General features: G+C 42.4%; 1 protein-coding gene across 4 annotated transcripts; it reads left to right on the top strand.

The window, feature by feature from the left end:
- Nucleotides 1-44,583: 44,583 nt before the first annotated feature.
- Nucleotides 44,584-243,212, top strand: KIF13B (kinesin family member 13B). Of its 4 annotated transcripts, XM_010370896.2 has the most exons (40): nt 44,584-44,702; nt 62,234-62,327; nt 111,006-111,018; nt 116,791-116,851; nt 119,184-119,276; nt 121,314-121,494; nt 126,037-126,124; nt 127,924-128,058; nt 130,589-130,701; nt 131,982-132,093; nt 140,212-140,424; nt 141,946-142,056; nt 147,183-147,317; nt 152,074-152,204; nt 158,138-158,224; nt 159,759-159,949; nt 160,951-161,161; nt 162,010-162,172; nt 166,282-166,428; nt 168,077-168,226; nt 168,506-168,634; nt 174,736-174,906; nt 176,462-176,619; nt 178,626-178,758; nt 182,240-182,386; nt 182,989-183,018; nt 185,447-185,546; nt 186,080-186,206; nt 186,929-186,984; nt 188,925-189,049; nt 190,950-191,126; nt 194,445-194,537; nt 197,942-198,094; nt 198,501-198,578; nt 199,827-199,880; nt 211,243-211,351; nt 217,536-217,669; nt 235,206-235,268; nt 238,183-238,879; nt 239,726-243,206. In XM_010370896.2, the coding sequence occupies exons 1-40, from the start codon at nt 44,648-44,650 to the stop codon at nt 239,986-239,988; spliced, it is 5,481 nt and encodes a 1,826-aa protein (XP_010369198.2). In that variant the 5' UTR covers nt 44,584-44,647; the 3' UTR covers nt 239,989-243,206. The 4 variants fall into 4 exon arrangements, with proteins under 4 accessions (XP_010369198.2, XP_010369199.2, XP_030793536.1 ...); XM_010370897.2 differs by lacking the exon at nt 235,206-235,268 and having other exon boundaries at nt 239,726-243,212; XM_030937676.1 differs by lacking the exons at nt 238,183-238,879; nt 239,726-243,206 and having other exon boundaries at nt 235,113-235,232.
- Nucleotides 243,213-243,793: the final 581 nt, after the last annotated feature.

Raw genomic sequence — 243,793 nt, forward strand, 5'->3', positions numbered from 1 at the left:
GGGTATTGCGATCAATATTACAGTGGGGTGTACACCCCCTGTGATATTAGGAGTAATACCATCCTCTCGCCTCCTGGATATTGTGAACAATAACACAGGGGAGTGTGCACTCTCTGCGATATAGGAAGTAATATCATCCTCTTGCAATCTGGATATTACAAACGATATTAAAGAAAAGTGTGTACACCCTGCAATATTGTGAATAATATTACATGGTGTACACACATTGGGTGCACCTACTGTGCTATTAGGAGTAATATCTATCTTCCTAGGATATTATGAATAATATCCCTCGGTATACACCCACTGTGCTATTAGGAGTAACATCACCCTAGGATATTACTAATAATATCACAGGGTGTGCAAATACAGTGTACACCCATGGTGGTATTAGGATTAGTATCTCCCTAGCATATTTGGAATAATATCACAGGGTTTACACCCACTATGATATTAGGAGTAATATCTCAGAAGGATATGAAAAATAATATCACAGGGTGTACACACATTGTGATATTAGGAATAATATCTTTCTAGGGTATTATGAATAATAGCACGGGGGTACACCCACTGTGATATTAGCACTAATATAGCCCTAGGATATTACAAATAATATCACCGTGTGTAAACCACTGCAATATTAGGAGTAATATCTTCCTAGAATATTACAAATAACATAATAGGGTGTACACCCCTGTGATATTAAAAGTAATATCTCCCTAAAATATTAAGAATAATATCGGAAGGTGTACACCCTCTGTGATATTAATAGTAATATCTCTCTTGACATTATGAATAATATCACAGGGTGTGCACCCACAGTGATACTAGCATTAATATCTCTCTAGGATATTACAAATAACATTACAGGATGTGCACCCACTGTAATATTAGATGTAATATCTCCCTAGGATATTACGAATAATATTACAGTGGGTGTACACACCCACTGTAATATTAGGAGTAATATCTCCCTAGGATATTACAAATAATTAGGGGCAATGTCTCTCTAAACTATGACAAATAATATCACAGGGTGTACACACACAGTATGCACTCACTGTGATATTAGGAATAATATCTCCCTATGATATTATGAATAATATCACAGGGTGTACACACGTTGTGTGAACTCACTCTGATATTAAAAGAAATATCTCCCTAGGACATTACCAATAATATCACAGGTTGTACTCACATGGTGTGCACCCACTGTTATATTAGGAGTAATATCTCCCTAAGATATTACAAATAGTGTCACAGGGTGTGCACCCTCTGTGATATTAGAAGTAATATCTTTCTAGGATATTAAGAATAATATCAAGGTGTGCATGCACTCTGATATTAGAAGTAATATCTTTTTAAGATATTACAAGTAGTATCACATAGTGTGCACCCACTGAGATGTTAGGAGTAATATCTCCCTAGGGTATAACAAATAATATCACAGGGTATGCACCCACTGTGATATTAGGAGCAATATCTCTCTAGGACGTTACGAACGACATCACAGGTTGTTCACCCACTGGGATATTAGGGGTAATCTCTTTCTATCATATTATGAATAATATGTACCAACTGTGATAATAAGAATAATATCTTCCCATGATATTATTCCTATTATCACAGAGTGTGCACCCACTGTGATATCTGGAGTAATATCACCCCAGGATATTATGAATAACATCACAGTGGGTGCATACTCAGTGATATTACTCTTAATATCTTATGAAGATATTTCTTTTACTATCACAGTGGGCACACGCCCTGTGATATTAGGAGTAATATTTTTCTAGGATATTACAAATATCACAGGGTGTGGGCCCACTGGGATATTAAGAGTAATATCTCCCTAGGATATTATCAATAATATTACAGGCTGTGCACCTACTGTGATGTTAGGAGTAATATTGCCCTAGGATATTTAGAATAATATCACAGGGTGTACACTCACCGTGACATTATGAGCGGTATCTCCCTAGAATATTACAAATAATATCACAGAGTGTACACCCACTGTGTTATTAGGAGTATTATTTCCCTAGAATATTGCCAATAATATCACAGGGTATACACACATGGTGTACACCCATTGTGTTCTTTGGAGTAATATCTCCCTAGCATATTAGGAATAATAACACAGGATGTACATCCACTATGGTATTAAGAGTAAAATCTCCAAATATTGTGAATAATATCAAAGGGTGTACACAAAGGGTGTACACCCACTGTGATATTAGGGGTAATATCTATATTCCTAAGATATTATGAATAATATCAAAAGATCTCCACCCAATGAGATATTAGGAATAATATCTATCTCCCTAGGATATTACAAATAATGTCACATGGTGTACAGCCACTGTGATATTGGTCATAATATCTCCCTAGGATATTATTCATAATATCACAGTGGGTGTACACCAACTGTGATATTAAGAGCACTGACTTCCTCAGATATCATGAATAATTTATCAGGATGTACATCCACTGTGATATTAGGAGTTATATCTCCCTAGGATATTACAAATAATATCACAAGGTGTATACACACTATGATATTAGGAGTAATATCTTCCTAAGATATGAATAATATCACAAGGTGTACACCCACTGTGATATTATGAATAATATCTCCCTAGTATATTATGAATAATATCACAGGGTGTACATCTTTCTAGGATATTACGAATAATATCACAGAGTGTGCACCCACTGGGTGTGTTCTTCATCCACAGATTCAACCAACTGTGAATTGAAAATATTCAGAAAAAAAATGACAAAAGTAACAATACAACACTTTAAAATAATACAGGCTGGGCATAGCGGCTCACACTTGTAATCCCAGCACTTTGGGTGGCTGAGGCAGGAGGATTACTCCAGACCAGGAGTTTGAGGCCAGCCTCAAAAGGCTGCAATGAGCTATGCTCATCCCACTACACTCCAGCCTTGGCAACAGAGTAAAACACTGTCTCTTAAAAAGTAAACAAAACAATACAAATAAACAATACAGCATAACAACTATTTATATAGTCATTACATTGCATTAGGTCTGATAAATAATCTAGCAGTTGGGCGCAGTGGCTTACACTTATAATCCCAGCATTTGGGAGGTCAAGGCAGGCAGATTGCCTGAGGTAAGGAGTTCGAGACCAGCCTGGCCAACATGGCGAAACCTCGTCTCTACTAAAAATACAAAAAAAAGTTAGCCGAGAGTGGTGGTGCTCACCTGTAATCCCAGCTACTCAGGAGGCCGAGGCGCAAGAATCACTTGAACTTGGGAGGTGGAGGTTTCAGTGGGCCAAGAATGCATCAGTGCACTCCAGCCTGGGTGACAGAGCAAGACTCCATCTCAAAAAAAAAAAAAAAAAAAGGTTTACAGGAGGATGTGTGTAAGTTATATGCAAATACTACACCATTTTACATCTATTAATTTACTTATTTGAGATGAGACTTCACTCTGTCACCCAGGCTGCAATGCAGTGGTGCGGTTGGCTCGCTGCAACCTCCGCCTCCTAGGCTCAAGCAATCCTCCCACCTCAGCCTCCCAAGTAGCTGAGACTACAGGCTTGCACCACTATGCCCAGCTAATTTTTTTTTAATTTTGTGTAGAGATGAGGGTCTCCCTATGTTGCCCAGGTTGGTCTTAACTCCTGGGCTCAAGCAATCCTCCCGCTTCAGCCTCCCAAAATTCTGGGATTACAGGCATGAGCCACTGCTCCTAGCCACTACACCATTTTATATCAGAAACTTGAGCATCCATGGAGTTCTCGGGGGTCCTGGAAACAATCTCCCACGGGCACCAAGCGAGGACTGTATATGAGATCTTGGTACTAAATGAACAGCCCACATCACCCTCACGGAAGCCAAATAAGACAGCTGGGGGTTGAATGTGGCCCGGGCTGACACCCTGTGAGGCACACCCTGCGCAAGGTTTCCCAGGACTTTCCCTCAAAGAGAAAGAGCAACCTTTGAAGGAGGCCCACACACTCTTCCCGTATTCTCAAAGGCATCTCACTTTTTCTCCAAAACTGTATTTGGGTCAGGTATGGTGGCTCATGCCTGTAATCCCAGCACTTTGAGAGGCTGAGACAGACAGATCACTTGAGGCCAGGAGTTCAAGACCTGCCTGCCCAACATAGCGAAACTGCCTCTCTACTAAAAATACAAAAACTAGCCAGGCATGGTGGTGGGTGCCTGTAATCCCAGTTACTTGGGAGGCTGAGGCAGGAGAATCACGAACCTGGGGGGCAGAGGTTGCGGTGAGCCGAGATCATGCCACTGCACTCCAGCCTAGGTGACAGTGAGACCCTGTCTCAAAAAATATATAAATAAATAAAATAAAAGTTTGAGATTAGCCTAGGCAACATAGCAAGGCTCCATCTGTACTAAACTAAAAATTAAAAATAAACTGTATTCATATTTGCATAGCATCCATTACTACCACATGCACTAAGATTATGGATTGGGGGTTTCCCGTCATCTCCACCCCTATGAAACTAGATTTTCTTCCTATGAGAGAGAAGAGGTTATGGAGAGAAAATAGTTTGATCCCTTTGGGGAGCGTTGAAGATGCTTCCAATAATTGTTTTGGAATTGAAAGGGGGCCGTGGGTGAGTGACTTTTAAGAGTAATGCTAAGTTGATTCATCTAGAACTGCCAGGCAAATGGCAGCTAACAGAGGGGCTCCAGAGGGAACTGTTTCTGGAGCCAGGGGAGGTGCAGACCGAAGGTCAAGGAAGAGGCCAGCACCAAGCTTTTGATCAGAGGGAAGGAAGTCTGCATTGGAGGCCCCGAGGAAACAGACAGCCTGAGAACTGTACCTGTGTTCTGGGATTATTTCAGCTGAGCTCTGCAGAGGCTCTGAAAACTGTTCCAGGCAACAGAGCTCATCACAAGGGGCAGCGCTCACTCTCTTAAAAAGAAAGACTGGGCCAGGCAAGGTGACTCACGCCTATAATCCCAGCACTTTGAGAGGCTGAGACGGGAAGATCACTTGAGTTCATGACCAGCCTGGGCAACACAGTAAGACCCCATCTCTGCAAAAATTTAAAAATTATCTGAGCATAGTAGTATACACCTGTGATCCTACTTACTTGGGAGGCTGAGGAGGGAGGATCCTTGGAGCCCCGGAGTTTGAGGCTGCAGTGAGCTATGCTCATGCCACTGCACTCCAGCCTGGGCAACAGAGTGAGACCCAGCCATAAAAAAAAAAAAAAGAAAAGAAAAGAAAAGAAAAAAATTAAGAGAGACTGAAGGAGAATAGCAATCCTCAATAGATGACCTAGGAGACCATTTCCAGGAGACGGAATAAGATCCAAGGCACAGCTAAGGGGCTGAAAGGAAGGAGGCAGGACGTGTTAAGGTTTTGAAGCCCCATTATGGGTGGGACACTGTGCAACGTGCTTCCACAGGTTATTTTATTGAAAACCCTGACACTAGCCCGCTGGGTTGGTATTGTCATTTCCATTTGGCAGGTGGAGAAACTAATGTTTGGCTTCAGTCACTTGCCTGCATTGCACAGCTGGTAGCGGTGAGAGGACTGCGACCCAGGTTTGTCTGATGTTTGAGGAGCAGCCCAACATTTGCTAAATGGAACAGGGCTTGTGGAACACCTTGGGGTTATGGATCTTGATCTTATTTTGAGTCACAGACCTCTTTGAGGGCAGGAGTCTTAAACCTAGGGAACCTATGTGGGGGCTTTTGGGGACTCGTGAACCTCCTGAAACCATCCACAAAATTCACCTTTTGTGTGCATTTTTCTGAAGAGAAAATCCAGAATTTTCTATCAATCCTCTAAGGGTCTCTGTCAAAAGGTTTTAGCCATTATTTTAAGAAGTCCACAACCTTTACAGTAGCAGGAAGAGGAAAGGACCCAAAAAACTTTAGACTGGCTGGGCTTGGTGGCTCTTGCCTATAATCCCAGCACTTTGGGAAGCCGAGGTGGGTGGATCATAAGGTCAGGAGTTTGAGACCAGCCTGGCCAATGTGGCGAAACCGTGTCTGTACTAAAAATACAGAGCTGGGCATGGTGGCATGAGACTATAATCCCAGCTACTCTGGAGGCTGAGGCAGGAGAATCACTCGAACTCAGGAGGTGGAGGTTGCAATGACCCGAGATTGCACCACTGCACTCCAGCAAGACTCCGTCTCAAAAAAAAAAGATGATTCAAAAGAGAAATGAGAAACAGGTGCCAGGTAAGGCGACAGGGTCTCTGAGGACATCATATATCCACATGGGATCAGCGTCCCCACCAACATCTGTGGCCACCCAGCATCATTTTTATTTTTTGAGACAGGGTCACCCTGTCACCTAGGCTGGAGTGCAGTGGTGCCATATTGGCTCATTGCAACCTCTACTTCCTGGCCTCAAGCAATCCTCCTGCCTCAGCCTCCCAAGTAGCTGGGACTAAAGGCACAGAACACCATGGCTAGCTATTTTTTTTTTTTTAATTTTGTGTAGAGATGGGGTCTTGCTATGTTGCCCAGGCTGGCCTCAAACTCCTGGACTCAAGCAATCTTCCTGCCTCAGCCTCCCCAAGTGTTGGAGTTACAAGCATGAACCACTGTTCCCGGTCACACGGCATCTTTTGAAGGTGCTGTGTCCTGGGAATTTCTCATTCATGTTGTGAGTCCACTTCCCTTTCCCAGGGTCACATAACAAAGATCTGTGACATGAGCTCTGCCAATCGGATGCTCTTTTATTGGACTGGGGCTCAGGCAGTTCTGACCCAGGAAGGGAAACTTGCTTTGTCTGGGGTAGAGGCAGCAAAGATGTTGATGAGGCTCCAGCAGTGGCTACCTTGTGAGTCTGGGGCCCAGAAGAGGCAGTAGTGCTAACTGTGGAGTCCGGTGCCCAGTGGCCCTGGCAGGTGTGTCCTCACAGGCCAGGCTTGCAGTGTGGTTTGGACATTGTTTCTGGAAGCTGAGCCTCAAGCTGAGTCCTTCTGCCTTCCCAGCAAGGCTTCCCATTAGCCTCGTCATAAATTCCTTTCCTGCTTTATCCGCCCAACTCAGTGTCTGTTGCTTGTAATTAAGATGCTAAATGAGGCCCGGTGTGGTGGCTCACACCCATAATCCTAGCACTTTGGGAGGCCGAGGCAGGTGGACCACCTGAGTTCAGGAGTTCGAGACCAGACTGGCCAACATGGCGAAACCCTGTCTCTACTAAAAATACAGAAATTAACCAAGTATGGTGGCACGTGCCTGTAATCCCAGATACTACTCAGGAGGCTGAAGCAGGAGAGTTGCTTGAACCTGGGAGGCAGAAGTTGCAGTGAACCGAGATTGCGCCACTTCACTCCAGCCTGGGTGAAAGAGTGAAACTCTGTCTCAAACAACAACAACAACAAAAGACTGCTAAATGGCATATCCACATTTGAATGTGGGGAAGAAATGAAAATTACAGAGTATGAGGCAGAGCTTCACAAGCATGAACATTAACACCCCTATATAAGAGATTGAGGCCAGGCATGGTGGCTCACACCTCTAATCCTAGCACATGGGAGATGGAGGCAGGTGGATCACTTGAGCCCAAGAGTCCGAGACCAGCCTGGGCAACATAGTGAGATCCTATCTCTACAAACATTTGAAAAATTAGCTGGGCCTGGTGGCACATGCCAGTAGTCCCAGTGACTCAGGAGGCTAAGATGGGAGGACTGCTTGCACCTGGGAGGTGGAGGTTGCAGTGAACAGAGATTGCACCACTGCACTCCAGCCTGGGCAACAGAGGCAGACTCTGTCCAAAAAAAAAAAAAAAAAGATTGAGACCAGCTGTAGAGGCAGGAGGATTGCTTGAGGCCAGGATTTTGAGACCAGCCTGGGGTCTTTTGTAGAGACCCCAATCTCTACAAAAAACATTAAAAATTAGCTAGGTGTGGTGGCTTATGCCTGTATGTCCCAGCTGCTTAGGAGGCTGAAGTGGGAGGCTTATTCGAGCCCAAGAGGTTGAGGCTGCAGTGAGCTAATTGTGCCACTACACTCCAGCCTGGGTGACAGAACGAGAAAGAAAGAAAAGAAAAGCGTAGAAGGAGTAAATGGAGTAGATTAGAATATTACAAAGCAGACACAAAGAAAAAAGTAAAAGTGTAAGACAGTCCAAGGATTAGTTTTTAATTAATGGTTTAAAGGGAATGGAATGTTTTTTAAAAAATGAAGTAGAAAAATTATTTGGTGAGTAGTTTGGAAATTATCACTAGAAAAACAGTAAAATTATAGGTGCAGTGGCTCACACCTATAATTCTAGCACTTTGGGAGGACAAGGTGGGTGGATCACTAGAGCCCAGGAGTTTAAGACCAGCCCAGGCACCATGGTGCAACCCCTACTCTACAAAACATACAAAAATTAGCCGGGCGTGGTGGCATGTGCCTGTAGCCCCGGCTACCTAGAAGGCTGAGGTGGGAGGATCACCTGAGCCCGGGACGTCAAGGCTGCAGTGAGCTGTGATCGTGCCACTGCACTCCAGCCTGGATGACAGAGTGAGACTGTCTCAAAAAAAAAAAAGAAAAAAGAAAAACAGTAAAAGTCATTGTTGCATCCTCTAGCTGTTTTTCATTAGATGATGTATAATTTCAGGCAATAATGTATATGGTCCTGCAAAAAACAAATGCATAGTGGACATAGTTTTAAAGTGCTTCCACCTTTATCACTCTCTGAATTTAACAACAGTCTCGATGCTGACATAGTCTGAAACAGCCTCACAACTGCCACTGAGAGCAGAGTGGCTAGAAATGATGAAAGAGGAACTATTTTATGACTTTGCATTCTGCTTTAGTCACATGAAAAAGAAAAGCAGGCATAGGGATTTCTGTTAAAATTCCTACCCAGGTGGAAGTGAAATTTTCAGAAACCAGAAGAGGCAACTTACAAAAAAAGCATCTTGAAGAATGTTTAGAAAATGTCAGAATGGATCACTTCATTACAGGAAGGAAAGTCAATGATAGGTGTGTTATATTTTTTTAAAAATCACAAGAAATATAATCATTGGTAATTAAGGACACGAGGAGAACTGCATAATTTAAATGGTTGTATGAGGCTGGGAGCAGTGGTTCACACCTGTAATCCCAGCAGTTTGGGAGGCGAAGGAGGGAGGATCACATGAGGTCAGGAGTTCGAGGCCAGCCTGGCTAACATGGTGAAACCCCATCTCTACTAAAAATACAAAAATTAGCCGGGTGTGATGGCATACACCTGTGGTCTCAACTGCTGAGGAGGCTGAGGCAGAAGAATCGCTTGAACCTGGGAGGCAGAGGTTGCAGTGAGCCGAGATTATGCCAGTGCACTCCAGCCTGGGCCACAGAGCGAGACTCCATATAAATAAATAAATAAATAAATAAATAAATAAATAAATAAATAAAATGGTTGTAGGAGATGTGAGAATGAGGACCAAGTCAAAATAGAATGTCACAGACACACACACACGATCCCTGCCTAGCTATCCAGAGGTAGGTAGAGTTGAGTGCGGGTAGGTGCTCCCCTGCACTGGCCCAGAGAGTGATGGATTCACAGACTCAAAAGCCATGATGATGAGCTGGGGTCTCCCTGCCCCCACCCAGTCCACCAGTGTCATGGACTAGTCCCCCACCCCCCAAATGTACCTGGAGAATGGCAGCTCTCTCCTTAGTCAAATACAAGGAGTTGGTTAGGGAACGGAGGTCAGGTCTACCCTGGTGAGAGGTGAAGCCAGCTGGGCTTCTGGGTCGGGTGGGGACTTGGAGAAGTTTTCTGTCTAGCTAAAGGATTGTAAACACACCAATCAGTGCTCTGTGTCTAGCTAAAGGTTTGTAAACACACCAATGAGCACTCTGTAAAAATGCACCAATCAGTGCTCTGTGTCTAGCTAAAGGTTTGTAAACACACCAATCAGCACTATGTAAAAATGCACCAGTCAGCACTCTGTAAAATGGACCAATCAGCGCTCTGCAAAATGGACCAATCAGCAGGACGTGGGCAGGGCCAAATAAGGGAATAAAAGCTGGCCACCTGGACCAGCAGCAGCAACCCACCCCGGTCCCCTTCCATGCTGTGGAAGCTTTGTTCTTTTGCTCGTCACAGTAAATCTTGCGGCTGCTCACTCTTTGGGTCCATGCTACCATTATGAGCTGTAACACTCACCGTGAAGGTCTGTGGCTTCATTCCTAAAGTCAGCAAAGACCACAAACCCATCGGGAGGAACAAACAACTCCGGACGCACCACCTTTATGAGCTGTAACACTCACCGCGAGGGTCTGCGGCTTCATTCCTGAAGTCAGTGAGACCACGAACCCACTGGGAGGAACAAATAACTCCAGACACACCATCTTGAAGAACTGTAACACTCACTGAGACGGTCCATGGCTTCATTCTTGAAGTCAGCGAGACCAAGAACTCACCAGAAGTAATAAATTCCAGACACAATTTGCCCACCACGAAGGGACACTCACCAAGCAGTGAGTACCATCGGACCCCTTTCGCTTGCTATTCTGTCCTATTTTTCCTTAGAATTTGGGGGCTAAATACCGGGCACCTGTTGGCCAGTTAAAAGGGACTAGCACAGCCTCCGGACTAAAGATATGGGTGTCAGGCTTTCTGGGAAAGAGCTCTCTAACAACCCCTGACTCTTCGAAGTTGAGAGTGTTGGTTTGCCTGGAACCAGCTTCTGCTTTTCCTGTACTTCTAGGCTGAGCCAAGGGTCGACAGAGAGGAAAGCCATTCAGCTCTGGGTCCTGACAACAAGTTGGTTGACCCTGCAGCCATGAGCAGAACTCTCAAAGTCATGTTGCACAAGCGAGACTCGCCCATCTAGCCTATCTATCCTGACCCTTGCCTCCTGGGTCCTAATGCCTGTCAGACAAACTTCCTCTCACCTCTCTTCTCCAAAGCTAGTCTCGCTTCTAAAATTCACTCCCTGTCTCTGGTGCTTTTCTAGTTTCTCCTATAAGAATGGTTTCTAGTATAAACTTCAGGACTCTGTAACCTTCTTTAAGCACCCAGGCTCACCAATCAGAAAGACATAATTTTTGCCCAAAGCCCCATCAGGGCGGGGGACTATCTGGAATTTTAGGATCCCTCCTCAGACTAGCAGGCCTAACAAAAGCTATTCCTGAAGCTAGGATATGGGGAGCCTCAGAAATGGTATCCTTCCTATTCAAATGAGGACAAAAGGCATCACTCTTCCAACCCTGGAGATCCCTTCCCTCCCTCAGGATATGGCCCTCCACTTCATTTTGGGGGCATAACATCTTTGTAGGACAGTGGTAGGGTCCCAATACTAACAGGAGAACACTTAGGACTCTAAAAGGTTTTCGAGAATGTGTTGGTAAGGGCCACTAAACCCGACGTTCCTCGGTCCTCCTTAACCTATATACTGATGGACGTTCATTTGTGGAGAATGGGATACGAAGGGCAGGTTATGCCATAGTTAGTGATGTAACCATACTTGAAAGTAAGCCTCTTCCCTCAGGGACCAGTACCCAGTTAGCAGAACTAGTGGCACTTACCCGAGCCTTAGAACTGGGCTCCCCTTTCTAGGTCCCGTGGCAGCCATCTTGCTATTACTCACCTTTGGGCCCCGTATTTTTAACCTCCTTGTCAAATTTGCTTCCTCTAGAATTGAGGCCATCAAGCTACCGATAGTCTTACAAATGGAACCCAAAATGAGCTCAACTAACAACTTCTACTGAGGACCCCTGAACCAACCCACTGGCCCTTTCACTGGCCTAAAGAGTTCCCCTCTGGAAGACACTTCAGCTGCAGGGCCCCTTCTTCACCCCATCCAGCAGGAAGTAGCTAGAGTGGTCATCGCCCAATTCCCAGCAGCAGTTGTGGTATCCTATTTAGAGGAGAGAATGAGAGGTGAAGCTGGCTGGGCTTCTGGGTTGGGTGAGGACTTGGAGAACTTCTCTGTCTAGCTAAAGGATTGTAAACATACCAATCAGCACTCCATATCTAGCTAAAGGTTTGTAAACGCACCAATCAGCACTCTGTAAAAATGGACCAATCAGCGCTCTGTAAAATGGACCAATCAGCAGGATATGGGCAGGGCCAAATAAGGGAATAAAAGCTGGCCACCCCAACCAGCAGCAGCAACCCACTCAGGTCCCCTTCCACGCTGTGGAAGCTTTGTTCTTTCGCTCATCACAATAAATCTTGCTGCTCCTCACTCTTTGGGTCCACACTACCATTATGAGCTGTAACACTCACCGCAAGGGTCTGCGGCTTTATTCCTGAAGTCAGCAAGACCATGAACCCACTGGGAGGAACAAACAATTCTGGACACACCACCTTTATGAGCTGTAACACTCATCACGAGGGTCTGAGGCTTCATTCCTGAAGTCAGTGAGACCATCAACCCACCAGGAGGAACAAACAACTCCAGACACACCATCTTTAAGAACTGTAACACTCACCTTGAGGGTCTGCAGCTTCATTCTTAAAGTCAGTGAGACCAGGAGCCCACTGGAAGGAATAAATTCTGGACACACTGGGAAAGCTAGACTTTCTCTAATCCTGGCTTTTTTGGGCCCAGAAGGTTCTGCCCTTTGGGGTGGTGCCAAATACGCCTCCAGCATAAATGACTGCAGTTACAGCTGACGTGCACAGAAGCAGGGAGGGGGATTTCTATCCTGCTCATTCTGTCTTTCCTTCCTGGTGAGAAAGTGGTCTTTTATTATAAAATATGTTATTCCAATTATGGCATGAAATGGGGTTAAATATCAGCAAGGTGATGGTTTGCTTCTCTGGTGGATGTTTAATTTTTTTTTTTTTTTTTTTTTTTTTTTTTTTTTTTTTTTTTTTTTTTTTGAGAGGGAGTCTTGCTCTGTTGCTGAGGCTGAAGCTGGAGCACAGTGGTGCAATCTTGGCTCACTGCTACCTTCACCTCCCAGGTTCAAGTGATTCTCCTGCCTTAGCCTCCCGAGTAGCTGGGGCTACATGCCTGGCTAATTTCTATATTTTTAGTAGAGACAGGGTTTGCCATGTTGTCCAGGCTGGTCTCGAACTCCTGACCTCAAGTGATCCAACTGCCTCAGCCTCCCAAAGTGCTGGGATTACAGGCTAGATGTTCTACTTTGATCCCAGACCAGCAGCTCTGCTCAATGCCAAGAGGGTGCTGGACCCCGTGGGGATGGACAGGAGGAAGAAGGTTTGCAGGGACAGGAGGACCCAGGCAGAAACTGAAGAGGGGAAAACCCAAACAGAAGAATTTCAGGACACTTGCTGTAGCTGCATGTGTAAACCTGAAAGTTGAAGTGATGGGGAAGATATAGAATTGCTTTGGCTTTTTATCTGGGTCCTGCTGGTCTGTGGTCTGCCGATGGTAACCTCTCCTCACCTTCTAGCACAACTGGGATGTATCTTTCAGACGCTGCAGGGCTTGACGGAAGAGCTAAACCATTTGCCTGGACGTTCTCCCTGCTATTGTGATCGGCCTCATCTGTCTGAAACCTTGCTGACCCCAGCTTATCTGGTGTTGGACCAAATGGCCCCAGAGTCTCTGCATCCTCTTCAGGGTGACCTGCGCATATCCTCTATCCCTGCTCCTGCAAGCCACAGGCTGACCTACCTGGCCCTCAACTGCACGGGCCCTAATGAGGTACATTCCTTTTGAATCCAGGCCCTCCCTTTAGTTTGGAAGATTGCTGGAAATAACTTGCTTTCCAAAAGGAGATAGTGAGAAATGGATTCAGGAGTTTCTTAAATCCAGTTGCAAAGATTTGGGGGAATTAGGAAATTAAGAGCTTTGTAAAGAAGACATTAGGGGAGTGCATAGAGAGGAAACCACTATTCCCCCCACCTTTCAAAGACAGGAGGAGTCGTAAATACCATTGCAGTCATGTCCGTGGGGTAGAGAGCACAGTGACAGATCCCACAGTGTGATTTGCTGAGACTTCAGATCCAAAGATGAGACAGATAATGAGCTACAGAAGAAGAAAACAGGACAGAAAAAGAGTATCAGTTTAGAGAGGGAAAGTTCACACCCCAAGCAGGTTTTTGTTAAGAAATATGGTAATTTTTTTTTTTTTTTTTTTTTTTGAGACGGAGTCTTGCTCTCTTGCCCAGGCTGGAGAACAGTGGCACTATCTCAGCTCACTGCCGCCTCCACCTCCCGGGACCACGCCATTCTCCTGTCTCAGCCTCCCGAGTAGCTAGGCCCATAGGAGCCCACCACCACACTTCGCTAAATTTTTTTTGTATTCTTAGTAGAGATGGGGGGGGGTTTCACCATGTTGGCCAGGCTGGTCTCGAACTCCTGACCTCAAGTGATCCCCCTGCCTTGGCCTCCCAAAGTGCTAGGATTACAGGCATGAGCCACGGCACCCAGGCAGAAATATAGTAGTATTAATGTTTTCTCCCTTTAAGTAAGATAGGAAGGCTGAAGGAAAATGTTCTAGATAGGACTCAGCTATAAACTATTAAGGATGGCAGCTGTCTCTTTAAAAAAAAAAGGGGCGGGGGGGCGCCGGACATGGCCGCTCACCCCTGTAATCCCAGCACTTTGGGAGGCCAAGGAGGGTGGATCACCTGAGGTCAGGAGCTCAAGACTAGCCTGGCCAACATAGTGAAACCCCATCTCTACTAAAAGTACAAAATTATCCAGGCGTGGTGGTGTGCACCTGTAATCCCAGCTACCTGGGAGGCTGAGGCAGGAGAGTTGCTTGAACCGGGAAGGTGGATGTTGCAGTAAGCTGAGATCATTCCACTGCACTCTAGCCTGGGCAATAAGAGCGAAACTCTGTCTCAATCAATCAATCAAGAAAAGAAAAAAATCAGGCTAGCACGGTAGTATGTACCTGTAGTCCCAGCTACTCCAGGAAGCTAACGTGGGAGGATCACTTGGTCCTGGGAGGCTGAGGCTGCAGTGAGCTGTGATTGAACCACTACACTCCAGCCTGGGTGACAGCAAGACTTTGTCTCTTAAAAAAAAAAAAAAAAAGACTGGGTGCAGTGGCTCACACCTGTATTCCCAGCACTTTGGGAGGCCGAGGCAGGCAGATCACGAGGTCAGGAGTTTGAGACCAGCCTGGCCAACATGGTGAAACCCTGTCTCTACTAAAAATACAAATATTAGCCAGGCATGGTGGTACGGGTCTGTAATCCCAGCTACTTGGGAGGCTGAGGCAGGAGAATTGCTTGACCCAGAGGCAGAAGTTGCAGTGAGCTGAGACTGCACCACTGCACTCCAGCCTGGGTGACAGCACAAGACTCCGTCTCAAAAAAAAAAAGGCTGGGAGTGGGGGCAAGAAAAGAAAAAAAAGGATGGCAGGATGTTTCAAAGAGAATCAGGAAAGACTTCTTTGGGAAATTCATTAACCTCGGTGTTTTTTTTGTTTTTTGTTTTTCCTAATTAATAGACTTTATTACATGGAGCTATCTTAGGTTTATAGAAAAATTGAGCAGAAAATGCACAGAGCTCCCACATTAACCCCCTCTCCCAACACAAAGTTTCCTGTTACTAACATCTTGCCTTGGTGTGGTACATTTGTTACAATTGATGAAGCAATATTAACACATCATTATTAACTCAAGCCCATAGTTTACATTGGAATTCATTCTTTGCATTGTAATTTATGGACATTTTTAATCTAAAAATAAATCTGTTTTCATAGGAGACATTGTAAGTAGATGAAGAGACTCAAAAATGTATATAATTCCAAAAAAAAAAAGCAGGAATCTTTCTTTCCAGGATAAGATACATACAAAAAAAAAAAAAAAAAAACCCTTTAAAAGTCTCTTCTGATGGCAGGACACTTGGGTTCTAGAATGACTTGGAGCTCTCAAGAACAACAGTTTAGAAACTAGGCACGACAAAGGGTAGTCAAATCTTTCAGTGCAGGGTATAAAGCACCTTAAAAAATATTTTGTACTTACTATCACTGAACTATACACTTAAAAATGGTAAAATGGGCTGGATGTAGTGGCTCATGCCTGTAATCCCAGCACTTTGGGGGTCTGAGGAGAGAGGATAACTTGAGCCAGGAGTTCAAGACCAGCCTCGGCAACATAGCAAGACCTTGTCTCCACAAAAAATTTAAAAAAAAAAATTAGCCAGGTATGGTGGTGCATGACCGTGGTCCAGATATTCAGGAGGCTGGGGTGGGAGGATTACTTGAGCCTGGGAGGTCGAGGCTGCAGTGAGGTGAGCCGTAACCACATAACTGCACTCCAGCCTGGGCAATAGAGCGAGACCTGGTCTCAAAAATAAAAGGTTAAAAAGGTCAATTTTTATGTACAATTGTGTACATTTTACCATAAGAAAAAAAGTTTTAAAGAATTACCTAAGAGAGCTTATCCACAAGTGGTATGACTTAATCAGTTGGGTGGAAACCAATTTCCAGGGCAGAAAGCTGTGAAATATTCATCCCTGAATAAGCAAGATGAATACCTGTGAGAGGGCTCATTAGCAAGTCATGTTTCAGAGCCATACAGCAACATTAGCTTTTAAAACAGTGATACTTTAAGCATGGCTTCTATTCAGACACAGGCTCCCTTCACAGAAGGAAGGTGGAAAAGGCTCATGTGAAGGTTGCTTTCCTGTCCTTGGACTTCTGACATCCCTCAGGCCAGCCCTCAGCAGTGAGCCAACCCACAAGGCCATCCACCTGCTCAGGATCCAGTGGGAAGGCAGCTGCCCTCTTGGATGATCCTGGCACCATATTGGAAAGAGGCCATCTGTGGAGGCCATTAGAGATTTGATCACAGCCGTTGTTCAGCTGAGCCTCCGGGAGCTTGGGGGATTTTCGTGCTGTTGGTGTTGACAATGCCATAATCCTGGCTGTAAGTCGTCTAAGTGTGCTTCTCCATAGACACACACCAAGTACTAGACGGTGCCATTCTGTCCCACACGACTGTATGAAAAGTCTTCTTAAAGACTGAGAAGACTCACCATACAGAGCTTCGTTCCTTGAAACCCTAAGCTGGAACCCTGAAACCTTGGTTTCTTTTTCAGCTACCGTTAGGCTGAAATTAACAATAGCCTTCCCAAGGATTGGTTTCTTCTCAAAGAGTTTTAACTTATAAATAGGCCCAAAGATTTAAAAAATACAACTGTTTATCATTAAATGAAATCATGCAAAGTGAAAGTGCCTGGAATAGTGCTTGGCTAATAGCTGGTACATGGGAAATTCTTGTTTTCCACCTCCATGTACTCCAGACGCAGCTTAGAAAATCAGGTAACTTGGCCGGGCTCAGTGGCTCATGCCTGTAATCCCAGCACTTTGGGAGGCCAAGGTGGGCAGATCACGAGGTCAGGAGTTTGAGACCAGCCTGGCCAACATAGTGAAACCCCATCTCTATTAAAAATACAAAAAATTAGCTGGGCGTGGTGGCAGGCACCTGTAATGCCAGCTACTTGGGAAGCTGAAGCAGGAGAATGGCTTGGAGAGGTTTCAGTGAGATGAGATTGTGCCTCTGCACTCCAGCCTGGGTGACAGTGCAAGACTGTCAAAAAGGAGAGAGAGAGAGAGAGAAAGAAAGAGAAAGAGAGAGAGAGAAAGGGAAAGAGAGAAAGAGAGAAAGAAAATAAATCAGATAACCTGCAGTTGTTAAGCCACTTCCATATCCTGGGCTTGGTTTGATGAGGGGGAGCAACTAAAAGATTGATTACAATTATAAACCGTGGGTGGAGACAGTGGCTTACACCTGTAATCCCAGCACTTTGGGAGGCCAAGACAGGAGGATAATTGGAGACCAAGAGTTCAAGACGAATATGGATAGTGAGACCTTGTTTCTGAAAAAGAAAAAAAAAATGTAAATTGTGATTATGATAAATGCTCAGGTATCAGCATAAAAGGGTGTTGCACAGTTTGTGTTCCCTTTTTTAGCACTCACTTTTTTTTTTTTTTTGTCACGGTCTCACTCCATTGCCCAGGCTGGACTGCAGTGGCACAATCATAGCTCAGAATAGCCTTGACCTCCTGGCCTCAAGCAATCCTCCCACCTTGGCCTCCCAAAGCACTGGGATTACAGACATGACACACTGCACCTGGCCACTTTCAAGAGCACTGTGTATGAAACTGTTCTTCTTTGGGCAAGCCTCGACCTCCATTTGAAGACCCTCAGTCTTCTGCTCTTGCCTCTGCGTATTCTATTGCTTGAAAGCATTCATTCTCACGGTACCCAAGTCAACATCCTAGTCCCAATTAGAGTCCTGAGGCCCACTTGTGTTTTAAATGCAGGTGGCATGTTTCCACTTCCATGTCCCGTCAATTATCTCCAACCTAAATGGCCTAAATGGCCTAAAAACAAATGTCCACCTCAGGATAGCCTATCCCTACCTTGCCTTCTTCTGTAGGCCAGGGTTATTCTCCAGGTCACTAAGCTGTAGTCTCCAAGGATCTTTGGAAGGAAGGAAAGGTGGCTAAAGCTTTGAGTGTCTTCCCTAGCATTGCTCTGTCCACGTAGACCCTTGGGGACAGGACTAGGTGAGACTAGTGAGGGGCCCAGGGGCAGGTGTGTCCCCTGAGAGTGGATGCCTCCTGACACTTTGCTTCCCACCTTACTTCTCCTGTTGACTCTTCCTTTCCATTCCCAGAGCCACAAGCCAGGTTCCTGAGCTGATTCTTACCATGACTTTCCGGATGGGTTTCCCACTTCCATCCTTCTTCTCCTTTTAGTCCAAGGACATTTCTACTGTTGCCTCCTTCCAGCATCATTCTGCTAGGCAGAATCACATCTCCCTATGTTCCTAGAACACCATGAAGCCACTTCTCACCCAGGATTGTGGGTTTGAGGATTTGGTTGGTTTCCTTGGGGGTGCAGGGGAGACAGGGTCTCATTCTGTTGCCCAGGCTGCAGTGCAGTGGCACAATCATGGCCCACCACAGCCTTGACCTCTGGGGCTCAAGCAATCCTCCCACCTCAACCTCCTAAGTAGCTGGGACTACAGGTGCATGCCATCATGCCCGGCTAATTTTTTTTATTTTTTGTAGAGACCAATTCTCTCTATTTTGCCCTGGCTGGTCTTGAACTCTTGGGCTCGAGCAATCCTCCCACCTCGGCCTCCCAAAGTGCTGGGATTACAGGCATGAGACCCCGTGCCCAACCCAGGGTTGTGTTTTTTTTTTCTTGAGATATCTGTCCCTGTCTTGAAGGCAGGTGCTGTGACCATCCATCTTTGTGCCCCCACATGTAACAAAGTGACATAATCACATAATGAGTAAGAGGAAGTCAGCGGGGTGGTTATGAATGTGGGTTCTGCGGTCAGGACAGCTGCATTCAAATCCTGCCTTGCCCTTTATCCACCTGTGGCAAGTCACTTAGCCTCCCTCACTCTTAGATTCTCCATCTCTAAAGCAAGATCATCAAACTATCTGCCTCATAGAACTGTTGGCAGCCGGGTGGTGGCTCACGTTTGTAATCCCAGCACTTTGGGAGGCCAAAGTGGGCAGATTACTTGAGCTTAGGAATTTGAGACCAGCCTGGGCAACATGGTGAAACTTCATCTCTACAAAAAAATTTGTTTCGAAAATGAGCCAGGCCTAGTGGCCCGTGCCTGTAGTCCCAGCTACTTGGGAGGCTGAGGTGGGAAGATCGCTTGATCCTGGGAGGTGAAGGTTGCAGTAACCTATGACTACACCACTGCACTCCAGCCTAGGTGACAGAGCGAGACATTGTCTCAAAAACAAAAAGACTTGGCAGAGTTGAATAAGACTGTCACTGTCACAGGGCTTTCTTCAATAAATGCTAGTCACTATTTTTCTTTTTTCTTTTTTTGAGATGGAGTCTGGCTCTGTCACCCAGGCTGGAGTGTAGTGGCAAGATCTCAGCTCACTGCAACCTCCACCTCCCAGGTTCAAGCGATTCTCCTGCTTCAGCCTCCTGAGTAGCTGGGATCACAGGTGCCCACCACCACACCTGGCTAATTTCTGTATTTTTAGTAGAGATGAGGTTTTGCTATGTTGGTCAGGCTGGTCTTGAAATCCTGACCTCAAGTGATCCGCCTGCCTCTGCCTCCCAAAGTGTTGGGATTACAGGTGTGGGCCACCATGTCCGGTCCTCTTTTTTTTTGTTTGTTTGTTTGAGACAGGGTCTTGCTCTGCCACCCAGGCTGGAGGGCAGTGACTGAACATGGCTCACTACAGCCTCTACCTCCTGGGCTTAAGCAATCCTCCTGCCTCAGCCTCCCAAGTAGCTGAGACCACAGGCATGCACCACCACACCAAGTTAAGCCACTATTATTAATAAATGTTTGCTGAACCAAACTGAGTGACTTATACCTCAATGTCTGATCACTCTTCCTACATTTTCACTTTCTTTCCATCACTCTTCTGATCAAAATCTCTTAGAAGCTGGGCATGGTGGTACACACTTGTGACCCCAGCTACTTGGAGGCTGAGGCTGGAGGATTCCTTGAGCTCAGGAATTCAAGACCAGCCTGGGCAACATAGCGATTCCCTGTCTCATAATGAATGAATGAATTAATTAAAAAATCTTCCAGGGTCCTGCTCCATGTGGATAAAACCCCAACTCCTTAGCTTAAGTAGAATTTTTTTCCTTTTTTTTTTTTTTTGAGACAGAGTCTCACTCTGTCGCCCTGGCTGGAGTGCAGTGGCCAGATCTCAGCTCACTGCAAGCTCTGCCTCCCGGGTTCCCACCATTCTCCTGCCTCAGCCTCCCGAGTAGCTGGGACTACAGGCACCCACCACCTCGCCCGGCTAGATTTTTGTATTTTTTAGTAGAGACGGGGTTTCACCGTATTAGCCAGGATGGTCTCGATCTCCTGACCTCGTGATCCGCCCGTCTCGGCCTCCCAAAGTGCTGGGATTACAGGCTTGAGCCACCGCGCCGGGCCTTTTTTTCCTTTTAAAGCTAGAAGGAACTTTATTGATAATTTATTTTCTTATTTCTTTTTTTAGATTTGCTTTGGCATATAGACCTTTGAAAAAATACATATATAGTTTTAATTATTAATAGTTTTTGGGGTAAAAGTGGTTTTCAGTTACATGGATGAATTGTATAGTGGTGAAATCTAAGAGGATTTATTTTATCTCTGTTTAAAAAGCACATTTAGGATTGTTTAAATGTTTCTTTCAACACTAGTTTTGTAAAGCTTATTTTGTAATTACTAGCCAGTCACAAGAAAATGAATCCATCAGAATGAACTTCTTAGTGAGCAGCTCTAAAAACCTGCCCATAATGCAGTGGCTCCCAGTCCTAGCTGCACATTAAAATCACCTGGGGCCTTTAAAAACATACCAGTGCCTGGGCCCAACCCCCAGAAATTCCAGTCTAATTGGTCTGGGGTGTGGCTGAGCACTGGGGTTTTTTTTTTTTTTTTTAAAAGCTCCCAGGTGAGTCAAATGTGCAGCCAGTGTTGAGTGGCACTGTTGTCACCTCTGCTTCTTCACACTCGAACCTTCGTTTGTCGACTCATCTGCAACCACACAGTTCTCAGGTTCTTTCTCCTGGGCCCCATTTGCCTGGGATAGGGCGAACTCACCCCAGTTCCTGCCCTGGAGCAATTATACAGACGTACCTTCTAAGGCAAACAAGCCTTGTCTTCAAATCAGGCCACAAACACACCTTGACCCACCCTCATAACTTCCTGGATTCTTGATCTGGTTTATGGTTTACCGATAACATCCTGGATGGAGAACCAGTTTCGGACTTTCGGTGACCTAGTCACTCCTTGGCTGGGGCTGGAATTTCATGTTGTCTTGGCTCCTTGACGGTCCCAGAATGGGCGGTGATTATTTTTCTTTGGTCCTTGGTGCTGCACCCACTGAGTGCCACCTTGATAGGTTCTAGTTTCTCAGCTTTTGCAAACTGGACCCTCTTGCCCCCACCAGCCCCCAACCTCAGCCACGGGGGCCGTACAGGTCACCAGCTTCTACTTACTCTTCTGATAAACCACTAGGTGATGAACTGAACATTGAAAAACAAGGAAGAGAGAAATTTGGAATAAGTTAATCTAGGGAAAGCAGGGGCAGTCTTTTGGGTTGATCCAACACAATTTACCTTTTCTTTTTTCTTTTTTTTTCAAATAGAGATGGGTCTCGCTATGTTGCCCAGGCTGGTCTCGAACTCCTGGACTCAAGTGATCCTCCCACCCTGGCCTCCCAAAATGCTGAGATTACAAACATGAGCCACTGCAACTGGCCACAATTTACCTTTTCTTTGATGTCTTAGGAACCTGAGGATAATGCATGGGGTATTCCAGTAGACTGTGCAAAACCCACCATCTTCCCATTTCAATATCATGGTTTCTGCTACTTATCTATTCCTGCTTCCTTTTTTGCTATTTTATAAACATGTGGCACAAGGAGCCCAAATAGAAAAGCACAGTTACTTCTACCATCAGAGCAAGAATGAAATTTCAGAATCAAAGGAACCGTGTGGGACTATGGAGTAGGCAAGAGTTACAAGTGACAAGGATTCAACATGTATATAGTTCCCTAATACAAGGCTTGCACCACTTGTCTGGGAGGGCCATGCTCTTAATGAATGTCCCTGCAGTAGACTTGAGACTCATGATCTTGTCCCTCCTTGCCTTGAGTCATGCAAGTGTAACAGACTCGCAGGACACCGCCACAAGTACCATTGTAGAAGCAGGTGCTGCCTCTCACATCAGCTCACTGCATCCCTTCTGCAGTTGAGCTGAGAGCCACCGAGTTCACAGTCTGTTCAGGGGAACTCAAGACATTAAAATCAACTAAAAGATGCATCAAGAATGAGGGAATCAGGTCGGGTGCAGTAGCTGCCAGCTGTAATCTTAGCACTTTGGGAGGCCAAGGTGGGCAGATCATATGAGGTCAGAAGTTTGAGACCAGCCTGGCCAATATGGTGAAACCCCATCTCTATTAAAAGTACAAAAAATTAGCTGAGCATGGTGGCATGTACCTGTAATTGCAGCTACGTGGGAGGCTGAGGCACAAGAATCACTTGAACCCAGGAAGCAGAGGTTGCAGTGAGCTGAGATTCCACCATTGCACTCTAGCCTGGGTGACAGAGTGAGACTCAGTCTCAAAAACAACAACAACAACAACAAAAAGAATGAGGAAATCTACACTAAGGAATGAGAACTGTGGGCAATTTACTCTGTAATTAACTTAAAGTTACTTATGTCAGAACAATAAATAATATAGGGCAATTCTCTACATCTTGGTGAAACCTTTGATAAATTTCTTTGTGGAGTTTCCTTATGTCCATTTTGTTGTTGTTTGTTTGTTTGTTTTGAGGCAGGGTCTCACTCTATCACCCAGGCTGGAACAGTGGTGCGATCGTGGCTCACTGCAACCTCAACTTCCCAGGCTCAAGGCTTCCTCCTCAGCCTCCTGAGTAATTGGGACCACAAGCACATGCCATCATGCCCAGCTAATTTATTATTATTATTATCTGTAGAGATGCGGTTGCACTATGGCTGCCTAGGCTGAACTCCTGGGCTCAAACAATCCTCTCCTTGGCCTCCCAAAGTGTTGGATTACAGGTGTGAGCCACCGCACCCAGCCTGGAGTTTTCTATTTGTCATGGTTTACCTCAGCATCAGCATCCCGTTCTAGTCTGCAATGGAAAAGTCATTTCCTTATAGCATGAGCCTTACTGCTAATTCCAGAAATTTCATATTCAGTTAGCAATCACTCAACCTTCAGACAGTACTAAAACATTTTATTTGATTATTTTTAAAAAGCACCAGAAAAAAAAGTGTTGATTACAGAAAATTGGGAAAATATGAAAAGTATAATAAAAAAGTGAAATAAGTCATAATCTTCCCACTCACATATAATAGTGTGAATTGTTTCTTTCTAGTTTTTCTTTTTATTATATATATATTCATATACATTCATTGTTTGACTAAAAATTTGATCACACTGTAAACTGCTTCTTAAAGTTACTGTTGAAATGAGTTTTGGCTGGGCATGGGAGCTCACACCTGTAATCCCAGCATTTTGGGAGGCCAAGGCAGGAGAACTGCTTGAGCCCGGGAGTTTGAGACCACTCTAGACAACATAGCGAGACCACCATCTCTATAAAAAATAAAATAGTCAGCTAGGCACGGTGGCTCACACCTGTAATCCCAGCACTTTGGGAGGCTGAGGCAGGTGGATCACCTGAGGTTGACACTGGCCTGGCCAACATGGTGAAACCCTGTCTCTACTAAAAACACAAAAATTAGCTGGGCATGGTGGCTTATGCCTATAGTCTCAGTTACTTGGGAGGCTGAGGCACGAGAATTGCTGGAACCCAGGAGGCAGAGGTTGCAGTGAGTTGAGATCATGCCACTGCACTCCAGCCTGGGCAACAGAGTGAGACTCAGTTTCAAAAAAAAAATTAGTCAAGTGTGGTGGGTACACATCTTCAGTCCCAGCTACTTGGCAGGCTGAGGCAGGAAGATCCTCTGAGCCCAGGAGTTTGAGGCTGCAACGAGTTGTGATCGCACCACTGCACTCCAGACCGGGTGACAGAACAAGACCCTATATCTTGAAAAAAAAAAAAAAAAAAAAGAATAAGCCGGGCACGGTGGCTCATACCTGTAATCTGTAATCCCAGCACTTTGGGAGGCAGAGGTAATCACGAGGCCAGGAGTTCGAGATCAGCCTGGCCAACATAGTGAAACCCTGTCTACTAAAAATACAAAAATTAGCTGGGCATAGTGGCAGACGCCTGTAATCCCAGCTACTCAGGAGGCTGAGGCAGGAGAATTGCTTAAACCAGGAGGCAGAGGTTTCAGTGAGCTGAGATTGCACCACTGCACTCCAGCCTGGGCAACAGAGCAAGACTCCGTCTCAGAAAATAAATAAATAAATAAGTTTTAAGGTCTAAAAACATGAGTTTTAAGGACTGCATTTATTCATTAGAAGGGCGTGCAACATAAAACAAAAGGACTGTACTTAATGACTGCATCCCATTGTTAAAAAAATTAATATATTACATACATGTCACAGTTTATTTCCCTATTGTTGAAAATTTAAACTATTTTCAATTTTCAAATGTTATAAATAAAGCCCAGTCAACTATCGATAACTATAAATGTTTAGGAACTTCTTTAATTATTTCCTTAGGATAAATTTCCCGGAAGTGGAATTACTGACTCAAAGGTATAAATATGTTTAAGACTCTTGAAATGCACGTTCAAGTTGCTCTCCAGAAAAGTTACACCAGGCTGGGAATGGTACCTCACGCCTGTTATCCCAGCACTTTGGGAGCCCAAGGCAGGAGGATCACCAGTGGTCAGGAGTTCAAGACCAGCCTGGCCAACAGTGGTGAAGCCCCATCTCTACTAAAAATACAAAAATTAGCCAGGTGTGGTGGTGGGCACCTGTAATCCCAGCTACTCGGGAGGCTGAGACAGGAGGATCACTTGAACCCAGGAGATGGAGGTTGCAGTGAATCGAGATTGCACCACCGCACTCTTGCCTGGGCGGCAGAGTGAGACTCCATCTCAAAAAAAAAAAAAAAGAAAGAAAAATGAAAAGTTGCACCAATATAATAAACTTCTACAACAAAGATCTGAAAGTGTGTTGTTCACAGGGGCTGTGCATGTGTGATTTTAGCAGTTAAAGCACCACATTTCATAAGACTCCTCCACAGGACATGAGAAGTCCCAGTTTTCAGCAATGAATGGGGAAGACTGAGGACAAGTAGAAAACTTGTATGGCAGTCGAAAAATCGCGGTTGAAAGTAACACTGGTTTCGGTGTCAAGCAATTAGTGCACAGACTGTCCACCTTCCATGGTCATTGGCCACTGATACTGATTTGCAGTTCCCAATAATAGACACTATTATTAGGGACAAGGGCTGCTATAGTTCTTGCTGGGCACGATAGGACTTCAGTGCAGAACTCATGTGCTTTGTCACCATAAGCGTGGACAGTCTGGCTCTGCCTTTGCCTGCGGAGTAACTGTTGTGCTTTGTTTGTATTGAGATAGTGTAGTTTAATCTTTAACACCGTGAATATTACGATCAGGTTTTCTAAGAGTTCAGATTACAATACCAATGCCAGCATGACCCAGTGGTCACTGAAAAGGAAGGTTAAGCAACTGTGCTATTTTAATGACAGATGGAAGGACAGGGGTGCCTGATTAAGGAGGCAAATATCAGAAACAGTACATACTCGATGGGTGGGGTGTGGTGGACAGGAGATAAGGCACATATAGAGTAGATTCTCACAAGTTGGGTGAGACAGGCAAGACTTTCTCAATCAAAAGGTTTTTTGGGTTTTTGTTTGTTTTTCAGACAGGGTCTCACTCTGTCACCCAGGTTGGAGTGCAGTGGCATGATCACAGCTCACTGCAGCCTCAAACTCCTGGGTTCAAGCAATCCTCTTTCCTCAGCCTCCTGGTAGCTTGCACTACAGGTGCGTGCTACTGCACCCCACTAATACTTTTATTTTTGTAGAAACAGTCTTGCTATGTTGCCCAGCTGGTCTTGCACTACTGGGCTCAAGGGATCCTCCCACCTTGGCCTCCTGCCTCGGCTTCACCTGGCCAAAAGTTTTTCTGTTTCTTCAAAAGACACCAAAAAGGCCGGGTGTGGTGACTCCCACCTGTAATCCCAACACTTTGAGAGGCAAAAGTGGGATCACTTGAGGCTAAGAGTTTGAGACCAGCCTGGGCAACAACAGAGCAAGACCCTATTGCTACAAAAAATAAAACTATTAGCCAGGCAGGGTGGTGTGCACCTGTCTCAGCTGCACGGAGGCTAAGGAAGTAGGATTACTTGAGGAAGTAGGATCACTTGAGCTCAGGAGTTCAAGGCTGCAATGAGCCCTAATGGCACCCCTGCACTCCAGCCTGGGTGACAGAGTAAGACTCCGTCTCAAAATAATAATAATAATAAAAATAATTAGCTTGAGCTTATCATGCTAAGGAACACACATTATCATATCATTCCCTTGATTGCTCTATGAAACACCAGTATATCAAAGAATGGGTTAGATCACACCAACAACAGTCACCATGAAGGGAACCAGAACATGCCACTTTAGCATATTGATTCTTTTGAGCTGAAGGCAATTGAGAAACAGCAGATGTGGGAAGAGCTCTGTGTTCTCCTCCTATCTGTCTAAAAATAAGGCATATATTCCCCCTTAAAACAGGTCACTCTCCCCTTGCCCCAGAAGAGAAGAGCATTTTGATCACTGGATACAGGTAGAAGACATTGAGACCAGTTTGCATAAACAGACCTTACTAATGAAACCCTTATCTTCCATTAGTTCCCCCATATATTTCTGTTGTTGTTGTTGTTGTTGTTTGAAACAGAGTCTTACTGCCTCCCAGGCTGGAGTGCAGTGGTGCGATCTTGGCTCACTGCAATCTTTGCCTCCCAGGTTCAAGCGATTCTCCTGCCTCAGACTCCTGAGTAGCTAGGATTACAGGAGCCTGCCCCTACACCCTGCTAATTTTTATATTTTTAGTAGAGACAATGTTTCACAATGTTGGCCAGGCTGGTCTCGAACTCCTGGCCTCAAGTGATCCGCCTGCCTCAACCTCCCAAAGTGCTGAGATGACAGGCATGAGCCACCGCACCTGGCCAGTTCCCCTATATATTTCTAGTTACTTCCCATGATTGTCCCTTGAAGCCCAAACCGCTTTGTTTTTATTTTATTTTTATCTTGCAGCTGCAGCTCAAAGGACTCTTCTCCTTGTGAAAATGGTATATAAGCACCTGCTTCTTTGAGTCTCACTTCTTTTCTGTAAATGCCTGTGTATGTAACTGTTAAAAATTTTATCTTTTCCCCTGTTAATCTGTCTTTTGTTCATTTAATTATCAGGCCTCAATTACCGAATACAAGACAGCAGAGGGAAAGTTTTTCCTCCCCAATAACAACAAAATGTTCTCTCTACTTCTTAGGTACTTTCACCAAAAAAAAAAAAAAAAAAAAAAAAATCATATTTCAAATCATCCTCTTGATTTCTATGAGGATTTCAATGAAACTATAGAAAACATATTCAACAAAATTATTGATACATAGTTAATATTGATATCCAAATATAAACTAGGCCTTGCTGGTCTATCTGCATATATGGCAAATAGTACAAATATAAATTTTGGGAAATTTCATTCCATCTTTATATTTCTTACCAAAGACAATAAAAAAGATCTTTCCTGTTCAATGTCCTACACACCTTGTACACCACATTGCTAAAAAGGAGTGTGACTTGGTTACCTGTAACATTGAGGCTTTCATTATGAAAGTTTTGGTCACTTGTTAGTTTCCTCCAAGCTGCAGGATTACTTAATGAGATAATAGATGTTATAAAAATGGAAGGAGATAGTTTCCTTAGACATGTGCCCATAAGACAGCTGTCTGGCTGCCAGCTATAAAAAATTATTATTGTTATTATTATTGAGACAGGGTCTTGCTCTGTTGCTCAGACTGGGGTGCAGTGGCATGATCATAATTCATGACAGCCTCGGACTCCTGGGTTCGAGTAATCCTCCCTCCTCAGCCTCCCTAGTAGGTGGGACCACAGACATGCATCATCATGCCCGGTGAATTTTTTTATTACTTGTAGAGACAGGGTCTCGTTTTGTTGCCCAGGCTAGTCTTGAACTCCTGGACTGGACTCAAGAGATCCTCCTGCCTTGGCCTCCTAAAGTGCTGGGATTACAGGCAGGTAATTAAATATTGTCTATAAAGTTTTATTCTCAAAATGTGAGACAAGGGCCAGGTGCAGTGGCTCATGCCTGTAATCTCAGCACTTTGGGAGGCTGAAGCAAGTGGATCACCTGAGGTCAGGAGTTCAAGCCCAGACTGGCCAACACGGTGAAACTCTGTCTCTACTAAAAATACAAAAATTAGCCAGGCGTGGTGGTGCACGCCTATAATCCCAGCTACTCAGAAGGCTGAGGCAGGAGAATCGCTGGAAATTGGGAGGCAGAGGCTGCAGTAAGCCGAGATTGCACCATTGTACTCTAGCCTGGGCGACAGAGCGAGACTCCATCTAAAAAAAAAAAAAGTTACCAAAAAAGGGCAGCCAAGTTAAACAGGACTTTCTCATTTCTTTACTAAAACTACAACTTATTTGGAAACCAGTTTTTATTTCATAAAATCAGATTACGTCTGTGCTTTAAACCCATTTTTCCCAAGAGGGATTTAACTTATGATGGCATCCAATGTCCTTTGGAATGTTTACAAATGATGGATATCTTAGATGTGGATTGTCTATATGATGGATGTATAGATGCAGAGGGCCTCATTGAAAACAGCTGGTTTACAAAACAAGACTGTTGATACAAAGCAGATGGACATTTTTGGAGTGTTGGAAATGAATTCTCCTTGGTCTAAAAACCTGACATTACTAGTAAGTAAAATCCTAAGGATTCCACGCTTACATGCTTTTGTTGAGATGATATTAAGCTTGATGTCATCCCAAGAAATTGACACCACAAATTAGTACACCATGGGACCAATAACGGCAGAGCTGCAGGTCAGACTGAATTTTCCATTTGATCATATTCAGTTCACCACTGCAGGAAAAAAAAGAAGGATATCCTAAAGGCTGCAGGCATTTCGGAGGAATATTATTGGAAAAGGAAACAAAGAGTAAAAATATCCTATATTATGGAACAGAAAGAAATATGTCGTTGTTTTTTGTTGTTGGTATTTTGAGACAGAGTCTGTCGCCCAGGCTGAAGTGCAGTGGCATAATCTGGGCTCACTGCAACCACCGTCTCCGGGATTCAAGTGATTCTCCTGCCTCAGCCTCCTGAGTAGCTGGGATTATAGGTGTGCACCACCATGCCCAGCTAATTTTTGTATTTTTAGTAGAGACAGGGTTTCACTATGTTGGCCAGGCTGGTCTTGAACTCCTGACCTTGAGTGATCCACCCGCCTCAGCCTCCCAAAGTGCCGGAATTATAGGCATGAGCCGCCGCGCCCAGCTGTCATTATTTTTTATTAGATATAGGTTAATATTTGTTTAACTAGTCCTACTGTATTCATGCTCTCCTTTTGAACAGTATTACATTTGTGTATTTTAAGAATATATGAGGCCCAGGTGGAGTGACTCATGTCTGTAATCCCAGCACTTTGGGAGGCTGAGGTGGGAGATTGCTTGAGCCCAGGAGTTCAAGACTAGCTTGGGCAACATAGCAAAACCCTATCTGTATAAAAAATACAAAAATTAGCTGGGCAAGGTGGCACATGCCTGTAGTCCCAGCTACTTGGGAGGCTGAGCTGGGAGGATCACTTGAGTCCAGGAGGTTGAGGCTGCAGTGAACCATGTCTGTGCCACTGAGCTTCAGCCTGGCTGCAGAGTGAGATCTTGTCTCAAAGAAAAAAAGGAAAAAACAAAAAGAATACACAATAATATGATCTATACAATTTAAATATCTAATAAAGAGTTTAAAAATTGTGATATCAGGCCAGGAGCGGTGGCTCACACCTGTAATCCCAGCACTTTGGGAGGCTGAGGCAGGTGGATCACTAGAGGTCAGGAGTTCGAGACCAGCCTGGCCAATATGATGAAACTCCATCTCTACTAAAGATACAAAAAATTAGCTAAGTGTAGTGGTGCACACCTGTAATTCCAGCTATACAAGAGGCTGAGGCAGGAGAATAGCTTGAACCCAGGAAGTGGAGGTTGCAGTGAGCAGAGATCACACCACTGCCCTTCCCCCTCCAGCCTGGGTAACAGAGTGAGACTCTGTCTCAAAAAAAAAAAAAAAAATTGTTGTATCAGAGAATCCAAAGAAACATTATAAAATATCATTACACTTTCTTGCACATTATTTTTAATTACTTCTGTTATTACTACTAATTGCCCCTGTTAACTAGTCTTATGTGGTTTTGTTTAATAGCATTTATGGAAGAAAAGTAACACAATATATAATTTTAAATAAATACCTATTTTTCATGTTTTATGTTAAAGTAGTAACATATATGTGTAAATATTATATATATATACGTGTGTGTGTGTATATTTATATATATATAGGTCTGGTATGACTGTTTCTCAGTTGACTCTCTAAAAAGCTGGTCACCATACACCAAAAACTAGGCATTAGCTTTTTGCTAAAAGTTTGCTAGCCAGGTGGTGGCTCATGCCTGTAATCCCAGCACTTTGAGAGGCTGAGATGGGTGGATCCCTTGAGCCCAGGAGTTCAAGACCAGACTGAATAACATAGCAAGACCACTCACCCCCCATACCATCTCTTAAAAAAACAGTTTGCCAAATTGTTAGACAAGAAAATGTATGTTAAATAATGATTTGATTAATAACTTTTAAGAAAATGTACATTTCTTTGATTCCTAGGGAGACTGAACATTTTTCACATGTTCATTGTTCACCAAATGACTTCCTTTGGAGCAGCCTGGTTTTAACGTTTGCCAACATTTCCACTGACCTCTTTTCGTCTTTTTCTTATTGATTTGTTAAGACTTGTTTAGGACTATACCCCTATGCCTATCATATATTGCAAAAACATCTCAAATTGTTGCTTGCTCTTTATGGTGGGTTATTTGGACATACTATAGAAGTTTTTGTCTTCTGAGTTACCTCTTCTTAGTTTTTCCTTAAGGAGACAGTTTCATGCAAGGTTAAGAGTGGGGCTCTGGGCTGGGCATGGTGGCTCACGTCCATAATCCCAACACTTTGGGAGGCCGAGTGGGGAGGATCACTTGAGCTCTGGGCAACATAGACCTCGTCTCTAAAAAATAAAATATATATTTTTAAATAAAGAATGGGGCTCTGGGCCAGGCGCAGTGGCTCATGCCTGTAATTCCAACACTTTGGGAGGCTGAGGCAGGTGGATCACCTGAAGTCAGGAGTTTGAGACAAGCCTGGCCAACGTGGCGAAACCCCATCTCTACAAAAAAAATATAAAAATTAGCCAGGCATGGTGGTGGGCACCTGTAATCTCAGCTACATGGGAGGCTGAGGCAGGAGAATCGCTTGAACCTAGGAGGCAGAGGTTGCAGTGAGCCAAGATCGCGCCAGTGCACTCCAGCCTGGCAGACGGAGCAAAATTCCATCTCAAAAAGAAAAAAAAAAGAATGAGGCTCTGGAGTTCTGAGTCCCAGCTCCACCTAGATAGACTTCGAGCAAGTATCTCAGCACTGTTACTATTATCGATGCCTTCTCCCTTTGCTCGAGATCAGCTAAATATTCACTTTTCTTTTCTTTAGTTTTTCAAGTTTTTATACCAAGCATTTCATTTGTCTGGAATTTATATTGGGAAACGATGGCGAAGTCATCCTCTGTTTCCAGGGAGGCTTTGCTTTCCTCCCATAGAAGATGGAAAAGGGTGAGCCCGCAGCAGCTGTCCCTCTGTTCTGGGTCCTGCTCAGCTGCCTCTGAATCACGCATGCTGTGGCACTGAGAGGGTTTTATAGCTCCTGGCTTCCTGGTGGGCAGAACAGCATCCAGATTGGGTCCCAGCTGAAACAAGTCTCTCTTCGTGGCATAGAAAAATGACCTCTGCGTGCTTCCTCTGTGTGGCTATTACGGAGCCCCTGGCTGCAGTTATCTTGGGTTTCTCTTTAACTGCTTCATGCCCGGTGGCCAGAAGATTAAAACCACAGGCGACATCTCTCGGACCCTGTGCCATTTTCTCTGACCTTCTCTTCCCTCCAGAAGCAGGATTTCCCACCCATCCTCATGCTTCCTGCCTAAGTGACACCTTCTATATCTGAATCAGGGGTGACTGGTTCTTCTTCCTCTCCTCCTAGGCTCAGGCCTCACTTCCACCCACCTGCAGGTGCAACATGTGACATGCTTGGGAAAACAAGCTCTTGTTTACCTGCCTGGTAACAAAGTAGGAATTCTATGGACATTTGATTCCATTTTAACAGCATAATTACCTTCAAACAAATTCTAGCTTTCTGGAAATGTCAAGTGTGTCATACTCACTTTAATTCCCGGTTTGGCAAGTACTTTGCATTGATTACATATGCAATCAAATATTGGTTAAATTGAATTACATTTGATTTTTAAAATATTGATAATGAATACAGGGAGGAGAGTGTCTTCGCATATGGACGTAGGCCTGGATTCCTCCCTAGGCCTACCTCTGCCAGGTTTCTTTTTTTCCAACTCTAATTTATCCAATATTTCTCAGAGGAGAGCTTTGCTCCTTCTCCAAATTATTCTTTGGGGGAAAAAAGTCAGTTGCTTCTCCTTAGGCTAGGGGCCCTGGGCAAAATAGTTTCTTTACCTCTAGCTTATCTCACTCTTTCTCCTGTGGTTTCAAAAAATCCCTGTAAATTCTAGATCAGATTTGCTGATGAGCTATGGGAACCTCTGAGCTTAAGGGAGCATGTAGGCTGCAACCGCAGGTTCTTCTGACTAATCTGATCCCTCTGGAGGCGGGTCCCCCAGGCAGTCAATGTGTTTGTACCACAGCCTATGAATATTTTATGCGTGTCCTTTTGTGCTCACTAATGGGGCCTGAACTGTACAATCTGCCTTAAATAATACCAAAAGAATGCTCTCTCCTGACCTCTGTCCCTGAATGATTTATGGAGATGAACTAGGCCTATGAGAGATTCATTATTGATGTTGTTATTTAGAGACATTTTTCAGCAAAGTGGGAACGGGGGTTGTAAATTGATGTTCATCCAGACAGTGAACACTTTGGGGAAGTTTAGTGTGAAATCTGTGCATTTGGAGATGGTTTTTAAGTTGTTGATGGAAATAGAGTTCTAGTTCTCTGGAGGTTACAAGATTAGAAGGGGCTTAAATTTCTTAAATAAAGAGGACCAAAGAATATTCTAAAGATCTTTACTCCCACTACCCAAGATTATGTAATTCCTCTAATTTCTTGTCAATCTAGAGCATTAGTCAAAATAATTAAAGTCCTTCCTTGGCTCCGGGCTCTCCCACCTCTATGCCTTCTTTTATCTGGAAGTCACTATTTAGCCACCGAGTATTCATTAAGTCAGCTGTGTACTCTTCACTTTGAGTGATACCAAAAAAGGGAAGACATTATTTCTGCTACTAAGAAGTCCTTAGTCTAACTGGAGAAGACAAGACTGACGTACATTATTTAAGTCAGCTTGTAACTGAATGTGAATATGGTACAGTGCTAGAAAAGTTTCCAGAAGGAAAACATTAATGTCTGCAGGACAAGTGAAGCATGACTTTACGGAGAGAATGGGGCTTAAATGGTTAGATTTTGACTGGCAAAGAGCATCCTACAAAAGGTAGCAACATGAGTATAAGTCACTAAAGCAACAGTGTGGGTTACAGGGACTGCATCAGTCGGGAAGAGAAGAGAAAATAGAGGCTGGGAATAGAAGGAAGTGTCATCTTCCAGAATGAAGTGGTGCCTAGAGCTGTATGATCAGTATGAAAAGAAGACTCTCGGCCAGGCACGGTGGCTCAAGCCTGTAATCCCAGCACTTTGGGAGGCCAAGGTGAGCGGATCACGAGGTCGGGAGATCGAGACCATCCTGGCTAACATGGTGAAACCCTATCTCTACTAAAAATACAAAAAAAAATTAGCCAGGCGTGGTGGTGGGGGCCTATAGTCCCAGCTACTCGGAGGCTGAATCAGGAGAATGGCGTGAACCCGGGAGGCGGAGCTTGCAGTGAGCCGAGATTGCACCACTGCACTCCAGTCTGGGCAACAGAGCAAGACTCCATCTCAAAAAGAAAAAAAAAGAAAGAAAAGAAGACTCTCCTGGGGCAAAACCCAGTGATCTCTAATCTATCTATCTATCTATCTATCTATCTATCTATCTATCTATCTATCTATCTATCCATCCATCCATCCATCCATCCATCCATCCATCCATCCATCTATCTATCTATCTATCTATCTATCTATCTATCTATCTATTTTTTTTGAGACAGAATCTTGCACCATCTGAGCTCACTGCAACCTCTACCTCCCAGGTTCAGGTGATTCTCCTGCCTCACCCTCCTGAGTAGCTGGGATTACAGGCACCCACCACCATGTCTGGCTAATTTTTGTATTTTTAGTAGAGACAGGATTTCACCATATTGGCCAGGATGGTCTTGAACTCCTGACCTCATGTGATCTGCCCGCCTCAGCTTCCCACAGTTTTGGGATTACAGGCGTGAGCCACCATGCCTGGCCCAAATCTCTACTTCTGACTTGTCTCTTGCTGTGGTGTCTCCCCAGTTCCCACTGCCCCCGCTACATTGGCCTCAGAGGTTAGACTTCCTCCTTTTCAAACCTCTGCCCCACATGTGGAGCGATGTCCTTTCCTTTGCTTCCCCTTGCACAGGTGAAATAAACCTAAATTTAAGAAACATTTACTAAACACAAAGGGTAAACCCAAAGAGAACCAATACATAAATAATTTAGTTTATAAAGTACACCTTGTCTTCTGGGCTTGTAAATGCTAGCTCATTCCAAACTCCAGGAAAAGTGGGCATTGCCTTGGTCCATTGTACCTAGCTTATTTCATATGATATTATATTTTATTTTATTATTTTATTTCATTTCATTTTATAGACAGAATCTCACTCTGTCGGCCAGGCTGGAGTGCAGTGACACAATCTTGGCTCACTGCAACCTCCGCCTCCAGGGTTCAAGCAATTCTCATGCCTCAGTCTCCTGAATAGTTGGGACTACAGGCGGCCACCACTGCACCTGGCTAATTTTTTGTATTTTTAGTAGAGACAGAGTTTTGCCATGTTTCCCAGGCTGGTCTCGAACTCCTGAGCTCAGGCAATCCGCCCACCTCGGCCTCCCAAAGTGCTGGGATTGCAGGCAGAAGCTACCTCGCCCTCTCCTTAGCTTATTTTAGGGACATCTTTAATCTTCAACACCCAAGAAGATCCTTCTAAACATGTCAGTCCCTTAAAATCCAAGTCAATTCAATTCAGCCTCCTAAACCCACAGGGTTTACCTTATCAGGAGAAATGCAATCCAGCTATCACAAAGTAAGTGATGCCTGTGCACAGTTAGGAGGGATACTTTCTGCCTGGGAGATATCTTTGGGGAGGGGCCATGCAAGGCTTTGAAAGCAAGAGCTGTTGAAAGCTGATGGCAATGGGTTCAGGATAAGTGGGTAGGAGAGATGTGAGTTTTGAGGTACAAAAACTTACTTGAACTTTTTGCATGGTATGCCCCTGAGGCTACTCTCTGATACAGACTAGCATTTCTTTCTTTTGCCTTTTGTCCCCTTTATTTTTTTGAGCTGACGTCTCATTCTGTGGCCCAGGCTGGTGTGTAGTGGCACAATTATGACTCACTGCAGCCTCAAACTCGTGGGCTGAAGCAATCCTCCTGTCTCAGCCTCTCAAGTAGCTGGGATCACAGGCATGCACCACCATACCCAGCTAATTTTTTTCTTTTATTTTTTGTTTATTTATTTATTTTGAGATGGAGTTTTGCTTTTTCTCCCAGGCTGGAGTGAAGTGGTATGATCTCGGCTCACTGCAATCTCCACCCACTGGGTTCAAGAGATTCTCCTGTCTCAGCCTCTCAAGTAGCTGGGAGTACAGGTGCCTGCCACCATGCCCGGCTAATATTTTTGTATTTTTTAGTAGAGATGGAGTTTCTCCATGTTGGCCAGGCTGGTCTCGAACCCCTGATCTCAGGTGACCCACCCTCCTCGGCCTCCCAAAGTGCTAGGATTACAGGAGTCACCGTGCCTAGCCCAGGCTAACTTTTTTTTTTTTTTTTTTTTTTTTTAAGACAGGATCTTTCTATATTGCTCAGGCTAGTCTCAAACTCAAACCCTCAAGCCATCCTCCCCTCTCAGCTTCCCAAAGTGCTGGGATTACAGGCATGAGCCACCACGCCCAACCCTTTTGTCTTCTTTCCTTCCTTAGCTGCCCACTTTTTTTTTTTCCTTTTCTTTTCTTTCTTTCTTTTTTCTTTTTTTTTTTGAGATGGAGTCTTGCTCTGTCACCCAGATTGGAGTTCAGTGGCACAATCTCAGCTCACTGCAACCTCTGCCTCCCGAGTTCAAGCAATTCTCCTGGCTCAGCCTCCCCAGTAGCTGGGATTACAGGCACCATCAACCACCACGCTTGGCTAATTTTTGTATTTTTTTAATAGAGACGGGGTTTCACCATGTTGGCCAGGCTGGTCTCAAACTCCTGACCTCAAGTGATCTGCCCGCCTTGGCCTCCCAAAGTGCTGGGATTAGAGGTGTGAGCCCCCGCGCCCAGCTTGCCCACTTTGTCTCTAGCTCCTCTTTCCCCAGGAACTCCTGAAGGTCCTTAGCTTTGCCTTCCACGTTCTCCCCCAGGTCGAGCTACTGAGCCTCCTCCTTTTCAAGGGTATTTGTCCTTAAAGGGGGTTCCCACTCCGTACCGAGCAGCAAAGAGCAGCAATACAACCTGAAGAGGTTACCAAATTTCCAGAAATCTGACCAAGCCTCTTAGTCCTTAAAGACCAGGCGTCTTTTAAAAATCTTTGTATCCCGGCCAGGCGAGGTGGCTCATGCCTGTAATCCAAGCACTTTGGGAGGCTGAGGCAGGTAGATGGCCTGAGGTCAGGAGTTCAAGACCAGCCTGGGTAACATGGCAAAGCCCTGTCTCAACTAAAAATACAAAAATTAGCGGGCGTGGTGGCACATGCCTGTAATCCCAGGTACTCAGGAGGCTGAGGCAGGAGAATCGTTTGAACCCGGGAGCAGGAGGCTGCAGTGAGCTGAGATTGCACCACATCACTCCAGCCTGGGCATAGGAGCGAAACTCCGTCTTTGGGGAAAAAAAAAAAAAATCTTTGTATCTCAGGCTCTTAACATAGTTCCAAGCCTGTAATAGGGAAGTGTTTTAACTAACCTAATATATTAATTAAAATAAGGGGGAAACGAGCCATGTCATAGAAGCCAAGGGAATCAAAAGCTTCCACAAGGGGATGCTCAATAACACCAACTATTACAGAGACACCAAAGGAGGACCAAAAACCACGCTCCTGGATTTGCGAAGGGAAAGTCAATGGTGTGCTTTGTCAGGACAGTTTTAGTGCAGGGGTGAGGGCAGGTGAAAGCGTGCTTGAATTAATTGTTGGTTGACTAATGACAGGTGGAGAAGGGAAGCTGGTGAGTGTAGACTATTACATTGGGGGGAGGGCTGGCGCCAGAGGAGGTAGGAAGACTTCGGGAAATTGTCCTTGTTTTTTCTTCAAGTGTTACTGTTTGTTCTTGTTTTTCCATGGGAGGTTCTCAGCTGAGGATAAGGGGTTAATGGAGAAGGAAAGGTTGACTGTATCAGAGAATGACTAATAGAACAACACTGCCATGGAGGTGGTGTGAAGAGTGTGGTTGCTCACTGCAACCTCCGCCTCCCAGGTTCAAGCAATTCTCCTCTCTCAGCCTCCCGAGTAGCTGGGATTACAGGCACACGCCAACGCGCCTGGCTAATTTTTGTATTTTTAGTAGAAATGGGGTTTCGCTATATTGGCCAGGTTGATCTCGAACTCCTGACCTCAGGTGATCCACCCACCTCAGCCTCCCAAAGTGCTGGGATTACAGGCATGAGTCACCGCGCCGGCCTGTTTCCCCTCTGTTAAAGGCCATAATGATAGTGCCAATTTCATGGGATTGTTGTGAAAATTAAACGAGATCATATGTGTGGAGTGCTAAGTGCAATGCCTGGCACATCACAAACACTCAATAAATAACAGCTAGAAGAGGTCATTGTTATTAGTGAGATCTAGGCTTTCACTAGGAGTTCACAATGCTGGAAAGATAATGCACACCTGAAAAATATGTAAGGGGACACATAGGGCTTCTTGGTGGAAAGGGCAAAGATTTGTGGAATCAAACAAATTTGTGTTTGCATTCCAACTCTGCCACCTACCAGCTGTGTGGCTTGAGGCACGCCATTTAATCTGAGAGTAATGGTGATGCCATGTGGTTAATATCTTCATTCTCCAATGTGTTAAGTGCCTACTAAGTACCAGTCACTGTACGAGGTGTTAGAGATAAAGAGAATTTAAAAAGACACTTTCAGCCAGGTGCAGTGGCTCACGCCTGTAATCCCAGCACTTTGGGAAGCTGAGATGGGTGGATCACCTGAGGTCAGGAGTTCAAGACCAGCCTGGCCAACATGGTGAAAGCCCATCTCTACTAAAAATACAAAAATTAGCTGGGTGTGGTGGTGCACAGTAATCTCAGCTACTCAGGAGGTTGAGGCAGAAGAATCCCTGGAAACTGGGAGGCAGAGTTTGCATGGTGAGCCGAGATTGTGCCACTGCACTCCAGCCTGGGCAACAGAGCGAGATTCCATCTCAAAAAATAAACAAAAACAAAAAAAACAAAAGACACTTTCAAGCTGGGTGTGGCGGCTCACGTGTGTAATCCCAGTACTATGGGTGGCTTGAGGCAGGTGATTGCTTGAGCCTAGGAGTTGGAGACCAGCCTGGGCAACATAGTAAGACAAAAAATACAAAAATTAGCTAGGAGTGGTGACGTATGCCTGTAGTTCCAGCTACTTAGGAGGCTGAGGTGGGAGGCTCATTTGAGCACAGGAGTTTGCGGCTGCAATGAGCCATGATTGTGCCACTGCACTCCAGCCTGGGTAACAGAGCGAGACCCTGTCTCAAAAACAAAAGACACTTTATCCAGGCTCAAAGAGCACACAGTAGCACAGTACAGCTGTGGAGGCAGATGAAGATATAGTTACAATTGGGAAAACTAAGTGCTCTCACAAAGGTAGGTCTCAGGAAAGCAGGGAAATCCTGACACAGCGAGACTCCATCTTAAAAAAAAAAGATAGGACAAAGTGACTTCCATAGCCTATGCAGGGACCATCAGAAACTATTGAATGGGTAAAGCCACAAAAAGTAAACTAGAAATCAGTTTTAGAATGAGCAGATTTGCAAAATGTGAGGGCAAAAAATGAGAAACTCCTTATCCACACAGCTAAAATTCAACAGCTCTATCAAAATGGCTCTAGTATCTATACCATAAATACTTATTGATTTCCTAAGTACTTGCTTTAAGAAACAGGTACAAGGGAATGCCTTATTTACTAGTTGTTTCTTTTTCCTCTAATAGTTGAAAAGAGAGAAACTGGCCAGGTGCACTGGCTCACATCTGTCATCCCAGTACCTTGGGAAACCGAGTTGGGCGGATCACCTGAGGTTGCGAGTTTCAGACCAGCCTGACCAACATGGCAAAACCTCGTCTCCACTAGAACTACAAAAATTAGCTGGGCTTGGTGGTGGGCGCCTATAATCCCAGCTACTTGGGAGGTTGAGGCAGAAGAATCGCTTGAGCCCAGGAGGTGGAGGTTACAGTGAGCCGAGGTTGTGCCACTGCATTCCAGCCTGGGTGACAGAGCGAGGCCCTGTCTCAAAAAAGAAAAAAAAAAAAAAGAGGGGAGAGAAAAGAGAAAAGAGAGAGAGACCAGGACTTTTCTCTCTGTCTTGCTGGAGCCTGTGCTGAACCCTGAAGCCTGTTGATAGTTCTCCAATTTCATTTGGCGTTGAAGCCCCTGAAACTCCCGGGCTGCAGGTTGTAACTTGCATCTTGGTCCTCTGTCTCCCACCTATCAGAGGAATACTTTCCATGGGAAGATACGGCCATTTCTAGTCTTGGGCTCTCTTTTAAGAATCATCTTCACTGCAGAAGTCAAAGGAGACAGAGTAGTGTGAACAGAAGTCAACAGGGGAAACAGTTCACAGGGGCTCTTCCCTGCAGTCCCTAGGGGAAGGATACTGTCATTTTCCTCCAAATATTTTCAGAACATTTTAAACGGTTTTGAGGACTTTAGAGAAAGTCCACACTTCTTCTCTATTCTATTCCTCCCTTGCTTGAGCTCCTTAGGGGCTTTCCTCTCTTTTCAGTTTCAGCTTAAGTTTAAATACAATATTTCCATAGAAATGTTCTCTGGTTATCTTTTTCTGCCTGCTTTGACTCAGTTTAAAAAGGCCAGATTCAAGTTAGCACCAGGACACACCACTTAAAAATTAAGTTTGCCTGGTTATAAAAGAGATATAAAGTGATGTATGGAACCTTGGGACATTCCAAACCCTTATTTTTTATAACCTTAATGTAGGGAGGTGGTAATTAGGATGTGTGTTTAAGACAAGAGTACCAACCTCTGGTAACCAGTCTGGGGCCATGGCAAACACTAAATAAGAGCAAAAGGACAGTAGGGCAAAACAATTTCAATATAAAATTATACCCTTTAAGACCTTTTTTTTTTTTGAAAAAAAAATGATAGTGATGGTAGGTAGTGATTGTTGTGTCCATTCCTTTTCTTTTTTTTTTTTTTTTTTTTTTTTGAGACGGAGTCTCGCTCTGTCACCCAGGCTGGAGTGCAGTGGCCAGATCTCAGCTCACTGCAAACTCCGCCTCCCGGGTTTACGCCATTCTCCTGCCTCAGCCTCCCGAGTAGCTGGGACTACAGGCGCCCGCCACCTCGCCCGGCTAGTTTTTTATATTTTTTTAGTAGAGACGGGGTTTCACCGTGTTCGCCAGGATGGTCTTGATCTCCTGACCTCATGATCCGCCCGCCTCGGCCTCCCAAAGTGCTGGGATTACAGGCTTGAGCCACCGAGCCCGGCCCATTCCTTTTCTAATAATTTACTTGGTGACCTAGCACAATGGCTCAAACCTGTAATTCCAACATTTTGGGAGGCTGAGGCAGGAGGATCACTTGAGGCCATGGGTTCAAGACCAGCGTGGGTAACATAGTGAGACACTACTTCTATAAAAAATTTAAAAACCAGCTGGGCATGGTGGTGCATGCTTGTAGGCCCAGCTAGTTGGGAGGCTAAGGTGGGAGGATCACTTGAGCCTGGGAGGTTGAGGCTGCAGTGAGCTAAGATGGCGCCACTGCACTCCAGCCTGGGCACAGAATGAGACCCTGTCTCAAAAAACAACCATACTTGCTAAAATTAAGAAGCTGTCATAGTGTCAAACACTAAGACTGGCAATCCTAATTTGGTTTTCCTGATGTTATTGTTTACTTTATTGGGCTGTGAAAATCAAAGGACCTGCCACACTAAACCCACTGCTGGTCTAGCTGAGACCTCCTGAAGTACAGAGGCAGTACCCCTAAGAAAGAAATTTCTTTTTTTAAAAAAGGGAGCCTTCTGGGGTAGCATTTTCTATTTTTAACCTTTTTTGAAATTTTGATAAAAAACACATAACATAAAACTTACTATTGGCCAGGCCCAGTGGCTCATGCCTATACATTTTGGGAGGCTGAGGCGGGTGGATGACTTGAGGTCAAGAGTTTGAGACCAGCCTGGCCAACATGGTGAAACCCTGTCTCTATTAAAAATATAAAAATTAGCTGGGCATCATGATGCACACCTGTAATCCCAGCTACTCTGGAGGCTGAGGCAGGAGAATCACTTGAACCCAGGGGGCAGAGACTGCAGTGAGCAGAGATCATGCTGGCACTCCAGCCTGGGCGACAGAGCAAGACTCTGTCTCAAACAAACAAACAACAACAAAAAACTTACCATCTTGGCTGGGTGCAATGGCTCATACCTGTAATCCTGGTGCTTTGGGAGACTGAAGTGAGGAGGATTACTTGAGGCCAAGAGTTCAAGACCAACCTGGACAACACAGCATTTTTCATCTCTACTAAAAAATGAAAAATAAAAATTAGCTGGGTGTCATGGTATGTACCTGTAATTCCAGCTAGTTGGGAGGCTGAAGCAGTACAATTGCTTGAGCCCAGGAGGTTGAGGCTGTACCACTGCACCCCAGCCTGGGCAAACAGAGTGAGACCCTGTCTCTAAAAAAACCTAAAACACTTTACTGTCTTAACCACTCTTAAGTGGTTAGGTGGCGGAAGTACATTTACATTGTTGTGCAACTATCACCACCATTCATTTCTGCAGCTGAAATCTTCCCAAGCTGAATCTCTGCACCCATTGAATATTAACTCCTCATTCTCCCTTCTCCCAGCCCTTAGTAACCTCCAGTCTTTCTATCTCCATGAATTTAACTACTGTGTTTATCTCATATACATAGAACCATGCAGTGGTTGTTCTTTTCTGTCTGACTTATTTCACCTAGCATAATGTTTTCAAGGCCCATCATCCATGTTGCAGCATGTGTCAGAATTTCCTTCCTTTTAAAGGTATTTTTTGACCAGACACGGTGGCTCACGCCTGTAATCCACTTTGGGAGACCGAGGTGGGAGGATCACCTGAGGTCAGGAGTTCAAGACCAGCCTGGTCAACATGGCAAAACTCTATCTCTACTAAAAATATGAAAATTGGCCAGGAAGTGTGGCACATGCCTGTAATCGCAGCTACTTAGGAGGTTGAGGCATGAGAATCGCTTGAACCCAGGAGGTGGAGGTTGCAGTGAGCCGAGATTGTGCCACTGCACTCCAGCCTGGGGGACAGAGCTAGATCCATCTTAAAAAAAGGTATTTTTAACTTTTTTGACAACACTGCTTGTACTGAAGATGTTCAGTAACAGGATGGTTGATAAAAGGGCAAGTCTTGCCAGCTTTCTGTATTTACTCATCTGTAAAATGGTTCTGAGTTCTATTACTATCATTTAAACACATCTAAGCAGGGGTCACCAACCCACAAGGTCCAGGCACATGTGTGGTAAAGCCACCTGGAGTGAGGCTGTGGTGAAGTGGAGAGACTGGCCTTTGATAAAGGCGGCTGCTGCTAGTTAGTTCCAATCCACTCTGTCCAATATGGAATGTAGGCCCAGTACTGCAAGCACAAATCTGATTTCACACTCTGTCACCCAAGCTGGTCTCAAACTCCTGGCCTCAAGCAATCCTCCTGCATCAGTATCCTAAAATGCTGGGATTGCAGGTGTGAGCCCCTGCTCCTGGCCACAAATCTGATTTTTATGTGTTGGCTAACACTGTTGGGCTAAACAGAACATGTTTGCGGGCTGGCTCTGGCCCACAGGTCACCTGTTAGAATGCCTGCCAGGGCTAATAAAAAGCTAATTTTAGTGTGGCCTCATTGATTCATTGCTGCAATTAACGTTAATGGGTCTCTACTAAAGGCTAGGTTACACATATAAGTTAATCTTATTTAAAAATGTACCTATTTTATTAGGTACTAGCGTCGTCTCCACTTTCCATATTAAAGACAAACCCAGAGCGGTGAAATAACTTGCCCCCGGTCACACAGTGGGAAGCGCTGAGGTGGGATTTGAACTCAGATGGTTTTCAGAGCCCAAAGTCCTGTCTCAAAGGAGGGCGATTCACAGGACAGTGTTAACCTGTGCACCTATGGACATTCCCAGAAAAGGTGATTTGCAACTTGTCTTGAAGGACGTCCTCAGCAGACAAGGCTGGACTGCAATCCAGGCAGAGGAAATAACTCTATCTCTACTAAAAATATGAAAATTGGCCAGGAGGTGTGGCACATGCCTGTAATCGCAGCTACTTAGGAGGTTGAGGCATGAGAATCGCTTGAGAATCGCCAGGGATCAAACACTAAGATTGGCAGGAAATGAGCAGGAAGAGGTAGCGGGGTCCCTGACGCCATCTATTCAATTGTTTTTCAGAAAAGGTATCAGCTCTCGAAGGCTTACTTCTCAATACCGGCTGCGAGAGCAAGAATGGTGTGTAAAGACGGGAATTTACAAAAGCCCTCATTGCTGACCCTAAGTTCCAGCGAACGACTCGCGTCCTAGCTTTCCTGCCCCCGCCTCCGCTGCGGCCCCGCCCACGACGACCCTGGGGAACTACAAGTCCCGTCATGCACCGGGGCGCGCCGGGAGCTCGCTCCTGCTCCGCCCCCAGCCCGGTCCCCGCCCCCGGCCCCGCCCTCGGCCCCCTCCCGCCGGGTCAGCCCCGAAGAGTCGCCGGTGGCCGCGGCAGACGGAAGCAGAACGACTGCCTCGGCGGCCGCAGGATGGGGGACTCCAAAGTGAAAGTGGCGGTGCGGATCCGACCCATGAACCGGCGAGGTGAGAGCCGAGCACCCCAGGGCCGCCGGGGCTGAGGCGGCAGGTGCCTGGCGCGCCAGTCCCTCGGCCGCCGTGGGGGGTCTGGCGGCCCCGCCCCTATAGTCTGCGGCGGGGCGCGAGGAGGGGGCCGCGGACCCTGAAACCCGCGCCCGCGCTCTCGCTGAGTAGCCCGGCTCCCCTCTTCTCCCCTCCCTTCCCCCTTGGCCAGTCCCGTACCGGGAGCCGCCAGGCCCCTCGTGCCGGCCCCGCTGCCCCTTCCGCCTGCGCCCGCCCCGCCCCGCCCCGGCGCCCTTTCGCCCTCTCGTCTCTCCCGGAGGTTCACGAGGGCGCCCTCGACCCTCTCGCCCCGCCTCGCCCTGGCCCCTCAGCCCCGCGCCTTCCCCGCCAGCTGTCACTGTCGCCCCCGCGCGCGGGTCGCCAGCCCCTGCAACCCGCCTCGGGACCGCCCCGGACCCCGCGTCTCGCCTGGGTCGCCCAAGCCTGCACCGCCGCGGCCCGCGGCCCGCGGCGGGAAGGAGGGCAGGGGGCCAGGTGGGTGCCCCACGGCGAGTTCGTTCCACCTGGGCGTCCTAAGATTGAGGTCAGGTGGAGGAGATGCCTTTTTCGTTGTTTTTGGTCAGTGGAGAAAGTTTTGGTTTTGCCTGAAGTCTCATTGGTCATCTTTCAATAAATAGCTTAAGTGCCAAGATTCTTGTGGAATTGTATCTTTCTGACATTCTCTTAAGTCTGCAGGGAGGGTAGAGAAAGCAGATAAACTGAGTACATTTAAGTCATCTGTAGACCCAGGGAGTGGAGAGAACCCCAAACGTCAGGGGAGAAGGTGGGCTGGGTCTTGGCTTTGATAGTAAAAAGCAGCGTGACTGGGCGAGTTGCTTTAAATAAGATACTGTATTTGAAAACGCTTTATATACAAGGTTCTATCATTGGGGTCACTATTACTGTCCCAGGGGATGACTTTGCCATTGATAAGACTTTGAACTAATTAGAATCATTTAAGTACCAGAGACAACTAAGAAGTTGTAGCTTCTTAGCAAAATCAATGTTAATTTTTATGTAGAAATTATAGGTTGTTTTCCTCTTCTTTGCTCTCTTTTGTGTGTATTGAGACGTACAGATCAACCAGTTGACATAAGCTTTGTTGGTTTGTCCTTCTCGGGGAAATTAATTTCTCATTTGGAGTTACCGCGTCTATGGGAATTGGTTTGTCCTGTTTCTGCTAGGTCCGATTAAGGCTGTCAGGTGAGTTTTTTTCCTTAAGAACTTAATTACTTTAAGTTCTCAACTAGTACAAGATTGAGTCCTGCTTTGCTTCACTAATCTCGTACTCTGACAACACAAAGTAAACGTCGATGCAATTCTGAAAATTTTCAGAAGCGTCAGTTTTTAAATATTCAGGTATTTGTATTTCAGTTTACTTCCAGTTTACCATCACAATAATTTAAAGAAAGAAGCCAAATGAAACATATCTGGGAATTGATTCTGAAAGGATGGTTTCAGCACATTCTTAAAATTTCCTTTTCACAAAAAACTTGGAAATGTCAGTGCTAAAAAGAGGCCGCGAACCAACCACCACAAAAGACATCTCAGATATTTAGAGCCCTTCTTTCCCTCTCCCTTTCTCCATTGGTTTCACTTTTTGAGGGGAATTCGTATGCTTTTCACTCATAAATTGACATTGATATGGTTGTAATAAACATCAGAGTTTAGAGGAAGGCAAAGAAATAATAGTTTTAGCTGTGGAATGGATGTGAGCTGATCCTTGGGTTCAACTCATTTTTAAATTGAGGTTTACCCATAGATTCCATTAGTCTATATAGAGAAGTGCATTATTTGGTGTAAAGTACCTCCTGAGTTCACTTAGTGCCCATTCTTAGCCTTATATTTCCTGACATGCATGTGGACTTCTTTTTTCAGTGATTACCACACATAAATTTGTTCTTTTCCGTTTTTGCTATGAAGTGATTGTTAACATAAATAAAAAGGTTATTATGGAATACAGTGTGGTGGGATTCTAAATCCAGTGATTTTTAAAAATTGGTATCTAAAGTTTTTATAGAAAGACTAAAACAGGCCAGGCACGGTGGCTCACGCCTGTAATCCCAGCACTTTGGGAGGTCAAGGCAGGTGGATCACCTGAGGTCAGGAGTTCGAGACCAGCCTGCCCAACATGGCGAAACCCTGTCTCTACTAAAAATACAAAAAATTAGCCAGACGTGGTGGCGGGCGCCTGTAATCCCAGCTACTTGGGAAGCTGAGGCAGGAGAATCGCCTGAACCTGGGAGGCGGAGGTTGCAGTGAGCCAATATTGCGCCACTGTGCTCCAGCCTGGGCGACAAGAGCAAAACTCCGTCTCAAAAGAAAAAAAAGATTAAAAACCATTTTTCTTTCCAGTAATTTCTTTTTTTCTTCCTCATATGATCTGTAGGAAACTTTCCCTTAATTTTGAAAAGAATATTACTTTGAATAGTTATTAGTATTATAGTGTATAATTATGACAAATAGTAAAACTTGAGTCCTGATAGTTTCTATCATAATGTATAAGTGCAGGAAGCAACCTTATAAATCACTGTCCACAAATGAGGGGATGAGAATGGGTTACTGTGATGATGTAGTTTTACTGTATAGACTCTGATATTTGGAATCACATTAGCTATCTTTTGAGGAAAATCTGAAAATTTCCAGAAAACTCTGGTGTATTAAGTCCTTGTGTGATTCAGTGTCTGGTTGTGCTTAGGTATTTGGAGTTTTAAGGTAGTTAGCTGATTTATTATTTAACAGTTATCCTCGAAGTGAGAGTGTTTTAGTCTTTTTGCTAAACTGTATGTGGGATTGAGAACCTTAGTTATTTGAAGGTTAAGCATTAGGCCCTAATTCAGTAACAGGAAGAGTTGTAATGGCTAATTTGTCAGGAATATTTTTCTAGTCATACATTTATTTTAACATTACACTAAGAAAAGGAAAAATAAAAAGGAAAGAAGTTCACACACTTTCTTCATCCTAACAGCTTTTCTTTTCCATGCCAGTTTGTGCTCACATGTGTATGTAATTTTACATAATTTTAATATTACAACCTTTGTTTTGCCTTTCTTCATCTGAGATACAAAGCTAAACAACTAGAGAAAAAGGGGTAAGTTTTTGTCACAAGATCTTCGAGTTCTATTTGCAGATATTGTTTGTTTTCCAATGTTGTTGTTCAGACTGTACAACTCAACAGATAACTTGTGTGCGGTCAATGCACTGCACAGAACAGCCATTCATACATTATTAACCTGTCTAATCATTACAGGAGCTGAAAGTTTTGTAGCCATAATTGGTGGGATTAGTTAGATCAGCATCATTCTCCTTTCCAGGAATTTGATGTTTTCTAACTTTAGGTGGCTTAAAAAACATTTAATAGTTAAGCAAACTTTTATCGAGTGCCTGCCAGGTATCTAGCTTATGTTAGATAGGATAAGAGCTTAATGCCTTTCCTCAAGGGATTTCCTGTGTTTAAATCTGTGTAAGATCAACTACCAAAATAAGTAAATATCTGTAAAAGGTGTTTGGAATACCTTTGTTACCTATCTAGACTAAGGGGGTAGAACCAGGAAATGAAATAAATGAAGATAGAAACAGTGAAATAGATTATTTCAGGTGTTAGGGAGAATGGACAAGAAATTTATTTCAGGACATATTTCAAATGAGTTTACTTTGCATTTTCCAATACTTGATGTGGTGAAAGACACAGAAGTATGTAATAATGTCTAATAGAGTCAGTGCCTTGGTACTGATCTAGTATCTCAATGGAGGGACTGTTACACAGCGATTAAAATGATGACAGTCAAAACCATTTAACAAGGAAGATCATTTTCTCGGTTAGTGGAAAAAGAATGTAAAGCTGTATGTGTAACTGATCAAATGTATTATGATTGTTACTATGTAAAGGTGTATACAGGAATGGGCAAGAGCTAGAAAGAAACATGAAAAAGTGAAATTGATTGTTCTTATTAGGGGGATTTTACTTCTTAAAAGTTTTCTTAGGGTTGCCTGGTACCATCATATTAAGTTTCTTAAAGCATGCTTTATGGTTCATGCCTGTGAGGAAATGACTGTCATGGGCTTGAAAAGAAAATGCCTGTGAAAAGATTAGATTAAAAGATAAACAGCTGTAGCAGGCTGCTAGTTATTAAGTGCTAGGCGAATGACAGGGAAATAAGGGAATCAAGAGTTTAGACTTCACTGAGGAGGGTGAACTTTAGTTGGACTTCCAGGGAGGAAGCTTATGATGTGAGCACGGGGGAGGGGAGGGGAGGGCATGGATTCTTCGAGGAGGAAGTATGGCCTGAGAGTGAGGACACAAGAGACAAGAATGAGCAAAGCAGGTTTAGGCAGCAGAGACGAGATCTGCCTGCCAGAATGGAGATTCTGTGAGGATAGCTAGAGAATGATGGGACGGGAAAGGTCAGGTGGATTGCAGGAAGCCCTGAATGCGGCCAGGCCAGAAGTCTGGACCTAGGGTGGCTGGTCCATGCACTCTGTTTTGCTTCTTGTGACCTTGTGTGGGTCTTAGACACAAACACAACGGAGAAAAATTGGTAGATCTCAAAGCAAGATTGGAAACCTCAGTAGATGACCGATTTCTGGCGTAGCTGAGCAGGATTTAAAAGTGCTTGCTGAAAATGAAGGCTTGTGGATGGGCAGCGTAAGGAAGCCGGTCAAAATTAAGCAGCTGTGACTCAGAAGGCAAAGGAAAAACCCAGCAAGTGCGAGGAAGCTTAGAAGATGCTGGTAGTCAGTGAAGATGAAGACATAGGTGACCCTTAGGAAATGAAGGGACAGGGGAAGGTGGCTTTGACCCCTGGGGTCACTGGTGATTCTTCAGTCTTCTCAGAGAGATCACTGACAGATGTGGAGCCAAAGAGGACCATGGATGGAAATTTGCTAAAACAGAAGATACTTGTTTTGTCAGCATCTGCTTGATATGTTAATGGTGAATGAGATACACATCTATTACAACATTGTTTTGTTTCTGCTGTCAACTCAGTGACTGAAATTTGGATATATGCACATAGGGCCAGAGGCATTTTAAGAAGAAGGTACACTCTTAAATTCTTTTCCCCAAATCTCCTGTTTTTTTTTTTTTTTCTTTTGAGACAGGGTCTCCCTCTGTTGCCCAGGCTGGAGTGCAGTGGCATGATCATCACTCACTGCATCCTCAACCTCCTGGGCTCTAGCAGTGCTCCTGCTGCAGCCTGCTGTGGCGTTTGGTACACAGGTGTGCACCACCATGTCTGTCTAATTTCAATATTTTTTTGTAGAGATAGGATCTCACTTTGTTGCCCTGGCTGGCCAGACCTCCTTTTAAGAAATATACATTTATAATATAAAATACGATGTTGTTTAATTGGCATTAGCTTTTACCCTCTCACCTCCATAAAACAATGACTGACTTTTCCACTTAAGTGCTGAAAATGGAAGAAACCACTGACAAAACTATTAGTTAAGGAGATGGATTGAAGTGCTGATTGAGTGGAAATGGATGTATTGATCTCTATGCTTGCTCATCACGTTCCCTTGTGTTTGACAGAGCATGTTCTTAAAAAAAAAAAAAAAAAAAAAAATTCGGCCAAGATGAGCAGTGTGCCCTGTGACCTCAGAAGTGCATGAAACTAACTGGTCCACTCCACACAAGTCCGTGACTTAACTGTATGGGGCTTTTGCTCTCAGGAGATAAAGATATCTTTAGAAAATGGTATCCATTAGTCATTCATTTCAACAGTGTCGATTGAAGAAAAAGAAAATAGCTGCTTTTTGACAGCTTTCTATTTGCAAGCAGTGGAGTTCAGTGCATTTTAATGCTTTATTTTATTCTTCAAACCAGACTTTGAAAAGGAATGTAGGCCAGGTGTAGTGGCTCACCCCTGTAATCCCAGCACTTTGGGAGGCCGAGGTGGGTGGATCACTTGAGGCCAGGAGTGTGAGACTAGACTGGCCAACATGGTGAAATCCTGTCTCTGCTAAAAATACAAAAACTAGCTGGGTGTAGTGGCGAGTGCCTGCAATCCCAGCTACTTGGGAGGCTGAAGTGGGAGAATCACCTCAATCTGGAAGGCAGAGGTTGCAGTGAGCTGAAATCGCACCACTGCACTCCAGCCTGGGTGACAGAGCAAGACTGTCTCCAAAATAAAAGGTAGTAATTGTAGCATTTCTATGTGACAGAACCTCAGAGAGGTTAATTAACATTCCCAGAACTATAAAACCCACCTGTGCATTTACTGCAATGTTGGACATCATTATCTTTAAGGGGATCTTGCAATCCTGAGATCACTTCATTTTCAGAGATGTGCAGGATACACTGGAAGCGTAAGTCTTGATCTTCCACCAAAAGAGCTCTCAGTCTTGTTGATAATAAGAGATGCCTATGTGAGTTCATTGGAAGAACATATGTACCTAGTGCACTGATGGCAGCAAATCATGAATTAAAGAAATGGGGGCGGGATTTGAGAACAGCACAGAAGACAGCTTGAGCGGGCCCCTTGGCTCCAAGTCCCACTGGGGTGACGTGGAGGAGTCCAGATGGGTGCTGCACATGCCGTGGATTTGTGTCGGCATCTGAGGATCACTGAACTTGGGAAATCCCCTGCGAAGCCTCTGATTTAGATGACTGGGTGAATGCTGGTGTCATTAACTGAATCAGAAGCACAGGAGAAGCAGGTTTTAGGGTGGAGGTGTGGGAAATGATGAGTTCTAGTCTCAGACAGTCCAACAGTATGTCATCAGTGCTTATGTGCCATGTACCTTGCCCGCAACTATGAATAAGATGCAGTGTGCCTGGAAGCAACTCAGCACAATTGGGTTTTAGGTGTCTGAAGTGCAGCCAGGTGGATGGATCCAGAAGACTATTGTGAATATGAGTCTGAAACGAAGGGACTGGACATAGGTGTAGATTTGGGAGTCATTACTGTAGGTGGAAGATAGAGCACCTCAGGTGTGTCTGTGATAGAGGCGGTCACAGAGGCCAAGAAGAGCAACCTCAGGAGAATCAGGTGAAAGCAATGTTGTGGATGCCTAAGAAGGAAAAATGTGTCAGAAGAGTGAAAGGTCAGCAATCACATGTCACAGGAATGGCTGTGTGATTAACACAGAATTGTGTTCAGTGGATTTGGTGTTCTGATGGTCAGTGTTAATGTTCAGGATAATTTCACTGAAATGAATTAGTGTTGGGCATTGGAAGTGGGCTGAGGCGTGAGTGGGCATGCCAGTATGGAGGCAGCGAGTCTCAAGAACATTCTTTCAAGAAGCTCCAGGTAGAAGGGGGAGGGTTCAGAGTGGTACCTGGAGGGGTAGGTACTTTTTTTTTTTTTTTAATTTTTGGAGATATTTGAACCTTGTATAGATAGAGCCAATAGAGAGAAGTTTTTGAAATATGGGAGGAAGAGAATAACTATATAATGGGAAAGCCCTGGAATTTCAAGCTTCATTTTCTTGATGGGGTAAAATGTGAGATTATTGAAAGTAGGAGGAATTTGGTGAGCTGGGGTATTCTGAGTAGTGAATGTGTAGGAATGTGGTTGAAGGACCCTAACTGTATTTTCTATCTTTTGAGGGTCGTGGGGTCATCCATTCCAAGTTTTTTCTTCTTGGTTTTTAGATATAAGTCACATCCCCAAAGTGTACCATTACTGGGTTTTAGTTTACTCACAGACTTGTGCAGCCATCGTTACTATCCAATTCCAGAACATTTTCATCACCCCACAGAGAAACCTTGTACCTGTTAGCAGTCACTCTCCATTTCACACTCCCCAGCCCCTGGCAACCACTAATCTACTTCCTGACTCTATGGATTTGCTTATTCTGGACATTTAATACATGGAATCCTATATTATGTGGACTTTTGTATCTGGCTTCTTTCACTCGGTATAACGCATTCAGGGCTCATCCATGTTTTGTCATGAATCAGTGCTTCATTCTTTTTTTTTATTATTATTATACTTTAAGTTCTAGGGTACATGTGCATAACGTGCAGGGCTTCATTCTTTTTATAGCTGAACAACATTCTGTTACACAGATATGCTGTGTGTTGTATTCATTCATCGATTGATGGGCATTTGGCTTGTTTCCAATTTTTGGCTATTATGAATGATGCTTCTTTGAATATTTATGTACAAGCTTTTGTGTAGACATGTGTTTTCATTTTTCTCATATATGCATATATATAGGAGTGGAATTTCTGGGTCATATAGTAACTAACTTTTGAGGAACTGTTTTCCAAAGCATCTGAACCATTTTACATTCCCATAGAAATGTGTGAAGGTTCCGCTTTCTCCACATCCTCACCAACACTTGTTCTTGTCTCTCTCCATGAGTATTGCTATCCTAATGGGTATGGAGTGGTATCTGTGGTTTAGATTTGCCTTTCTCTGGTGGATAATGTTGAGCATCTTTTCATGTGCATATTGGCCATTTGTATAGCTTTGGAGAGATCTCTATTCACATCTTCCCCTTATTTCAAATACTGTTTTTTTGTCTTTTTATTACTGAGTTGTAAGACGTCTTCATACATTCTGGATACCATTCTGTTATCAAATAGATGATTTGCAAATATTTTGATTTTATGGGTTGCCTTTTCACTCCCTTGTGTCCTTTGATTCATTAAAGTTTTACATTTTGATGAAGTTCAGTTTATTTTCAGTTGCTTCTGATTTTACTATGATTTCTGAGAAACCATTATCTAACATCATGTGGATTTCATTTGTTTTCTTCTCAGAGTTTGATAGGTTTAGCTCTTACATTTAGGTCTTTGATCCAGTTGGAGTTTTGAATGTGGTGTGAGGTAGGGATCCAACTTCATTCTTTTACATGTGGATATCCAGTTGTTCTAGAACCATTTGATGAAAAGACCATTGTTTCTCCATTAGATTGTCTTGGTATCCTTGTCAAAATCAATTGACCATAACTGTGACAGTATGTTTCTAGACTCCCAATTCCATTCCATCAATTTATATATGTCTTTCCTTATGTAAGTACCACGCTGTCTTGATTACTCTACCTTTGTAGTAAGTTTTGAAACTGGGAGTCAAGTCCTCTGACTTTGTTTTTCTTTTTCAAGATTGTTTTGGCTATTCTAGTTCTGCCTTATGAGTTTTTTTTTTTTTTTTTTTTTTTGGAGACAGTGTTGCTCTTCTCACCCAGGCTGGAGTGCAGTGTCATAATCTTGGCTCACTGCAGCCTCTGCCTCCCGAATTCAAGCGATTCTCGCACCTCAGCCTCCTGAGTAGCTGGGATTACAGGTGCCTGCCACCACGCCTGGCTAATTTTTGTATTTTTGGTAGAGACAGAGTTTCACCATGTTGGCCAGGTGCCTTATGAGTTTTTTAAAATACCTGTTTGTTAGTCTTCTGAGGTTGATTGGTTTCTTTTTTAAACTATTTATTTAGAGATGGAGTCTCATTCTGTTGCCCAGGCTGAAGTGCAGTGCTGTGATCATAGCTCACTATGGCCTTGACCTCTTGGGCTCAAGAGGTCTTCCCACCTCAGCCTCCCAAAGTGCTAGGATTATAGGCATGAGCCACTGTGCCCAGCTGATTCATTTCTTGAGTATGAACATTTTATGTTTTTGGTCACATTGGATTATTTTATTTGTTTTTAGATATGGGGTCTTGCTCTGTTGCCCAGGCTGGAGTGCAGTAGCACAATCATAGCTCATCACAGCCTTTAACTCCTGGGCTCAAATGATCCTTCCATCTCAGCCTCCTGAGAAGATGGGCTACAGGTGCATGCCACTACACCTGGCTAATTATTTTTTAAAAAATTTGTTTTAGGGACAGATTCTTGCTGTGTTGCTCAGGCTAGTCTTGAACTCCTGGCCTCAGGTGATCCCCCTGCTTCAGACTCCCGAGTAGCTGGGGGATTATTTTAATTATTTTCACACTACCATGTCTCCTGTCCTAACCTGGCATCTCATTCCTACGTTAGCCATGTTGGAGCTCAGTTATATTTTAACCTTTTATTTATTTAATACATTTTCATGTTTACTAGTAACAATATAAAAGTAGTGATTAGGATATTTTACATACTTCTTTTTAGAAAACAAAGACCAATTTGCTTTTTACTTATATGGTATCACGTAATTTTTTTCTCCCAGGGTCAGCAGATCTCAATAAAAAAGGGGGTCCCAAGTGACTTATAAACAGAACAAAGTAGTATAAGTCGTGTTTCCTGCTACGCCATTAAATATTAGATTCCAATTGGGGAAACAAGTCTTTCCTACATAAATATCATTGATGAGTGTTTTATTTATGAAGGTGTGTAGACATGGAAAAGTATTGGGTATGTGACACTAATTGGTTGAAAATAGGATCACATGTGGCATGCAAAGTTTGTGGTTGAATAAGTAAATCTTACAAATAGTTTATTATCTACCTTTAAAAAATGAACCCAAGTGAATTTAACAGTAAACTATAGATATTTAGGAACTTGACTGGTAGGTAAAGGGAGGTACACCTATGTTTCTGGATAGTAGATTTGGTTTGGAAATTATTACTAATTTTCTGGAGAATTAGAAAAGCAGATTACTAAGTAGGCAACTCAGAATTATTTTGTTCAAACTGAGAATGATGCATTTCTCCAGATGGAACATGAGTTTTGTAAAGGGAGTCTCCCAGGCCCTGCCCGTATTTTACTATGATGTCATTGGGGTGGGAGCCATAGCTGATGTGTACATCGAAGAAAGACTTGTTTTAAATTATTGTTCACTTTTACAAGGTGACTAATATGCTGGCTGAATAAACTGTTGATATTTTAATATTCATTGTGGGGAATTTGCCCTGGAGAGGAATCTTGTTTGGAAAATAATACGGGATCTTTAATGTTGTTGGTGGAATGTATTAATTTCTTCCTTTCTTTCCTCTTCCCCTTCCTCCCTTCCCACTTCCCCCTTCTCCCATCCCCTTTCCTTTTTTCCTTTTTCCTTTCCTTTTTCCTTTCCTTTCCTGGCTCATGAATACGTCAAAGCATTCGTGGTTCTGAGTATTGTAAAGCTTGATTAGTCATGAAATAAACTTAACAGTGCTACCTTAATATCACTCTTGCTTTTAATTGCTTTTTATACATAGTACTAATTAAATTATAATCTTGCTATTTTAGGCTTCACTATGAATAAACTTGTCCATGTGTTACTTATAATGAGTATTGAGTGCTATATTTTATATTGTGAAATACAATATAATATTTACCATTTTAGCCTATGAAGTGCACAGTTCAGTAGCATTGTGTACATTTCACATTGTTGTATCACCATCACCACCATCTATTTACAGAACATTTTTCATCTTGCAAAACTGAAACTCTATCTCCATTAAGTAACAACTCCTCTTTCTCATTTTCCCCCAACCCTGTAACCCCCATTTTACATTGTGTTTCTATGAATTTGACTACCCTAGCTACCTCATGTAAGTGGAATCATAGTCCTTTTGTGACTTGCTTATTTCGCTTAGCATGATGTCTTCAAGGTTCATGTTATGGTGCGTCAGAATTTCCTTCCTTTTTAAGGGTGAATATTGCAGTGTATGTATATACATTTTGTTTATCCATTCATTTAACAGTGGGTGCTTGTGTTGCTTCCGCGTTTTAGCTGCTGCCGTGAACACGGGCACAATTTAGTGCTGTTTTTACAAAGGCAGTGCATAGCAGCTAGGCTCTTTTTAATTTAGTATTTTAAACCAAGAGAAAGGTGTTGATCTTTTGGATTTTTGGTAGGTGTGTTTTGTTTTTCCAGGCTAAGTTTAAGGCTTAAATTTGTAACTGCTATTTAATCATTGTTTTTGCTTTTTTTTTTTTCTTTTTCCAGACAGGTTCTCCCTCTGTTGCCCAGGCTGGAATGCAGAGGCATGATCTTGGCTCACTGCAACCTCTGCCTCCCGAGTTCAAGTGATTCTCTGGCCTTGGCCTCCTGAATAGCTGGGGATTACACTCGGCTAATTTTTGTATTTTTTGTAGAGACAGGGTTTCACCATGTTGTCTACGCCACTGCTTTGCTCTCTAAGTATTATATACAGCAAGAAGTTTTCAGTGGCGAGTGTGTCACATTTAAAATCTTGTAGCAATATAATTTAATTCAACCAACTAGTAACATTTGATGGTACACTAGCTATAGCATTTTATATTGAAATGCATTTCATATTAAAATGCTTTTCATATATCTGACCCTTAAGCTTGCTTCAAATCTCATTGCCTTTATTTGCTTGGGTGTGTGTCCTAGATGTTCTGCTCGTGTATATATTCTCAATAGTCCTTTGAAAAGCCTTCTCTTAATATCCTTCAATCCACAGGGTTGGGGTGGGAATTTTATTTGACAAAAAAGATTGTCTGAAATAGTGAAGATAGTTGTTTACATATTAAAGGCCATCTTTGATGGGTGTTGGATGTAAGGGACATTTGTAAGTTGCCATCTTAGGACAGAATGAGTTTAGGTTAGATGTATTATTAGTTATTAGGTGATTTTTTTTGTATTATTTTGGATTTTCCAGGATTGGTCCCTTAATCACACCATTTAATTCTTCCAAGTTACTGGTTTTATCTGATGACATACATGGTGTAGGGGGTGGCAGAGGGAGAAGTTGTTAAGAGCATAGGAGAGAAACGTGAATGCTGAAGGACGGTGTTTGGCTCCCTTCTTAAGATAATTTGAAATGAAGGAACTGCACTATTGTAGGGAAAATATTTGATGAACCACCCATTTTTTTGAGGCCTGCATTCTAGATGTATTCTGTGTGAGAACTGCACTTGCAGTTCTTCTGTGCAGACCAAATGTTCTTGCAAGAAACTAATGACCAACTTTGTGGTGGGTGGTGAGTCACAGTAGATTTCCGGAGAGTTGATAATGTGCTTGTGTATGATATAGATTTGACTGTGAGGAGCCAGCTGATACAATATGGTCAGATTGCATTAAGCAGTGGTTTTAAGAAACTCATGGACCTCTGGGCCTGAGGAAGTGAAGGGGTAAAATTGTGTGTTTGAAAAATTGTTGCAGTGTGGCTGAGACTTGCTTGCAGCATTTCTGTGATTGATAGTCTAGAGTAGATTTAAACACAAAACATTAGAAATAGATTTTAATGCTAGTTGACCACATTAGAACAGATTTGTCTTTTTTGGGTTAGTATTCCACATTTAGGTAAAACATAACTAAAGTTTTCCTTTTGATTCTCTTTGCTCTTTGCTTGAAAAATGTGTGGCTAAAAGAGAGACCACTAACTACTTAGTACTTTTTGAATATGTATTTAAGAATAAATGTAAAATAACTGATGTGAGAAAAGTTAAGTTTTGGCTAGTACAGGGAAGGAAGTTTTTGTTTTGCTTTTTTGCATTTGGCTTAATTATGTGAGTTAAAGTGGAAAAAAAAACAATTACCTTTCTTGAGAGTGGAAACACTCTTAAGTTATAATGAATATGACATTGACCTTGGGCAAGGTTCTTTAGGAAGTACAGAATAACTCTGACATGGTATTGTTCCTTTCCTTATCTTCTTCTTTTCTTTTTATTTTTAAGACGGAGTCTTGCTCTGTCGCCCAGGCTGGAGTGCAGTGGTGTGATCTTGGTTCACTGCAACCTCCACCTCCTGGGTTCAAGCGATTCTTGTGCCTCAGCCTCTTGGAGTAGCTGAGACTACAGGCACACGCCACCACACCTAGCTAAATTTTTGTATATTTAGTAGAGACGAGGTTTCACCATGCTGGCCAGGCTGGTCTCAAACTCCTGATCTCCAGTGATCCACCGCTCTCGGCCTCCCGATGTGCTGGGATTACAGGCATGAGCCACTGTGCCTGGCAGAGCTTATCTTTTAGTAGTGGAGATAAGGGAAACAGAAATAGTTTCATACCTTGGGTCAGAAAAATATAAGAATATAAAAATATGAGATCATAAACAAGCCATGGTCTTTACTTTTTTAGAACAGCTGTATTGAGACATCATTCATGCCCCATACAATTCAACCAGTTCAGTTATTTTTAGTTTGCTCCCAGTTGTACAGCCATCAGCACAATCAATTTTAGAACATTTTCATCAGTCCTGAAAGAAAACTGTACCTGTTAGCAGTCACTCCTTGGCCCTAGACAACACTAATTTATTTTGTCTCTATAGATTTCCCTATTCTGGATATTTCAAGTAAGTAGAATCATACGACGTATGGTGTTTGATGACTGGCTTTTTTCACTTAGTGTTAGCTTCGTACACAGTGTAGCTTTTATCAGTTCTTGATATAGTTTGGCTGTGTCCCCACCCAAATCCCATCTCGAATTATAGCTCCCATAATTCCCTTGTGTTGTGGGAGGGACCCAGTGGGAGATAATTGAATCATGGGGTCAGTTTCTCCCATACTGTTCTTGTGGTAGTGAATAAGTCTCACGAGATCTGCCTGGTTTTATAAGGGGAAACCGTTTTCGCTTGGCTCTCCTTCTCTTCTCTGCCGCCATGTGAGATGTGCCTTTCGCCTTCTGCCGTGATTGTGAGGCCTCCCCAGCCACATGAAACTGTGAGTCCATTAAACATCTTTCTTTTGTAAATTGCCCAGTCTCGGATATGTCTTTATCGCAGTGTGAAAATGGACTAATACAGTTCTTCATTCCTTTTTATTGCTCAGTAGTGTTCTATGCTAGGGATATACCACATTTACCCATTTGTCAGTTGATGGACATTGGGTTGTGTCCACGTTTTGGCTGTTATGAGTATCCAAATAATGGTACTGTGAACATTTGTGTACAAGTTTTGTGTTCTCATGGGTATGTATCTAGGAGTGGAATTGCTGGGTCAGGTGGTAACGCTGTTTAACTTTTTGAGGAGCTGCTGGACTATTATCCAAAGTGACTGTACCATTTTACATTCTCACCGGTAATGTATGAGGGTTCTAATTACTCTACACCCTTGCCAACCCTTGTGATGATCTGTCTTTTTGATTATAGTTATCCCAGTGGGTGCGAGGTGGTATTTCATTATGGTTTTGATTTGCATTCCAGTGTTGAATGATATGGAACATCTTTTCTTGTGCTTATTGGCCATTTTTGTCTCTGTTTTGGAGATGTATATTCAGATCCTTTGCCTATTTAAAAATTTGATTATTTTTCTTTTTTTTTGTGAGACAGGGTCTTACTCTGTCACTTAGGCTGGAGTGCAGTGTTGCCATCACAGCTCACTGCAGCCTTGATTTCCCTGCCCCAAGCCATCCTCCTGCCTCATCCTTCTAAGTAGCTGGGACTGCAGGCTCCCACCACCATGCCTGGCTATTTTTAAACACTATTTTTTTTTTTTTTGTAGAGACAGTCTCTGTTGCCCAGGCTGGTCTCAAACTCCTGCGCCCAAACAGTCCTCCCAACTTGGCCTCTCAAAGTGTTGGGATTACGGGCGTGAGCCATTGTACCTGGCCTATTTGTCTTTTTATTATTGAGTTGTAAGGGTTCTTTATATATTGTGATGCAAGTTCCTTATTAGATATATGATTTACAAATACTTTTTTGGTTCCCTTTTTCACTGTCGATGGTGTTCTTTGAAGCATACAAATTTTTAATTAAAACTTTTGTTATTGTTTTTAGTGACAGGATCTCTTTTGCCTGGGCTGTAGTACAGTGGCACAGTCATAGCTCACTGTAACCCTGAACTCCTGGGCTCAAAGGATCCTCCCACTTCAGCCTCCCCAGTAGTTGGAATTATAGGCATGTACCATCATGCCTGGCTAATTTTTGGTTGTTTTTTTTTTTTAGAGCTGGGCGGGGGGGGTCTCACTATATTGCCCAGCCTGGTCTTGAACTCCTGGCCTTAAGTGATCCTCCCATCTCAGCCTCCTAAAGTTCTGGGATTACAGGCATGAGCCACCATGCCCAGCCCCAGAGTTTTTAATTTTGATGAAGTCCAGTTTATCTTGTTGTCTGTGTTTTGGGTGTTCATTTCCTAACCCAAAGCCATGTGGATATACACTTATGTATTCTTCTAAGAACTTTATAGTTTTAGTTCTTACATTTAGCCCTTTGATCTGTTTGGAGTTTTGATTGTGATGTGAGGTAGGGATCCAACTTCATTCTTTCACGTGTGGATATCCAGTGTCTCATCATTTGTTGAAAAGACTGTTCTTTCTCCATTGGATTTTCTTGGCACCGTTGTCAAAATCAATTGACCATAAATGTGACAGTATATATTTCTGGACTTTCAATTCTATTCCATTGATTTATATATGCCTTTCCTTCTGTAAGTACTGCACTGTCTTGATTACTGTGGCTTTGTAGTAAGTTTTGAAATTGGAAGGTGAGTGCTCTCTTTTTCCTTTTCAAGATTGTTTTGTCTATTTTGAATTTTTTTGCATTTCCATATGGATTGTAAGACCTTGTTGATTTTTGTAAAAAAGCTAGTTGAGATTTTGATAGGATTGCCTTGAATCTTATAGATCAGTTGGGGAGTATTGTCATCTTAACAGTATTGTCTTTCAATTCATGAACATGCAGTGTCTTCCCATTTGAGTCTTTAATTTCTTTAAAAAGTTTTTTTTTTTTTAAACTGATATATCACTGTTGTACATATTTTTGGGGTGTATGTGATGTTTTTCTTTTCTTTCTTTCTTTTTTCTTTTTTTCTGAGACAGAGTTTTGCTCTTGTCTCCCAGGCTGGAGTGCAGTGGCACGATCTCAGCTCACTGCATGCAACCTCTGCCTCCTGGGTTCAAGCGATTCTCCTGCCTTAGCCTCCCGAGTAGCTGGCATTACAGGTGCCCACCACCATGCCCGGCTGATTTTTGTATTTTTAGTAAAGACGGGGTTTCATCATGTTGGCCAGGCTGGTCTCAAAGTCCTGACCTCAAGTGATTCACCTGTCTCAGCCTCCCAGAGTGCTGGGATTACAGGCGTGAGCCGCCGCGCCCGGCCACACGTGATGTTTTGATACATGTATACAATGTGTGATGTTCAAATCAGAGTAATTGGGATATCCCTCACAAGTCTTAAATTTTTTTCAACAATGTTTTGGAATTTTCAGTGTACAAGTCTTGCATTTCTTTTACATTTATTCCTAAGTATTTTAATATTTTTGATGCTATTATAAAGGAAATTGTTTTCTTAATTTCAGTTTCACATTTTTCATTGCTGGTATATAGAAACACAACTGATTTTTATATATTCTTGTATTCTGCATAACTTGTTCTCAGATTTTTAGTGGATTCTTTAGGATTTTCTATGTCTTAGGATTTACTTCTTCCTTTCCAATCTGGATGCCCATTGTTTATTTTTCTTGCCTAACTGCCCTGACTAGAATTTCTAGTACAGTGGTGAGTAGAAATTGGGTAGCAGACACCCTTGTCTCATTCCTGATGTAGGGTGGGAAGCCATCCAGTCCTTCACCATTAAGTGTGATGGTAGCTGTGGGTTTTTGTTGGTGCTCCTTATCAGGTGGAGGAAGTTTTTTTAATTCCTACTTCATTGAGTGTTTGCATTATGAAAGCGTATTGAATTTTTGTCAAATGCCTTTTCTGAAATAAATTACTTTTTAAAATGACTGTTTTTCTTGTTTTCTATCTGCAGAGATTGACTTGCATACCAAATGTGTGGTGGATGTGGATGCGAACAAGGTTATTCTTAATCCTGTAAATACGAATCTTTCCAAAGGAGATGCCCGGTGAGTTAAGAAACAGTGCTGTGCTCAGTGGATGTTTAAGTAACTGGAAGCATCTGTGGCTGCTGAATTAAGTTGCATTGAATAGATATTGAATGCCTACCCTGTGGAGACATATTGCCGTCTTCTGCGAGCCTGTACTCAAGTTGAAGAGATGAAGTCTATACTATGGGATGACAATGTGCCTGAATGAGTATTAGAGGTAGTAATTGTATTAGAAGCACAGAGAAGACAGTGAGTGTTACATTGAGAAGTAATTGAAGGCTTCTTGAAGGAGGTGCAGCTGGCTGGAGGATTAGCTAGGATGTAAATCGGTTCCTTAGCAATAGTGGCTTTTACTTCTGCCAAGTTCAAATGCTGTCAGAGCCCATTTCAAGTGCTGTCTTCATGAAGGTATGCCTGCAGCCCTCAGTGATTTCTTTCCTCTAAATACCTGTCAGTTATAATCTGTCCTACTTAATTTAATCATAGATTGTTTTGGATTGTTACTTCCAGCTGTACAGTGGATTTTAATGTCTTTGAGGGAAACAGACTCAGGCTGAAGATGAATATTTGAGTATCATTTCTAGATGTGGATGGTAGTATGAACAAAAGGGAAGGGAAGAACATGAATTTGGGGCAAGAAAAGATTATTTTGGGTTTTCTTAGTAAATGGAGGACAGTAAATAAGCTGGGATCAGATTACAGAAGACCTGGAAAGCAGATGAGGAAGTTTGGCCTGTATTTTTGTCAGTAAGATTTTGTTTTTGACAGTTTTTGAGTATTATGATTGAGGATCAAGGAGAATTAGGAAAAGTTGTTGATTGGCAATGTAGAGAGTGGGTCAGAGTGGGGATAGGCTGACCTTTTATGGAGATCAGCTGTATCAGAGATGTTTTCGTACTGTCCCTGAAAGTGGAGAGGACAGGTGAAAGACATTTGGCCTGAGGCTTTGTGCAAAGTAGGATTCATAAATCCTTCTAGAAACAGTGCTGTATTTGGCACTCTGCAGATGTTCTTTTGAGTTGTGTTTAATTGAGTTGAAAAGAGCACTGGACTTGGAGTGAGAAAATCTGAAATCGAATCCTTCATTAGCTTATTGTAGTAAGTTATTTTTAATTTTTTGAAACTGTCTTATGTATCTCACAAGGGTTTTTTTCCACAAAGATCAAATAAGTGATTTTTAAAAGATCTTGCAAAGTGTTCTGTGCAGGGGCAGGTTTATTGTTATTGATGTAGAGACACATCAAAATGTACAGCTTGATGAATTTTCTTAGTGAACATACACCTTATAAGTGGCACCCAGATAAGAAACAGAACGTTACTAGCATGGCAAGAGACTACATCAGGAGAAGTTTTTCTTTCTTTTCTTTTTGTTCTTTATTTTTTTTTTTTTTTTAAGCAGAGTCTCACTGTTACCCGGGCTGAAGTGCAGGGGCGTGATCTCAGCTCACTGCAGCCTCTGCCTCCTGGGCTCAAGCAATTCTCATGCCTCAGCCTCCCGAGTAGCTGGGATTACAGGAGTGCACCACCATGCCCAGCTAATTTTTGTATTTTAGTAGAGACAGAGTTTTGCCATGTTGGCCAGCCTGGTCTCAACTCCTGACCTCAAGTGATCCGTCTGCCTCAGCCTCCCAAAGTGCTGGGATTACAGGTGTGAGCCACCACACTGGGCCAGTTGTTACTTTTTTTTTTGAGACTGAGTCTTGCTGTGTTGCCCAGGCTGAAGTGAAATGGCACGATCTTGGCTCACTGCAGCCTCCGCCCCCCACAGGTTCAACCGATTCTCCTGACTCAGCCTCCCTAGTAGCTGGGATTACAGGTGTCCACCACCATGCCCAGCTAATTTTTGTATTTTTAGTAGAGAAGGGGGTTCGCCATGTTGGCCAGGCTGGTCTCGAACTCCTCACCTCAAGTGATTCGCCTGCCTCAGCCTCCCAAAGTGCTGAGATTATAGGCGTGAGCCACCACACCTGACTGGTTACTACATTTTTAAGCCAAAATGTATTCAATACTTGAGTATACATGTCTACCAAGAAATCACCTAGTTCTAGAGAAATTTCAGCTTTGCAAGGTCAGAAACTTATTTTACTCAGTTTGCTTAATGTTGAGTGGAGTCTTGGGGACTAACATGCCATCTCTTAAGGAGACAGGCAGGACCTCTGATTTTATGTTTACAGTGAGTAAAATATTAATCTCAGCAATCCACTCTTCTCCTTCTTGGTATCAACGAATTGGAAAACCAGGTCAAAACATTGCTGTGAACATAGGATAAGAATGAAGGGACGTTTTTGTCAAATATGGAAAAGATAAATGACAAACTCTTCCTATTCCACACCACTGCTGGGAGCACTCTCGTGACTGAAATACTTGAATCCGCCAGATCAGTGTAGTTCTTCTGTGTATAATCCTGGATACACATGGAAACATTTTATCACTTATTTGCTCATGCAGAGCTATACTGCTTATACTGCTAGAACAATTAATATCTTTTTGGAATGTTCTTTTTCCCCTCAATTAATTTTCTGGATCGGTTTTTGGGATTTTCTAAATCTTTGTCAGCAATATATTTCTAAATTGCTTCCCTTTAAATGACTAAATCTTTAGGCCTTGTTTTATTTGAATTATATCTTAAAACTTTTATCCTACAATTTTTGTTGTTGTTTGTAAGCCATGATGAGATTGTAATAAAACTTTAATGCTTGTCACCATGGTAGGGAAAGTAGTTTCTTTTTGTTGTTGTTGTTTGTTTTTGAGACAGGGTCTCCCTCTGTCGCCCAGGCTGGAGTGCAGTGGCACGATACAAATAGTTTCTTAAGCTAAGTTTTATCTTATGTTTTTGCTTCTTTCTCTCCTCTACCCACCAAACAGGCCTTTCTTGCTAACTCTGGCTAAAAAGTTAATTGGTATACTTAAAACATTGCCTTAAAAGGGATTAAGGTGCATTTTCTCGTAGAGAGTGGGAGCCTCCACTGTATGAATCATTTGTGTTATAAAAGTTGAGGCATAGGTGAGTTTGGAAAATGGAGTGCATTTTCCCATAGGAACTGTTAGTTTCAAGTGAAAAGTTTAACCTAGTGACGAGTTTAACCCACAACTTGAACATACTTTTTTTTTGGTCTCATATCTTTTTTTAAAAATATATTTTGTCTCATATCTTCACATTTCACTGCAATAATCTTAAGTAGTTGTGTACTCAAGGGCCGAGACTGAATAAAATGAATAATCATTCTTTCTGCTTTGTGGAGGACATTCTTATGTGGAAAAGGCTTTTTTTTTTTTCCCCCCTGCTGTGGGTGCGTGGTGATGAAGCATACAATGACTGCTACTTTGCTGTGGTGTCTTCATGCCCAGGGCACCAGCAGTTTCCCCTCCATCATGTTCGTGCCACCAGCACAAATGTCAACACAGAAAGGAAGGCAGATGCCTTAGTACTGTTATGAAAATAATCCCAACCTCCAGACTCGCTGAAAAGCTCTGGGGAACCCGCAATAGTCCTCAGACTACAATTTGAGAGGTTTAACCCAGTTTATAAGCTTCTAAGAAGCAAATAGATGTGCCTGGTTTATTTTTTAAAAAATTTATTGAGATATAATAGTAATACAATACAATCCACCCGTTTAAAGTGAACCATTCAGTGGTTTTTATTACACTTACTGAGTTGTGCAGCCTGCACCACTATCTGCTTGTGTACGTCATTTTTATCACCGTGTTAATTATTCCACTTTCTGTCTCTGTAGATGTGAGATTTGCCTGTTCTGGACATTTCCTATAAATGAAATCATACATGAGGTGGTCTTCTGTGATTGGCTTCTTAGCATCATGTTCTTGAGGTTTATCCACTTCGAGCATTTATCAGTACTTCATTCCTTTTAATGATGAAATAATAGTCTGTTCCATCACATTTTGTTTATCCATTCATCTGTTGATGGGCATTTGGATTGTTTCTACTCTTTTGGCTTCATGGATAATGCAGCTTGTGTACAAGTCTTCGTGTGGACATGCGTTTTCATTTCTCTTAGATTCATTTCTAGTTATGGAACGCTTCTGGGTCATATGATAACTATATTCTGAACATTTTGAGGAATTGCCAAACTGGTTTCCAAAGCTGCTGCACCGTTTTACATTCCCACCAGCAATGCGTGAGAGTTCCAGTTTTTAAAAACTCTCATTTACTGTAAAGAAAATGGAGGTAACTCTGGCTAATTAAAGAGTGCATATCCTGCCTCAAGGCATTCGGATTACAATGAAAAAGCAAAACCAAACATAGTGCTGTCCAAGCCAAACACTCCTGGCCAGATTCAGCCCTTGGCTACTGATTTAGAACCCCGGGTTCTGGTAAACTGGATTCTGGTATACTTCTCTATTGAGCAGTACCTACTTATTTTAAAACAATGTTTTGAAAAATTTGAGCAAAATTAAAAAATATGGTGTACAAAAAGTTCTACAGAATGAAACACTTTTATGTACCTATCAGTTTAACAAATCCTTGCCAATGCAATTTAAACCTATGTGAACTGCCTTCTGTTCACATAGGAACCCTTTCCCTCTCCACTACAGTTCACCACTTTCTTAAATTTGATCTTCTTTCCCTTGTATTTCTTTACATTTTCACTTTATGGAGGACCTTCTTACTGTGGAAAAGACTTGTTTTTTTTTTTTTTTTTCCCCTGCTATGGGTGCGTGGTGATGAAGCACACAATGACAGCTGCTTTTCTTAAGCATACTTGTAGTTGTTTGCCCAGTATTATGTGTACATGAATGCCTTTTTCTAGTGAAAGGCCAGATGGGTGACTTGAAAAAGTTTCACTATTCTTATAAAATACAATGCATGATTTTTTTTTTTTTTTTTTTTTTTTTGAGACAGAGTCTTGCTCTGTCGCCCAGGCTGGAGTGCAGCGGCGCGATCTCAGCTCACTGCAAGCTCCGCCTCCCGGGTTTATGCCATTCTCCTGCCTCAGCCTCCCGAGTAGTTGGGACTACAGGCGCCCACCACCTCGCCCGGCTAGTTTTTTGTATTTTTTAGTAGAGACGGGGTTTCACCGTGTAGACCAGGATGGTCTCGATCTCCTGACCTCGTGATCCACCCATCTCGGCCTCCCAAAGTGCTGGGATTACAGGCTTGAGCCACCGCGCCCGGCCTAATGCATGATTTTTAAAGACCAAAAAAAAAAATGTTAAAAGGAGCTAAAAATAGTATCACCCACTTAGCTTGGGGAAGAAAGCTCAAACTTGGTATTTTATCAAATTTCCTGTTCCTTCTTTTTTTCCTCTTTTGTGTTTCTTTTTCCTTTTAGGTTCCAGGGGTACATGTACAGGTTTGTTACAAGGGTATATTGTGGCCGGGTGCAGTGGCTCATGCCTGTAATCCCAGCACTTTGGGAGGCCTAGGCGGGCAGATCACTTGAGGTCAAGAGTTCAAGACCAGTCTGGCCAACATGGTGAAACCCCATCTCTACTAAACATACAAAAATTAGCCAGGCATGGTGGTGGGCACCTGTAATGGCAGCTACTCAAGAGGCTGAGGCATGAGAATTGCTCGAACCCGGGAGGCGGAGGTTGCAGTGAGCCAAGATTGTGCCACTGCACTCCAGCTCGGGCGATAGAGTGAGACTTAGTCTCAAAACAAAACAAGCAAACAAACAAAAAAACAAAGGTATATTATGTAATGTTGAGGTTTGGGCTTTTATGAATCTTGCCATCCAGACAGTGAACATAGTACTCACTGGGAGTTCTTCAGCTCTTGCCTCCTCCTCCTCCTCCTCCCCTTCCCCCTTTTGGAGTCCCCAGTGTCTGTTGTTCCCATCTTTGTGTCCACGTGTACCCAGTGTTTAATTCCTACTTACAAGTGAGAACATGCAATATTAGGTTTTCTGTTTCTCTTTTGTCCTTTTAAACAAAATCAGAACATAGGCTCTCCCGTCTTATTTGCCATGAATTTCAAGGAAGTGTGCCATGAAAATTGTTTTAGTACACTTCTAGTTCTTTTGGAGACTGAAACAGGGAGCTATACCTCCTCAGAGGTGCTGCGTTAAACATCAGAACCAAAACCTGAAAGGAAAGAACACCTCTATGTAAGTTGCACTTTTCAGTTCCTTGGTCAAGTGTGAGTCCATTTTCTTTCTTAGCCTTTTGTCTTCTAGTACGTGTGTGGCTGGGGGTGGGGGTGGGGGTGGGGGGTTGGGGTATGCCCATTAACACAGTGCTAAATACATCATCCTAGAGTTTCTCCTGTCTTTCTTTTCTGTTTTTTGTTGTTGTTGTTGTTTGTTTGTTTGTTTTGAGACAGGGTCTCACTCTGTTGCCCAGGCTGGAGTGTAGTAATGCAGTCCCTGCTCACTGCCGCCTCTTTCCCCCATGCTCAAGTGATCCTCCTATCCCAGCCTCCTGAGTAGCTGGGACTACAGGCATGTACCACCATGCCTGGCCAATTTTCATTCTTTCTTTGTCCTCTCCACCCCCAAGTGTAAGGTTTTGAGACCAGAACTTTTGGAGGTTGAAAGAATTTGGAGGTTTAGGTGTCAAGATCTTCATTAACCTGAACACTGATTTTTTTGGTGTTCTGTGAGTTGACTTATTCTTTAGAACAGGTGGGGAAGATGCTCTAACATGGATGAAAGTAGCCACAGATGGCACAAATAGGCAGAGACTGTTAATGTTTTACAGTAAAAGATGGTGCTGCCCTCTCCATCCCCCATGTGTCATGTTTAACCTAATGAGCAATAGACAGTGTAAAGGTTAACAGCTGCCTGTCTGATAGTTTTACTAGACATCAATTTAGTCAGTATCATTAGGTAATCAATGAGTACCTAATATGAACAAAGCACACCCAGCCCTTCTTTGGAGCTTCAGTATATTCTGACCCTGGTAGATGTACAGATTGGAGCCCTTAAAGTATGTGCAGAATTAAGTGAGTTTGACCCATGTCCTTACAGTTCTCTTGCAAATTATGTTGCATAATTCTACTGAGGGGAGGGCCTTATGGCATACATGAAGTCATTTTCAGACTAATTCCTTGTTAGTGGAAGGCATCATTAGGTCATATTAGATAATGACTTTTTAGATTTCTCTGGTGCTATGTGGATGCTAATTTAAATAGCGATTTTAATTGAAGGAAGTCATGCAAAATGTAATTATGGTACCCACAATAGACCTGTTTGTTCTCTCTGCTGTGAAATGACTTGAGTGGGGCTAATATTTCTCCTCAAATAGAGTCTGCTCCTCTGGAGAATAGTACGTGGTATGTTTTAATTTCATAATGGGGCTCTTCCTCAGGGAGCCTGTCCCGCTAATTATGTTAGAGTACAGTGGGGAGAGCGTGGTTTTATGTACTCAGAAGTTGTATATGATTCCTCAGCCTTTCCCTTTAAAAAGAATGCTGTGATCATTTACTGCTTTTGAATATACTTGTGAAAATGAATCAGGGAGACTCTTAAAAGCTAAACAGATAAGAAAATATGTGTGGTTGAATGTGTATCATTGCATAATTAATGGAAGCAGATAGTCAAATTCAGCAAATACAAATTTTGCGAAGTTTTACAAGCAGAGTCTAGCTGGTTGCCAAAGTAAACTGTTTGATAGTCTTATTAGTGAACCTCTCTAAACACAAATTACAGTAGACTGCTACTGTAGAATTTGGTATTTTAGCATTATCATTAGACATAAATATTGTTCATGCTTTTACTACTTTTATTGGTGCAGCAATAAGAAGGAATAAACTTTTAAAAAAATGCAAGAAAAAAGAGTCTTTACCTCTGTGCTTGAAATACTACTTGGATACTAGCATTTGATATGAGGACTCAGGGTTTGTGAATATGGTTAGTTGCCAGATCTTGATTAAGTAAGTTATGGATAATAGGAATTACATGTTTTGAATTTTCCTAGAATTCTGGATTCAGCATTAAGTGGTCAGATTGCATATAATATACTAAATAAAATATCGAATTATGAACACAGTTTAGGCAACTACCAGATCCTACTGTTGCATTTTTTTTTTTTTTTTTTTGGTTTATTTTGCTTAGGTTTTTTGGCAGTACTTTTTTAGGGCTCTTTGTCTCAATCTCTAGGGTAGGAGTTGTTACTAATATAAATCAGATACTGTATAAGAATCTAGATTTCTGGGCCTGGTGCGATGGCTCATGCCTGTAATCCCAGCACTTTGGAAGGCCAAGGCGGGCAGATCACGAGGTCAGGAGATCAAGACCATCCTGGCTAACACGGTGAAACCCCGTCTCTACTAAAATACAAAAAATTAACTGGACATGGTGGCAGGTGCCCGTAGTCCCAGCTACCCGGGAGGCTGAGGCAGGAGAATGGCGTGAACCTGGGAGGCGGAGCTTGCATTGAGCCGAGATGGCGCCACCGCACTCCAGCCTGGGCGACAGCGAGACTATCTCAAAAAACAAAACAAAACAAACAAAACAACAACAAAAATAATCTAGATTTCTGTTTTAAAGATGGAGGGAGCAGTATTCCTTGAGGAAATGTGACATGAGAAACCCATTCAACCACAAAAGTTGTTATATCATAACATGTTTATAATTTTTTCTGATGTATTCAATATTTGAACATCAACAGTGTGCCAAGTATCAAGCTAAGAGTTAGGTTAATCTTTACCAATCCTTAGTTCCATTAAATTTATGGTGTTATTCATTTTTTTGCGTGATGTATCTTTAAGCATACTAGTAAAAAAGCAAAACAAAAAACTGGAAAGCAGAAAAAGAAGTTAAATTATTCTGTTGTGCATCTTGTTAGATTTTGCACACTCAAGTTTGAAATTATTAAATTTTGAGAATTGTACATTTTCTCGTGAGAAAGTTTTCTTTTACAAAGAAAGGAGTTTAGAACTCTGCAGTTCTCAAACTTCTTCCACAGAGTTCTTTTAAAAAGCATAGGTATTTTATAGATGGTAAATTTCACCTTTGCTTTACTTTTATCAAACCTAATTTATATATAGTTTTAATTAAGCAAAAACTTATATAGGATGGGTCATAATTATTAAGAGTAGTGACTGTCTTTATGTTTTGACCTGTATATACAAGTCAGTGATCCTTTTGTTCCACTTTTAGGAAAATTGAAATAGAATTTATATAAAGATCATTGAATATGTAAAAGTTTTATTTGCAATTTAATTTTTAAAAACTTTTGTTAATGGATAATTTAAAAGATATGCCAATTTAGGCAGAATAGTACAATAGTATAATGAACCTCCATGCTCCTGTCACTCACCCCAGAAAACCATTAATTTGTGGCTGATACTGTCCTAGCTACATCTTTGTCCCTGTCTTCTTCCCCATATTATTTTGAAGGAGATCCGATTTTACCCACAGATGTTTTAATGTGTCTTTTATTATTTGTAAACATAACCGCAATACCATTATCATATCTAAACAATTAACAATAGGTGCAAGGAGGAGGAAAAAAATATAGTGAGGCGGTGGCATCAAATTTTCAGTGTTTAAATGCCCAGTTGTCTCATAAGGTCTTTTTTTCCCTGAGGTTTGTTTTGAATAGGATTGAGATGTGGTCTGCACTTTGAGGTTGGGTGATAGGGTTTTTAATTTATTGATTCCTCAGTCGTTGAAGAAGCCGGATCGTTTGTTCTGTCCTGTGGATGGATTAATATGTGAAATTATTATAGGAACTAGGTTATCCTCATTGAGTCAAACGCTAAACCGTGTTTGTTTTCCTTGTAAATATTTTCATTCCAGTATTCCTTTTCATTCTTCTGACATTGCCCTAGTGAAGGACCTCATTGCCTTGTGTTTAGATGACAACATAGCCTTCTAACCAGTTTCTGGAACCCACCATTGCCAGACCGATCTTCAAGCCTGCTCTTGCTTCCTATAATCTGTCTTTCGAATCTAGAGCATTTATGATTTCTCTTCATTGAGAAATGCCACTATGTAAGTGGCATCTTTTATATGTTTGTCCCACATTGTTTTCTAATATTTGTACTGCTTTGCTTTTATCTGTGTATTTTGAAAACTCCCTTCCCTTCAGGCTGTGGCTGCTAGAAAGCGGGGGCCGCTGTAGCTTCTTCCCGGGTCTTTGGTGGTCTGTACTGGATGCCTCTTGATTGATTGCAGTGGTCCTGTTAGTGCTCATGCTCAAAGGCTCCCTGTTCTGATATTACCCTCAATTAGTAGTTTGAAGGGTGATTTGCAGGTCTCAGAGTTGGAATCTCTGAAGGGTACGTCTCAAGACAACAGAGCCTGATGAGCTATCTTCCTCTACTCCACTCTATGGAGTTCAGTATTCTAGCAGTGGCTGTCCTTGTCCACGAGATAGATTATCTTGTTTGGACAGTGCAGAAGGGTGACATTGCATTACTGTAACTTTTCTAGACTCCCAAAGCACCACAGCCTTTGTTTTGCTTTTGTCACTTTGACCACAATCTTTCGTGTCAATGCTGTTTCATTGGTTATATTTTATTTTTATTTTTTAAGCCATTATAGAGCTAGGTTATATTTTAAGTTTGATGTTTCTTTGTGATCTAATATTAGGATTATGCTGTAGAATAAATTTCCATTGGGAAGAATTTCCTGAAGATTAAGCAATTCTGTTTATAATGTATAGATTAGAGATTGCATACTCAGGCACCATAGTCCATATTTTACCCAGGGATATGTTTTGTTTGGCCTGAAGTTTGAACATTTAAAAATCAGGTTTTGTATAAAGATTCAGATTCATCGTGTTTCTTAAATAATCTGAAAATTCGGCAATCCTGGGTTTTCTGCCCTCTTCCGGCCCCCAGCTCTTCCGTTCCATCATTTATATGATTTGCCAGTCCCCTGTAGGCCTTTTCCCTTTCAACCTTGGTGTAGATTCTTACTGGCTTCAGTTGCAAAAGATGTCCTTTCCTGACCTTGGCCCTGGGTTTCGAAGCTCACATTACTTTCTCTTTCCTCAAGTTTTTTTTTTTTTGGTAAAATACTTGCAAGAAAATAAATTGTTTAACCATTTTTATGCATATACAGTTCAGTGGTGTTAAATACATTCATAATGTTCTGTAACCATAGCAGTATTCATTTTCAGAACTCTTCTTAAAAACTGGAACTCTGTGCTCATTCCATGCGAGTTCCCCATTCCTCCCACCCCTAGGCCCGGGCAACCACCATTTTACTGTCTATATGATTTTGACTACTCTAGGGACCTCATGTAAATGGAATCATGCAGTATTTATTTTTTGTGTCTGGCTTATTTCGCTTAGCGTGTCCTCAAGGTTCATCCATGTTATAGCACATGTTGGAATTTCCTTCCTTTTTAAGGTTGAGTAATATTTCATTGTATGGATAAACCACATTTTGCCCATCAATTCATCGGCCGATGGATACTTGGGTTGCTTCCACCTTTTTCCTTTTGTAAGTAATGCTGTTGTGGACATGAGTGTGCAAGTATCTCTTCAAGACTCTGCTTTCAGTTCTTTTGGGTATAGACCCAGGAGTGGAATTGCTGAATCGCACATTAGTTTTTGAGACCATCAGTCTCTGCACTCTGAATCTGTCATGTTCTCAGTTTTTTCTTTAGCTTATTGAGAAGTGTAGCCATGTGAATTCCCACATTGTTGACATGACTTTGTTTATAAATTATCAAATATTCTTAATGTAGTGTTCAAGTTAATACATTATATTGCAAAAATGTCCAGTGCTACTCTTATTAAATGTCTATTTTTCTTTTAAAATGTTATTTATATTAGCATGTAATGATTCATTGTTAAGTGAACTAAAACACACACACACACACACACACACACACACACACACACACGTTAGAGTCAAGGTCTCACTCTGTCACCTAAACTGGAGTGCAGTGGTGTGATCATAGGTCATTATAGTCTTGAACTCCTGGGCTCAAGCAGTCCTCCTGCCTTGGCCTCCCAGAGTTCTGGGACTATAGGTGTGAGCCACTGTGCCTGGCTCTAAAATATTTTTAAAATTTCTCAGTTTCTAATTCAAAAAATATCTATAGGCTATAACCCCTATAAACAAAAGCTATTATTGCCCTCACTGCTATTTAAGAGTGTAAAGGAGTTTTGATACCAAAAAATTTGAGAATCTCTGATCTAGATAATGTGCTTGCACAGGTTAATTAAAATTGTCTGAGGTACTCGCCACAATTTTAGAACATTTATAACATTTTTCCACATATAAGCAATGTCACATAAATGTGTAAATCATCCCTGGGTTGCTACACATGCTTATTTACCTGTGGTATTTCTGAAGTGCATAGCATTATTAACTAAAACATTTTGAGCAAGTAATTCTATAAGTTCCGCGTTCCAACTTAGAATGCCAAGAAATGTAGCTACTCCCTCTCCTTTTGGGGTTGGGGTGGCAAGGATTCCCTGGTTCTAAACTTCTCTGATTGTTCTCTTGCTGTTGATAGAGAAGGTTTGTGGGTAAACAGTGGGAACAGGATTTGAAGAACCAAGATGGAATTTTGGTGTCATATGGGATTTTTTAGAAAGCTTTTTTGAGATGGAGTCTCGCTCTGTCACCCAGGCTAGAGTGCAGTGGCATGATCTCTGCTCACTGCAACCTCCACCTCCCGGGTTCGAGTGATTTTCCTGCCTTAGCCTCCCGAGTAGCAGGGATCAAAGGCCTGTGCCACCATGCCCAGCTAATTTTTGTATTTTTAGTAGAGACGAGGTTTTGCCAGGTTGGCCAGGCTGGTCTCGAACTCCTGACCTCAAGTGATCCACCCCCTTGGCCTCCCAAAGTGCTGGGATTACAGGTGTGAGCCACCACCCCAGGCTGAAAGCTTTCAAATGAGTTTCAGGTGCTGGAGGGGTGAGAGTGGGCAGTTGTATGGGTGCTATGGAGTCCCTTTGTCTACCAGGATATTAAGAGGACAAAGAGGCAGAAATAAGTATCTACGATGGGTCCTGGAAAAAGCAAGAAACCTTTGACAGATCTCTGTTGTGCTTACTGTGAACAAGTTGGAATTATTTAATTGTGAATTTGTCAGAAAGTTTATAGTAATATAATAAATTTTAAAATATTCCTAAGTAAAAGAAAACTGTAAAATTTCTAATGTCAGCAGAATGTGGTCACTGTGAGGGAGAAAAGGATGGCAAGACTAATTTTATTTTTGTTTTTACTTGGAAGTATAAATTCAAATTTCGGGATCTCTTTGAGTTTTTATGTAGCTGGAATCTTTATGTGTGTGTGTGTGTGTTGTTCTATTTTTATTGTTTTAGAGACAGGGTCTTGCTGTGGTTGCCCAGGCTGGTCTTGAACTCCTGGCCTCAAGTGATCCTCCCATCTTGGTTTCCCAAATGCCAAGCCTATATATATTTTGTTTTTAAAATTTTATTTATTTCTTAATTTATTTATTTTTAGTCAGGGTCTCATTTTGTTGCCCAGGCTGGTGTGGAATGCAGTAGTGCAGTCACGGCTTACTGCAGCCTCCACCTTTCTGGGTTCAAGGGATCCTCCCACCTCAGCCACCCGAGTAACTGGGACTACAGGTGTGCACCACCATACCCTGCTAATTTTTGTATTTTTTTGTAGAGATGGGGCTTCGCCATGTTGCCCAGGCTAGTCTCAAACTCCTGGGCTCAAGTGATTGGCCTTCCTCAGCCTCCCAAAGTGCTGAGATTATAGGCATGACCAGCTGCACCCAGATATTTCTAATTTCTTTTAAATTATTTTTTCAAGATCCACGGATAGACTGGAATATGTGGCTGGAATCTTACAGATTCTTTGTAATTCTTAAAAAAAAATTGGAAGTGCAATTTATAATGCATAAGAAGTTTTGATTGGAGTTTTGTTTACATACACACATATATGTACATTTCCATTAAAGCAAACCTTTTTCCTTTTTTTTTTAGAGGATATAAACAGCTACAAAATTATTGTGTTTTAAAAAATAAGTTTTACATATGAAATTCAAACCGTCATTAAGAATCATGCATGGTAACTGCTGTTCTTACCATTGCTCTTTATTATTTTGTTAGATTACTTATTCCTTTCCAGAGAAGATTGGCTGACTTGGTGTTTTAGTCACATGTAAGGAGCACAGAAGCTTCCTTGCTCAATTTCATTCTCATCCAGTGTTACCACAACAGAAACCTGTGTGTAAGCGAAATCCTTGGCCTGTTCAGTGATTACCCCTCCTTAGTTACTAGGCCAGTCATGGCCACACTTGCCACCTGCCCTCTTCTTTGGGGGATTGGGTATAATATGACACAATGGGAGGAGCCAGACATTTCATACACGTTTGGTATGATTTTGTGTTAGTCATTTAATATAGTTATATAAGTAGTATAGGAAAACCCTACTGTGGGAAAATGCCTTCTCTGAATGTAGGATTTATCAGGCCGAACCCGTATGGTAGCTTTCATCTATTTACATCAGGAAGGATGCTTAAAAGTAGGATGGGGGACAGAGACTGGTTAAGATTAAGTCATACGTCTGGGTGTGGTGGTTCATGCCTGCAGTCCCCGCACTTTGGGAGGCCGAGGCAGGCAAATCACTTGAGCCCGGGAGTTCAGGAACAGCCTTGGCAACATGGTGAAACCCTGTCTCTACAAAAATAAAAAAATCACCTGGGCATGGTGGTACATGCCTGTGGTCAGCTACTTGGGAGACTAAGACAAGAGGATCACCTGAGTCTGGGGAGGTCGAGGCTGCAGTGAGCTGTGATGGTGTGATTGCACCACTGCAGCCTGAGTGACAGTGTGAGACCCTGTCTCAAAAACAAAACAAAACAAAAGATTAGGTCACACTCTGGCTTTGGACCAGGAATTTATGCCTTGCCATTTCCAGAAGCTTCACTTAGGGTTTCAGACTCTGCTTTCATCGTTCTGCCCCATATCAGACCCCTTGCAGGTGCCGCTTCAGGTCGTCTTGGCCTCACCTCTCCTCGGGGCCTTTGATCACTTTTCAACCCTGGCTTTTGCCAGCTCAGCCTGGGCTCACGCCAGCTTCACATGCTCATAATCTGACGCTTCCTCATGCTCACTCCCTTCCCTCCTTGCCTGGGACGCACTCCTACACAAGCCTTGGTTTTTGCTTTCTGAGGAATCCACACTAAGACGTCCTCTCGCAAGCCCTTGTCTGTGTCCTCAGGGATTCTCTTGGTGTGTGTTGAGCTGGCTCTCCACTGACCTGGCCTTTTTGGGCCTATCTGGTCCCTTTGCCCCCCACAACTTGGTGTGGATAGTAAGGACCTGAATTTAAAGATTAGGGAGAGGATAGGCCAGTTTATAGATTGGGTTAATTTTTAAATTGATTAACCCCACAAGCAGTAGCCAAGCTGCAGAACAGAGGTGCTGCGAGGGAGTTTAATGCTTACCACTGTGTCTGGGGATGGGAAAGGCAAGAGTTGGTTGAAGGGAAGCATGACTCAGACTTGGGTGTGAATGCTGGGTCTACTGTTTACCAGCTGTGTAAAATTCGGAAGTTTACATCGCCTCCCTGAGCCTCCATTTCCTTTTCTGTGAAGTGGAGGTAATAACACTGTAATATGGATCATGCAAGATTGCTGTGGGCATGAGTGAGTTATTTATGTAAAATGCCTGGCACGTGGTACCTACTTAGTAGGCGGTAGCTGCTATTTTGCTTGATTTATTTATTCTTGTCAACTCTCTTAAACAAATTTTATTTATCAAAACATGTCATATTTTAAGTAATATTCTTTTCAAATAACACTGGCATATATGCTAGGTACTCAATAAATGTTAACTGGGTTAGACATGTAGTCAATTATAATACCAGGTTTCTAATAACAAATGATGCCCTTTTGCTTTTAATTGACAATAATCATAGCTGTTTAAGCTGTAGATCTACGTGTAGTTTCTTAATGCTCCAGATAGCAACTATAAGATATTTATTTCAGGGATTGTGGGTTTCCTCTGAAGAGCATCAATTTGCATAATATTGCTCAGAGTTGGTTTCCTGAACTATCATTATCATAGGAAAAGGAACTCCGTGGTCAAGGTCTTTGAATGCTTAGAAGGTGTCGGTAATGCAGAGACAGCCAGCACAGCATTCTTGGAAATACAGGAACTGAACAGAGACTTAGTTTGTGGATCTTCTCATTGATGACAACCAGCATTTATTTATAGGCATTATTATTATTTATATTGTGTTAGATCCTTTGCAAGAGTATAAGTTCTCATGACATCTTTACAACAAACGATATAGGCACCATTGTTATCTCAACATTTTCAGAAGGGAAATGAGACTCAAAGGTGTTACAAGGCTTCCCAAGGTCGCATGATCAGAAAGTGGCAGAGTGGGGATCTGAACTCAGATCTGCCTAAGCTCATCTCTCCAAAACTAGATGAGATCACAGCTTCTCATTGCCTTCTAAGATTTTACAGAAGAGTTTCTTCTCTAAACATTTGGAAAAATGTAACTGGTTAATTCAGAGTAGATCAGAACTAAAGACATTCAGCAGTTATTCATTGACATCTGATACGCATCACTCCAGCAGAGTGTCTTGATAAGGGAAAGATAAATATGATGTGCTTTTTTTTTTTTTTTATTTAAAGGAACTGACATTCTGGAGTTAGGAAAAACCCACATACAGCTAAATATGTATCATATTCATTAATTCAACAACTGTAGAGTGTCCTCTGTGTGTGTATCAGGATGTTGACCCTAAGAAAACACTGGTAAACAAAAGAGAATTTGGTTCCAGCCTTCATGGTCCTTATTAGTCTCGTGGGAGTGTTATGAACTGATCTAAGCCGTTTTGGTCATTTGTAACAAGATATTAACAGGGTTCTGCTGCATCTTTATTAGCAAGCAGCCGCAGCATTAGTCATGCCACCTGTTCCTGTAAGCTTAGTGAAGCCACAGCTCTCAGACAAACACCTTCCCCAGAAGTTTCCCTTGAGACAGATGTAGCAGGATTCAGGTACTATTCTGATCAAAATTATACAATAGAATCTGAGTCCAAGTCTGGATAGAGCCTTGACTAAATGACAGGGAACAGGATGCTAGGTTTGTTAGTCTTATACTTTGCTGTCCTAAGAATGGAGGAACCTGTATCATATTTTTAGTCATTATTTTAGTCACACTTTCAACACCATGCACTTTACCAGTGAAAAATTGTTTCTTACATTTCTTTTGCTAATTAACAAGCCCTCTAGTTCATGCCCAATGATAAACTTTGAAAGGAAAAAAAAAAACACAAATTGTTAAAAAAATTCTAGTGTTAATCAGGAAAGAAAGGTAGCTGAAGGCACTAAAAACTACTTTGAGAGCAGACATAAAAAAAATTTTTTTTTGAAAGTCTTGCTTTATTGCCCAGGCTAGAATGCAGTGGTACAATCATGGCTCACCATGACCTCGAACTCTTGGGTTCAGGTGATCCTCCCGCCTCAGCCTCCTGAGTAGCTGAGGCTACAGGCATGCACCACCATGCCCAGCTAATTTTTCAAGTTTTTTTTTGTAGATTTTTGGTTCCTTCTGTGTTGTCCAGGCTGGTCTTGAATTCCTGGCCTCAAGTGATCCTGCCACCTTTGCCTTCCAAAGCCCTGGGATTACAGGCGTGAGCCACTGCACCCAGCCTGGAGCAGAAATTCGCAACCTTTTGTTGGTCGTGAACCCTTTGGCAGTCTGATAAATCATATGGACTCCTTCTCAGAATAATCTTCCAAAAGCATAAAATACATAGGATTAAAAAGGAAACCAGATATGTATTGAAATATACCTAGGTAAGGAGTTCAAGACCAGCCTGTCCAGCATGGTGAAACCCTGTCTCTACTAAAAATACAAAAATTAGTTGACTGTGGTGGTGGGCACCTGTAATCCCAGGTACTTGGAAGGCTGAGGCAGGAGAATCACTTGAACCCAGGAGGCAGAGATTGCAGTGAGCTGAGATCACGCATTGCGCTCCAGCCTGGGCAACAAGAGCGAAACTCCATCTCAAAAAAAAGAAAATAAAAATAAAGTGTAAACCACTATAGCAGTTTGTATAAAATGCTTTTTATTAATACGCGGCAGAAAATATTAAATATTTCATAACTTAAGATGAGGATTGACTGTAATTGAAATAAATATTTTATGTTGTGATTTAATAAAAATAGGTTAACTACCTTCTTGAATCCTTATTGAATAAGGTACATCGAAAGCCTGAAAGAAATGGTATAAAAATGTATCTGTGCATAAAGCTGATGCATCCTAAAAGAGTAATTGGTCATCCTACTTTGGCTGTTTCAAAGTACTTTGCCTTCCAACTAATGGCCTGTCCTAGGGATGAGTATTAACCCATTTATGCCTGAGGTTGCAATTTTTTGAATTTTTGCAATCAGACCTTGGTGATGACCTTGAGCAGAATATAAATAACACCCATAAATTAAGAACAGATGAAAGTAATTGCTTCGATTTTCCAACCTGGAAATCTACACTTTAGTAACTACAATTAACAACTAAACTTAAAAAGAAGCTATTTGCTAAGAAATCCTTAACTTAAGTCAGACCGTTAGTCTGTCGATATGAAAGTGAAAATTTTAAATATGGAAGTGAAACATGGGATGCAGAGAAGAACACATGTCAGAGACCACGAGGATGAAAATTTTAACATTTAGTCTTGAGTGTTCTTAAGATCTTCACTGCTTTCTGGTAAGTTAAAAACAAATCATTCTGACCAGCAATCTCGGAGAGCTTAGATAAGGAGACACCTTTCTGTGGCCTGGGAAAGTGATGGAATAGCTCCAAGGGTCGGGTGGGTGAGCGTCTGGGGAGCGGACACCCATGAGCTTTCTGTACTACCCACCCACAGGCTCCTAAACAAGGACCTTCAAGTGAAGGGCTCCCGTGCTACAAATACAAGGCCAGGAGCTGAATCTGAACCCACCCAATAAAAAACTTTTGAACCAGGAACCAGCTGACTGTCAATGCAGGTGGTGAGTTAGGTATGTTTTTTATAAAACTCCCATTTAGCTCCACTCATCTAAAATTCCATCTATAATGTGAAGAGCTACAGACCCTAGTTACTTACATGCCAGGCAGTCATGTAAGTTCAAATTACTTTTATGGTCTCTTGAATCTGTTTATTAGAGAATTCACTGTGCTGCCAGGACCTTCTCTCTTTTCCTGCAACTAGGAAGTTGGGACTTTGTTGTATTTTACATCAAAGATGAATCCGTCAGTCTCTAGATCCTGCATGCATTCAATGCAGAAGGTAGGTTAGGTATGTTTTTATAAAACCTTCATTTAACTCCAGTCATCTGAAATTCCATCTACAATGTGAAGAGCTACAGACCCTAGTTACTTATATGCCAGGCAATCGTGCTCTTGACCTTAAACGTTCCCTCCCACTTCACTCTTGAGTTCTTGCAAACTGCTAGCAAATAGGCTAGATGGTCAGTGTTCCCTTTGCTGCTATCTGGTGCAAGCATCTGACAACTGTGAGCTTAGTCACCATATAATGAACATTTGGAAACTGTGTTCCTGTTGTTCATATCTGGTCAGGGAACTAAGGTGGTGCTTAGTGTAAACATTAGCTGGTGATTACAATAAAATCCTGCCCAGACGAACATTCTTTAGTTGGAGGGAGACGCTGGTAACGCAGGAATCGATCCAGCCAGGCACAGGAAGATTTAAAATTGCTGGTAAAAATCTCTACTCAGAAACACTGAACTTTTATTCCCTATTTTGTGGGTACTGCCTAGCCTAAAAACAAATGTTTAGATTTCCAGGCTGGAATTTTTTTTTTTTCACCTATTCTTGATGCTTGACTGGCAGGTACACCTCCACCGTATCTTCGCCAGCATCATTTCAACAGCCTTTGACCTGATCTCCTATCTCCAGTCATGCTCCCACCTAAGCAACAGTGCAATCTTGCATTGAGTAGTTTTGAGTCTGGAGGAGCCAGACAGACCTAGTTTTGACTCAGGATGTTACTTAATCTCTCTATGCCTGTTTCTCCATCTGTAAAATGCAAATAATAGGGTTGTTGTGAGGACTAAAACCATTAATATGCATAAAACGCTTATAACTGTGGCTGAGACTAGTCTGTCCTTCACATGCGAAAAAAGCTTCTGTGCCTTCCCGTCCTCCACGTGTGGCCCTGCCTTTCTACCTTCCCACATTGTCATGCTATTCTCTGTCTGAAACAGCTTCAGCTCCAGACCACAGACAACAAAGACCTTGTGACATGTTTTTCCGCGATGTCTTTTTCAATCTTAAATAAGGAATAACAGTAATAACGACTTTCATTCTTTCTCTCCACTTTTTTCCTAGCAGCTGTAACACATATTACTGTATTCTATTTGCCAGATCCTCTTACAGTGTCTTTAATTTAAAATACTTCAGCATAACTGCATTGCACTTCATGGCTCACCCCTTTGGATCTCCTCGTAAGTCCTCACTGTCTGTATTCATTTGTACAGAAGTCTCATCATCCCTATTAAATTATACCCAAAAAAGTGATATAGATGCAGGCATTAATTTTAATCCACACAGAGGAATAACTAGTAACATTTGATATCCTAATTACGAGTACACACTCCAGGGTGGATGAGGTAGCATATGAACACCTCTAATCGAGGATACATGCTCTAGAATAGGGATTCTTAACGTGGATAGAATGAATGGGGGGTCTATAAATATGGATGGGGAGAAGGTTACACTTTTGTTTTTCAGCAACTTACAAATGAAATGTAGCAATTCCTTCAATTATTAACATAGGTAATGAATTATAGTATTAGCAGTACCTGTGACTTTGTCACCAATAAAAATCACAGCTGTTTTCATATCACGTTCTCATTGTTACAAATATCTTTAGATGTTTACATTCAACACAACTTTGAAGTTGAAGCAATTATTCCCAATGCTAGACCTTGTTAGTTAATAATAAATAAGCCACTATGCCCGGCCAGTGGTTTACACTTCTGTATACTCACTTCTTTTATAAAATACTTAGGAAAAAAGCCCACTATTGATGTTTAAGAAAACTGAGGCCTGGTGCAGTGGCTCACGCCAGTAATTCCAGCACTTTGGGAGGCCAAGGCAGGCGGATCACAAGTGCAGGAGATCGAGACCATCCTGGCTAACACGATGAAACCCTGTCTCTACTAAAAAAATACAAAAAAAAAAAAAAAAAAAAATTAGCCGGGCGTGGTGGTGGGCACCTGTGGTCCCAGCTACTTGGGAGGCTGAGGCAGGAGAATGGCCTGAACCCAGGAGACGGAGCTTGCAGTGAGCCAAGATCGCACCACTGCGCTCCAGCCTGGGTGAAAGAGTGAGACTCCGTCTCAAAAAGGAAAAAAAAAAAAAAAAAATTGATAGGCTGGGCGTGGTGGCTCACACCTGTAATCCCAGCACTTTGGGAGGCAGAGGTGGGTGGATCACGAGGTCAGGAGATCAAGACCATCCTGGCTAACACGGTGAAACCCCATCTCTACTAAAAATACAAAAAATTAGCTGGGTGTGGTGGCAGGCGCCTGTAGTCCCAGCTACTCGGGAGGCTGAGGCAGGAGAATCACTTGAATCCAGGAGGTGGAGGTTGCAGTGAGCCAAGATCACGCCACTGGACTCCAGCCTGTCTCAAAGAAAATTGATAGAATTCCTTCTCATTCTTATTTATTTTCAAAAATATAATATACCAGAATTGGATTACTTAATAACATACATTAATCAGAGGAATGCCCTATCTTTATCATCTGGCTTGTTTTATTAATAGCTGCTAATTTTAGTTACATGTTAAATTTTATTGCAGATTAATTACTAAGAAATAGCATACTGATCTGTCTTTTATTCATTTAAATTGTTAGGTATACATAATTCAAATTCATCCTTGGTTACTTTTAGTAATCCTATAGAACATAGTTAATAATCTAGTTCTCTGTGAAGTGGCTGTTAAAACTTTTGTTTGAATTTTAAAACGAGGCCCACCTGTACAGAAAATGTTTGATTTAGCTGATTTTTGTTTTTTGGAGGCAGGGTCTCTCTCACTCAGGCTGGAGTGCAGTGGTGTGATCAGGGCTCACTGTAGCCTTGACCTCCTGAGCTCAAGCAGTCCTCCCGCCTCAGCCCCCAAAATAGCTGGGACTTGAGCACCACCATGCCTGGCCAAGTTTTCTTTTTTTTTTATAGAGAGGAGGTTTTGCCATGTTGTTCAGGCTGGTCTTAAACTCCTGAGCTCAAGCGATCCTTGTGCCTCAGCCTCCCAAGTGCTGGGATTATAGGCATGAGCCATAGCTCCCAGCCATATAGATTTGATAATATATATAAAATATCAATTTTTGATCATAAAGCTACTTTCTAGATTATATGTCAAATTGTTAGATCACATAACAAATTGTCCCATAAATTGAATTAGCTAAATCTGCAGCTCTAACATTTTGAGGAAAACATATCATGTCACATAATATTACTTTGTCAAAGGTATGATGAAGTTAACAGTGTTTTGTCTTCTCAAGCCCTTCTGTGTATAACAGGTTAAACAAAGTGCCACTAAGTGAAGCAGTAGCAGGTGTAATTAACTTGAAAAGTTATGGTGAAGTCTTTGGCATATATCCAATAAATTGAGAAAAAGAGTGACTTTTATGATCTGAATCACAACTCTTTTTGCAAGCTGTATAGTTTTCCATTATTTGCTTTCAGGAAATCTAATTCATTCTTTAGCTGAAAGATCATTAAAAATAATATTTGACCAGCCTGGGCAATGTAGTGACAACCTGTCTCTACAAAAAAAAAAAAAAAAAAAGCCAGGTGTGGGACTTGAACTCAGAAACTCAGGAGTTTAGTGTTGAAATGAGCTATGATTGCACATTACACTTTAGCCTGGGCGACAGATTGAGACCCATTTCCGAAATAAAGAAAACAAAATAATAATGTTAGATGTTAGAGTACTGTTTGTTTTGTTCTTTTGAGACGGGGTCTTGCTGTCACCCAGGCTGGAGTACAGTGCTGTACCATGCCATGAATACAGCTCACTGCAGCCTTGACTGCCTGGGCTCAAGCAATCTCTTGCTTTGGCCTCTTGAGTAGCTGGAACTACAGGCACACACTACCATGCCCAGCTAATTTTTTTTCCTTTTTTTTGTAGAGATGGGGGTCTCACTTTGTTGCCCAGGCTGGTCATGAACTCCTGGGCTCAAGCAATCCTCCTACCTCAGCCTCCTGAAGTGCTGGGATTGTAATTGGGAACTACTGTGCCTGGCATATATACGTATTTTTATAGAAAACAGTGATAGAGTGGTTAACTAATAAGACTCTACATTAGGACAAAATTCTTTGGGGAAAGTGGAATGGAAATATGAATTCATGGAAAAAAGTAAAGATACAAAACTACTGACTATTCAAGAAGTGGTTTTTCATTTTACAAAGTATCGATAGTGAATATAAAAACTAAAAATATTATGAAATACCCAAATACCAAATTTTGTGCTATTTTGATACCAATGCATATATTGAAAGGAATTTTATTTAAAAAACAATATTTTGTACATTATCCTTTGCAGCTACTCAAACTTAACTTTGAAAAATCTGGTACATTGATTTTAAAATGTATGAGCAGTTACAAGTCTTCACAAAATTCTTTTGGGGCACATAAGCAATAATACTTGAATTACTCTAGGTGATACATGTGTACCTTGGATAATTAAGATTCATATTAAAATCATATTGGATACATATTCATTGACTCCCTGAAGAAGATTAAGTTCATATGTGCAATCCTTTTTACCTCTTCTCCTGTTTCATTTTTATATTAGTTTTAGTGCTTTTCTATGCTTCTTTTCAATACAGGGTCTCACTCTGTTGCCCAAGCTGGAGTGCAGTGGCACAATCCCAGCTCACTGCAGTTTGGGCGCGGTGGCTCACGCCTGTAATCCCAGCATTTTGGGAGGCCGAGGCAGGCAGATCCCTTGAGGTCGGGAGTTCGAGACCAGCCTGCCCAACATGATGAAACCCCGCCTCCACTAAAAACACAAAAATTAGCTAGGTGTGGTGGCATGTGCCTGTAATCCCAGCTACTTGGGGGGCTGAGGCAGGAGAATTGCTTGAACCTGAGGGGCGGAGGTTGCAGTAAGCTGAGATCGTACCACTGCACTCCAGCCTGGGTGATAGAGTGAGACTCTACCTCAATAAATAAAACCAAACAAAAAAAAAAACACAGCTCACTGTAGCCTCGGCTTCCCTGGCCTTAGTTGATCCTCCCACAGCAGCCTCTCGAGTAGTTGACACTACAGGTGCATGTCACCGCACCCAGTTAAGGTATATACATATTTAAATTTTAACATATAAAAATATATTTATTTATAGAGATAGGATTCTGCTGTGTTGCCCAGGCTGGTCTTGAACTCCTGGGTTCAAGTGATCCACTTGACTTGGCCTCCCAAAGTACTGAGATTTTCTGGGATGTTTTTACATAACGTATTGATACCCATATTTCTTGTTAAATCAACCTTAAACTTTATCTCGCTATTCTTTTCTTACCGATATTATGAGACCCCATGTTTCTCCTTCCTGCACTCTTTTACAAGCCGCCTTTCTTTATTCATAAGTTGACATTGGTTTATATGTTATATGTATCTTTTTCTGTCATTGCTAGACCAAACAGTGTCTTAGGCTTCCTGGTCCTTCTCTGTGTGCTTATTATCAAAACCTATGGGCTGTTTCATGGAGACTGTTCTAATACAGATTTTTTTTTTTTAAATAAAGAAATTTTATTTACTTAGAAACATTCAGAATGTCAACAAACCAGCTGCCGCCTTCCCCTCCTTGCGAATTACTGAGTAGTGTTCAGTTAATAGAACAACAGTTATTTTATATAAGCTGCAGCAGAGACAACTGAAGATGAAAAAGCAACAACCATCTGCATATATAACTAGCCGTCCTGAGCACTGGCAAGAACCTGCTTTAAGTTTCCATGCTGGTTTACAGCCCCGTAGAGGACCAGGCAAGGTTAATGACCACTGGGAATACCATCAGGACAGGGCTCTCTGAAGACACATTGGGTGGTGCATTAACTATACAAAAGAAGATACTGCATAGTTTAAAAACAAGTCTTACATAGCCTTACATTTCAGTTTTTTCTTTAAAGGAGTGAGTTGTGTACGGGGGGTAAATGTTTTATAGACAAAAATATGTTAGAACCAACTTATTCATCATCATCATTTCATTTTATTTTTTATTTTTTGAGAGAGAGTCTCACTGTGTTGCCGAGGCTGGAGTGCAGTGGTGTGATCTCGGCTCACTGCAACCTCTGCCTCCTGTGCTCATGTGACCCTTCCACCTCAGCCTCCCAGGTAGCTGGGATCATAGGCATGCACCACCACACCCGGCTAATGTTTTGTATTTTTAGTAGAGATGGGGTTTCACAACGTTCCCCAGGCTGGTCTTGAATTCCTGGGTTCAAGCGATCTGCCTGCCTCTGCCTCCCACAGTGCTGGGATTACAGGCGTGAGCCACCAAGCCTTGCCTTATTTATTTATTTATTTATTTATTTATTTATTTATTTATTTATTTATTTTGGAAACAGGGTGTTGCTCAGTCTGGAGTGCAGTGACACAATCTTGGCTCACTGAAGCCTCTGCCTCCCTGGTTCAAGCGATTTTCTCACCGCAGCCTCCCGAGTTGCTGGGACTACAGGCACCATGCTTGGCTAACTTTTTTTGTATTTTTTGTAGAGACGGGGTTTCATCATGTTGCCAAGGCTGGTCTTGAACTCCTGGGTTCAAGCAATGCAACTGTCTCAGCCTCCCAAAGTACTGGGATTACAGGCATGAGGCACTGTGCCTGACCCATCATCTTCATTTTCTTTTCTACTCCTCCTCTTCATCTTTCTCATCTTCCTCCTCTTCCTTCTTTTTCTTGCTTTTTTACAGCCTTGATGACTGCCTTTTTCACCCCATCAGGCTTTCTTGAGTTCATATGCAGTGATAGATTTTTGTGTTTTCCTTCGGCTTGGCAGCCCTCTGGTCTTGGGTCTGCCTGTCATCAGCAGCAGTGTTATTATTCCACATCTTGCCCAGTTTCTTTGCAACATCGCCAGTGGATTGGCTGGGATGTTCTCCTTTGATTTTTGGTCAGTGCTCAGGACAGAGCAAGAAAAAGGCCAAAGGAGGCTCCTTCTCTTTGATGCGTTGGGATCCTGGAACTTCTCTTTTGTGTTCCATGTAGTAGGGATGGAGCTTGTCATTTCTTTTTCTGCCTTTGCCATGTCTGCAGATTTTCTTTTTGCAGACATGACCTTCCAACTCCTGAGCACTTCTTAGGAAACTCTGAGGAATTGACTGAAGCCTCTGGCTGCCACCACTTGTGTTTGCACAGAGGTTGCATATGAGGATGTTTTACCGTTCCTTTGCCCACGCTTTGTTATTTTTTCTCAGCAAGGAGCAATTTGCCCAGTGCCCGTCAGGCTCTCCCTTGCTGTGGTGCTGTCTCTGTAGTGCAGGGCACTGTAATGGCTCATAGCATAAAGTTTAAATAAATTCTTTCCATAAATCCCATCAGTTGCATCAGAGTGTACCACATTTTTGTTTGCTTTATATAATCCATGACTCTCTTACAGCTTTTTGTTTTCTCTGCAGTTTTATTTGTGTTTTTTGGTTCTGTCTTTAGTGTATTCTTGAAATTTTTGTTTTCACATTCTTAGCCATGCCATTCTATTAATTTCCTCCAACGAATCTTCTGTCTTCTGGTTGTTCTCTAGACCTGCTGTTATAGAGCTGTTGTCTGGAATTTGGTGAGGAATACTTTTAAACTAATATCTTCTGTCTCTTTTTAATCTTTAGCTCATGGTTTCTTAAGGAAATGCATAGTTTAAGGTCTTATGTCTAACAGTGCAGCAAGGACAAGATGTTGACAGAGAACAGACGTAGGAAAAGTGGCGTCTGGACATTTGAGGAGCGGTTTATGAGGAAAACTACTTTTTAGACAGGTTGTAGTCATGGTTAACCTAATTCCTAGGCTCTGATTTCAATAAACATTTGCTGAATGCCTACAACAAATTTGGCAGGCACTGGGCTAAATTTAGTTGCTGAGGATTTCCAGTGCAGGAGCTGGTGTGGAGGCAGCAGGATCACCTGTAAGTGGCTGATGACATGTAATAGATGTTACAGGTGTTTAGGAACCTTATATTTTCATCCTTAATTGCTGTAATTCTCTTATCCCATCCAATAAGCACAGTGTAACTGTGCTTATATGTTCCTAGACACATAGAGTATTTCACATAGGAAACAGGTTTAAGAAGTTCGAAGGGGAATCAGTTGATACCTTTACTAAGTAGAGAGCAGAGGTGGTTTTAGGAAAAGCACCAAACTCTCATATTGAATATTAGTGAGTGATAGAGCTGATTAATATGGAAAATTATAATGAACCGTCTTGGGGGAGTATGTCCTGATAGCCCCCCCACTGGAAAAAACCATGACACTGCAAATTAGTTTCTCGTTGGTAGAGTATGGTGGGGGAGGTTTTGAACTAGGCACCCTAGTGCTTTGTCTTTGGGACCAGCTGTTATTCTGAAGTTTTCTCCAAACTAGTTCACCAGAAAGTAACATAAGATATTTGCATCATCTCGCTACTGTAGCCAAAAGACGTTCTTCCTCTCTTACTTTTGAAAGAAATTCTTTCTCTCTGTTGGGATTTTAGGAAGCCCATGCACAGCTCGCCTTTGTTCCCTCTCCTAGTTTTGAACTGAGATTGTCGCAAGGATCGGTGAGATAGAAGAAATAAATAGTAGACACTGACACTGAATGCTTATTCTGTGCCAGGCACTCTTCTAATCTTCGTCGCAATCCTATGAAATAGGCTGTCTTGTTGGCTACGTTTTATAGATCAGGAAACTGAAGGCTGGAGAAGTTAGGTTAGTTGCCCAAGGTCACATAGTAAGTGGTGGGGCTGGGATTCACAACCAGGCAATTCAGTTCCTGAGCCCAGTCTTCGCCACTGTTTTTTCCTTTGTCTCATTTCACCTTAGTTATTGATAAAACTGTAAGAGAAAATGGCTTTCGGTCTGTTGGCCAAGTAGGCTTGCTGACCCCTCACCCTTGAGTGACACCCTTAGCAGGCACAGGCAGGCTGGACAGTTGCAGGCCTCCTCTGCAGGGTAGAGGAGCAGAGCCTGTGTGTACTCATTTCCTTCTCTTGAGTACCACTGATTTGATAGTTCATGCATCCTCTACTAAGAGGTAGAGTGAGACAGTTCAGGGACATCAGAAGCACTACTTTCAGTTCTTTCACATGAAAATATGAGGAATGAGGAATAAGTATTCTTTCCCTAACACTTAACAGTGCACTTAAGAAAAAGTTTTTTTTTTTTTTTTTGCACTGAATATACATCAATGGACACAGGGCCAGATATTGAGAAAGAGCAGGTTTCCTCTAGGCAAGATTTGCATGGGGAACCTGAAGCTCACATAGCTTCAGCCCTGCGCCACAGCTTACACTTAGTCACATAGGTGACTACTCATAGCCCAGTCTCAGGCTGCCCACTTTATTTGAAGGCAAGGGAAAAACAACAATCCAAGTAAGATAATTTGAAACAAGCATCTTTTCATTCAGTTTTCTGCTACAAAGTTGTCTTTAATTTCTTCTCCTGTATCATTTGCCATGAGTGGGAGGGCAAAATGTTTAAGCAGAAAGAACATAGTTGTATTTTTTTTTTTAATTAAAAATAATTTTTTTCGAGACAGATTCTCACTTTGTCACCCAGGTTATACTGCAGTGGCAGGATCTCCGTTCACTGCAACCTTTTCCTTCCAGGTTCAAGTGATTCTCCTGCCTCAGCCTCCCAAGTAGCTGGGACTATAGGTGCCCACCACCATGCTCAGCTAAGTTTTTTGTATTTTTAGTAGAGGTGGGGTTTCACCATGTTGGCCAGGCTAGTTTTGAACTCCTGACCTCAAGTAATCTGCCTGCCTTGCCCTCCCAAAGTGTTAGGATTACAGGCGTCAGCCACTGCGCCTAGCCTAGTACATGGTTTTAGAATGAGAGACCTAGGTTTGAATCTAGCTTTATTACTGAACAAATTATTTAACCTGTTTGCGATATGCTTTCTTTGTTACTCTATAAAGTGGAGAGAATAACACCTACCTGATAGGGTTGGTGTATTAAAGTGTACCAGGTATTTGACATTTAGCAGTTTAAAAAAGGTAGCCTCTATTATTATTATTAAAGCAATTAAAAATAGAGACTTAAAAATAATTTAACAACTTTAAACAAGCAGGTGAACAGTTCTTTCAGGCAAGTCTCCCTTTATCTCCTCTGGGAAAGAGGTGATCAATATTGGGTGTTTTGTCTGTTTATTTGCACACACACCCATGTGTGAAGATCAAAACAAATTTTCAGATATACCTCCTGTAGGCAATACTAGTTACCTGTATGTGTATACAATTTAGTTTTAAAACTACTATTCATATCCTCATTTACTTTTTTCCACCAAGATTATAAATTTGCTTTCAAAGCTTTTAATACTTTAAAACACCTTTTTCTTTGTCCTTCAAGCATTCAAAGATTCCCATTTTCTACAAAACATTTTTAGCTTAGTTGACAAATACCATCAACTTGGAAGGCATACTCTTATTTAAAAGGGTCTCACCTTGTCCTTGGAAGGCATACTCTTATTTAAAAGGGTCTCACCTTGTCCAGGCTGGAGTGCAGTGGTGCCATCATGGCTCACTGCAGCCTTGAGCTGCTAGGTTCATGCAATCCTCCTGCCTCAAGCCTCTTGAGTAGCTGGGACAACAGGCGCATGCCATCATGCCTGCTAATTTTAAAAAATTTTTGGTAAAGACAGGGTCTCCCTATGTTGCTCAGACTGGTCCTTGAACTCCTGAGCTCAAGCTATCCTCCCTCCTCAGCCTCCTAAAGTGCTGGCATTATAGGTGTGAACCACCACACCTGGTCCGCATACTGTTCTATAGAGTTGGTTCAGTCGATCCTGAGATATGAAATAAAGAATTTAGTTTTTTTTCTCTTCTCTAAGACATTTCCTATGCCTCCCTCCCTACTCCAGGTGTTGCCCAAAATAGGTAGGTTGGAAAAGTCTTTTCTGCCCTCTATCTTCCCTCCCTTGCCTCACATAACACTCCCTCTACTTGGAGGCTGGAACACATTTCCTCCAGGATGTTCACCTACTTAGAACACAGGGCTTCATGAGGATGGGAAAAAGGAGGGAAACAAACATATGCAACTCATGCAGGGAGTGTGGAGCCAGCAACAGGTCCTGGAGAGAAAATGCAGTCCTTATGATGTCACAAGACCTGCACAGTTTTGATTTTGTCTCTCCAGCAGAGTATTATTTAGAGGTAAATATTCCTTCTGCCTTGGTTTGGATCACCACTGTATCATAGTCATGCGCCCCATAATGACATTTTAGTCAACAGTGGACTGCTCATGTGAAGGTGGTCCCGTCAAATTATGAAAGAGCTGAAAAATTACTGTCACTTAGTGACATCACAGCCATTGGTAAAGTTATAGTGCAATGCATTACTGACGTGTTTATGGTGAGGTTGGTGAAAGCAAACCTACTGCACTGCCAGTTATATAAAAGTCTAGCACATACAATTATGCATGGCATATAATACTTGATAACGATCATAAATGACTGTTACTGGTTTCTGTATTTACTGCACTAGACTTTTTATTGTTATTTTAGTGTATATGCCTACTACCTATTTTTAAAAAGGTTAATTGTAAAACAGCCTCAGGTCTTTCAGGAGGTACTACAAAAGAAGGCATTATTATCATAGGAGATGACAGCTCCATGCCTGTTACTGCCCCCTGAAGACCTTCTGGTGGGGACAAGATGTGGAGGTGGGAGACAGTGATACTGATGATTCTGACCCTGTGTGGGCCTAGGCTAATGTATGTGTCTTAGGTTTTTTTTATTTTTTTATTTTTAATCTAAAAAGTTTTTTTAAAAAGTTCTAAAAATATAGAACTTCTAGAATAAGGATATAAAGAAAGAAAATATTTTTGTGTAGCTCTATAGTGTTTGTGTTTTAACCTGTTATTACAAGAATCAAAAAGTTAAAAAAGTTAAAGTTTATAAAGTAAAAACTTTACAGTAAGCTAAGATTGGTTAGTTTATCAAAGAAGGAAACATTTTTGAAAATAAATTTAGTGTAGCCTAAGTGCACAGTGTTCATGAAGTCTACAGTAGTGTATGGTCATGACCTAGGCCTTCACATTCACTCACCACTCACCCACTAACTCACCCAATGCAATGGCCAGTCCTGCAAACTGCATTCATGGTAAATGCCCTAGACAGCTGTACCATTTTTAAAATCTTTCGTATCGTATTTTTACTGTACCTTTATTTTATTTTATTTTTATTCAATTTTTTTTGAGACGGAATCTTGCTCTGTCTTCCAGGTTGGAGTGCAGTGGTGCAATCTCAGCTCACTGCAACCTCTGCCTGCTGCGTTCAAGCTATTCTGCTGCCTCCAGTCTCCTGAGTACTTGGGATTACAGGAGCCTGCCACCACACCTGGCGATTTTTTTTTTTTTTTTGTATTTTTAGTAGAAACAGGGTTTCACCATGTTGGCCAGGCTCGTTTCGAACTCCTGACCTCAGGTGATCCACCCGCCTCAGCCTCCCAAAGTACTAGGATTACAGGCATAAGCCACTGTGCCTGGCCCCTTTTCTATGTTTAGATACATAGATGCTTGCTATTGTGTTACATTTGCCTTCAGTAAAATACTATACGGGTTTGTAGCCTAGGAGCAATAGCCTATACCATACAGCCTGTGTGCATAGTAGGCTGCACCATCTGTGTTTGTGTAAATACACTGTATGGTGCTTGCACAGGTTAAAATTGCCTCGTCATGCATTTCCCAGAACATCTTCCTTAAGCAATGCATGACTGTATTTAATTGTGGACCTTGAGTAAAGTTATTTAATCTTTAAGCCTCACTTCCCTCATTTATAAAATGTGGGTGATAATAGGATAGATGCTGTAGGGTTAGTGTGAGACTTAGAGAAAATAATATGTGAAATGCACTTAGAATAGCTTTTGGTTCCAGTAAGAGCACAAGCATTTATTGAATCTAGATTTGAATTCAAGTCTGCCTAGCTCCCAAGCCATGTTCTTTCCATCACACCCCACGATGCACAGCAGTGTGAAGTACGTTATGTAGGTAGTGACCCCACTTTACTACCGAAGTAGCGGAGAGGTTTAATGAGGTTAAGTGACTACCTAGGATCCTAAAGCCCATGTTCAAGGCAGACCATAAACTGAACGAGGGCTGCTTACTCTTAGTGTAGAGTACTATTTCCCATAGTGTCATGTCATGAAGACAGTTTAATATCTTGAATTATCTAATTACCTCTTGTCTCATCAACTAGACTGTTAGCTACTTGGGAGTGTTACATTCATGTGCCATCTGATTATACATGCTTAAATATTTAGAGACTTGAGACCTAAAGGAATAACGATTACTTTAGCATAGTGCCTCAGGTACGTGTGTTATCTAGTATGAACATTAGAAATCAAATATAATTTCCCAAAATAAATTAACATGTATTATTAATTTGGGCATCTGGACCACAAAACAAGTAGTAATTGTGAAGTTTTCAAATATATGCTTACCACATGACCCAGCTGTTCTACTTTTAGTTACCCAAGGGAAATAATAACGAATGTCTATACTAAGACTATGAAGGAGCTCGAATGTGGTTGAAGAGGTCAAAGGACTGAATAGATATGGAACAGAAAAATCAGTGTGAATGGGCTAAGGAAGTAGTTTGGACTTGGATAGGAATTAATCTTTGTAATAGTCTAATGTGGAGAGAAACTCAATTGAGAAGATTTTTCTCTTCTCTAAAATGAAGTCTAAACACATCTTTAGAAGATTCTCAGCATCATTCGTTGTAGAGAAATGCAAGTTTAAAACTGCATTGAGAGGCCCCTACACTCCCACTTGAATGTCTGTAATCAAAACGGCAGACGATGCTGCACTGGGTGTTGGTGAAGATAGGGAGCAAACCGTGACTCTCACGTCTTGCTGACGGGAATGTAAAGTGGTACATACATTTTGGAAAACTGTTTTACCATTTCCTAAAAAGTTAAATATACTTTTGGGTATAAGCATACTTACTATGTGACCCAACAGCTTTACTTTTAGGTATCTATTCAAGATAAATAAAAATAAATGTACAAAGATTTATTCTTGACTATTCCAAGCAGCAGTATTTATAATAGCTTCACGCTAGGAATAGCATAACTGCCTATCAGCTGGTAAATGGATAAACAAAATACTATGCGCAATAAAAAAGGAATAAAGTACTGATAACATGCTGGGTGTGCATGAATGAGTCTCAAAAACATGCTAAGTGAAAGACACTAGGTAGAAAAGCTACATATTTTATAATCTAATTTATATGAAATGTCCAGAAAAAAGACAGTAGATCAGTGGTTGCCTGGACCCAGAGGAAATATACTAAGAAAAAATATATATATAAATAATGCTAAGTGTATCACAGAACAAAGCAATTAGAAATTAGCAATTGTGGCAGTTAGCAACGCTGGACTCTATACCAAATGCTGCCTGGTGTTTAAGGAGATCTTTCCTCTGGCTGGTTGTAACTCACGCCTCCAAGCCCCACGTGAGCTCTGGGAATTGTCCAGCTTACACATGCTTCTTCAGTACTAGTTGTTTCCTGGTGATTTTTCTAGCTGCTTGGTGTCTCACCTCCTGCATGTGCAGTTTTCTCAGCCAAAGACTGAAGGGCTCCCGAGCAGATTGCTGGAGTTTTCCCTCTACATTGCTTCCTTCTCCCTGGCCAGCAGACTGTAACTGCGTCAGCGTCTCAGGTCTCCAATCCCCGTCTACTCAGTTCCGGCCACCAAGTTCTGGCTTGGGTTCCCCCTTCCTGGCCCATGATCTGGAAAGTGTCTATAGGCAGAAAACCTCAGCAGTTGAAGGGCTCACTTCCCTTGTTCTCTTCTCAGGGATCCTCGTTTTACTCTGCCTGTTGTCCATTGTTTGAACACATTCACTTCAGGTCTTTTGCCCAGTTTCCTTCCTGTTTATGGCAGGAGAGCTAGACCCAGTTGTTCTGTCATGGCTGGGGCTTCCCACCTATGGTAAATGCCTTGTCTGATGCCCATGGCAAACAATACATGGAAGCCAATGCCCTCTCCAGGGTTCTTACCAGTAAATGATGTTTTTGTGCAGATGAGAGGAAGGTGACCCCTCTGGCCAAACTAATTAGAAGAAGGCACCACTTCTGAGCTGTCTCAGTTTTATGGACATGGTGCCTTTTTCTTTGTGCCCCTTCTTGGCTGTGGCCCTCTTCTGCCTGGCCATTGTGGCAGGGGCTGCTCTTTAGTCCCCACTCCCCTCTGGGTCAGGTGCTTCCATGAAGGACACAAACCGTACAACTGCAGGCCCTGGCCAGGTGGTCTCACTTTACCAGGTACCTCTTTTCCTGCAGCAGCGTTTAGCATGTCAGTTGCTGAAGGGAAAACAAATTAATTCTGTTATCCTGTAACCTGTTTGTGCTCTTTGTGCTCTACTTGTGGCTCATACTGATGAAAACTCTCTGAAACATTCTTTGGTATTTCTCATTCACAAGAGGGGTTAAGTAAATTTGGCTAAAAGTTAAAGGAAAGGGACCAGGAAAAAGGTCATTCATGTTATTTTATTTTGAATCACCATGGAAATAAAAAGTCTCAGGATCCCATCTTAATATCTTACGACCAAATAGTTCCTTGTTGGTTCTCATATTGAAACAAATGTCATCTGCCATACACTTCTTGTTTCTATCAAACTAAATGAAAGATGGAGCCCTATAAACTCTTGGGAAGCAGATGCTTTCTCGGGCTTATTATTTGGGGGCAATAAGGCTGGATGGAGGTGGCGTAGGGTGTGCTTGGGTGTGATCTCATCTGAGGAAGGATCTGAACACGTTCCTGCTGGTGTGTCTAGACAATCAGTTCTTCCATCTTCAAGTCATTTCTAGAAATGGTGAAGCCTGTAGCCCTCTCTCTGGTGAGTAGATTTGTAGGACTGTCTGTGTGCTCTGGAATGATATCTGGAATTCAAGTGTTCTGGGCAGTTTACACAAAGGTATACTGAATGTCAAACCTGTGAACTTTTACAACTCATTTTAGATATGTTTAGATTCCATCCCCTTCCATCCATTACTCTTTCTTTTTAATTATATTTCCCATTTCTTCCTTGATCCATGGTAGTCCGACTACTCTTCCCACCACTTCCCTGTTCTCATGTGGTGGATCAAGGATCCTTTTTTCTTTTCTTTTTTTTTTTGGAGACAGGGTCTGGCTCTGTTGCCTAAGCTGGAGTGCAGTGGTGCAGTCATGGCTCACTGCAGCCTTGACCAACTGGGCTCAAGTGATCCTCCTGCCTCAGTCTCCTGACTAGCTGAGAATACAGATGTGTGCGTCGCCACACCCAGCTATTTTTTTTTGTTTTAGTTTTGTTTCGTTTTGTTTTTTTGTAGACGTGGGGTCTCACTCTGTTGCCCAGACTAGTCTTGAACTCCTGGGCTCAAGCGATCCTCCCGTCTCGGCCTCCCAAAGTGTTGGGATTACAGGCATGAGCCACCACATCTAGCCAATGATCCTGTTAAGTGATCACCTTCTATCTTTTTGTGCCCTAGATACTAGTTCAGAGTGTACTTGATGCTCACCTTTTAGTTGTATGTCCAAAGCTTGTGCCACTTCGCACTGGTTAGCTGTGAAGCAACAGAAGCACCTTAAGGGACTGTCACACAGATATGCTTAGTCACACCCTGCCTGGAGAGGGAGGTCAGGAATCATCACACAGAATCACAGGAGATGAGCTCAAGGAGTAATTAAAGCAGCTCTTAAAATTGGTCTTTGGGAGCTAGAGACCCAGGCCTGCTGTGCTAACCTCCCATTTCGCTGGCCTTTGTGACATTGGACTCAGACCACTGGAGGATGGTGGCAGGAGCTTGTTCCTTGGATTTCTGAGGCTTAGGTAGTTTGGATGTCTATGTGGACTGCAGAGAATAAATGAGATATGGTTGAGTCCACATCAGAACAGAGAGACAGATGTAGGGAGCCTTCTCGTCCTCCATGAGCCTGTTCTTTCTGTAGCCTGGGTACTACTGCCCATGGCGCCTTCTCTATCCAAACTCTCACCTCCCAGTGGTGCCTCTCACCTGGTTTTCCTCCTCTTCTGGCAGTTCCTTTTTTCAGTGTCTTTTGAAGTTACCTTATTGTAGAAATGTAAACTTGCAAGTTAATGTTACTATTCTGTTGGTGTCTTACATTTACATTTGGTCCTCAGTGGCTCTACTTCTTATCTAAGGTGTTAGAGAACCAGCCTATGGAAATAAACTAAGACCACACAAATGAGAACAGACTGTTAACCAGAGTGCACTCCAGCAAGGGAGTCGGCCACCATCACTTGCATTTGGCAGATGCACAGAGGCAGGTGGGGGTGTGGGAAACTTTATAGTGGAGAAAAGGAAAGCTTCGAGGGTTTTCTCAGAGGAGGCTGTGGCCTGGGGGAGCTGGAAGCAGGCTTATAGAAGTGGATATCTTAGGTGCTTGTTGTGAGGAGCATACTTGACTTTCTCTCACTGATTCTGGGTTGCAAGCAGGGGCAAAAAATAAGGAAGCTAAGAGTCACTGACCAAGGTCCCACCCTCATGGGCCAGTGACCAAGGCTGTGAATTAGACCTCTGGTCGTGTGCGATCTGCCCGTTGTCTATTTGAATATTCAGTCTCTCCCAAGCCAACGCTGACCTAGGACATGGAGCCCCATAGCTCTTCATGAATTGTCTCTAGCGCACTGTTTCTCAACCTTTTTTGGGTTATAGACTCTAGACTGTTTCAAGAATCCGAAAGCTATATAACTCCTCTGCCTAGAAAAAACCAAAAAGCAGTAGCAAGGATTCACAGACCCATTGAGGCCCACCACGGATCTCATTTTATTTATACAGATGTAACAATTTTATCTTTTTTGTGACTATGATGCAGCATTATTCCATGTGAAGTGTATAGACTGTTACCACTTTCTTACACCTTAGAAGTAATTGCCAATCAATATATATGCAAATATGTTTAAATGGCACTACTTTTATCCTATACCAAGTAAGTAATATGCTAGGTGAGTCAATATGGTGCGATACTGATGAGTAACCTCATTAAGCACCAAAAAGGATACTTTTTTGGTTATTTCAACTAATTTTTATTTAAAGCTTTCTAAGTTATTTCTCTGCCATCAGAATAAATTAATGGAATATCATGGCTTAGCATCCTTTTCATGATGGACTGCAAATAAACGTAATTTTCTAATGTTGAGATACCTGACTTATGGCGTTGTCAGCTCCTTGAGGGCAAAAACTTGTGCCTGTTCTGCAGCCTCTCAGGAAATGTCGAAATTAATACTTCAGGGCTCTCCTCACATGGTACCTGCCCCAGACTGCCTGTCATGCTTTCCTCGTTCATGTTTCTCTCTTCATTTTTTGAGCAGTAACTGTTGGCTTCTATAATAGTAAGCCATCACTTCAAACTCCTCCAAAACTCTAAGATTGCTGGAAGCAGATGAGCCAACCCCTTCTGGTCTGTAACCTTAAATTAAGCACATACCTGGCCTCTTCTATAGAGAAAAGCATGGCTTCTGTTTTTCTCCATCTCTGAAAGCATTTTTTTTGCTTTTGATTCAAGTATATTCTGAATAGTTGATAGGTGGAATTCCAGTCTTTGGATAAAAAAAGGTGTATTAATGAATCTGTTGAAACTTTTGTTTTTTTTTTTTGGATGAGTATCAGCACACTGGGAGAACTATAGCAGGCATGGGGACAACATAAATCAGGACTGAACAGTTTAGACAAGCTCATCATTTCATGTCAGAGTCCAACAAGCGTTATCGAGTGCCCACCAGATGATGTCAGGCACCAGGAAAGAAACACCTTCTGTGTCCTCAGGGAGCTCGCAGTCACCGAGAGGGCGATATAGCTTTGATACTTCCTTAGAAAAGAAGGCCCGAGGGACTTAGGAGTCCCTAGTAGGGGACAGAGAAGGTCACTTTTGTTCTGAAGGAGAAGTAGATTATCACCAGGCTGAACAGTAGGGGAGGCACCCTGGTAACCGAAAGGATGGAAGTGACTGAGCCGGAAGGACTTGCTGAGCTTTTAGAGTAATTCAGTGGAAGCATAAGCACGGGTGTAGGAGATTGAGGCTGGAGAGTTGGGGGGTGGTGGTGCTGTGAAGAGCCTTGCTTGCTTAAGGAGTTAGAATTTCATCTGGGAGGGAGTCGGGAGCCATTGAGGGGTTTGAGGCCAAATTATGACCACCAGGTCAGTGGGTGGTTTAGATGCGTGCTTGGGTGAGAGCACAGCTGGGAAGGTGTGTGGTAAACCAGGAGGGCATGAAGCAGTGCAGTGTTGTGCCCCACTAGCCACGTGGCCCGCTCCCTTGCTTCCACTTGGTCACCATCAAATGTCAATTCAGCAAAGCTTCTCTTTTTTTTTTTTGAGACAAAGTCTCTCTGTTGCTCAGGCTGAGTGCAGTGGCGTGATCTCGGCTCACTGCAAGGTCTGCCTCCTGGGTTCATGCCATTCTCCTGCCTCACGCTTCCGAGTAGCTGGGACTACAGGTCACCACGCCCGGCAAAGTTTTTTGTATATATATATATATTTTTTTTTAGTAGAGACGGGGTTTCACTGTGTTAACCAGGATGGTCTCGATCTTCTGACCTCGTGATCTGCTGGCCTCGGCTTCCCAAAGTGCTGGAATTACAGGCTTGAGCCACTGTGCCCGGTCCAGCAAGGCTTCTCTTGACCACCGTGTTTAAAATTTCCACCCTACCTCCACTTCCGCACACCCAGTCCGCCTTCCCTGCTTAATTTTTTCCCTTAGCACCTATTATATGACGTATTTACTTACTTACATTCATTCATTCATTCAATTTTTAATAATTTAAGCTCCTGCAGGGCAATATTTTTGTCCCGTTTTTCCAGGCTGTCTCTCCAGGGCTTAGATTAGTGCTTGGCACAGAAGACTCTGTAAATATTTGCTGAATGACTATCAGAAGGAAAAAGGGAGGTTGGGGTTGTGAGACATTTCAAGGTGAAAACCATATCTTAGGATAGGGATAAAGCCATCTTTGGTTACTTAAGCTGTTTATTCCCTTGTAAGTAGTGAAATAGGTAGTCGGGGAACTTTTGGAAACTGAATTTTCACTCAAGGAAGTTAAGGGAATCTTTGCTAAGCTATCAATTTGGGGAGTAATTATAGTAAATTTCAGTTTCTCTCAACCTATTGGCTGACTTAACCCCAAAACATTGCATCATGAGACAATCACAATAATGATAGCATCTAACATTTATCGAGCATGCATCAACATACATGTGCCAGGCACTTCACGTATGCCTTTTTTTTGCTTTTCAATTTTTTGATAGAAACGAGATCTCACTATGTTGCCCAGGCTGGTCTGGAACTCTGGGCTCAAACGATCCTCCCGCCTCGGCCTCCTAAAGTGCTGAGATTACAGACATGAGCCAGCATGCCCCCATCCCCAGCCTCTTTATTAAAAAAAAAAAAAAAAAAAAAAGGTGGGGTCTTGCTCTGTTATCCTGACTAGAGTTCAGTGGCACAATCATAACTCACTGCAACTGCAAACTTATCAGTTCAGGTGATCCTCCCAGCTTAGCCTCCCAAGTATTGAGGACCACAAGTGTGTGCCACTATGCCACACTGAGTTTTTTATTGTTGTTGTTGTTGTAGAGATGGAGTTTTGCTATATTATTCAGGCTAGTCTTGAACTCCTGGATTTAAGTGATCCTCTCACCTCAGCCTCCCAAAGTGTTGGAGTTACAGGTGTGAGCCACTGCGCCCAACCTGTTTTTAATTTGAAGTCCCAGGCTTTCCAACTTAGATCTAAACTCTAGACCTACCGCTGGTTAAAGTGAAGACAAAGGCTTTAGGTTTAATTTGATTTCATAGCTATTAATTCTAATGACATTACTGCTGCAAGGGACATTTGAATTTGGGATTCCTTGTTTAGCCTAGCTGGGATTAGGTTTTGGAATTTTAAAGCAGACTGTATTATTTAATGGAGTGCATAGAATCTGTAATGTAGTCCTGACATAATTGTGATGGCTCTGTTAGATTCTTAGGACTTGGATTTGGAAGTATTCTCTTTATTTTCCTATAAATTTTTGAGTTGGTGTTTTTCTTCAAGTCTGAAGAAAAGAAAACTTTTTTCTGTTTTCTCTTAATAGGAGGAATTTGAAACTGCAGGGTCCTAGTAGGAGGCGGTAGTGGTTCAGATCTACCTGTTGCTGCGGTGTGGGAACTTAAGCCTAGCATTTCCAAGTCTTCTGAATTTTCAAGAGAATTTGAAAATTTAGATTTTCTAATGTAAAATCTTCTAATTTTCTACTTTTGATCAATAAAGTGAGGCCCGAACAAAATGCTTGTGGACCTCTTTTTAAAAAAATTTTTTTGGTGGCAGGATCTTGCTCTGTCACCCAGGCTAGAGTGCAGTGATGTGATCATAGCTCACTACAGCCTCCATCTCCTGGGCTGAAGTGATCCTCCTGCCTTCGCCTCCCAACATATTGAGATTACAGGTGTGAGCCACTTTGCCCAGTCAGGCCTGTAGACCTTGAGTGTGTGGCCTCTGGTTTGGAGATAGAGGTGTAGAAAAGGTGAAGGGCTGGGGGAAATTAGTTAATTTCATATTCAGTGAACACTTTCCCCGGATCAATCTAATCAATTAGAAATTCAGTCGTATTAATCTGATCAAGAAACACAATGGAAAATAGGGATTAAATTAAAAAGCACAAATATTGAGAGAAATAAAAATTGTAAGCTTTCTTTGCTTGTAGTCTAAGAATATCTTAATAATCTGTCCTTTTTTTTTTTTTGGTCTGTCTCCCAAGGCCAGATGTCTGGCCCCAGGGCCTCAGCTCAATAATGTATTCTAATCTCTGTATATAGAATACCTTGAAGTTATTTGAATTTGTCATGATTAAAATGAGTATGTATTACCCTGTGAATGTGGGACATGAAATATACTTCACAAAAAACACTCTGCAAATGAGTCAGTGTTCTTTGGCCAGATTTAAACTTTTTTTTTTCCTTTCTTTTGAATTTTTGTAGAGATGGGGATCTTGCAGTGTTGGTCCTGAACTACTGGACGCAAGCAATCCTCCCACCTCAGCCTCCTGAGTAGCTGGACTACAGGCCCACACCACTGTACCTGGCTAGATTTAGGCTTTCTTATAGTGAAAGTGGACGATGAAATGAAACTTACTCTGCCGGTGTGTTTGACAGATGAGAAAAGACAAGTGATTTGCAAGTCATTGAGTTAATACTGAGTGTATTCTTTGACTTATGCTATCCCAGCATATGACAGTTTGAAATTACGGAATTTATACATCAGAGTATTCATATTTCTAAAGTCCTGTGATTGTGAAATACACTAGTTGTGGTTCAGTGGCCATACTGCTTGGCTATCCCTCTGTTCTCAACCAGTTGTTTGTGTGGGTGGAAGATTCTAATAGAACGGAGTTGTCAAACTTTTTTCTTCATTTAAAGTTTTCTCCAAGGACTGTAAATTACCGGTAGCTACCAACTGTCCTGAGATTGGACACAGGAGATGTCTAACTACTCTTTCCAAACAGCCTTCCTTTTCTAGGTCCCCTCCCCTTCTACCTTCTGGGGTAATTGGCACCACTCAGTTTCAGTCTTTTCTTGTATTTTGTGGATGCGTTTTCTGTCTTAATGTCATGTGTTTCAGTTGTAAATATCTCCACGTTTCATTGAACATGGAAACATTGTTTTCTTTATTGTTTTGGGCATGATATTAGAGACAGAGGATGGTGGTGGAAGTGGTTTTATTCTCCCCATAGTACTTTTTCAAGAGTAACATAGGATGTTTAAGAAAGATGGTATCTAGGGAACCCATGATTAAACTGAGAAATTTAATCGTCATGAGTTTAATAAATGAATAAATGAAGTTTAATAAATGAATAGGAGTTAGCTTCTAGAGTCCAAGACAGAAATAGTCATGTATGAAAGCCCTGAGACTGAAAAATGGGTACCTGGGTCAGTCCCACCAGGGTGAAAGGAATACCAGTATAAGATGTAGTTGGAGATAGAGGCAGGGGCCAGATCACCTGAACAGCTTAAGAAATATTTGCGGAATAAGCAAAAAGCCTTGTGTTGGACTAGCTGAGATGACATATAAAAGTTTATTCTATCATGAGACAAACCGAGTGGTCCTACATAAGCAGTAGAAACAGTTTCGGCTTTGTATAGGAATTGGGGAAGGAAATCACTTTTGTATAGGGTTCATATGGACGGATGTTTGAGGGAGATGAAATGTGATCTGAGCCTTTCTCTTGTGGGTGGCCTTGAGCAAGCAGAGTTGCTAGGGGGAATGGCGTTATCTAAGTGTAGGTATATGGAGTACAGGGAAATGAGGTAGCTGTGTTGGGGGAGATGATGCCTGAGTGGTCCACAGGTGGCACTGATAGGGATGTTGAAGGCTCACTGCTCCTTTTCTTATTGTCAGTAAAAAGAGTTGCACAGTGAATCCAAGGCAGCTTCACATTCCTTGTGCCAGTTCCCAGCAGATGCTTTCTGCTCTCCCCTTAGACATTCCACTACTAGGGGAACTGGCTGTCTCTTGAAACAGTGTTAATTATTCTTATACTAAAGAAATAACCCACTTCCTATAATCCCAGCAGTTTGGGAGGCTGAGGTAGGAAGATCATCTGAGGTCAGGAGTTCGAGACAGCCTGGCCAACATGGCGAAACCCTGCCTCTACTAAAAGTACAAAAATTAACTGGGCGTGACGGTGGGTGCCTGTAGTCCCAGCTACTCGGGAGGCTGAGGCGGAAGAATCGCTTGAACTCAGGAGGCAGAGGTTACAGTGAACCAAGATCTTGCCACTGCCCTCCAGCCTGGGTGACAGAGCAAGACTGTGTCTCAAAACAACAATAAAATAAAGAGATATCCCACTTCTGGCAGCTTTTCCCAGTAGATTTTACTGAATGCAGCCCTGGAAGTGACCTAAAATAAGTCAGCTCCCCTGCCAGGTATGAGTCCCTTCAGCTTCGAGGGTGGGTAGCCTGTCTTCCTCTCATCTTACCCGCTCCAGCTACAGGCATTTCCACTTCTTTCACTGGTAGAGTTTTCAAATCCCCCCGCTTCCTGAATGCTATTATTCTCCAGTCATACTCTATTTTATCAATGTTGCTATTAGAATGTATCCTTCAAAAGTGGATGGAAAATTCTAGATATTGAGGACACAACGAACAGGGCTTTTTGTGATATTTGTACTTCTTACAGAGAGTTGGCTGGAGTAAGCAAACGTTGAGAAGCTTCTGTTGTGAGTGTAGTCACTTTCTAAATTTCAAGTCAGCTCGGCTTCATTCCGTGTGTGGAAAGTACATTGAGGGAGGAGTGACAAAGAAAAAAGTCATGCTCATCACACAGATTGTTGTTTGGTTGCTGGTAGTGCCAGCTAAGTTCAAAAAAGCAACAGTATCATGACGTAGTATGGCTGTATTAGAATAAGCTCTTTGTGATGTATACATCTGTTATACAGCGGGTTGGGGTGGGGTCTTGTTGAAACAGAGATTCCATATATTTCAGTTGTGAAGATTTCAGCAACTCAAACCTTTAGAATTAAAAGAGGTGATGGGATTTGGATTCAGTATTTGATTTTGGTAGTTGATAACAGTAATTGATCTATAACTTTCCATTCTACTGACATTGTTTTGTGTTTTACACGTATGTAATACTGTGTGGTTTACTTTTGGACGCAATATCAATTTTTTTATGTGTCATGGACAGAAGTATTACAACATTTCAGAGGAGATCAGTTTATAAAATTCTTCGTATTCTGGCATTCTAGAGATTACAGATATAATTTGATTTCTTTGTATGATGTGATTTGTTATTTCAATGAGAAGTGAGCACGAGCCCCCAAGCCAGATCAGTAAAAAGGAGGAGGAAGTTAGTTTATTCATAGATAATTGTCTTTATCCCATATATGCAGCCATATCGTTTGTTGTTTCCCAAGCTGCCTGCTCCCAAAAAAGTACATTCATTCATGATGATCTACCTGGGCTGGGGAGGTCTCCAGTAACTGAATAGTCACTATTTGGGAGATAATTGTTGCAGGCAAGAATTACAAGTGGGTGCTAACATTCGCAGGCTGAAGTATGATGAGAAATCAGAGTGTTTCCATAGTCTCAAAGTTTCTAGTTACAAAGGGAAAAATAGTCGTTTTACTGTGGGGAACCTCATAGATCCAGCCTTGACCAAGTGATCAGAATTAACATGATCAGTAATGGCACATGCACCACATATGCCTCATGGTATAATGCACCAAGGAGGGCGAATGTTACTTCTGTGGTAGGCTTGCCAAAATGCACAATCTGGATTTAGTCAGGAGGAAGTGTTAGGTAAACCCAGATTGAGGGACATTCTACAAAATAAATGGCCGGTCCTCTTCAAGTGTCAAGGTCATGAGAGACAAACTGCCCCAGGTTGGAGGAGACATGACAAGTATATGTAACACAAGGTCTTGGACCAAAAAAAGGCCATTAGCTGGCAGACTTTGGAGGAGGTTGTCTATAGGTTATTTAACAAACTGTGTTGATGGTTAATTTCTTGGTTTTGGTCATTGTAGCTGTGGTGATATAAGGAACATTTGGTGGTTAACATTTGAGGAAGCTTGGAGAAGGGTGTACAGGATTTTTTGGTACTATTTTTGGAGCTTTTTGTAAGCCTGAAAGTATTTCAAAATGAAGTTAAGCAACAACAACAAAAATAATTCAACTCAGCTGAGAAATTACAGCTTCAGTGCTTGTACTTTGAGGCATTTCTCTAGATTGGTCAGCAGCTGCTTTTGCTTCCTGAATCTCCACAGTGATCTAGATAGTTGAGGTTTCTAATTAAGGCATCTTGGGATGAGTGAGACATGGCTGTATTGAATTGCAGCTACACGTTGACAAGGTTTTGTTTAATTAATTTACTACTTATTTTTGTACAGGGTTGTAATTACATCTTTGGGTGTCCCATGCCTGTGCAGGTCATTTGAGCTTTACTGTCGTAGCTACCAGAATCTCTAGCTACAAACTTAGCTCTGTAATTAATTTACTGGTTTGTTTCTGTTTTTATTAGGATGTGAATTCAGGTTAGTCCCATGGATTCTTCTGCTATGTGTCATATGGTATTGAATTTCATATTTGTTGTTTACCTCTTAGGAAGAGTTGATATTTTTGTATGAAAACATTTTATTTAAACTTGAAATATCATACTGAATATATGTTTTTCCCCTCAGAAAAGACACTTTGGAGTTTCTATAAATAAAATGAATAGTAAATGTACTCTAGCATAAGCACCAAGTGCTAACCTTTTATTAGGTAATCATTAGAATGGGAGAAATTAATACATTGGGACATGTTAGCTGGACCAGTGGTTAATGTGTGATTCATAGATTGTTAAGCTGAGAGTGTTTTGATCAGTTTGGGCAAGAACGTGGACTTTGGGAGTCAGAAGACCTGGTTTTGAATCTCAGATCCATCCTACTTATTACAGGTTGAGTATCCCTTATCCAAAATACTTGGGAAGTGTTTTGGATTTTGATTTTTTTTTTATTTTGGAATATTTGCATTATACTTAGGCAATGAGCATTTCCTTTAAACATGACCTTTTGAGCATCATGTTGGTGCTCAAAATGTTTCAGATTTTTGGACCATTTCACATTTTGGATTTTCAGATCAGGGATGTTCAGCCTGTAGTATGTGCTAGACGGGTTGACTTTTCTGAGCCTTATTTTTTGCATCTGTAAAACTGGAATCCTAATAGTATCTTGCAAAGTTCTCGTGAGAATGGAGTCATGTAGCATGCAGTGCACCTGGCCTAAAGTGGGGCTTTTCATCCATGTTGAATTCTCTTCTTACCTCCCTCTAGGTTTATAACAAGCCACCTGCAATTGATGAGAAACTGCTTTGCTTATAAAGACAATGAAAAGATGATAGCATGTCAGTAACCTCTCTAGCATTTCAGAAGTCTTTTTTTTTTTTAATTTTCAAAAACTTTTTTCTGTTTAAAAAAAATTTTTTTTATTTTGATAGCTTTTGGGTACAAGTGGTTTTTGGTTACATGGATGAGTTATACAACAGGGACTTCAGAGATTTTAGTGTACCCCTCCCCTAAGTAGTGTACATTGTACCCAATATGTAATCTTTTTATCCTTCACCCCTCCCACTCCCCCTCTTCTGAGTCTCCAGAGTCCATTATATCACTCTGTATGCCTCTGCATGCTCATAGCTTAACTCCCACTTATTGGTAAGAACATGCAATATTTGGTTTTTCATTCCTGAGTTACTTCATTCGGAATAGTGGCCTCCAGCTCCATCCAAGGTGCTGCAAAATACAAGAATTCATTCCTTTTTACAACTGAGTAGTCGTCTGTGGCATATATATACCACATTTTCTTTACCCACTTATTGGTCAGTGGGCACTTAGGTTGGTTCCAGGTCTTTGCAATTTGGAATTGTGTTAGAATAAACGTGTCTTTTTCATGTAGTGACTTACTTTCCTTTGGGTGCATATCCATAGTGGGATTGCTGGATCAAATGGTTGATCTACTTTTAGTTCCTTAAGACATCTCTGCCTGGGTGCCGTGGTTCACGCCTGTAATCCCAGCACTTTGGGAGGCCGAGGCAGGCGGATCACTTGAGGTCAGGAGTTCAAGACTGGCCTGGCCAACATGGTGAAACCCCATCTCTACTAAAAATACAAAAAATTAGCTGATGTGGTGGTATGGCCCTGTAATCCCAGCTACTTGGGAGGTTGAGGCTGGAGAATCACTTGAACAAGGTTGCAGTGAGCCAAGAACGTGCCACTGTACCCCAGCCTGGGCCACAAGAGTGAAAACTCTTTTAAAAAAAAAAAAAACCCACAAAAAGACCCTGCATACTATTTTCCGTAGAGGTTGTACTAATTTAAATTTCTGCCAGTAGTGTATAAGCATTTCAGAAGTCTTTTTGTCAGGAAGTTCTTCCACATCTGTTATTCCAGAGAAATTATTTTCTTTTATGTATTAGCCACGTTGGATATTACTCCAAAATCTCTTAAACAGGTATCACTCATTTGCTAGACTTTCTGTGATGTTTTAATGTTCTTGTCTGAAATAATTTGATACAAATAAGTATTAAATTTCTTTTAGAAGAAAATCTTAGGAGACAAAGCAACAAAGAGATGGTCGAAGACAATTGGAAACAAACATTTTCATGTACAGTTTCCTTTCAGATTTCAGGCCCTGAAAGTTGAGTTTTGATCCTCTGAGAAGGGCCAATTATTATTGTTCCTATTTTATTCCAGTTTCAAAAGTACTTTCCTTTATTCTTAAATTGTCTGATTTCAGTATCGCCCTGTTATTATGTGAGTGAACATCATCGTTTTTAGGAAGTTTAGAAAAGCTTGTCTGACCTGCCTTAGTTTGTTGTGTTGTTGTTCTGTTTTGTTTTCGGCTTTTAGCAGCCTGAAGCCGTGGTCTTTAGTTTCTGTCTCTAGTGATAAGCGGAAAAGAGGGATGAGGAAGGGGCTTTACTGGCCCAACCGGAAACAGAAACGATGAACCCAACTGTTTTCTCTGTTTTGAACACCCGGATTGTTAAAAGAGGCATGTCTGCAACTTACCCTCAAATGGTTCAGGAAAAAAAAAAATTATATGTGTATATCTCTCTCTCTCTCTCTCTCTCTCTCTCTGTGTGTGTGTGTGTGTGTGTGTGTGTGTGTGTGTGTGTGTATTTATTCATATAAATCCTGGGGGGAAAGGGAAGGAGAAGGAGAAAAGCAGTCATAGCAGTGTTAACAATTGCAGGGGAAGGTCTGTGGGCATTCTTTGTACTTTTTGCCACTTTTCTGTAAGTTTGAAACTATCTCAGGATTACACTGGTTGTATACATTGAGTTATTTTCCTGTCCCCTGATGAGATGTCAGTAAGTGGCAGTTTCAGTGGGAGGAAGGTGGGAGGTTGGTTAGAGGTGCTTATGTGTGCAGAGAGGAATAAGTAGTGAGTAATTCAGTAAGTACAGGTTGAGCATCCCACATAGAAAATCCAAAATGCTCCAGAATTTGGAACTTTTTGAGTACCCATGTGACACTCAATCAACAAAATGCTCATTGGAGCATTTTGGAGTTTGGATTTTCTGATTTGGGATGCACAACTGTTAAGCATAATGCAAGTATTCCCATTTCAGAAAAAATTTGAAACCCAAAACACTTCAGGCATTTTGGATGGGGGATACTCAGCTGGGTTAACTCGCTGGCAAGAAATTAGTGGTTTGTTTAATTTCGCCTTTTTTCCTTGGCCAGAATAGAATTCATTGTTTTGTAGAAGAGCCTGAACAGATAAGAGAGTAATCTGTTGCTTTTTCAAAGCAGAGGAAACTACTTGGAACTGAAAACAGATGATAAAAAAGTAAAAGATTAAAAAATATATATTTATAAGGCATACACAAAGATAAAAGCTAAATCTATAAGGCAGAAATATTAGGACTGTTGCAATTATCTTTGCTCAGTCCTCCTTCTACCAGAGAGACACAAGTTGTCTATGATTAGCAGCCTATCTTACTAGCTAATAGACATTCATTTATCCTTTAAATTACTATGTGGCTTCAAAGGTAGTATTTTATATTCTTACTGTGAATTTACATAATGTTTATTATTTTACCCTTCAAAAAAAGTCTTCTAAACTAACTTGTTTGTTTATTGTAACTTTTCTTTCATGTCAATGACGGCATCTGTTTTGGGAGCTCAGGGGCCAGACGAAGGTAAGAGATTTGGTTTGTTATGTGATGCTTGTAAAGATCTTATGTGCATATTGTTAAACTCTTAGAATTTTTCTTCTCAAAAAGGAAAATATTTTCTGTCATTTTATACAAGTAATGCAAGCTGTCAGCCTACTCACAAATCTGAAGCCATTTATTGGCATGGGAAGGGCCGGAGGTTTATGGAAAAGCTGTATTTGCACTTTGACCACTTCTGGCCGGTCTCCTAGCAGCTACAACACAGATTCCTTTTGTGCCATAGATTGGCTCAGGACTGGTAGTTCCAAACTGTGGTCAACGCCGACTCATCCTCCCCACTCCCGAGACAGCTAGGGATGCATTCCCAGCCAACAGAAACCTGCGTGGCCTCAAGCTGCCTCCATAGATTGGCTCAAGACTGGTAGTTCCAAACTGTGGTCAAAACCGACTCATCCTCCCTGCTCCCGAGACAGCTGGGGTTGCATTCCCAGGCCAACAGAAGCCTGTGCAGCCGCAGCCGCCTCAAGGGAACATGCTTTCACCTCCGTCTTTTAGGGAATGTGGAGCCCTGCTTGAAGTGAGCACAAAGACTGTTTCTTAACTGACCATGAAGTTACTTGGAACTTCAGGAAACTTAGATTTCTATCTCCATTCTTGGAGTTTTGTTTTTCCTTTAGAGCCCGTGGCTGAATTGTAATTCAGTTCTCTATTATTATTGCTAAAATGTGTATTATAGACATGGCTGTTTGGGACTCTGACTTTTTAAGATCTTTTATTTATTAAATTTTTTTCCCCTAACCACAGGGACTGAATGACAAAGTCACCCTGTCAGTATAAAACATTATTAAGAAAAAGTTGAATAGGGCGCTGGTTTCTTTATATACGTAAACTTTCTCTCATCTTTTCTACTGAAACTATGCTGGATTATTTTTGTTTTCTTATTTTTATGTATTTTTTTGAGATGGAGTCTCGCTCTGTCGCTCAGGCTGGAGTGCAGTGGCGTGATCTCGGCCCACTGCAACCTTTGCCTCCTGGGTTCAAGCGATTCTCCTGCCTCAGCCTTCTGAGTAGCTGTGATTACAGGTGCCCACCACCACACGTGGCTGGTTTTTATATTTTTGGTAAAGATGGGGTTTCACCATGTTGGCCAGGCTGGTCTTCAAATCCTGACCTCAAATGATCCACCCGCCTCGGCCTCCCAAAGTGCTGGGATTACAGGCGCGAGTGACCGTGCCCAGCTGTTTTTTTATTTTTATTGGTGCAGAGGCTGGAGGTTGCAGTGACGATATGAAGGAACCATTGCCCGGTGATTTAAAAATTGTTCATATTTTATTTAATTCAGTTGCGTGTTTAGAGAAAATGTTGTGTTGACTTAAAACACATGGGAGGCTAAACACCTCAGAGGTCACCTCTGGGGAGAGGTGTACTTGTTGAACAGGGAGACCTTGATTTTTCCTTCATGCTTCTATGTTATTCGAATTTGTGACAGTGTTTACTTGGAGAGAAAAGGCTTGTCCACTTTATGAAATCATTGCCTGGAAGATACCTATAATAATTTACGAAATTGCTAAGCCTTAAAGAGAATGACTGAGTGCTGGAGTAAATAAAAAGTGTTTATTAGTCCCCAACTTTGTGGCAGGCTTTGGCACTTTCATATTGGGGAATAGAGCTAGGCTAGTCTAGTGGTGCAGAGGAGGGACCTTAGATCCAGACTGGGCTGGAATCCCAGCACCCAACCTGCTAGCTGCAAGGCGCTTACCGTCTTTGTTCCTCAGGTTCCTTTGAACAGTGTTGAGCACACAGGCTTAGCTCCCGTATGGTTGCTTCGGTGATAGCCTCTCAACTCAAATTGGGAATAAGAAATGACACTGTTAAATCCCTAAAAGAAAGACAAGTTAAAAAAAAAAAATAATGGAGAGGAGAGTGCCATTTAGAACCTATCTCTGGTAAATATACAGTTGGCCTTCTGTATCTGCGGGTTTCTCATCTGTGGTTCAACCAACCATGGGTTGAAAATAGTTTTTAAAAAACTATGAAAAATAATACAACAATAAAAGTAAAAATTTAGGGCCAGGCACGGTGGCTGACGCCTGTGATCCTAGTACTTTGGGAGGCCGAGGTGGACAGATCACAAGGCCAGGAGATTAAGACCATCCTGGCTAACATGCTGAAACACTGTCTCTACTAAAAATACAAAAAAAAAAAAAAAAAAAAAAAGCCGGGCGTGGTGGAGGTGGAGCTTGCAGTGAGCCGAGATAGCACCACTGCACTCAGCCTGGGTGACAGAGCGAGACTCCCTCTCAAAAAAAAAAAAGAAAAAGTAAAAATTTAAAAAGCAGTACAACATAACAACTATTTACATAGCATCTGCATTGTCTTAGGTGTTTTCAGTAATCGAGAGATGATTTGAAGTAGATGGGAGGATATTTGTGTGTTATATGCGAATGCTATACTATTTTATACAAGGACTTACACATCCATGCATTTTGGTATTCATTCGTAGGAGGTCCTGGAAGCAGTCCCCCTCAGGATACTGAGGGACAACTGTATACACATGTGGAGATGGGGCTTTTGAAGTGAGAACTAAGCTTATAAGAATCAGGATGGTTTCTACTTAGCCTTATTAAGAACAGAATTAATTAAATAAAATTATGGAGATGAGTGTGGAAAGCTAGGGCAGGAGAAACTTCGTTTGAGCTCCACGTTTTGTTTAATCCTACTCTGCTGTAATGATTCTCACTATGGGTGACACCTGGAGTTTGCAAGGCAGTTCCTCCCAGTTTGATGCCCAGTCCTTTGGGGCCATCTTCCATCTTCCTTTTGCTCCTCTCTGTTTGCAGATGGCTTAGTGAGCCACCACTGCTGATAGATACACATTTTAGCTTTGGAAAAACATGGAGGGTGAGCAGTGTGTAACACAGCACTGCAGCTGGATGACATCTTCTGGGCCCAAGGGCTCTTGGGAGCTGTCACCCACTGGGGGTCTGCTTTCACTTCCTGGCCTCGCTTCCTCCTCACTACCCCATCCAGGGAACAGGTGTCTCCCCTGCCTGCTGTTTCACACAGAGACGCAGGTGTGCTGATCCTCACCTGTCCAGAGGTGCTGAGTCAATTGTCCTCTTGGTTGCTGCCAGGGTTTTCTCCCTGCTGCTTTAGTTGCCCTCCTGGTACCTCCCAGAACTGCTCACTGGCTTTGCATCCTGTGTTCTCCCTGCAGGCCCCCACCCTTATCCCCATCAGTTTCATCGGAACTATTTTTTCAGGAGTTTCTCAATTCTGATCCAGGCACAAGCAAGCACTCTTGGTTTCAAAAACTTGTTCTTTTTCCCCCTTCTCTCCCTTTTTGGCATTTTCCCCAATTCCCTTACCCCCTGTCATTTTGAGTTAATCTTAGCTGGGTGATGGATATCAGTATGCATTCTTAATTTACCATCTTAACCTAATTTTCTTTCTTAAAGAAATTAACCTTTAAACTTCTGGTCCAAATAATCTTGAGAGTTTACATAGAAACCTTCTCCTGCCAACACCAAAATTATAGCAAGGACAGATAAAATATTTTAAAATGTGAAAATCATGTCATCATACTCAAAAACAACATATTTAGACTGGGCATGGTGGCTCACAACTGTAATCTCAGTACTTGGGAGGCTGAGGCTGGAGGATTGCTTGAAGCCAGGAGTCTGAGACCAGCCTGGGCAATATAGTGAGACCCATCTCTACACAAAATTAGAAAAATACAACAACAACATATATAACTTCAAGGACGAGCAGTAAGCAAGGGCTGAAATGACATATTTTGAGGGCTTTGGAATCAGACCAGGTGCCTGGAGGTGATTGGAAGTTCAACTCTTGCCGACTAATGGGGGCACTGGTGTATGGTTGGGGACTGGAGCCAAGCTCACCATGTGAAAACTGTTTTGGGTGAGCCTTCTCTGTGAGTGCGGGCTTACAATCAGTTTTTGGCCACCAACATTGAGCTGTCTGTGTTAATAGGAAGGGATAGAGACATTGGGCCTTGAGAAGACCAAAATCTGGGCTTCGGTAATGGAAATGACAACATAAACGAGTCATGGAAAGGTGGCCATCAGGAGAGGAAAAAATAAGCAATCATGTAAACCATAAAATAAACACTCCCTGCTAAGATGTACCTGCAAACTAACATGCACACCATCATCAGGAAGCATAGCAACAGACTCGCAAAGTGGGAGAGTGTGACAAAATGGGAACCAAGATACATTTTAAAACAATTGCACTTAAAATCTTTAAGGAGGTAAAATCACAAAACACGAATAAGTAGATTTGAAACTGTCAGAAATCGAAAAAGTGAAAGATGCAGTCAGTGAAAAACTTGCCTTTGCTTCGTTGGTTTAAAGAAAAAGAAATAATTAGTGAAAAGAAGCTTTTCAAACAATGCAAAAGAACTATGTGGTATTCTAGAAAGTGGTGATAAGGTGAAAGACCAAAACAGATTATCTGTAAGATCCCAGCAAGTAGCAGTTTAATACAGATTGTTCCTGCTTTTTATGCATATAGTTTTTTTGTACAAATATAGAATCATACTCTGGACTTTTATAACTTTTTCATTAACATAAACTTTTTTTTGATCAGTAAGTCTTCTATACCCTCAAATCTATACTTGTGCATGGGCGTGTCATAATTTATTTAAACGTTCTGCTATTTTAAGCTATTTTGGACATGCTGTAGTGAGCATCTTTATTTTATTTTTTTAGTTTTTTAAAAATATTGCTTTATTCTGTGTATTATTTTAAATATAACAGTCAATTAGAAACATGTTCCCAGGTAATGTATATAGATCTTATACTTTCTTTGTGCAAGTCTTAGAAGATGAATCAAAGTGTATTCTATTATTCTTCTACATTTCTGGATTATTATATTTTGATTAGAAAAGGTGGTCTGTCAAATCTTTATGTTTGATCCTTTTAAAAATTTCCTCTATATATATATTTTTAATGTCCCAGTAAAATAGGAGAATATACTTTCTCCAGTGTCCACAAAATACGGATTAAATTTAGCTTGTCGGTTTAAAAGCACCTCTATTCTTTTTATTTTTTTGTCTATTTTAATCTAACAAATGATGGAAGAGGTGTATGTAAGGTACCAACTACAGCTATGATTGTGTCATACTGTCCTTTTATTTCTAGTAATTTTTTTTTTTTATTATACTTTAAGTTCTAGGGTACATGTGCATAACGTGCAGGTTTGTTACATATGTATATTTGTTCCATGTTGGTGTGCTGCACCCATCAATTCGTCAGCACCCATCAATTCATCATTTATATCATGTATAACTCCCCAATGTAATCCCTCCCCCCTCCCTCCTCCCCATGATAGGCCCCAGTGTGTGATGTTCCCCTTCCTGAGTCCAAGTGAGCATCTTTAAATGTTATTTAAAAATATCTTTGACTACAAAAATAAAAATATTGAAAACATATAAAAACATAAAACAAAGATCACTAATTTCGTTGCAAAAAAATAAACTTTATAGATGTAACTGTGTGTGTAACTATAGGTGCATGTGTGTGTGCAATAGCCATTTTATTACACATTTTGTTTTGTAACCTCTTTTGTTACTTTGTGAATAGTTTTCTGTGTAAAGTGTAGAGTCATATCACCTATGGGGTGTTTAGTTCTCATTGTAAGCCTCTACATACATAATTAATTCCCATTGTATGACAATAAGTTGTTGTATTTCACTATTATGAACAGTTCTATCAGTTATGGTTTATAAGTAATGTTAAGGTTTTCTTAATACACACTTATGTTCACTTTCAACAGGTGTTTGCTTATGATCATTGTTTCTGGTCTATGGATGAATCTGTCAAAGAAAAGTATGCAGGTAATAGAATCTAGCATCCTGTCGGCTACTGATCGTATAGAAGAGGTGTTCAGTATTTTTTCCTTTACACAATTGCTTGGCAAACCCCCCAAACTAGGTGTTTCATCTGCTGTCACATCACAATAACAATCATCAACACAGAAGATGACTTCATGTGACCAAACATGGGAGCGGTTTTCCCTGCACCCCAAGCAGCAGCCATTGGCTGAGCATCCTCGAATTCAGTTCCGATGCTGTCTACCTGGGGACAGAGTCAGATCCACAGACTGAGGGCTCAGTCCCACAAGACTGCTCCCTCCTTCCCACCAGTGCAGGTCCAGGCCTCTAGAACTTCTGACCTACTGGCTTCCAGTTAGGTTTCCCACAACCTCCTCTTCTGGTTTGATTAATTTCCTAGAGCAGCTCGCAGAACTCAGGGAAACACTCATGTTTAGGGGTTTATTACAAGGGATTTTCTTTAAAGGACACAGGTAAACAGCCAGATGAAGAGATACAGAGGGTGAGGTCCGGAAGGGTCCCAAGTGCCGGAACTTATGTCCCCGTGGAGGTGGCGTGGTGCCTTCTCAGTGTGTGGATGAGTTCTTCCTGTGGGGCCCTGTGTGTTCAGCAATCCAGAAGCTCTCTGAACCCTGTCCTTTTATGTTTTTATGGAGACTTCCTTACATTGGCATGATGGTCAACTGATTAGAAATGTGATTAGACATAAAGCGCATGATCTGAACACAGCGTGTCCTGTCTGTTCAGACTTTTCTTGGCCATTCTGTGTAGCATTCCTTCCTCTAGGATATGAGGCAGGACCTGTGGAATGAGAAGCTCTAGACCCACAATCAGAGGAGAATTTTGCCTCGGGCAGGTAGAAGGAGGGTAGGAGATCAGATCGTTTCCTGAGGCCTAAAGTGCCCCAGCAATGTAAAAGACTGCAACAAGGGTTAATGAGCCAGGAACTATGGATGGTAACCTGTATCTGTATATTTACCATAGGATATATATGAGTACCATAGCATTATTTTGCATAACTTTAGAAAGTACAGACAACACCCTCCTATGTTTGCTATTAGAGTTTTTAATGTTGATTGGAAAATGAGAGACTCACGATGTGCCATTCTTGGTATATGTTGATGAAATTTCATGACTAGTGCACACAGTGGCTATTCCACTCTCACACTCCCCAGCTCTTACATGAGGCTGGGAGCGCAAGGTTGCCCCTTAGATTGCCCTGGAGGCCTGAGATTGGGACGGGAGAGACAGGAAGGCACACTGAAAGAAGGGGAGCACCGGCCAAGGAGAAAAGGAACCCTAGGCCCACCTCACCTGTCAGAGCTTCAGTTTTCTCTCTTTGATGGAGAGGAAGGTACCATATTCTCTCTAAATTTTCTTTTGGCGCTGTAAGTCTGTTACTCTATTCTAAATGATGACTGTCTCAAGCCCCATCTCACCACAAGTTTAGGACTTACAGAGACAGCCTTTGATTGCCTTTATTCCTAGCTGCTTTTGTCACCTGTTTTTAAACAATCTCTTTTAAATATTAAGCATCATATTATTTTGGCTTCTGTTATGAGAAAGATGAATATTACGGCTGTTTTGAAGTTAAGATTGATTTGGTCTAGGTGGCCCAATATCAGAAGTATAAATTAACTGGTATTAAAAAAAAAAAAAAAGTGAAACATAATGGAATACCCTTGCCATAACATAAAAGCATCCAGTTCTTCCATATGGTATTGAGACTAAGTGAGGTAGGGTGACTTGTCAGAGTCACATTCGATTACTGACTGTTGACATATCTCATTTGGCCTGTGGGGGAGAACTTGACTCTGTGATTTATGTCCATGATCGAAAGCTGGGGGATATTTCCAGGCTCTGACTCCCTGTCCTAACTGGTATGTATTATAGATCCTGTAATTAGAAATTGTCACTGAGGGAAAGGAGAGGGGGTTGATATATATGATTATTCTGAACTCTGGTACCCACTAAATAAAAGCATTGGCTGAGTGGTAAATAGTTAAATCCAGGTACACCTGGGTCCCAAGTATAAATTTCAGATATTTATAATCATTGATTATAAAGTGAGCAGCTCATTGGCTCTGCATTGCAGGGGATTCTTAGTAGTGTTTATTTGTTCAAGTATGTAGTACAGGGAGCTGATTTTCCCTCATGTGCTAACTAGAAATAACCTGGAAGGCATAAGCCTTTGGGAACATTCATCAAATTTAAAAATCTTGTTTGGAGATAAATAAGCAGATTATACGTTTTTGAGATTTTTGTTTTTGTTTTATGAATTGTTCATATGTAGTTTTGGCTTAAAATGTCTTTTCTCTTATTCTCTCTCTCTCAGGTCAAGATATTGTTTTCAAGTGCCTTGGGGAGAATATCCTGCAGAATGCTTTTGATGGCTACAATGCGTGTATCTTTGCCTATGGACAGACTGGTAATGTTAAATAACATGGAATCACATAACCATCAGTGAAGGAGAAAGTGGAACCATGTGTATTTTGCTGAATAACATTGCTGATTTATTCCTTGTTATTTTTGCTTTCAGAAAGTATTGTAGATGTTGAAGGTAGTCAATAACATTATTTTAGAATGAACATAATAAAATTAGGATTGGGATCTTTTATCTTTACTGATTTTTCTCACAAGGCACTAGCAGGGTTGTTTTTAAAAAAAATACAGAGCTATGACTGTTGAACATATTACTAGCCATGCCTATAGATCATGCTTTTTTAAGGCTTTCAGAATCTTAAGCAGAGAAAATACCAAAAAGAATGTACTTCTTAATGTCTCTCCAGTAATAACTAATAAACTTTTTGGCTTTTGCATCTCTGTGGTCAAGAAAAGAAAATCTATTTGAAGTGAACTTGTTACTTTTATAAGAGTAAAGCATACAGCTTGTCCAACTAGAAATGTTCTCACCGAAGAACATGTTGGATATTTTCAAGAAACCTTGTGTCGTGTTGAAAGGGCAGAAAGCTGGGGTCAAGTGGCGACAGCTCCAGTCCTGCTCCTGCAGCTGGCCAGCAGAGAGACCTGGGCAGTTACTTAACCTCTCTGCCCTTCAGTGTCCCTTATCTGGAAAGGCTGATGATCATAGACCTTCTTGTAGGGTTGTCATAACGAGTTCCCATGTGCAGACTTTTTACAGAAGTCCTGGTACTTAGGAAATGTGGCACATTAGCTTTAGGTATTATGATAACAATAAAATGTTGCTTGACAAAAGCAGCAGCTTGTAGGTTAAAAGCATGTTTGCAAAAACGCTGGTACTAAAAACAGAATTATACCTAAGTGTCAGTAGTTACTTCTTTTTGGACAGTAGGACTATGGTAATTTAAGTTTTTTGTTTCTATTTTCCTATGTTTTCTAAATTTTATTTAATATATATTTCTTTTACAAAGGAGAAAATGCATTTTTTTTTTTTCCTGAGACGGAGTCTCGCTCTGTTGCCCAGGCTGGAGTGCATTGGCACGATCTCTGCTCACTGCAGCCTCTGCCTCCCAGGTTCAAGCGATTCTCTTGCATCAGCCTCCTGAGTAGCTGGGATTACAGGTGCCTGCCACTGTGCCTGGTTAATTTTTTTGGTATTTTTAGTAGAGATGGAGTTTCACCATGTTGGCCAGGCTGGTCTCAAACTCCTGACCTCAGGTGATCCACCCACCTTGGCCTCCCAAAGTGCTGCGATTACAGGTGTGAGTCACCACGCCCAGCCAAGAAAATAATTTTATATAAGAAAAAAGAAGATTATTCTTTAGTTTCCATACTAGAGTGAAAGGGTAGTGAGTTAATTTGCTCTGGGGTCTGCAGGGAGAACCTATTTTTTTTGTGCTGTGATCACTGGTTGGGAGCAGGCACGATAGAATTAATTGTATGGCTTTTCCAGCTTATTTCAGAAAACTTTTAGACCTCACTATTTCTCAGTTGTTTTAGGTATTTTCTAAAAGTATGAGGATGATTAAAGTAAGTTTCTTTTTCTTTTCTTTTGGAGATGAAGTCTTACTCTGTAGCCCAAGCAGGACTGTCGTGGCACGATCTTGGCTCACTGCAACCTCCGCCTCCTGAGTTCAAGCAATTCTGCCTCAGCCTCCCGAGTAGCTGGGACTACAAGCACACGCCGCCATGCCAGGCTAATTTTTGTTTGTTTGTTTGTATTTTAGTAGAGATGGGGTTTCACCTTGTTGCCCAGGCTGGTCTTGAACTCCTGAGCTCAGGCAATCTGCCCACCTCAGCCTCCCAAAGTACTGGGATTACAGGCATGAGCCACTGTGCCCAGCCTATTTTTCTTTCTAAAGGACATTTGCTTTTCACTTTCTCATGTGCATTAAGAAAGCTTCTGTACTTATTATTCTCATATTTGGATGTATTTCTCACTGCATTTTGCTAAGTGTTTATAATTTATTATGAGCAACAGAAAGAGGGTTATATATTTAACTTCTCAAAGAGATAGTAGTAACTCTGATTTCCGTGTTTTTAGGATCTGGAAAATCTTACACCATGATGGGCACAGCTGACCAACCTGGATTAATCCCAAGACTTTGCAGTGGACTCTTTGAACGAACTCAGAAAGAGGAAAATGAAGAACAGAGTTTTAAAGTAGAAGTGTCCTACATGGAAATTTATAATGAAAAAGTTCGAGACCTCCTTGATCCCAAAGGGTAAACGACTTTGAGACTTTAGTGTTTCAGCATTGTGAACTGAAACAGACTTAAATTGGCTTAAGTACAAATCTTACTTTTTAACTTTTTAAGAGGATCTCGCTCTGTCACATAGGCTTCAGTGCAAGTGACATGATCATAGCTTACTGCAGCCTTGAATTCCTGGGCTCAAGAGTTTTTTTTTTTTTTTTTTTTTAAATCAAGAAATTTCAGGTGGAATTCAGCTCTTTGCGGGCTATGAGGTGAGGGAGAGGCATTATCAGAGAGATGAAACCTGGTCTTTAGGACAGTGAATTTTTAAAGATTCTCAGGAACAAAAAAAAGTGCCCATGATTTCATGGCACAGACTTGGAAAGAGAATTGGGTCAGAAGTCTTAGGAGGCCTTCACAAATGCTGGTTTGACTCTACAGCTGTGACTGAGTGAGGAAAGTGCAAGGTATCTAGAAATCTGTTCACTCCACAGAGAGTTCTTTGAGTTCAGATTTTAAGGAAGCGTGACAGTGGAGAGATGGAGATAATGACCACAGCCTGTGGCTTGTTGATGTAAAAACAATATTAGGAAGGTCAAAGAGCCAAATAAGCTGAGGCCTACAGAAAGTTTGGAGGACAACAGGAGGACATTTAGTTTTGCTGGATGAGGAAGATGATCAAGGAAAAGAGAATCTTAGAGGCAGTGAATCTTAGTGACTCTCAGTCAAGAGCAAACAGAACCCTCAGCTCCTCTCTGTTGTCAGTTTTCCTTGACCAAGATGATCATCTTCAGGGTTCTCTCAGGGAGATTGAATTGATGCTCAGTGCTTCTATACAAACTTAACAAACATTTATTGAGTGATCATTGTATGCCAGGCACTATGCAAGAGCTCACAATGTGGACAGAATGAGAGTTTTGTAAACAAATAATTAAAATACAAGGCAGTCTGCTTTTAACTTGTGAAAGAGGCTCCTACAAATTAGAGAGCAAAGAGACAATGACTGATCTTGCCCTGAGGAGAAGGGAAGATTCCACAGAGTGTACTTGCTTGATCACTTTTGTGCTGAGTGGGAAGTTTGTTCACTGGGAAGTTGGGTGAGAACTACTCAGGCGTAGGGAACAGCCTCTGCCACACCTTGAAGGTATACATTAATCACCTTTGGAGAACGGTCCAGCAGTTCAGTGTGGTCAGAGAGTAGGATGCACAGAAGTTAACATGGAACGAAAGGAGGCCAAGGTATGAGGATCGCTTGAGCCCAGGAGTTTGAGGCTTCAGTGAGCCAAGATCGTGCCACTGCACCCCAGCCTGGATGACAGGATGAGAGATTCATCCTGTCTCAAAAGAAATTAAAAGTGAAAAATGTTCCAAAACAAAGAGGCCAGAGAGTACCTTATGGCCCAGGTACCCACATCCTACTTAATATTATACCCCTGTATATATATATTTTTTGTTCTGCCTTGGATACTTTTTCTTGGACTTTGACCTCTGCAAAGATCATCACTTTTCTGAGATCCAGCCCAGACCTACTCTTTCCAGAAATTCTTAGCTGACTGACTTCATACCTGTTCGTTCTTCTGCTTAATCCAGGGTGCTTGTATGGCATCTTTTCAACTTATCTGCACATGTACAGTCTTTAGTAATTTCTCCTATGTTTGTCTTGGGTATAGTAATTAACAGCTTACTTACAGTAATTAGTTAACAGGTGAATTCCGAAGAGCTTCGTATTTGCATAGCTCCGGATCTAGGTCCTCTACTTGTTACCTATTGAGCACGTTTTTTACGCTTTCTAGGCCTAACTTGTGGGCCTAGAGGGAACTTGAAGAGGGAAATGATAGGATACAATTATCCTCAGAGGGCTGTTGTGAAGATAGACTGGGATGATACACCTGAGGTCTTAGAACATTTGCTGGCATACAGTAAGTACTCAATAAGTAGTAGCTGCTGCTGTTATCTCCCCAGTGAAAATTTCTTGGAAATTTTCTTTTTTTTTAGTTTCTGAAGATTCAAAGTAAATGGATTAAAATCTCTAAAGGTGAATTTTGGTCAAAGACCATTTGAGAAAACTTCATTTTTTATTCACGTACTAATTATATTAATTCAGCATCTAGTATGTGGTAATGTAATTATGTGGTTTTACTCAGGAGATAATAGAGGATACATTAAGAAAAAGGAAATATGAAAGGAAAAAAGTGAATAACAGAATATATACTGGGGTGAGAAGTAAATCAAATACTCTATATCTACTTTATCCAGTTACATGGTAATAAGTGACATTTTTTTGTGGTTGATCCTAGGGTGCTATAGATTTTAGATTTAAGAGTCATTTCCTTATCCTCTGATTTTACTGTTTATATGAAGCGTTATTCTAGAACTATCCTTTTCTTGCTTTCTTTATTATGGGTATTAGTGATTGAATGTGGTTCAGCTTACGTGCTAGTCATTCACTGTATGTGTTCAACATTTCTTCCCTTCCTCTCCTGCCTTCTTAGTTACTAGCACTCCCTCTCCAAATGATGATTTCTTCCCTTCCTCTCCTGCCTTCTTAGTTACTAGCACTCCCTCTCCAAATGATGATTTCTTCCCTTCCTCTCCTGCCTTCTTAGTTACTAGCACTCCCTCTCCAAATGATGATTTCTTCCCTTCCTCTCCTGCCTTCTTAGTTACTAGCACTCCCTCTCCAAATGATGATTTCTTCCCTTCCTCTCCTGCCTTCTTAGTTACTAGCACTCCCTCTCCAAATGATGATTTCTTCCCTTCCTCTCCTGCCTTCTTAGTTACTAGTACTCCCTCTCCAAATGATGGAAGCTAACATTTGAAGTCCTCTTTGTCACCTTAATCTCTCTCATCTTCATTTTGTTAGTGAAGTCTGTTCATTCATCTAGTGATTCTTATGTGACAGGACTTGTGCTAGGAACTGCAGACTCCCAAAGTAATTAGACATTATTCTTGCCATTCTAGAGCCCAAAGTTTATTATAATACAAATGGATAAAAGTAAATTAATTCCTGCCTAAGGCGAGGATAAGGAGAGCTGACTAAGAGGTGGTCAAGAGCAGATTATAAAGGAGCATACGTATCAAGCTGAGGAGTGATGCCTCTTCATAGGCATCAAAGAACCACCAAAAAACTTGAAACATTGGTTGGGCATGGTGGCTCATGCCTGTAATCCCAGCACTTTGGGAGGCCAAGGCAGACGGATCACTTGGGGTCAGGTGTTCGAGACCAGCCTGGCCAACACGATGAAACCCCGTGTCTACTAAAAATACAGAAATGAGCTGGGTGTGGTGATGTGCACCTGTAATCCCAGTTATTCAGGAGGCTGAGGCAGGAGAACTGCTTGAACCCGGGAGGTGGAGGTTGCAGTGAGCTGAAATCCTGGTGCTGCGCTCCAGCCTGGGTGATAGAGCAAGACTCCATTTGAAAAAAAACAAAAAAACAAAAAACTTTAAGTATTATAATTTATTTCTTTTTTAAAAAAGATTTTGTGTAGTTCAAAAATGGACACACATTCGTGGTATAAAATAAGGAAAAAAATATAAAATGAAAATCACCAGTAACCTCATCATTAACACTCTTTTTTATAATTTAATTTTTAATTGACAAATGAGAATTGTGTATGTTTATGGAGTACAGTGTGTTTTGATCATGTATATATTATGGAATGATTATATCAAGCTAATTAACATATCCGTCACTTCACCCACTTACCTTTTTTTTTTATGGTGCAGACATTTAAAATCTACTCTCAGCAATTTTGAAACACACACTGTGTTACTGACTGTAGTCACCATGCTGTGCAATAGATCTCAAGAACTTACTCCTCCTAACAGAAACTTTGTACCCTTTGACTAACACCTCAACAAATATTCTTAATATTTTTGGTTTATATTATTAACTATGCTATCTGTGCTCTACAGTTTTCTCAGATGTCCTTTACTGGGTTTATTAGTTCCTTGTTTGCTAAGAGGGTTTTTAAAAAAAAAAAAAAAAAAAACTTACAAATATTTAATTTTAATTTTATTGAATCTTTTTTCATGCATTTATTGAAATGATCGTACTTCCTGCCTCTGCCCCCTTAGGCTGTCAATGTGATTAAAGTGCGCGTATCTGTTTTCCAGTGGTTGATAGCCTAGAAGCCCTGAGATAAGCCCAGTTTTGTATTTTGAAATCATTAGATTCAGTTTATTGTCTTGTTTGTCTTTCTTCATGACAGACTGGTCTATAGTTTTCCTTTCTTGCACAGTTAACATTTACTGAGTTTCTGCTCTTTGTACCACATTCTGTGTAAGACAAATAGATTTTTCATATTTATTTGACTCTGCATTCTTTGTAGTAGCAAATAGACATCCCACAATGTACCCTTTGAGTGATGTGATATTTAATCACATTATGAAGTTTTCTTCCCAGTGAAGATTTTAAAGTTTGGTTTAAATTCTTCTGGGATCAAGTCGGTTGGTTTTATTTATTTGGGGTCTTTCTTGAATTCATTGTATATTTTTATGGAGCAGAGCTGAGTCCTTTTTAAAAATAGGCTATTGTTAAAAAATCATTTCTTTGTTTTTCATGAACAGAAGCCGTCAGACGTTGAAAGTCAGAGAGCATAGTGTGTTGGGACCTTATGTCGACGGACTTTCTAAACTGGCTGTCACAAGCTACAAGGTAACAACATCCTGTGTGTGAACTACTTAAATTTAGTGTAGTAGGGTGGGCTCTCTTTCTTGGCTTACTTTGTTGTTTTTTAAAATTGCATATATAATAGCATCACTTAATAAATCCATTTTTACAAAAATCCTAAAAATGAGGTAGTTGATCAGAGACCAGTGAATAAATATAGACTAAATAGGATGAGGCTTTTAAATGAAAAGTTATCAGACTTAGTGAATCTAAAGTGGGTTTGAATCAATCTAGAAAATTGTGAATTTTATCTTTTGTTGTTGTTTTCCCATTCTGGGGCCCACTTATACTTCCTTTTGCAGTTAATGTTTTTACTTTAAGGCTTTTTATGTATCGTGTTGAATTTTTTCTTAAACATTATTCTTTTAATAGAAAATTGTGATTTTCAGTTTTTGGTGATGTGTGTCAGTTAGGATTGTGTTCAGTTGCACATAACATTAAAAAAAAGTAACAGTTCTTTGAAATAGGGATTATTACCTGTTTTGTCCATTATATATTCTCAGTGTTTGAAAAGTACCTACCCTATGGTAGGTGCTTTCAGTATACATTTGAAAGTATGAATGAATGAATGATGATTGAAACAAGACTTTTAATGGAAAAGAAATATGGAGGTAGACTCTCCAGGGCGGTATGGTGGCCCCAAATGTGTTATTAGGGACCTAGATTCCTTCCAGTGGTCAACATAGAGCGGTGTGGTAATGTCCTTATTCCCATAGTTCAAGATGGCTCTTAGAACCAACACGTGATAGCATGCCTACTCCTTGAAGGAGAATTCCCAGATGGCCTATTTTAATTTTAAATCTTATTCACTAAAATGTCATGTGGCCAGAGTGAGCTGCAAGGGCATCTGGGAAATGTAGTCTCTTAGCTTGGCCATATGTGCCAAGTTGAAGATTGGGCTGTGTTACTGGAACGAAGTGAAGACTGGGTAATAGGAAGCATCTAGTCAGCTTTCACACATACCCTTTTTCTCACTCCTCAGTAAGATCCTTGTAAGGCAGATGGGTATCATAGCTCTGCATTGTTATTAATACAATTAAAATCCAGGTTGGTTAACTGTTTTAGAGCTTATAACATTAAAAAAAAAAAGAAAATCCCTTGACCTTCCTATTGTATTTTGTTGTTTCTCTTTTTTAGTAGTAGTAGCAACCAAGTGGTAAATCAATGCAGAAAATTAGTCTCTTGACATTCTAATTTTTAAAAACAGGTCTGCCGAGTTAATGGGTGCAGCACACCAACATGGCACATATATACATATGTAACAAACTGGCACGTTCTGCATGTGTACCCTAGAAATTAAAGTATGATGAAAAAAAAAAAACAGGTCTGCTAAGATAGTGGTAGTTGGTGATATGCCTGGATGAAAGGAGAAATAACACAAGTTATTTAAGTTATTTGTGTTGCTTATTTGTATAATCTAATTTGTTTTAACAATAAATTTGTATTGCTTCTGTATTAAAGAAACTAAGTTTTTTCAAATTTCTATATTAGATGAGGGTTGGCGTGGCATACTTATTCATCTTGTGTGACCAAAGGTGTAGCTTCTGAACTTTGAGTCAAAGCTGCCACCTCTGTACCTGTAGCAAATGATCTACTTTAAGTTTTCAGAGACGATATTGGCTATTGTACTCCATGGGGCTCAATGTTCATTGAGAAACAAGAACGTTAACTCCAAATGTTGTTGACTAAGTAGCAAAACTTGTAATGCATTTTGTAGTGTAGCAGGGTTTTAGTGTGTATTACACAAGTAATGAAATGTGGGTCTATGATTTGTTTCCACTTAGGATATTGAGTCATTGATGTCTGAGGGTAACAAATCTCGCACAGTTGCTGCAACCAACATGAACGAGGAGAGTAGCCGATCCCATGCAGTTTTCAAAATCACCCTCACACATACTCTCTATGATGTGAAGTCTGGGGTAGGTGTTCAGATGCATGACCTGTTTTTATATTTCTAAAGTGGATTGTGGTTTTATTTTTTTCTTCTACAGGTGTTAGATGAATTAAAGTCCTGGCTAGACTTGTGTGTCAATGAGGACTCTGGACAAGAAACAGAAGCTACTCCAGGTCAATAGAAAGGGATGTCATGTAGGGAAGCAGGTGATTCCAGGGTTGTTGGGACATCTGAGGAGGACCAGGTTCTAGACTGCCTCTTGAGGAATAACTTTCTGAACAGCACACATCTGGCCACCGGGGTGGTGCCACCTCTGAGGACACCTCTAGAACACTGAGTTCCAGGCATACCCATAGCTGTGATCCAGGAAGCAGGAATAGAGAAGTTGCTTCTGTTCATGCTGCCGCCTCAGAGCATCCTGGAACCTGGAGAATGTGCTTGCATTTCCCCAGTCCCGCTGCCAGCAGAAAGAGCCAGAAAGTGGCAGCAGGCGGCCTATGCTCTACTTCTGCTTTTCAGCCTCTAGCAGGTGTATCCTGAGCCTGGGCTGCCAGGGAGTCTGAGAAATGTGGGTTTAAGCTTTCCACCCACTCGCACTAAAGGAAGGTGGAGCAGAAGTTAAGTGGACCGATGGCCCACTGTCTGCCCCAGCAGTTTTTGAGTTTTAAACTGTGATGGCTAACTGCATAAGCCAATGGTAATTCTCTCGCTTGCCCAGGCACTGTGCCTCACACCTGTAATCCCAGCACTTTGGGAGACTAAGGCCGGAGGATTGCTTGAGCCCAGGAGTTGGAGAACAGCCGGGTAACATAATAAGACTCCATTTCTACAGAATATTTGAAAATTAGCAAGGTGTGGGTGGTTCATGCCCATAGACCTAGCGACTAGGGAGGCTGAGGTGGGGTGGGAGGATTAGTTGAGCCCAGGAGCTTGAGACTGCAGTGAGATATGATTGCCCCGCTGCACTGGGCAACAGAGCAAGACCCTGTGTCACAAAAACAAAACAAAACAAAACTTCTAGCTGATTTAGCAGAGGTTCTTTTGCAGTGTTGCCTTCTGTGAAACACTATTAGAAGGAATAAATGACATTGGGGAAATTGTACTATAAAATCACTCGCTTTTGTAGAATAACTTTTTGAGTGTTTGGTTTTGAATCTTGTGAAGAGTAAACTCAGTCAGAGATACATGTGCTTCTGCTGCGTTGCAAACTTGTCTGTTGCCTAGTATATTTGCATCTTCCCTCTTTTAATGTGAATTTTACATATTTTATTATGATGCCTACCCCCTAGTGTGTCCATTTCAAATACCAGAAGGTAAAATAATCACCCTGGCAAAGTGCTATACTTTGGCAGGATTTTCATCTGCTGAAAGCATATTTTTCTCCGTTTACCATCACAGCAAGATTAGTGTAACAACAAAAAGTTCTTTGTTTCTTATTTCCTTTTCAGCATAAAACAGAAAACATACTGAAGACTTTTTTTTTTTTTTAAACTAAAAGTGCTTTTGATTTGGGACACTGAATATCCTTTTGTTAACAGCATGTTTATTTATGGAAATGTCTATTTTAAAGGAAGGCTTTAAAAACGATTCAGTCTATAGATTTTGGTATTGGTTTCCTACATTTCTTGTATTGCTATTGAAGTACAAAGTATGTTACATGTATGTGCTTGATAAGAAAACACTTGATAAAGATATCTTTGTATCTGTATGTATATAATATCTTAACTAGAAAAAGATATAAATCTAACACCCGACATGAAATGGAATTATATATGAATAAGATGTAAATGTTACAAAAAGTTTTGAGATTTTGAGGGATTCTTCTGTTGTATAAAGGTCAGTTTATTTTTTTTATGTCAGAATTGCAAGTGTTTTGTCTCAGGATTATTGATAAATATCCGTGAAATTTTAAACACAGTTTCCAATAATAGTAAAATTTAACTCTTAGAAGTACTTTTGTATACTGCTCTGGAAATTTTGTTGGGCACCCTTCAAAATGGCTCATTTTGGAGGCACTGTTTTTCTGAGATAATTAGCTTTCATCCTGGATGGATTAGTAGTTTTATAAATTTTCTGTATCTCCATCATTAGATTGTACGGTTTTCTTACAGTGTGTTATAGCAGCACAAAATAATTTTGAAGTAACACTAAATACTTTTAATAAAGGGTTTAGATCATAAATCCGTTGAGTTGTGACAGAACTGCTTTTTGTATTGTTTTTTAAGAGACAGGGTCTCACTCTGTCGCTCAGGTTGGAATGCAGAGGTACAATCATAGCTCACTGTGGCCTGGAACTTCTGGGCTCAAGTGATCTCCCACCTCAGTTTCCCAAGTAGCTGGGAGTATAGGCACGCACCACCATGGCCAGCTATTTTTTTTTTTTTTTTAATTTTTTATGGAGGCAGGATTTTGCTGTGTTGCCCAGGCTGTTCTTGAAATCCTAGGCTCAGGTGATCCTCGTTCCTTGTCCTCCCAAAGTGCTGGAATTACTAGCATGAACCACCACAACTGGCCCTGTGTTCCTGTTTGTTAGGATTGATTGATTTCCTTTGTAGACATCTGGAGAGAAAGTGGGCAAACTGAGCCTGGTGGATTTAGCTGGCAGTGAACGAGCAACGAAGACGGGCGCTGCAGGGGACAGGCTGAAGGAAGGGAGCAACATTAACAAGTAAGTGCTCTCAAGCTTATTTTTATTGCTTTATTGATTTAATAGCCAATGGGGGAACATCTGTGGTTGTTAAAATAATAAGGTGATTTGGAATTTTTTTCTGGTATTTTCAATGGCCCTGGGCTCATTTTAGGTTTTGTTGAGATGCCTGATGGGGCCAAAGAGCACAGCCTCGGGTCAGGGTTTCTCAGCAGTGGCCCTATTGCTGTTTTGGGTCAGGTAATTCTTTTCATGGGAAGGGTGATCCTGTGCTTTGTAGAGTGTCTAGCTGCATCCCTGGCTTCTCCCCACTAGATGGCGATAGTAGCTGCCACCTCTTCCCCCACCCCCAGGTGTGTCAACCCAAACTCACTTTCAATATCCATGGCTGTTCCCTGTGGGGACACAGTCACCCTCCAGTTGAGAACCACTGGTTTTAGCTATAGAGAAGATCAAAGATAACTGGTCTCTCAGAGTGGAGCTGTTGAAACTTGACCTGTGTGTTGCTCTTTGGACAAACACATACTGACCACATTGAGCTTTTCCTTTACTAGACACTGTCGCAGCTTGTCCAAGTCCAAGAAGCTAAGACTTTACCAAGTAATATTTTGTTCACCAGTTCCTTCATGTGGGCTCATTTTAGGTTTTGTTGAGATGCCTGATGGGGTCGAAGAGCACAGACTCAGTCAGGTCAGGGTTTCTCAGCAGTGGCCCTATTGCTGTTTTGGGTCAGGTAATTCTTTTCATGGCAGGGGTGATCCTGTGCTACGAATAATATGAAGTAATATTTTGTTTACCAGTTCCTTCATATGGGCTTCAAATTTTCTCCCTCAAGCCGAATCGTTAGCTCATTATGGGTAGGAAGCTTTTCTGTCCTTGTGGCTCCCAGAAGGACACATAGGAGTCATAAACCAAATGGAGATGATAGAACACCATCACCCAGATGCTATCCTATTATTGAATCTCATATATACAATTTTTGCTTTGTACTATGGTTTAATTATTGTGTTTCTGGCTTCCTTTCTTAAAGATACGTGGTTTTGGTGTTATATTGACCTGAAGATTTATAGCTCACATTTTTATGTACTACAAAATATTGGGCTAAGCATTTTTATTGCTTATAGTAGTATTGGGGAAAATAGCTATTTCGAGTTGTGTGCTTTTGAACTGAGCAGCAAAATGCTGACAGGGTGCTGCTCACATGCAGGTACAAGGGCATCTTGGTGTTCAATCTTTGTGCTAAAATGTGACATTTGATATATTTCATTTTTGTAATTATTTCGGTTTGTTGTACCATGCAGGTCCCTCACAACCCTTGGTCTGGTTATCTCAGCTCTTGCAGATCAGAGTGCTGGCAAAAACAAGAATAAATTTGTTCCATATCGTGACTCAGTTCTCACTTGGCTGCTCAAAGTAAGTTTGTTTTTTTCCTTCATGGCAAACTTTTGGTGGTTGGCAAGAAGGAAGAAAAAAAGAGTAGACTGTTAATCCCTTCCAGGTATCATTTCCTCCATCGGTGTGCAAATGTATAGTTATTAGGCTCTTATGGTAATGACATTTTTGATGGAATAAACATAGGTTTTTTTTCCTAGCAATTCACATTCCAGCTTACTAGAACCTGGATGCAGTGAGGTTGCTGGATGCACAAGGAATCACATGATTGGTTCTGGAGATTTGGGGGAGTAGAGAAAGGGCCTTCTGCTCATCTGACTGCTGTGTGAGTCATGGAGGAGGAGCCTCCGCTGGCCTCACAGTCAGCTGGGCCACCCTGGCCTACCACAGACTCCTTTTCTTGGGCTAACATTTTGGAGCTTGTTTTCTGTTTAACTTCAGGGCATTCAGACCTTGGTTTCTGTTTAGCTTTACTCATGATGGCTTTAATTTGCTTTTGGCTTCTTAAAGGTGTTAGAGGCTGCAGAGTAGGGCACACAGTCATTCATTGATTGATTGATTCTGTATGAACAAGAGCAATGGAAGTGAGAAAGAAGAAAGTCAATGTGCAGTGGTAGGAGGAGAACGTAGCCTCCATTTTAAAACAGAGGAAAACAGGGCACTTCTTGCCCTCTGTGGCTCGTGAGGGAGATAAGATGTGCACACACAATATTAGAACCTGAATTTGTGATAGATCATGACAGAGATGGTGATAACATGTAATAGTTTGGTGAAAAAAGAGACTTATTTCCAGCTTCCTCCAGCCCTCCAGAGCCCCTTTAGTCTTCATAAGGTGGTGTGGTGAGTTGGATATTGGACTGGGAATTAGAGGATATAAGTTGCAGTGACAATTTAACCCATTTATAGGGGTGTCACCTGACTAAATCCTTTAATACTCTTTTTTTTTCTATTTTTAAAATGGAGAAATAATTTTATGTGCCCTGTTTAATTTTGTGATGCTCTATTTTCTTACTGATCAAGAATTTGTTGAACACCTGGCATGCGTTGCATTGGGGGTTGAAAGTACTAAGATGAGTTCAACACGGGCCGCCCCAGTAGCTTAGTAGAGGACATAGTTACTGATTTAGTCCATAGCACGTTTAGAAAACAGCCTTTGTGAAATGAATTAGGGGTTTCTCCTGGTTTCTACCTCCTCTCAAGATTTACTAGCGTTCAACTTTTTAATTCAGAACTCCGCACACTGTTTGAATATGTTTTGTTAAAATAAAACATTCTTTATGTAAATGTCAGTGTGTTCTTTCTTAAATGTAATGCTAAAATTCAATAAATTGGCCACAGTAGAAAATCAGGTCCATTACTTCCTTTGGCCAAAATATAGTACTGTTAGAAATTTAAACAAAAGTGTAAACAAATTTTGATAATTAAAACCACTTGTAAAGGTTTGTCATGCAACCTCACAAACATCAGATAGTAAGAGATAATTTTTAGGAACAAAATTAAAACAACTTTGGCCTGCCGTAAAGACAATTCTAACCTTTAGTCTTTTAAAGTAGTAAATTATTATTCAGATTTTGTTATTTGAATCACTGATGTCAGCCTATATAACTAAACACCTCAGTGCTTTTAACCTAAAAAAAAAAATTTACTTTTCCTTCCTGTCTCAAATAGCATAAGCACTTCTACTTCTGTAAGACTAACAGAAATGTTTTGTAGTTTTTTTTCCTGTAGAATAATTAGAAAAACAAGCAAACTGCAAAATTCAAGACTTTGGAGGATGAATATAATTATTCTTTTTCATAAAAGCCATTAAAATTAGTGAATAAACTTGTAGTTATATAGGATACTAAGTCTGGATATCTAATGGGCAGTATAAGGACTATAGTTAATAACATTGTATCGTATACAAAAAAAAATTTGCTATATTTTAGGTGTGCTTCTCACAAAAGGTAACTGTGTAAGGTGATGGATGTGTTCATTTGTTTGTAGTAATCAATTATATTAGTATGTTTATATATATCAAACAGGCTTTACACCTTAAACATATGTATTAAAAATTTTTTAAAATTGTTTCATTACCAAAGGATTTTTTTTTTTTTTTTGAGACAGAGCCTTGCTCTGTTACCCAGGCCGGAGTGTAGTGGCGCAATCTCAGCCCACTGCAACCTCCACCTCCTGGTTCAAGTGATTCTTCTGCTTCAGCCTCCCGAGTAGCTGGGATTATAGGTGCGCACTGCCACACCTGGCTGATTTTTTAAATTTTAGTAGAGACAGGGTTTTGCCATGTTGACCAGGCTGGTCTTGAACTCCTGACCTCAAGTGATCCATGCACCTCAACCTCCCAAAGTGCTGGGATTACAGGCATGAGCCACTGCAACTGGTTAGGAATTTTTTTTTTTAAATATATAAGAAGTCTTTTTTTTTTTTTTTTCCAGACAGGGGGTCTCTGTTGTCCAGGCTAGAGTGCAGTTGTGCAGTCATAACTCACTACAGTCTGGAACTCCTGGACTTAAGTGATCCTCCCGCATCAGCCTCCTTGAGTAGTTGGGACTACAGGTATGCACCACGATACGTAGCATTTTTTTTTTTTTCTTCTAATTTTTAGTAGAGATGAGATCTCACTGTGTTGCCCAGGCTGGTCTTGAACTCCTGGCCTTAAGCATCCTCCTGCCTTGGCCTCCCAAAGTGCCAGGATTACAGTTGTGAGTCACCATGCTTGTCCTCTAGAAGAAATCTTGATAAGATACTTCCTCCAACTTTCCACAGAAACATTTCCTGATCATATATTGTCCTTGTTTCAGTGTTGCTACTTGAGCCCATTTAAAACAACAAGTATCTTTTGTTGGTCCGATGTGGAGGCTGATGCCTGTAATCCCAACACTTTGGGAGGCCGAGGCAGGAGGATCAGCTGAAGTCAGGAGTTTGAGACCAGCCTGACCAACATGGTGAAACACTGCCTGTACTAAAAATACAAAAATTGGCTGGGTGTGGTGGTGCATGCCTGTAATGCCAGCTACTTGGGAGGCTGAGGCAGGAGAATCGCTTGAACCCAGGAGGAGGAGGTTGCAGTGAGCCGGTATCGCGCAACTGCACTCCAGCCTGGTGACAGAGTGGGACTCCCTCTCAAAAAAAAAAAAAAAAAAAAAAAAAAAAAAAAAAAAAAACACGAAAAAACAAGAACTGTCTTTTGTTAATCGACACAGTGAAAATGGCATGGGTAATCACTGGGTGGCTTCAGTGGGCTGGAGGCCAGGAGCACCTGTTGCAGGAGTGTCTGGTGCCATGGTGCCATGCCAAGGGCTTCATGGACATCATCTCATTTCCTTCTTAGAAGGGAAAGGGTGGTGTTCCCAGTAGTCAGATGAGACAGAGGGTGCAGAACTAGTGAATGGCAGGATCGGGATTGGAATCAGCACTGACTTGACTGTGCAGCTATTTTTGCCAAGGCTGTGCTCATTTTATCAAAGGTTATTTTCATTAGAAGGATACTCACTTGATATTTACCAGTCTTTGATAGAAAATAATGAAAAAAACTGTTCATAATACTTGAACTTGAAGAATGAAACCATAAACATTTTTTAAAAGGTCACTTAATCTGCTGTTCAGTTAACTTAGGTTATAATTGCAACTTTCATGTATTAAAAATAAGTCCCGTGTTTGCTGAATATTTGACATTATTTTTTTCCTTAAAAATGTATGTGATCTGGCTGGGCATGGGGCTCATGCCTGTAATCCCAGCACTTTGGGAGGCTGAAGTGGACAGATCACCTGAGGCCAGGAGTTTGAGACCAGCCTGGCCAACATGGTGAAGCCCCCATCTCTACTAAAAATACAGAAATGAGCTGGAAGTGGTGGTGTGTACCTTTAATCCCAGTTACCTGGGAGGCTGAGGCAGGCGAATCACTTGAACCTAGGAGGTAGAGGTAGCAGTGAGCCAAGGCCGTGCCACTGCACTCCAGCCTGGGCAACAGAGTGAGCCTCCATCTCAAAAAAAAAAAAAAAAAAAAAATGTATATGATCTTTTTTTAACATCATTTAGCCTTCACAGAAGATCGTAAATAGGGGCATTTTTTGCAAAACATGTTCCAGAGCTTAAGCAGTTTTCCCAGAGCCCTCTCCAAGTTGGTGGAAATGCAGATCCTTTTCCTTCAAAGTGGGTTTCAGGCCCCTGTTGCTTTTTCCTTCTGAAATTCTTAGTCTGACTCATCCAGATCCTCCTTTGACATGGGCATACTTCCTGTATTCTCCAACATAATTTCCATTGAACTTGTAAAACTGCCCATCTTCTATAACATTTTCAGTTTCACAGGGTCTTTTTTTTTTCTGCCTCGTGTTTGCATTGTAATTGTGTTGTGCTCTTAATGTGTGTAACATCTGAGAATGAGAGAAGCTGTGGCTCCTCTTGTTGAGTTGGTCTGCGATGGATGTGAGTGCTCTTCTCCCAGGGAGGATGGAACAACCGTTAAATGAGGGTTGTGCATTCGCTAAGTGGTCAGTGGAGAACTGTTTCATATTAAGATGATTTTTGCTCCTCTGAATAACCATCTAAATGTGGGCCTCTTAACATGAAGTAATTTCTGGTAATGAGTGCTCAGATGATGAGTACCTTTCTAATTCATCTCCCTCTTTTCGTTCCTACTGCCACCTCCCTAATGAAGGCCACTTTCATCTGACGCTTGGATGACAATCATTTCCCTCGAGCTTTCTTAGTCCAGTCCTTTCTCCATGGTTAGGTTGCAACATCTTTTTAAATTAATACTCTTAACCCTCAGTCTCTTCAGTAACTTCCATAGGCTCTTAGGATAAAGTCCAAATTCTATTTTTTTCTTTTTTATATAAACAGTCTCACTATGTTGGCCAGGCTGGTCTTGAACTTCTGGACTCAAGTGATCCTCCTACCTTGGCCTCCCACGGTGCTGGGATTACAGGCAGGCATGAGCTGCCGCACCCAGCCAGAGTCCAAATTCTTTAATGGCGTGTGACTTACAAAGTCCTTCATGAGCTGACCGCTTTTACTTTTTATTGTTCATCTTGTGCTTCTTGATGTTACAAATTCCAGCTAAGTGATGAGTGTTGTCTTACCTCTAGGACTTTACTCTTGTTCCACTTGGAACACGCTTTCCTCTCCCATCTCTTCAGTCTCTGCTGCCTCCCCTCCCCTCTTCCTTTACCTGGGTAATGCTTCTCTATCTTTGAGTCTCAAGTGTCACTTTCTGTGAGAGTCTTCCTTAACCATTCAAGATTTGGCTCTCTGCTGTTTGTTTTAGACCATATTGTATTTATCCCTATCATCTTAGCTCCTGTTATATAGTGTTTGCTTACCAGCATCCTCCCTAGATGGTGAACTCCAGGAAGAGTCAAATGCATGAATAATTTCAGCTCTGCTCTGAACCAGCTCTGTGACCTTTGAAAAGTCTGTCATTTTCCTGGGTCTCACTTTCTCATCTGTAAAATGAAATAATTTGATTATATGTCTTCACAGAGTTCTTTCAGCTTTTAAAAATTCTGACTTCCAAAAGTAAATTCTGTCCTATGTCTGTTTAATTTGCAGTTGCCACTTTTGAAACAAACCTCGTCTGATTTGCCCAGTTAAACAGTTAAAGAGTAAACAAGACACTTTCTACTTTTTCCTTGAATGAGTGCCAGTTCTTTTGTTGTGATTTCCTTTTTGCTGATGGCATGAGGTCATTTTTAACATAAGGGTATTGTTACTCCATGAACAAGGGCTTTTAAAATATCAAGCATTTGTTGTTTGCCAGGTTTCCTTTTCTCAGCATAAATTGGAGCACAATATACATATTTTTCTCCTTTAGTAGTTGTTGTTACAAATCCCCTTTCAACTGACAGCATTTGCTGTTCATATGGGCTGACAGTGTGCTGTGGTTCTCAGAGGACAGCGCGATGCTGCTAGTGAACCAAACAGCAATGAGATTGAATTCCTGTGCTCTTGTTATATCACATTTGAATTTCATTCATGTGCATGAGACTCTTCATGAATTTTTTCTTAAAGTTGCCAAATCTGGAGCACCAGCTATGTGAGATTAGTGTCTAGAAGTGAAGAGCGAAGCAAACAGTCATGGCTTTTACCTCCCAAAGTCCAAATTAGTTATAGTTCTTTCTGTGTCATGCATTAAATTATATTTTCTTCAACAATATAATTATGTTTTCTGTGGAAAACCAAACTTTCACTGTATATGAATAAGGGACATACTGTCTGTGATCATATTGACCTTTTAGTAACACTTTAGGAATCATTTTGTTTCTGAAACTAGGGTAAGATAATTTGGAAAGATATCAGGTCACCTTATTTAATCTTCAGACCTGAATTTTCTCTGTGTTACCAAATGTGTATTGTGGGCAGTGGAAATCATGTTGGACTTGAAGGCAGAATCTTAACTGGGCTAGGATATTGTTCAACTTACCAGTTCTAGATTTTTAGGCAGAGTGCAAGATTTAACCTCCATTGTCCAAACGGACCTGTTTTCTCACCAATAAAACCAGGCTCTGTGATAAATTGAAGTCACAAAAGGTGGAGACTTAAGTAAAATAAAGTGCATGCCCAAAGACTGGGGAAATCACAGATTGTTCCAACACATTTTAGTTGTAATAAGATTGGCAAAGTCTTGTATCTTCAAAAGCAGTTTTCCATAGGTTAATGCTGCCCCAAAGGAGAGTTAGCTTTCTTATGTTCTAGTGAATTCCCCATTACTGGCCCATTGCAGTGTTCCCTCTAATCTTGAGAGTCTGTCATTCAGTGACATTGTGTTACCAAAAAGAGTATATTCAATCTTTTTGTTTGTTTGCTTTGATAATTTGTCTCAGCCTGGGTTGCTGTCCTAGTGTATGAGTAGTTACCTATTGCTTGTAACACATTACCCTCAGAATGGAACAGCTGGAAACAAGTCATTTATTGTCTCCGGGTTTCCATAGTTCAAGACTCCGGGTGCATGCAGCTTAACAACCTGGCTCTAGCTGGGTTGTTTCACATGGATGTAATTAAAGTGTTGGGGATGGGGGTGCCATCATCATCTCAAGGCATGACCGGTGTGGGGAGGTGTCTGCTCACTTAGATGGTTGTCAGCAGGGTCCAGAAGATCTGCTTCCAAACGCATTCCTGTGGGCCTCTCTTCATAGGGCCACCTCACTTCATAGCAGCCCGTTTCCCCTCGAGTGAAAACACCCAAAACAGAAGCCACCATCTTCTTTGAATCTTCACAACTACTTAGAAGTGACATGCCATCACTTTCATTCCTTGGAGACCAATGAATAAGTCCTGGCCACACTCAAGGTGTGGGTACCAGGAGGTCACCTGCATGGGCAGCCTTGTCTGTGGTGCAGTACAGCATGGTGGGCATGATGTCCCAAGTCTAGTTTTGTGCTTGAGTTATATCTCTCTATTTTTAATGTTCTCAATCAAGGGTCATTTTTTCATTCCGTTGGAAGCCAGTCAGTCCTGAAGCCGTTTCACTGTACTTAGCAGTTTGAGTATCATGAAGACAGTATCTCTTCTCAGGACCTTTGTCCGAACAGTGGAAGTGTTTCTGTAGAACTTGTAACCTTAGTAGCTTTTGAAGTGCTATCAGAGGGAAGAAAATGAAAGTTGCTTTAACATACTTTTGTAAGATTATAATTGTACCTTATGTTTTAAAAACTTTGCAAGGTGCTTGATAGCTTGTAACAGCACCTTTCTGAGCCATTATTAGGCTTCACAGAGACTCCCAGTGCAGCGAGTTGTGGAGGAGCTTGCCAAGTAAGTATCATGCTTGTTCCTCTGAGGAAGATGTTGGAGGCATTTAAGGAGTCCTTTTTATTCTGAATAGTCTGTGTTCTTGTGGTCTCATCTTGCCTATAAAATAGGGCAGATAGCTTAGAATTAATTTTTGTTAAACTGAGATAAAGGTAGGTTTCATGACATTTCCCTGTCCTTTATCAAAGGCTAAAACTCCCTCTTTTTAGTACAGTGGCTTGGCAGAGAAGACACAGCACAGGACCCAAGTCCGTACACCTGCATTTTAGCCCTGGCTCTGTCGTTGAACGTGTTTGACCCGGGGAAATTTGTTCACCATTTCTGATTTCAGGTTTCTCATATGATGTCTTCTTTCAACTTTAATATGCTACTCAACTTTCTTTTTTCTCCTGTAGGACAGCCTTGGGGGTAACAGCAAGACTGCTATGGTGGCTACTGTGAGTCCTGCAGCTGATAACTATGATGAAACCCTCTCAACTCTGCGGTATGCAGATAGAGCCAAGCACATTGTTAACCACGCTGTGGTGAACGAGGACCCTAATGCCCGAATTATCCGGGATCTCCGGGAAGAAGTTGAGAAACTCCGGGAGCAGCTGACCAAAGCAGAGGTAGGAGGCACAACCGCGTGTGCCCTGTGAGTCCAGAAAGAGGAGTCAGCCTGGAGCTTGAATTTTCTTCCCCTGGGCTGTGAGGGATGAGTACTCTACTTTGTGAATCCAAAGAGGTTTTACAGATGTGAAAAAGATTGAACAGGAACAAATAAAGAGAATTGAGAAAATGTTTGCATTTCTATTCAGGCAGCAGACAAAAGAGAGGTAGAATAGAATAGGAGAGGAAGAGAGATGCTGGAGACCATGTGTATATAATTTTAATTTTTGTGCAGAAAATGATGGAGAGCAAGATTTTTGTTGAATGTCATTTGTTACCTGGTAGAAGTCAGAATGAAAATCTTGAGTCTTCTACACCTTCATAATCTAGCTTTTCCATGTTGTGGATTAATTATGTTTGTAGAAAATATTTTATAGTAGAAGTACCCATGTATTTAGTAGTATTCTATTACAGCTGTCTTCTGTGTATTCTGTAATGGATAATGTTACATTAATAAATTTGAAAACCTGCCATCCCAAGTGCTCATCCTCTTGGGAAAGTGGAATGAAGTGTCAGATTCAAGATTCCTACTTTTTTTTTTTTTTTGAGATGGAGTTTTACTCTTACTGCCCAGGCTGGAGTGCAGTGGTATGATCTCGGCTCACTGCAACCTCTGCCTCCTGGGTTCAAGTGATTCCCCTGCCTCAGCCTCCTGAGTAGCTGGGATTACAGGTGCATGCCACCACGCCCAGCTAATTTTGTAGTTTTAGTAGAGACGGGGTTTCTCCATGTTGGTCAGGCTGGTCTTGAACTCCTGACCTCAGGTGATCCTCCTGCCTCGGCCTCCCAAAGTGCTGGGATTACAGGAGTGAGCCACTCTGCCCGGCCAGGATTCCTGCTTTCATTAGCATTCCTCTTCCCACAGTTTCTCAGCACTATGGGACTCTTTCTGGAGTTTGCTTTCTTTCTCATACCTGTTTTCTGGGAATAAATCAGTAAGAGACATAGTCAAGATGATTATCTTGATCATATTTTTACCTGTTCAATTTTATCCTGTTTTTATAGGAATAATTTTACAGTCCATGAAGACTGTTGTCTCCTTGGTATTAATAACACCATCCAGTCTGCAACATGTACACGTTAAGTCTGTATGTATGTGGATTAATTCCTGAAGTCATCAGCAAGGGGTAGAATGAATCATGTGTCTAAGTCTAGATGTATAACCTATTGGGATTTTAAAAATAAACCCTTAGAAGCTTTACATTTTTGCATCCTTAAATGTAATTATATCTTCACAATAGAGTGGCAGAAAAGGAAAAAAGCCTTCGTTTTGGGCATATTTCGGATAACTCGATCAGTTTATGGTCCTCAGAACAATCGAGGTGCTGGAGGTCTGTCATTACATTTCAAGTAGATGTTGGACCTCAGCATGACATACAGCCAAGAGGAGGCAGATTGTTACTTTTGTCCTTTTAGAGTTGGCCACTTCTTTTTCCAGGGCATCATCTAGACATTTCATGAAGTAAACATTTTGCTTGTAGGCAATGAAATCTCCAGAGCTAAAGGACCGGCTGGAAGAATCTGAGAAGCTAATCCAGGAAATGACTGTGACCTGGGAGGAGAAATTAAGGAAGACGGAGGAGATTGCACAGGTTCGTGTTTCCTGACTGATGGAGCACGTGAAACCTCATGGCAGTTTGCACAGTGGAACACATGGTGTTCCTGGTTCCTTTTTGATCTTCAGCTTGGTTGATGGCAAATCTAATACTATCATTAGGAATCTAGATCTAAGAGAATCTATACTTTGCAAAATTAATTTGAAGGATAAACAGGATATAATTGCACTTAATCATTTATGTAAGAAACAATTTTTTAGTATCAGTAATCTTTTAAAAAAATTTAACGAAATAACTCCTTTGTAGCCCCTGGCTCTTAACACCCCATTCTATTAAGTGCTTTAGAGACCTAAGGAACTTGCTGAAATTACAAAATTACTCAATCCAGTGCATGTGGCCAAGAAAAAAAAAAGTATATATATATATTTTTATAGATATTAGGCCATGAACTTCTTGGTTCCATGTGAAAACCCAGCGAAAGTAATATGAAATTCCTAAATCTGAGGTGACTGTCTCTCACCATTTTCTAGTAATAGTAATAGTTATGAAATCTTAGGGTGGTGGCCAGTGTGATGGCTCACACCTGTAATCCCAGCACTTTGGAAGGCTGAGACAAGTGGATCACCTCAGGTCAGGAGTTCGAGCCCAGCCTGGCTAAGATGTCGAAATGCTGTTTCTACTAAAAACACAAAAATTAGCTGGGCGTGGTGGCACACACCTGTAGTCCCAGCTACTTGGGAGGCTGAGGCACAAGAATCGCTTGAACCTGAGGGGCGGAGGTTGCAGTGAGCTGAGATCATGCCCCTGTACTCCAGCCTGGGTGACAGAGCAAGACTCTGTCTCAATAACAAAAAACAAAAAAAACACAACAGAAACCTTAGGACGGGAACATTAGTATTCGTCTAGGAAGATCTAATTAAGTTTAGCATTGGGAGAAAAAGTCTATCCACCTAATAATAGATTTACACTGTGGCTTTCCTATTTCATGATTATCCAACTTCTGTTTTAGAAATATATATAGTAATGTGGAGCTCAGGACCCCATCTGACAGGCTTTTTGTGATCAGACAACTGTAATAGTAGCGATTGAATCAGTCTTTTATTCTTTCACTTCTGCTTACTGGCCCTAGTTTGTTCTTTTGTAGCTAAGAGAGGTCCCACCCAAACATAGGAACTGGTAATGACAGTAACAGCCAGCGTTTATTGGATCAACTTACGTATTGAGCCCTATGCTAAGCACTTTTAACTACAGTACTTGATGTAATCCTCTCAGTAGTCTTACAAGATAGGGACTGTTGCTACCCAAGTTGTTCATCTATATAAAGTCATCTCTCTGCCTCTTCCTCTTCCTTTTCTAAGTTAAAATTCCCTATTGTTTTTAACTTATATTAGAGAATATATAGAACTTGGTCCGTCTGTTTTCACTCAGTAGATTCCATCTTGAAATGTGCTGTCCAGAATCAATCTGTGTATCAGATATTGTAGGATGGTACTGTTGTTACTTAGCATAAAGTGGGTGTTATATTAGCACAGACCGGGATTAAAATAGATTTTAAAAACATTTTTATTGCAGACATTTTCAAAGTAGATAAAAATTAGAAAAAAGTATACTAAATCTACAGGTACCCATCACCTGGTTTCATTAAAGATCAACATATGGCCAGGGTTGTTTTTGTGTCCCTGCATTGGCTTATCTTAAAGCATATCCCTCAAATTACAGAGAAGAGATCAGTATATAAACTATTTCTCATTACATATCTCCCTGTGTTTTTTATGAATTATAAGCCATTCTAATAATTGTCCAATTTGGAAGCTACTTTGAGCCATTCTGAGTTGCTCCAACAGTAAACATTTGTAGTGATGAGTCGTTGTGCTGATAGAAAACAGGGCAAATCGGCCGGGCGCGGTGGCTCAAGCCTGTAATCCCAGCGCTTTGGGAGGCCGAGACGGGCGGATCACGAGGTCAGAAGATCGAGACCATCCTGGCTAACATGGTGAAACCCCGTCTCTACTAAAAAATACAAAAAACTAGCCGGGTGAGGTGGCGGGCGCCTGTAGTCCCAGCTGCTCGGGAGGCTGAGGCAGGAGAATGGCGTAAACCCGGGAGGCGGAGCTTGCAGTGAGCTGAGATCCGGCCACTGCACTCCAGCCCGGGCGACAGAGCGAGACTCCGTCTCAAAAAAAAAAAAAAAAAAAAGAAAACAGGGCAAATCAAAGTGAGTCTGCATCGGGGAGCTTAGTGTTGGCACCTTTACTTTTCCTCTCTCAGGGGTCCCTTTTGGGGGCACTGCCTGATTTTATTCAGCAGCTCCTTCAATGCCTTACCTTCCAGAGCTCCCAGGCTGTAGTGCTGCTGAACGTTTTTCTTTTATCATTGAAAAATCCTGGTCTCTTGATCACTTACCTCTTCCTAATCCAAACTGACATCTTCCAAAATCTATTTCTGACAGTAGAGCCACAAAGTGTTAATATATCTTCTGGAAGATGACTTGAGACATGTCAGTTGATGTGGTCCATGGTCAGATAAGTTTGGCAATTTCCGGGCAGACTGAATTCAATGAATTTCTTTTTTGAAGGACTTCTCACATCATTTTGGGGGCAATTGCAAGTTAGCTGGGCTCTCCATGGGTCCTCCGGGCTCTGTAACACCTTCCGATAGGGTGCTAGCCCTCGGATGGCCCTGCCACGGAATTCCCTGCAGCTTCTGCACCCTTTGACCCTACATCATCCACTACTTTACCATTGTTTAATTGTTATGTGTAATTTCAGTTGCTATTGAGTTTGTAAGGTTCTCAAGAAAAAAGACTATCTTTTAGTGTTGTACACTTAATAATATTTTTGCATAAAAAGAACTCATGATGAGTATTTTCTAATTCCAGTGCCATATCTGCTATATCACATTGTCCCTTATTTTTATCTTTTATATTCCCATTAGAAGATACACACTTAAGTGAAATCAAAACCTTGAGATAGATCGGGGTTGACAGACAATGCATGTGAATTAAACTGGATCCGCCACTTGCTTTTGTAAATTTTTTTGGAGTACAGCTGTGCTCATCTGTTTACGTATTATGTATGTTTTCGGCAGCAGAAATGAATAAGACAGAGAGCCCATGGCCCACAAAGACTAAATATTTACTATCTGACATTTTATAGGAAAAGTTAACCAACCCCTGATATCAGAAGCATTATTTGATAATATCAGTAAGCTATATTTTATCATATAGTACTTTGTTATGAGCTGATTCCTAGGTGTTACAAACATTCGTAATTTTTTAAGATGATTTTAAAACTTTAGTTTTTGGTGGGAAACACAATAACGAATTGACAGTTTTCCACCATTATGCCTCTTTTGGATTAGACAAAAGTTTTGTAGCGTTTTTACCAGTATAAAATCTCAAATGACAGAAACATGCACAGGGAAGTAGCGTAAAACAGTAGTAACTAGGATAACTTAGAGAAAGGTATAGTTACTTTCTTCATCTTATGGACATGACTCTTTATCAAGGAGAATCACTTCTTGGAAATGAGTGCAGAAAACGCTGATGGTTAGTGTTAAATGATTCAAAACTTCTGAAAGAAGCCTGTAGTCCTTTTTGTTAGAACTTGATTTAAAGACTTGATTTGAAGACCCTGGACCAAAATCACATTTCAATTTTGTGGTAGTATACTTCTAGGTAGGATATATTGGCTGAGTTGCAGTGATTGTATAAATTATAATGGCATGTCTAGAAATAGCAAAATTGTGAAGCTTTATTTTAATTATGCTGCAGACTTACTGTGTGGCTCTAGTTAAGTGACTTAGTCCGTCTTGCCTTTCCCCAGAATCAGAGATCTTGGGTGATTGACTCATTGCTACTTGCTGTTTACCCATAGTCGAAGATACCCTCTCCAGCTCCGACTGTACCCTAACCACAGAGCATCTGGTTGTGAGATCCATGCCTATACCCTTATGATGTACAGATGTTCATATATTTTCTGTATGGGTTCAGAGGCAGGCACAAAAAAGGAAAGGCCCGTATTATGAAAATAGTGCTTGAATGCATATGCAAGTTTGTTTGGTTTTGGATAAATTCACCACACTGATGTTTTGAGTGCTCGCCATGTGTCCTTCACTGCTAAGTGCTGGGAACACAACAGTATATAAGGTAGGATCCGTGCCCACACAGCACACAGTCCCGTGTGAGAGAAATGGCCTGATAAACAGTTACGAAGTGGAACATGTCTGCTCCAGATAGAAGAAAGAGGTATAAAATCTTTTCAGCTAACGAGAACAAAGATAACTTTTTTTGTTTGTTTTTTTGTTTGTTTTGTTTTGTTGAGTCGGAGTCTCTCTTTGTCACCCAGGCTGGTGTGCAGTGGTGTGATCTCGGCTCACCACAACCTCCACCTCCCGGGTTCACGTGATTCTCCTGCCTCACCCTCCTGAGTAGCTGGGATTACAGGCACCTGCCACCATGCCTGGCTAATTTTTATATTTTTAGTAGAGATGGGGTTTCACCATGTTGGCCAGGCTGGTCTTGAACTCCTGACCTCAAGTGATCTGCCTGCCTTGGCCTCCCACAGTGCTGGGATTATAGGCGTGAGCCACCATGCCCAGCTCAGAGAACATTCTTAGCATTTTCAAGGACCTGGAACTTGTTTCATGCAGTTTCATGCCGGGTTTGATGGAAGTTAGAAGACATGAAGCCAGAGGGGAAGCAGGCCAGATTGAAGGGCCTTGTGAACTTTACTGAGGGAGTTTGGCCTTTATCCTGATTGGGAGGTCGCTGAAGATGTCAAGCAGAAGAGTGTATTGATCCTCCTTCGCTTTTAAGAAGGATCATAGCTGAGGAAAGTGCACACACCTTTGCTCGTATATTCAGAGTTAAATGAGATGAATTCAAGATTTTAGATATTTTCAAGAATGAAAACTGAGAATTCACTAGTACAATTAGTTACTATATGTAATGGACTTTATTTTTCAAAATAAAATTAGAATTAACGCAAAAATTATATAGTATGGAAAGAAGAGAAAAATGCAATAAATCTATAATGCCATAGCCTAAGAGAATGTATTTGAATTACAACACTATTGAATAATTGTAACATTGTAATGTAAGCGCTTGGATATCTCACTGCCTTAATAGCTGTGGAATTAATACTTCTCTGATACATTTACAGGAACGACAGAAACAGCTTGAGAGTCTTGGAATATCTCTTCAGTCTTCGGGAATCAAAGTTGGGGATGATAAATGCTTCCTGGTGAATCTGAATGCTGACCCAGCTTTGAATGAGCTTCTGGTCTACTACTTAAAGGTGAAGTAATGTGCTTTGCTACTAGATTCTTGTCACAAAATAGGATAATATTTCACAGTACTTTAGTAAACTTGGGGAACCATGCTTACTCAAAAAACAGCAAGAAGTTACGGAACCATCTTGGGTTTCTGGGCTCAGTTTTCTTTTTTAGTCCTTGATGCCATTCAACCTGACAATATAAAAAAATGATACTCTGATATTATTTCCAACAAGTTAAATAGCCTTCCTACCATTATTTAGTATGATTTGTATCAAGGAATTAAGTAGATAACTTTAAAAATGGATGACTTTGAAGACTAAATGATTCATTTAGTAAGTATACTAAAGCTTTTATGGTTTACGTGAAGTGCATTTTTCTGTGAGCAGTGTGTTAGCTCACAAGAAAAAAATGTATAAATAAAGTTCTTAGGACCGGTTGGTATGAAATTTGTGTTTCCAATAACTCTTAGGAAAAATTACAAATTTGGGTTATCAATCTGTTAAAAAAAAGAGAGTATAGGTTACTTAGAGACTGAGTGAGTCAGAGCATGGAACAGAAAAGATGTATCCACTGAAATCTGTAAATCATGGAATATATCAGTAAGATAAGAGACATCTTCAGAATAAGCCTGAACCCTGAGATGCCACACGGATTCGAGGAGCGTCCAGAATGGGCTGTGTCAAGCCCAGAGCACAAATTACTTATTTTATATGATGGACTGCACAACTCTAACACAGGGTTGGTAACAGTTTTTTTCCCCTCACATGTGTGGGTTTAATTAATGTGACCAGGAAAGTAAAGCTAACAAGCTGACTACCTGGGAAACAGCTCTAAGAGAACTGCGTGATTTCATTTCAGAAAAGCTTGGAAAGATCCGGGGGCAGTGACTCTGTGTCATTTTGAGAAGGCCGTTGTTAATAAATGTCTTATACGGTGTGTTGTTGTGCTGTGAGTTAGGCTGTGTTTTTGATGCATACCTTCATGTGTGCATGTTTCAGGTGTTGTGGTTCAGTGGCAGCAAAGCTGGGGTAGGAGGGAGTGACCTGTCTCTCTAGTCTATGGCCAAGCCCTTTGCCCCCTCTAGACTAATTCCTTTGTAAATGGAGGGAAGCATCTCTGGCTACTTTGCCAGGTTCCTGTGAGGGTTGGAGATACAGAAGCACTTTGTAAACAGAAGCACTACACAAAAGAAAAGATTCCACATTCCACTTTTTTGTTTGATACTCCTATGGTTTCTTATACACATATTTTCCTTGCCTATTAAAAAATGATGTATTATGAGGCTGAGGCAGGCGAATCTCTTGAACTCAACAGGTGGAGGTTGCAGTGAGCTGAGATCATGCCACTGCACCCCAGCCTGGGCAACAGAGCAAGACTCCGTCTCAAAAAAAAAAAAAAAGTATTATCCATTACTTTGCTTCTGAACAGTGCTGGTAGCATTCTGAGTTAGGATGTCAGCTGGGGATAGTCACATGACAGTGACCAGAAAAGTAAAGCTAATGAGCTGACTACGTGGGAAGAGATGCAATGTTAGAATAGGACCTAAATATTCTGTTCTTTTTTCAGAACTAGAAATTCTTTTTCTTTCCATTGTAATGTAGTTCAAATCGGAACACACAAACACACACACATCAAGAAAAATCTCTGATTCATATCTGCTCCTTGACTACTTAAAGAAGCTATTTAAAGATGTTTGGAGAGTCGTCAAATGGTTCTGATGTGTGGAGGTGTTTGGGTTCTGTTTCAGACTCTGTGGCCAGCCCTGTTGGGCGAAGTCTGAGGCAGTGTTGATTTCTTGACTGCCCAAGCTGACCCCACAACAAGCATATCTTCAAGACAAAGCACATTCAAAAGGATGAACAGTTTTTGCTTCAGTAAAAGAATAGTTTTTGCTTCAGTAAAGTGATACCAACTGTTTTTGTTTAAGTAAAAACAGTTTTTGCTTCAGTAAAGTGATACTATAATGTGGGATGGCGGAATTTGGAGGCTGAGCATTTTTTATTACTATGCCTTCAAATTCAAAAGTCGATTTAGATGCTGGGCAGATGACTTCACGTCTCTGGATGACTTCAGTCACTCCATGTGTAAGTGAAGGCATTGGATTAAAACGTCTCTGAAGTTCTTTCTAGTTCCAATTGTACAGTTCTCTTACTCTTCTAGAATATAACACCCCCTCTATTTATCCTGGAATACTTTATAATAGCATACTTTAGAGTCATGATACCCATCTACCAATAAAGAGACTGAGATGCTATCCCTGAGTAACTTTATCTTACTTTGATTACCTGGGCACACCAAGGGGAATGATTGTGCATTTATTTTTATATTTTTTTAATGCCTACATATGCCAGGCCTTTGTTAAGTGCTTGGAATACAAGATGGACAGTAAACCCACAGTCAGTCAGTGTCATGGAAGGAGTTAAAATAGGGCAGGATGACAGTGGCTTTTTCCAGTTGGGAGCTCAGGAAACACCTCTCTGAGGATGTGACTTTAAAAACTGAGATAGAAATGATAAGAAATGACCCATATCAGGATCAGGGGAAGAACATTTCAGACAGAGGAAACAGCTAGTAAAAGGCAATAGGTTGGAAATAGGCTCAGTGTGCTCAAAGAACAGATGGGAGGCCGATGTGGCTGGCACATGCTCTGTGAGGGGAAGATGGTGAGAGTGAGAGTCAGAGATAGGCAAGGACAGGTTGTTGAATGCTTCGTAAGCCTGGGTAAAAATTTGGGCTTTATTGGAAATTCAAAGAGAAGCCACTAGAAGGTTTTATTCTTACTTTTTTTTTTCTTTTCTTTTTTTTTTTTTTTGAGGCAGAGGCTCGCTCTGTCACCCAGGTGAGTGCAGTGGTGCAATTATGGCTTATTGCAGCCTCAATCTCCTGGGCTCAAGTGATCTTCCTGCCTCATTTTTATTTTTATTTTTTTTATTTTTTTTTATTTTTCTTTTTTTTTTTTGAGACGGAGTCTTGCTCTGTCGCCCAGGCTGAAGTGCAGTGGCGCGATCTCAGCTCACTGCAACCTCCACCTCCCAGGTTCAAGCCACTCTCCTGCCTCAACTTCCCGAGTAGCTGCAGTTATAGGCATGCGCCACCACGCCTGGCTAATTTTTTTGTATTCTTAGTAGAGACGGGGTTTCACCATGTTGGCCAGGCTGGTTTTGAACTCCTGACCTCAAGTGATGCACCCACCCCGGCCTCCCAAAGTGCTGGTATCACAGGTATGAGCCACTGCGCCTGGCCACAATTTTTTTTTTTTTTTTAAGTAGAGACGAGGTCTCACTGTGTTGCCCAGGCTGGTCTTGATCTCCTGGGTTCAAGCGATTCTCCTGCCTTGGCTTCCCAAACTGCTGGGATTACAGGTGTAAGCTACCATGCCCACTCTTAGAAGGTTTCAAATAGGGGATGATGTGACCAGCTATTGTGGCAGGAGTGGAAGGGAGTGGCATGCAATGGAGACACAGTAGGAAGCTCCTGCATCCACAGGCAGGAGATCCTGGAGGGTGAATCTAGGATGTGGTCGTGGAGGTGGGGAAAACAAGCTGATTCTTGATAGACCTTGGAGGAAAAATCTGTAAGATTCTCCCTGATTGACATGGGGTGGGTATGGGCTTGTCAGAGAAAGAGGACTCAAGAATCATATTTAAGCTTTTCATTTGACTGACTGGTAGTGGTAGTGGCATCCATTATTATTGGAGAAGGAAATAGACTTCTGTTGGGTTGGGGTAGATGGGAACAAGAGTTTAGCTTTGGCCTTTGTTCCCTTTCATACATCTTCAGACATCCAAGTTGTGTCAAGTAGGCTGAGTAGGCAGAAAATAATAGTGGCTGAGGCTGGGCACGGTGGCTCACACATGTAATCCCAGTGCTTTGGGAGGCCGAGGTGGAAGGATTGCTTGAGCTCAGGAGTTTGAGATCAACCTGAGCAACATAGTGAGACCCTGTCTCTACAAAAAATAAAAAAAAAATTAGTTGGTCAAGGTGGTGCCTGCCTGTGATCTCAGCTACTCAGAGGCTGAGACAGGAAGATTGCTTGAGCCCAAGAGGGTGAAGCTTAGTGAGCATGGATAGTGTCTCTGCACTCCAGCCTGGGTGACAGAACAAGACCCTGTCTCGAAAAAAAAAAAGTGACTAAGACTGCAATAGTGGTTGTGGAGGTGGGGAAAAAAAATGAAACTAAAGTATGTAGCTCTAGGGTGGTGATAGAGATGTAGTTTATTTGTAGATGGCATTTAAAGCCATGGGAATGGGTAAGTTAGTCTAGGTCAGGGTCAGCCAACTACTTTTCACAGGCCAAATCTAGCTCCCTTCCTGTTTTTGTTTAAACCATGCCTGCCTCCATTTGCTTTTTAAAAATCTTTTAGGCCAGGCATGGTGACTCACACCTGTAATCCCAGCACTTCGGGAGGCTGAGGTGGGTGGATCACTTGAGGTCAGGAGTTTGAGACCAGCCTGGCCAACGTGGTGAAACCCTGTCTCTACTAAAAATACAAAAAAATGAGCTGAGCATGGCGGTGCATGCCTGTAATCCCAGCTACTTGGGAGGCTGAGGCAGGAGAATTGTTTGAACCCTGGAGGCGGAGGTTGTGGTGACCTGAGATTGCACCGCTGCACTCCAGCCTGGGGGATAGAGCAAGACTCTGTCTCAAAAGTAAAATAAAAATAAAATATTTTAGCAAAGGTAATAGAACAATATAAGAGGGCTCAGTGTAAACGATTTCTATTGTGTACATGTAAGAATACAGTCTTAATCAGTGAATTTGATTTTTTTCTTAGGAACATACATTGATAGGGTCAGCAGATTCCCAAGATATCCAACTGTGTGGCATGGGAATTCTTCCTGAACACTGTATTATAGACATCACATCAGAAGGCCAGGTTATGCTGACTCCTCAGAAGAACACCAGGTAACGTACTTGAATTAGTGTTCATATCATGAGAGTTTTTCAGAGGAAGAAGGTACTCTACTGGCGACAATGGCGTTTGTTGCTATTAAGTTGACCACATTAAGCTATCCAGTTGGTTGGGCGGGCCCCTTACATTTAGCTTTAATGCCTGTCACACCCATTCCTTCCTCTGTATGCCCACTGCCATGGCCTTACGTATTTAGGTCCTCATCAAGTCTTGATCAGAGCCCCTGCTAACACCCTGAGTTGCCTCCTGGTTCACTCACCACAGCCCTAGAAGGCTTTCCTCTGTTTGTGATAGAAAATCCCTTATAGCCCCCTGGTTTATCTCCTCCTCCTCTGCACCTGCCAGTCCTTTGGCCTGCTAACTCCTGTTCGGTCTGCAGGGTTAAGGGCTGCCATGATCTCCTGCGGGGAGGTCCCTGTTTGGTCTGAATGCAGTGCCCTTAGGAGGTATTGGACCATCCCCCTGTTGTAGCAGTGCTTCTTAGTGTCTGCCTGTGGGCTCTGAATCCTTATTACCCCATTAGACCGTGAGCTGCTTGAGGACAAGGGCCTTGTTTTGATTCTCCATTCCTGGCGCAGAATATGAGACTAGTACACAGGAACTTAATACACCATCGAGGAATGAAGGGGCTCCACATTTTATGAATGACACGTTTGTCACTTTGTTTCCATCTGCTATGGAGCTGTTATCCCCTGTTAGGGAGTTGGAAGTATAACAGTCTGTAACTGTTACAGACAGTGATTAACTGAATTATGTTGACTTTTCAATTGCTGATTTGTTTCATTTTATGATATCAAAAAATCACTAATATCACTGATTTTATCCATAAAGTCTTCAAGTATTGAGACGCTGTCAAGCTCTGGGGAAGGATCAAGTGAGAAAACAGGAGCAGAAGATGGTGTGGCCCTCACAGCTGTGCTGTGCTCTTCTCTAGTGAGGCCATAAATAATCACACAGAACCCCAGCCTCAGGCAAGGGTTCTCCAAGACCAGGATGCAATAAGACAGAGCAGGCCACGTCATCGTTTTGTTTAAGCACAGACGAAAACATGGTCACTGTGCCACCCGAAGAATACCCTTCTCTGAACCAGTATGAGTGACTGCTACTTCTTCACCAATTACAGTGTTACTCTGTTCTAGCCTCAACCCATGGATGAGATTTTGTGAAATACTCATTCATAGGATTACTCCCACTTTCTGACAGTGCCCAGCATATGTGGAACCCCTACCTCCTTAAATTCTCTCTGAAGGCAAACACCCAGAGCCCAAATCTTACAATAGCTTCTTTCTCACACTGGCTCCCTGCCTCCCCTCTCCCTTTCCCCTCTACCCTCTTCTCTGCCCCACTTCCTCCCCTCCCCTTCCCTTCTCCCCATCCCTTCCTTTATTCTGTCACCCAGGCTGGAGTGCAGTGGTGCAATCATAGCTCACTGCAGCCTCCAACTCCTGAGCTCAAATGATCCTCCCAGTGCGTCCTCCTGAGTAGCTGGGACTACAGGTGTGTGTCACCACACCCAGCTAATCTTTCAAAAACTTAGTTTTGTAGATACAGAATCTTGATATGTTGCCCAGATTGGTCTTGAATTTCTGGGCTCAAATGATCCTTTCTCCTTGACCTCACAAAGTGCTGGATTATAGGCATAAACCACTGTGCCTGGCCAAGATCCAGTTACTTTTAGTGTGTAAAAACCTGCATCATGAAGATAGGAAATAAAATTTTGCATGTATGCATACACATAAATCACGAATACTGTATCGCTGGGTAAATGCTCCATAGCTTTAGAGAGTTTAAAGAAACTAAGATACTCTAGGTTGGGGTGATTGGCATCTCTTACAGAGGAAGTAGAAACCCAGCTGGGCTTGGATTACAGAGTAAGATTAGGAGGTTGAGAGGAATGGGAACCTTTCTTTGGGTCGTAGGACTTATAGGAGCCTGGATCTGGAGGAAGAGTTGATCATGTGTAGTGTACAGAAAATAAGCCTTTTTTTTTTTTTTTGCAGGAGTTAAGAGGCCTTCCTTGTGGGAGGAAGAGTCTTTAATGTAAAGTTAAAAAAATTGTACTTGATATCCTGTGTCTTAATAAATGAGCCCTTCAGCAGGAGAGGGGCATGATGACACTGGTGTCTCATGAATATCAGTGTTACCATGCTATGCATACTCTATTTCCCGTCCTTCCAAATTCTTCCCTTAATGGTATTCTACCCATCACTTCTGTCGAATGCAATTTTCATGATAAGCAGCACAGTGGAACTGGTAAATCTTCCTTATATTGATAGGATGTGATCATTTTTCCTTGCTATGGGAAGTTACAGAAGACTTTAATATAGGTCTCATTTCTCATTACTGATACCAGGAGACGTTTCTAGAGTCTGTTTGTATGGTTCTTTTCATTCACGTAGATTGGACATATTTGTTTTTGTTGTATATTGCTACCATATTTTCATTATTGGCTGTAATGGTTCCCTGTTTACTCCTTAATATACTGTGTAACAAATTTAGAACTTTTAAAAATGGAGGTTATTTATTGATCTCTAATCCTTCATACCATAAGCATCTGAAGTAACTAAATAGCACTTGGAACTTTGAAAAATGGGGGATAATAATCTATTATACAAGCATATACATTGGAGACTTTACAGGTTTGGACTTCCACAATGAAGCAAATATCATAGTAAAGCAGGTCACACATATTTTTGATTTCCCAGTGCATATAAAAGTCAGGTTTATACTATAGTCTACTAATTGTGCAATAGCATTATATCTTAATATACATTCCTTAATTAAAAAATACTTTGCAGTGAGGTGCGGTGGCTCACTTCTGTAATCCCAGCACTTTGAGAGGCTGAGGTGGGCGGATCACTTGAGGTCAGGAGTTCATGACTAGCCTGGCCAACATGGCAAGACCTTGTCTCTACTAGCCAATAATCCCAGCTACTCGAGAGGTTGAGGCAGGAGAGTAGCCTGAACCCGGGAAGCAGAGGTTTCAGTGAACCGAGATTGCACCGCTACACCCCAGCCTGGGCAACAGAGAGCAAGACTGTGTCTCAAAAAAAAATTTTTTTTTAAATTAAAAACTTTGTTGGGCCGGGCGCGGTGGCTCAAGCCTGTAATCCCAGCACTTTGGGAGGCCGAGACGGGCGGATCACGAGGTCAGGAGATCAAGACCATCCTGGCTAACCCAGTGAAACCCCCGTCTCTACTAAAAATACAAAAAACTAGCCGGGCGAGGTGGCGGGCCCCTGTAGTCCCAGCTACTGGGGAGGCTGAGGCAGGAGAATGGCGTGAACCCGGGAGGCGGAGCTTGCAGTGAGCTGAGATCCGGCCACTGCACTCCAGCCCGGGTGACAGAGCGAGACTCCGTCTCAAAAAAAAAAAAAAAAAAAAAAAAACTTTGTTGCCAAAAAATCACCGGAGCCTTCAGCAGGGGGCAGCCTTTTTGCTGCAGGAAGGTCTTGCCTCCATGTTGGTGGCCGCTCACTGATCAAGGTGGTAGTTTTGCTGAAGGTTGGGATGGCTGTGGCAATTTCTTAAAATATGACAACAGTGAAGTTTGCCACATTGATTGACTTTTCCTTTCAAGAACAATTTCTCTGTAGCATGCGTTTCTCTTTGGTAGCATTTTACCCATGGTAGAACTCCTTTTCTTTTCTTTCTTTTTTTTTTGAGACGGAGTCTCGCTCTGTCGCCCAGGCTGGAGTGCAGTGGCGCGATCTGGGCTCACTGCAAGCTCCGCCTCCCGGGTTCACGCCATTCTTCTGCCTCAGCCTCCCCAGTAGCTGGGACTACAGGCGCCTGCCACCTCGCCCGGCTAATTTTTTGTATTTTTTTTTAGTAGAGACGGGGTTTCACCGTGTTAGCCAGGATGGTCTTGATCTCCTGACCTCGTGATCCGCCTGTCTCGGCCTCCCAAAGTGCTGGGATTACAGGCTTGAGCCACCGCTCCCGGCCAGAACTCCTTTTCATAATTGGAATCAGTCTTCTTCAGCCCTGACACTGCTTTATCAATTAAGTTTCTGGAATATTCTAAACCCTCTGTTGTCTTTTCAGCAGTGTTCACAGCATCTTCACCAGGAGTAGATTCCATCTCAAGAAACCACTTTCTTTGCTTGTTCATAATAATCGACGTACCCACTAAGGTTTTATCTTGAGGTCACAGCAGTTCAGCCACGTCTTCGGGCTCCACTTCTTATTCTGGCTCTCTTGCTATTTCCACCACATCTGCAGTTACTTCCTCCCCCAAAGTCTTGAACCCCCTGAAGGCATCCATGAGGGTTGGACTCCTTCCAAATTCCTGTTAATGTTGATATTTTTACTTCCTCCCCTGAATCACAAATGTTCTTAATGGCATCTTAGAATGGTGAATCCTTTCCAGAAGGTTTTTAACTTACTTTGCTAAGATCCATTAGAGGAATCACTGTCTATAGCAGCTATAGCCTTATGAAATGTATTTTTTAAATGATAAGACTTGAAAGTGAAAATTCTTGATCCATGGGCTGCAGAGCGGATGTCATGTTACCAGGCATGAAAATGTTCATATCCTTGTACATCTCCATCAGAGCCCTTGGGTGATCAAGTACCTTATCAATGAGTAGTAATATTTTGAAAGGAATCTTCTGAGCGTTAGGTCTCAACAGTGGGCTTAAAATATTCAGTACACTGTGGTGTAAACAGACATATTGTCATCTGGGTTTTGTTCCATTTACAGAGCACAGGACAGAGCTGTTTTAGCATAATTCTTAAGGGCCCTAGGATTTTCAGAATGGTTAATAAGCATTGGCATCAACTTAGTCACCAGCTACATTAGCCCCTAGGAGAGTCAGCCTGCCATTGAAGCTTTGAAGCCAGGCATTGACTTCTCTTCTCTAGCTAAGAAAGTTCTAGATGGCATCTTCTTCCAATAGAAGTCTGTTTAATCTACATCAAAAATCTCATCAGCGATCTTGCTGCAGCTTCTACATTAGCACTTGCTGCTTCATCTTGTACTCTTATGTTATGGAGGTGGCTTCTTTCCTTAAACCTCACAAACCAACTTCTGCTAGCTTCCAACTTTTCTTCGGTTGCTTCCTCACTTTTCTCAGTTCATAGAATTAAAGAGAGTTAGGATGTGCTCTGGATTAGGGTTTGGTTGAGGGAATATTGTGGCTGGGCTGATCTTCTCTCCAGACCACTGAACTTTCTCCATATCAGCAGGAAAACTGTTCTGCCTTATCATTCATGTAGTCACTGGAGAAGCACCTTTAATTTCCTTCAAGAGCTTTTCATGTGCACTCACAGCTTGGCCAGCTGTTGGTACAAGAGGCCTGACTTTCGTCCTGTCTTGTTTTTTGATATGATTCCTCAGTAAGCTTAATTATTTCCACCTTTTGAGAGATGTGTGACTCTTTCCTTCACTTAAACAGTTAGAGATTATTGTAGTTATTAATTAGCCTAATTTCAATATGGCTGTGTCTCGGAATAAAGAGACCCAAGGAGAGGGAGAGAGTCAAAACCCACACTGCTTTTATTAAATTTACCATCTTACATGGGTGCAGTTCACGATGTTCCAAAACAGTTGGGTGAGGTCAAAGGTCCCTGATCACAGGCCTCCATGACAGATGTGAAGTGAGCACATGCTGTTTGAAAAGAATCTCCCATATCCTTGCTTAACACAGGATAGCTACAGACCTTCAATTTGTAAAAAATGTGATATCTGCAAAACACAACGAAGCAAAGCACAGTAAAATGAGATGTGCCTGTGCTTTGTACCATCAACATTTTAGGTGAATCAGCAAAGGAGTGAATGTAAATATTAAAATTCACCAAGAACAGGTTGTATTTGGGGGAATTATTGTTTTCCCTAGTAACTATATCTCTATGTTATTGGGAATTTAAAGCAGAAGACATGATACTGCACTCATCATTCACGTTTGATCTCTTCTCCTTACAGAACATTTGTAAATGGGTCATCTGTCTCCAGTCCAATACAGTTACACCATGGGGACAGGATATTATGGGGAAACAACCATTTCTTCAGGTATGATGTCGTTCATGTCCCTTAAGGAGATTTTTGAAGATTGTGCTCTGAAATAGGTTTACTTTTTAATATGTATTTTCTATCTCTAAAACAATTATGTTATTGTGTGTGTGTACATATATATTTGCTCTATGTATATTATATATATGTGTGTGTGTTCATTCACTGTATATGGTCTGAATCCTAGAGACATATAAACAATACACTGTGGAAAAATACTGAGTTTATCTACACAGTTTTTCCCTTTTATTTCCCACTGGAAGGTGATTCCTTTGCTGTGTGTTGTAAGAATTTATTAATGTTTTCCTGACATGTTTATCTTTTTAATTTTTTTTTATGGAAACATGGTTGTGGTTTTAGTTTCCTTATCTATAAAATAAGTTGGTATTTCTTTTAGGAATTCTTTTCAGCTCTAAGTCATGGCCAATTTTACTGTAATGGGTTAGACAGATCATTTATTTCCCTGACAGAACCAGAAATCTAAAGGAACATGGTTGTTAGTGTTGGCTAAGCCTCTCAAAAACAGTCATGGCTAAAGTCTGGTCACTGTCTTGGCGTCTCTCTATGGCCTGAAGTTGGCCATGCTGCACTGCCATCAAAGCAGCATTCAGGTACAGGAAGAAAAAGGAGAACCGTAAGCTGTGCTAGCCCTGACTCTCCTGTTCATCTGAAAAAACAGAGAAGTCTTCCCAGAGTCCCCAGCAGTCTTCTCCTTCTGTCTCCTTTGCTAGAAATTGCTTCTTAGTTGCAAAGGGGGCTGCAAAAGACTGTGTCTCACCTGGGGCTGTACATGCGGTTTCCCAAACAAAATTGATGTTGCGTTGACAAGGCAGGCAGGCTGGAGATTGTAAAAAGTGAACATCCTGGTCTCTTGTTATTGTCACTGGTCATCATGCTCCAGATGTCAGACTGACTTTTCTGTAGCTAATAGAGATCATTTGCCATGGGCCAGTGATATTTTGGTTACTGAGAAAAGGGTAGATGGGCACAAAGAGCATGGAGCATTTTTTTCCTTCCTAAATTAAATGATGTGTAAACTGCTTTGCTTTGTGTTCAAAACCCTGATCATTTGGATTAAGCTGATCTTTCCAGCTTTAGCTCTAGTGTGCTGTACAAATTTTGAATATCCCGTTGTTTTACTCATTTCTCCAGGGAATATGAATGTTTCCATTTTCACATCTTTTCCCACGCTTTCCCTCTAGCCTGCTTTCTCCGTATCTGTGAAGACTCAGTTCAAATGATTTCCTCCTGTTGCACTTTCCTTTATCACCTTGCTCTGAAATCGTCCTCAGCTTTCCTTTAACTCCGAGCTTGTCACGGGTGTGTGGCCTAGTGTCACACTTTCTGTTGTAAGTTTTTGCTGGCACATGAGTGTCTTATTTCTACGACTAGATTATCAACTTCCTGAGTACAGTAAATGCCTTGTACTTACATGGTATCTACTTGGCTTCTAGCAGATGCCATTACTTAATGAATGACATAAGTAAGTACCTGTCTTAACTTCAGAAAATAATACTCTTTTTTTCCCCCCAAGACTCAATTTGCCTAAAAAGAAAAAGAAAGCAGAACGAGAGAATGAGGACCAGGATCCCTCCATGAAGAATGAGAACAGTTCTGAGCAGCTGGATGTAGACGGAGACTCCTCCAGCGAGGTGTCCAGTGAAATTAACTTTAATTACGAATATGCACAGATGGAGGTCACCATGAAGGCCCTGGGCAGCAATGGTGAGCAAGTCAGGCGTGCTCTTAAGCATTGGTTCCAGTTGGTAGACTGTCTCCTACAGTCCCACCTACTCGGTAGGCTGAGGTGGGAAGATCACTTGAGTCCAGGAGTTCCAGGCTGCAGTGAGCTGAGGTTGTGCCCATGAACAACCACTGCTCTTCAGCCTGGGCAATGTAGCAAGACCTTCTCTCTTGAAAAAAAAAAAAGGATGATAGAGTGTTAAAAATGTTTATGATTGAGGCCTTTTTAAATGTTAAAAAGGAAAATCTTTATGTTGCTATTCTCTGTATTTTGTGTCTTTGGCTTTAATTTATGTCAAAATGTTCTGCCTTAATATACAGTCAGATCACTTTGTTCTCATGGGTAGAATCTCTCTGGTTTATTTTATTTTAATTTTTTGAGACAGAGTCTCACTCTGTCACCCAGGCTAGAGTGCAGTGGCACGATCTCGGCTCCCTGCAATCTCCACCTCCTGGGCTCAAGTGATTCTATTCTCCTGCGTCAGCCTCCTGAGTAGCTGGGATGACAGGCTTGCACACCACCATGCCTGGCTAACTTGTATTTTCAATAGAGACAAGATTTCGCCATGTTGACCAGGCTGGTCTCAAACTGATGACCACAGGTGATCCGCCCGCCTCGGCCTCCCAAAATGCTGGGATTACAGATACGAGCCAGCGCACCCAGCCAAATCTCTCTGCTTTAGAAACTTGCCTGCCACTGGCTTATGATTGTATTTCTGGAGGATTCGCCATGTCTTAGATTATGTGTAGAACATATAATAGACCTGCTTTTTCTGCAGGGAAGATGGTTGAGGATATGTCTGAGAATAGATAACAACCTGAGTGATCGAAAGTCAGGAAAGCTAAGTTTATGCCAAATTGTCTTTAAAGTATTAGTTACGTAGTATAGTTAAGATAACAAACAACATCGCCATATAGAACCACATTTGAAGTTTGTTATGTTGTAACTCTCGATCATTTATCTTTTTTAAAAATGTGTTTAGATCCAATGCAGTCCATATTAAACAGCCTAGAACAACAGCATGAAGAAGAAAAACGATCCGCACTGGAGCGCCAGAGGCTTATGTATGAGCACGAATTGGAGCAGCTCCGGAGAAGGCTGTCTCCTGAGAAGCAGAACTGCCGGAGCATGGACAGGTTTTCTTTCCACTCGCCCAGCGCTCAGCAGCGCTTGAGACAGTGGGCTGAGGAGAGGTAGGCGGCACAGAGAGGCTTGTTACACGTATAGCTCAGCCTCGCCACCTCTAACGCACCTAGGGAAAGTGTCAAATGGAAACATTGAGATGGTGCTTACAAAAGAATTATGTTAAAAGATAAGTGTTACAGCCAAGAACCACTTTGCATTTTTTTTTTAAAAAGGGGAATTGCCCATTTATATTGCATTATTTAAAACTGTTGATGTTAGGTGCTGCTCCATTTTCAGTTAGTATGGCTTTTGGATTTGGATATACAAGTACACTTTATCATTGTACTATGCTTCAGGTTCTGAAGCTTAGGTAGATGATTTTTAGAAAAACAAAGTTGATTATCTGGACTGATTAGCTCAGGTAGTTAAAGCATGGTGCTGATGAGGTGCAGATTGCAAGTGTCATCTCTGTGTGGGATAATCAGCATTGTATTGAAATGCCTCATCCCATGGTTGCAGACTGTACTTCACTAACCTCATATTATTTAAAGTTTGGTCTGCAGGCAGGCAGCTTCCCTTTCACCTGGAGATTGATAGAAATGTAGGATTTCAGGCCTCCACCTCAGACCTGCTGAGAACATCTTGAGTTGATGAAGATCCCCTGGTGATCTGCATACACGGGCACTGCCCTTATTTATAGCCGGCCTGCTATGTGGCTGTGTGCCAGTGCTTATCGTGTAGTTCAGGTTCAAGTGTGTGCATGGGTCAGTGTCAGCAACACAGTCCCTGCGTGCAGACCACCATGGAAAAGCTCAATTCACACTTTGGCAATGATGTACTACCACTGTATGATTTTCTGACTAGCTGCTTTGTGTTAATCTCTTCCCTACCTCTGCCCCTTCTTTATTTTTTTAAGAGAAGCAACGTTGAATAACAGCCTGATGAGGCTGAGGGAACAAATTGTTAAGGCCAATCTATTGGTGAGAGAAGCTAATTACATTGCTGAGGAGCTGGATAAAAGAACAGAATACAAAGTTACCCTACAGATTCCAGCCTCCAGCCTGGATGCCAACAGGAAGGTGAGGTTGCCATTCCTTGGAAAAAACAAAGATCTCATTGGATAAGATTGCCTGATGTTTCCTGGTGTTATTTAAGCTTCAGATCCCTATCTGTGCCTGCCCCAAGTCAGATCCTTTGTCCTCCTTGCTTTGCTTTGGGTAGAATTGACTTCCTTTCCGTTCTCTGCCTTTGAGTGTATGTATATTTTATCTGCTAGGGGAATATACTTTCCATCTCACCTGGCCCTGACAGTTCATTTCACTCAACTTTCTTACTTCAAGTCTGTTTAAATTCTTTCTTAGAAGTCTTCTCTGATTCATCTTCCCCAAGTGTCTTTTTTTCCCTTCCTTATGCTACCACTCTACACCCCCTTCCCCACAAGTTAGGTGTTCATTTTGCTTATGTTATTTTCTACTTCGAATAGCTTACGCTGTAAAACTGTTCATTAGTTGTGTCATGGTGTCATGTATGTATTCAGGATCACACTTTTTTTGGTATAACAAGTTTAATAAAATGTAGGGGGAAGTCCCATCACAGTCTTCTATCTTTGCCATTCAGCTGGGGTTTTTTTTTCCTTCTTTTTTTTTTTTTTGAGGTTCTTTTCTAGCTCTTGATCATGTTCATACACAATTTCTGATGGATTAGATAGAATTTTCTATTCAGATGAATTTTTTGTAGGTCCGTGTGTTCTGTTTATCCTACGGTAGTCAACACAGAAAAGCTTTAATCGATCCATCTTGGATACTCTATTTTTGTTTGTTTGTTTGTTTGTTTGAGATGGAGTCTTGCTCTGTCCCCCAGGCTGGAATGCAGTGGTGTGATCCTGGGTCACTGCAACCTCCGCCTCCTGGGTTCAAGTGATTCTCCTGCCTCAGCCTCCTGAGTATCTGGGATTACAGGTGTGTGCCACCACACCGGACTAATTTTTGTATTTTTAGTAGAGATGGGATCTTGCTATGTTGGCCAGCCTGGTCTCAAATTCCTGACCTCAAGTGATCCACCTGCCTTGGCCTCCGAAAGTGCTGGGATTACAGGTGGATATTCTAATTTGATAGCAAGGATTGCATCTTTCTTTCCCTATGACATCACAGCATTAAGGTCAGCATTTTGTACAGGGTTAGATATTTGGCAAATATGATTCTTAGTATTTTGAGAAAGGTATTGTAAATATGATGCAATCATTACAGATCATTGTTTTTGTATACTCTGTGTGTATTTTGAAAAATTTTACTTAATTAGAACTTACTAGTATTTGTAGGGCAAAGTCTGGGTACAGTAGAACTCACCAAAAACTGAAGAGGAAGGCCAGTCACAAGGAGAAGGCTCAAGGCCTAGTTTCTTCTTGAAGGCTGAGAAGTACAAGATCCTCTTTCATTTTATAATGTACAAGTTGAAAAAGCAGAAATCTGAAAAATTTTTCCCCATTAAGCATGACTGCAGGCCTTTTCTCTGTAACCTATTTTGGGCTTTGTTGAAAGATGTGGCTCTGCTTTGGGGTAGCCATGTCAACAACCAGAAGTAACTCATGTCACCTGACATCTCTCCTTAGTTAGGCTGTCTGTAGTCTTTAATGCAGCAGACTATTTTTTGGTATTTGAAAACTTGTTTAATGTCCCGTCCATTCTATGAACACTCTCTCCTCTGGTGAATTTTTTTCTTATTTCCAATTTTGCAAGAGGGCTAAGTTATGGTAGTTGCACCGTATTGCCCATTGCTATTTAGTCCCAGGTCCAGCATTCTCCCCCAGGAAAGCCACTGCCTACAAAGGTCACAGATGGGATTTTTGTATTTATTCACTGGCTGACTGAATATAAGGTAGGAGGGCCTTTAATTTTGACTATAAGATGGCTGGGCGTGGTGGCTCATGCCTGTAATCCCAGCACTTTGGGAGGACAAGGTGGGCGGATCACCTGAGGTCAGGAGTTAGAGACCAGCCTGGCCAATACAATGAAACCCCATCTCTACTAAAAATAAAAAAATCAGCCAGGCATGGTGGCAGGCAGCTGTAATCCCAGCTGCTCGGGAGGCTGAGGCAGAGAGTCGCTTGAACCCAGGTGGAGGTTGCAGTGAGCCGAGATTGGGCCATGCAGCCCAGCCTGCGCGACAGAAAGAGACACTGTCTCAATTAAAAAAAAAAACAAAAAACAACAAAACCACATTTTGACCGTAAGAATTCTCAAATGTTTGTTTTATTATTTAAATTTTTTTTCTTAGAAAATGATTGTAGGCAAGATGTTAATGAAACATCAGTATGTTCCCTTAAGTTTCTCCCAGTATTTCAAAGTTCCCTTAAAGTTTTAAGTGGAACAATTGAAAAATTAAGCCAGTAAACCTAGATTGATTAGGTAACCAGTAGATACGTCTCCCTTGGGGAAATGTATAAGGGCCTTTTTTTTTTTTTAACTTTGTGGTTTTTAAAAGTTCTAAATTTTTTTCTACATTAAAAACACATTGCTCAAGTTCTTCTGCTCTGAAAAAATCCACATTGCTCTTATAAGCTGGAAAAACTTCAGAGCGTACTTCTTTTTTGGAGGGGGGTGATATTTGCATAACAGAACACTACTATTTTATTTTATTATTATTATTTTTTTTGAGATGGAGTCTCACTCTGTTGCCCAGGCTGGAGCGCAATGGCGCGATCTCAGCTCACTGCAACCTCCTCCTCTTGGATTCAAGCGATTCTCCTACCTCAGCCTCTGGAGTAGCTGGAATTACAGTCACCCACCACCATGCCTGGCTCATTTTTGTATTTTTAGTAGAGATGGGGTTTCACCATGTTGGCCGGGCTGGTCTCAAACTCCTGACCTTGTGATCTGCCCGCCTTGGCTTCCCATAGGGCTGGGACCACACCCAGCCAAACGTTACTATTTTGAAGTGAACAACTCAGTGGCATTTGGCACAGTAACAATGTGGTATGAGCACTGCCTCCATCTAGTTCTGTATGATCTTAATAAGAAACCCAAACTGCATATTTGGAAACTGGTATCATTTATTGTTTCCACATGGGACTTTTCAGTTTACTCTTTTAAGTGTTTCATGTTTTATACCCCATGAAGATGCCATCCATTACAATAAAACAAAATAATTCCCCTCTGAGAGGTAAAGGGACGTTTCTTCCCCATACACCGTAGCAAACTTTCCCTCTCTCCCCATTGATACATTGTGGTCATATGGTGGCCTGAATAAAACACTTTCATTTCAACTTGCTGTTAAATGTGGTCTTTTGGGTTTTAAACTTAAAATCATTTCCAACTACAGTCAAAATTTAAATGTGGTGGCTCATGCCTATAATCCCTTTGCTTTGGGAGGCTGAGGCAGGAGGATCACTTGAGGCCAGGAATTCCAGACCAGCCTTGGCCATATAGCAAGACCCTGTCTCTGTGCAAAACAAACAAAATTAGCTGGGTTTATTGGCATGCACCCGTGGTCCTAACTACTTGGGAGGCTGAGGCAGGAGTATCGCTGGAGCCCAGGAGTTCGAGGCTGCAGTGAGCTATGATGTGCCACTGCACTCCAGCCTGGGTGACAGAGTGAGATGCTATCTCTTTACACACATACACACACACACACACACACACATACATATGTATTTATTTTTGAGAGCCTCACTCTCATCTAGGCTGGAGTGCAGTGGCGAGACTTCAGCTCACTGCAGCCTCTGCCTCCTGGGTTCAAGCTATTCTTGTGCCTCAGCCTCCCAAGTAGCTGGCATTAGAGGCACATGTCACCACACCTGGCTAATTTTGGTATTTTTAGTAGAGAGGGGTTTCACCATGTTGGCCAGGCTGGTCTTGAACTCCTGACCTCAAGTTATCCACTTGCCTTGGCCTCCCAAAGTGCTGGGATTATAGGCGTGAACCACCAGGCCTGGCAACGCCCCCAAAATTTTTTTTAATGTAAGTTTATACTTAAACTCAAGTTTATAAATACATTTTGATTGTACTTGGGTATGAAGGTATTACGTTATAAGCTTGTAAGACTTTTGGGAAACTTTGTAATCCACAGATTAAAGGGTGATTGCCATTTAAGTTTTGGTGTAATGACATTTGACTGATGGGGGTGGAATTTTCAGCTTTGACTTCCCCCGCTGCCTGTGTGTTTCTCACGATCATTCTTACTCTCTCTGCAGCGAGGCTCTCTTCTTAGTGAGCCTGCAATCCAGGTGAGAAGAAAAGGAAAAGGGAAGCAGATTTGGTCTTTGGAAAAACTGGACAACAGGCTGTTGGATATGAGAGACCTTTATCAGGAGTGGAAAGAGTGTGAAGAAGATAACCCAGTAAGTTATTTAAGAGAAAATCACTTAATTGGTAATTATGGAAGGAGCCAAGCTGGAATGAGCCTACTCATTTTGGGGGAAAATTGTTCTTTTTCCAAAATTATAATCCTATTTCTGGAGTAAGGTTTATTTTAATCCCCTAAATTGTTTAGCAGATTAACAATTTTAATAATCTCTCTTTCTGGTATCTTCTTTTCTTCTCATTTCTGTCTTTTAGATTTCTAGCAGAATTCTCCACTTTCCATTCTGACTTCTGTTGGTGTGCGGGTGTCTGTCTCCTGTGCTCTCTGGGAAACTCTTTAGGACAGAGGCCAGGCCTCATTATTTGTCTCTCCTCCCATTGCTCAACCTGTTTAACCTTGCAGATAATAAACCTACAGTATATGTTTTGTAAGTTGAACATCAGTGGTATCTTAATATTCACAAGGAACATTTTTGAAGAAGTTTTGATCATAACATAGATGCCGTAGATCTATACATTGGTACTCTGTCCTCAACTTGCAGGTTTTCTTACTTAGATCAGACATGTACTCATATGTATTTAAAATAGAAATGCATATTACATATGTCTGAATATATTTTCATTACTGTTAGGCCTGTTTCCGCATAGAGTTGTTTACTTCCTTTGCCTTTTGTTTTGTAAAAATGATTTTTCCAGATTGTCATCAATAAAAATATTTCTTAGGTGACGTTTTTGCTTAAAACATGTTTGTCTCTTTGGTACCCCTCTCCTATTTCAACTTAGAAATAAAACAATGATAATAAATATAAAACAGCCACTCCCCTAAGGGCTCTCCTTTTTTTTTTTTTTTAATTTTAATTTCTGTGTTAGTATAACCATTTTTTTCCCATAATTCATCCTCAATGTATTTTCAGATTAGAGAAGGACATGCTCCTTGTCTCAGTTTTTTTTTTTTTTTTTTTGAGACGGAGTCTTGCTCTGTTGCTCAGGCTGGAGTGTAATAGCACAATCTCAGCTCACTGCATCCTCTGCCTCCTGGGTTCAAGTGATTTTCCTGTCTCAGCCTCCCGAGTAGCTGGGATTACAGGTGCACGCCACTGCACCTGGCTGATTTTTGTATTTTTAGTAGAGACGAAGTTTCACCATATTGGGCAGGCTGGTCTCAAACTCTTGACCTCAGGTGATCCACCTGCCTCGGCCTCCCAAAGGCGTGAGGGCTCACCTTCCATTAGCAGAAGTGTATCTGATGACTTGCTAGGAACAAGCAGAGCAGATAAGAATTACTGTCTTCCCCAAAAGAAAGGTGAAGTGTAGTTTAGCACTCTCTACTTCTTTTTCTGGTCAACATGTATTGTTTATTTTGTGGCAAGATTTCCATGTAAAGTAGAATAACTGCTAAAAGTAATGACCTGTTACTGGGATTGCTCTGTCATGAGTGAAGGATACTGACTTCCATTGTGAATGGGAATGACCTCCATTGTGAATGGGAATGAGGAAGACTGTGTGTGGGAGTAATAGAGTGCTGTGCTTCAGCAAAAACTTTAGAGTGTTTTACTTTAAAAAAATACAAGAGTCAGGATGATGAAAGTTAAGTTTAATGACCTAGAGTGCATCAAAAAGCAGTAGGTGGAATGCATTTATTGTAAGTGGTTATTCTGAAGTTGTATGTTCTCAATATCTTTACAGGTCATACGATCGTACTTCAAACGTGCTGATCCATTCTATGATGAGCAGGAAAATCACAGTCTGATTGGGGTGGCCAATGTCTTCCTTGAGTCCCTTTTCTATGATGTGAAGTTACAATACGCTGTTCCCATCATCAACCAGAAAGGAGAGGTTGGTTGGTTTTCTCTTTGTGCCTTGTTTCCTGTAGAGAACAGTTTAAGAAACAAGAGGGTGGTGATGGGATATTGTTGCTATTTTTTGTCAGTAATGTGTCTTATTAATACCTGTGTTTCCAAGGACTCTGAGGGCAGAGTAACTGTCAGAGACTAGGCCTCTAAATTCCCATACACCATTAACCTGACACCTTGACTCTAAAAGAGAAGAGAGCTCGTCTTAAGGGAGCACGAACCAAATCTGGAGAAATGTTTCTGCCTTCCCCCATTGCTGCAGGTGGCAGGCCGGCTGCATGTGGAGGTGATGCGCATCAGTGGTGATGTCGGGGAAAGGATCGCGGGAGGGGATGAGGCAACAGAGGTCTCCTTTGAGAAGGAGACCCAGGAGAACAAACTGGTGTGCATGGTAAGTCCCAGCTTCATCCTAGTATTACATTGATATAAAAGTCATTGCAGTTTTTGCCATTACTTTTAATGGCAAAAATCACAGTTACTTTTGCACCAACCTAATAGTTCAAGTGGGGCTGATTTTGAGAACTGCAGGTCGTTAGATATAAGTATCATGTTCCTTTTCAAATTTTGGAAGTAGAGCAGAGCCTCCCCCACTCAGGAAAATGCAAAATCCCCTCCTTCATTTCCAAACACCTAGTGGGCCCGACCTGCTGGTGGCTGAGAATCCCCACAGGAACCAGTTATAAAAAGAAGGTGGCGGGAGGGGGGCAGGAAGTCAGCAGGGGGCGTAGGTGCTGTGTACAAGTGAGAAGGAGGTGAGGTGAGGCGAAGGAAGCCTAAACCTGACTCTTAATTCATAGCTCATCCTAGAACCAGTCCTCTTTCCCAGTAAACATTTTTAGAATTGAAGCTGATGTTGAAGGGAGTAAGTTACGTGTTAGCCACAAGGTAGCGTGAAGCTGGAGCTGTTGGAGTCGGGCTGCTTTCTGTAAGGCTTTGCATATATTGAGGGGGCTTCTGGTGTTTTAGTTACTTCACTAGGAGGGGGAGGAATCTTAATTCACTGAATGGTTCATTTTTATTATATTGTACTTGATTTCAGAGCAGCTTCTTTGAGTCATCTGATGATCAGAGATGGAGACATAGGGTTGATGACCCCACAATGGCCCATTTTAAAGGTGATGGACTAGTAAATACAACTCTCAAATATCACCTTCTGCTATTAAAGTAAAATAACATACAAGGACACTTCTCACTTGGGAAATGTATCCTTATTATGGAAAAAAAGTCGTACATTCTGAGTAATATGAGCCTTCTAAAATGAAGTTAAAATACCATGTTTTTTAATGGAAGATATCAAACATATACAAAAATAGTGAGAAATGTGTTACTGATACCCATTCACCTTCACTCCACAATTATCACCTATGGTCAAGCTTGTTTCATTCATACACGCAGCCACTTCTGTGCTGCCCCCTCTCTTAGCACCCCAGGCACCCCAGCATCGTATCTTACCTGTAAATAATTCAGTGTGTCTCTCCAAAAGATGAGTCCTTAAACCAGTATAACCATAGTTGTCAAAATTAGTAATCTGTCAAAAATTAATAATTTCTTAATATCATAAAATTGTCAGTTTCCTTGATTGTCTTGGTTGGTATGTCTCTTGGGTCTGTTTGAATCTTTAGGCCCTGGTATGCTCATGCTGTCTGACTTGCTCGCTTTCTCTTTTTGCCTCTCTCACCAAACCTGCAATTTATTGTAGAAACTGGGTTGTTGACCTGTAGTTTCCTATAGTCTGGATTCTGCTGATGGGTGTTACTTAGCATGTTAAGCTGCTTTGCTGAAAATTGGTAGTTAGGTATACACGTGTTACCTGAGGGAGGGAGGGAGGGAGGCAGCCAAGGTACTTTGTAGGTGGTGGCCTGTGTTCTTCCATCAGGAGCCACATCTTGTCTGGCTGTTTGTCTTTTGGGGATGATCAGCCACTGATGATTATTACCTAGATGCATTATTTTGTTAGGAGTTACAAAAGAATGGTCCTATAATTCTATTGTCATTTCGTTTTTCTCCAGAAAAAATCTTCCTATTATCAACTGTTTTACTCTACAGAGATAATATATATAGAAAAGGAAGGATAAATGCTCCATCTCTCCCTTTATTTACAAATTTTGTTTATCTTTAAGACAGAGTCTCGCTCTGTCACCTAGGCTGGAGTACGGTGGCGTGATCTCAGCTTACTGCAACCTCCACCTCCCAGGTTCAGGCAGTTCTCCCGCCTCAGCCTTCTGAGTAGCTGTGCCACCATGCCCAGCTAATTTTTGTATTTTTAGTAGAGACAGGATTTCGCTATCTTGGCCAGGCTAGTCTTGAACTCCTGGCCTCAAGTGATCCACCTGCCTCAGTGTCTCAAAGTGCTAGGATTACAGGTGTGAGCCACCATGTCCAGCCTAATTTTTAAAATAATAAATTGGTGTTCCAAAATGTGACCAGTGGGTTTTTTTTGTCCTTAGTCTTAACAGCATGATCATGAACTCTTGGACTTAACCATATTTGGTGTGTGTCTATCTGTTGCATTCACTACCTGTATTTAAACACAAATGTTCCCGTCTTTGGCCAGTGGGAGCTACTTCACTTGGCCCTTGACTGGGATAGCTTTCTTGTTTTCTGGTGTGATGAATATTCTGATCTCATCTTGTGTATTTCCTGTCCCAGACCTGGAATCAGCCATTTCTCCAAGGAACCTGATTCCTTTCAGTGGGAAGTGGTTTTGAGAGACCGTATACTGGCATGTAATAGCCTTTTATGTAAAAAGGACAAGGACAAATAAGCTATATGACAATAAATAAAACACTGGTAGAAAAACAAAAGAAATCAGCCTGGAGACAGTTAAGATATCATGGGTGATGAGTATAATTAGCCCTCAGAGAGGTCTGGATTTGTTTTTTTGTAACAAGGCTATATGCACATATTAACATCTTCATGTTTTCACTGATATAAAGTAAAGTTCGTATGTTTAAAACCTGGGCGCAAGCATCAATCCCTGCAGACATTCCTGGGCTCCTCTGTCTTGAACAGCTGCAAGTTGAAGTCTGTAGTATTCTGACACCTTGTGGTGGTTTTAGTTTTTGTGTGCAAAAATTTTTTTAAAAACCCCACAAAACCCAAACAGCCTGCGTTCATTTCTTATGGCTAATAGTCTTCGTTCCTGGCAGTCGCATTCCTGAGAGGTTGCCTGTAGACGAGAATTCAGCATATTAAATCTTGTTTCTTGTCTATTTTAGCATTAAAATTGTGATTAATTTTGAACGGAAAAAAAGGCTTTCAGATGGCATTTAGTCACAAAGAAGTATGTATTGAACATGTATCTACTCAATACCTGTTATAGGGCCGGGCGTGGTGGCTCACGCCTGTAATCCCAGCACTTGGGGAGGCCAAGGTGGGCGGCTCACGAGGTCAGGAGATCGAGACCATCCTGGCTAACATGGTGAAACCCTGTCTCTACTAAAAATACAAAAAAATTAGCCGGTCGTGGTGGTGGGTGCCTGTAGTCCCAACTACTCGAGAGGCTGAGGCAGAAGAATGACATGAACCCAGGAAGCGGAGCTTGCAGTGAGCTGAGATTGCGCTGCTGCACTGCAGCCTGGGTGACAGAGCAAGACTCTGTCTCAAAAAAAAGAAAAAAAAAAAATGTTACAGGTCTCTTTTATTTCATTTCATTGGTGTGGTCAGTCTTACCTCTGTTGAGTAAGTTAGCTACTGATACTCCCATTTCACCTAGGAGAAAACTAAGCCTAAGAAAACTAAGAATTTAAGTAATTTGAGCCAGCACACAAGCTGATAAGTGGGCAAGATTTTTTTTTTTTTGAGATGGAATTTTGCTCTTGTTGCCCAGGCTAGAGTGCAGTGGCATGATCTCAGCTCACTGCAGCCTCCGCCTCCCGGATTCAAGCGATTCTCCTGCCTCAGTCTCCCGAGTAGCTGGGATTACAGGCATGTGCTACCACGTCTGGCTAATTTTTTGTATTTTTAGTAGAGGTGGGGTTTCTCCATGTTGGTCAGGCTGGTCTCGAACTCCCAACCTCAGGTGATCCGCCCGCCTCGGCCTCCCAAAGTGCTGGGATTACAGGAGTGAGCCACCGGCGCCCAGCCGAGATATTTATTCTATTTCTTTTATGTAACTCCAACATCTTGTAATTTTCCCAAATGCCATATTGCCGCACCTTAAATAATATAAATATTTAAAAACACTTAATGAGAAAATGATGGTTTTTAAAAACTTGGTGGAAAAATTAATTGCAGAGTACTGTTTGCTCAGTTTGGTTTGGAGGAATAAAATATGTCAGCCAGTCTGTCTTTCATAGCCTGTCAGTAAGCAGCTATCAAGGTGTTTCAAACTCCTGTTGACATCACAGAAAAGATGAATTGTAGTGGGAGTTCCTGTTTGTTGCTAGTGTGTCTGGTATGGAAGAAAATAGAATTATCTGGTTTGTGTAATTTTGTGTGTCATTATCAATGCTTCCTGAAATGTGTTTTTGTTTGTTTGCTTGTTTGTTTTTTGAGACAGAGTCTCTCTTTGTCACCCAGACTAGAGTGCAGTGGTGCGATCTCTGCTCACTGCAACCTCCGCCTCCTGGGTTGAAGCGATTCTCATGTCTCAGCCTCCGGGAGTAGCTGGGACTACAGGCATGTGCCACCACATTTGGCTAATTTTTGTATTTTTGGTAGAGATGGGGTTTCACCATGTTGGCCAGGCTGGTCTCAAACTCCTGACCTAAGTCCTTGGCCTCCCAAAGTGCTGGGGTTATAGCCTGAAATGTTAAGGTTATGTTTGTGGTTTCTGAACTACATGAACTCTGATGTCATATATTCAGATTTATTTTCATTAAATATATTTACTGGAGGTAGATTAAATCATACAACATGCAGAAAGTGACCAAGTGAAAAATATGATTTATGATTAATGCTCAGTCATGTGAAAATTGGTTTAATCAGTTATAAAGTCAGAATTTAGCTTAACTGACTTCAGGATTTCATTTTCTTTATAGTTGGAGAAGATTTAGAATATCGCAGTTTATCACAAAAACTCCAAATTAAAAAATCAACCTAGGCCAGGCATGGTGGCTCATGTCTATAAATCCAGCATTTTGGGAGGCTGAGGCAGGAGGATCACTTGAGCTTAGGAGTTCAAAACCAATCTGGGAAACATAGTGAGACCTCATCTCTACTAAAAATAAAAAAAATTAGCTGGGCATGGTGATGCACACCTGTGGTCCTAGCTCCTCGGGAGGCTGAGGCTGGAGGATCGTTTGAACCCTTAAAATTGAGGCTGCAGTTAGCCATGATTGTGCCACTCACCCCAGCCTGGGCAACACAACAAGACCCTGTCTCCAAAAAAAAAAAAAAAAAAAGGAAAAAATCTAATGCTGCTCACCAAAAGAAATATTAAAAATATTTGGGGCTGGGCACGGTGGCTCAAGCCTGTAATCCCAGCACTTTGGGAGGCCGAGATGGGTGGATCACGAGGTCAGGAGATCAAGACCATGCTGGCTAACACGGTGAAACCCCGTCTCTACTAAAAAATACAAAAAACTAGCCAGGCGAGGTGGCGGGTGCCTGTAGTCCCAGCTACCAGGGAGGCTGAGGCAGGAGAATGGCGTAAACCCGGGAGGCGGAGCTTGCAGTGAGCTGAGATCCGGCCACTGCACTCCAGCCTGGGCGACAGAGCGAGACTCGTCTCAAAAAAAGAGAATATTTGGCTGCTTAGAACCTGTTATAGGCGTTTCTTCTGGGGCCTTTGGATCTGATTAGACCTGTATCTCCAGTTGCACTTTGTTACAACCACACCCTGCCCTCCTGGTCCAGAGCACGCTTCCTTTGATACGCCTTCCCCGCAAATCTGCATAGGGAAGGCTTTCCGTAAACGGTGCAGAAAATGGTCAACATTCACCGTCTTCACTTCCCTTCCTTCTCCCCCCACATCTTTAAATTATACATTTCTGGTGCTTTTAAGTTCTCCCAAACAGTGTTGTAGTATCGTGTAAAATCTTCAGCTGAGAACGTTGTTCCTTTTTATACTTCAAAATATCAAATCCATGTTTTGCTCTTTCCTTAATATTTGTTGTTTCTTGGCACATACATTGATTTTGTTCTTCATTCGCTGTGCCTGACAATCTTGTTCTGTTCTATGGCATATCTGTGGTTGGCCAAGTTCATATCATTGAAGAGTGCTGATGTTTGAGATCTTTCTTCATCTGAATTGATGATGATGATTCTTATATTCTGAGAAACTAATATTTAAATGTTCTTAGACTTTACAACGTCCACCTCTGTAGTCAAGGTCCTTGTAACCCTGCGTCCACCCTCTCACTAAATATAACAATTGCTACCGCTATTTCACAGATGCAGAAGTCCAGTCTCAGGGTGGTTGGGATTTGGCCAACATAAACATAAGCACCTAAATTAGTGACAGAGCTGGGACTGGAACCTGCAACTCTGACTCTGAGTGCTTGTTGGAACCCTTGGGTTTCAAAACACACAGCCTTCTTTTTCCTTCAGGTTAAAATCCTCCAAGCTACTGGGTTGCCACAGCATCTGTCCCACTTTGTGTTCTGCAAATACAGCTTCTGGGATCAACAGGAGCCAGTGATTGTCGCTCCTGAAGTGGACACCTCCTCATCTTCCGTCAGCAAGGAGCCGCACTGCATGGTTGTCTTTGATCATTGCAATGTGAGTTTGTTTTCCAGAGTAGGTCAGCATTTAGATTACTCATGTAAAAACAAAACAGAAAATGAACCTTGTTTCTTTGAATAATTGTGCCAGTATATGTGTTGTAGAAGTTTCTGTAGAGTGTGGGGATTGAGTAAAAAGCGTCAATGCATCTATACTCCTCCACAACCCAAAGGTAGCTTTTGCATGAGAAACAAATACATATGTATGTATATATGCATTTTCTTCTCCAAGGAAAATCTATGTCCTATATTGGATTATTGGAGAAATTATCTAAAACAGTTAAGAAACATATTTTAGAGAAAGTGAACATAGGTAACAGAGAAGAACTAACTTTATTGGGCACTGAATGCTCTGTGAAGCTCTCTGTTATTCCTTCATTTGGATCCTCACCGCAGTTGTCTTTGTTGATAGTGCATTTTTTTGTGTTTGTTTTGTTTTCTGTCACCCAGGCTGGAGTGCAGTGGCACGATCTTGGCTCACTCCAACCCCTGCCTCTCGGGTTCAAGCGATTCTCCTGCCTCAGTCTCCCAAGTGGCTGGGATTACAGGCGCCCACCACCACGCCTGGCTAATTTTTTTGTATTTTTAGTAGAGACAGGGTTTCACCATGTTGGCCAAGCTGGTTTCGAACTCCCGACCTCAAGTGATCTGCCCACCTCAGCTTCCAAAAGTGCTGGGATTACAGGCATGAGCCACCACACTCGGCCAATAGTGTGTGTGTGTGTGGTTTTTTTTTGTTTGTTTTTTTTTTTCTTTCCTTCCCAGCTGAAAACACAAACAAATCAGAGAGGTCATTTTGCCCAAAGTAGTTTTTCACTGGTTTGTCCGTGGCTGGTGACCAGCAGAATGTGGACTGTTGGGTCCCCCAGTCTTTCTTGCTCTTGCACCACACTTGATCCATTTCATCTCTTTTAAGAGAGAGTCCTCTTTCTAATCCGTTTGAAACCAAAATACTTCAGTGCATTAAAGATAGATAGAGAGATGGAGACAATAACAGAGATAGGAGATTCTGTGATTTCTTTAATAAACTGTTTTAGAGCTAAATCCTAATTGCCATGTGTTATCTTATAAAGATGGACAGGCTGGGAGAATTTTTAGAAATTAGGTCTTTTTTTGGTGCTAATGATTTTTATTTTCTTTCCTAATAGAGATAGTTAACTTTCTAAAAAGGGGAAGAAATGTTTTTGCAACACACTACCTTATTGCATATAACTTTTATATCAACACGTTATAGATCAGTGTTGTAACGCTTTATACAATTATGCTTTTAAAAATAGCTCCCAAAATATTGCTAACAAAATAGAATACAATGCTGGTCTTACATACTAGACTTTTGATCTGAAAAGTTTTTAAAAATTCAGACTTATAGTTATGTTTAAAGTCAGCCTTTTGCCATCTGAGCATTCATTATGGGTTTTAGATGATAGTTCTGTATAACTAAAACATTCCGTTTTCTATTTTTTTCCCTGATACAATTAAGTATATGATGTCTGGTATAAACATAAGATTACCAGAAAGAGTTTGCTCTTCTGTAATTAGCTATTGTGTTTCAGGAGTTTTCTGTTAACATCACTGAAGACTTTATCGAGCATCTTTCCGAAGGAGCATTGGCAATTGAAGTATATGGACATAAGATAAATGATCCCCGGAAAAACCCTGCCCTGTGGGATTTGGGAATCATCCAAGCAAAGACACGTAGTCTTCGGGACAGGTGAATATTAGATGTTCATCTGATTCCATTTATATATATAAGTAATTTTTTTTTTTTTTTTTTTTTTTTGGAGACAGTCTCATTCACTCTGTCACCGAGGCTGGAGTGCAGTGGCATGATCTTGGCTCACTGCAGCCTCTGCCTCCTGGGAGTAAGCAATTCTCTTGCTTAAGCCTCCCGAGTAGCTGTGATTATAGGCATGCACACCACACCTGGCTAATTTTTGTATTTTTAGTAGACACGGGGTTTCACCATGTTGGCCAGGCTGGTCTTGAACTCGTGACCTCAAGTGATCCACCCACCTCAGCCTCCCAAAGTGCTGGGATTACAGGTGTGAGCCACCATGCCTGGCCAGATTCCATTTAGAATTTTTAAAAATTGCTGGAAATTAGTACTGCCATTTATTTATTTATTTATTTATTTATTTATTTATTTATTTATTTATTTATTTTTGAGACGGAGTCTCGCTCTGTCGCCCAGGCTGGAGTGCAGTGGCCGGATCTCAGCTCACTGCAAGCTCCGCCTCCCGGGTTTACGCCATTCTGTCGCCTCAGCCTCCCGAGTAGCTGGGACTACAGGCGCCCGCCACCTCGCCCAGCTAATTTTTTGTATTTTTTTAGTAGAGACGGGGTTTCACCGTGTTAGCCAGGATGGTCTCGATCTCCTGACCTCGTGATCCGCCCGTCTCGGCCTCCCAAAGTGCTGGGATTACAGGCTTGAGCCACCGCGCCCGGCCAGTACTGTCATTTATAAAGGTTACTATTTCCTGAGCATGACCAGTGTTCCCTGGAGGGATGGTGGTGTCTCCGGGGTATTAATCACACAGTTAAGCTTCCTTAGGGAACTGAACTGCAGAGAATGATGGAAGAAAGTTCAGTTTGTAGCTGGTTAAGAAGAAACAGTGAAATGAATTTTGGAGAATAGTGACTTACTGTTATGAATTACTTCTAATTAATCAGCTGTAGAGGGGATGGATCAAGATTCACTCTAGTGTTGATATTTTGTCTTTAGCTTATAGCTCTGAGTGGCATCAGTGTTGGAAAGAGGTAGGCTTCTTTGTGGACTTAAAAGGAAGCGTTAATAGGGAATGACTGAAATTGCATATGTTTGTGCTTTCATCTAATTATAGATGAAAACCAGATTTACTTTTTCTTTTTTGCATTTAGATAGTTTAGCAAATACTAAATTAGAAAGTGACATTTAACATTTTTTTCTTGATTCTCTTCCTGACCTGAGAAAAATACTTGGCAAATCAATGAAGCATGTGGTACTACCTTTGTCTATGAAAAAGACAACCCCTGTATTTGTTTTTGTTTTTTTTCCTTTTTTTTTTTAAATAGTTTCAAATTATTTTAGATTCGGGGGTACATGTGCAGGTTGGTTACCTGGGTATGTTGTGTGATGCTGAACTTTGGGATATGATTGATCCTGTCACTCAGGTAGTGAGCATAGTACCCAGTAGGTAGTTTTTCAACCCTTGCTCATTCCCTGCTCCCCAACCCCTGGGAGTCTCCAGTGTCTATTGTTGCCATCTTTTTGTCCGTGAATACCCAGTGTTTAGCTCCCACTTATAAGTAAGAACATGGGGTTTTTGCTTTTCTGTTTCTGCATTAATTTCCTCAGGGTAATAGCCTTGAACTGTATCCAAGTTGCTGGAAGGGACACGATTTTGTTTGGTTGTATTTTTTTATGGCTGTGTACTTGTTGCTTCTGTACATCCGATTAGAATTTCCAGTTTTTGAGTAACGACTCTGAAATAGATTTGTCATTATATCTTTTTGAACAAAGTAAAGGAGCCATTTCTAGTTCCAATACTGTGAGTTTAACTTTGCTTTCCATTGTACTTGCCAGTATGTACATGCATGGTACTCATTGAACTGCATATCATTCTGAATTACGCTGTTTGGAGGTCATTTTTGTTGTTAATTCTTATGTGTGTAGGACCCTAAGCTGCCTGTAATGAAATAGAAATGTATGATTTTACAAGAACTTAACGTATTTCCTAGATGGAGTGAGGTGACCAGGAAATTGGAATTCTGGGTTCAAATCTTGGAACAGAATGAGAATGGTGAATACTGTCCCGTAGAAGTGATTTCTGCTAAGGATGTCCCAACAGGAGGAATCTTCCAGCTTCGACAGGTAACAGGATCGTGAATGTTTATGTTGGATTCTTTGGTGCCAGAAAGCTTAATATTGGCTTCTTTTTAGCAGAAATGTTGGTAATAATGAAATCTAGACTGACCAAGTCCATTTCTTACATTAAAATTTTCCTATGTCATGTGTCACAAGTATTGCTATTAAATTTTTTTTTCTTTTATTAAAGTAGAGACACAGGGTCTCGCTTTGTTGCCCAGGCTGGTTTTGAACTCCTAGGCTCAAGCGATCCTCCCGCCTTGGCCTTCCAAAGTGTTGGAATTACAGATGTGAGCCACTGTTCTCAGTCAAGTATTGCTATTTATAATATTTTAAAAACTAGTTCTGTTAGTTTAGGTAAGAAAAAGATTAAAGGAAAACTTAGAATTGATTTGTAGGATGTACGCCAAACATATCAAACAGCTTTAGAACATTTAGAAAGACAAGGAGAAGCTATGTGACATGGCAGAAAGAATCAGTATTCAGACTCTAAAATGCTTGAGCTCAATTCTGGCTCTCCAGTGTCTTAGCTGTCTATCCCTGAGCAAGTTCAATAACCTCTCGCCTTTGCCTGTTATGTAGATACGATGATAACAACACCTTCATAGGATTAATGTGAGGATTAAGAGAGATGCGTGTTTAAAGCATAGGGCCTGACATGCCAGGTGTTAAGTACACGCAGTTGGGTAGATACACATGCTAGAATCCACAGAGCAGAGAAGAATATGGGAGTGGCCACTTAACCCCACGTGCATCTGCAGAGTCTGTGCTGCCAACTAACAGGGAAATTTTTAATATAATTTGTATACAGGATTTGGAATTTTTTTTTTTGCTGTACCTTAATGCATTGTTCAGGAGACTGCTATGTTCTGTGAGTTTCCATACTTTAAAACAGCAGTAAAACACTAGGATCGCTCTAGAAAATGAGTGTAGAAAGCTTTCAAAGCAAAATAGAGAAAATTGAAGGAAAGAGAACATTTGCTTAAATGTTTAAGTTTCTGAATGTTTTAAGAGGAGGAGGATGATAAACACTTGTTTTTATCATCCCAGCAAATAAATTTTAGCAAACTGAAAGGAGGTTAGTTTACATTAAAGCATGTGTTATACACAAAAAATATAATTCTTTTTTTTTTTTTTGAGACGGAGTCTCGCTTTGTTGCCCAGCCTGGAGTGCAGTGGCACGATGTCCACTCACTGCAAGCTCCGTCCCCCAGGTTCATGCCACTCTCCTGCCTCAGCCTCCCAAGTAACTGAGACTACAGGCGCTCGCCACCACGCCTGGCTAATTTTTTTTTGTATTAGTAGAGACAGGGTTTCACCGTGTTCGCCAGGATGGTCTCGATCTCCTGACCTAGTGATATGCCTGCATCGGCCTCCCAAAGTGCTGGGATTACAGGCCTGAGCCACCGCGCCCGGCCATAAAATAGAATTCTTAAGGGTGTGAAGAACATCTTTTTCTGGGCATCTGTTAAAAAAATATATATGTCTTCTTCGAAGCCTTAGAAAATCATCTACTGGAAGGCAAGACTGGATAATTTTCTATGATTTAATATAAATTGGATATTTAAGTATTTGTCAGACTTCTGACACCCTTTACTAAAAGTGTTCAAAAAAATGTTGGTTTGTCAGGAAAGGACTTTTTGAAGGATATGCCTCTTTACCTTGATGCTGAAAAAATCAAGTTCTGAAAGGATTTTTATTACATGATGGCAAAAACCGCAATTACTTTTGCACCAACTTAATAAAGACACAGAGGCCAGAAATTAGGTCCATTTGGATAAAAAGTCATGTGGAGAAAGAGCTGGAAAACAGAAGAGAAGAAGTTGTAGAAGCTTGTGGCAGCAGGTTTCGGAGGGCCTTGAATGCTAGGCTCATTTGAGTGTAGTATGTTTGAAAATTGGGTTGTATTGTTCTTGAACAGGAAGGTGGCAGAGGACAACTGATTAACTTTAACCATGTGAAAAGTGCTGTTTTTGTAGAAATAAATGGTCAAATATCAGCAGTGACAGACGTTCTAATAGTTTAAGTGTACTTTTAAAAGTTGTTCTGTGGAACAGTAAACCATTGCCGGATCCTTTCTCTCCTTTTCTTCCCTCTCCTTAGGAATCTTCCCTTAAAGTGCACACTTGACCCTTCACACTTAGGCACAGATTCAAAATAGATCACTTCGGAAAGTGCTTAGGCAAACTAAGCAAATAAAAGGTAGCTAATTGAAATGACAAAACTGTTTAGGCTATTAAAATATTTTCTTTAGGACTTTTCCCACAAAATATCTGGGGCTTAGTCCTTGGTGATATTAAATCAGAAAACATCTGTATCCCATCCATTCAAATGGAGCTTGATAGGATCATTGGTTGCCTTAGCTGATTTTCCTGATCATGCAGAGCTCTTGGGAACTAAAATCTAATGGAAGAGGGCAAGAGCAACTGACTTGCAATTGAACATTTAACTTCCATTTTTCAAATGCTATTTTACATTTCTAAAATTTATAAACCAAGTTTGAAGTCAGTAATTTGGGAATACTGTGAGTTCTCTTTTAAAATATTGCTTCATTGTAAATATATACCAAGTCCCACACAATAAACAGTCGAAACAGTCATACTTGTATTTACTGATTATTATGTTTATAATTATAAAATTAATATATTTATATTTATGACATACACTGCTATATCAGTAAATTATATTTTATATATTATATATACAAATTATATATATATTTACTGATATTTACTGATACTGATTTATTTATATTTACTGATGTTACATTTATGTTTATATTTACTGGTGCTTTACTCTTTAACAAGTCATACGTTTTTCTACAGTAATATTTTAACGACTGTATAGTGTTTTATTATATGTTTCACAATTTAAAGTTACCAATATTATACATTCAATTTGCCTCTAATTTTTTGTTCCTAAAAGTGCTTAAGATTTTTTGTGTATATGCATGATTATTTACTTAGCTCTCTAGAAAGTCAAATTGCTGGGTTAAAGGAACTTGTATGTTTTTAAGTCAAATTGCCTTGCAGAAAACTTGCACCATTTTAAATTCCCACTTACAGTGTATGAAATTGTTTGTTTCATAAATGTAGGGCATTATTGGAAATTCCCCTTTTAAAATATATTTGCCAGTTTAGGAAGTGAAAATACAGGTGTATCATGCTTTTATTTGGATTTATTTATTTATCAGTAAGTTGAACTTTTTTATTGGCCAACTGTTTGCATTTCCTTTGTTAGAATTTTTTTAATGTTACTTCTTATTGAAAGAATATGTAAACATATATTCTGTTTTTTAGCTCACTTAAAAGGGAAATGATTTTTTCTGATTAGTTTTTAAATTTGTATTTTAATGCTTAATAATAAGGTGTGGTGATAGTGTCCGAATTAAACATTTTTCTCAACATCAGCCTGTAGGGGTCTCTCTAAACCAAATTTTTGGAAATCAAGAAACTGATTTTAAGACTCTAAATTGTCTGTGACCCAGGGGCAGTCCCGGAGAGTTCAAGTCGAAGTGAAGTCAGTGCAGGAATCTGGGACTTTACCACTGATGGAAGAATGTATATTGTCTGTTGGCATTGGATGTGTCAAAATTAGACTGCTCAGAACCCCCAGAATGCATGAGACCTTCCATGTAAGTTGCTATGCCTGTTCTGTTCTTCTTGAAAGACAAAATCAGACCAGAGTGCCTTTTGGAACCTGTACGAAAACTACTTTCTGTGAACAATTCTTTCTGTGAATCTTTGCTGTCCTTTTTTGTGTCTTGCATTTTCATGGAATCATTGCATCGGACTGTATTACTGGTTTTGCCCTGGTGTAGGTGGCAAGCTGAGGGTTAAAACGTCTCTGCCTCCACAGATTCCACAGTGCCTGCTAGTGATTAACTGCTCAACATCACCCCACCCCTCTGGAGAAACCCCCTACTGGCTTGTAAAGACTATTTGCCAGCAGGTGTTTGATTTCCCCTGGTGAGTGGGACTATAAACCCAGCAGGGAGAGCATTGCACTGGTTCCCGAAAAGGTCAAATGAGTGTTCTTCACTCTTCTGTGAGCGGCTCCAACTTCCTGACAACTGTAAAACCCAGAGCGAGGGTGTGGGTAGGTGGGAGATGAAATAGTATATTAATTCAATTGGGAAATATAAATTATGGGTAAAGAGTCAGATTGCTTAGCATAGCCTGATTCTTGGATAAATCAATAATTCAGTTCTATGTAATGTATTTTTTTTTCTTTTAGGAGGAAGAGGAAGACATGGACAGCTACCAGGTAATTTAGCACCTGTTAATCTCATCTCAAATAAGCATGTTTAAAGTATATAATTACACATTCCTGGATCTGGCTATACTGTTATTTAAGGATTAAACAATTCATACTGCTTTTTTTGTTGTTTTAAAGTACAACAGAGTAGGGAACATTGAGTGTTGTTTCATAGACCGTAAAGTGTTTTAGGAGTGGGAAATCATTTGTGACTGAGATCCTTTTCCAAACCTGGAGCTCCCCATCCAGACACCCTGAAGATCCTTTTCTCTGGAACCTCTTTCCTGGACATTTTCTGTCCTGAGTGAGTCACCACTCGTTGCCCTTATTATAGTTGTGTCAATCTGAGCTTCAGTCAATACTAGGTGTTTTGCATATTTTTGTTTTTTGTTTTTTTGTGACAGAGTCTCATCCTGTCACCCCAGGCTGGAGTGCAATAGTGCAATCGCAGCTCACTGCAACCTCTGTCTCCCGGGTTCAAGGGATTCTCCTGCCCCAGCCTCCCGAGTAGCTGAGATTACAGGTGCATGCCACCAAGCCCAGCTAATTTTTTGTATCTTTACTAGAGACAGGGGTTTCACCATGTTGACCAGGCTGATCTCGAATTCCTGACCTTGTGATCCACCCGCCTTGGCCTCCCAAAGTGTTGGAATTATAGGTGTGAACCACTGTGCCCGGCCGTATTTTGCATTTTTTAAGCCAGATCTTTCTTCCCCACTTCCTGGAATCATATAGCATTTGGAATCTTTTTTTTTTTTTTTTTTTTTTAAACTTTCTTTTCCTAACCTTCTAAAGATTTTGTTTCTGTCTGTGCAGTTTCATCTGTTAGTCATTGTTCAGGACTGTCAGGGCTCTTTGGAGCCTGATTATGTCATCCGTGTAGTCACTCTCTTGGTTTTACATCATTCTAATTTGATAGAAATGTCTGCTTTCCTAAAAGTCGCTGATAAAAACACTGTATCAGATAGGGTTAAATACAGAGTCCTATGGCACAACAATAGAGACTTTTTTCAAGCTGACATTAATCACTGTTCTTTGGATGTGATATTTGAGTCCTCTGTGATTTCACTGAAGTAGATGCATCGCACGTTTCTCCATCTTGTCCACAATAGTGTCATAGGCTATTTGGTTAAGTGCCCTAGTAAAGTCCAGACACACTATATCTGCAGCATTCCACTGACCTCTACCCAGTCTTGTAACCTTATTAGAAAAGAAAATGAGGTAAGATTGGTATTCATGTAGGTGTTGGCTGGTAGGTTGTTATTCTGTTAATGACAACCCCTGTCCTCGTTTTCCCCTACCTGTTACCCCACAAAATGCACAAAAACAAGTGAGAGAAGCATTTACATGTCTTCGAGAGCCTGTGTTGATAGAAAGCAGAAGTTACAAAAGTTGAAGGATTTGTCTGATTATTCCAAGGTACATAAATTGAAAGTGATTTTTTGTTTGTTTTGTTTTGGTTTGGTTTTTGGAGACAGAGTCTTGTTCTACCACCCAGACTATAGTGCAGTAGAGTGATCTTGGCTCATTGCAACCTCTGCCTCTCAGGTTTAAGCAATTCTCTTGTCTCAGACTCCCAAGTAGTTGGCATTAAAGGTGTACACCACCATGCCCAGCTAATTTTTATTTATTTATTTATTTATTTATTTATTTATTTATTTATTTATTTATTTATATGCAGTTTTACTCTTGTTGCCCAGGCTGGAGTGCAATGGCACGGTCTTGGCTCACTGCAACCTCCGCCTCCCGGGTTCAAGCGATTCTCCTGCCTCAGGCTCCCGTGTAGCTGGGATTACAGGCACCTACCACCATGCCTGGTTAATTTTTGTATTTTTAGTAGAGATGGGGTTTCACCATGTTGGGCAGGGTGGTGTCGAACTCCTGAACTCAGGTGATCTGCCTGCCTTGGCCTCCCAAAGTGTTGGCATTACAGGTGTTAGCCACCGTGCCTGGGCAATTTTTTATATTTTAAGTAAAGACAGGGTTTTGCTGTGTTAGCCAGGCTGGTCTCACACTCCTGTCCTCAAGTGATCTACCCGCCTCAGCCTCCCAAAGTGTTGGGATTACAGGTGTTAGCCACCACGCCCAGCCATATTGGAAGATTATTGAGTCCTGTTCGTGGGTTTTATCCAGCAAAGAGACCTTTTAGAAGATTTTTGTTGCAGGTGCTTAAAGTTCTACCCCCAAGCCATTAGAAATAAAACTGGTTCTGGATACCTGAGAATGCCCTTTCTGTTCGAGAAAATAATGCTTTAAATTCTGAAAATAGCTGTTTTGAATGATGGGTGCAGTCAACTGGCAGTAGTAATAAATAAATTATTATATACTACCTTACCTTTCCAAGGCATAGGAGAGTAAGGTTCTAAGATAGGAGCATCAGTTTCAGATAGATTATCTTGACATTACATTGAACATGATTTTCCTTGCTTGCTTCCAGGATCGAGATTTAGAGAGACTTCGTAGAAAATGGCTAAATGCATTAACAAAACGTCAGGAGTACTTGGATCAACAATTGCAAAAGCTTGTCAGTAAACGTGGTAGGAACAACAAATAGAATATTTTTCTCCCCTGCAAATCAGTGCATAATTAATTATTCTCCCTTTGTAGCCACATCAGTTAAGAACCAGATGAACACATCAGTAGTGGGGATGGCAGGAGCAGATGAGTGTTACTCCTTGTTTATGTCATACCGTTTATCCAGCTGTCATATCTTGGTGGAGGTCTTCCTCCCACCCCTCACAAAGAAAGAGAAAATACGGTGCACAAAGCATACATGGTCCCTCAAAGATAACATAAAGGAAGGTGGTGACTTTTCTTATCCAAAGGGCTCGAGTCCTCTGACTCTGGACCAGTCACTCCTGTGTGGTCCCTCTGTAGGCCTCCCAGGAACTGAAGATGGCCTCTGCAGGAGCCCACCTGACCTCCCTAGCTATGGGTTGGTTTTTTTTTATCACTGGGAAGCACTTGTCAGCTAATAACTGAAATGTAGGCAAATCCAGTCTTTACTCAGGACAAAAAGATAAATGGCAAGTGAGGTTTTGGCATTGAATCCTCATTCTTGGTGTTCTAGATAAAACAGAGGATGATGCTGACCGCGAAGCGCAGCTTCTGGAGATGCGGCTGACCCTAACTGAGGAGAGGAACGCGGTGATGGTCCCCTCTGCTGGCAGTGGTATTCCAGGGGCCCCAGCAGAATGGTACGAACCCTGTGGTGCATCTTGTGAGGTTCTGAATGCTCACCAGACCATCTGCTTTTAGCTTGAATTTTGCGTGTGCTACGGTTAATGGAAGAGTCATAATAGCATGGGAAATGTTGTTTAAATTAAAGGAACTGTTAAATTATTTTCATGAGTTGAATAGCTATGGCCTAAAACTGTTTTATTAAATAATGTTGTTATTGGCCAAAGTCATTAAGATTTCTGAGAACTTAAATCAATATTTAATACCATTGCACTTAGCATTAAAAAAATAGTTAATATGTTAATTACTTGGGTCATTCCCTTAGAAGACTGTTCGGTCATAAGAAAATTGCATCTCCACGTGATTTTGGTTTTGGTGCTGGCTTAAACTGTGCTGTCAGCAAATGTTCTGTGCTACTTTATAGAAATTAAAAATAGTAAATTTAGCCAGAGGGAGCCCTTAAGTATATCATTTTATGAGAAAGTAGGTTTAAACAAGAGAACTTCACTATAAACAGGTAGGGGTGTCTTATACGGCTAAGTTCAAATGTCAGGGTACAAAGCAGCAGCTACAGTGGAGGCTTTGTGGCCTCTCTGATTCTGGATTAGAGTAAAATCAGGGCCAGGATTATTACCGCTTTGCCCTCTAACAGCTCTGAATGCCATTAAGGCTGTGTTCCTATGTGCCTGCCACTGAGAAAGTAACCTGATTCAGATGCCATTTGTTCTTCATGTTTTAGGACCCCAGTGCCTGGGATGGAGACACACATTCCTGTTATATTCCTGGACTTAAATGGTAAGTTAGGAGGTGTTTTCTGAAGGCTTACCTCTGAAAATTTATTGTCTACGTAACATGTAGATTCCAACCAAGTGCATCATGAGGCAGTTCTGTCCTCCTAAGGCTAGAACCAGTTTGACGTGTGTGCAAGTCCCCTGGTTGTAGACAGACTGATTTGTATGTCATAATCTCGTGTTTTTGACAGTAATAGACGCACTTCACCATGCTCCTCACCTCTCATTGCTGCAGCTCACAGTGCCATGTGGATGCTCTACTCTCCCGGTGTTAGGATGGTAGCAGTGTTTTTCTGCACTGAAAATATTTTCTTCTTTAAATTTTTTTTTTTGAGATGGAGTCTTGCTCTGTCACCCAGGCTGGAGTGCAGTGGTGCGATCTCGGCTCACTGCAACCTCCACCTCCCCAGTTCAAGCAATTCTCCTGCCTCAGCCTCCCGAGTAGCTGGGACTACAGGCGTGTGCCACCACACCCAGCTAATTTTTTGTATTTTTAGTAGAGATGGGGTTTTACCGTGTTTGCCAGGGTGGTCTCCATCTCCTGACCTCGTGATCTGCTCGCTTCGGCCTTCCCAAAGTGCTGGGGTTACAGACGTGAGCCACCACGCCCGGCCTCTTTAATTGTTAGGGAAAGACCTCTCTCTGGAAAGGACAAATAACTAGCGGTACTTATGAAGCATGTTTCCTTCTTGTGGTGTTTTTTTAACGTTATCTAATAAATTTTTCACTTTTTCTATGAGTTCTTGTGCCATTCATCCCTCTATTACCTGTTTAAAAAAAAAAAAAAATCATTTTTTTTCTGTTTCCCACTCACCCCCATGTAAAATATTTTGGGCCTGAATACATTTTACATATATTCTGCCTATAGGAGTTCTGCCTGTAGGAGGGAAAATAGAAAATGGAAAGGTAGATTAAGGATCTAAAAATAAGTTGAAAGTCAGCAGTTAAATTCCTAGAACATCTGCAGAACTAGGTATTAACATTAACTCTCCTTAATAGATGAGTGTGGATGTCCTCCATGATTTTCTTCCACCTAGCTGGCAGTGAGATGCCATCTCTGAGGCATTTAGGATCTCCTGCCACTTAGCTTATTTAAATGGAAGATTTTTCTATGTATAGAGTTGGAGAATAATACTGAATAATACAGCCACTGTCTGTTTGCCTGATGGGGTGGAAGGTGTTTGTTTTTCAATGTTTGCCACAAGTCCTTATCCTGCTGTGGTGTTTTGAACTGGGCGCCTGAGGGTGATTCTGGCCTGTTCTTCTGTTAGGTTTCCTGGGTAGGTGAGGTGCTCATATTTGGGTGCAGGCAGGGATGTGCATAAAAAGTGAAAAACAATAAGCTTAAGGAAGACGCGTTAGTCTGGGCATTCGAGGGGATAATCAGGACTTTGGTCAGCATGGTCCATGTTCTCGGTCCCCCCATGCCCACCTCCTAGAAAAGGAACTTCGGATGTCTGCCCACGAGCTCCAGGTGAAGGGGAGTGGGGAGGGCCAGGCTCAGGCCTGAGGATCCAGGGGACCATGGTGTAGCCCTTCTGTTTCCAGCCCAGGCAGCCAGTGGAACTTTCTGCTGAATGTCACTGTCAGGCTCGTTTCTCACTCCTTCAGTGCAGTGAATGGTAGGGAATTTACATTATAACCCAGTCACTGATATTGATGAGATGACCTTGGGTAACCTCTTAGGTATCTTGGTTTCATTTCCCTTCCCTATAAAATAAGGCAAAAATGTAGCAGATTGGATGAGATCATTTTTTGAGGCACTTTCTTGTCTCTAAGATCTGTGAACTTTTAAATGGTCATCTTCAGTGTCATGTAAGATTTCAGAGCAACAAGCAAATGAAATTTGAAGCAGAAGAATTTTAATAATCACATTGAAATTTAGCTGGTAGGGGTTATCCTTGAAAATGATCTCAGTATTTAATGGAAATTCTTTGCTTTTAGCTGATGATTTCAGCTCTCAGGATAATCTTGATGACCCAGAAGCTGGTGGATGGGATGCGACCTTGACTGGGGAAGAAGAAGAGGAGTTCTTTGAACTGCAGATTGTGAAGCAGCATGATGGGGAGGTAAGGAAAGCGTAACTTGGGACAATCAGATGAAAAGTGGTTTACTTAACCTCTCCTCGAGCTTTTTGAAACAATTAATAAGGCAATCATGCCAGTGCTTTACATTTCTCAAAATACATAAAGGAAAACCTTTCATCATGACTTGCAGAAGAATGGAGCTTGAGCATCATATTATATCCATTCACCTTTTCCTTCATTTCCTGGTAACTTGTACTGAGCTTGTGTGAGCAATTCAGGTCAGCAGCGGTCGGGAGCTTGAGGCTCTCTCTGTTCCTCAATCAGTGACACATGGAAGCACGGGCTGCAGAAGTGCATGGAGGTAAAATGGCACCAGGTTTGGGATTTGCTTTGGGGTTTTTTTTGGGTTTTTTTTGTTTTGAGATGGAGTCTCGCTCTGTCACCCAGGCTGGAGTGCAGTGGCAGGATCTTGGCTCACTGCAGCCTCTGCCTCCCAGGTTCAAGTGATTCTCCTGCCTCAGCCTCCCGAGCAGCTGGGACTATAAGTGTGCACCACCATGCCTTGCTAATATATATATATATTCAAATTTTTCAATTTTCCCATCACAGAACCACACACTGCCTTAGTCATGTTCCTCTTGCCTACTCTGAAGCTAGTTCCTCTAGCCTGACCTGAAGTGATCGTCTGCTTGGCCTCCCTAAGTGCTGGGATTACAGGTGTGAGCCACTGCGCCTGGCTGGGATTTGCTTTGAAATCCTTTTGTCAGGACTTTTTTTTTTTTTTTTTTTTTTTTTTTTTTAAATTGAGATGGAGTCTCGCTCTGTTGCCCAGGCTGGAGTGCAATGGCACGATCTCAGCTCATTGCAATCTTCACCTCCCGGGTTCAAGTGATCCTCTTGCCTCAACCTCCGAAGTAGCTGTGAGTACAGGTGCACGTCATTAAGCCTGGCTAATTTTTGTATTTTTAGTAGAAATGGGGTTTCTCCATGTTGGTCAGGCTGGTCTCGAACTCCTGAGACCTCAAGTGATCTACTTGCCTCGGCCTCCCAAAGTGCTGGAATGATAGACATGAGCCACTGCACCCAGCCAGGATTTATTAAAAAGGAAAAGAATAGGTGAAGGCAATGTGGTAACATCTTGATTTTAATGGTTGAATCTGAGCGATGGGTATCTCTCAGGAGTTTATTTTCTAATTTTGAGTGTGTTTGAAAAATTATGAAATAATCAGGAAGGAAAGCTGTATGTGATACTTTGAGGACACATCATTACTTAGTCGTGTCCCTAAGAAGCAAAACTTGAGTCTTAACAGTGAGGAGTCAGTCCGACACACACAGCGGCTGTGCATTCTGTAGAACAGTGGGCCGGCACCCTTCCAGTTCAGCAGGGACAAGGAAGGGCTGAGGAGCTATTGCAGATTAGAGTAGGCTAGAGGAACATGACTAAGGCAGTGTGTGGTTCTGTGATGGGAAAATTGAAAAATTTGAATATGGATTCTATATTAAATAATAATGTATTGAGGTTAAATTTCTTAGATATGATATGCAACTTACTTGAAAGTGGTTCAGCAAAAGTAATAATGTGTGTGTGTGAGTTTTGAGAAAGAGAAGCAAAAGTGGCCAAATGGTAGCAGTTGGTGCATCGTGGTGAAAGGGTTACAGAACACTTGACTGAATTTTTGCAACTTTTCTTTGACATTTGAGCATCTTTTAATACAAACTTTAAAAGTAAGCCAACTGGGATCATCATGCCCTATACTTTTCAGGCTAAGATGATTGTGGCCACACTGTCATACTCCATTGTCTTTTCAGGGCAGCTGTCATAGTAGAACTTCGTTGGTGACTGGCATATGCCCTTTCAGCCTGAGCCAAGGTGGTTTCCTTGAAAGAGTTTTTGTGTTTCTGGAGAAGAGAGAAACCTGTTTCCTCTCTGTCTTCTCTGCAGGCGAAAGCAGAAGCCTCCTGGGACTCCGCGGTGCACGGCTGCCCTCAGCTCAGCAAGGGCACACCCGCGGACGAGCGGTTGTTTCTGATCGTGCGCGTGACGGTCCAGCTCAGCCACCCGGCTGACATGCAATTGGTGTTACGCAAGAGAATCTGTGTCAATGTTCACGGCCGGCAGGTTAGTCTTCAGTGGAAGAAACGACTCTAACCACAGTTGCGACCCGAGGGTAGGGCGGCAGTGCTTGCTCTAACCTTCTGTCCAAACAGGCTCCCGGAAGCACTGACCTATTCTTTTCCAGGTGACTGCTGCTGTCCTGTACCCATGCTTGCTTCAAGGCCCAGATGTGTCACTTGCTCCTGGACAGTATTCTTACACTGAATCTTTCTTAGGGCAGATTCACAAATCATGGTTATTCTTTTGGGTACCACACAGCCCTGTCAAGGGCAAGGTCAGTGGTTTGGTTGTTGCCTTTTTATCTGGGCCCTGTCAAATGAGGAGTTTCCCTCTTTCTCTGCTATTTCCAGGCTTTTTTTTTTTTTTTTTTTTTTTTTAAGATAGGGTCTCGCTCTGTTGCTCAGGTTGGAGTGCAGTGATGCGATCGTAGCTCACTGCAGCCGTCACCTCCTGAGCTCAGGCGACCCTTCCACTTCAGGCTCCCCAGTAGCTGGGACCACAGGCGCGTGCCACCACACCTGGCTAATTTTTTGTATTTCTTATGGAGACGGGGTCTCGCCATGCTGCCAGGGTGCTTTCCAGACCTTTTACCTCTTGCAGTCTTTGATGTGTATATTTGGCTTTGGGATAAAAAGGTGAATAAGAAATGTGCCCAGTGCAGTGGTGCATACCTGCTTTCCCAGCAACTCAGGAGGCTGAGGCAGCGGGATTACTTGAGCCTAGGAGTTCGAGTCCAGCCTGGGCAATGTGTCTCAAAAAACAAACAAAAATCTGTGTCCTGAAAGAGCCAGGTTGATTTGCATAGGTAGATACATAACAGGCAGCTGCTCTCGGCCTGAGCTGAGTGCGTGGTGCAGGTCCTCACCACTTGTGGTGAGAATACAGGTAAGAGAAGGAAGAATTCAGCCCCAGGGAGTTGAGGGGTGGTGGGGGCGCTTCAGAGAGGAGGGCAGCATTTGAGCTGGGACTTAGAGAGGAGGGACATTGGCCAGGCAGAGCAGGAGGAGATGCAGTTCCGTGGATAGGGGAAATACACGTGCAGAGAGAGTGGGGAGGGCGGGACATGGTAGGATTGGGGACCACGAGGAGCTCCATGTGCTGGGGGTCCTGCCTGTGCCAAGGAGCATGGCTCTCGCATGGTTGCAGCTAGATTATGAAGGTCCATGTGCCATATGAAGGGATTTAATACAAAATTTCTAGGTAAGAATTTCAGGCCGGGTGTGGTGGCTCACGCCTATAATCCCAACGCTTTGGGAGGCCGAGGCAGGCGAATCACCTGAGTTTGGGAGTTTGAGACCAACCTGACCAACATGGAGAAACGCCGTCTTTACTAAAACTACAAAATTAGCTGGGCGTGGTGGCGGGTGCCTGCAATCTCAGCTACTCGGGAGGCTGAGGCAGGAGAATTGCTTAAACCTGGGAGGCGGAGGTTGCGGTGAGCTGAGATTGCACCATTGCATTCCAGCCTGGGCAACAAGAGTGAAACTGTGTCTCAAAAAAAAAAAAAAAAAGAATTTAAATTCTTTCTCTTACTAGTTTTGCAAATATAAGGATTTGGGAGATTGCGTCTGGGGATCCTTTTAACTGTCTTATCTCCCTTTTTTGAGGCATTCTCAATACACTGACTAAAACCAGTACAGATGAAAATCTTTTCATTTAAAAGAGCATAGTCATGGTTGACAGACCCCTAGATGTAATCTCCACCCCTAAAAATTAATCTTTAGTTCTAAATGTCACACCGATATCAATCTTTGAAATGAAGACTGGCGGTAATGCCGTTAAAATTGCAACTCTTTAGCTTGGCAATCCAACATCAATAAAATCCAGGTCACGGGGTTAGCTATAGATGTATATGGTATGCTCCCGTTCACTCTCTCTGTCTTCCTTTTCTCATAAGTCTGTGAGGGTTTGAAAAAGACACACTGCTCATGAGGAGCATTTTGAAGAGCGATTTTCCATTTCGGAATTAGACATCCTGGTTGCCAGGCCCTGGGACTGACCTGCCACAACCACCGGCCCTACAGGGTCCTTGACAGAAAAGGTACATTGTGCAGTCGCCACATGTCGCTTGGTTTTTGTTTCTATTGTAGGGACAATAGGTTTCCATATATATATATGGGATATATATATATGTTTTTTTTTTTTTCCTGGTTGAAATGATGTGGAAGTATTTTTAAGGCATGCCATTTTCTCTCTCAATTTCAGATATTTCATTCCTAAGAATGGTCATGTGGAAGGCTCTCTTCTTCTTTATAACAAGAATAGGACCTTCCACATGACCCTAATACACACACGTCAGCTTCACTAATTCCATACAAATGGAAAACGAAAAGGTCGGATAATAGTAGCATCTACATCTCCCTTCACCACCCCTAGGGACAGCAATCTCTATACCTTGACTTACGTAATTAGCCTTGGCTCAGCACTGCAAGGCTAAAGTCAAGGGAGAGAAGTAATGACATAAATTGTCTCCCTGCATTCTGAGATACTATATTCTTTTAAAAATTTAAAGATCATTGAATATGAAATAAATTATCATTAGGTAGGTTTCTGAAATGATGTGTGTCTAAGACCAAATAGCTTGGCTTTGCTCTTTTCTTGGGGGCTTCACATGTTTCTGCTGTTCCTTTTGCGTGGGTAGAAAGCTCGGTGCCCATTTCATGTTCTCTCCCCTTTACCTTTGTTCCTTGATGGTATTCTGCTCTCATCCCTGCTCTCTTCAACCTCTGCAGGGTGTTCAGTCTTAACAGCATCTTGAAATGAGTCATCTATGCATTAATTCAACAGTTCAATTCCTAACTGTGCAAAGAGCACAGTCAGCATAAACAATGACCGTGCACTCTTAAATCATTCCTCATAACGATCTTGCTTTGGTCAAGAATTTAATGCCTGGACTTGTCAATATTCATGGTACGAGATGTCCATCGTGCTGGGGAGAAAAAAATGTGTAAGCCTCACCAGTCCTTGCTTCCATCTTAGTTAGAAGGTCATTTTATTTTGTGGAAGTCAACAAGCTTATATTTCTGTAGCATTTAAGCACCGTTCTTCCGGATGCCTACGGCCAGTTTACAGACTTGGAGGTCTGTACTTTTCCTGTGTTGGGTGTGGGACCCTTCACACACGGTGGGCATCTAATAAGTTGGTTTCGTACCATAGGACAACGTTGAGGAAACGGTACTTGGTGTTTTCACTTGCTTATGTTGGAAACATGACCTGTTTTCTTTTGGTTAGAATGAACCGGTATTTTCTATGCTGTCTTTTGTTAATGTAAACTCAGTTTTTTAGGTGGGAAACCATATTTTCTATTTTGTTTTTCTCTAGGGTTTTGCACAGAGTCTCCTAAAAAAGATGTCTCATCGAAGTTCTATTCCTGGCTGTGGAGTGACTTTTGAAATTGTCTCCAATATTCCAGAGGTGAAGGATATGCAATTTGAATTTACTAAAAATAAACACTTAAAAAAAGAGCCAACTCCCTGAAAAGTGACCTACCCAAGACATACATATGAAGTGAAAGTGTATGTTTAGGGAAGCTGTAGATTTTTAGAGCGATTTTCTAATATCAATTCATAGTACAATGTACTTGTGGTTTTAAAAGTTCTACTTTTAGTATTTTGTTGAAGAACTTTCTTTTGAAAAGCAAATCAACACCTTTTTACACAGAAGATGACGGAAGAGAAACATATTTGTACCCAGAAAGGGAGGTGGCATAGCATAGAGATTCCAGTTGGATCCTGAAGTCAAACAGAAATCTTGTTTCTGTCACTTACTAGCAAAGTGAACTTGCATAAATTACTCTGAGCCCATATTTTTTTTCCTTGTCAAATGGGGTTAGTAATACCTTTGCACAAAGTATTTTTAAGGATCAAATGAGACAGTTTGTACCAATGGTTGTGCATGTGCTAGAGAAAATGTTATTGCTATGATTGTTGTTACTGCGATTATTTTATTAGTACTATTAATATTTCTCTTTCTGAACTAATTGAGATATTCAGAGGATTCAGAGAAGTAGAGCTTCAATTTATCCTTGGTACCAACTTGATGGAAGATGTGGCTTATCCGTACTTCCTGATAGGTCATTCCTGAATTAGATGTGTATTCATTCACCCAGATACCAGCACAGGTGGGAAATGGGGCATCCCTTGCAGGGCCAGGAGAAGTGAGGGTCTTAAGTGAAGGACTCTGAAAAGAGAAAATTCCTTCTCCCACCCTCACCCTCAAAGAGGGAGTGTGGGCAAGGGGGTGGAGGTTTCACTTCCTCGGGGTTGGAGAAGTGGGGAATGTGAGACATCAGAGGATGCCCTTCCTCACCATGCCATCAACACCAGCACCAGTTCCCGTCATTTCAGGGCTTAGGATTTGCCCATCGACACTGTTGAGTATTTGAACAATAGGTGAACAGTGTATATTTTAATACAGAGATCAGCTTTTTTTTGTTTATTGAGACTGAGTCTCGCTCTGTCACCAGGGTGGAGCGCAGTGGCACGATCTTGGCTCACTGCAACCTCCAACTCCCGGGTTCAAGTGATTCTCCTGCCTCAGCTTTCTGAGTAGCTGGGATTACAGACATGTGCCACCATGCCCAGCTAATTTTTGTATTTTTAGTAGAGACGGGGTTTCACCATGTTGGCCAGGATGGTCTCAATCTCCTGACCTCCTGATCCGCCTGTCTTGGCCTTCCAAAGTGCTGGGATTACAGGCGTGAGCCATGACGCCCGGCCAGAGATCAGCTTTTGGAAAAGAAAAATATTACACAGTACTTAGGCTTTTTTTAGATATCTTGTGTTGCAGAATGCTTTTGCCTCTCAAGTCATGTTGGATAGTAACTTGTTCTTTCCTGGATCTTTTAAAGTGTTAGGCTTGCATAGTAAATATTAACCATCTAATTATTTAATTTGGAGTTTGCAGAATATTTAAAAATTAAGCCTGTTTGCAGAGGTAGTTGTTGCACGGTCTTGGGTCTGTAATAGATTGCTCTGTGTGCTTCATTCACTTTTGTTTGTAAGATTTAAAACAAATACACATCTATGTCTAGCTGGAGACTTACTGTTTATGTATCTAAACATTTTCTATATCGTCCAGTTGTTTCCGATCTTGTCTCTGTAAATTACTTGAATGCAGTTGAGAAACAGTGATGGCTCTAGGAAACTGTTTTCATTTCTTTTCTCTCTCCATTTCCCCTCCCTTTTCCTTCTCTTCCACTTAGTTTCTTATGCCTTTTAAAAGTGCTTTTATTCTCCAGAGGACAGGGTTTAAAAGGAAAGAAATATCGGGGGGATCAGCTTGAAGATAAACATAACCTCATGTGATTGTGCTGTTAGTTAGCTAAACATCCAAGCTGGCAAATGTTTCCACATTATCGAATCCTGATGATAGAGGCAAAATGAAACATAAAGCTGATTGTGTAAAGACTAGACCCAAAAACAAACAAAAAGATCCCTTAATAGGCAAGTTTCATCATGAAAAAGCCCCAAAAGTTCCTTGGGTTCTGTATCACAGAAGCCATTACGGCATCATGGCCAAAAGAAGTAGCCCAGGCCAGAAACAGTTTCTTTCTCCTTATAAAATGAGGATAATGTCTGTTCCCTTCAGACACTGAAAGTATTCTGTGTTGAGGTGAAAAGAATATCCTACCAGGAGACGGGAGACCTAAGTTCTAGTCTTGACTCTTGCAAATTGTGTGGTCTTCCTCTTGTCATCTAGGAAATGAGGATGATTCCTTCTTTTCATGGTTATTATGAGGCTTAAGTGAATTACTGTACAAGACAGAAAAGTTTTTGTGAACTTAAGCCATCTTACAAATCCTCCCATATTTTATCTGTTCTAAGACTCAAATTGTTTAAAGTATCTTTGAAGTAGAATGTGTCGTAATTGATGGTATCTTAAAATTAACAGATTTTTTTTTCCCCTCAGTCATGTATAAAATCTTTTGTCTTACAGTTGATGGCATTTAAGATGCAGTGGTATATGGATATACATTTTGTAGTTTTGGCATTATTATAAGAAATTTACAAGTGAATAAAGTATCTGATTTTCTCTGAGAACAGTAATTTGTTAAGAGCCCACTTTGCTTGAAATAACTAAATACATTAATAAAGCTTCTTTCTGACTGTGCATCTCCCATTTGTATTCACAGCCAGCTCATGTCCCAGGATTGGGGACAGGCTGTACCAGAAAGCTCAGTGTAGAAGAACTTACCTAGACAATCTCTCCTTGGCTGGCTCCAGGCCTTTGGCCTCTGCCATTCGAGCAGAAGATTGAACCAATTCTAGAAGCTGCCATGTTCTGAATATGTCAGCTACCCCGGGCTGCGTGGTGGCAGGTGCTGAAACCCTATGTCCACTATTTTCTCCATACCGGGCCTCCTCCCTGGGAGGTAGTTTGATTGCCACCCTGTGTAGCAGTCACCCCAGCCCCTCTTCCCTTTCTCTGTCCCTCAGGAGTTCCAGGACGGGGGGGTAATGTTCCTGAAATATTGTTTTTATGGTGGTTACATTTCTGGCTAGTCGACAAAATCCTTTCTAACCAGTCATGGCTTTTTGCAGTGGGAATGCAGTAGAGAACAGTTTTGTTGAGAATGCGCTGTTTCAGTTGTGCTGTGTTTAACTTAACCGGCCTTTCAAGTGGACTTAGTCACCTAATCACTTTTTCATTATTTCCTTGGAAAAATGCTTTGGCCTTCCAAAGCTGACTTTAAAATGGAACTTTGGAATACGTTCTGTGTGTGTGTGCATGCGCGTGTATGTGTGTGTGCACGCATGTATGTGTGTGTGGTGTGTAAATCAAGACGCTTTTATAATGTGCACCTTTCTACTGCTCAGGATGCCCAGGGAGTGGAGGAACGGGAAGCATTAGCAAGAATGGCAGCCAACGTTGAAAATCCAGCTTCTGCTGACTCGGAGGCTTATATTGAAAAGTACCTCAGGAGCGTGCTGGCTGTAGAAAACCTCCTGACTTTAGATCGTCTGCGCCAGGTTAGCCAACTGTGTGGATAGGGCAGGCAGCAGAGGCCCTGATGCAGGCTGAGTCTGTGTTGGACTCTGTAATTCACAGTGTTGTTGCACCTAACATTTGAAGAGTTCACTCTTACGAACTTTGAATAATCCAGAGTGATTGTAATTGGGTCATTCTGTCTTATGAAGTAACAGCCTTTATTTAATTTTAAAAACCTGTTTATGGGTACATAGTAGATGTATGTATTTATGGAGCACATGTACTGTTTTGATACAGGCATGCAGTACGTAATAATCACATAACAGCATTGTTTAAATAGCTAGGAATGTTTGTATAGATGGGGGATGCAAGTCTGCTGTACATGGTGTTGCTTTTGCAGTGTGTCTCTTACATGTCTTTTTCCTCTGTATGTTTTCTGATTCATAGGAAGTTGCAGTGAAGGAACAGTTAACAGGAAAAGGGAAGTTGAGCAGGAGGAGTATCAGTTCTCCAAATGTGAACAGAGTGAGTGTGTGGAACCAAGCTCTGTGCTGTGCCTGGGACTTCTCTCCTCTCCTCTTTTCTTGGGTAACTCTTCTCCACCCGTCAAACCCCATCTCTGAAACCCTTCCCTTGCCAGGACTGATGTCAGGGCCCCTGGTCTCTACCCCACTGGGTCTGTGCACCTCTGCCCCGTTCCTATTAATATTGTAGGGGAAGTAGCAGTTAAGTACCTTTCAGGTGTTTCTTATCTTCCCATCACCACTGCCTAGCGTAGACTGAGGTGTTCAGTGAATGTTTGTTGAACTAAACCAGAACTAGCCAAGGGCCCATCGCAAGCCAATGCCATTTTCTTGGCTCAAATTATTTTTAAGTTGAGGAGGAGTCTGGACTAGGTTCACAAACCAGTTGTTCACAAGACAGCCAGGGTGGTGTCCATGCGTCAGATACATGGGGTTGTTTCATAACAATGGCTTCAGTTTATTGTTGTTTTTAGAAACTTAGATATAATTTATGTGCACATTGAACGTGGGGATAATCCTTCACAAAGAAATAGGCTCTTGGCCCCTTGGTTTATTACTCTTTTCCTCATTTTTGATGAAGATGTGGATATGAAAAATGATACTTTCATCCTAACTTCACACAAAGAGAAGTTACAGCACAAGCGCTGTGAGAAAGGGCAGCTGATATTGGCCTTAGCGTCTGAGAGAGAAGAGAGAGCGATAGGAGGAGTTTCACACTGGATGCCACCAACCATCTCAGACATTTAGGAAGATCACTTTAACTCAAGGCAGATAACGTCTCATTTCTCCAGAATATGATGTATTAAAATACACTGATATATGCAGAGATTCAGTATTTGGGATCTGATAGTTTAAATAGTTTGTGAGTTTATTTACAGTTGCTACAAATACCCAGAGAAAGGAATCATAAGCTCAGGCCATGGTAAGATAACCAGTAACCTGGTATCTTTCACACAGAAGGGCTCACCCAATGGGACAGCTCTTGTTCAGGTCCAGCCGGTTGTGACCTCAGTGTGAACTGAATATCCAGATCTTACAGAAACCTCTCATCTGAAAATTGTTCATAACCAATTCAATGTTGGTAATGTCCCAAAGACCACTAGTGTGCAGCCTTCGTCTTGACAACCTCCCTGCTGCTACCCAAATTTTTGACGTTCGGTTGACTGGGTTGGCAAAGGCTGGCATTGCCTAAACCACATTTTTATGCTCTGATACATAAAGAACTAACCCTTCTTTCTTTCTTCTTCAGTTGTCTGGAAGCCGACAAGATCTCATTCCATCATACAGTCTAGGCAGCAACAAGGTAGGTGTTTGTAACTATTTCTATCAGTGTTTTTTTTTTTTTTTTTTTATTTATTTATTTATTTATTTATTTATTTATTTATTTATTTATTTATTTATTTATTTTTTTGAGACGGAGTCTTGCTCTGCCACCCAGGCTGGAGTGCAGTGGCCGGCTCTCAGCTCACTGCAAGCTCCGCCTCCCGGGTTCACGCCATTCTCCTGTCTCAGCCTCCCGAGTAGCTGGGACTACAGGCGCCCGCCTTGTCGCCCGGCTAGTTTTTTGTATTTTTTAGTAGAGACGGGGTTTCACCGTATTAACCAGGATGGTCTCGATCTCCTGACCTCATGATCCGCCCGTCTCGGCCTCCCAAAGTGCTGGGATTACAGGCTTGAGCCACCGCGCCCGGCCTCTATCAGTGTTTTAAGGCCCATTTCCCATTCAGCTTTCATCTTCTCAAATCTCAGGTTATTTTTGCAAACCAGAATTTCCCCTACTCATCTGTATTATGTGAAGCTTACTGGAAAGTATTTTAGAGTTCATTTCTTTTAATCTGCCAATTAAAATAAGGTTTATTAGACTCTACTGGGGTTGGAAAACAATTTTTCTACTAAAGCTTGCTTCTGTCTAAATTTTCTTCCTATTTCTGTCAGAAAAGAAACTTCAAATTAGATTTTTTTTTTTTTTTTTTTTGGGAGACAGAGTTTCACTCTTGTCACCCAGGCTGGAGTGCAATGGCACCATCTCAGCTCACTATAACCTCCGCCTCTCAGGTTCAAGTGATTCTCCTGCTTCAGCCTCCCGAGTAGCTGGGATTACAGGTGCATGCCGCCACACCCAGCTAATTTTTATGTTTTTAGTAGAGATGGGATTTCACCATGTGAACTCCTGATGGCGGTGATCCACCCGCCTCAGCCTACCAAAGTGCTGGGATTACAGGCGTGAGCCACTGTGCCCAGCCCAAATCAGAGTTTTATAGTGAAGTACTGATGTATAATGATAGAAAATGTATGAGGAATAAGAAAATTATATCTAAAAGTTAACATTATTTGTGAGAAGAAAGAAAAACAAGGGAACGGAAATTTTGTTCACTGGAATTTATTTACTTGTAATAGAACCTTCCCTATTTAACAGACTTTTAAGCATGGAGAACTCATTCTTATTTTTCAAAAAGGTTAGCGCTCCTTGAAGCCGTCTTATCTGGACACCACACATCATAGTTTGTGCCTGTTGCTTTTGCGGGGTCCGGGTAGATGTTGGTGCTGCCATCTGTGTGCAGCATGCTCCAGGTTGATTTGCAGCCCTCGAGGAGGTCAGTAGCGGCTGTGGTCTTATGAGATGGTCTAATGTGAGGGACTCGTTTTCAAATCTACGAGGCAGAGTGAGAGAGACAGACAGAAGATTGGCTGCTTCGTGATAATTCTTAAAGCTGGGTGGGGTTCATTATGCTATTCCTATTGTTAATTATTCTACACTCTGCTTTTGTGTATGTTTGACATTTTCCTTATAAAAATTTAAGAACAATGAAGATGAAGTTGATGCGTTAGACTATTTATTTGTTTATTTGCATATTTATTTATTTATTATTATTTTTTGAGACAGAGTTTCACTCTTGTTGCCCAGGCTGGAGTGCAGTGGCACCATCTCAGCTCACTGCCACTTCTATCTCCCACGTTCAAGTGATTCTCCTGCCTCAGCCTCCCCAGTAGCTGAGATTGCAGGCACTCACCACCACGCCCTGCTAATTTTTGTATTTTTAGTAGAGACGGGATTTCACTATGTTGGCCAGCCTGGTCTCGAACTCCTGACCTCAAGTGATCTGCCTGCCTTGGCCTCCCAAAGTGCTGGGATTACAGACGTGAGCCACTGCTCCTGGCTGTAGACTCTTTTTTAAGATCTAGGTTATGAGTAGTTTGCCTACACTATGATACATGTTATGTTCATAGACATGCAAATTGCTGTCCAGCTCACCCATTCGCTGAAGCCCTGCATGGACATGGGTTTCTGTAAGGGTGCTGAAGTTTAAATGCTTGTTTGTTCTCTGCCAGTGGTAGGTTTGATTAGCTGTAGTTTAGCATCAGTCGTGATTACCTGAGGAGAGCAGAGTTTTTGAAAATTGGTTGTACGTGATTTTTTAATGTAAGTAAAATATCTTAAGGAAAATATAAGAAAAATACGACTTTCTGCATTTTTTTGGGAAATGCATCTAACCCAAATCTACAATTATAAGTTCCTTGAAAGAAGTGGCCAAAATTCTTCTGCTTTTCTTCTGTTAAGAAAACTCTGGCCAGACCTGTAATCCCAGCACTTTGGGAGGTCGAGGCCAGCGGATCACCTGAGGTCAGGATTTCGAGACCAGCCTGACCAACATGGTGAAACCCCATCTCTACTAAAAATACAAAAATTAGCTGGGCTTGGTACCAGACGCCTGTAATCCCAGCTACTCAGAAGGCTGAGGCAGGAGAATTGCTTGAACCGGGAGGCAGGGGTTGCAGTGAGCCAAGATCGTGCCACTGAACTCCAGCCTGGATGACAGAGCAAGACTCCGTCTCAAAAAAAAAAAAAAATCAAAAAAAACAAAAAAAACTGTGCCCAGTTTCCTTATTTTAAATGGATACAATAACAGAACATAATAGAATCTACTTCAAAGAAAAGTACTGTCCCTCACGTACACCAGAAAAATAGAACAAAGGAGCAGAGACGCTATTAGAACTGAGCCAGGGCACGGCAGAGGGCGTGGACCCCCCACTGGCTTCACACATGACTCACAGGAGGCTGCAGGGCGGAGGCCATTCTTAAGTCTTTCCCTGAAGGATGACGTTGAGGTCCACACAGGCAGGGAAGGAGCTGAAGGAACACTGTGAACAGAAGGATCTGTATGAAGGAAGGCTTGGATGAACCAGCTTGCTGTGTTCTTGACAGTACACGTGGTGGGAGTCAAGCACAGGGCATATGGGCTGGGCGCGGTGGCTCATGCTTGTAATCTCAGTGGTTTGGGAGGCCCGGGTGGGAGGATGGCTTGAGCCCAGCAGTTTGAGACCAGCCTGGGCAACAGAGGGAGTCCCCTTCTCTGCAAAAAAGTTTTAAAAATTAGGCATGATGGCTTACACCTGTAATCCCAGCCACTCGAGGCTGAGGCGGGGGAGGATCATGTGAGCCCGGGAGTTTGAGGCCACAGCGAACTATGATTACAACATTGCACTCCAGCCTGGATAACAGAGAACCTTTTTAAAAAAAAAAAAAAAAAGAGGGAGTCTGTGGGCAGAATCCAGAGACGTGGGGCCTTATTTTTGGCATCCTGACGTCATGGCCCAACAAATGGCAGAGGAGTTGAACACCATGGAAGGAATTGAAAACAGAGCAGTAACATGGCCACATGTGAATTAGAAAGTTTGTTTTAATGGTCCAGCTGAGTCCCACTCTGTCCCTGGCTGTGGTGTGTAATTTTGCATTAGGAAACTATATGGTATAAATGTATACAGTTATCAATGCAAACATGGGGGAAAATGGTTTTGAGTTGGAGGGTGGAGGGACCGGTTAGGGGAGAAATAGCTAGAGAGAGGAGGAGAGACACAGATGGGTTTGAGAGGGGGACTCTAGAATCCTGCAGAGGCCAAGTATGTGAGGGGACTTGGGTGACGCTGGGTTTTGGACGGCAGTGTATAGGTCTGAGAGATGAACTGTAGGGCAGGCTTGGGGAAGAAATGATTCAGTTCCATTTTTGAGGGTCTCATGTGTCTGAGTTGAAGTCAGGTTCGGGAGCCCAAGGGGATAGTGGGGACAGTGAGGGGCTGGGTTGGCTAGGGAGCGCCGAGGCAGTGGTGATGCTTAGGGCCACGGCGCTGAGGTGGCGGCACCAGGAAAGAAGGAAGACAGGGCCAAGGGAGTCTCAGCAGTCCAGGGGAGGAGTGTTTTAGGAAGGACTCCATCCAGATGCTTCAGAGACAGCATGGGGTGAGGATGGAGGAGACCATTTCAGGTGCGACACTGCAGCACTCATTGTGTGCCTGTGCAAGGTGCCTTCCATGCTGAGGGCTGAGGGTTAGCAGGACAAATCGTATTAGGCAAGTAACTGTAATGTTACACAGTTGTGTTAATGCTTCTGGACCTTCCTACTTCCGGTTCTTGGTTCCTTGGGGTCTCTGGGTAACTTAGCGAAGATGAGGAAAGCCTGGGTTCCGGCTGCTCGGCTGCCCCTCCTGTGGCAGTGCCAGCACAGGCATAAGGATGCATCTCTCTGCACTGTTTCATGTACATCTCAAGCCCTGGTCATAGTGCTCACTCACAAGGTCGTGCGCCTTTGTTCAAGGATGGCAGTGGTTCGCGGTCCTCCTCAGATTTTGTCCTCTCTGGCTGTCCCCAACCGTGGCAGTCTCATCCTCTGAGAAATGGTGAAGTACGTCAGGAGAGACAGAGATGCCAGCCTGCCAGTCCTAGCTTTGCTTCCAGTTCAGCCGTGGAAGCTTTTGGCACCCACAAGCCTGGAAGGTTGCCATGGATACCAGGGCCTCAGCACCATGGGGCTCACCACGTGTCAGCTCAGCCAGTTAGGTGAATGTCCGCATGTCAGAATTGGAGAATTGTTGTTTCTCCACTAGGGTGAAGTGAAGCAGAAATGTTCTTTAACAGAGTTGTATGGATCGACCTTAACAGATGAGCAAGTTCAGGTGATAGAGGAGAAAAAGACTAGCCCAAGGGGCTTTGGTTCCAGATCCCCTTGTAAGGAATGCAGAACAGCTTCCCTATTTTCAGTGGAAGGGACTCACAGTGGTCTTCCCTAAAATAGAGCATCCTGAAATATTATTAGGGAAAATAAAAATGTTTTAAACTGTATTTTCTTAAGAAACACCCCTCTACCCCCATAGCAGCAGGGAACAAGAGACTCTCCCTGTGGCCTTTTAAATGAAACAAGGAAAAACATATTTAAATATTGTGCGGCATTGCCTTAAAATCAAAGTGCTATGGGCCACCTGTAGCAACACTTCTCAGGAGGGGGTAGTGTTTAAACACACAGAATGCTCAGGATCCTACAACTCCTTAACGCGGCAATGCTTACACAGGTAATATGTACAAGGGCATTGGTGGCAACATTGTTACACACACACACAATGGACACTATGCAGCTGTAAAAATGACCAGGAACCCTTTCAAGTATATGAAAAGATTGCCAGGATATAGCGATTAAAAACGAAGTGCAGAACAATATACTGCTGTCTGTAATGGGAGGGTTGCTTATAGATTTGCCTGCATGTAAATGAGAAGCTGTAAGGATTCATCGTTCCTTTACCTGCCTGAGGATGGGGGTGGGAGGATGCAGTGGGTCAGCAAGTCAGGGTAGAGGTAGGAGGAGACATCTCACTGTGTACCTTTTTATATTATTTGGCTTTTGGACCACATGAAGAGATGATCTTAAACTCTTATTTTCCAACATTTTAACTTGTTGGAAGTTTTTGTTCTTCTGTAGTTAGTGTTTTGAGGAGGTCTCCAGTTGCTTTTTCCTTAACAGCCTGCATACAAAATCCCAAAGGAGAGATACTGAAAACATTGTTGTATTGGAAATCTCAGACTCATGGTTTTTTTGTTTGTTTTTTCTTTTGGGGACTTCTGCATTCCTCAGTTTTCAGAGCTCCAGGGAGAGATAACTAATTCATTAGGCTTTCCTCCTGAGTGGAATACAAGCACTATCCTACTCTCTAAAACTTACCATGCTTGCTTTTACCTCCAACTTATGACTGCATTTTTAACTGTAGTTTTTAGAAGATGACTACATTCTACACTGTACTAACCCTCAACCCCCTCCCCCTTTTTTTTTTGAGACAGAGTCTCGCTCTGTCACCCAGGCTGGAGTGCAGTGGCTTGATCTCAGCTCACTGCAAGTTCCACCTGCTGGGTTCATGCCATTCTCCTGCTTCAGCCTCCCGAGTAGCTGGGACTATTAGCCTGCCACCACACCTGGCTAATTTTTTGTATTTTTTGGTGGAGATGGGGTTTCCATCCGTGTTAGCCGGGATGGTCTTGATCTCCTGACCTCGTGATCCGCTAACCCTCACCCTTTTGTAAAAATACCTATGGCAGTATGTCTGTCTGTCGGTACAACCAGTACAAGTGATGCCTTGCAAATGTTCCCTGTTACCTGGGTCCAAGGCTGTTTATAAAAGTATTTATCTGTCAAAAAAGACCGGGAATTAAGGCATCCTACTGGATTTAGAAGGTCTTGGAATGTGAGGAGTTGGAGTTAATTCATATTAAAATAAATAATAAACATTTGGAAACCTGGAAACTTGGGTGAGGGTGAGTGGAGCAAACCATGGTGAAGGTGCTCTGGGTGACCTTTTCACACCAGAATTGTGCCCAGTGGGACCATCTTGGTTTCTTTGCATGAAAATATTGAATGTACAGGAGAGTTGAGTCAGAAATGTAATTTTAAGCTGGACTTGATGATGCTGAGAATGCTAGAAAATACATTTTGAAATCATTGACAATTATAATGACATTAGTTATGTCTGCTTTGCAGACATTTTTGGGATCCCTTCCATTAATCCATACGTTCATCTCTCTGATGCTGATTACAAATCAGAACTGTAGATGGTAGGGTCTGTCGTGCTGTGTGTTCTGTATCACATCACACGGGAGCAGTCAGGTCAGGTTAGTTGGAATAATGTTAGAAGCAGAGAGAGGCCACCGGGAGGTTCTGGTGAGGGTCTCTTAGTTTTCAGTTAATATCATAGCAAAGATTTCTCAGTTGGGTACATGAGAGACATTGTGAAGTGGGCAGGGAGGCAGATGCCCCTCTGTGTGATAGGATTAGGGGTGTGGGAGGTGAGAGGGAAGTGGTTAGGTTCTAAAGACAAACTCACAGTTTGGCCTAATAATACTTGGAATAAGGCCAGCCTGCTTTCCATTCCTCTATTTGTCGATGCCCCTACATGTGAAAAGTGGAATTGTTTTGCTGAACTTCACCAAGATTGAGTTGATGAACTAATTAATTTTAAAAAAATAGTTTGGTTAACTATTCCAAATGCGAAATTCACCATAGGGCCTAAAATAAATCACTCTTGGGATAAGTCTTTCAATTAAAAATATAAAATACGATCCCTGATTGAAGTAGTGTTGCTATTTATTGCTATCGGGTGTTTCGTCATTATTGTACAGATATTTCCTGTAGGTATAATGAAACCTTAGCAGGCTTTTTATGAGTGTCTGCCAAGACTGGCTGAAGTTGAGGTGCAGGGTGAATTTCGGCGTGTCGCTGGTCTTTCCACCCCGGGGTCAGCTATGCATTGAGGTCTTCTGCAGTGCGACAAATGTTTTTGACAAAACCATTTTTATTTCCAAAGTTATTTTAGGAGAAATTTTATTTTTAATAAGTCGGTAAGGTTGTATGTTTGTCATCTTTTGATTGGAGTTTTTGAGGAAATTAAGATTAGTCAATAGCGTGAACAAATATCCAGTTAGCAGAATTGAATTTTGTGTTGGCTCCATCGCCTTCCTGAAAGCAGTGATGGTTTCATGCAGCCCTGGGAGGAGCTGCCAAGCATGAGTCACTTCCTCTTCCAGCTGCAGTGGAAGCTGCCTTTGGACCCGAAATGTCACTGACACTTCTCGTTATTTACCTTTTTGTCACTTTGCTGATCAAAACCAGACTCATTCCCAGAAAACCCAAATAATTTGTATCTGGCAGAGGAGCAGGAGTGGGGAAACTGCAGGGGTGCCTGGGGACCAAGTCAGGCCCTCTCCCGGTGCCTCCTGTGTTCTTACTCGTCAGCTTTGCCCCTGAGCATGGTGCTGGCTACCAGTGACTTCAGTATCGACTAGGATTTTATCTCTTTGAGTCTGCCTGCGAGGACAAATGTGCCCTAATGGCAGTAAAGCTGGGTAAGGATCCAAAATGAAGCCAGCTTCCCTCTTGTGTAACTGTATCATGGCTGATTCTGAAGTGGGGTGGACATGCAGGATGTTGGAGACAGATCAGAGATGTATCTTTTTCGATTTCAGGTGGAGGGGTGTAGATCACTGGAGGAGAAGTAAAACAGGGATATCATACTCTTTCAGTTTTAGATCTGAGCTATTGAGAGAGCCAGAAGTTCCAGTGTCCTGCGAAGTCCTTTTTAGTCCATGTTCCTGGGTTCGTCTCCCTGTGAGGTACATTGAACTGGGTTGCTTCATTTTTCTTTCTTTTTTTTTTTTTTTATCTGCCCCAACATTTCAGTAAAGGGAGGATAACTCTAGGACAGCCAAGCATATACAATGTATTGGGAAGATAGTCATTGCGTTGTCCTTGGGGAACAGTGTGTGTAGCCGGACCCTGAACTACAGGTTTCACCTCTGTCAAGAGGATGGAGGTGTAGTGCAGGAGAAAAATCGAGTAAGTAATTCCAGTGGAGCGTTTCCGCAGAGATCCGTAGGCATCAGCTGGAGGAGGGAAGCGCGTGGTATCCAGTTTAGCATCCGCATTCGTTGCTCCCTCTGAAGCAGAGCCTGTTCCATCGCAGCGCGATTTGAGGTCCCTGTCTCAGAACAGTGGGATCAGAATAGGTGGGTGGGGGGGGAGCATGTAAGGTTCCTCAAGGTTAAGATGACTATTCAGGTAGAGGGCAGAGTGAGCTGTGTCTCCGTTTGTCATGCTCCGCAGGGCTGTTAGGATCTACACATTGTGTCCCTTTCATGTTGTCACTTGCAGTATTTGAGTAAATGAGATGGAGTTACTGCTCTGTTCTGATTGGGTGGTGCCTGCTGGGAAGAACTGCCCCTGAAGCCGTCGGGGCCTGGGTGTGCCTTGGGGAAGAGGTGGCACCTCCATGATTTGTTGTTGGCCCAATTCTACGTCAAGCAGCCCAGGTACTGACTCCAGATCACCGGCTTAGTTTTCCGTGGGGACAGACTGCAGCCATATCAGCTGCCAAACAAAGAAAATCTAAAATATGAAAATAAATGCTCTCGAATTAAGTAAGCTGTCTTCAGAACAGCCATGTGTGAGCTCACCACTGTACACAAAGCAGGTGGCTTTTCTTCCTCTGAGAAACTCCACGGAGGGCTGACCTCTGTTCAGTCACCTAATGGTGATATCCCGGGGTACACAAGGCCACAGCTTCCCAGACAGATCATGAAATGTAAATGCAGAAATTAACAAAACATTCAAGTATGTAAATCAGCGTGTGATTCATGGGGATGCCAGCGTACCTCTGGTCAAGTATCTCAGAGCTCGCAGTCTCACTGATCACATGTTCCTGTCTCTCTTGTTCTCCTTGCTTCCTAATCAATCCTGACCATCACACCAATTTAAAAAATGATACCAAGTGCTGAGAGAGTTCCTAGGGAAACGTGGCATTCTCTGAGGTACACAGGATCCAGATCACTTAGGGCTTATTGATTTTTATGATCAGTACTTAGGTTGCTACTAAAAGCAGATGAGTTTCCAATACATTTCTGAAACCTAAGAGGCCCTTCCTCCACAATCCATCTTCAAGAGCAGCGGAGAACTCACTGTCCCCATCCCGCTGTTCAGGGCAATTAGTAAAGAAAACTTGCCAGGCCCGGTGGCTCACGCCTGTAATCTCAGCACTTTGGGAGGCCGAGGTGGGCGGATCACCTGAGGTCAGGACCAGCCTGACCAACATGGAGAAACCCCCCCATCTCTACTAAAAATACAAAATTAGCCGGGCATGGTGGCGCATGCCTGTAATCCCAACTACTCAGGAGGCTGAGGCCGGAGAATCGCTTGAACCCGGGAGGCGGAGGTTGCCGTGAGCAGAGATCTCGCCGCTGCACTCCAGCCTGGGCGACAAGAGCGAAACTCAGTCTCAAACAAACAAACAAACAACCTTGAGTTAATCGTTAGGGTTATTCATCTGTGCAGCACTAGCTCAAACTCATATTCACGTGTTTATTAAACTCCAGTGGTAAAGAAGTCAGTGATTATCAGGGGATCAAAGGGAACTTAAAGCATTTAGAAGATTTGGTCTCATCTCTTACCAGTTTTAGTACAAGCAAGCAACGTTTGGGGTTTAGTTCTTCCCTAGATAGGGCTGAAGTTAAAAGTGCTTTGATGGTATCACTGTTTTTATGGCTCAACATGAATTTTCGAATGGTTTGTTTTTGTTTTTGGTTTTTTTTTTTTGAGACGGAGTCTCGCCCTATCGCCCAGGCTGGAGTGCAGGGGCGCGATCTCCGCTCACTACAAGCTCTGCCTCCCAGGTTCACGCCATTCTCCTGCCTCAGCCTCCCGAGTAGCTGGGACTACAGGCACCCGCCACCACGCCCAGCTAATTTTTTGTATTTTTAGTAGAGACAGGGTTTCACTGTGTTAGCCAGGATGGTCTCGATCTCCTGACCTCGTAATCTGCCTGCCTTGGCCTCCCAAAGTGCTGGGATTGTAGGCCTGAGCCACCACGCCCAGCCTGGAATGGTCTTTTAATCCATCAGCTGATGAAATGTCTTTAATGAGTATTTACAAATAAGTTGAGAGTACAATAAAATTTGATAATTCAGAGACTTCCATCATTGAGAATTTGTAATTATTTGACTTGGGTTTGACTGTAATATATCTTTAATATCTATTTAAAATGAGAGGTTTGGTAATATTTACTGTTATGCACTATATGTGAGTGAGTGGAAACACAGTCTGGGAGTAGAGAGAAGAGACACCCTCTGACTACAGAGTTGTTCGTGGGTTTCTGTGGAGAACTGAGTGAAAAAGGGTATCTTGAGGCAAAAGAGCAGAAGTGGTCTCAAAGCAGAACCAAAGGGAGAATTGCGGAAGGAATATGTCTGTATTCTGTGGGAGGCAACAGGATGCACAGAGTAGAAAACATGTTAAGACAGAGCTTAAGGGGAGACTGTAAACTGCAGTATGGAGGGGCTGTCCAAATGTGTGTGTGGGGGGCATTATTGTTGTTGTTGGGGAAATTAATAAAGTAAGCAGGATGACAAGGAGAAAAGTGCTGGTCAGGCATGGTGGCTCACACCTGTAATCACAGCACTTTGGGAGACCAAGGCAGGAGGATTGCTTGAAGCTGGGAGTTTGAGACTAGTATGGGCAACATAGTGACATCCCGTCTCTACAAAAGTAATAAAAAGATTAGCCTCCTGTGGTGGCATGTACCGGTAGTCCCCACTACTCTGGAGACTGAGGCGGGAGGATTGCTTGAGTCTGAGCGTTGGAGGTTACATGCACTATGATGGCACACCCATGCACTCCAGCCTGGGCGACAGAGAGAAACCTGCCTCTTAAAACAGAAAAAACAAAAAAAAGTGCTTATGTAATCAAGCTTATATTCAAAGGAGCTTTAGTAATATGTAAGTTTTTTTCTTGAGTATCTGTAATTTTTTTTTTTTTGGTTAGTTGAATAACTTGAAACACAATTGCCAATTTTGTCTTTACTAGGGCCGGTGGGAAAGTCAGCAGGATGTATCCCAAACCACAGTTTCCAGAGGAATAGCCCCTGCTCCCGCGCTCTCTGTTTCTCCCCAAAATAATCATTCTCCAGATCCAGGTAAGTTAACTTTTCACTTGTCAATTACTGTCAGAAATCTGAGCATCTTTCAGAAAGTTTAAATTAGGATTTCCTGCCAGGCAGCCACTGTCCTACTAGATAATGTCCATCGAATTGCTTCATTTCTCCTCTTAACTGGTTGAGTTCCATTGGCTCTGGAATGTTGGATTGATCTTGCATTGCCCTAATATATACCGCCTGATCATGATGTGTTAGCCTGTACATTGCTGGACTCTCTTTGCTCCTCTATGTTAAGGACTTTTGTGTATGTGCTCTATAGTAAACATCTGTAATGTTGTATCTTCTCATCTTCATGTCTTTGTTAGGTTTTGTTATGATTGCATTGGCTTCATAAAATGACTTGGGAAATGTTTCTCCTCATTTTTTTTCTGGGAGAGTTTATGTAAGATTGGTATTACCTCTTCCTTAAATGTTTCATGGAATTCCTTAGTTACATGATCCAGGCCTGGAATCCTCTTTGTGGAGAGATTTTAAATTATGACTTGAGTTTCTTTTTTTTGAGATGGAGTCTTGCTCTGTCAACCAGGCTGGAGTGCAGTGATGCGATCTCGGCTCACTGCAGCCTTCCTTCCCAGGTTCAAGCGATTCTCCTGCCTCAGACCCTCGAGTAGCTGGGATTACAGGCACCCACCACCATGCCTGGCTAATTTTTGTATTTTTAGTAGAGATGAGGTTTCACCATGTTGGCCAGGCTGGTCTCAAACTCCTGATCTCAGGTGATCTGTCTGCCTCAGCCTCCCAAAGTGCTGGGATTACAGGCGTGAACCACCATGCCCGGCAAGTTTCTTTAGTATGGGAATATCTAGATCTTTGTGTCTCCTTTTGAGTCACCTATCATAGGTTATATTTTTTTCAAGGAGTTTCTTAGTTTATCTAGATTATTAAGTTTATTTTCATAAACATCACTTTACTTTTTTTTTTTTTTTTTTTTTTTTGAGACGGAGTCTCACTCTGTCATCCAGGCTGGAGTGCAGTGGCATGATCTCGGCTCACTGCAACCTTCGCCTCCTGGGTTCAAGTGATTCTCCTGCTTCAACCTCTTGAGTAGCTGGGACTGCAGGCATGTGCCACCATGCCCAGCTAACTTTTTGTATTTTTAGTAGAGATGGGAGTTTCACCATGTTAGCCAGGATGGTCTCCGTCTCCTGACCTTGTGATTCACCCGCCTTGGCCTCCCAAAGTGCTGGGACTACAGGCATGAGCCACCGTGCCTGGCTACTTTACCTTATTGTTTAAATACTTACAGGATCTCTTGTGATGTTCCTTCTTTTTATTCTGATACTGATAATTTTTATTTTCTGTTTTGAATACTTTTCTGACCAGTTTATCAGATATATTAATCTCAGAACCAGTTTTTGGCTTTGTTAATTTTTGTATTGCAATTGTATTTTTAAACTTTTCTGCATTTTACATGTTATGTTGTGCTTTCATTTTCATTCTATTCAGAGTGTTTTAAAATTTCCCTCTGATTGCTGCTTTGATCCATGACTTATCAACTAGCATTAATTCTTTTTTATATTTGGGGGTAATCTGTATTCCAGATTGTGTTCTATCTTGGTTAATATTCTATGTGCACTGTTGTGTTTGGGGACATGGTGTTCTATGTATATCTAATTAGGTCACTGTGGTTTATCGCCTTGTTCAAATCCTCTGGATCTTTGCTGATTTGGTGGAGGCCTATTCTATCAATTCTTGAGAGGGCCTTAAATATCCAAATATGATTGTGAAAATTATCTGTATTTCCCTTTATAACAGTTTTTGCCTCATTCATTTAGAAACTCTGATAATTAGGTACACACACATTTAAGATTGTTATATCTTCCTGATGGAGTGACCTTTCTATTATGAAATGTCCCTTTTATCTCTGGGAATATGCTTATCTTGAAATCTCTCTTACCTATCATTTATATATAACTGCATCAAATTTATTCACTGTTTGCACGATGTATCTTTTTCTCAGCTTTTAAAATTGTAGCCTGTATTTGTCATTAAATTAAAAGTGATTGCCTTCTAGACAACATCTGTTTGGGTCCAGTTATTTCCCTCTGAACCTCATCTCATAGTTCCTGCCCTTTAATTGGCATGCTTCACCCCTTCCAGTGCCTCCCATTCTGGTCCGCCATGTTATTATTGGTTTTCTACTTGGCCATTTTGTTTTTTGTTTCACTGTAACTCCTTATTTACCTTCTTTTGGGTTAATAAAAAACAATTCGTATCTCATTTATTTCCTCTTTTTGCTTTTTTGGACACCTGTATTTGTTTGCTAAATTCTTTGCTCAGAAACCCTACTTGGCATCCTTAACTTACCAAATCTGCTTAGAGTTCATATGATGTCATCCCTCACCTCACAATGCAAGAACCAGGCAACAGTGTAAGTCATTGACCTGTTCCTCTAGGCCCCTTATTTTGTACTGTTGTTTCATCTTTTACATATATAGGTGTTACAAACCTCACTCTATGACATTATTCTTTTTGCTTTAAAATAGCCACTTGTAGACCGGGTGCAGTAGCTCTCACCTGTAACCCTAGCACTTTGGGAAGCCAAGGTGTGGGTTAGTTGAGACCAGCCTGGGCAACAAGGCAAAACCCTGTCACCACAAAAAAATACAAAAATCTGCCAAGTGTGGTGGTACACACTTGTAGTCCCACTACTCAGGAGGCAGAAGTGGGAGAATTACCTGAACCTGGGAGGTTGAGGCTGCAGTGAGTCACAACTGCATCACTGTACTCATGCCTAGGCGACAGAGTGAGATCCTTTCTCAAAAAAAAAAAAAAAAAAAAAAAAAAAGCTTAGGCTGGGCGCAGTGGCTTATACCTGTAATCCCACCACTTTGGAAGGCCACGGCAGGTGGATCACCTGAGGTCAGGAGTTCAAGACCAGCCTGGTCAACATTGTGAAACCCCTCTCTCTGCTAAAAACACAAAAATTAGCCAGGCGTGGTGACTGGTACCTGCAGTCCCAGTAGGCTGAGGCAGGAGAATCGCTTGAACTTGGGAGGTGGGCAGAGGTTGCAGTGAGCCAAGATCATGCCACTGCACTCCAGCCTGGGTGACAGAGTGAGACTCTGTCTTAAAAAAAAAAAAAAGCTACTTGTCTTTTCAGAGAATACAGAAAAAATGGATAATCTCTTATTTATTTATTTATTTTTCAGATTATTTCTGGCTGTATCCAGTCCTTCCTGGATTTTATTTTAATCTGATTTTATTTCTTTCTAGCCTGAAGAAGTAGTTGTTTTTTTTGGGGGGGAGACGGAGTTTTACTTGTTGCCCAGGCTGGAGTGCAGTGGCCCAATCTCAGCTCACCGCAACCTCTGCCTCCTGGGTTCAAGCGATTCTCCTGTCTCAGCCTCCCGAGTTGCTGGGATTACAGGTGCCCGCCACCACGCCGGGCTCATTTTTGTATTTTTAGTAGAGACAGGGTTTCTTCATGTTGGTCAGGCTGGTCTCCAACTCCTGACCTCAGGTGATCTACCCGCCTCGGCCTCCCAAAGTGCTGGGATTACAGGTGTGAGCCACTGCACCCAGCCTAGTATTTCTTAGAGTACAGTCCTACTGGAGAAAAATGCTCTCCTTTTTTGAAAGTAGCTTTATTTCACTGTTTTGTTTTGTTGTGAAGAATATTTTCACTGGATAGAGAACTCTTGAGTTGGAGGGTTTTTTTTCCAGCACTTCAAAGACATCTCCTCATCTCCAGCCCCTTCTTTTCTGCTGAGAATTCAGCCATCATCTGTCACTTCCCACTCAGTGTGTTATCTTTGTTTAGTTTGCCTGCTTTCAGAAGTTTCTCTTTATCTGTGGCAATTGTACTATGATTTGCTTAGGTATTGTTTTCTTAGTATTTAACTTGCTTATCAAGTTATTGGATCTGTCAGTTGATGTTTTTCAGCAATTATGAGAAATGTTTAGACATTATTCATTAAAACTTTTATCCCAATCCTTTTGTCTCTTTCTGCTCCTTCTGAGAATCTAATTACTCACAGGTTAGATTGTTTAATATTGTCCTGCAGGTCACAGAGGCTCTATTCTTTTTTTTTTTTAATCTTTTAATTTTATTTTTTCTAGTTGGATAATTTTTTTCCTGTGATTTCCAGTGCTCTGTTCAGCACATCCAGGGAATTTTTTTCATTTCAGTCATTTTTTTTTTTTTTTCAGTTCTAGAATTTCCATTTGCTGCTGCTTTTCTGGTTTTAATTTCTCTGCTGATATTCCCGGTCTGTGCACTTGTCAAGACTGTATTCTCCTTTGCATCACTGGACTTGGTTAAGAAAGCTGCCTTAAAGTCATTTTCTATTAAATCCAGTGTCTAGACATCTCATGGTCTATTTTTATTGACTCCTTTGTTGACTGTGGGTCATATTTAATAAGTTTTACGAAATGTATTTGTATATACCCATGTGATTCATACCCCAGTGAAAATGTAGGACATTGACATGACTCCAGTTAATTCCCACTCCCTGTGGGCAGCCAGTGTTCCAGTGACTACTTCTCTAGATTACTTCTGCCGTTTCATAAACGGAGCCAATACGATGTATGCCCTTTTTGTGTCTGTCTCTTTCGCTTCCCATATATGTTAAATTCTTTCAGATTGTTGCTTGCATTAGTCATTTATTTTTTACTGGTGAGAAATACTTCACGACCATGCATTGTGTTTGTTGAAGAAACTAGGTTCTTGTATGGTAGACTAGTGCAGTAGGCCAGGTTCTTGCACAGCAGACTCTGTGCATTCTTATTTTTTCCTGTTGCGTTCCCGTGAGACTGTTGAAACGCAGTTCTGTCCCCTGTGTTGCCTGTGAACTGGTAGTTAGGGCTAGATTCTTGATTCAGTTCAGCTGATTTGAGAAGGATGCGTGTGGTAGGGTGGTTGGGTGTGGATGTGTGGTGAGGAGGTTGGAGACACATAATGTCTGATGGTCTCATTTAGTGATATGTGTGGCCTTTGATTCATTACTGGCTAGATTTTTACTTAATGAGGGATTATCAGTACTCTAGAATGTTAATTTGATAAAGAACTCTAGATTGTAATTTTTTTCCTCATCTTTGAAATAATTGTATCTTTTTGGATCTTTATTCATCTTAAACTTATTTTCTGTCTCCCCTCTTTTATTTTTCTCATCCTTGTTTTTGTCTTGCTGTAAATAATTGGACTTTTCTAAACTGAGGTATGACGTATCTGTCTCTTGGCACGGTGTAGCCGTTCTTTGCTTTATTTTTCAGTGGTCGCCCTCATGATTACAGTGTACATCCTTAACTTTTTGCAGTATGCTTACACTTAATATTCTACTGTAAATTTTATGTAAAATTTTATGTAAAATGTAGAAACCTTACAGCTGTATCCATCCATTTACCAACTGAATTGCCAGTAAATTTGGAATCCTTTCAGGGTTAGTGTGGAGTAGAGATCTGTGGGGAGTTGTGTGCATCTGTTAAGGCAAATGTATTCCTTAAGATGACTTGCTTGTTCATTTCTAAATGTTATGTGAATACAGCTTTTCATCACTTATGACTTGGGATTAGATTTTACTATAAATTAATAGGGGGAAGAAATCTTAGTATATCATAAGTATGACCTATTTATACCTCTGATCCCAGCCTTTGGAAATTAACAGCAGATAAGAACGTAAGTTGTTCAGGGCATCTCTCCCTGACTTGTAATAAATAACTCAAACCACTACCATTTACCCTTTTCCCAAAAGGTCAGTTTCATCATCGCCCTTCAGTAAATAGTTATGAAAAATTAGATTGAATAAGACATAGTCCCTGACTTCAAAGAGCTTAAAGTCTAGACAGAGAGCTATACATTTGTGTCATTGGCAGTGTGACTTAAAAATCAATACCATTTTATTCTAGGGCAGAAGTGAATGCTTGTGCCAATTATTGACAGGATAGAGGTGAATTGCTGTTCTGATGCTGATAGGAACACTGAGCATTTTGGCACTGGAGCATTTTGGCAGCACCCCAGTTACTGCTATTTAATTGAAGAAGGGACATTACTATGTTTGAGGGAAATTACGGAAACTACAATAATACTGTGTTTTCCTAATATTTTTTAAGGATACCTTTGGTTTTTGTTAGATTTGCTGACAAGTGATGTCTGGCAAATGTACAGGAAAAGATGTCTATGTAATTGTGTATGTTTTATCTTTTTCCCCTGTAATATGGGCAGGACTCAGTAACCTCGCAGCATCCTACTTGAATCCTGTCAAGTCCTTCGTGCCGCAGATGCCAAAGCTCCTCAAGTCTCTTTTTCCTGTCCGCGATGAGAAGAGGGGCAAGCGGCCATCTCCGCTCGCACACCAGGTAAAAAGCACCGAGAAAGCAGCCGTGAACGTTTTTCTGATAAACCGGTGCTCTGTGTTGCGCCAAATTGGCTGGAGGTGGAGGCGCAGCCTCGCGGGTGGGGGCTAAACCGGGTTTTTAAACCCAGGAATAGCTGTCAGTCATTTCTCCTTCACGCTCTTCAGAGATAACAGAGCTGTTTAAACTTACAGACACACTCCCTCCTTTCTGCTTTTAAAAAGTGCCAAGGACACTGCTAATGTGATTTATGGTAATATTACTTAGAGCAACAGTAGTAAAATTTATGAAGTGCACTTAGTGTTGTTTGTGTATTGCCAAGTAGAAAATGTAATTCTATTTTTATTTCTTGATTTCATTTCTTTTTTCAAACAATTTTGTATCATGAGTGCCCTTCCCTCTCAACCTCTGTTTTCTCTACTGTGGATAACCTGTTCTTTCACTGAAAAGTGATCACCTGTCTTACTTCCGTTTTTCTTAAAACTCTTTACCCAGCCCTAGGGTAAGTGTTAGAGCAAATGCGAAAAGGTTTCCTAAACAATCAGGAAGCTGCTCTTATGCAATAGTGAATGGGAACCCCGTTGGAAATGCAATTTCCAGCCTTATATAGGTGTTAACTCAGCAGAAAATGATAAATGAGGATTTATTTATACTCATTCAAAAACACATACAGGGCAAGTTCTGTTGTCCAAATAGGTCTTTTGACATCAGTTTCTCCACTTTCTTCTAAACATTCGAGTTGCAGAAATCCAAGTGAGTTGTCTGAGACTTAACTATTTAAAGAATTCTCTAAGTGTATGAATGCATATATTCAGGGGAGAAGGAATTAGTTTTATCAGGCTGCCATGCAGATATGTAATTTTTAAAATTCTAGCTTTATATAAGCATATAAATAAGCATACACAGTAGATGGCAAAATTAAAACCAAGATTTTGCAGCTGTTTAAATTGTATTTAGGCACATGGTGGGGCTTGAGAGTTAGTGAAATGAATCTGTGACTGCAGGAGCTAAGTCCTGCGGGGACTGAGGTAGGCAGTGATTATTTTTCCTGGTGTTTTTTTTCCCCAGAGATCCACCAGAACTGAACCAGTGGGTCTGGTTAGAACTGTTATTCAGTTCTAAACTTCTGCATCATTGTTTCACAAAGTGTGATTCATGAACTGTCTGTCAGATTTATCAAGGGAGCTGTTTTAAAAAAGTTTCTCGGCCTGCCCTGGGAACCCATAGCTAACTTGGAGAGACCTTGTAATCTGCATTTATAAGTGCCTGTGGTGATTCTTATTTTTATCCAGTGAAGTCTGCTATCCAGTATTGTTAGTTGCTGTTTGGTGAAGGCAGAGTCACGTAGGTTGGAGGAAATTGGAATCACGCTGGAAGTCACGGAGTCAGCCTGCCATCGTTACCATTCTCCTTTAAAGCTATTTTCAGTTTTGCTTGTAGCAAGTCACATCACCTGCTACCTGTAGAACTTACTTACTCTCTTACTGTGTTGGCAGTGAGTGATTAGCTCTCTCTGGATGTGAGAGGAACAACAGTGTGTTAGAAACAAATGTAGTGATTGGAGAATAATTTAGAATGCCCAGGTTAGAGGTTACCTTGAAATATGTGGAAGATTTCTTAAGCAACTTTTATTCATTTATTCCAGTTGGTCATTTATTGTTTGAGCACATATGAGCAAAGGTTTGGGAAAGCTGGCCTCATACATATATTTTGTATTTCATAAAAATATAAAATATATGGCTGAGTGCAGTGGCTCACACCTGTAACCTCAGCACTTTGGGAGGCCAAGGCAGGTGGCTCACCTGAGGTCAGGGGTTTGAGACCTGGCCAACATGGTGAAACCCTGTCTTTACTAAAAATACAAAAATTAGTCAGGCATAATCCTGTAGTCGCAGCGACACAGGAGGCTGAGGCATGAGAATCGCTTGAACTTGGGAGGCAGAGGATACAGTGAGCCAAGATCGTGCCACCGCACTCCAGCCTGGGTGACAGAGTAAGACTCTGTCTCAAAATAAATAAAAATAAAAATATATAAAGTATATAAATCTAAAACTGGTCTTGATGAAGATACCTGGTAATAGAGCCAGAGCATTCCAGTTGGTTTGTGAGAACTCTGCTCCTTGGAAGGCATTTGCCTTTTCTCAGGGTCACCAGGGAGCTCCCCCTTGTCCATGCTGCCTTGTCCTCATGGTGCAGACTTTGTGTCAACATAACACTGGAAACACTTCTCCAGGCTTCAGTGCAACTTCCTTTCCCTGGCTTCCCTTCCCTCGGTCCTTGATCCTCTCCTGGGACTGTAGATTCTATCAAGTTTTTACATCCAGCGCCCAGAGCTACAACCGGGAGGCTCTCTTTTGTTTTTAAACCTGTTTCCTTCCATGCATAAATTTCATTCAGTTCCGTGGCTTTAGCTGTTTAAACAGAGTAGCCAGAATGGTCTTTCACAGCCTTACAGTCGTCAGTGGCATGACACCTTCCACTTCCTCCCACTGAAAGGAGTGAAATGTGAATTTCTCACTGTGGCTCACAGTGCACTGCAGGGCCTGTCCCTGGTCTTGAATCTTCCTTCTTCTTTATTCGCTCACCAGTACTAAGTCAGATAAGTCGCCTTTTTAGCCTGTGAGCACGCGAAGCACCTTCAGTCTGGAGAGCTCTGGTGCTGGCCCTGCCACCCTGCTCTTCCCAAAGGCCTCCCATGGAACAGTCAGGAAAGGCCACTCTGAGGAAGGACGTCTGAGTCTAGAGTGGGCTTTCTTGAACGGCCACACCAGAACAGCTTCCACCATACACGCAGGCACTACATTACCATTTCTTTTTCTTTTTTTTTTTTGAGACGGAGTCTCACTCTGTTGCCCAGGCTTGAGTCTTGGCTCACTGCAACCTCCACTTCTCGGGTTCAAGGGATTCTCCTGCTTCCGCCTCCTGAGTAGCTGGGATTACAGGCACGCGCCACCCTACCATGCTTGGCTAATTTTTGTATTTTTAGTAGAGATGGGGTTTCACCATGTTGGCCAGGCTGGTCTTGAACTCCTGACTTCAAATGATCTACCCGTCTCAGCTTCCCAAAGTGCTGGGACTACAGGTGTGAGCCACCGCACCTGTCCCATTTCTAACCTTTTTATCAGGAGTTATTGTTAGGTTTATATGTTTATCAATTATCCCTCTCCACAGTATTCCTTGAGGGCAGGACTTGTTGTGCCAAAATGGTGCCTGGTACATAGAAGATGCAAAATGTCTATTGTTTGACATGTGAACAAATTATAATAATATTATTTTGAGACAGGGTCTCGGTCTGTCGCCCAGTCTGGAGTGCAGTGGCACGATTATAGCTCATTGCAGTGTTGAACTCCTGGGCTCAAGGAATCCTCCAGCTTCAGTCTCCCAAGGAGCTAGGACTACAAGTACGCTCCACCACGCCCAGCTAACTTTTAAAAAATTTTTATTTTTAGAGACAGTCTCACTGTGTTGCCCAGGTTGGTCTCGAACTCCTGGGCTCAAGTGATCCTCCTGCCTGGTATCCCAAGTGTCTGGGATTATAGGCATGAGCCACTGTGCCCAGACTATAATATTAGACTGTGGGTCCCAAGTGTTACTCAGTGGTAGACAGGACTGTGTTTACAGCTTAGAGGTGAAAGAAGCACCGCTGAGTGGGGATTAGAGGGATGAAGACATATTTAAGAACCTTCTTTCCTAGGTTGGTGGAAGTGCTAAAGAACATTTCCAAAGGAGAGAAAAATCTTAGCTTTTCATTTTGGATTTAGTTGATCAGAGATGATCTTGGTTATCTCATTTTCACTGACCATCTGTACTAAAGCTCTGTGAGAAATAAATTAGAACTGTAGATGATAATGTCAAGAAAACTGTTTTTCTTACTTGGGTCACATTTCAGGGTACCAGTGAAGCATACTGGAAATACACTTTGAATATGCTTTATGCTTTCACTTGTACTCTGAAGTGTGTTTCATCTTTGAAAAAGGGCATTTTAGTGCCTGTGGAATTGCAAATAACAGGAAGAAGAAAAATGCTGTATTGGCTAGACTCCTTTAGTGTTCCTCATTTTTAAAAAATAGTAAGCTTTATTATTATAATGGATTTCCATGCACTTGAAAATCAGATTTGATACCTACAATTTGAAGTTTGAACTTCTAAAATAATCTCTACTGCCCCTCCTGGGGGTCCTACAGGAACGAGATCATCATTTTTCCAACCAATCTTTGCCTCAGAGTTTGTTCTTACCAGGAAGTAAAGGGAGTGGGGAGGATTGTATATGTGAGCCAGGACTGTATATGTGAGCCGCCTGCCCAACAAGACCCTATTTTTAAGGTGTTTAGATTAGCAGACATTCTTTAAGTAAGCATCTTTAATCCTTCATGGGCACTTGAGAAACTAATAACCATCATTTTGGATGAAGTGAGTATTATATCCTTTAAAATATATACTTTTTTTTTTGAGACGGAGTCTCGCTCTGTTGCCCAGGCTACAGTACAATGGTGAGATCTCAGCTCACTCAACCTCTGCCTCCCAGGTTCAAGCGATTCTCCTGCCTCAGCTTCCTGAGTAGCTGGGATTATAGGTGCCTGCCACCATGCCCAGCTAATTTTTGTATTTTTAGTAGAGATGGGGTTTTACCATGTTGGACAGGATGTTCTCAATCTCGTGATGTCGTAATCTGCCTTCCTTGGGCTCCCACCGTGTTGGGGTTACAGGCGTGAACCACCGTGCCCTGCCAAAATATATATGTATAATTTTCTTATATAAATATTTGAATAAGTTTTGACTATTATTATATAGAAGTTTTTTTTTTTTTTTTTAATTTATTTTTTGTGACAAGGTCTCGCTCTGTTGCCCAGGTTGGAGTGCAGTGGAGTGATGATAGCTCTCTTAGGATCTTTGTTCTCTCAGCCCTCCCCCGTCTTAACAGCTCTAGATGAGTCTCCCACATCTCATCTGAGAAATACTTTGTCATTCTACAGTTGACTCGCCAGGGTCCTCCCTAAAGTGAGGAGTCCAGAAATGAGAGAGTTCCCCCTGGACTTGCAAATGGTGGAAGTGTTTCCTTCCTCATCTAAATGATCACGCTACTGATGCAGCATGGGACCGCGCTTGGTGGGGCTTGTTCTTGAAAGGTATTAGCTCATTGTGCTGTTGGTCAGGTAACATCACCAGGTTTTTTGTCTGTTGATACTCTTGTCACTGTACTACTACTTCTCTTTTATTATGTGGTCTAATTGATGGTGTGAAAATAATGAGGAACTTCAGATTCATTCCTAGAATTTTTTATCTTTGATGTTTTAACATTCCCAGGATATCAAGATCTTTCTGAGTAATTTTTTTTTTAAATGCATATATTCTGGCTGTCCACACACTTCTAAAGCTGTAATCTCTCTGCATTTGAGAGTATTGGAATATTGAACATAATAAGGCCTAAGGCAGAGCTCTATACCTAGTAGACATCACTTGTCAAGCCACAGAGTGACAGACCAACACATTTCAGTTCCCTGTAGCCAGTAACTACCTTCTCCACTCCACACTTCTCCCTCTTTCTACCAAAGAGTTTGTGGGAGACTGTGTGGCATACATTATGGAAATAAAGTGGCTCTGCGGCCAGGGCCTTCCTCTGTGTCACCAATCAAGTAAGCCTGAAGCAGAGTGGATGTTGATGACGGTGGCTGGACTGCCCTGCGCACACACTGGTGTGGCTATGGCCCTGTGTGAGGCATCCAGTGCTGGACTTAGCAGCACCTTTAAAGAAATACACAAGTACCCGGAACCTTCCTCTCCAGTTTTGAGTATTGTGCTTTATTTTTATTTGCTAGTGCCTGTTAGTGCACCAATTTCAATAGTCTATGACCATTAAATGGTTGTGAAATAAGCAATATCAGATATTTAAATGTTTAGATAACATCAAGATAAAATCCAGAAAAATACAGGTCCATTCATATGCCTAAAAGGAATCTGGATCAATAGTACAATATAGGAAGGGGGAAATAGTGATACTAATATGGCATAAAGACTTAGGACAGATAGTTAACATCGCTTAAGGGTGACAATGTGAAACAGCACAAAACCAAAACACCCCGAATGGTTTGGGGATCGGCATGGAAACCAAGCAGGTCATGTTTAATAACACGCTTCCTGAAACCGTTTGTCTCCCATTTCCCACCTGTCATGAAAGATACTGAAACTGCTTTTTATTTTATTTTATTTTATTATTTGAGACTAGGTCTTGCTTGTCACTCAGGCTGGAGTGCAGTGGTGCAATGATCGCTCACTACTGCCTTGAACTCCTCGGCTCAGGTGATCCTCTAGCCTCAGCCTCCCAAGTAGCTGGGACTAAAGGCGTGTGAGATGATGCCTAGCTAATTAAAAAAAAAAAAAAATTTTTTTTTAAAAATTGAGACAGATCTGAAACTCCTGGCCTTAAGTAATCCTCCTGCCTCAGTCACCCACATATGTTTTTATTCCAGTTTAGTTTGGAGACTTAAAACTTCTCTGAAAAGTTGTAATAATGCAGAAACTCACACTATCCTATCTAAACAAAACCCCAGCCCCTGACCTGGGCTCTCTTTGATATTATTAGATGACACTTAGATTACTGTACTTGGTTCTGGATTTACTACTACTAGAAATGCAGTGACCAGTTGGAATTGTTTCAGAGAATAACATCAAAAATGATTTATGAGGAAGGATTCAAGGAGTTATTTATAGCTTCACCAAACAATGACTAAGAGAGCTGACTGTATAAGCATTCAAGGGATACCATCACCGAGGAGGGAAGGATTGTTAGGGATGGTTTTGCTAGAGCAGTGGAGGGTCCTAGGGCCATAGAGATGAAATTAACAGAGAGGATGGTGACAGCTGACAGTGGGAAAATGGTTTACAGATAGCAAGGTACTCTTTTTTTTTGAGACGGGCTCTTGTTCTGTCACCGAGGCTGGAGTGCAATGGTGCTATCACAGCTCACTGTGGCCTCAACCTCTTGGGCTCAAGGGATCCTGCCGTCCCAGCCTGGCTGTCTTTAAAAACAAAAGGTGGGGTGGGGGGTGGGGGGCCGATTTCTTTTACTTAAAAACAGGAAGTTAGACTGGGTGCGGTGGGCTCACACCTTTATCTCAGCACTTTGAGAGGCCAAGGCAGGCAGATCACTTGAGCTCAGGAGTTCGAGACCAGCCTGGGCAACTTAACAAGACCTTTGTCTCTACTAAAAATTAAAAAAATAGTATTTGGGTGTGGTGACACATACCTGCCTCAAAAAAATAAAAACAAAGTTTATGAGAATATAAAATAATCCAGGTAAGGACTAAGGAATAGAATGGGTCCTGTTTTTACTAATCATTCCTTATATTTTGTTATGTTAAGTGGAAAAGAGGTACAAGTTGTGTAATGGAGGAATGATTATTATCAAAAAATACTTTTAATTAGAGTGTCCTTGACATTTTCAGACAAGAATGTTCATTTCCCTCCCTCACGCAAAGATACACAGACCCATAACCGCAGAGAAGCTTTAATGAAAACCTGGATGCTTATTAACCTGTTCTTTGGAATCAGCAGGTTCTCAGGTGAAGATGTTATTATTTTCCTGTTACTTTATCTTCATATTGTTTATCAAATGGAAATGAAAAGGTTCCTGGATCTTTTTTTATAAGATGAAAGTCAACAGTTTATTCAGAAGGTTTAAAAACAAAGATACTCTTAAATTTACAAGATCTTTTGGTTGAACATATTCATAAGGACTTATATTTCTCATTTTTATGGAGATTTGTTTTTGTTTGTAATCAATTTCTGTCTGAGTTCCAGAAATGCAAAAATACTGCACTGAAAGAGGTGGCAGCTGACAAAATTGCTGTCTTTGACCTTCTGATGCAAGTTTAGTAACTAATCTGGAAAATAATGAACTGCAATTAATGAAATCTGTACTCATATTCAAGTGTGTTTCTCAGACAGCACATAAAATAATTGAAGGAACTTCTTGCTCTCTAATTAGTTAGATTGAATTAATTTGGCATAATAGCTTTTTTTCATGTATCTAGAAGTTTGTGTTCAGATGAAGCTATTTATGTACTTCAAAGTTAGGAACTGTAAATGGCATCTTTGATGAATCTGGAGAATTAAAGAGTTATTGGTCAGATTTAATTTCCACTATCAAAAGCACAGTCACATTGCTGGCCTGTCTTGATTTATGTGTCCGTCCCTTTTGGTTAGGGCTGCCTTATCAACAGCAGGGATATTTTTCTCCTATTTCAACATAGCCTCATGTGTGGTAGGTAGATAAAGGCTTGTGTAGAAAGAGCATGCCCCTGCCCATTTCTGATGCTAATTGAAAAGATGTCTGTGTAATTATCCTTCTTTCATTACTGTGATTCTTCCTCATATAAAACAGGGAGAAACAAGCACAAATACTAATTCTTGCCTTGTACACAAGGATGCTGTTTTAAACTAGCCATACTTCCTTGATTAAATGAATTATGTAAACATGTATCCTAGTGTCTCAAGTAAAGGTTCAACATCCTAACTAAAAGAAGAAAACACTGCCAGGCACGGTGGCTCACGCTTGTAATCCCAGCACTTTGGGAGGCTGAGGCGGGCAGATCACGAGGTCAGGAGTTCGAGACCAGCCTGGCCAACAACACGATGAAACCCCATCTCTACTAATAAAAAATAAAAATTAGCTGGGCGTGGTGGCAGGCGCCTGTAATCCCAGCTACTCAGGAGGGTGAGGCAGGAGAATCACTTGAACCCGAGAGGTGGAGGCTGCAGTAAGCTGAGATGGCACCACTGCACTCCAACCTGGGTGACAGAGCGATACTCCCATCTCAAAAAAAAAAAAAAAAAAAAAAAGTAAAGAAAACACATCTAGGCCTTGTTTCCCAGCCTTCATTTTTCTTAAGCCTTCAGGTTATTTAAAAAATAACCTATGAACATTTTCTCTGTAGTTTAGTACCCCCCATCTTAAGCAGCTATTGATATAATGTGCTGCATTTCACTTGTTCTGGGGTTAACAAAGAGTTTTTTAAAAAAAATTCAGGGCAATTGATTTCTCTTCAGTGTAGGGAGGAATTTTTAGGCAATCCTGTCATTGTTATAAGACTCTTATCACTCTTTCAGTTTTCCAAAATCACAGCATTTTGCTGTCTAGCCTCGCCCCATGCATTTATAGGTAATATAGTGGACATACTTAGAGATGTCAGAGTTGTCTTCATAATCAGGTTTAGTAGCTGATCTGAAAAAAATGAAATTTAACTTAAGTTCACTTCAGCAAGTAAGAGGGTTTCTGAGGCAGTAAAGAAGTTGATTGAAGAGGTGCATCTGCCAGCCATTTTTTAGGAATGGGCTTTGTTTTATTCTCTAGACCAAGGGTTGCCATACTTTATTTTATAAAAGGACAGATTGTAAATATTTTAGGATTTGCATGCCATGTGGTCTCTGTCAAAACTAGCCATAGACAGTATTAAACAAATGAGTCTGGCTGTGTTCTAGTAAAACTTGATAACCTGAAATTTGGATTTTACATAATTTTTATGTTATGAAACATTCTTTTGATTTGTTTCAATCTTAAGAATGTAAAAGCCATTTCTTATTTCATAGGGCATATTAAGCTGGTGACAGGCTGGATGAAGACTTTTTATTTTTTTAGACAGGGTCTTGCTCTGTTGCCCAGGCTGGAGTGCAGTGGTGTGATCATGGCTCATTGCAGCTTTGACCTCCTGGGCTCAAGTGATCCTCCCATCTCAGTCTCCCAAATAGCTGAGACTACAGGTACACACCACCATGGCTGGCTAATTTTTAAATTTTAATTTTGTAGAGACGGGATCTCCCTATGTCACCCAGGCTGGTTTTGAACTGCTGTGCTCAAGCAGTCCTCCTGCTTCAGCCTCCCAAAGTGCTGGGATTGTGTGTGTGAGCCACCCCGCCCAACAAGGCTCTATTTTTAAAGCTTTTAGATTAGCGAACATTCTTTAATCATCCTTAATCCTTCATGGGCACTTGAAAAACTAGTAACTCATTTTGGATGAAGTGAGTATTATATCTTTTAAAATCTCTGTGTCTAATTTTCTTATATGAATGTTTAAATCAGTTTTAAGTATTATTATGTAGAAGTTTTATTTTATTTTTTTAATTTACTTTTTCTGACAAGGTCTTGCTCTGTTGCCCAGGCTGGAGTGCAGTGGTGTGATCACAGCTCACTGCAGCCTTGAACTCCTGGGCACAAGTGATCCTCCTACCTCAGCTTCTCAAGTAGCTGGGACTACAAGAGTGTGCCACCATGCCTGGCTAATTACAAAAAAAATTTTTTTTTGTAAAAATGGGACCTTGGTATGTTGCCCAGGCTATTACGTAGAAGTTTTTAAAGTAAACTGGCTAGATACTAAAAATCAGAAGTGATATCTTTTCTGGTAGCTCTGGAAATATTAGTATTTAAAATTTTATTTATGTAATACTTAGAATAAGTTAGACTATAACACATATCTAATGTCTTATAGACCACATGAATGGTATTATTCACTTAAATCCAGTGATAAAATAATTTACTTGTTGATAGGAAAAACAGGCCTTTTAATTGTTTTTGTGTAACCGAAATGAAATAGGAATATAAATGTTAGACCTTGAGTGCCTAGTTTTGAGGAGCACAGGGACTACTTTTGCTCACACTGCATCCCCAATGCCTACCACAGTCTTTAGAATGTAGTAGGTACCTGGTACATATTTGCGAATGAGTAAATTAATGAAATCTTAGTTTCTTTTTTTGAAAGAAAATGGAATTCATCCTGGAATGACTTTGGGACTGATTCAGTTAATTCAAAACTTGTGATTTCTAGATCAGATGAAATTACTGACTGTTTAAAAATGTACTTTTAGTAAGCCAACTTAGAGATATCTAGGAAGACCAGACACAAAATTCCAATGAAGTACTTTACAAATGTGCCGAGAGCTTCCAGTGTACCTGGCACCACACCAGGAATTTTAATGCGCCATCTCAACAACAGGACTGAGTTAGACAAGCACCATGCAATAGATATATAATGCGAGTCATGTATGTAACTTACAATTTCCTAGTAGCCACATTACGGAAGTAAAAAGAATATAGGTCAGATTAATTTTAATAACATTTGTTTAACCTAGTGTATTGAAAGTACTGTCATATCAACTGTAGTATAAAAAAAGATTGAGATATTCCCATCCTTCTTTCTGTACAAAGTCCTTGAAATCAGGTGCGTATTTTACATTTCTAGCACATTGCAATTCAGACACTAAAGTTCCGTCGGAAATACTTGATCTGCATTTAGAATTCATAAAATTTATGGTTGAAAAAGCAGACCCACATGCCGAGGCTGTTCTAAACATACTTAAAACCGTTTCAGTTATATAACCAGTTAAGGTTATACTTTATTAATTAAAATAAAAAATGGACTTCCTGAGTCACATTAGCCTCATTCTCAGTGCTGGGTTACCAACAGGGGCCGGTGGCTGCCATGTCAGGGTGGCTGCCATGTCAGGGCCGCTGCCCTGTTGGGGAAATGGGGAGGGTGCGCACCTGTCTCTGGTTACAGAGCCTCGGGAGTGGCGGAACTGAGCTTCCCATTGAGAAAGCGAGGTTAAATGCTCAAATGTGACCATAAGAGATTTCGCTGACAGTGACTAAGAATAACCAAGTCATGGTATTTGTGGAATGAATGAATCAGTAGAGCGTTTGTAGGAGGGACGGATCGAGCAGCAGAAATACACCATGCGGGACCTGCCAGTGTCTCCCTGTGTGCTGCAGTGGGAAGTCCTGGCAGCTGCTAGGCGGAGAGTGACATGGTCACTTTTGTTTTTCGGAAAGCTCCCTCTGGCTGCAGTTTGGAAAGTGGATTTGAAGAGAATGGAGCTAGAAGACACTATTCGAGTGTGGGTAGAACCCTCAGCAGGGATTGTCACGTGGGTCAGAAACCCGCGGTCACCTTCTGGTGTTGAGTCCTTCAAGGCACTGCTTGGAGGGGCATGTGGCAGGCAGGGTCACGGTGGATGTGGCGGGCATCAGCAGCCAGCGGCCCGCCTCCCTGCTTAGAGAATTCATGTGGATGGGATCACCCCCTTCCAGATAGGTGTTGAAGCCCAGAGGTGATCAGGTTTTTACACAAAAGTTATAATGCCAAGCCGTGCATTTAAAATAACTATACCTGCCAGCTGGACAAAAGTGCTGCTGCCATCATGGCTCACACATTCCTCCAGATCAGCCTGTCAGGATCTAGAGCCTCCAGGCGCACAGGGTGGCTGCGTGTCCCGGTCACTGAAGGCCTCGCGTGCCGGAGCCTGGATCACAGGCTCCAATCCGGGGCTGGACGCGTTCTCCCCGCTCGCCTCCTGGAACGCTTCATTTTCCTCTCTTCCAGGCCCCTGGTCAAGACAACCTTAGAAAAGTGTTTATATTGATTAGGTTATTACTGAGGATTAATGTTTGGGTTGTACATGTCTTTTTTTTTTTTTTTTTTTGGAAACTGGGTCTCATTCTGTCACCCAGGGTGGATTGCAGTGGCGTGATCATTGCTCACTGCAGCCTCGACCTTCTGGGCTCAAGTAATTCTCAGCTCCCAAGTAGTTCGTACTATAGGTGTGCACCACCATGCCCAGCTAATTTATTTTTTGTAGAGATGGAGTTTCTGCATGTTTTCCAGGCTGGTCTCGAACTCCTGGGCTCAAGTGATCCTCCTGCCTCAGCCTCCCAAAGTGCTGGGATTGCAGGCGTGAGAGCCACTGCACACCGTGTCTGATTTGTATCCATTGTGTATTACTTTTACCAGAACATTTTTGGAGGTTAGCAGGTGTTTCCTTATATGCCCTTGCTCAGCTTCCTTTTGTTTCTTAGGTTTTTCACACTTCAGCAGCAGGAAAGTGAAAGGTTGGCTACTAGTTATTTGTAACAAAAAATAAATCTTACATATCTTGTGTATTCCATTAAAAAAAACTTTCTATACTTGAATTTAAATCATTGGTTAGTATTTAAAACAAGACTTAGAGGATTGTATTAGTTTAAGCACCATTAAAAAATGACATTTAAGAATTTTTGAAATTCAGGATAAGGAGTGATTGTTAGCCATGAAAGGTTTATTTTCAAACAAGAAAAAATATGCATCAGAAAATTCAATGTTGGAGAAGTTCTGAAGTGATTATTTTTTTGCTTCAGCTGGGACCTCTTTTCCCCTTTACCTCCTCTGATGCCCACATTTCAGAGTCTGTTCTGTCCCACATTCCTATGTAACTGTACAATTTAGTCTTCTTTGTCACTTGCTAAGTAATTTATGCATTTGTTCATTCAACAAACACTGAGCTACTGTTTTATGTAAGGAAATACAAGGATGAATGAGACATAGTCTGTCTCCTTCCAAGAGCCTGAAGTTTAGAGAAGCCCCTTTAGAGCCACATAAGCAGATGAAGAGACAGTGCAGGATGATGTAGATACCGTCACGTGTGAGTGTCTGCGGATGACACAGTGAAGCCAGTGGGCGCTGCTCTCTGCAGTTGCAGGAGAATTCAATCATGCTTGAGCAGAGACTTAGAAATGAATCTGTATTCACTAGGTGGAACACGATTCCCCAGGGGGTGGAGTGGCATGAGGAAGGTTCTGAAAAACCATCCATTGAGGGAATTCTGAGTGGAAAAGGCGTCCATTGAGAGAATTCTGAGTGGAAAAGCCACCCATTGAGGGAATTCTGAGTGGAAAAGCCATCCATTGAGAGAATTCTGAGTGGAAAAGCCGTCCATTGAGGGAATTCTGAGTGGCCTAGTAGAGCAAGCAAGACAAAGTGTGTCCCCTTGGAGATTTTGTATGTCATGTCAAAGGGTTAATTTTATTCTTCTTGGCAGAGAGGTCTCCAAAACAGCTTTTATTCCAAGTTTTGAAATTCTGATCTGATCTCCCGTGTGTTCATGTAGAATGTGAAAGCCAGAGTTAAAAAATAGCGCAATATGATTAGAGCAGTGACTGGCACCTTTTCCCTGAAATATTTCAAAGCCGTTCTGTTGCCTGTAAGCTACTCATCTGTTCAGTTTCAGCAACGCTCAGTAGACAGCGTGATTGCAGGTTCAGCCAGCACTTGAGAACTTAGTCCTTTTCCATCTGTGTCACTCACTCATAGGGCCACGTGAATACATTTAACCATTAGGTAAGTGCTCTCTGAGCCTCGGTTTCTGTAGTGTGAAATGTAGATAATTATACTCATATTCACTTGCCTCATGGGACTTCTCCTTAGTATTTATAGCTGCAAAATATTTCACAGTCATTTTTATTAATAGTTACCAGATGTATCGTAAGGATTAATGAACTTATGATCTGAAATGTTTTGAGCCCCTGAAATAGGAGGTGACTGCCTGTACGGGGGAGATGTAGAAGAGCATGAAGGTGCAAACAGACACTTGAAAATTTCAGCTATTACATGTGAAGGACGATGGCACAGTTACAGTTTCAGTATTCTTGGTCGATATATTTGGCATCCTTAAAAAGGTTGCTGAACTCATACCCAAGGCCTGTGCCAAAAGCCCCCCTCATGTGGTATTCACACCTGTTGTATTTATGACCCCTTCCTCCTCTGAATCCTCTTTTTTTTTTTTTTCTGAGATGGAGTTTCGCTATTGTTGGCCAGGCTGGAGTGGTGCAATGGCACTATCTTGGCTCACTGCAACCTCTGCCTCCCAGGTTCAAGCAGTTCTCCTGCCTCAGCCTCCCGAGTAGCTAGGATTATAGGCATCTGCCGCCATGCCCTGTAATTTTTTTTTTTTTTTGGATTTTTAGTAGAGACAGGGTTTCACCATGTTGGCCAGACTAGTCCCAAACTCCTGACCTCAGGTGATCCTCCTGCCTTGGCCTCCCAAACTGCTGGGACTACAGGCATGAGCCACTACGCCCGGCCTCCTCTCTGCTTTTGAAGTTTCCATTCCACTGTCACATTTCTTGATTTTAGTGATTTGCTCACGTGTTCCCCACCAATGAGGTTGCCCATCTGTTGAGAGCAAAGCCCATGCCTCTGATGTTTATGTTACCCGAGGCACCTGGTGCCATGCCCACCGCGTGGTAGGACCTGATGCGGTCTCTGTTGAGCTGAACTTTTTTACGTGGAGGGTAAGAACCAAAGTGGCAGGCAGTCCAGTCCCTGAGTCCATTTCAGCAAATATTTAATAAGCATCTATCTACTGGGTTTTTCTAATCACACTGGGTCCTGAAGGAAAGTGTAACTTGTTTGCATGTTCTATTTCAAAGGGCAGGAATCATGTGATTTTAGAAAAGGTTTCATGTTAGGCACTTAACATCCCATCCTTGGAGTATTTACATTTTTAGGCTTTAAGGGGAATAAACTTCACTGTAGTGGAAACAGTTGCTCCCCAGTCTTGTCCACTTTTGGTAAGATGTAGCTGAAGAATGCAAGTATCCTGGAGTTTGAGAAATGTTTTTTCTGCTTTTGTCATGAAATGTACCCTTGAGCACCTTCCCATTTGTGAGGACGTTAAATACTATGGGGAGAAAAATGAAGGCACCAGCCCCGGCATGCGAGGACTGCCTGGCAGTGCGGGACGCACGCTTGAGCCTCACTTCTTCTCTGGGAGGTGGCCACAGGCGGGACCGTGGAGAGCAACAGCCGGGACAGAAGGAACTCGCTGCTGGGAGGGGCGCAGAGGGGAATCTGTTCTGGTCGAGGAATTGAGGTGGAGGCTGAAGGTCTTGTTCTTCTGGCCTTGTCATGTGCAATGGCCTAACTGCCACTAGGGGACCCTCCCTCATTCTGTCCCATTGGTTGCTCACATAGTCTTCAATGGACCCTGGTCCTAGCTGTCCCTGGCCTCAGACCACCCCAGGAGCTCCCCAGTGTTTGCAGGGTCAAGTACACATTCCTTTTGTTCATTTCCTTGGTCCTTCCACCATTTTTCATTTTTTCTTTGACCCAGGGTCTTGCTTTTTTGCCCAGGCTGGAGTGTGGTAGTGTGATCATAGCTCACTGCAGCCGCCAACTCGTGGGCTTAAGTGATCCTTCTGCCTCAGCCTCCTGAGGAGCTAGGACTGCAGGTGTGCGCCACCACATCTGGCTCCAGTCCTTTCAGGTCTTTAAGCCTGATCGCTGCGTTTCCTCTCGAGTCCTCTCCACCGTGCCTTTTCTCAAATCCTGCCACTGCCCCCTTACGTTCCACAGAATCAATTCCCTCTTATACTTTTCTTCCAAAAGCAGCCCCAAGGCACGAGTGGTCATAGTGGTGCCCTTTGGTGAAGCGAGGCTATTCCATGCTTGGAAACATGGTGAGCACCCTGCCGAGCGGACTGGCTTCTTCTGGGGCTCTTCTCCCTATGGCTGGAGTCCAGGCTCCCCAGTAGGAAGGCCTGGACAGTCCGACTGCACGCCTGCAGGCTCTGTCTAGAAGGCCTGACTCCATCGAGGCCTCAGGTGCCCAGACACACAAGAGCCAAAGCACCAGGACTGCCAAGGGCTGGGAGAAGGGAGGTGGGAGAGGTGGAGTCCACATCTCTGGGCAGTTGAAGTTCAGTAACCGAGCAGCCACCAGCTATGCCCTGTGGACCCAACAAGGAAGAAGCCCGACCCGCGGCTGTCCTGGCAGAATGGAGCCCTCGTGAGGCCCAGCCTGTGAGGCCAGGCCCAGTTCCTGCAGTTGGGGAGTTGGGAGAGTGAGGGGCAGAAGTGGCGTGTTCCTAGCTTCTTCCGGGATGAGCACATCTGTTCAGCTGCTTCTGTGTCCCACAGCCACTCCGCAGCAAAGAATGATGCTCTGGTTCCTTCTCTCCCCCGGCCTTCCCTTTTCCTGGCTCTGATGATTCTTTCCTCTCTCTCTTTAATGTTCCCTGGCCCATGTGTCCACAAGTCACCAGGCCCTTTCCTGTGGCTCTTATCTCCTCACCCCTGCTCTGTTGGTGGAATTGCATTATTGATCTGCCTCTTGGACTTTAAATATTCTTCTGGTCAGGGTTGTGTCCCTGCCTGGTCAGTCTCTCTGGGTTTCAGCTGTCTTCTTGATTTGCTCAGGACTCAGTGGGGACCCCCTTCCTCTCCTGAGTAGGGTTAATTTCCAATGCCCAGGGCCTCCTGCAGACCTGCGCCTGCCATCTTGGGCTCTGGGTTTGTGCTCCAGCCAGCCTGGCCTCCTTCCTCCTCCCCTCCTGTGACTACACTCCTTCCTCTCCCCAGCCATCAGGGCCTGGTGTGGCTTTCACCTCCTGCTGGAAGTCTTTCTAGATCTTTCCTGTCTCATAATGTTTGTCTGTACAGGCCCAGTCCTCGGTTCACATGTGCATATGTGATCGGAGGGAAGGAGGGAGTGTCACATGTGTCTAAGTGCACCACGTGTGTTGGTGATCTTGGCATGCAACCTGTTTCCCTGGCTGGAGGAGTAGCCCCTGGCTGAGTCCCTTGTTCCTTGGAAGGTGTAGAGCCCCTTGCCCTTGCTCACCTGATGGGCCGATTCCCCTCAGGCAGGTCCTGGCCCTCCAGCCTGTGCAGCGGAAGCCTCTCCGCTACCCCTGTTCTGTCCTCTCGACCCCTGACCTGCGCACTTGCCTCCTCAGCCCGTGCCCCGCATCATGGTGCAGGCAGCCGGCCCGGACGTCAGGGTGACCAGGATGGAGGAGGTGAGTCAGTCGGGCCAGGGATGGCCACCCTGCCTGCAGCGAGCGGGTGGCCCTGATGCTGAAACTGTTGAGTCCACACCCACAGTTTTTGATGTTAGCATTCCTGTTTTGGTAATTAGCTATAATATAGGTCACTGCCTTAAACTCTCTATTTTCCTTGTTACACTTTTCTATTTTCAACTTGTTAATCATATGATTGCTAAACTTTTAGGTGCTTGACTGCTAATGTAGTCTGCTGCCTTAATAGCCCACAGCTAGGCAGAGGAGATTTCTATAAACAGAACAATCTCCTCCTTCTAAATGTTTGCTTAATTCTCAGTTTTATATTTCATTCTGATTCATGATATCAGCGTGAAAAGGCGAATGCTGAACTGGGGAGAAAATAGTCTCTTATGATCTCCCACAGATCAACAGCACTTCTCATCTTATGAACAGCAAATCTATTTTCTCCCACTGCGCTTTCATTCTCTTAGGAAATGCTGTCTTCTTAGGAAAATTTTCTTTATTAAAACAACAGCAACAGAGGCACAATAATTTGAAAGAATATTCAGATCTCCATGAATTTACTTCTATCTGAACGACCCTTTAAATATCCCAGTGTATGCTGGGCATTCACGAATTTGTTGTGGACGGGATGGGGTGCCCCCTCCCCCGGGAGTGGTGCTGGTTTCTTCGCCGAGGCAGGTTTGAGCATCCCCGGTCAGCGGGACGGTCAGAGCAGGCCCCTTGCCAGTGAAGGCAGTAGCTTCTGTGGTTCATCATGGTGGTTTTCGAAGCTTGGACTTTTCCAGAAATCTCCAGAAATGTCTCCTTCAGTGGCAAGGGTATAATCCAGAGAAGGCACCTGGGTTTCAACTCACAAATCAACTCCAGTCGAATGGGGGCGTGGCCTGGAGTGCTAGTCAGTGCTTTCCACCATCCTGCTCCCTCCTTTGTTGACACTGCAGCTCTGCCCCCAATTCCTGCCTTTTTACTTAGAGCAGCCTTGGATAAGGGCTTTCCCCTCTGGAGAACTGTTGTAGAATAATGTGATGATCCTTCCAGCCCAGCCCAAGCCAGTGACTTCCATGGAAGCCAATAGGATGATGATACTTGCAAATCTGAGGCATGCAGCTGGCCTCATCCTGGGACAGCCTGACCTGGCCGGCCCTTAGCGCCAGGTGCTGAAGTGACAGTGGCTGGCCTCACCCGGGGTGGGGGCAGGGAACAGAAGCCATTTCAGGTTACCGTTCAGATTCCCGGCTCTCGTAGTTTTGCGTGTTCTTCCCTGCTAGGTCAGTGATATTAAAACTAAAATAGAAGAGAATAAATAAAAAACATGGACAATGTGCAAAGGAAAAATGATTGAAGGATTGCCTAATCTTTTAGAGTATTTATGCTGGTGACAGTTATTGATCTATTGGATTGAGTAAATTTTGCAGCCTAGAGATTCATCACAAAAATGGGCTATTAATCTCAAGAGGTGCCGTTAATTTCACACCCTGAAAGTGTGGCTGGTGGGGAAAAGAGGGCCCCTGGAAACGGGAATATAAATGACAGTTCCTGGGAAAATGCATGATTTATCAAGCTGCTGAGGTAAGCCAAGTAACTGTAAGAGACTTATAGATCTCAGCCACTTCCCCGTTCAAATAAATCCTGTATTTCAAATGGAAAATGACCATTCCTGTAATATAAATAATTTTTCCGTAAATATCGGAAAACATATTTCTTCTGGATAGCAGTGCTCTCCACCCCACCAGTCTCATTCCCTGTTCCTGCCTTCTCCTTTTCTTCGGTCATTGTGAATAGGAATAGAAAGATGATCTGGCAGCTTCTTCACATGGCTTCCATTATAGACGAAAGAATACCCCAGAAACAGTAGGATTTGGGCAAGCGGTGGCTGCTATGCCCCATGAGATGTGGGCATTGCGTGTGTGTGTGTGTCCTCTGCCTGGGTGACTCAGACAGAGTGACCGCCATGAGAAGAGCAGCTGGCCTCACTTGGTGGCTTCTCCCTGGGGGCTGCTTCCTGGCCTCTCTCCGGGGTCTGAGGCCCCCCCTATCCCCTGACATGGCACCTGCTTTCCATAGCAGCCAGAATAGCAGCCTTGGAGAGAAAGGGCCACGGCCCACAGGGAGCCTTTGTCTCCCTCCTCGTCTGCCTCTTCATCCCCCTCCTCGCCCCCCTGCCGCCTTGCCCAGGATGCCCAGCCAGGCTGCAGGCCCGTGGCTCCTTGTTGGTGCCTGAGCTGGCCAGGCTGTGCTGAGCATGTTCCGGTCCTCCAATGAGATCATTGTTTAGGTTTTGCCGGAGAAAACAGTGCTCTTGTGGCTTCTTTAGTGACTTAGTCTCTTCGTGAGGTCAGGGGTGGGCAGGGCCTTTGTCTCCATGGGAGGAAACTCTCGCCCTAGCAGGGTTTTAGTGTGCACCTACTGTGTGCTGCCCTCTGTGGCGAGGGGACTTGGTCTTGGTAGCATGCTGGCCCTGCATGGCAGGCGCTGGATTCTATTCTGTATGAAAGGTAAAAAGTAGATGGGGCAGGGGCTGTGGCCATGGTCAGTGTTCTTGATTCTGGGCACACAGCACAAGGCCTGCGGGGTGCACTGTCGGCCCCACAACCTTTGTCACTTTGGAAGCCAGGGCCACGCAGCCCTAAGTGGCAGAACCAGTGTGGGAACCAGGCCTGGCCGGGTCCCAGCCATGCTCTTTTATTTATTTATTTATTTTGTGGGGATGGGGTTTCACTATGTTGCCCAGGCTGTTCTTGAACTCCTGGGCTCAAGCGATCTTCCACCTTGCCTTCCATAAGCACTGGGGTTACAGGCTGAGCCACTGCCCCTGGCCTTATGCTTTTTTCCAAGTCAACGCTGCCTGTTTGGATTGTGTTGGGAAGTTTTCTGTTCTCAGCCGCGGCTTCCCCCTGTCCCGCTGCAGGCTCAGCCAGAGATGGGCTCTGAGGTGCTGGTGCAGACGATGGGGCCCCCAGCCTTGAAGATCTGCGACAAACCCGCCAAAGTGCCTTCCCCACCGCCTGTCGTAGCTGTCATAGCGGTCACCCCGGCCCTGGAGGCACAGGACGGCCCCCCCAGCCCCCTGAGTGAAGCCTCTAGCGGCTACTTCTCCCACAGCGTCTCCACCGCCACCCTGTCGGACGCCCTGGGCCCAGGCCTGGACGCTGCGGCCCCGCCCGGCTCCATGCCGACCGCCCCTGAGGCCGAGCCCGAGGCGCCCATCAGCAGTCCCCTGCCAACCATGGCCGCCCCTGCCGAGGAGCCCCCTGGCCCCCAGCAGCTCGTGAGCCCGGGCCAGGAGCGCCCGGACCTCGAGGCCCCAGCGCCCGGCTCCCCCTTCCGCGTCCGGAGGGTGCGGGCCTCGGAGCTGCGCTCCTTCTCGCGCATGCTGGCCGGGGACCCCGGCTGCTCCCCAGGGGCCGAGGGGGACGCGCCGGCCACGGGCGCTGGGGGTCAGGCCCTGGCCTCTGATTCTGAGGAAGCTGAGGAGGTCCCGGAGTGGCTCCGAGAGGGCGAGTTCGTCACCGTGGGCGCCCACAAAACAGGCGTGGTGAGATACGTGGGGCCTGCTGACTTCCAGGAGGGCACGTGGGTTGGCGTGGAGCTCAACCTGCCCTCAGGTGGGTACCGGGCACTCTGGGCTCCAGGGTGGTGCCGGGGGTCGGGGGAAGCAGGAGCGTGGCTGGCCTGAGAGGAGACAGGGTCCGGGCGGGAGAGGAGGGGCCGGGAGGCAGCGGATTGGCTGAAGCTGCAGGAGCGGCTGGGCCTGCGGGGGTGAAGCTGGGGGCCAGGGCTAGTCCCTGGAGATGGCGTGGAAGATTCCTGATGATTTTGGCTACAAAGATGCTGTACCCATCCCCCCATCGCCATGGCTGCCACTGCTCCTTTTGTTCTGGTCTACCCCGCTCTTGGCTGTCCCTGGGCTCTGCCTTCTCATCCTTCACGGTAGAGCATCTCTGCTTTGCCCTTCGAGGAGGCTCTTCCTCACCCCATCCGGACACATCTCGCTGGCCTCTGACTCGCCGTCATTTGGCAGTTTTGCCCGTTTCCACTTCATAGATTCAGCAAAAGAACCATTCTCCCGCCACCCAGCCCAGGCCTGGGTCCAGATGGAGAAGGGTCTGTTTACCCACGGGTCGGACCAGCTGTGCCTTACTGGCTGGCCTGCACCTGCGCTTCCGCAAGGCATTCCCCAGGGCCTGTCACCTCCTACCTGAGGCTGCAGGATGGGCTGTGCATCCTTGGTCACCACTGCTCACTGTCCTGGAAGGCAGTCACTCCGAGCCCTGGCCACATTCACTTAGCCAGTCCCTGCCAAACAATGACCAGCGTCTGAGTGCTGACTGTGTAGGGCCTGTGCCAGGGGGTTGGCAGTGTGGGCACATGGCCTCTGCAGAGGCGAGGGAGGTGTAGGGGGGAGTCTGCAGCTGGGCTGCCCTCCATGTCACCCTCTCCTTCCTCCACAGGTAAGAATGACGGTTCCATCGGCGGGAAGCAGTACTTCAAGTGTAACCCCGGCTACGGGCTGCTGGTCAGGCCCAACCGGGTCCGCAGGGCCACAGGCCCTGTGCGGCAGCGCAGCACAGGGCTCCGGCTGAGTGTCTCCGAGGCCCGCCGGAGCGCCACTCTCTCAGGCTCCGCCACCAACCTGGCCTCGCTGACAGCTGCCCTGGCCAAGGCCGACAGGAGCCACAAGAACCCTGAGAACCGGAAATCCTGGGCCAACTGAGCCGCTGCCTCAGGGCGAACTCTTCTTGGGGTGCCTGGCCCCTTTTGAGCCCTGCCAGTGACAGCCCTGGGGAGCCAGGAGCCTGGTGGCCTCTTCCCCAGGGGCGGGGCAATGAATGCTTTTTGCACGACACAGGGCTGGTGACCTCCCTGGGCCTCTGGAAGCTTTGTTTCTTCTCTACCTGGGGAAAGTGGGGGCCTCAGCTGTACCTCCTCAAGTGGATGGAAGGTTCTGGGTGCCCGCAGGGGCTGGGGGATGCTAGGACTGAGGCCCTGGGTGGTGCAGCGCCTGGCCATCTTGCTGTGTGCCTGTGCCTGGGGCCTTATGTTGCTCTTTCTATCATTTCCATTCTGGTGGCCCCACTAATGTCTTAACCTAAACCATAGTTGTAACCAGTGCCTTTCCTCCCCACTGGAGGGCAAGGCCCCCCCCCCGCCCGGATGTTCTGGCTCACTCCTCAAGCCCCCCAGCCTCCCACCCTGGTCCCAGGTTCCTGCAAGTGCCTCTGGGGACCCCCCAGCCTCCCACCCTAGTCCCAGGTTCCACAAGTGCCTGTGGAGGGCCCTGGGCTCTGGCAGATGGCCCTGGTGCCCCAGGCGGGGGCCGAGGGCCTGAGCACCCCCCCATCCCTCCTCTGCCAGGGTTTCTTAGTGGTTTCTTTGTGGGTGTTTTGGCATCTTTACACCTGGAAAGTCTCTTAAGTTTGCCGTTGATTCCCTTCACAGAAGGCTTGGAATGTATTTATTTATATTTATTTTTTCAAAATCCGAAATCATTTGCGAGCCGCAATCGTCGTCTGCCTGTGTATGGGGGCCCAGGGCCTGCCTTGCACGTTGCAGCCTCTCTGGCCATTGCAGAGCTGCTGGCCTCCTGCCCAGGTGGAGGGTCCTGGGGGCAGCAGAGGATAAAGCCCCCTCCTCACATCCTCTATTGCGGATCCACAGTGGCCTTACTCTTAACTTGGATGAAAGCAAAAACCTGGGAGGATGATGTGCTTCTGTAGTCGGTGACAAAGGAAGAGGCATTGCTACTTTATTTGGTGCACTTTTGGTTTCTAGGAAGGTCTTTGGATCATTTTAACTTCTTGGCAACTCCCAGACCCTGAGAGTGTAGGGCTGGGACTTGGCGGCTGGGCGGGTACAGGGAGTGTGCCTGGTTTGTCTCCAGACCCTGGCAGCAGCCACGCCCCCAGGCCCACTGTGCATGGTGCGGGCGACACAGCCGGAAGCTTCCAGGGTGGCCTCCACCTCCTTGCTGGGACACTTCTGCTCCTGGAGACTTTGGTGCCAGGTTTGTGGGGTGGGGGTTAGTGTCTATGTGTGGAAGGCCACCAATCTAGGGACAGGAGCCCTAGGTCAAGATTCATACAGCCACTCTTGGAGCTGGTTTCCAGTTCTCATATTTAGACAACACCTAGAAAGCACTGTGGAAGACTCGTTCTCCAGGGTCTCGAAGCCTCCGACGGAGTGGTCTCTATGGTGGGCCTGTCCCAGCCCTGGCTGCGAGGACAGGTTGTCTTTTTCTCCCCAGTTGCTGTGAGGGACACGAAGGCCGAGGCCGGGCTGGCAGAGGGCCTGGCCCCTGGGGGGAGGCACTCCCTGCAGGGCTCTCCCTGTTCTTAGCCAGAGTTTCGAGGGAACCCTGTGGCACCTGTCCCTGGATGAAGAGCTGTCACTCTGCCTTGCTCTTTAACTCAACCCGCTTCCCAGCACAGCAGCTTCCTTTTTAAAACCCGTTTCACTAAGAAGTTTGTTTTTGGGTCTGCTGGTGTCACTGTGGCCTGGGTGAGAGGCCGGCACTGCTGTTGCCCTGAGCGGGGGAGCCCCTGGGCCATGTAGTGGGGACGCTCTGGGAATGGTGGTTGGGCAGTGTAGGTGGACCTGGAACTTCGTGGTGGCTGAGCCATCCACCCGGCAGTGGCCTCCTGTGGCACCGTCTCGGGAAAGTCCTGGGGGACATGTGTGCCGTGCGTTTTACCATTGGTTTGACTCACAGTGGAGTAGAACGAGCCAGAGTTCCTGATTGGAGCAGGTGGACTTGGGCCCAGGCCCTGTTCACTCTTGCTTCTCGGTGCAGACTAATGTCAGCTTGTGACTGGGAAAGAGGGATGTGCAGCGACGTGGTCGCTAAGGCATTGAGCCCCGCCGACCCCGGGCCAGCGATGGCAGGCAGGAGGTGTGGTCTCAAGAGTGGCGGGCCAGGATGGGCTGGCCTCCGTCTTCTAGTCTTCTCTTCTTGCCTCCCTGACCAGCAGACTCTCCTCCCAAGAATGCCTGCCCGCCCACCCACCTTAGGACTCCTGAAGCGCTCCTGGAAGGCCCCAGGAGTGGCACCTTAGTGCGGGTCGGCCCGCAGATGGCACCCGAGGCCGGGAAGGGCAGTAACCACACACAGTGCTGTCAGAGATGGGGATGCTTCTGGAGGCTCTGCCTCCCCACTGCGTGCCTAGAATGTCCCTGGCCCTGCCCCGCCACTTCCCTTGGGCCCTTGTGAAGGACTGAGGCTCCAGGGTGAGAAGGCTCACTTCTGCCCAGGGCACTGCGTCCAGCAGCAGAGGGGACAGGGGGCAGGCGTGTGACTGGAGTCCCGGGTGCTCAGGCCTGACCAGAGGGAGTGGGAGGGCGGAGCTGAGGAGGGGGAAGGCGTTTCTGGTCCCACCAAGGTGGGCCTTCTGTGTTCAATAAGAAAACGGAGCTGGGAAGGTGACTGCTGGAGCTTGAGAGGTGGAGGTGTTCAGATCCCCCCGTTACTTCCTAGCATTTTCTCCTCTTGCCTTAAAAGTTCCCTGTATGTGAAACAGGAAGTCCTGAGTGTGTGTGCATGGCTGTGTGCACGCACACAAGACGGGAGTGACCCTGTGCTTCCTGCCCAAGATACTGACCCGTTGAACCCCAAAGCATCTTTCTCCGCAGAGTCCACGATGCCTTCCTGGTGGGCTGCTGACACTAATGGTGTTGGGGGGGTCTTGGAACAGCTTCTCTATGTGTGGATTCGTGTAAATGCGAGGAGTTCACATGTAAAGAAGTGACTTTGATTCCGGGATTATATTGATTTGGTACACAGTAAATGGGAGTTTAAAAAATCCAAAGACTGTAATGACTTGTAAAGACTCTAATGATTTGTATCAAGTAATGAACTAAACCACCTGTAATTTTGTACCATATATGTCTTTCCATCAAATGACCAACAGCTTCTCAATAAAACCAGATGATTTCTCACCTGCATCATGTCTGAGGTCACTCTTGTTGTTTCTCCTTCCCCTGACCCCGACATAGGGTTTTGGGGCTCCTGGCAGGCCATCCTGTCATGGCGTAGCCTTGTTCTCAGCAAAGGTGGTGGTGGGGCTTTTCCAGACTGAGACTGGGAGGAGGAAGATCAGGGAACAGCAGCAGGCCATGCTTGCCTCTCCAGCCCATGGACTCCAGAGGCCGAACTCTTCATGATTTGGACCAAAGAGCCCAGGGAGGCCCCCTGGTTCCGAGTCATCTTTCCTTGTTTGGACTTCAGCCCCTTACAGAAGCCAGGAACCATGGAAACTTTCTGGGACCCTTCGACCCCAGGTAAGTGGTGCTACTGGGAGACAGGTGACCTGGTAAGGACTGTCCTTGGCTCTCAGGCATGACTCCACTGTCTGCCGTGACCTTCGTGTTGGTCCCCACACTGGACCTCCCCTTTCCCTCCAGCTGGGGTGAGAGGACTTCTTTCCCCACTGCAGAGGTGGGCAGCCTCTGGCAGGGCTTCTGTAACAAGGGGTTTTGGGAAGTGGGGGATCATGGTTGCAGGGCTGACATTGGTGTTGCCAGTG

This window comes from Rhinopithecus roxellana, chromosome 9 (assembly GCF_007565055.1).
Source record: "Rhinopithecus roxellana isolate Shanxi Qingling chromosome 9, ASM756505v1, whole genome shotgun sequence".
Classification (NCBI taxonomy): Eukaryota; Metazoa; Chordata; class Mammalia; order Primates; family Cercopithecidae; genus Rhinopithecus; species Rhinopithecus roxellana.

Excerpts from the sequence above, each read along its gene's own strand:
- KIF13B (XM_010370896.2), top strand. The coding sequence starts at position 44,648 with ATGGGGGACTCCAAAGTGAAAGTGGCGGTGCGGATCCGACCCATGAAC. Across the intron at positions 168,227-168,505 it reads TCATCAACCAGAAAGGAGAG|GTGGCAGGCCGGCTGCATGT; the intron begins GTTGGTTGGTTT and ends CCATTGCTGCAG. Across the intron at positions 178,759-182,239 it reads GAATCTTCCAGCTTCGACAG|GGGCAGTCCCGGAGAGTTCA; the intron begins GTAACAGGATCG and ends TCTGTGACCCAG.